Below are 288,358 nucleotides of genomic sequence, written 5' to 3'. Positions count from 1 at the left end.
TGAAACAGAAGGAAATCTAAGGAATTGTGAGTGTTTTAGAAACCAGCAAAGGGCCACCAAATTGTTGATAAGAATTGAAGGGGTAGAATGAGAGTAAAGTAGCCAGAGATATAAAGACAGATTGTAAAAACTTTTATCAGTAGGTAAAAAGGAAGAGAGTAGCTAAAAAAAAATTTGTCCTCTAGATGCAGACACAGGTGAAATTATCATGGGGATTGAAGAGATAGCAGACACGTTGAACAAATGTATTGGGGACGATTCTTCAAGTCCACTGCGCTGCTCTAGCAAACATAACTGGAGGCTGTGTACTGATTGGCTAAAATTTAAAAACAACCTGTTGTCTAGGCAGGTCTGTCTAGCCTAGCAATACAGTGTTTCTCTGGGTCTTGGGTCCCTCTGTGTACTTCTTGCACCTGTCTCTTTAGTAATGAAGAAAACTAAACCACCTTTTAAACAGACAATTTTACAACTCTTAGCACTTCTACAATTTTTTACAATTTTACAAACTCTAACTTCACAACATGAGACACTTCTAAGTGTTGATGTTCAAGAAGACTTCACAAGGGATGCAGATGATTAGCACGTAGATGCAGTGAGCAATTAGGAAGATAAATGCTGTGTTTGCCTTTATTGCAGAGGGATTGGAGTACAAAAATAAGTAAGTGTTGCTACAGTTAAAGTTTTCAATGAGAGCACAGCTGGAACGTTATGAGCAGCTCTGGTCTCCACATTGAGGGAAGGAAATAATTGCATTGGAGACGGTACAGTGAAGATTCTTTAGATTGGACCCTGGAATGCCCTATGATAAGAGGCTGAGTAAATTGGGTTGACATTCTCTGGAGTTTTGGAGATTGAGAGGCGATTTCATTAAAATCTACAAGATTCTGAAGGGGTTTGACAGGGTAAATGCTGGGAGATTGTTGCCTGATTGTCTAAAGGGAGTCGCAGGATAAAATCATGATTGTTTAGGATGGATATGAGGAGAAATAGACTGGGTCTGTACTCGTAGGAGTTTAGAAGGCTGAGGGGGGATCTTACAGAGACAAATAAGATAATGAAGGGGATAGATAGGGTAGAGGTAGAGAGATTCTTCATACTTAGAAAGGATAGCAGGACTGGAGGGCACAGCCTTCAAAATAAGGTGGGGGGGGCACTTTAGATCGGAGTTGAGGAGGAACTTCTTCACTCAAAGGGTAGTGAGTCTCTGGAATTCTCTGCCCGTTGAAGTGGCTACCTCACTGAATATATTTAAGTCACAGGTAGATAGGTTTCTGATAGACGAGGGAATTAAGGGTTATGGGGAGAAAGCGGGAAAGTGGAACTGATCCACTTAAGATCAGCCATGATCTTATTGAATGGCGGGGCAGGCTCGAGGGGCTAGATGGCTTACTTCTCCTTACGTTCTTATGAAATTTATTTACTCAAAGGGTTGAGTTTTTGTAATTCTCCACCCTAAAAGGTTATGAATGCTCTATGGTTGAATATATTTGAAGTTGGGATAGACAGATTTCTAGTCCCTGAGGAGAGTAAGGGATATGAGGAGCAAGCAGGGAAATGGAGTTGAAACCCAAGATCAACCATGATTGTATAGTTCATACAGGCAAAATGGGTGGAGCCCAGGAATAGGAAGGGCGTATTCACAATGTTGGGGGTTTACTATAGACCACCCAACTGCCAGCGGGAGTTGGAGGAACAGATATGTAGGCAGATTTTGGCAAGGTGTAAAAATAACAGGGTTGTACTGGTGGGAGATTTTAACTCCCCTTATATTGACTGGGACTCACTTAGTGCTAGGAGCGTGGATGGGGCAGAGTTGTAATGAGCATCCAGGAGGGCTTCTTGAAACAACGAGGGAAGGGGCCATTCTGGACCTGATATTGGGGAATGAGCCCAGCCAGGTGGCCGATTTCGGGAACGGTGACCTTAATTCAGTAAGCTTTAAGATACTAATGGATGAAGATAAGTGTAGTCCTCAAGTTAAGGTGCTAAACTGGGGGAAGGTTAATTACGACAAAATGAGGCAGGAACTGAAGAATGGAGATTGGGGGCAGGTGTTTGAGGGCAAATCAACATCTGCATTGTGGGAGGCTTTCAAGTGTAAGTTGATAGGGATTCAGGGCCAGCACATTCCTGTAAGGATGAAGGATAAGTATGGCAAGTTTTGGGAACCTTGGATAACGAGAGATATTGTGAGCCTGGTCAAAGCAAAAAAGGAAGGATTTGTCAAAGCTAGGAGGCTGGGAACACATGAAGCAAGTGTGGAATACAAGGAAAGTGGAAAGAAACTTGAGCAAGTAGGGCTAAAAGAGATCATGAAAAAGCATTGGCCAGCAGGATTAAGGAAAATTCCAAGGCTTTTTATACATATATAAAGAGCAAGAGGATAGGCAGGGAGAAGTTTAGCCCACTCAAGGACAGGGGAGAAAATTTATGTGTGGAGCCGGAGGAAATGGGTGAGGTATTAAATGAGTACTTTGCATCAGTATTCACCAAAGGGAAGGACTTGATGGATGATGAGTCTGGGAAAGGGTGTGTAGATGGTTTGAGTCATGTTGAGATCAAAAAGGAGAAGGTATCAGGGTTCTTGAGAAACATTAAGGTAGAGAAGTCCCCAGGGCCTGATGGGATATACCCCAGAATACTGAGAGAGGCAAGGGAGGAAATTGTTGGGGCCTTGAGAGAAATCTTTGTACCCTCACTGGCTACAGGGGAGGTCCCAGAGGGTGGGGAATAGCCACTGTTGTTCCTTTGTTTAAGAAGGGTAGCAAGAATAATCCAGGTAATTACAGGCCAGTGAGCCTTACATCAGTGGTACGGAAATTATTGGAGAGGATTCTTTGAGACAGGATTTATTACCACTTGGAAATGAGTGGATGTATTAGTGAGAGGCAACATGGTTTTGTGAAGGGGAGGTTGTGACTCACAAAGCTGATCGAATTTTTCGAGGAAGTGGTGAAGATGATTGATGAGGGTAGGGCAGTGGATGTTGTCTACATGGACTTCAGTAAGGCCTTTGACAAGGTCCCTCATGGCACACTGGTGCAGAAGGTGAAGTCGCAACAGATCAGAGGTGAGCTGGCAAGGTGGATTCAAAACTGGCTCGGTCAAAGAAGACAGAGGATAGCAGTGGAAGGGTGTGTTGAAGAAATCATGTTTGACAAATCTGGAATTTGTTGAAGATCTAATAAATAAAGTTGATGAGGGGGAGCCAGTGGATGTGATATATTTGGACTTTCAAAGGCTTTCGAATACCCGGAGGAAACCCAAGACACGGGGAGAAAGTCCAAACTCCACACAGACAATTATCCAAAGGCGATAATCAAACATGGGTCCCTGGTGCTGTGAGGCAGCAGTGCTAACCACTATGTCCACTCATGCACACTCTGGCTTTCTATTGAAGTCTTGCCTTACTCTCTGTGATCTTTATTGAAGTCTCGCCAATCTCTTTATTGAAGTCTTGCCTCTTTCTCTCTGTCTCTCTGTGCTATTTACTGAAATCTCGCCGCCTCCTCTCCACACCTCGATCTCTCTCTCTATTTTGAAGTTTCACCTCCCTCGCTTTTTATTAACTCTCACCTGTTTTTCTCGCTCGTTATTTGAAATCTTGTCTCTCCATGGTCTTTACTGATGTCTTGCTATTCTCTCCGCTCTTTTGCACGCTCTTTTTTGAAGTCTCGCCTCCCTCTTTCTGCTCTTTATTGCACTCTTGACTCTAATTCCGCACACTTATTTAATTCTCACCTTTATTTTGAATGTTTTTATTGAAGTCTCACCTCTCCCTCACTGAGCTCTTTAGAAAGTAGAGCAGTACAGTACAGCACAGGAACAGGCCCTTCAGCCCTGATGTGGTGCTGGACATTGTGAGCTGTATGTTGCAACATGACATCCTGATTCTTGTACTCAGTGCCCCGACCAATAAAGGTAAACATGTCATATGCCTTCTTTACCATCATATCTACTTGTGTGGCCACTTTTGGGGAGCTATGGACTTGAACCCCAAGAGAGACTTAGAGACTTGAAGACTTGCCTCTTGTTCTGTGCTGCTTATCGAAGTTTCACTCTCTCTCCCTCTGTCTCTTCATCGGCAGTTTCTATAGACCCCTCGTCTCACTCTTGACTCTTATCAATGTCCTTGACAGAAGTCTCGCCTTCCCCCATGATCTTTATTGAAGTCTGGCAAATATCTCTTTTTTTAAAGTCTTGACTCTCTCTCTCATTTTATTTAATTACCACTGCTTTTTCTTGCTCTGTTATTTACTGAAGTCTTGTCTCCATCTCTCCACCCTCTTTATTGAAGTTTCCTCTCTGTCTCTGCTCTGTTTATTGAAGTCTCTTTTCTCTTTCTCTCTTTTCTGCGCTCTTTATTGTACGCTCACCACTTTCTGTGCTCTGTATTGTGCTCTCGCTTTCTCTCTCTCTGCTGTTTATTGAAACTCACTTCCTCCCCACGCTTAATTGATATCTCGCCTCTTTCTCTTTCCATATTCATTATTAGACATTCATCTCTCCCATTCAACACTCTGTATTGAGCATTTATCTCTCCATCTCAGGATTGCTGCCTGTGCCACGGGAGAATGAGGGAAGAAATGAAATGAGGTGGAGGGTGAATGCGTGGCTGAGGGACTGGTGTAGAGGGCAGGGATTTCGGTTCCTAGATCACTGGGACCTCTTTAGGGGTAGGTGGGACCTGTACAGTAAGGATGGGTGGCACTTAAATCCCAGGGGGACTAATATCTTGGCGGGAAGACTGGCTAAGGCTACCGGGGGGACCTTAAACTAGAAAGGATTGGGGGAGGGAACTGTGATGGGGAAACTGGGACGGAGGAGGTTAGCTCCCAGGTAGGGGAGGACCGCAGGCAGTATGGGGGGGAGGTTAGACAGGGGGTGGAGAAGGGAAATGCCCAGACTGAGGGGATGAAGTGTATATATTTTAATGCAAGGAGTGTAGTGAATAAGGTAGATGAGCTTAGGGCGTGGATTGCTGCTTGGGATTGTGATGTGGTGGCCATTACGGAGACTTGGATGTCTCAGGGACAGGACTGGGTACTTCAGGTGCCAGGTTTCAGATGCTTCAGGAAGGACAGGGAGGATGGCAGAAGAGGTGGTGGAGTGGCACTGTTGATCAGTGACAGTGTCATGGCTGCAGAGAAAGAGGATGCCGTGGAGGGACTATCTACAGAGTCTCTGTGGGTGGAAGTTACGAACAGCAAAGGGTCAAAAACTTTGCTGGGTGTATTCTATAGGCCACCCAATAATGACAGGGAAGTTGAAGTGCAGATAGGGAAACAGATTCTGGAGAAATGTATTAATAACAGAGTTGTCGTGATGGGAGACTTCAATTTCCCAAACATCGACTGGAATATCCCTAGGGTAAGGGGTTTGGATGGGGAGGAGTTTGTTAGGTGTGTTCAGGAAGGTTTCCTGACACAGTATGTGGATGAGCCTACGAGGGGAGAGGCTGTACTTGACCTGGTACTGGCGAATGAACCAGGGCAGGTGATGGATCTCTCGGTAGGGGAGCATCTTGGGGATGGTGACCATAATTCTATCTCCTTCACAATTGCATTGGAACGAGATAGGATCAGGCAGGCTAGGAAGGTGTTTGTCTGGAGTAAGGGGAGATACGAAGAAGTCAGGAAGTTACTTGGACAAATAAACTGGAAGGAGGCGTTCTTAGGGAAAAGTACCGAAGGAAGGTGGCGGATATTCAAGGAATGTTTGTCTGGAGCTATGCGTGACAACGTTCCGATGAGACAAGGGGGTTTTGGTAGGTCGCGGGAACCGTGGTGCACGAAGGCTGTGTTGAACCTAGTCAGGAGGAAAGGGAGGGTGTACAAAAGGTTCAGGGAACTAGGAGAGGTTAAGGATCTTGAGGAGTATAAGGACTGTAGAAAGGAGCTTAAAAGGGAAATTAGGAGAGCCAGAAGGGGTCATGAGAAGACCTTGGCGGGTAAGATTAAGGAGAATCCCAAGGCCTTTTATAAATATGTGAAAGGTAAAAGGATGAGAAGAGAAGGGATAGGACCTATAAAAGGTGAAGGGGGTAAGGTCTGTGTGGAACCAGAAGAAATGGCAGAGGTGCTTAATGAGTACTTTGCCTCAGTATTCACGGTGGAAGCTGATCTGGGAGATTTTGCTACGGATTTGCAGCAGATGGAAAAGATTGAGTTTGTGGATATTAAGGTGGAGGATGTGTTAGAACTTTTGAATTCTATCAAGATTGATAAGTCGCCGGGACCAGATGGGATATACCCCAGGATACTGTGGGAGGCGAGGGAAGTGATTGCAGAGCCCCTGGCGATGATCTTTGCGTCGTCAATGGTGACGGGAGAGGTTCCGGAAGATTGGAGGATTGCGGATGTAGTCCCTATTTTCAAGAAAGGGAACAGAGATAGCCCGGGAAATTACCGACCGGTGAGTCTGACCTCAGTGGTTGGTAAGCTGATGGAAAGGCTTCTGAGGGACAAGATTTACGACCATTTGGAGAGGTTTGACATGATCAGGAATAGTCAGCATGGATTTGTCAAGGGCAGGTCGTGCCTTACGAGCCTAGTTGAGTTCTTCGATAATGTGACTGAACACATTGACAAAGGAAGTGCCGTGGACGTGGTGTACATGGACTTCAGCAAGGCGTTTGATAAGGTCCCCCATGCAAGACTTCTTGAGAGGGTGAGAGGGCATGGGATCCAAGGGCCTTTGGCCTTGTGGATCCAGAACTGGCTTGCCTGCAGAAGGCAGAGAGTGGTTGTGGATGGGTCTTTTTCTGAATGGAGGTCAGTCACCAGTGGAGTGCCCCAGGGATCTGTTCTAGGACCCTTGCTGTTTGTCATTTTCATAAATGACCTGGATGAGGAAGTGGAAGGATGGGTAAGTAAGTTCGCTGATGACACGAAGGTCGGTGGTGTTGTGGATGGTCTGGACGGATGGCAAAAGTTGCAGCAGGACATAAATAGGATGCAGGACTGGGCGGAGAAGTGGCAGATGGACTTCAACGCGGATAAATGCGTAGTCGTCCATTTTGGCAGAACCAACGGGATGAACGAGCACACTATCAAGGGCAGGAGTCTTGGTAGTGTTGAGGAGCAGAAGGATCTTGGGGTCCGGGTCCACAGGACTCTTAAATCGGCCTAGCAGGTGGAAGAGGTGGTCAAGAAGGCGTATGGTGTACTGGCCTTCATTAATCGAGGGATTGAGTTTAGGAGTCGGGAGGTAATGCTGCAACTTTATAAGACCCTTGTCAGGCCTCATTTGGAGTACTGTGTGCAGTTCTGGTCGCCTCACTATAGGAAAGATATAGAAGCTATTGAAAGGGTACAGAGGAGATTTACAAGGATGTTGCCTGGACTGGGAGGCATGCCTTATGAAGTTAGGTTGAGGGAACTGGGTCTCTTTTCCCTGGAGAGACGAAGGTTGAGAGGTGACCTGATAGAGGTTTATAAAATGTTGAGAGGAATAGATAGGGTGGATTCTCAGAGGCTATTTCCCCAGGTTGAAATGGTCGCTACGAGAGGACACAGGTTTAAGGTGCGGGGAGGAAAGTACAGAAGTGATGTTAGGGGTAAGTTTTTCACTCAGAGGGTGGTGAGTGAATGGAATCGGCTGCCGTCAGTGGTGGTGGAGGCGAACTCGCTGGGGTCTTTTAAAAGACTTCTGGATGAGTATATGGGGTTTTATGGGATTGGGGGTTATAGATAGGTGTTGATGTGATCGGCGCAACTCGTGGGCCGAAGGGCCTGTTTGTGCTGTAGTGTTCTATGTTCTATGTTCTCTGTTGAACTCCCTCCTCCTTCACGCTTTATGAAATCTTACATCTATGTTGAGCTGCTTTTTATTCAACTTTTGCCCCTCTCTCAACATTATTGAAGTCTGGTCTCTCCCTCTGTGCTCTTTATTGTACGCTCGCCTTTCTGCCTCTACGTTCTCTAGTGAAGTCTCACCTCCCACTCTTTCTGCGCTCTTTATAGTAATCTTGCCTCCCTCTTTCCACATGCTTCACTCTTTCCACCAGTGGTTAGCACTGCTGCCTCCCAATGCCAGGGACCCATCTTCAATTCCAGCCTTGGATGACTGTGTGGAGTTTGCACCTTCTCCCTGTGTCAGTGTGGGTTTCCTCGGGGTGCTCTTGTTTCCTCCCACAGTCCAAAGATGTGCAGGTTAGGCTGATTGTCCGTGATAAATTGTCTCCTTACTGTCCAAAGATATGTAGATTAGGGGGATTAGTGTGATAAATCCATGGAGTTACTGGTATAGGGCCTGGGTAAAATGCTCTGTTGGAGAGTCAGTGCAGACTCAATGGGCTGAATGGCCATCTTCTGCATTGAAGGGGTTCAATGATTCTTTATTCAGTTGTTGCCCCACTCTTGATTGAAGTCTTGCCTTTCTATCTGCACCCTTTATTGGACCCTTGTGTCTCTCGCACACCCTGCACTCTTTTATAACTCTCGGCTCTCTCTTTGCTCTTTATTGAACTTCCACCTCTTTCTCCACTCATTGATGCCTCAAACTCTCCATTCTTGCTCTTCATGAATTCTTGTCCCTCTCTCTCTCCATGCTCTTTATTGGGCTCTTCCCTTTCTCACTTGCTGTTATTGCAGTCTCATCTCTGCCTCTCAGCACTCTTTATTATACTCTTGTCTCTTCTTTCTACACTCTAATTGACACCTTTCCTGCTCTTTACTGAAAACTTGCCTCTATCTCTCTCGCACTTTGTCGAAGCCTTGCCCCTCTCTCCGAGCTCTTTATTGAACTCTCCCCTCACTCTTTCCACACTAGTCACACCTCTCCACGCTCTATTCAATTGTCACCTCTCCCTCTAAGCGATTTATTGAAGTCTCACCTGCTTATCTCCACTCTTTTTAGTGAAAGTCTGGCCTTCCTCTCTTTGTGCTCTTCATTGTATTCTTGCCTCCCTCTTTCCACCCTCTTACTCTTCTCCCTCTCCTTGCTGTTTGTTCAATTGTCATCTCTCCCTAGTGAATTCTCACCTCTTTCCTCACACTTGATTGAAGTCTTGCTTCTCTCTCCCTGCTCTTTATTGCACTCTCGCCTCTGCATGTGCGCTTTATTGAACTCTGACAGTGGTTAGCACTGCTGCCTCTAAGCACCAAGGACCCAGCTTCAATTCCGGCCTTGGGTCACTGTCTGTGCCTCTCTCTGTGTTCTTTAGTGAGCTCTTGCTTCTTTCCTCACTCTTGATTGAGGTCTTACCTTGCTTTCTCAGCACTCCTTTTTGAACTCTCAATTCTCTCTCAGCTCTCTTTACTGAATTCTTACCTCAGGCAAAAGGCAGGGAATTATAAGCCGGTTAGTTTAATGTCTGTAGTTGGAAAAATGCTTGAATCCGTCATCAAAGAAGAAATAGCGAGGCACCTAGAAAAGAATGGTTTGATAGAGCAGACGCAGCACGGATTCATTAAGGGGAAGTTGTGTTTGACGAATTTATTGGATTTCTATGAGGATGTGACTAGTGCGGTAGACAGAGGGGAACCGGTGGATGTGGCGTTTCTCGATTTTCAAAAGGCATTTGATAAGGTGCCTCACAAAAGGTTGCTTCAGAAGGTTAGGGGGCATGGAGTTGGGGGTAAGGTGTTAGCGTGGATAGAGGATTGGTTGTCTAATAGGAGGCAGAGAGAGTTGGTATCAATGGATGCTATTCTGATTGGCGGTTGGTGACTAGTGGAGTGCTGCAGGGATCGGTGCTGGGGCCTCAGCTATTTACCATTTATATAGATGATCTGGAGGAGGGGGCTGAGTTAGGGTAATGAAATTTGCTGGTGACACAAAGATGAGTGGAAAAGCAAATTGTGCGGAGGGTGTGGAAAGTCTGCAGAGGGATCTGGATAGGCTGAGCGAGTGGGTGAGGGCCTGGCAGATGGAGTATAATGTTAGCAAGTGTGAGGTTATCCACTTTGGCAGAAATAATAGTAGGAGGGATTATTATTTAAAGGGCGAAAAGCTGCAGCATGCTACGGTGCAGAGGGACCTGGGGGTCCTTGTGCACGAGTCGCAAAAACCCAGTCTGCAGGTGCAGCAGGTGATCAAGAAGGTGAATGGGATGCTGGCCTTTATAGCGAGGGGGATAGAATATAAAAGCAGGGAGGTCTTGCTGCAACTGTACAGGGTACTGCTGAGACCGCAGCTGGAGTACTGTGTGCAGTTTTGGTTGCTGCATTTGCACAAGGATATTTTGGCCTTGGAGGGAGTGCAGAGGAGGTTCACTAGGCTGATAACAGAGATGAGGGGGTTGGACTATGAAGAGAGACTAAATAGATTGGGTCTGTACTCGTTGGAGTTCAGAAGGATGAGGGAGGATCTTATAGAGACGTATAAGATAATGAAAGGGATGGATAGGGTAGAGGTAGAGAGATTCTTCCCGCTCAGAAAGGACAGCAGGACAAGAGGGCACAGCTTCAAGATAAGGGGGGGGGGGAGCAGTTTAGAACAGTGTTGAGGAGGAACTTCTTCACTCAAAGGGTGGTGAATCTCTGGAATTCTCTGCCCATTGAAGTGGTGGAGGCTGCCTCGCTAAATATATTTAAGTCACGGGTAGATAGGGTTCTGATAGACAGGGGAATTAAGGGTTATGGGGAGAGGGCGGGAAAGTGGAACTGATCCACTTCAGATCAGCCATGATCTTATTGAATGGCGGGGCAGGCTCGAAGGGCTAGATGGCCTACTCCTGCTCCTATTTCTTATGTTCTCTTTCCCTGCATTATGTTGAAGTCTCACTTCTCCCTCTCTGTGTCTCTGTTTCCCTCTTTCATGAAATCTTACCTCACTCTCTCTCTGCTCTTTTTGAACTCTAGATTCTCATTTTCCCTGTGCTTATTAGTGAGTTTGCAAGGCCTTGCCCCTCTGTCTCTATTTGCTGTTTTTTGAAGTCCCATCTCTCTCTCTCTCCACTCCCTTTTGTGAAATTTTGCCTCCTCTCTCTCGTTCTTTCTCTTGCCCCCTCCTGTTTGCACCAGGACAGCACGGTGGCAGAGTGGTTAGCACTGCCGCCTCACAGCACCAGGAACCCAGATTTGATTCCCGGCTTGGGTCACTATCTGTGTGGAGTTTGTACATTTCTGCGTGTCTGCGTGGGTTTCCTCTGGGTGCTGTGGTTTCCTCCCACAGTCTGAAAGATGTGCTAGTTGGGTGCATTGGCCATGCTAAATTCTCCCTTAGTGTATCCGAAGAGGCGCCTGAGTGTGGCAACTAGGGGATTTTCACAGTAACTTCATTGCAGTGTTAATGTAAGCCTACTTGTGACACTAATACATAAACTTGAAACCATGTTCTTTATTCACGGCTTTCTCTTCCTGTGCTCTTTATTACACATTGGCCTCTTTCTCAGTGCTGTTTTTTAACTCTCACCTCTCTCTCTCCTTTTGTGTTATTTGTTGAAGTCTTGTCTTCCACTTTCCACACTGTTTACTCACGCCTCTTTAGCTTCATTCTTTATTCAATTGTTGATTTTCTCTCTACATTATTTATTCAAGTTCCACCTTCCTTGCTGCGCTCTTTAGTTAACTATTTCATCTCTCCCCACTTTTGATTGAAGACTCACCTCTCTCTCTCTCTTTATATAACGTTCACCTCTCTCTCTCTACATGCTCTTTATTGAAGTCCCTCCTCCAACTCTCGCCGCGCTCTTTATTGTTCTCTTCCTCCTCCCTTCCATGTTCTTTACTCACACCTATCTGTCTCTCTCTATTGAAATCTCACCTCACTCTCTCGCTATTTATTGAATTCTCCACTCACTCTATGCTTTTTAGTGAAGTCTTGCTTCCATCCCCTCTGCACTCTTTATGATGCTCTTGCCTCCCTCTGTCCACACTATTTACCCTCACCTCTCTCCACATTCTTTATTCAATTGCTGCTTCTCATTCTCTGTTCTATTTATTAAAGTTTCACTTCTCTCCATGTTCTTCAGAAATCTTGCCTGTCTCCTCACTCTTGATTGAAAGCTTGCTTCTGTCTCTCAACTCTGTTTTTTAAATTCTCATCTCTCTGTCTCTGCGCTTTGTTGAAGTCGTGCCTCTCTCCCTCTGGCTGTCTCTCTGTCACCTCTTTCTCCATGCTCTTTATTGAAGTCTCATCTTGATCTCTTTTTGGACTCTAGCCTCTCCCTTTCTCAGTGCTTATTATTAAAATCTCCCTTCTCTATCTCACACTCTTATTGAAGTCTCAGTTCTCTCCACCTCCCCCTCTCTCACAGTCTTTATTTTACTCATGCCTCCCTTTTTCCATGTGCTTTATTCATACTTCTCACTCTTTATTCCATTCTCGCCTCACTCTTTATTAAAATTAAAATTTTGGTTCTCTCCCTCGGTGCTGTTTTGTAACTCTCACCTCTCTCTTTCTCCCTCTGCACTATTTATTGAAGTCTTGCCTCTCTCTTGGTGATCCTGATTGTACCCTTGCCTCCTCCTTCAATAAATCTTCTCTGTATCCTTTCCAATGTAATTGCATCCTTTCTACAATGACTAGGTCTGCACACAATACTGTACTATAAGTAAATGGAATTGTGGGGCACCTTGAGTAAAGGCTTCAAGATGTGTTGGCGAGACTAGATTTGATCGGGATGTTCTGCCACTCGTTTTTCGTGTCGTTTGGAGTTCCTTGAACCTCAAGTCCAGACTATCTCCAGTTTCACTTCCTCAGCCACTCCCATCCATATTGGCTCGATTCCAGAGCCTTTGTTGTAAACCATACTCGTAATCCAGAAGCCCAGGCTAATACATGAGGAAAACAGATTTAAATTCAACCAATTCAGCAAAAAAAAATCAATGCATTAATCAATCTGGAATTGAAAGCTAGTCTCAGTATCGGTGACCATGAAAACATCATTAATTTTGAATCCTGGAGCTCAGCGCTCGAGGTGGTTGAAGGCGCGGCCACCAATTGTGGAGCGATTCAAATTTGGGATCCACAAGAAATCACAACTGAAGGAGCAGAGCTGTCTGCGGGGGTTGTGGGGCTGAATCAGATGACAGAGATAGGGAGGGGTGAGGCCACAAAGGGATTTGTAGATCAGGATAAGAATTTTAAAACTGAAATTGTGTATAGCTGGGAGCCAGTGTAGATCAGAGAATGTCGGACAAACAGTCTGACAACTCAGCCATAGGTGAGAAACTAGAGGAAGATGTGATTTCAGAGTGAGGAGAAGGAAAAGGCTCAGAGCGAATTTGGCTTGGTGAGCTAAGAGGGATGTGGCCGCTTAATGTTTATCTTGTTAGTATCACAAGTAGACTTACGTTAACGCTGCAATGAAGTTACTGTGACAGTCCTCTAATCGGCACACTTAGGCATCTGTTTGGGTACACTGAGGGAGAATTTAGCATGGCCAATGCACCTAACCAGCATATCTTTCAGACTGGGAGGAAACTGGCGCATTTGGAGGAAAACCACCCAGACATGGGAAAAATGTTCAAACTCCCGACAGTGATCCAAGCCGGGAATTGAATCCAGGTCCCTGGCGCTGTGAGGCAGCAGTTCTAACCACTGAGCCACTGTGCTGCCCCTGGATGGATGGTCTCAGTCCTACTTGTTGGAAGAAAGGGTGGAGGAGGGAGATTTCAGAAGACAGTTTTCAGTGAAGAAGAGAAATGGAGGTTTTGATGCAAGTTCACACCTGAAACTCTTTCTTTCTTTACCAATGTTGCCTGACCTGCTGAGTATTTAAGCATTTCCTGTTTAGATTTCAGATTTCCAACGTTTGTAGTATTTTGCATTTGCAAATAAAATTGCAGTAGTGAGTGTTTTGGTATGGAGGACAGAATGATGCTTTAGGTGGACCAGCAGGGTCTGATGATGAATGATTGACTCAATCAAGCCTTTGGTTGGAATACTCCAGCTGTTTTCACCAGTGGGACCTTCTGATTCCACTGGTGGTGGACCCCTCACCACAGGCTTCCTGGTGGCAGGAGGTTCATGGAGCGGGAAACCCTATTGGCAGCAATGGGATCAGAAGATGCCGCCACTGGCCAGTGGCAGATCACCTCTTACACCGTGAAACACACAGCAGGGGGACACAAAATCCTCCCCTTTTCTCTAAAAGGGAGTGGTGGTGTTGAGAGTTGTACTGTTTGCAGCGGTCAGTGTTGAGAGCGTGTGATGGTTATTATGTGGACTGGGATGTCTCAGGGGGAGATGAGGAAGTTATTGAGCAGACCATTACTGCAGAAACATTGTGGTCAAACGAGGGCTGAAAAGTGGGCAGCTGGAATTTTCTAAGTGAATTGATAAGAACACTGTGTAGTGACTTGGGATCTTTTGCATCTAACCAACAGGGTAGAAACCCCCAATCCGGAATCTGTACTCAAAGCTCTGCACTCACTCAGAGCAGCATCTTATAACTAGAGAGTGAGGATATCAGAGGAAGGGTTTAAATCACTAGATGTCCTTTTCTCCTGTCCTTCTGGGAATGTAGCTCAGGTCAATATGAGAGAGTGAAGACAAAAACACAATTTTCATTTTTTTTACACAGGATATTGAACAGAGGATAAACATGCAGAGTGCGACAAGTGACTATCTGCAGTGGAAACTTAGTCAGCGGAACGAGAAACGGAATCATCTGAACAATGATTTGAATGATCTGCTGCTGGAACATGCTGAACTAAAGTTTGACCCCAACAAAACAATAGCCAGGTACAAACCATTCAATCTCATCATTTCTCTGAAGCTGAGACCCCTCTTATCCTCATCAGCTCTTTTAGATATCTTCCAGCATTACCTGCCAAGCACTCTCTGCACCTTACACCAACTCCAGAAACTCCACACAGACAATGCCACACTCCCATTCCCAACACTAACTGTCCTCCTTTGCCTATTCATTGAAGATGTAAATAGGGATGTGAGGGCATTAGTGACCTTTCAAGCTGCTCCACTAAAAATTAGATCATATACAATTGCAACATTAACAAAATTTAACACATTTAAAGCATCATCTCATCTTCTACACTGAGTGTATCCCGACACTCTGGTCACCCCAATGCTCCTCGATGCCCTGGTCCCCCCTGCTGTCACCCCGATGTGCTCGTCCACTGAGGGTTATTCAGTTGAGGAAGGAAAGATTGACAGACAGGAAAAGTTGGTGAAGTTGCATTGTAGATTAAAGATATTGATACAATACTGAGGAAAGATATTAGCACAGACAATATAGAATCTGTATGGCCTGAGTAAAGAAATACCAAGGGGCAAAAGGCATTTGTGGAGGCGTAAACTGTAGTGATAATGTTGGGAATAACGTTAGACAAGAAATCTGAGATGCATGTATTGAAGAAACACCTGTGATTATGGGTGAGTTTAATCTGCATATGGATTGGGAGAGTCAAATTAGTCACAGTACAGTAGAGGAGGAATTTTTGGAGTGTATATGGGATAGTTTTCTGGACCAATACGTTGAGGAACCAACAAAGCAACAGGCCATAATGGAATGGGTATTGTGCAATGAGAAAGGATTAGTTGACAATCTTGTTATGAGAAAACCCTTGGGGTTGAGGGACCATAATGTGACATGATGTGGAGATATCAGCATTGGACTGGGTTGGGCATAGTAAGAAGTCTAACAACACCAGGTTAAAGTCCAACAGGTTTATTTGGTAGCACTAGCTTTTGGAGCGCTGCTCCTTCATCAGGTGAGTCTCCTGATGAAGGAGCAGTGTTCTGAAAGCTCATGTTACCAAATAAACCTGTTGGACTTTAACCTGGTGTTGTTAGACTTCTTATTGTGCCCATAATATGTTCGAATTCCTTGTAAAGTTGAATTGTGATGAGATTAATTCTGAGACCAGGGTCCTGAATCTCAAAAAGTAGCATAGCATAGGAACAGGCCCTTTGGCCCTCCGAGCCTGCGCCGATCATGATGCCTGCCTAAACTAAAACCATATACGCTTAGAGAGTCTGTGTCCTTCCATTCCCATCCTATTCATGTATTTGTGTAGTTACCCCTTAAATGTTGATATCATACCTGCCCCCACCAGGCAACGCGCTCCAGACATTCACCACCCACTGCATAAAAAAATTTGCCTTGCACATCGCCTCTAAACATTTCCCCCATGCACTTTGTAAAGCTCCACAGAGGCGAAAGTCCCATCACCAAGTTACTTTATTTACACCGTACATCTGTAGACAGCCAGTTCTCCAGTTGCTCCCTGCTGAATGCAGGCTGGGAGTCTGACACACCTGCTTTAGGTAGGGAGCATGAGGCCCCCTGATTTAACCATCACTTAAGACTCATCAGATACTTCAAGCCAACCTCATTTGCCTGGCCGAAGTCATCATGTACCTTAAACCTGTGTACGCTGGTACTTGACTTTTCTACTCTAGGAAAGAGCATCTCACTATCCATTCTGTCGATGCCACTCATGATCTTGTAAACCTTGATCAGGTCACCCCTCAACGCACATCATTCCAGTGAGAACAAACTGAGTTCATCCAACCTCTTATCATAGCTAATATCTTCCAGACTAGGCAACATCCTGGTAAACCTTTTCTGTACCCTCTCTGAAACATCCACATCCTTCTGGTAGTGTGGCGACCAGAATTGTACCCAATATTCTAAATGAGGCCTAACTAAGGTTCTGGAAAGCTGCAGTATGATCTGCCAATTGTTATACTCAACGGCCTGACTGATGAAGGCAAGCGTGCCATATGCTTTCTTGATTATCTTATCCACCGGCGTTGCTACTTTCAGTGATCGGTGGACATGTACACCCAGATCTCTCTGCCTGTCAATACTCCTAAATGTTCTCCCATTTACTGTATAATTCCTACTTGTGTTGGACTTTCCAAAATGCATTATCTCACACTTGTCCGCATTAAACTCCATTCGTCATTTCTCTGCCCAAGTCTCCAACCGGTCTATATCTGGCTGTATCCTCTGACAATCCTCTTCACTGTCTGCGACTCCACAAATTTTTGTATCGTCTGCGAACTTACTAATTAGACCAGCTATATTTTCCTCCAAATCATTTATATATACCACAAACAACAAAGTTCCCAGAATTGATCCCTGTGGAAGACTGCTAGTAAAACACAAAGAAATCCCACAACACCAGTTTAAAGTCCAAACAGTTTTAAACTGGTGCTGTGGGATTTCTTTGTGTTTTACCTCAGTCCAACACCGGCATCTCCATATCATGGACACTGCTAGTCACAGCCTTCCATTCAGAAAATCACCCATGCTGCTACCCTTTGTCTTCTATGGCCAAGTCAGTTCAGGATCCATCTTGCCAGCTCTCCTCTGATCCCATGTGACGTCACCTTTCATACCAGTCTATCTTGAAGTACCTTGTCAAGTCCACTTATACAAGATCCATTGTCTTTCCCTCATCTTTCATCTTTGTTACTTCCTCAAAAAACTCGATCAGTTTAGTGAGGCATGACCTCCCTTTCACAAAACCATGCTGTCTATCGCTAATAAGTCCGTTTGTTTCCAAATTTGTGTAAACCCTGTCTCTAATAATCTACCACTGACATAAGGCTCACCGGCCTATAATTCCTGGATTATACCTGCTGCCTTTCTTAAACGATGGAACAACATTGGCTATCCTCCAGTCCTCTGGAACTTCACCTGTAGCCAATGAAGATACAAAGATTTCTGTCAAGGCCCCAGCAGTTTCTGTCCCTGCTGCCTCAGTATTCTGGAGTAGATCCCATCAGGCCCTGGAACTTATCTACTTTAATGCTTTTTAAGATGCCCATTACCTCCGCCTTTTTGATATTGACACGACCCAGAATATCTACACATCCTATCCTAGGCTCCTCATCCATCACGGCGAACTGGGAGCATTAAAACTGACTGTAAATGTTTCTTTAAGTATGTAAAGGGAAAAAGGTTGACAAAAATGAATGTAGGCCCCTTACAGTCAAACGAGAGAATTTGTGATGGGGAATAAAGAAATCGCTGAGGAATTAAATTTGTACTTTGCTTCCGTCTTCACAACCGAAGACATGAAGAAAATACCAGAAGTTCTGAGAGAAACATGTTTTACTGAGGAGCTGAAGGTAATTAGTATTAATAGAGAAATAGTCTGGGGGAAATTGATGGATTGATAGTGGATAAATCTCCAGGGCCTTATAATCCCAGAGTACTTAAGGAAATGGCCCTGGAAATAGTTGATCCATTGGTGGTTATTTTCCAAAATGCTTTGCACTCTGGACTAGTTCCTACAGATTGATAGCTAATGTAAGCCCGCTATTCAAAAAGGAAGGTAGGAAGTAAAAAAGAGAAATGTAGAGAGGTCACCCTGTTGGGAGTCTTTTATAGACCTCCTAAAAGTTCTAGAGAGGTTGAGGAAAGGATTGCGGAGACGATCCTGGTTAGGAGTGATAGTAATAGGGTAATTGTTATGGGGGATTTTAACTTTACTAATATTGATTGGAATTGTTATAGCTCTAGCTCGTTAGAGGGGTCAGTTTTTGTACAAAGTGTGCAGGAAGGTTTTTTGACTCAGTATGTAGATAGGCCAACTAGAGGTGAGACTATATTGGATTTGGTGCTGGGAAATGAGCCAGACCAGGTGCTAGACTTGGAAGTTGGTGTGCATTTTGGTGATAGTGACCACAATTCGGTTACGTTCACCTTAGTGATGGACAGGGATAGGCATGACCCTCGGGCTAGTGGTTTTAGCTGGGGGAAGGGTAATTATGAGGCGATTAGGAGAGAATTAGGAAGCATAGGTTGGACTAGGAGATTACAGGGACTGGGAACGTCTGAAATGTGGAGTTTTTTCAAGGAGCAGCTACTGCGAGTCCGTGATAGGTATGTCCCTGTCAGGCAAGGAGGAATTGGTAGGGCTAGGGAACCGTGGTGCACCAAAAAAGTTTTTTCGTTGGTTAAGAGGAAAAAGGAGGCTTATGTTCGGATGAGACGTGAGGGCTCGGGTAGTGCACTAGAAAACTTTAGATTGGCTAGGAGGGAGTTGAAGAGTGAGCTAAGAAGGGCTAAAAGAGGACATGAGAAGACTTTGGCTGATAGGGTTAAGGAGAATCCTAAGGCGTTCTATAGGTATGTCAAGAACAGAAGGTTGGTCAGGGCAAGATTAGGGCCAGTTATAGACAGCAGAGGGAAGTTATGTGTGGAACCGGAGGAGATTGGAGAGGCATTGAACCAATATTTCTCTTCGGTGTTCACGCAGGGGGACAGGGATATAGCTGAGGAGGACACTAGGTTGCAGGGGAGTAGAATTGACAGTGTTGCAGTTGATAAGGAGGATGTGCTAGATATTCTGGAGGGTCTGAAAATAGATAAGTCCCCTGGTCCGGATGGGATTTACCCCAGGATTCTCTGGGAGGCAAGAGAAGTGATTGCTGAGCCTCTGGCTCTGATCTTCAGGTCGTCGTTGGCCTCTGGTATAGTACCGGAAGATTGGAGGTTAGCGAATGTTGTCCCATTGTTTAAGAAGGGGAACAGAGACTTCCCCGGGAATTATAGACCAGTGAGTCTCACTTCTGTTGTGGGCAAAGTTTTAGAAAAAATTATTCGGGATAGGATTTATAGTTATTTGGAGAGTAATGAATTGATTGGAGATAGTCAGCATGGTTTTGTGGCGGGTAGGTCGTGCCTTACTAACCTTATTGAGTTTTTTGAGAAAGTGACCAAAGAGGTGGATGGGGGTAAGGCAGTGGACGTGGTGTATATGGATTTTAGTAAGGTGTTTGATAAGGTTCACCATGGTAGGCTTCTGCAGAAAATGCAGATGTATGGGATTGGGGGTGATCTAGGGAATTGGATCAGGAATTGGCTAGCAGATAGGAGACAGAGGGTGGTGGTTGATGGTAAATATTCATCATGGAGTTCGGTTACGAGTGGTGTGCCTCAGGGATCTGTTTTGGGGCCACTGCTGTTTGTAATTTTTATTAATGATCTGGATGAGGGTATAGTTGGGTGGATTAGTAAATTTGCTGATGACACCAAAGTCGGAGGTGTGGTAGATAGTGATGAAGGGTGTCGTAGTTTGCAGGAAGACTTAGACAGGTTGCAGAGCTGGGCCGAGAGGTGGCGGATGGAGTTTAATGCGGAGAAGTGTGAGGTAATTCACTTTGGTAGGAATAACAGATGTGTCGAGTATAGGGCTAACGGGAGGACTTTGAATAGTGTGGATGAGCAGAGGGATCTAGGTGTATGTGTACATAGATCCCTGAAAGTTGGGAGTCAAGTAGATAAGGTTGTTAAGAAGGCATACGGTGTCTTGGCGTTTATTGGCAGGGGGATTGAATTTAGGAGTCGCAGCGTCATGTTGCAACTGTACACAACTCTGGTGCGGCCGCATTTGGAGTACTGTGTGCAGTTCTGGTCCCCACATTACAGGAAGGATGTGGAGGCTTTGGAGAGGGTGCAGAGGAGGTTTACCAGGATGTTGCCTGGTATGGAGGGGAGGTCCTATGAGGAGAGGCTGAGGGATTTGGGGTTGTTTTCGCTGGAAAGAAGGCGGCTAAGAGGGGATCTTATTGAAACATATAAGATGATTAGAGGTTTAGATAGGGTGGATAGTAATAGCCTTTTTCCTCGGATGGAGAAATCTAGCACGAGGGGGCATGGCTTTAAATTAAGGGGTGGTAGTTATAGGACGGATGTCAGGGGTAGGTTCTTTACCCAGAGGGTGGTGAGGGATTGGAATGCCCTGCCTGCTGCAGTTGTAAATGCGCCTAGTTTGGGGGCGTTTAAGAGATCCGTGGATAGGTTTATGGACGAAAAGGGATTGGTTTAGGTTAGTGGGTCATTGTTTTGTAACTGGTCGGCGCAACATCGTGGGCCGAAGGGCCTGTTCTGCGCTGTAATGTTCTATGTTCTATGTTCTATGTTCTAGACCAATGAGCCTGATGTCAGTACAGGGGAAGTTGCTGGAGTCCATTCGCAAGGATTTCATAACTCAGCATTTGGAAGGCAGTGGGATAATCAGACACAGTCAGCATGGATTTACAAAGGGGAAATCATGTTTGACGAATCTTTTGGAATTTTTTGAGGATGTAACTAGTAAAATTAACCAAGGAGAACTGGTGAATATGGTCGAATTGGACTTTCAGGAGGACAAGGTCTCACATAACAGACTATTATGTAAAGTTAAAGCACGTGGGATTGTAGATAGTGTCTTGAGATGGATCGAAAACTGGTTAGCAGACAGGAAACAAAGTGATGGCATAAATGGATCTTTTCTTGATTGGCAAGCAGTGATTAGTGAGGTTCTGCAGGGATCTGTGCTAGGACTCCAACTGTTCACAATATATATTATTGATTTAAAAGGGAACTGGATGTATTATTTCCAGATTTGAGGATGATACAAAGCTGAATGGGAGGGTGAACAGTGAGGAGGGATACTTCAGAATGATTCGGATAGGCTGAGTGAGTGGGCATATGCTTTGCCACTTTGGTAGCTGTAAGAGAAAGGCAAATTATTATTTGAATGGATGTAAGTTGGGAGAGGTGGATACTTAACGGGACCTTGGTGTTCTCGTGAATCAGTCGCTGAAAGTAAACGTGCAGGTACAGCAGACAGTGAAGAAGGTATATTGGCCTTTACAGTGAGAGGATTTGAGTATAGGAACATGGATGTTTTACTGCAATTGTACAGAGTGTTGGTGAGGCCACATTTGGAGTATTGTGTGTGGTTTTGGTCGCCTTATCTGTGGAATGTTGTCTTTCCTATAGAGGAAGTATAGCAAAGGTTTACCATCACTCTGATAACCCCATGGTCCCAAAAAACATATCAACCCAGCCCCCTTGTTGTCCCTGCCCCCTCATCACTCCAAATCCAAAGAACAAAGAACAAAATTAGCCCGGGAAACAGGCCCTTCGGCCCAACGAGCCCGCGCCGCCATCTCAACACCACCAGTCCCCCTCTCCACCCACGACCCTTGTCTAATGTTTTATGGCCATCCAGATTGAGGGAAACTGATTTAGGGACAATTTATTACTGCCAATCAGCCTAACAGCACATCTTTGGGGTGTGGGAGGAAACCGGAGCACCCGGAGAAAACCCACGCAAGCACGGGGAGAATGCGCAAACTCCCACAGACACCGGCCCAAACCCAGCAATCAGTGATAGTCACTGAGCTGTCGTCTTGCCCAGTATCTGGTCCAGTCTAGGCACACACTAACGACATGAAGCACTAGGCCAATCTCGAACAACCAAGAGCAGCCCAAGTACGACCCATCGCGTGTATGCCCCTCGTTGGACATAAGACCATATCCATTTACCTTACCAGGGATGCCCCAATGCTAATGACCCTTATTTAAAACAATCTCCTACATACACCCATCTCCAACCCACTCATGTGCCTCAATAAGTTACTCTTAAATGACTCTAGTGTGTTTGCCTCCACCACCTTACTTGGCAGAGCATTCCATACTCCCACTACCCTCTTGTGTGAAAAACTTCCCTCTAATATCTGTGTTGTACTGTTCCCCCCTCACCTTAAGCCCATGGCCCCTTGTCCTGTGTGTCTCTATCATAGGAAATATGTTTACTCTATCTATACCCTTCATAATCTTATATACCTCTATTAGAACCCCCCTCAGTCGCCGTCTTTCAAGGGAAAAGAGCCCCAATTTATTCAATCTTTCCTCATACCCCTGTCCTTCCATACCAGGCAACATCCTGGTAAACCTCCTCTGCACTCTCTCCAGAGTCTCCACATCCTTCCGGTAGTAAGGCGACCAGAACTGGACGCAGTACTCCAAATGCGGCCTAACCAACATTCTGTACAACTGCAACATTAGACTCCAGCTCTTATATTCTATACCCCTTCCTATAAAGGCTTTCTTCACCACACTCTCCACTTGCCCTACCACCTTCAAAGACTTGTGCACTTGCACCCCCAGGTCTCGCTGCGATTCTATACTCCTTATGGGCTTACCCTTTATCATATAACTCCCCCCTACATTATTCCAGCCAAAATGCATCACCTCACATTTTCCGGATTAAACTCCATTTGCCATGTATTTGCCCAATCAACCAGCCTATCAATATCCCGCTGTATTGCCAGTCACTGCTCCTCACTGCCCGCCAATCCAGCCATCTTGGTGTCATCAGCAAATTTGCTGATCACACCACCTACTCCCTCTTCCAAATCATTTATATACACTACAAAGAGAAGAGGTCCCAGTACTGAGCCCTGCAGCACACCACTAGTGACAGACCTCCCTTTAAGAAATGAAATGTATTTTAATCATGTTCCTTTGCAGGAATTTTCTAGCAGCCCCTGGAAGTTGTCAGCACCGTTTTGTGTGTAACCGGTGTCCTCTGAAGCAATATGATGGAACCAAATATTTATTTTTAATCTGGACTAATGCACTGATCTTTCACTGAGTGGAGCTTGATTTTGGATAATTGACAGGTCAGGTGATGTCCAAGGACAATTTTTCCACAGAAAAGTCCAAGGATTTAGTTTGTTAGATGGTGTTTGAACTTGAGGTGGAAAGCAGTGTCTCAGTCTCCCTCTTTCTCCCCAGAGGCTTTCTGAAAGTTCCAGGACTGGGAAGCTTCAGAGATTTAATACAACAGTCAAAGAACCAATTCACAACAGGTGGTAAAAAGCTGAAAACCCAGCAGCATGTGAGCTTTTTGTTCCAAGTCTATAAAGGGGAGTAAGATTGTGGGATGTTGTTTGACTTGGAACATCGTAGAAAGCTAGCTGTTAAGGTTTGTACAATATCACGTTTGAATTGTGTAATTGGTAAAAGTTATGCTAATTGTAGCCAAACAGGCCATCTAAAATGGCGTTTTGTAAAGCACTCTGGGACAACTGGGCAAGAAACTAAACCGACAGGCTGCAGTTTAAAGACAAACAGGCTGCAACCCTGATGAGTGAATACACAGGATATGGGCCATCTTCAGGATGAAAGAGACTTTCTGATCACACTGGGTTGTGTGCCAGACGTAAAGGCACCGTGAATCCTTATTTAGGAGGAAGGTATGTGACCTATGTGCCTACAACACATACAGGCATGGCCGCCAGGGACACACCCAGAGATCGGTGTGGTAGCACCTGATTGGACTGTTATCAATCAGGGTGATCAAGTCCTGATCGATTGATTGGCAATGGCCAAAAAAAGGGCGTGAAACCAAACGGGGTATAAACCAGGAATTTCTCTCTCTCTCTGATCCCACGAACGAGCTACAACAATGGTGAACATCGTCAGCAAGAGGAGAGCCACCACACCCGAGAAGGAAGAAAGAGAGACCACAGCCAGAATGCCAGACCAGAGCAAAGGACCAAACTACACAGACAACTACCAAGACCAGCACACAGATAAAGGCCAGTATCTGTTTGGGTATTTGTCAGTCACACAAAGTTAAGTCAAGGTCTTGTATTGTACTTGAATTCTAGCATTTTCTGTAAGATAACTTATTGTTGGTCGGGTGGGTGATTATTGATTGTGTGGGTTTAAATAAATATTGTTTGTGCTAATAAGACGTCTATTCAAAGTTATTTGTCCATCGTATAAGGGTTAAAACAGACTGATTTTTACAACATAATTTTCTATTAAATTTTAAGTTGACCTTAAATAAATTTATTTGATAAAAGCTTCCTGCCGGATCACTTGAGCTCATCACTGCCAAAATCAAATGTAAAAACTTTGGGTCTAGGCTGACTTTGTAAAACACATTGGGAGTTTCTGGGCTGGGTCTTAACAACCCTCATTACCCTGGCACCCACGTACCCCAGCACCTGCATCACCCTGACATCCACATCAATGATGCTGAGATTCACGCTCACTGTTAAGATTCTCCTTATATACCTATGACTGTGTGGTCAAATTCCCCTCCAAAGCATGGCTTTAAATTAAGGGGGGGTAGCTACAGGACGGATGTCAGGGGTAGGTTCTTTACCCAGCGGGTGGTGAGGGATTGGAATGCCCTGCCTGCTGCAGTTGTAAATGCGCCTAGTTTGGGGGCGTTTAAGAGATCTCTGGATAGGTTTATGGACGAAAAGGGATTGGTATAGGCTAGTGGGTCATTGTTTTTGTAACTGGTCGGCGCAACATCGTGGGCCGAAGGGCCTGTTCTGCGCTGTAATGTTCTATGTTCTATGTTCTAACTCAATTTTCAAGTTTGCTGATGACACCACCATAATGGGTCGGATCTCAAATCATGACAAGACAGAGCGCAGGAAAGAGAATCTGGTGAACTGGTGCAATGACAGTAATCTCTCCCTCGATGTTAACAAAATGAAGGAGATTGCTGTCATCTTCAGGAAGCGTTGTGGAGGAAATTCCCGTCAACATCAACTGAGATGAAGTGGAAATGGTGGAGAGCTTCAAGTTTCTAGGTGTCCAGATTACCAATAACCTGTCCTGGTCCCTCCATGCCAATGCTACAGTTAAGAAAGCCCACCAGCACCTCTACTTTCACAGAAGACAAAGGAAATTTGGCATGTTTGCTACGAATCTCACCAACTTTTACAGATGCACCATAGAAAGCGCTCTTTCTGGTTGTATCACAGCTTGGTATGGCTACTATTCTGTCCAGGACCGCAAGAAACTACAAAGTTGTGGATAAAGCCCAGTCCAACACACAGAGGCCTCACAACCATTGACTCTGTTTACACTTCCCACTGCCTCAGAAAAGCAGCCAGCATATCGTCTCCCACCTTCTCCCATTGGGAAAAAGATACAAAAGTCTGACGACACGTGCCAATCAACTCAAGAGCAGCTTCTTCCCTGCTGCCATCAGACTTTTGAATGGACCTACCTTGCATTAAAGTGATCTTTCTCTACACCCTAGCTATGATTGTAAAACTACATTTTGTACCTTCTTTCCTTCTCTATAAACAATGTTTTGTATAGTGTGCAAGAAATAATACTTTTCACTGTATACTAATACATGTGACAATAATAAATCAAATCAAAGGGTCACGCTTGACGCTGGTACTGAAAGCCAGTATGCAGGTGCAGTACGTAATACAAAAGACAAATAGGACATTGCCATTTGTTGCAAAGGGACTGGAGTATAAAAGTGGAGAAGCGTTGTTGCAATTGTATTGGGTGTTGGTGAGACTGTGTCTGGAGTATTGTGTCCAGTTTGGGTCTCTTTATTTGAGGAAGGATGTGGTGGCATTGGAGGCAGTTCAGGGGAGGTTCACCAGATTGACTCCAGGGATGGAAAGGGTTGACATATGAGGAGAGAGTAAACAGTTTGGGCTGAGACTGGCTGGAGTTTAGAAGGATGAGAGGGGATCTGATTGAGGTATGTAAAATTATAAAAGGGATTGACAAGGTAAACTTAGACCAAATGTTTCCTCTTGTGGGGCAATCTTGAATAAGAGGTCACAGGGATAGGCTGAGAGGTGGTAGATTTAAAACTGAGATGAGGAGGAATTATTCACAGAAAGTGATGAATTTGTGGAACGCGCTGCCCCATCGTGTGGTGAAGTCTGAATCACTAAATGTTTTCAAGAAGGAGATAGATATATTCTGATAGAAAAAGAAGGGATATGGGGAACAGGTCGGGAGGTGGATTTGAGACCAGAGAGAGATCATCTATGATCTGATTGAATGGCAGAGCAGTCTCGGGGGGGTGGGGGGGGTTAGTCACCTACTTCTGCTCCTAATTCCTATGTTCCTTGTTTTATCCCAATGCTGAAATTCACACTCGATCTTTTATGCCATGTCACCTGTCACAAGGCTGGCCTTATCTGCAGTTTCTTGTCAACTTTTGCTGAATACGGCACTTTAACAAAAGAGTTGCTTACTGAAAGATCCTTCTCAGATTATGTTTCTACTTTCACTAAGTTATTTACCTTTTTGCTCCTCCGTGCTACTTGAGCCCAAGAAATAAGTGTGTTGGTTAATTCCTCCTCCCCAAATGAACCACCTCCCAGTTGACTCCTATTTTTATCTGTCCACTCTGCCAGTGTGTTTGTGTCTTTCTCAGTCAAAGTCATTCATTGGCTCTAAGTGAACAGCAGTGGTCCCAGCAGTGATCTTTTAGGAACACCAACCACTTTTTACCAACCAAGAAACTCTTACCCTCTATTTTCTGTGTAGCCTTCATTCAGTCGCATGTTTAATTCACTGCCACTTCTCTTCCAGGAATCCCTGTGAAGACCTTCCGTCTGCCAGGATATCCATTTGTCTCTTTCAGTGTTCACCCTGATAGCTTCCTGCTTCTCTTCTTGTCTTTGATCTGGTTTCTACCAAATCTCACTCTCAGCTACATCCTCCTTTGCAGCAACTGTCTTTAGCTCTGACTTAGAGTACAAATATGTCTAAAATCTTCTGCCCAGGGTGGAAAAACTACCTCTTTACCTTCCACTAGCCAATCTCCCGATGTAAGAGTCTGCACAATCTACTCAGCGCAGGAAACCTTGCAGGGAGGCTGCAGAGAAAACCTGTGCAGAAGCCACACCAATGGCACCAGCTACGTTGTGGTTAGAGATGATAACGTCACTGGATTTGTAATCCAGGGACCCATTCTGATTTATTGAGGACATGGGTTCAAATCCCACATAGCAATTGGTGGAATTAAATTCATTGATTAAAGCTCAAATTATGTATCTCATCTCAGTAATGGTGACCATGAAACTAGTATTGATGTTAAATCCCATCTGGTTCACTGATGCCTTCAGGGGGGAAATCTGTTGTCTTTAACTGGGTTAAATTCTCCCAAAAAATCTCAATGTTATTCCCAACAGGAAAACCAGTGGGATTCCCATTAGGAATAGATAGAAGGAATAAATGGGTCTTTTTCCAAATTGCAGGAAACGACTGATTGGGGTACCATAGGGATCAGTGCTAGGACACCAGTTATTCACAATATATAAATGATTTAGATGAGGGAACTAAATGTAATATCTCTAAATTTGCAGATGATACAAAGCTGGATGGGAGACTGAGCTGTGAGGAGGATGCAGAGATGCTCAAGCGTTATTTGAACAAGTTGAGTGACAGGGCAAATGCATGGCAAATGCAGTACAATGTGTATAAATATGAGGTTATCCATTTTGGTAGCCAAAACAGCAAAACAGATTATTATCTGAATGCCTATAAATTGGGAGAGGGGAGTGTGCAGAGGGACCTGGGTGTCCTTGTGCACCAGTCACTGAAGGTAAGCATGCAGGTGCAGCAGGCGGTAAAGAAAGCAAATGGCCTTTATACCGAGAGGATTCAAGTATAGGAACAGCGATATCTTGCTGCAATTACAGTAAGAAGTCTCACAACACCAGGTTAGAGTCCAGCAGGTTTATTTGATGTAATCCCACAAGCTTTCGGAAGTGGTGTTCCTTCGTCAGGTGTGTGGAAGGTTCTGATCAGAGAAGGGCATTTAAAAATCACACACAGTTTACAGAATACTGATTAGAATGTGAGTCTTTACAGCTAACCTGCTCTTCAGGTCTTAAAGATGCAGACAATGTGAGTGGAGATAGCATTAGCCCAGGTTAAAGAGATGTGTATTGTCTCCAGACAGGACAGTTAGTGAGATTTTACAAGGCCAGGCAAGTCACGGGGGTTACAGATAGTGCGACATGAACCCCAGATCCCGGTTGAGACCATCCTCATGTGCAGAACTTGACTATCAGTCTCTGCTCAGCGACTGTGCGCTGTCGTGTGTTGTGAAGGCCGCCTTGGAGAACGCTAACCTGAAGATCAGAGACCGAATGCCCGTAACCGCTGAAGTGTTTGCCCACAGGGAGGGAACAGTCTTGCCTGGTGATTGTCGAGCGATGTCCACTCATCCGTTGTCGTAGCGTCTGCATGGTCTCCCCAATGTACCATGCTTCGGGACATCCTTTCCTGCAGCGTATCAGGTAGACAACACTGGCTAAGTTGCAAGAGTATGTACCGTGTACCTGGTGGATGGTGTTCTCACGTGTGATGATGGTATCCGTGTCGATGATCCGGCATGTCTTGCAGAGGTTGCTGTGACAGGGTTGTGTGGTGTTGTGGTCACTGTTCTCCTGAAGGCTGGGTAGTTTGCTGCGGACAATGGTCTGTTTGAGGTTGTGCAGTTGTTTGAAGGCAAGAAGTGGGGGTGTGGGGATGGCCCTGGCGAGATGTTTGTCTTCATCAATGATGTGTTGAAGATGTCATACTTCTTCGCTCAGGGGAAGTACTGGATGTCCACGTGTGAACACCATCCACCAGGTACACAGCACATACTCTTGCAACTCGGCAACTGGTTGGATTTAACCTGGTGTTGTGAGACGACTTACTGTGTTTACCCCAGTCCAATGTCAGCATCGCTACATCATTGCTGCAATTATACAGGGTCTTGGTGAGGACATGCCTAGAGTTTTGTATGCAGTTTTGGTGTCCTTGTCTGAGGAAGGATGTTCTTCCTATAGAGGGAGTTATGCACAGATTTACCAGATTGCTTCCTGGGGTGGACGGACAGACATGAGGAGAGTTTGACCTGGGTAGGATTATATTCACTGGAGTTCGGAAGAATGGGGACACCTATAAAATTCTAACAGGACTAGACAGGGTAGGTGCAAGAAGGATAGTCCTGATAGTGGGGGCATCCAGAACCGGGGTCACAATCTGAGGATGTAAAGTAGACCATTTAGGACAGAGCTGAGGAGAAGTTTCTTTACCCAGAGTATGGAATTTGCTACCACAGAAAGCAGTTGAGCACTAGATAAAAAGCTTTGACAAAGGGTCATCTGGACATTAGCTCTTTTCTCTCCTTACAGTGCTCAACTGCTTCTGTATGTTTTCAAGAAGAAATTAGATATAGGACTTGTGGCGAAGGGGGTCAAAGGATATGGGGGGGAAGGCAGGATCAGGCTATTGCGTTGGATGATCAGCCTTGATCATAATGAATGGTGGAGCAGGTTTAAGGGCCAAAAATATATGGATGTGGTTTATATGGACTTCAGCAAGGCATTCGATAAGGTCCCCCATGCAAGACTTATTGAGAAAGTGAGGGGGCATGGGATCCAAGGGGACATTGCTTTGTGGATCCAGAACTGGCTTGCCCACAGAAGGCAGAGAGTGGTTGTGGATGGGTCTTTTTCTGCATGGGGGTCGGTCACCAGTGGAGTGCCCCAGGGATCTGTTCTAGGACCCTTGCTGTTTGTCATTTTTATAAATGACCTGGATGAGGAAGTGGAGGGATGGGTTAGTAAGTTCGCTGATGACACGAAGGTTGGTGGTGTTGTGGATAATCTGGAGGGATGTCAGAAGTTGCAGCGTGACATAGATAGGATGTAAGACCGGGCGGAGAAGTGGCAGATGGACTTCAACCCGGATAAATGTGTATTGGTCCATTTTGGCAGGTCCAATGGGATGAAGGAATATAATATTAAGAGTAAGACTTTTAGCAGTGTAGAAGATCAGAAGGATCTTGGGGTCCGGGTCCATAGGACTCTTAAATCGGCCTCACAGGTAGAGGATGTGGTTAAGAAGGCATATGGTGCACTGGCCTTCATCAATTGAGGAATTGAGCTTAGGAGTTGGGAGGTAATGCTGCAGCTTTATAAGACCCTTGTCAGACCCCACTTGGAGTACTGTGCTCAGTTCTGGTCGCCTCACTACAGGAAGGATGTGGAAGCTATTGAGAGGGTGCAGAGGAGATTTACAAGGATGTTGCCTGGATTGGGAGGCATGCCTTATGAGGATAGGTTGAGAGAGCTCGGTCTTTTCTCCTCAGAGAGATGAAGGATGAGGGGTGACCTGATGGAGGTGTATAAGATGTTGAGAGATATAGATCAGGTGGATTCTCAGAGGCTTTTTTCCAGGGCTGAAATGGTCACTGCGAGAGGACACAGGGTTAAGGTGCTGGGGAGCAGGTACAGAGGAGATGTCAGGGGTAAGTTTTTCACTCAGAGGGTGGTGAGTGGGTGGAATCAGCTGCGGTCGGTGGTGGTGGAGGTGAACTCGTTGGGGTCTTTTAAAAGACTTCTGGATGAGTACATGGGATTTAATAGGATTGAGGCTTATAGGTAAGCCCAGTAGGTAGAGATGTGATCGGTGCAACTTGTGGGCCTAAGGGCCTGTTTGTGCTGTAATTTTTCTATGTTCTATGTTCTAAAATAGCAACGCTTAAAGGAGACTACTAAACAGTTGGAACAATTGGCTGAGCGCAGGCCGAGAGCGCAGACTTAACACATTGCACAAAATCAATCTTGTGATCTTACTTCACAGGGTTAAGTGATCTCACAATTAGGTGATCCAACATGTAGGGTTTCAAATTCATTTACTTTAGGAGAAGTTAATTCAATTAGTAAATAAAAGACAACTTTACTGTAAATGAGTTCAACTTACTTGTTTCTATTCATGTTGCTCAGAACAGTCATTAATAAGAACATAAGAAATAGGAGCAGGAGTAGGCCATCTAGCCCTTCGAGCCTGCCCCGCCATTCAACAAGATCATGGCTGATCTGAAGTGGATCACACTTAATGGATCACACTTCTCTCTGTCAGCCTTTATTCCCATAGGCTGACACTGTATTAAACTTATCCAACAGAAAGGAGATTCTCACTTCTTTATACAGGTTCATCTGGTCCATTCCGAAGGAACATTAAACTTGTAGCTTTGCATCCACTGCTTTGCATAAAAAATCTTAAGGATGGAGAAAGAAAAGAAACTTTTCATTTTTGTAATACCATCCGTGTGGATGTCTCAAAACACGGTTCATCCAATGATGGATTTCAAAATGTAGCCACTGTTATAATGTCGGAAAACCAGCCACCAATTTGTACACAGCAAGATCCAACAAACAGTAGTGTGGTAGTGTCCAGATTTAATTCGGTGATGTCAGTCGAGTGATAAATGTTGGCTGAGGAGTTTCCAATTGTGTCATCAGATCTTCATCTCAACCAAAGGATGACACCTCCAATAGTGCAGCACTCCCTCAAGCCTCCGCAGTGAGAGTCAGACCTATAACCTCTGACTCCGAGGCAGTGGGCTATCCACTGAGCCTGAAATGTGAGGTAAGGGCAATGGGTGACCATGTTGTGAGAGAGGAGTTGGCAGCTCATGATGATTCAGGGCTCCTGTACATTCTACAGACCCAGTGCAAAAGCACAACGGCCTAAATCAGAGGCAGAATCAACTGAACTGTGATGAGGCTACATGGTAAAGTGATACTCCGAAAGAGAAAGTACTAACCTGCATTAAATTTTAAATGTGTTGCTTTAGTAACTTCTGGGATGAGCCGCACAACGATAGCACAAAGTGAGGAGACGGTTTTATGACAAACTCTCTCTTTCTCTCCTATCAGCCTGACCAGTTTGAAGGCAGGAACCGAACAACAGCTGAAACTGGAAAAGGACCATCTCACCACAGTCTTATTGAAACTGTGCAACAGTGAACGCCTCCTATTAGCCATTGAGAATGGGATTGACAACCTGTATTACTGTCTGTACGGCATTCCTGGTACCACTGAGGTCTGTGCTAAATATCTCACTGTGTGAAATCATTGTCATTCTATTCATGGGGTGGGATTGTAAAATACACTCTCAATTCCACTAACCCAATTTGTCATCTCCCTCGATAACATTGACCAACAAAAATCCAGTCCTTAAAGCTCCCCTGACATTCACACATGTTTCCACTGCCTGATGATGGAAGGTGTTTTGTTCATGTCCTTTAAAGCTGCCATGATGACAGGTTTGAGAATTGCACAATTGCCTCAGCCCACAGACTCAGGGGAGGTCTGAATGTCGGCACAGAGCATCTGGTGATAAATGGCTGGCTCTGATAAACACTAGGTTCTATTTTCATTTCTATCTTTTTTTTAAACTCCTTTCACATGCACATTGTGAGGCAGCCAATTCAAATGGTGTTCAAGGGGTTTTGACAAGTTACTTTATGGGGTGTGGGGTTTCCTTGTTCAAAGCTGGAGGAATGGGACCAAACAGAGAAATTCAATGATACTTCCTGGCCCCTGAAAGAGATGGTGAGAGACAGGGAGTTCCAGACACACTGACTCTCACTGGGGTACAGTTCCACACACACTGACTCTCACTGGGGTACAGTTCCACACACGCTGACTCTCACTGGGGTACAGTTCCACACACACACACACACACTCTCACTGGGGTACAGTTCCACACACGCTGTCTCTCACTGGGGTACAGTTCCACACACGCTGTCTCTCACTGGGGTACAGTTCCACACACGCTGTCTCTCACTGGGGTACAGTTCCACACACACTGACTCTCACTGGGGTACAGTTCCACACACGCTGACTCTCACTGGGGTACGTTCCACACACACTGACTCTCACTGGGGTACAGTTCCACACACGCTGACTCTCACTGGGGTACGTTCCACACACGCTGACTCTCACTGGGGTACAGTTCCACACACACTGACTCTCACTGGGGTACAGTTCCACACACGCTGACTCTCACTGGGGTACGTTCCACACACACTGACTCTCACTGGGGTACAGTTCCACACACGCTGACTCTCACTGGGGTACAGTTCCACACACATTGACTCTCACTGGGGTACAGTTCCACACACGCTGACTCTCACTGGGGTACAGTTCCACACACGCTGACTCTCACTGGGGTACAGTTCCACACACGCTGACTCTCACTGGGGTACAGTTCCACACACATTGACTCTCACTGGGGTACAGTTCCACACACGCTGACTCTCACTGGGGTACAGTTCCACACACATTGACTCTCACTGGGGTACAGTTCCACACACGCTGACTCTCACTGGGGTACAGTTCCACACACGCTGACTCTCACTGGGGTACAGTTCCACACACGCTGACTCTCACTGGGGTACGGGTCCCACACACACTGACTCTCACTGGGGGACAGTTCCACACACACTGACTCTCACTGGGGGACAGTTCCACACACTGGGGATAGTATGACTGCCACACCCCTTCTCAAATACCCCACCTCTCTTTCTCATTATTTTTGCCATGTCTCCAAATTGGTTTCTTCATGCTGACCTGCAGAGAACATTTTCCACACTTCGGATGTAGTGAATATTATGTGCGCAGTGAGTTTGTTTCAGTGAAAGGTCTGGATATCAGATCCTGCTCTTTGCGTGGAATAAACAACTTAGCTGTCTCTGTTTTGTGCCTCAGATTTCAACTGGCGAGCCACAGGATACCTACGAGAAGTTATTAATCTGTGAGGATAAATTACTTTTCTTGGAGAATAAAGTTACAGATTTCGTTGTTGAGGAATGGATGTTAGCTGAACAGGAGAAGGTAATGTTTTGTTGAGTTATCGCAAATCATGTCCCTGGTCTGAACAACAGTGAGATTGTGGCGCAGGAACTTGTGCTGCTGTTAGACCCTTACACTCAGGAAATAAGGAATAAACTAAATGGGGAAACTTTAGAAGTCTCTTGCTGTTCTACAACTTTTAAAGTACGAGGGTTAAGGTTATAATGTGAAGAGATTGGATTTGATTCTCTAGTTTGAAATAATGTTTCAGCGTAAATGAGCAGGGCAGTGATCATTATGGAGCAGTGAGGAATGAGTGAGAGATTACTGAAACAGGTCCTAATAACATTTCAGAGATTGTCACAAATCCTGTACCTCAGGAGACAGGCCCAAAGCGAAATGGCTGAGGCAGGTTAGATTAAACTATTTAACGCAAGGAGATGGGGACAGAGCGTAGGTAGCAGCTTTAAACCAATTTGGGGTGTTCTATTAGAGAGCAGGCTGTAGGGTCTTGCCCAATCTAATGCTTCCCAGTTTTGGTTGATGAGTTATCTCCAGGGACTGTTATCAATACTGGCCCTGGGGCAGGAGGACAATGCAGCCAACATCCAGCTGAACTTCTAAAAGTCCCAGAAAGGTGCATATGGGCAAAAGCCTGAGACAGGGCCCAATTGTAATAAGTGGTCGACCTATCTCAGTTGCAGAAATTAATATTTGTAAGGTTGCTCCAGCAATCCAGATACTACAGAAGCCAGCTTTCCAATCTAGTCCTTGTGAACTAACATAGCTCTTTTGTCTGTTTTCAGTTAACAGAATTAATTGAGAAGACATTTAGTGAGAGTGAACTGAACCGAAACGTCATGGTTGAATCAGATGAGTTTGAAATGCACGGTGAGCATTCATAAGAAACATAGACATAAATCTCCAACTGGCTAACTTGAACCTGCCAGACTAGGGGTCATGTGATCTCAGATTAAAACCTTCCCTGTGCTCTTTAGGGTGGAATGAGATGTGTGCGATTTCCCCTGTCCTACTTTATGGCTTGTGGGAACAAGTCAAACCCTCTGACCTAATGCTGGGAGGAGCTCGGATGAAGAGGGCTCCTGTCACATTCTGGCAGACTTAATCCAACCACAAATTCTTCCAATCCTTCAATCCCTCCTTCAGGAGGATATAAACTCAACCGTTCCACTCATCCCGAATATAAACTGTGTAACCACTGCTTACTGTAGCTTCTTAAAACCTCTCAGGGTTCCAGATAACGTACAAGAGACAGCTTGTTGAAATAAAAATGAGACAGAGATAAAAGGAACAGAAAAAAGGAAAACAAATATTTTAGTTATTTTTAGACAATTCCAACAATAACTAAAATCTGAAGAAATGAATCTATATTCCTGCAAAGTTTCAATGCCGAGAGTTTGATAGTAATTAGGGTGTGTTAAGTTGTTAAAACTTCACTGACAGTCCCAATCTGTTGCAGACGGGCAGGATGGTAGCATGGTTTCCCCTTTGTCCACCTCCTAGATAACTGAAGTTAGACGTGTTCTTAAAAGGAAGAAAAAATGTTATAACTCTCTGAATGTTATTTTTAAGTTTACTTATTAGTGTCACAAGTAGGCTTGCATTAACACTGCAGTGAAGTTACTGTGAAAATGCCACACTTCAGCGCCTGTTTGGATACACTGAGGAAGAACTTAGCATGGCCAGTGCACCTAACCGCACATCTTTGGACTGTGGGAGGAAACCAGAGCACCTGGAGGAAACCCACGCAGACATGGGGAGAACGTGCAGGCTCTGCACAGGCAGTGACCCAAGCTGGGAATCGAACCCAGGTCCCTGGTGCTGTGAAGCAGCAATGCTAACCACTGTCACCATGCTGCCAAGATTCTGTTAAGAATAGACAAATGACAGATTTTAAAAAGGATGCATGTTTATTATTCAACAACCGAAATTTACTTGCAGCTGCACCCACTCTGTCACACAGGCACACACAAGTACACACACACCGACCCACACAGGCTCTCATACACACAGGCTCTTACACATATACACAGGCTCACATACACAGGCGTGGACACATGCGTGGTCTCACACTTCACTCTCTCACACACACACACACACACACAAGCATGTGCACATGCACATACATTAGACACACACAACATGCAAGTTCTTACACAGGCTCACACATAAACAGGCTTACATGTGTGTACATATGCATGCTTATGCACGCATGCTCAGTCACACAGGCTCACACATACATGTACACATATGCACATGCATGCATGCACATGCACACAGGCTCTTACACAGGCTCACACATAGGCACACACATGGTCACACTAATTTAAGATAGAGATGAGGAGAAATTTCTCTGAGAGGCTGGTTAGTCTCCAGAACACACTTCTTCAAAAGGCTGTGGAAGCAGAATGTGCACACATGTAAGCCTGTGTATGTGTGTAAGAGCCTGTGTGCATGTGTGTATGCATATGTCTGTGTGTATGAGAGCCTGTGTGGATCAGTGTGTGTACTTGTGTATGCCTGTGTGAGAGTGGGTGCAGCTACGAGTATATTTTGGCCGTGCTTGCTCACCTGCACGCGCGCACACATGTACACACACGTCCACCACATGCTCACTCACCTGCACGTGCACACATATGTACACACACATCCGCCACATGCTCACTCACCTGTTCACGCACAAGCATGTGCGCACACACATGAAAGTACACAAACACACGCACAAAAAGATGGTGATTGCAAGACAAGTTACAAGTCAAAAAACTGACTGTGACACTGGCTTTTCTCAAGATAAAGTTTTGAGATGCTGCAGACTTGTGATGCCATTTTTCTCCATTGAAGGAGTTGAGTGTGCAGATTGATACAGAAAGGTTCAAAGTGGTTTGCTGCTTGTGAAAGCAGATTCTTCTTGCTTCATTGCGATGCACCCAAAACACTTTGAAGAATCAAATTAGATTTTCTGTAAACCAACCCAAATTCTCTGTCTTGTGATAGATATGAACATACGTACATATGAATCAAGAGGAGGCCGCTCAGCCCCTCTAGTTTGCTCCCCCATTCACTAAGATCATTGCTGATCTGATTATAACTTCAATCCCACGTTCCTGCCTTTCCCCAATAACCTTTCACCACCTTGTTAATCAAGAATCTATCACTCTCTGCTTTAAAAATATTCAAAAATTCTGCTTCCACAGCCTTTTGAAGGAAGGAGTTCCAGAGACTCACCAGCCTTGGAGAGAAATTTCTCCTCCTCTCTATCTTAAATTAGTGACCTTTATTTTTAACCGGTGACCCAAGCTCTAGATTCTCCAACAAGAGGAAACATCCTCTCCACATCCACCCTGTCAATATCCTTCAAGATTTTAAAGCTTTCGATTAAATCACCCCTTACCTTTCTACACTCACCTAACCTCTCTGACCTTTCCTCCAAACTGCTTCTAACGTAATTATATCTTTCCTAAATAAGGAGACTAATACTGGGCACAATGCCCTGTACAACTGAAGCATGATTTTTGTATTTTTTTAATCCATTCCCCTTACAATAAATAATACTATTCTATTAGCTTTCCTAATTACTTGCTGTACCTGCAATGGAGCCTTTTGTGATTCCTGCACAAGGACACCAAGATCCTTCTACATCTCCGAGCTCTACAATCTTTCACCATTTAGATAATAAGCTTCTCTTATTCTTCTAGCATGGATAGATGATTAGCTGACTGGCAGAAAGCAGAGGATAGGGTAATAGTGTCCTTTTCAGGATGGCAGCCAGTGTCTAATGGAGTTTCACAGGGGTCAGTGTTGGGACCGTGACTTTTCACTTCAAACATCAATGATCTAGATGAAGGAACTGAGAGCTTTGTGGCTGAGTTTGTAGATGATACAAAGATAGATGGAGGGACAGTTTTTTAAGTTTATTTATTAGTGCCACAAGTGGGCTTACATTAATGCTGCAATGAAGTTACTGTGAAAAGGTAATATTGAGGAGGTGGGGAGGCTGCAGAAGGACTGACAGATCAGGAGAGTGGGCAAAGAAGTGGCAGATGGATTACATTGTGGGAAAGTGTGAGGTTATGCACTTTGGTAGGAAGAATAGAGGCATAGACTATTTTCTAAATGGGGAGAGAATTCAGAAATCGGGAGGGCAAAGAGACTTGTGGATTCTAGTTCAAGGTTCTATTAAGGTTAACTTGCAGGTGAGTTGGTAGTTAGGAAGGAAATGCAATGTTAACATTCATTTTGAGAAGACTATAATACAAAAGCAGGAATGCGCTGCTGAGGCTTGTTCACGCAGGGGGACATAAATGTAGCTGAGGAGAACACTGGGTTACAGGGGTGTAAACTAGACAGTATTGCAGTTGATAAGGGGGATGTGCTGGATATTCTTGAGGGTTTGAAAATAGATAAGTCCCCTGGGCCGGACGGGATTTACCCTAGGATTCTCTGGGAGGCAAGAGAGGTAATTGCAGAGCCTCTGGCTCTGATCTTCAGGTCGTCGTTGGTCTCAGGTATAGTACCGGAAGATTGGAGGATAGCGAATGTTGTCCCGTTGTTTAAGAAGGGGAATAGAGACTTCCCCGGGAATTATAGACCGGTGAGTCTTACTTCTGTTGCGGGCAAGGTTTTAGAAAAAATTATTAGGGATAGGATTTATAGTTATTTGGAGAATAATGAATTGATTGGAGATAGTCAGCATGGTTTTGTAGCGGGTAGGTCGTGCCTTACTAACCTTATTGAGTTTTTTGAGAAAGTGACCAAAGAGGTGGATGGGGGTAAGGCAGTTGACATGGTATATATGGATTTTAGTAAGGCATTTGATAAGGTTCACCATGGAAGGCTTCTGCAGAAAATGCAGATGTATGGGATTGGGGGTAATCTAGGTAATTGGATCAGGAATTGGCTAGCAGATAGGAGACAGAGGGTGGTGGTTGATGGTAAATATTCGTCATGGAGTTCAGTTACGAGTGGTGTGCCTCAGGGATCTGTTTTGGGGCCACTGCTGTTTGTAATTTTTATAAATGATCTGGATGAGGGTATAGTTGGGTGGATTAGTAAATTTGCTGATGACACCAAAGTCGGAGGTGTGGTAGATAGTGAGGAAGGGTGTCATAGTTTGCAGGGAGACTTGGACAGGTTGCAGAGCTGGGCCGAGAGGTGGCGGATGGAGTTTAATGCGGAGAAGTGTGAGGTAATTCACTTTGGCAGGAATAACAGATGTGTCGAGTATAGGGCTAACGGGAGGACTTTGAATAGTGTGGATGAACAGAGGGATCTAGGTGTATGTGTACATAGATCCCTGAAAGTTGGGAATCGAGTAGATAAGGTTGTTAAGAAGGCATACAGTGTCTTGGCGTTTATTGGTAGGGGGATTGAATTTAGGAGCCTCAGCGTCATGATGCAACTGTACACAACTCTGGTGCGGCCGCACTTGGAGTATTGTGTGCAGTTCTGGTCCCCACATTATAGGAAGGATGTGGAGGCTTTGGAGAGGGTGCAGAGGAGGTTTACCAGGATGTTGCCTGGTATGGAGGGGAGGTCCTATGAGGAGAGACTGAGGGATTTGGGGTTGTTTTCGTTAGAAAGAAGGCGGCTAAGAGGGGACCTTATTGAAACATATAAGATGATTAGAGGTTTAGATAGGGTGGACAGTGATAGCCTTTTTCCTCGGATGGAGAAAGCTAGCACGAGGGGGCATGGCTTTAAATTAAGGGGGGGTAGTTATAGGACGGATGTCAGGGGTAGGTTCTTTACCCAGAGGGTGGTGAGGGATTGGAATGCCCTGCCTGCTGCGGTTGTAAATGCGCCTAGTTTGGGGGCGTTTAAGAGATCTGTGGATAGGTTTATGGATGGAAAGGGATTGGTTTAGGTTAGAGGGTCATTGCTTTTTAACTGGTCGGCGCAACATCGTGGGCCGAAGGGCCTGTTCTGCGCTGTAATGTTCTATGTTCTATAAGGCTCTGGTCAGACCGCATTTGGTATATTGTGAGCAATGTTTGCCCCACATCTAAGGAAGGATGTGCTGGTCTTGGGAGAGGATCCAAAGGAGGTTCATGAGAATGATCCCTGGAATGAAGAGTTTGACATATGAGGAGTGTTTGATTATTAAAGAACAAAAACAGCCTGGGAAACAGGCCCTTCGGCCCAACGAGCCCACGTTGCCATCTTAACACCACCAGTCCCCCCCTCCACCCATGACCCTTATCTAATGTTTTATGGCCATTCACATTGAGGGAAACTGATTTAGGGACAATTTATTACTGCCAATCATCCTAACAGCACATCTTTGGGGTGTGGGAGAAAACCGGAGCACCCGGAGAAAACCCACGCGAAGATGGGGAGAATGCGCAAACTCCCACAGACACCGGCCCAAATCCATGTGTCTGCACAGCAATCAGTGATAGTCACTGAGCTGTCGTCTTGCCCAGTATCTGGTCCAGTTTAGGCACACACTAACGACATGAAGCACTAGGCCAATCTCGAACAACCAAGAGCAGCCCAAGTACGACCCATCGCGTGTATGCCCCTCGTTGAACACAAGGCGGACCGACTTAAAACCTGTGAATGAAAAAGAGAAGAAAAAAAAATTACTATTGTACCATATCCATTTACCTTACCAGGGACGCCCCAATGCTAATGACCCTTATTTAAAACAATCTCCTATATCCACCCATCTCCAACCCATTCATGTGCCTGTCTAAGTTACTCTTAAACAATTCTAGCGTGTTTGCCTCCACCACCTTACTTGGCAGAGCATTCCATACCCCCACTACCCTCTGTGTGAAAAACCTCCCTCTAATATCTGTGTTATACCTCTCCCCCCTCACCTTAAGCCCATGGCCCCTTGTCCTGTGTGTTTCTATCATAGAGTAAACAGAGGTAAGCTATTTCCTATCTATACCCTTCATAATCTTATATACCTCTATTAGATAGAACATAGAACATAGAACATTACAGCGCAGAACAGGCCCTTCGGCCCACGATGTTGCGCCGACCAGTTACAAAAACAATGACCCACTAGCCTATACCAATCCCTTTTCGTCCATAAACCTATCCAGAGATCTCTTAAACGCCCCCAAACTAGACGCATCTACAACTGCAGCAGGCAGGGCATTCCAATCCCTCACCACCCGCTGGGTAAAGAACCTACCCCTGACATCCGTCCTGTAGCTACCCCCCCTTAATTTAAAGTCATGCCCCCTCGTGCTAGCTTTCTCCATCCGAGGAAAAAGGCTATCACTATCCACCCTATCTAAACCTCTAATCATCTTATATGTTTCAATAAGATCCCCTCTTAGCCGCCTTCTTCCCAACGAAAACAACCCTAGATCCCTCAGTCTCTCAGATTCCCCCTCAGTCGCCATCTTTCAAGGGAAAAGAGCCCCAATTTCTTCAATCTTTCCTCATACCCCAGTCCTTCCATACTAGGCAACATTCTGGGTCTGTACTTGATGAAATGTAGTTGGATCTCATTGAAACATACAGAATAGGCCTGGGTAGAGTGGATGTAGGGAACACATCCAGGGGCACAGACTCAGAGTAAAGGGACGACCCTTTAGAACTGAAATGAGGAGGAATTTCTTCAGCCAGAGGATGGTGAATTTACAGAATTCATTGCCATCAAAGGCTGTGGAGGCCGGGTCATTGAGTATATTTAAGACAGAGATAGGTAGGTTCTTGATTGGTAAGGGGATCAAAAGTTCTGGGGAGAAGGCAGGAGAATGGAGCTGAGCAGTATATCAGCTATGATTGAATGGTGGAGCAGAGTCAGTGGGCCGAATAGCCTAATTCTGCTCCTATATCTTATGATCTTCCTGCCAAAATGGACAATTTCTCATTTCGCCATTCCCATTCGGCCCATCAAGTCTGTCCCGCCCACAATCCCACCGAGGCCCTCTTCCTGTAATCCTCATATGCCCTGCTAATCTCCCTGACGCTAGGGTCAATTTAGCATGGCCAATCAACCTAACCGGCACATCTTTGGGCTGTGGGAGGAAACCAGGGCACCTGAAGGAAACCCACGTAGACACGGGAGAAAGTGCAAACTCCGCACAGAGAGTGGCCCGAGGCTGGAATTGAACCTGGGTCCCTGGTGCTGTCCAGCAGCAGTGCTAACCACTGCACCACTGTGCTGCCCTACTTAATGTTCCAATTTTTAACCTCATTTTTCCTCTTTCCCTTTATAGCCTCCTTGCTTCCTTTTGACAACTTACTATCGTACCTTTCTTTGTATCATCAGCAAATTTAACAACCTGTCCCTTCATCCAAGTCATTAATAGAAATTGTAAAAAGCTGAGGTCCCAGCACTGATCCCTGTGACACACCACTCATCACATCCTGCCAATCAGAAAAAGATCCATTTTTGCCTACTCTCTGCTTCCTGTTAGCCAGCTAATCTTCAATCCATCCCAATATGTTACCTCCTACATCGAGTTTTCACCCAATGCAATGTCCTTTGTTGAGTCACCTTATCAAATGCCTTCTGAAAATTCTCAATCTTGGGTAGCGTCCTATTCCTCTGCTGTTCTGGATCCTCCTTTCTGCCTTTGCTCCAAAAAAATGTATCTTATGAAATGTCCCTTATTAGAAATTTGGTTTCTGTCCATAGTATCAGTTTCTCATTGTCCTCACAAATGATCTCTGAATACTTGGCCATTGACACACATTAGGGCCCAAATTTCACCCACTCACATCTCATTATGTGACAATGGGATTCTTCCATACATTCTTTGGAATTCCATCCTGAGAGATTTATTGTGAATCAATTTCTGCAATTATTAAGAGAAGGATAGCCTTTAATCCACAGGAAAGATTTGTCACATTTTAATGATTCCTCAGTGAGATATCCCACAAACATTTGTTGACATTCTAATGTCTAGAGATGAATGCTGGCTCCACATCCTTGTGTATTTTCTTGTATATTGTCGAAAGGAAAGATCACTTGGCCTCTCAGCTCAACTTTGTTTTAAACATAAAACCTCCATAAACCCATGAATTTCTCTTGTGTGAGTGTGACACCTCCCTGCAAAATGAAAAAAAATAAATTCTGTGACATTTCATTGTTTATTTTGTTACATCATAGAAAACTAAAAGATTTAAAAGCAAGCATCCAGACAGATTCATTCACGTATTCCTCAGTGTTGCTGTCACAAAGTCTTCCTTACTGGTAATCTGCATGTCTGTGACTGATACTGACCTCAAAATGCTAAAGGCTTTTGAAGTTTTATTTGATTTATTATTGTCACATGTATTAGCATACAACGAAAAGTTATACAAAGCACACCATTCACAGAGAAGGAAATGGACTACGGTCATAGCTAGGGTGTTGAGAAAGGTCAACTTAATGCAAGATAAGTCCATTTAAAAGTCTGATGGCAGCAGGGAAGAAGCTGTTCTTAAATCACTCGGTATGAGTTCTTAGACTTTTGTATCTTTTTCCCAATGGAAGAAGGTGGAAAAGAGAATGTCCGGGATGTGGGAGACCTTAATTATGCTGGCTGCTTTGCCAAGGCAGCAGAAAGTGTAAACAGAGTCAGTGGATGGGAAGCTGGCTTGTGTGATGGAGTGGGTTACATTAACAACCTTTTGTAGTTTCTTACGGTCTTGGGCAGAGCAGGAGCCAAACCAAACTGTGATACAACCAGAAAGAATGCTTTCTATGGTGCATTTGTAAAAGTTGGTGAGAGTCGTAACTGACATGCCAAATTTCCTTAGTCTTCTGAGAAAGTAGAGGCGTTGGTGGGCTTTCTTAACTATAGTGTTGGCATGGGGAATGGAGGGGGCATCAGGACAGGTTGTTGGTGATCTGGACATCTAAAAATTTGAAGCTCTCGACCATTTCTACTTCATCCCATTGATGTAGACGGGCATGTTCTCTATTACGCTTCCTAAAGTCGATGACAATCCCCTTCATTTTGTTGACATTGAGGGAGAGATTATTATCGCTGCACCAGTTCACCAGATTCTCTACCTCTGTATTCTGTCTCGCCATTGTTTGAGATCCGACCCACTATGGTGGTGTCATCAGCACACTTAAAAATTGAACTGGAGGGGAATTTGGCCACACAGTCACAGGTGTATAAGGATTATAGTAGGGGGCTGAGAACACAGCCTTGTGGGGCACTGGTGTTGAGGATGATTGTGGAGGAGGTGTTGTTCCTATCCTTACTGATTGTAGTCTGTGAGTTAGGAAGTTCAGGATCCAGTCGCAGAGGGAGGTGCCGAGGCCCAGGCCACGGAGTTTGGGGAGATGTTTCATAGGAATAATGGTGTTGAAGGCTGAGTTATAGACAATAAATAGGAGTCTGACATAGGTGTCCTTGTTATCTAGGTGTTCCAGGGTTTAGTGCAGGGCCAGAGGGATGGCTTTTGCTGTTGACCTGTACTGTAGTGGATCCAGGCAATCCGGGAGGCTGGGATTGATTCGTGCCGTGACTAGCCTTTCAAAGCACTTTATAATGATGGATGGCAGAGCCACTGGACGATAGTCATTAAGGCCACGCTGCTTGGTTTTTCTTTGGTACTGGGATGATGGTCATCTTCCTGAAGCAGAAAGGTCAGATTGTTGTAAAGAGAGGTTGCAGATGCTGTTAATACCCAGCCAGCTGATCTGCACAGTATCTGAGTGCTTGTCCAGATACCCCATCTGGGCCAGTCACTCTCCATGGCTAACAGCAGACTGAAAAGCCTCCTTTTACACAGGATAATATTTCTGCTGCTGCTTATTTTAACTTCCTCGAAAAATAGCCAATTGGTCTCTCAAAAGCCATGATATGGGGTTGCCGGCGTTGGACAGGGGTGGGCACAGTAAGTAGTCTCGCAACACCAGATTAAAGTGCAGCAGGTTTATTTGGTAGCACGAGCTTTTGGAGCACTTCTCCCAATGAAGGAGCAGTGCTCAGAAAGCGAGTGGCATTTGCTACCTGTTGGAAGGAACCTGTTGGACTTTAACCTGGTGTTGTGAGACTACTTAGGGTTTCAATATCCAAGTTATCTTCCTGGAGTACGATCGCTCGAGTCAATTCCTCCTCTAATAACTATAACATTTATTTACATATAACAATACAGAGGCTTAGAACAAAGAACAACGCAGCACGGGAAATAGACCCTCCGGCCCAACGAGCCTGCGCCGCCATTTTAACATTGTGCTTTTCCTCTTCCACCCCTGACCCATGTCTATGCCTATGGCACCCACATTGGAAACCAGACTGAGGGGCTCTTGGCTGCCAGTGAGCCCCCGAGAAGGTTCTGGAACAGAAACCTGAGCTCACCAGAGTGATCCTTCACCCTGCTCCCCGATTGGTTTCCGGGTGACCTGCAGGTTGATTCTGAAAGGGATAACCACCACATCCCTCCCTCTGAATCCTTTTATACTGATGTCAATACTTAATTTGTACAGTCCCAGATAATTAAATATTCAGTATGTGAATTCAGTCAATTTATAAGTTAAAGGGGGGTTTCTGAATCCTGTGGAATGGCATAACTCCTCTGTCTGGAGCAATTACAAAAGATTGTTGTCAGCCAAAACTATAATGACAAGTGTCCCTTCAGGCATGGGCTGTTCAGTTCTACCTGTTTCCGTGAAAACATTGGTTTTGCCTGCCACAGGGCGACCAGGTATTTCAGTCTTTGGATAGTCAATAACATTCCCAGACGGCGATATCGCTCCTGATGGCAGTACTGGCTGCTGGGGCAACTCTCACTCTACCAAATGGTCCACATGCTTCTGGATGATCCTTCGATGTCCATGTGATAAGGCAGGGGTCCAGTTTGGTTACAATGACTCCAGGGATTCAACTCAACCCACTTCCAAAATTCCTCACGTACGCAGCTTCACCCAATGTAAACCACCGTGTTGACTGACGTGGATCATGGTTTGTCTTCTGACTGTTTTGGCTGGCCTCTACCCTCCGGTAAATTTGGAAACATGAGGCTCAGTCTCATTCCCAGATGACAGTTCATTGAGGAGTGCTGGTGGGAGTCCTGTTGTTGCACGTGGAGCGGTCCTGTAGCTCAGGAGGAATCATGAGATTCTGGTCTGCAGAGTCCATCCTGCCAGCATCAGTGTGCTAAGCTGGCCAGTGTGTACGCACCGACCTGTCAGTAGGGAGATTGGTGTATGTGCACTGCCCCCCTGACCATTGCCAGCTTCCCAATTGCTTCACCAACTCCCTACCTCCCCTGCAATCATCGACCACCATGACCCCCTTTCGATCGCTGCCCGCCCCATTGGCAGCCCTGATCACCCCCCCTCCTTCCAAACCCCACTGACCCCTAATGCAGAGTGCGCAGCAAGTCATAGACCCTCCTCCCCCACCACACTAATTGACTCTGCCCCCCCCCCCCCCAAAAAACAGGAGACCCCACCCACTGGTACTGCCAGGGTGCCAGGCTGGCACTGCCCAAGGGGCACAGCCCCACCCCCGAGCTCCTGGGGGCTCTTGATGGCCTTTGTCCCCACCAGCGAGGTGATCTCACCTGGTCCCTGTTGATGTGGACCAGTTTTAATCCCCGCTGGTGGCAACCTCTCCTGGCAGGTTAGTGACTCCAGATAATATCGTCCCGAGCTTGTTAATGAGGTGGAAATGGCAGTTTCCATTTGGTAATCAGCCTCGTGCTGATCTCCGGTGCGAGGCTGATTACATTCCAAAAAAGGGCCTGGAAAAGTCACAATTGGCTAGCTGCTGGCTGCGACTCCTGCTACAGACCTTCCGCTGATACTTACTGGCCTCCTGCACTCCTCAAGCAGCCCAGCAGATTGGGAAAATCCTGCCCTATGCCATCTGTGGGTGGAAAAGCATTGGTGTCACCATTACTGATCCCAGTTCCTGGCCTTCACTGGTGAGCTGCACCACCTTGCTCGCTCTATAGCTCCTGTTTGCTTTTCTCAGCACTCTTCATCGCTAGCACTATCTCCAGCACCTTCTTAAAATTTATCTCTGCCTCTGCTATTAGTTTCCTTTGGATGGCCTCATTATTGGCCCTGCAGTCCCACAGAATATCACTGAGAGTGTCTCTGAAGTTCTCTCTTATTTTCTTTGTATTCTGTCATGGGACATGGGTCAGCATTTATTGCCCAGCCCTAGTTGCCCAGGGGTAGTTGAGAGCCAATCACATTGCTGTGGGTCTGGAGTCACATTGTAGGCCAGACCAGGTAAGGTCGGCAGATTTCCTTCCCTAAAGGACATTAGTGAACCAGATGGGTTTTTCCGACAATGGTTTCATGGTCTTTTTTTCTTGAATTCAAATTCTACCATCAACCGTGGTAGGATTCGACCCGTGTCCCCAGAACATTGGCTGAGCTTCTGGATTAATAGTCTAGTGATAATACCACTAGGTCATCACCTCCTCTTAACCTGGTAATATAAGTTGCAATAGTTTCCCCAGGGGCTCTCCTGGTTGAGTTAAACTTAAATTGCTGCCATATTACCAATGGCTTCAGCTGCTAATGTGTTTTCACCGTTTCAACTGTCTTAGCGAATGACTTGGAGTCGGTGTGTTTGGGGATGTGAGGCTGTGTATTAAACTGTAGGCCTAGGTCCCACATGCACTCAGAAGGATTGCCTTTCTCATCCCCTCCTCCTGCTTTCCATTAGCCTGAGAATAATAACCCAAGCATTCAATATATTGTGTCCAGTCCTCCACAGAGACACCAGAAGGGTCCAGCCGTCTGAATAGGGGCATTTCTGCAAACAGCTTCAGTTTCTCAACCCGTTGAACTTCAGCCTGACTTTATACTTTTGATCTTGGGAGGCTAGTTTTTCTTTTATCTCGTTGTCAGTGTAATAATTCCTGTACACCAGTTAGGTAAATAATAACTGTTGTATTTATTTAGATATAATTACTATACAGAGGCTTGCAGTCTCATGGCTGCCAGTCAGCTTCCGAGAAGGTTCTGGAACACAAACCCGCTCTCACCAGAGTGATCCCCTGCCCTACTCCCTGATTGGTTCCCCTGGTCATGTGACACTTGCAGATTTATCCTTTAAGGAACAATTAGCACATTGGCTTTAAATGGTTGGTTAAGTTCAGGGACTTCCAGCATTAGTTTATTTGTTAGAATAGCCTTCGATTTTTCAAAAGCCATCTGGTACAGTTCTGACTATCTTGATGCTTCAACAAATTGGTCAATGGTGCAGTTCAGACGCTGAAATTAGGAACACATTTTCAAAAAAACTCCACTCATCCACTGGAAGCATTATCTCTCTCCCTCTCTCGGGGCGGGATTTTCCAGCCACACTCATCAGAAGATTGGAAAATCCCTGCCTGAGGTTAATGGACCTTTGCTTGGCCCATACCTCCTGCTGCTACCGCTGGCTACAATTCCCGTGGCAGGAAAATTCCCCCTTGGTCTTGGGAACAGGAAAATCCATTAGTACTTGTATCTTGTCAAGAACCCTGATAATGTTACTTGCGAGACTGTCTCAAAACTACAAAGAATAATTTAAAATACTGGTTGTTAGTGATATATATTTGTTTGGAATAATGTGAGGAAGGATGTACAACACAATGAGAAACTAGTCCAGTTGTTGTGTAAACAATAAAGAGTATTTACTGAAGTAAATGGAAAACACATGACAAGAAAGATTGGTATACAATATGACACTTAAGTATATTAGTAACCACACACAGTTTTATTGAAAATACACCCACATTCCCTGAACTCACTGAGACACCCCTTTCCCCAAAGAACATCCACTTTAGTAACTCCAGTCAAACCCAGCCCATTGTTCTACACAATGCAACTTAGTTGTCAAAGTCTGGGAGAGTGTATTTTTCCTGGTTTAGCAGAGGTGTGAAACTGTGTGCTTTAGAGGAGAATATCTGCAATCTGCCTGTGCACTAAATGTTAGCAGGAACTGGCTTCCATGGTTCTGATGATAGATGGAGCTGGCCTGTCTGAAGGTTTTGGCCTGTCTGGCTATTGGATGGAAATCTAGCCTCCCTCTTCACTGAGGATGTGAGCAGCGATACTGTTCAGCCACATTGATATGCTACCATGTGGATGTGGCTGTCTGTCTCTCAGATTCTTTGATGTGGGTATGCTGGCGTTGGACTGGCGTAAACACAGTAAAAAGTCTGACAACACCAGGTTTTAGTCCAACCTATTTATTTGATAATATACTCACAAGCTTTCGAGGGGACTGCCTCTTCGTCAGGTGAATGGAGAGTTCTGGCCTCAGACAGAGCATATAAAGCACAGACAGTTTAGAGATTACTGATTAGAATGCGAATCCTTACACCGAAACTGTCTGTGCTTTATATGCTCTGTCTGAGGCCAGAACTCTCCATTCACCTGACGAAGAGGCAGTCCCCTCGAAAGTTTGTGAGTATATTATCAAATAAATAGGTTGGACTAAAACCTGGTGTTCTCAGATTCTTTGACAGAGAAACTTGTCATTTGTATTTCCCCACTGATTTCTGGGGAACAATGTTTCTGATATGACAATTCACACCTCAATTTCTCTAGTTGCCTGCTAATCCTACTAGTGTTTGTTGTTTTGTTTTTGTCTCAATCAACCGTTAACTGCATATGTGGGAGTGGGTGAGGGAGAGGGTGAGTGTGGCAATGAGTGAGTAGAGGGCACCTGTGTGAGTGGGTGAGAGAGTTAGCGTGTGTGGGAGAGAGAGTGTGTGTGTCTGTGAGAGAGTGGGTGTGTGGGAGAGTGTGTGTGTGTGAGTGAATGTGTCAGTGAATGAGTGTGTGTGAGGGAGAGTGAACAGGTCCCCCATGGCTGGAGTGAAGACACTGTGCTGGTGCAGTGCTGGTGATGGAGTCTGGCTACTGGTGGAACCACAAGGAACGGGGGGGATTAAATCAGAATAAGTCAGCCTGGGTTGTGTTCAATAGGTGAGCTCTACCCTGTAACCACATCAAGAAAGGCCAAGTAAGTATAGCCTGGCATGTCCCTCACCTCCAAGCAGTTCTGTTCTGCCTTTCCTCCACTTGACGTTTAAATAATCAAATACTGTATCCCTCCCTTAAACCTGTGTCAGTCTGTACGTCTGAGTTTCAGCAAGTCTGTCTGTCTAAATGTCTGAGCTTCAACATGTTGGCCAGCTGCCTGTTTTTCATGATCTGCTGGCAGGTTTTAAGATGTTCCTCAACCACGTCTAAATGCTGTTGTGAGTCATTGATGGAAGATATAATTCAAACATGAGGTTTGTCCCTTTGATCTGGGAACTTACTTCATGCTGCAAACTAATTTGAACTAACTGAAGCCTATCAGTTCATTGGGAGTATCTCTAGTTGCAAACATTAAAAGCTAACTCCTTTCCCACAACAGTAAGCTCTGGTCATAGTATTGAGAGTTTGTGATACTGTTCCAGAGCCCCCTGAGACGGGTATGCAGAGGATTTGAACTGGTTGATGTATAACCTGAACTACACAGGGCAGAATTTCAGCCTTGCTGCAACTGGATATTTTCAGGCTGTCAGTCTGAAATGGCTGAAAAACTTGGATAGCCTCTCACAGCTTTTGCTGTGATTTCCTTCCTGCCTGTGACCTCAGGGTATTGAAATCTTTGCAGATCATCGAAGAGGTCTCTACTTTCTCATTGCTATTTTTTTTAAGCAGTAACACTCAGTGACTCATTCTGCCTCTGCCTCAGGTCAGTGCTCAATCATAGAGGCTAAACATCACTTTCTCCTCAGTGTTTCAGCCAGATCACTGGGTCGCCTGACCGAGGTACTGGCTCAGCTCTCTCTACTGGAGCTGGTTACCACACAATCAGGGAATATTCCAGGGATTTCCTCTTGTAACAATTCCATCTCCCTGACTTCATTTGGCTTACTGAAGACTACTGGGGAGGTACTATGCTACCCCAGGTGAAATCATTACCCAAAAGCAAATCTGCCCTAGCCATGGCAGACTCAAGGACAGTCCTTAATCTAACTGGTCAAGAGATGAGACCACCGTCTAATTGGACCTGATACAGAGCTATGGGCATGTACCTACCTTCAGTACTCTACTCAAATCTCTGCATTCAGCTAAATCGCTGATGGGAAGGTCATGCCTTTATCCAACATGAATGATTAAGTGGTCCCTGTATCCCTGAGCAGGAAAAGTGGGTTTGCTCAGCTCGATAGCGTGGTCTGGAGTTATTCGTTCCTTAAGGATTCTGGCAACCTTCTGTTTCTGGCACACTCGTGATGGTAAACAGAGAGCAGTCAGTCGCCATAGTTAGTGTCACAGACTTGCCTGTCATGCCACTTGTTAGGAACGCCAACAAAACCAATTGACCTCCCCTTCAAATTCCAATGTGGGTTTTTGTGTGCCCTGATTTACCACGGTGAAAACCTGCTGTTCTTCAGGAATCATTACTACTCATTACTCCGTACCTCTTGACCTGAGCAGGGCTTCCTGTGTCCTCATTTTTACTCTCCCTTTCACTACCACTCCATCATCTTTCTCACTCCTACTTCCTGTGCTTCCCGGATAGCTGGAAATTGAGGGGAATCATAAGAACATAAGGAATAGGAGCAGGAGTAGGCCATCTAGCCCCTTGAGCCTGCCCCGCCATTCAGTAAGATCATGGCTGATCTGTCGTGGCTCAGTTCCACTTTCCCGCCCTCTCCCCATAACCCTTAATCCCCTTGCCTATCAAAAACCTATCAATATTTAGCGAGGCAGCCTCCACCACTTCAACGGGCAGAGAATTCCAGAGATTCACTACCCTTTGAGTGAAGAAGTTCCTCCTCAACCCCGTTCTAAACCGCTCCCCCTTTATCTTGAGGCTGTGCTCTCTAGTCCTACTGTCCTTTCTGAGCGGGAAGAGCCTCTCCACCTCTATCCTATCCATCCCATTCATCATCTTATACGTCTCAATGAGATCTCCCCTCATTCTTCTAAACTCTCGAGTACAAGCCCACTTTATTCAGCCTCTCCTCATAGTTCAACCCCCTCAACTCCGGTATCAGCCTAGTAAACCTCCTCTGCACTCCCTCCAAGGCCAAAATATCCTTGCGTAAGTGTGGCGACCAAAACTGCACACAGTACTCCAGCTGCGGCCTCACCAATGCCCTATACAGCCGCAGCAAGACCTCCCTGCTTTTATATTCAATACCCCTCGCTATGAAGGCCAGCATCCCATTCGCCTTCCTGACCACCTGCTGCACCTGCAGGCTGGGTTTTTGCGACTCATGCACAAGGACCCCGAGGTCCCTCTGCACCGTTGCATGCTGCAGTTTTTCTCCATGTAAGTAATAATCCTTCCTACCATTATTCCTACCAAAGTGGACAACCTCACATTTGCCTACATTAAATTCCATTTGCCAGTTCCTGGCCCATTTGCCCAGCCTATCTAGATCCTTCTGTAGACTCTCCACACCCTCCGCACAATTTGCCGTTCCACCAATGTTTGTATCATCAGCAAATTTCGACACCATACACTCGGTTCCCTCCTCCAGATCATCTATATAAATGGTAAATAGCTGAGGCCCCAGCACCGACCCCTGGGGCACTCCACTAGTCACCAACCGCCAATCCGAATAGCACCCGTTGACCCCCACTCTCTGCCTCCTATTTGACAGCCAATCCTCTATCCACGCTAACATCTTACCCCCAACTCCATGCCCCCTGACCTTCTGCAATAACCTCTTGTGAGGCACCTTATCAAACGCCTTCTGAAAATCAAGAAACAGCACATCTACCGGCTCTCCTCTATCCACCGCCCTAGACACATCCTCATAGAACTCCAATAAATTCGTCAGACACGACTTTCCCTTAACGAAACCGTGCTGCATCTGCTCTATCAAACAATTCTCCTCAAGATGCCTCGCTATTTTCTCCTTGATCACGGATTCTAACATTTTACCTACAACAGACGTTAAACTAACCGGCCTATAATTCCCTGCCTTTTGTCTGCCACCCTTATTAAACAACGGCATAACATTAGCCGTTTTCCAATCTTCCGGCACTTCCCCGGAATCCAGCAACGTATGGAAAATAATCACCAAGGCATCCACTATCACCTCCGCCATTTCCTTCAGAACCCTTGGATGCATTCCATCCGGTCCTGGGGACTTGTCCACAATCAGCCCCTCCAGTCTGTCGAGCACCGCCTCTCTAGTTACAGTAATGTCATTGAGACCCTCCAGTCCTACCACCTTTCCATCTCTAACACCCGGCAAATTATTCACGTCCTCCTACGTGAAGACCGAAACAAAAAAGTTATTCAAGGCGTCAGCCATTTCCCCATCCCCTACCATTAAGTCCCCCCTCTCATCCTCTAAGGGTCCAATGTTCACCCTAGCCAGCCTCTTCCTTTTTATATATTTATAAAAACTCTTGCTATCCTTTTTTATATTAAGCGCTAGCCCAGCTTCATAGTTTCTCCTACCCTTCTTTATCAACTTCTTTGTCATTCTTTGTTGACATTAAAACCTCTCCCAATCCTCTTCTCGCCCACTACTCTTAGCTACTCTAAATTCCTCCGCTTTTAATTTAACACTTTCCTTTACCTCCTTCGTTATCCACGGCTGATTATCTCTCCTCCTACGATCCTTTTTAACCATCAGAATAAATTTCTGCTGAGCGCCAAGAAAGATCTCCTTAAAAATCCTCCACTGCTCCTCAGCAGACCTACCTTGCAACGCACTCCCCCAATCAACATTCACCAATTCCTCTCTCATCCTACCGTACTCCCCTCTGTTCAAACAAAGGACGTGTGTCCGGGAACCCACTTTCTCCTCCTCCATCTGCATCAGAAACTCCACCATACAATGATCACTCTCCCCAAGAGGATCCTTCACCAAAAGGTCCCTAATTCTACCCGCCTCATTACATAACACCAGATCCAAGATAGCTCGCTCCCTCGTCGGCTCCAACACACACTGTTCAAGGAAACTATCCCGGCAGCATTCCAAGAACTCTTCCTCAGGAATCTTTTTCTTGTAAATTGTATGTTTAGTTGCAATCATGGTATCGTCCCTCTCCTTTGAAACGCTTTGATCCTCACTATGGCTCTTGATATTGATGGGAGACTTGTTTTTAAATTCCTTTAAATAGAATGCTGTCTGACAGGTAATTCAGTGTAGGTTTGGGCAGGCTTTTTATGAGCATTGCTCAGTTTGTGATGGCATATCTTGGTTCCTAACTTGTGTTTAAAATAGTAATTTTAATCTCTTCACAATTCTCTGAGTAAGATTCAAGAGCTTTTCCAACTAATTTGTCTTGTAAAAGGAGGGTCAAAAATGTGGCTCTATAAACCTATTAGAAATTTTAATCATCAAAATCATTGAAAATTTAGGACACAGGAAGAGGCTCTTTGGCCTATTGTGTCTGTGCTGGTGCCCAGCCTAAGCCCAACTCCAGGTATCACACAGCTTGTGAGGAGCGGGGAATTCCTGATTCCTGCATTTGAATAGCGCATGTTGCAGTGCCAGAAGTTGCTGTCTGATTTACATGGGTATGGTGGTGAACACTGACAAACTCAGTGTTATTTTCATCACAAGCTCTGGGCCCTGGTGCCAATCACTCAGACTGGCACTGAGCCCAGCATGCATGTTCCTGATCACTCTGAACAGACTGGATTCTAACAGCCTTGTCCCACACTCTTCCTCTTCACTTCCAGATGATTTCGACTATTTAGCAGCAGGAGCTGACGGTATTCTCACAAGAGCAGAAATCAAAAGACGGAGTGAGCTTCTGGTACAAGATAAAACGAGAATAGTGAGAAGAGTAAAGAAGAAGGGCAGGAAACGCTACGTCAGCAAGAAGAAGGCTGTTTGTGATATGGGTTCTTGAGAATAGCTCAGTCTCAATCATTGAAATAAACAGCGGTATGTTTACTGCCAACACTAATATTTATTAACTGTTACAAATTACTGCCAATGCTGGAAATGTAAAGCCAGGAACACTCAGCAGGTCAGACAACATCTGTGGAGAGAGGATACAGAGTGAGCGTTTCCCATAGATAACCTGTTATTGGAATAGAGTAAGGTTAGAAGGGATAGGTTTTAATTCAGGCAGGAAACGGAGAGGAGGAAAGAACAGCGATTATCAATGATAGGCTGGAAAAGATTAAATGAGGAAGAAGATGAGAGTGAAAGGATGGGATTGTAGTGGGAGAAGTGAGTGCGAGTGTGACCGCGCGCGGGTGACCGAGGGCGCGGGGGGGGGGGGGGGGGGGGCGCGGGTGACCGAGGTCGGGGGGGGGGGGGGGGGGGGGGGGCGCGGGTGACCGAGGTCGGGGGGGGGGGGGGGGGGGGGGCGCGGGTGACCGAGGTTGGGGGGGGGGGGGGGGGGCGCGCGGGTGACCGAGGGCGGGGAGGTCGGGGGGGGGGGGGGCGCGCGGGTGACCGAGGGCGGGGAGGGGGGGGGCACGGGTGACCGAGGTCAGGGGGCCATTTAAATTCTTCATTCCACCTTCTGATTGAAATATTTGCCTCTGTTTTCAGCCATTAAGAGGGAGATTCTCCCAGCCCAGGAGAATTGGTGGGGGTCCCACTGCCACTCTGGACTTGGGATGACTGGGAGCTGGAGGGAAGAGGTGGTCGGGGCTGGCCGTCCGTGTGGGGGGTGGCCGGGGCTGGCCGTCCGTGTGGGGGGTGGCCGGGGCTGGCCGTCCGTGTGGGGGGTGGCCGGGGCTGCTGGGTTGTGTGGCGGGGGGTCGGGATTTGGGGGGTCCGTGCTGGCCGGGTGGGGGTCGGGAAGAGCAAGGGTCGAATGGTTAAAGGGGGGGAACATAAGGGCTGGTCCAGGGAGATCTGAGAGGCCAGCGATTGGGAGTGGGGGGGCATTGCAAGGCCAGTGATGGGGGGGATTGTGGGATTGGCCAGCAATTGGGAGGCTGGCATTAGCAGAACACTGTGTATGTGCCAATCTCATCACTGACAAATTGGCGCATGCATAGTGGCCCACTTAGTGCCAAGCTGCTGGCTTCTCCTGTGGGATTAGACATCACCCCCTACTTTCCAGTATGAATCCCGCACGGACACTCTGTATGCACAGATCATCAGAGATTCATTCAGAAAAACAGCGAGATTTATTCCATTTTTCCAGACGTTGGAGACATAGAATTTTTTGGGGAGAATGTCAGCAATTGTTGGAGTTATTCTGATTTCTTATGACGATGCCTCTAACATCCAGCGATTCTGACAGAGCTGCTGAGAGAGAGCACCATTTACTCCAGCTGTTCATTGGACATCAACATTTACAGAAGAAAATTGAATGGAAAACACGTATCAACTCCTTGCTCAAAATATAAACATAAGAAAAATGTACAGGATAAGAGAATGTCTCAGAATCTCAATGTACCAGTTTGGGTTCTGCGTGCTCATCAAGGTAGCACGGCGATGGAGCAGAAAAATCACAACACTGTTTCCTTCAAACACTCCTAGGACAGACACAGCACGGGGTTAGATACAGAGTAAAGCTCTCTCTACACTGTCCCTATCAAACACTCCCAGGACAGGTACAGCACAGAGTTAGATACAGAGTAAAGCTTCCTCTACACTGTCCCCCCCATCAAACACTCCCAGGACAGGTACAGCACAGGGTTAGATACAGAGTAAAGCTCCCTCTACACTGTCCCCCCCATCAAACACTCCCAGGACAGGTACAGCACAGGGTTAGATACAGAGTAAAGCTCCCTCTACACTGTCCCCCCCATCAAACACTCCCAGGACAGGTACAGCACAGGGTTAGATACAGAGTAAAGCTCCCTCTACACTGTCCCCCCCATCAAACACTCCCAGGACAGGTACAGCACGGGGTTAGATACAGAGTAAAGCTCCCTCTACACTGTTCCCCATCAAACACTCCCAGGACAGGTGCAGCACGGGGTTAGATACAGAGTAAAGCTCCCTCTACACTGTCCCTCATCAAACACTCCCAGGACAGGTACAGCACGGGGTTAGATACAGAGTAAAGCTCCCTCTACACTGTCCCCCCCCATCAAACACTCCAAGGACAGGTACAGCACAGGGTTAGACACAAAGCTCCCTCTACACTGTCCCCCATCAAACACTCCCAGGACAGGTACAGCACGGGGTTAGATACAGAGTAAAGTTCCCTCTACACTGTCCCCCATCAAACACTCCCAGGACAGGTACAACACGGGGTTAGATACAGAGTAAAGTTCCCTCTACACTGTTCCCCATCAAACACTCCCAGGACAGGTACAGCACGGGGTTAGATACAGAGTAAATCTCCCTCTACACTGTCCCCCATCAAACACTCCCAAGACAGGTACAGCACGGGGTTAGATACAGTGTAAATCTCCCTCTACACTGTTCCCCATCAAACACTCCCAGGACAGGTGCAGCATGGGGTTAGATACAGAGTAAAGCTCCCTCTACACTGTCCCCATCAAACACTCCCAGGACAGGTGCAGCATGGGGTTAGATACAGAGTAAAGCTCCCTCTACACTGTTCCCCATCAAACACTCCCAGGACAGGTACAGCACAGGGTTAGATACAGAGTAAAGCTCCCTCTACACTGTACCCCATCAAACATTCCCAGGACAGGTGCAGCACGGGGTTAGATACAGAGTAAAGCTCCCTCTACACTGTCCCCCATCAAACATTCCCAGGACAGGTACAACACGGGATTAGATACAGAGTAAACCTCCCTCGACACTGTCCCCATCAAACACTCTGAGGACAGGTGCAGGTTTAGTGTAACAAGTTGCGCTGATTTTCAAATAGTAAAACATCCCATGATGCTTTAAATCAGCAAAATCAAACTGTGTTTGACACCATGGCACATGTGGAGTTATAAGGAAAAGCCTGGTCAAAGACCCAACTCCAAATGAGCTGCTGACAGGAGAAGAGACTGAGAGAAATTTAGAGGGGAAATCCCAGGCTTCGGGCTTTGACCTTTGCAGGTACAATCACCAATGATGAATTGATTCAAGTTGGGAATTGCAAGAGGCCAGAATTAATTGAGTATACATAATTCAGAAAGTTGTCGAGCTGAGGGAGATTACAGAGTGACTGAGGTGATGGGAGGGATTTGTAAACAAGGATTAGAATTTTCAAATGAGTGTTTGAGCAGGAGTAATGGCAGTGAGTGCAGGGATCCCCAGTATGACCGGGATACAGGGAACTGAGACTTGCTTGAGCTCCAGTTTGTGGCGATTGGGAGATGGTTGGTTTGTTAAAATTACTAATCCTACATGGTGAAGGAATAATCCAGAATCTTGTCTTCTACCTTCAGCAAGTTTATTCTTCATACAGCTCAGTGGAGGTTTCCACATCTGTTCCAGCTGTGTCCACTGTTGCTGTCATGGAAGTTGAGCCAATGTCCTTCACAAAACAATTTGTTTAACAGTGTATTTACCAGAGGATGCATTGCTGATACATTGACAGGCTAGCCAGGAGCACAGTGGCAGCGTCTTTGTTAATTATTCCAATGAGCTGAGGCAGGAATGAACTTGCCAATGTTACCGAGGTAGAAATTGGTGGTTTTACTGATGGTGGGGATATGTGGTCTGAAGCTGATCCGAGATGGTCAGATTGAGAGAGTTGATCGGGATAGGATGGAATAGAAAAGAGTGTTTTGGCTTTGAACTTCCTTGTATTTGGAGAAAATTTCTGCTGCTCCTCTATTAGAGATTGAACAAGCAGCATGGAGACAGTAAGAGGGTGGACAGGAGTGAGGAGGAAGTAGAGCTGAGTGTTATGGGCGTGCGTTGTGAAAACTGACACTGTGTTCTTGGATGGCATCGCTGAGGGGCAGATAGTCCCCAGGTAACAATCTACAGGAAGAAGCTGGAAGAAACGTGTTCAACTGACTGACTGCATTGAACGATGTCAATCACCTGTACTATGACTGTAAGTAAAGCGGACAATATTTAAGCTACTCTTACAACAACTGAATTCTAAAAATTGAACAATAAATTGAATTTAGAAATAAACTAGTCATTGTCAATTTTGTAATCCTAGACTTGAAGAACTTTTTAAAAGATTTGGCAGAGATTTTACCCGACACCTTAAATCTGTATCCCATGTTTCTTGATCATTCCACCAATGGGACCAGTGTCTCACTATCTACCCTGAACAGATGCTGTGTGATTTTCAACACATCCGTCAAATCTCCTCTCAACCTTCTCATCGCTAAGAACAGAAGGTGAAAATTGAAGGGGATCAAGAATGAATTCATAATGACTTGACCTCCATGGCTTTCATTACACCATCCTTCGAATAAAGAAATCTCTCCTCATCTCAGTCCTAAAAGACCTACCTCATATCCTGAGACAATGACGGCTTGTTCTAGACTCCCCAACCAGAGGAAACAAAATACCTGCATCCAATCCATTCAGCCCTGTCAGAAATATATACATTTCAATTCGATCCCCTCTCATTCTTCTGAACTCCAGTGAATTAAGGCATAGTCGATCCAATCTCTCCTTATACAATCCTACCTTCCTGGTGAACCTTTCCTGCACTCCATCTATGACAAATATATCCTTAGATTGCCGTTGTTCGTCCATCGTTATCGATGAGGACCTCGACACCATTAGTCATTTTGAGGCTGGTTGCGGTGTGTCTGAAGATGACTGATCAGGCCAATTCGGACACGCAATGTCCTGGCACATATTGGACAGACTTGTGTAGACACTGAGCGATGTCACCTTGTGTTTTATTTTGTTTATTCGACCGCAAGATGGGATCCCCATCAGCCGCAGTAAACTGGCCAGGGTGTAGTGAAGCAGGCAATGTTTAGGGCACCTTTTCTAGCCCCTTCCTCATTCTATGGAGGTGAGCAGTGTGTTCCTGAAGAGGACTGCTCAGTCGCCCAGGTAGACACCGAGTTCCATTGCTGCTTCAGTCAGTGGAAAACGACCATTAGACCTGAGCCGCCTGTGTGCAGGTCCGTGACTACAGCTCCCAGTGTATCCACACCTACTGCTTCATCACTCGCCCATCACCACAGGACTTCAAGGGTTGAACAGGACACTGATGATGATGATGATGGTGGTGTCGAGACCAGCGCTTGATTTGGATTAAAGTGAGGGAGAGTTGTGCAGCGTCAGCCTCACTCTCTCTTCCCAATTCCCATCTAGATCCACTGGCAAGACAAGAGTTAAGCCGGCTGGAGATGGGACTAGGTGCAGTGGATGGCCAGGATGTCTTCTGTGTCTTGTCCTGCTCTTCACGTTCCACGCGCTTGCAGAAACCGCCTTCTTGATTGTTGGACCTTCCATTGGTCTCTTCCGCTCAATCCGCCGGACTCAGTCTTCACACGCTGGGATAGACATCTCCCTATCTCACCCAGGGTTGAGACCCGTCAGTTACCCTCACCTGGTTCAGCCGGCTTGTCGGGGCCATTGCCCGAGGTGTGGCCGCTGTCGCGTGCAAATAGCTACGGGGAGCCACAGGTGAGAGCTGAGTGCCAGGTGGGGACAAAGGATGGATAAACTGCCCTGAAAGGATGTGACATGTTCCCCCACCAAAGGTTATACCCCTCCCTGACACCCCACACATGCCTTTCTAAAATAAGGAGAGCAAAACAGCACACAATACTCCAGGAGGGGTCTCACCAAGGTCCTGTACAGCTGCAGTAAGGCATCCTTGCCCCTGTACTGAAAATCCTCTTGCAATGAAGGCCAACATGCATTTGCCTTCCTAACTGCTTGCTGCACCTGCATGCTTGTTTTCAGTTGCACTAGGACAACCAAGTCCTATTTCCCAATCTATCACCACTCTACCATTCTGTTTCTCTGTCCAAAACTTCACGTTTATCCACATTAAACTACACCTGCCATGTATTTGCCCACTCACCCAACTTGTCTAAAATCACCTTGAAGTTTCTTAACATCTCCCTCACCATTCATATTCCCACCAAGTATTACCCTGTTAGCAAGCTTGGAAATGTTCCATGTGGTTCCCTCATCAAAGTTATTAATGTATATTGTGAGGAAGTATCAGGTTATTCTCTGGTCAGATGAATGGAACAGCAAAACATTTTTTAAAATGCATGAAACTTGTAAATGTTGGTATTCGGAAGGCACATGGGTATACTTATTACACAGCGAGGACTGTACTGTACTGTCTGAGAATGTGGTGGAGATAGATTCACACAGCGAGTGGTTAGGATCTGGAATGTACTGTCTGAGAATGTGGTGGAGATAGATTCACACAGCGAGTGGTTAGGATCTGGAATGTACTGTCTGAGAATGTGGTGGAGACAGATTCACACAGCAAGTGGTTAGGATCAGGAATGTACTGTCTGAGAGTGTGGTGGAGACAGATTCACACAGCGAATGGTCAGGATCTGGAATGTACTGTCTGAGAGTGTGGTGGAGACAGATTCACACAGCGAGTGGTCAGGATCTGGAATGTACTGTCTGAGAGTGTGGTGGAGCTGGCTGCCTGATAGGGTGGTAGAGGCAGGAACCCTCCCAACATTTGAGAAGCATTAAGAACATTTTGAAACACCATAGTATACAAGGCTACAGACCAAGTACTGGAAAATAGAATAGATAGGTCCTTGACAGCCAGCACAGACACAATGGGCCTCTTTCCTTGCTGTGAAACTCCATAACTCTATGATAAGCAGTGGCGTGGATGGAACGGTCTATTTCTGACATGTATATCCTAGCTTCTCAGAGAAGGGACATGAAACATTAGCATGAAGGTACAACAAGCAGCTGGGATAGCAAATTGCAAGTTGGCCTTAATTGTGAAGGGATTGGAATAGAAGATTAAAGAAATCCTGCTACAGTTGTGCAAGGATTTACTGATTTGATTTGATTTATTATTGTTACATGTATGAACATACAGTGAAAAGTATTGTTGGTGGGACTACATCTGGAGTTAATGTGTGCAGTTCTGGCATCGCAGGCTCACTGTTGTGAAAGTTCACTATCGGTTCCTGGTTGTAGTTGGAAGAGAGATTGACAAAATTGGATATATATCCTCTGGAGTTCAGAAGAATGAGAGATGATCTCATTGAAACCTAGTCAACTTTATTCTTTCACGACCCCCTCTATTACAAATTTGTTTACCCATGCAAATGGGTACTTACCCATACAGTGCATGTAACTGGGGCTTGTGGCCCCAAAACTTCACTCATCTGTGAATTACAATGTTGAACTCTTGCCTCTTCCACAGCATTCCCACATAGAAAGCACACATAACGCAACTTCACACTGAGAGAGAAGTTTTGGAAATGGAACTCCTCCTCGTAGATGGTGGGAATTGACTAGAGTCATAGAATCTTAGAGGTTTACAGCATGGAAACAGGCCCTTTGGCCCAACTAGTCCATGCAGTCCTTTTTTTAAAAACCCCTAAGCTAATCCCAATCGCCCGTATTTGGCCCATATCCCTCTATACCCATCATACCCATGTAACTGTGTAAACGCTTTTTAAAAGACAAAATTGTACCTGCCGCTACTACTACCTCTGGCAGCTTGTTCCAGACACTCACCACCCTCTGTGTGAAAAAAATTGCCCCTCTGGACACTATTGTATCTCTCCCCTCTCATCTTAAACCTATGCCCTCTAGTTTTAGACTCCCCTACCTTTGGGAAAAGATATTGACTATCTAGCTGATCCGTGCCCCTCATTATTTTATAGACCTCTACAAGATCACCCCTCAGCCTCCTACGCTCCAGAGAAAAAAGTCTATCAAGCTTCTCCTTATAACTCAAACTATCAAGTCCCGGTAGCATCCTAGTAAATCTTTTCCGCACTCTTTCTAGTTTAATAATATCCTTTCTATAATAGGGTGACTAGAACTGTACACAGTATTCCAAGTGTGGCCTTACCAATGTCTTGTACAACTTCAACAAGACGTCCCAACTCCTGTATTCAGTGTTCTGACCAATGAAATCAAGATGCTGAATGCCTTCTTCACCACTCTGTCTACCTGTGACTCCACTTTTAAGGAGCTATGAACCTGTACCCCTAGATCTCTTTGTTCTGTAACTCTCCCCAGTGCCCTACCATTAACTGAGTAAGTCCTGCCCTGGTTCAATCTACCAAAATACATCACCTCACATTTATCTAAATTAAACTCTATTTACCATTTGTTAGCCCACTGGCCAAATTGATCAAGATTCCGTTGCAATTGGAGATAACCTTCTTCACTGTCCACTATGCCAGCAATTTTTCTATTACCTGCAAACTTACTAACCATGCCTCTTAAATTCTCATCCAAATCATTAACATAAATGATGAATAATAGTAGTCATAGCACTGATCCCTGAGGCACACCACTGGTCACAAGCCTCCAGTTTGATAAACAACCCTCTACATCCACCCTTTGGCTTGTGTCATCAATAAGAAGTCTCACAACACCAGGTTAAAGTCCAACACGTTTATTTGATAGTAAACCCACTAGCCCCTTCATCAGGTGAGTGGAAAGTTCTGGTCACAAACAGAGCATATAAAGGCACACACTCAGTTTACAGAATGCGAGTCTTTACAGCGAAGTGCAGACAATGTGAGTGGAGATTGCTATCTCCACTTACGCTGTGAAGAATTGATTAGCTGTAAAGACTTGCATTCTAATCAGTATTCTGTAAACTGTGTGTGCCTTTATATGCTCTGTTTGTGACCCGATCTTTCCACTCACCTGAAGGGGCAAACCCCAAAAGCTAGTGGGTTTACTATCAAATAAACCTGTTGGACTTTAACCTGGTGTTGTGAGACTTCTTACTGTATTCACCCCAGTCCAATGCCGGCATCTCCACATTCTGTCATCAAGTCAGTTTGTTTAATCCATTTAGCAACCTCACCCTGGATCCCGTGAGATTTACCCTTAAGCAACAATCGACCATCCGGTGTCTTGTCAAAGGTCTCGCTAAGGCCCTGCTGTCCTAAGACATCATCTACTGCCCTGCCCTCATTGACCTTCTTGGTTACCCCTGTCTAAGATTCCAAGAGGGTTTGACAGGGGAGCAACCTAGACACTGGGTGGGGAATCTAGAAGATAGTGTGGGTGTGGGTCAGGATAAGAACCACAGAATTCCTGCAACGCAGAAGATCCCATTTATCAAGTCTGCACGATTCGACGGGCCAAAGTGAAGTGGGTGATCAGCCATGGCCATGTTGAATGATGGGGTAGAATGCTCCTGTTTCAGGGCTGGCCGGGAAAACAGCCTCAATGCGGCGGGGATAGTGAGAGGGAAAGGGTGACGCAGGCTCCATTCGGTCTAGCGGGCAACGCAGGCGCGGTGGGACAGAGCGGGCGGCACAGGTACAGTGGGGGCGAGCGGGCAGCGCAGGCGCGGTGGGAGAGAGCGGGCGGCGCAGGCGTATTGGGGCTAGCGGGCAGCGCAGGGCTTAATGTGCTATTTAAAGATATTTAATTGTTCGTTCAAAATTTAAAGAGAGAGCGGGCGGCACAGGTACAGTGGGGGCGAGCGGGCGGCGCAGGCGTATTGGGTCTAGCGGGCAGCGCAGGCGCGGGGAGGGAAATGGACGAAGCGAGCGGCGCAGGCGCGGTGGGTGCTCTGCAAGCGGCGGGGTGGGTGCTCAGCGAGCGGCGCGGGCGCGGTGGGTGCTCAGCAAGCGGCGCAGGCGCGGTTGGGTCGAGCGGGCGGCGCAGGCGCGGTTGGGTCGAGCGGGCGGCGCAGGCGCGGTTGGGTCGAGCGGGCGGCGCAGGCGCGGTGGGGGGGGGCGAGAGGACGGCGCAGGCGCAGTGGCTGCTCTCCCTCCCCCGGAGCCGGGCCTGCCGGGTTGATGTTGCTGTTGTGGCCGCTCAGGCTCCGTGTCCCTGTTGGCGGCTCCTGAGGCGAGGCCGCTTCCCCCGGCAACATGTTTTCGGCACTAAAGAAGCTGGTGGGCACGGAGCAGGTCCCCGGCAGGGAAAAGATCATCCCGGCCGGACTCCAGAGCATGAATCAGAGCCTCCAGCGGAGATTCGCCAAAGGAGTTCAGTACAACAGTGAGTATAACCCGGGGCAGAGGGGCAGGGGGTGAGGGGGCAGGGGCAGAGGGTGAGGGGGCAGAGGGTGAGGGGGGTAGGGGGCAGAGGGTGAGGTGAGAGAGCAGAGGGTTGGGGGTGAGGGGACAGGGCGAGGGTGACGAGGTTCAGATGGTGACTGGTTAGGGGGTAGGGAGATGGTGTAAAAGACCAAGGGTAACATTTCTAGAACAAAAGTTAAAGGTGACGGGGTCTAATGGAAAGGGAATTGGGACATTGGGATATTGTGACTGGGGCTGGGACAAAGCATTGATCCATCTCTGTGCCTGGCAGTGTGAGTCTGATGAGAGTTGTTGTGGTCTTGTGGCAGGGCAGAGATCTGACAGGAGATTCAAACCTGAACTTCCTACAAAGATGGGCTTCGATTTGAGAGAACCTTTGTAAAGGAAAAGTAGGTTGATAATTGAACAGCAATTTGCAAAGGGTGTTGAAGAGTGGCTCAATGAGGGGAAATTTGAAGGAGAGGGAGACTGGACCTGAAGAGAGAATTATATTGAAATCCTATTGGGAACAGTGACCATGAGCATTGATTGAGACACTGTTAATTTGAGGAATCAGAAATTCAGTTGGAGGGAGAGATGGTTTCAACAGAGGAACAGAACTTTCGGTTAGATGGAAGGGCAGATGCTGGAGTGCTACGTTGCTTTCAGAGCCACCATGATAACTTTGACTGTGACAAAGGTAAACTTTCCTTCCTCACCCTTTTTGACCTCACTGTAGCCTTTGCCATGATTGGACACACTGCGATTTGTCTTGTAACATCTCTCCACTTGGAAGTGTGTGTGGAAGTGGTCCATTCTTAGCTATCTAATCATATGGTTTCTCACCACCACCACCGATGGTTTCCCCCATTGCACTGCTGTTGGCTGTCTGTTTCTCATCCATACCTTGCTTCTTGGTGCCATCATTTGTATTTTTCACCTGTGCGCTGACGATACAGCTCTAAAAGTAGGGAGGTCTTGCTGCAGCTGTATAGGGCACTGGTGAGGCCGCAGCTGGAGTACTGTGTGCAGTTTTGGTCGCCGCACTTACGCAAGGATATTTTGGCCTTGGAGGGAGAGCAGAGGAGGTTTACTAGGCTGATTCTGGAGTTGAGGGGGTTGAACTATGAGGAGAGGCTGAATAAACTAGGTTTGTACTCATTAGAGTTTAGAAGAATGAGGGGAGATCTCATTGAGACGTATAAGATGTTGAATGGGATGGATAGGATAGAGGTGGAGAGGCTCTTCCTGCTCAGAAAGGACAGAAGGACTAGAGGGCACAGCCTCAAGATAAAGGGGGGTGCGGTTTAGAACAGAGTTGAGGAGGAACTTCTTCACTCAAAGGGTGGTGAATCTCTGGAATTCTCTGCCCGTTGAAGTGGTGGAGGCTGCCTCGCTCAATATTTTTAAGACGCGGGTTGATAGGTTTTTGATAGGCAAGGGGATTAAGGGTTATGGGGAGAGGGCGGGAATGTGGAACTGAGCCACGACAGATCAGCCATGATCTTATTGAATGGCGGTGCAGGCTCGAGGGGCTAGATGGCCTACTCCTGCTCCTATTTCTTATGTTCTTATATTCTCTACCTCGCTCCCCTCCACCTCTTCTGAGCCTCAATTATCCCTGAATTGCCTTAACTGTGTATTTGACATGAGAGGAAATTTCATCCAACTAAACACTAAGAAGAGGAAGCCGTTGATTTGGTCCCTGCCACAAACTCTATTCACAGCTACCTACTGTCTTTCCAACAGCTGTCTGAATCTGAAACAGACTGTTCACATCTCTTTAGTGTCATATTTGACTCTTGGATGAGCTACTGTCCACCTATCCACTTCATGACGAAATTGGTCTAGCCTATTTGTACCTCCATAATGTTACAAACTTCTCCTGTGTCTGTTCACCTATTGCTGAAATCCTTTTTAATTCTTTTATTGTACCTGTAAACTTGATGATTCCATCATGTGCCTGTTGTAAACATATAAACATTGTGACCAAAGTCCTAACTCCCACTAACTGTGCTCACTGACCTACACTGACTTCCAGTTAAACAACCTTTCGATTTTCAAATTTCAACCTTGTTTTCAAAACCCTGCTTGGTCTTGCTCCCTCCCTATCTCTGTGATCTCCTCCATCCCTCCAATTCCTTTCAGTATCTGCACTTGCCTAATTCTCAGTTTTCATTGCTCAGTTGCTCTGAAATTCTCTCGCATCCTCTCTCTACCTCACATTCCTCTCTTAAATCATTCCTTAAAACTTATCTCTTTGACCAAGCTTTTGGTCTGACCTGATACCACTTTTTGTGACTTTGTGTGAAATTTAGTTTAAAATCCTTCTGGGATCTTTTATTATGTTAAAGGTGCAACATAAATACAGGTTATTGTTGGATACAGGTCTATCACTAGAACACTGGGTACACCACATGGGACGCAGCACCACTTTCTCAATGGGTGGTCAGCGATGGACCGTGTCACTGATACCCACATTCTATGAACTCATCTTTAAAACAAGCTTGTGCCATTGATTGAAAAGGTGAAAATCTAATGCCTGCCTGCAGATACTGAGTTATCCCTTTGTCCCTCATGTTTTTCTGCCAAGCATCAACAGTCCAGCACAGTATGTAGATGATGGCCACATATTGGAGAGATTCTGGAGTCGGGGGCAGCTATTTGCTGCATTGCAGCTCTGATACATCTCTTTACTAGTGCCAGATTAAACATCAAAAGACTGTCTTAAGTCAATGTCTCCACCAATGCGCAGCAATTCATTTAGAAACACACTTGCTTTGATTGCTGAGTTAATACAGGCATCCTGAAGGTGACTGGCAGAGCAAAGACTTCATCAGTCTGTGTGGACTTGCACAACCAGTACAACATGTAAACAAGGACTGGATGCACAGTACTGTATACCTGATTATAGAGTGGAAAGATTCACTGGCTAACTCCAATGTTATGCAGTGCCAGACCCATCTCCACCTGTATTGTACACTAGCATTATAAAGTGACAGAACTGAGCCCACCAGGACTCCACAGCGGTGTTATACAGTGACAGACCCGTCCCCACCAGTACTGTACCCCAGTGTTATACAGTGACAGACCCGTCCCCACCAGTACCGTACCCCAGTGTTATACAGCGACAGACCCGTCCCCACCAGTACTGTACCCCAGTGTTATACAGTGACAGACCCGTCCCCACCAGTACTGTGCCCCAGTGTTATACAGCGACAGACCCGTCCCCACCAGTACTGTACCCCAGTGTTATACAGTGACAGACCCGTCCCCACCAGTACTGTGCCCCAGTGTTATACAGTGACAGACCTGTCCCCACCAGTACTGTACCCCAGTGTTATACAGTGACAGACCCATCCCCACCAGTACTGTACCCCAGTGTTATACAGTGACAGACCCGTCCCCACCAGTACTGTACCCCAGTGTTATACAGTGACAGACCAGTCTGCAACATTACTGTAACCCAGATTGATGTTTTCAGCTCAAGCAGTGATGAATGATTTAGCAGTGTATGTATATTAGGAGCAGGTTAAGGTGTAATTTTATCAGTCCATGTGTGTATATAGATGGCAAAGGTGTCTGAGAGGTTGCAGAATATTGCAGGGATTGCTGGAAACTGGTATTGTAATTAACAGAAGCAGTTTGTGTGTCAGCTGCCTGTACTGATCTGAACATCAACAGTTAACATGAACTCTTTGTATACTGTCTTTGAATGATCTGCAGCAAGTGGAATGGCACTCTTTAATAACACGCCCCCTTCCTGTCTCTCCTCGTCCCCTGTGCCTGCTGTTCAACTGATGTTTGAGCTCAAGTGTCAATCAAGTTAGTCAATCCGATACTTGCCTTGTGATGGATGCTGCTGACTTTAGCAGGCTGGATTTCTACATGGGTGTTCAGTGAGTTGTTGTGAATGACAGTGCAATAAACTATTTGCTGGAACAGAATTGTTGGGGAGTTTTGTGTTCTTGAACTGTCTCCATTTCCCTTACACCACAGAACTGTAGAATATTTACTGCACAGAAGGAAGTCATTCAGTCCATCTTGTCCATGCCAGCTTGCCCTTTCTAATCCCACCATCCTGCACCATGCCCATAACCCTGTAGCTTACAGCACTTAAGGTGCAGATCGAGATACATTTTAAACAAGTTTAGGATCTCCGTTCCAGCGAATTCCAGATGTCTATCATCCCTGGGTAAAAAGTTCTTCCTCATGCCCCCCCAAACCATCTCCCACTTATCGTGAGTCTGTGTCCCTGGTTCTAGAACTCTCCAGCAAGGGAAACAATTTTATTCTGCCCACTCTATCTCTTCCCCTCATAATTTTGTACACCTCTATCAGATTGTCCCTCAGCCTTCTTTGTTCCAAGGAAAATAACTCCAACTTCTCCAATCTCTCCACATAGCTACACCAGGTTATAGTCCAACAGGTTTATTTGAAATCACAAGCTTTCAGAGCAGTATTCCTTCATCAGGTGACATCACCTGATTAGAAGAGGGAGGCTGTTTATGACTTCACCACTTATAACAGCGTTCCATTCGCAAGGGCAGCTATCGGCCATTACACTTTGTTTCCTGTTACCAAGCCAACTTTTTATTCAGTTTGCCACATTACCCTGTATCCCATGGGCTTTTACTTTTTGACCAATTTGCCTGGGGGACCTTATTAAACACCTTGCTAAAATCCATGTAGTCAACATCCACTCACTACCCTCATCGACCCTCCTTGTCACTTCTTCAAAGAATTCAATCAAGTTTGTGAGGCAAGGCCTTTCTTTAGCAAATCCAAGCTGACCATCCCCAACTAGTCCATATCTTTCGACATGACAGTTAATCTTAAATCTCAGAATTGATTCGACTAATTTGTTCATCACTGATGTAAGACTAACTGGTCTATAATTGTTTGGTATTTCCTTTTTAAACAATGGAACTACATTTGCATTCCTCCAGTCATCCAGTACCTCCCCTGTATCTAGCGAGGATTGGAAAATCATCCTCAGCGTATCTGCTATCTAACTGGTCCTGGTAACTTATCAACTTTGAAGGATTCCAACTTTGAATGTTTTCTTTCTCTTTATGATTATCCTATCCAACATCTCAGTGTTCCTCCTGGAATACTAAATCTGCATCATGCCTTTTGTATGTAAACACGGAGACAAAATATTCATTAAAAACCCTCCCCTGCTGTGACCCTCCCCCAAGCGCCCGATTCCGCTGATCAAGTCCTTTGCTCAGAGATTTCCAGTGATCAAGTGCTCTAACTGGTCAGAGATCCTCAATGACCAAACCCCCAGAGATTGGCATTGACCAAACTCATTGCTCTGGCTCTTCACTTTGATTTCCTCGGAGGGGCTGGGATGTTCCATTGTGCAGTGTTGGGGAAACAGGGCTGAAACAACTGGAGAATTAGTGATTTTCTAACATGTTAGTGAATCTTTCTGGCATTTCTTTTTTCTCAGTGAAAATCCTGATTCGAGGTGACAGAAACACAGGGAAGACAACACTATGGCACAGACTGCAGGGGAAGAAGTTTGTGGAACAATATATTCCAACTCAGGAAATCCAGGTCACCAGCATTCACTGGAGCTATAAAAGTAAGTTTCAAGAACAGCAAGAGTTAAACATTGAACAAAAAGCCATCCTGTCAGAATGGGGCGCAGTCAGTGAGTGCCTGTGGAGAGCACAGATAACAATGCTTCAGCTGTGAACCTTTGTCAGTGGTTTTCGGGTTTAAGTTGTTTGTGTTTTATAGCAAAGTGGAATTGGAGTAATTGGAGTCCAGGAGTGGAATAAATCCATGTACAGTCATGGCATTGCCTTCTCCATTTCACTTTGCGATCATGAAGCAGTCAGTATCTGGATATCAGTATCTTTGTGCAGCAGGACCCCGCCCCCATCACACAGGGATCAGATGTTGCTGAGGCCAGAGAATGAGTGCATCAGTGTCAACACATAGAGTAAACTTCCTTTACACTTACCCATCAAACATGCCCAGGTCAGGTACAACGCGGGGTCAGATACAGAGTAAAGCTCCCTCTACACTGTTCCCATCAAACACTCCCAGGACAGGTATAGCACGGGGTTAGATACAGAGTAAAGCTTCCTCTACACTATCCCCATCAAACACTCCCAGGACAGGTACAGCACGGGGTTAGATACAGAGTAAAGCTCCCTCTACACTGTCCCCATCAAACACTCCCAGGACAGGTATAGCACGGGGTTAGATACAGAGTAAAGCTTCCTCTACACTATCCCCATCAAACACTCCCAGGACAGGTACAGCACCGGGTTAGATACAGAGTAAAGCTCCCTCTAAACTGTTCCCATCAAACACTCCCAGGGCAGGAACAGTTTAAGTTGGATTCAGAGTAAAGACCCTAATTCTTGTTGACTTAAAGATAGTGAGTCAAAAGATGTAGAAGTTGTGGGCTGGCGCAGTAAGGCTTTTAAATGACCCCTTGTATACTGATGTACAATGTCTGTTGTTAAACATGTCATTACAGGAAATGATTTGTCTTGGCAAATCATTCTAAATATGCATCTATTTACCTTGCTTCCAATAATGGTCCATTTTCATTATTGCAGACAGGGTGAATTTCAGTTGGAACGCATACACATACTTTCTGATTGCTGCTTCAATATTGATCTGTCAAATGTTGCATGCACAGACAATCTCTGGATGCAATTACTTGAGTAAACAGTTTTCAGTGCCAGATATTACTGCTGTTTAATTGATGACAGCATTGCTGTATTATAGTTAATGGAAATGATCTGACAGAACCCATTTATTTTCCCCTTTCTGATCACTGGTGTCAACTAGCCTGTGGCATTCGCTGAGCTGCTGCAAAACTCATCAGCTTCTTTGAGATTTTCCTCCCGAGTGTTATTCTTGCTCATGTTCACAAACATTTTTAAAAAATTGAATTGCGCTCAGCTCCCTGAGTCGACTGTCCCATGTTTTATTATTAAGTTAACTGAACATAGCAGCACAGATGCTGCCAACCTCAGGAATTTCAACCGGGTGATGGGGTATCTGTGACGCCGGGGCCCGGCCTCTGTGACGCTGATTATCAGCCGTGATCTATTTGTTTGGCAGAACAGACTTGAGGGGCCAAATGGCCACCTCCTCCTCCTATCTAGATGTATCTTTTAGTCTTTGGTTCCATTTTATTCTGACTCTTATTTACCCTTGAAATTATTCCTCTTCCAGTTTCGAATTTCTGTATTAAATTGCTCTTTGCTGTTGTGCATTACTAATCTAAACAATACAATAGGTTAAATCACTATTACCCAAGTTTTTCTCCACAGAACTGGGTCCACTTGACCCAGCTGCTTGTCAGCACCAGATCCAGCAATGCATTCTCCCTAATTGAACCGAGAACTTACTGATCAAGAAAATTTTCCTGAACATTTTTCAGAAATTCCCTTCTCTCTTCCCATTTTACACTAACACAATCCCAGTCGATATTTGGGTGAAGTCCCTCAGTGTCAATGCTACTTCATTCTTGCACATCTCTGGTTTTCCTGCAGATGTGCTCCTCTCTTTTGCTATTGGAGAAATGTAGAATACCGTCAGTTGTGTGATCAGACCCTTTCTTTCTTTCTTAACTCCGTGCAAATGAATTCTGTCCTTCAAGGATGTCCAACACATTTTCTCAGTGCAGAAAAGATTTACTGGGATGCTACCGGGACTTGATAGATTGAGTTATAAGGAGACGCTGGATAGACTGGGACTTTTTTCCCTAGAGCATAGGAGGCTTAGGGGTAATTTTATAGACGTCTATAAAATAATGAGGGGCATCGATCAGCTGGATAGTCAATATCTTTTCCCAAAGATGGGGGAGTCTAAAACTAGAGGGCATAGGTTTAAGGTGAGAGGGGAGAGATACAAAAGCGTCCAGAGAGGCAATTTTTTCACACAGAGGGTGGTGAGTGTCTAGAACAAGCTGCCAGAGGTGGTAATAGAGGTGGGTACAATTTTGTCTTTTAAAAAGCATTTACACGGTTATGGGTAAGATGGATATAGAGGGATATGGGCCAAATGTGGGCAACTGGGACTTGCTTAGTGGTAAAAACTGGACATCATTGGTAAGTTGGGCCAAAGTGCCTGTTCCAATGCTCTAAATCTCTACGACTGTATGACTATGACTCTTTTCTGATCTGTTCTCCCAGCCCACCTGTCTTCATACCTTCTTGATTTTTGAACACTGTGTATCCTTGACTATTCAGTAACCCGTCCATGTCATTTTAAGCTATGTTTCCATTATTGTTATGATATTGCATTACCACGTTGCTATTTTTGCTTGTCACTCACCAAACCTTATTCAGCACACACTGCATTCACATACATGTATTCATAAGAACTAGGAGCAGGAATAGGCCTCCATTTGGCCCTTCGAGCCTCATGGCTGACCCTTTCATGGACTCAGCTCCATTTACCCGCTCACTCACTATAACCCTTAATTCCTTTACTGTTCAAAAATCTCGCTATCTTATTCCAAACCTGTCTGTGAAATCCTCCAGTCTTTCTTCATCTGATCCTATCTAAAATGGAACAACTTCTTTCTCTAGCACAATCTGACACTTTGACTTATTTACCTATTTCTCTGTTCTGTTAGTATATGCTGCTGCAAATGTAATTAAATCTTCTCTAACCACGCTATTGAATCCCTCCCTGCCATGTTGAGGTGCAACCTGTTCCTTTTGACTGGGAGTTTCCTGCTCTGGAACTGGTCCCAATGCCCTGAGAATCTCCCTGCTGCATCATGCTACAAACCAGCCACTCACTGATTTACCCCGTACCCACCTTCTGATTTCCACTCTGGCTGCTGTGTGTCACTGAGAGGGATTCAAACATGAGTGCCTATGAGATCCTATTTTTAACTTCTCACTAGCTGCAGAACATCTGGCCTGTCTACCTGCTTCTTCGATGTTGTTGATACTGAAATGTGCCACGACATCTTACTGTGTTCCTACTGCGGAATTTGATTTGATTTGATTTACTATTGTCACGTGTTTTAGCATACAGTGAAAAGTATTGTTTCTTATGCGCGATACAGATAAAGCATACCGTTCATAGAGAAGAAAATACGAGAGTGCAGAATGTCTTGTTACAGTCATAGTTAGGGTGTAGAGAAAGAGGTAACTCCACTCTGACTCCCGGCCCCCCAGCTCCACTCTGACCCTCCCCACAGCTCCAAACACTCTGTTTTGATTTGCTAATCCTGCTCTTTTTAAATCACTGTCTATGATCTCAGTCTCTGATGCATTTGTGAAGTGAAATTTCCACTTGTCCAGCATACAAATTGTACCTTGTGTTTTTTTGCAGCGACTGATGATATAGTGAAGGTAGAGGTGTGGGACATTGTGGATAAAGGTGAGTGTTCTTCTCAACTGTTAACAGACAAAGATTCACTTCATTTTGCCCGGTGTATGGATTGTTTGCTGTGTATATTATCCTTGAGGTTTTTGGATTGAGTAGAATGTTACATTGCCATTCTGTAGAGTTACTCCTGCCTCTCATTGTTCCTATATTCTACCCTCTTAAGTATCTACACTTGACGATTCTTCTTTGCCCCATTCTGGTGCTTTGACGAGCTTTGTTATTTAATCACTTGCCTGCTTTTTGCCCGTATCCCTACAAATTTCTCCTTTTGAAATAGTTATCAGTTTCCCTTTGGAAGTTATTATTATTGAAGCTGTTTCCACCATTCTTATGTAACTGATGTTAATACTGGATAAGTCAGGCCCTAGGGTTGAAGCCAGCTTGATAGATCCTAACTTATTTTTATTTAGAAATGCGAGGGACTGCTCCTGAACAGTCACAGGAGGCTGCTGATGTACTTTTAACAGAAGAATCAAACGTTTATTAAACAAGCAAAGATGAACCATATGACACTACTCCTTCATCTCAACTACATATACCATAGAACATTACAGCACAGAAACAGGGCTTTTGGCCCTTGTCTGTGCTGAACCATTTTTCTGCCTAGTCCCACTGACCTGCACCTGGACCATATCCCTCCACATCCCTCTCATCTATGAACCTGTCCAAGTTTTTCTTAAATGTTAAAAATGACCCCGCATTCACCACTTCATCTGGCAGCTCATTCCACACTCCTGCCACACTCTGTGTGACGAAGCCCCCCCCCCCCCGTAATATTCCCTTTAAACTTTTCCCCCTTCACCCTTAACCCATGCCCTCTGGTTTTTTTCTCCCCTAGCCTCAGTGGAAAAAGCCTGCTTGCATTCACTCTATCTGTACCCATCATAATTTTATACACCTCTATCAAATCTCCCCTCATTCTTCTATGCTCCAGGGAATAAAGTCCTAACCTATTCAACCTTTCTCTGTAACTCAGTTTCTCAAGTCCCAGCAACATCCTTGTAAACCTTCTCTGTGCTCTTTCAACCGTATTAATATCCTTCCTGTAAATAGGACCATAGAACATTACAGCACAGAATACTTTGATTTAGAAAGGCCAATGTACCAAAAGCACTCTTTACGACCCTATCTACCTGTGACGCCACTTTTAGGGAATAATGTATCTGTATTCCCAGATCCCTCTGTTCTACTACACTCTTCAGTGCTCTACCATTTACCTTGTATGTTCTACCTTGGTTTGTCCTTCCAAAGTGTAAACCTCACACTTGTCTGCATTAAACTCCATCTGCCATTTTTCAGCCCATTTTTCCAGTTGGTCCAAATCCCTCTGCAAGCTTTGAAAACCTTCCTCACTGTCCACTACACCTCCAATCTTTGTATCATCAGCAAATTTGCTGATCCAATTTACCACATTATCATCCAGATCATTGATATAGATGACAAACAACAATGGACCCAGCACTGACCCCTGTGGCACACCACTAGTCACTGGCCTCCACTCAGAGAAGCAATCCTCCACTACCACTGTCTGGCTTCTTCCATTGAGCCAGGGTCTAATCCAATTTACTATCTCTCCACATATACCTAGCGACTGAACCTTCAATGCGGGACCTTGTCAAAGCCCTTATTGAAGTCCATGTAGACTTCATCTACTTTCCTGGTGACCACCTCAAAAAACTCTAATACACGTTCATTAGGATAACAAAAGTTCCAAAATCCATCTTATACTCATGTTGTCATTAAATACACAGTCCATGTGAACCAGCAGGCAAAGTGTGGTTAAATTAACCATACTCTGAAATCAGATGCTACCCAAAGTAACTTTGACAGATTCCTCATCAACTCTACTCTGACCTTCCCCCCCCGCCCCCCTGCCAGCTCCACTCTGACCAACCATACCCCCCTCCCTCACCCCCCACCCCTCCCCAGTTCCCACTGTAAGCCAACTGGACTCACTGGAACTATGATATTAACATGAAAGTTTCCAAACTTTGCTCTCAGAGAACACGCTTTGTTGCTTTCCCCCAAATGAGGCTTTCTCTTGGATGTCATCACGAAGGATCCACCCCCAGGATTTCAACTCTCCCTCCAATGTTTCTCTGCATTGGAATGCCACACACATTCTAGCCTTGTTTTCTGTGCAATCTCTTAGATACAGGCCAAAGATCACCACTGCTTCACAGGCCTGTAATAAAGAGTCACTAAGTTTTGGGTTAACTTGGACCTCTGGTTTCTCATGAACCCACATTATTCCAGGTTTGCACCTTGGGGCCTCTGCTCCTCATTCTTAACTCTACTTAACAAGATTTTTATGCAGATTCCTGTTTTTTCCATTTGACTAGAAGATCCTCTTGGAAATTCCTTCTGCCCCTCTCCCTAGTTTTAGGACCTTTCTATTCTTTAGTTTGGGGCCTGTTCTCTGCACTGTCCCTTCATGTCTTGCTGGAGAGAGATTGAAACTGTTCCCTGCACCACACAGCCTACTCAACAACTGAACCTCAAACTACTTTCCAAGTCCTGTAGCTTCTTTGTTACTAGCAATCAGCTTTTTATACTCTGTGTTTGCTTTAGAGATGTAAAACCCCATTAAAGTGCAGGCACCTTTAAAGTGAAACTAAAACTTCCCTTTATACTCAACTGCGGAAATATAAATTTATCTTCAAGTTATGGCTTATGTCCAACACACACACGCTTACAAATATAAATGACCTAAAACTTTACCTATGTCTTCATATTACGTTTAAAAATTTCTCACGTTGTTTCTTTTTTTTTAATCCATGATGTGGAGATGCACGTGTTGGACTGGGGTGGGCGCAGTTAAGAAGTTTCACAACACCAGGTTAAAGTCCAACAGATTTATCTGGAATTACAAGCTGTAGGAGTGTTGCTCCTTCATCATTTCCATTGGAAACTATTTCTTCCCACTTACTCTCTCAAAACCCCTCATAATTTTCCACACTGCTATTAAATCAGCCCTTAACCTTTTTCTTTTCTGAGGCAAATAGCCCCAGCTAATATCATCTCAACATATAACTGAAATCCTTTATCCTGGCAAAATTCTAACTTCTGCATCCATCCTGTGGTCTTGTCATCCTTCCTAAAGTGTGGTGCCCAGAATTGGTCACAGCACTCCAACTGCAGCCTAAACAATGATTTTTAAAGGTTCAGCATAACTTCCTTCCTTGTGTACACCATGCCCCTGTTTATAAATCCAATGATCGCTTCATTCGAAATTACTATACAGTAGCTATGGCAGGAAATTTGAAGCACTCTTAGAATCATAGAACCCTACAGTGCAGAAAGAGGCCCTTTGGCCCATCGAGTCTGCACCGAACACAATCCCACCCAGGCCCCACCCCCATATCCCTACATATTTTACCCACTAATCCCTCTAACCTACGCATCCCTGGACACTAAGGGGCAATTTTAGCATGGCCAATCAACCTAACCCGCACATCTTTGGACTGTGGGAGGAAACCGGAGCACCCGGAGGAAACCCACGCAGACTCGAGGAGAATGTGCAGACTCCACACAGACAGTGACCCAAGCCGGGAGTCGAACCCAGGACTCTGGAGCTGTGAAGCAGCAGTGCTAACCACTGTGCTACCGTGCCGCCCTTGGTTTCTGTTAGCTCTGTTCTCCTGGTCCACAGCTGCTGTAAAAAGTCTGACAACACCAGGTTTTAGTCCAACCGATTTATTTGATAATACTCACAAGCTTTCGAGGGGACTGCCTCTTCGTCAGGTGAATGGAGAGTTCTGGCCTCAGACAGAGCATATAAAGCACAGACAGTATATGCTCTGTCTGAGGCCAGAACTCTCCATTCACCTGACGAAGAGGCAGTCCCCTCGAAAGCTTGTGAGTATTATCAAATAAATCGGTTGGACTAAAACCTGGTGTTGTCAGACTTTTTACTGTGTTTACGCCAGTCCAACGCCGGCATTCCCACATCATCACAGCTGCTACACAGTTCTTGTTCCTCTGCCTTCTGAACACAGGGCTTACACCCCCAACTGGGTGGGTTCCTTCCAGCTATAACCCCAAAATCTTGTGAAAAAAATCCCACAGAGTTTCAATCAAGGCTTCACCTGAATCGCATCTCCATGAGAACGGAGGTTAGCTGAGATGTCCAATAGATATTTAAATGAATTAACTTTTAGCTTTTGATTCTGGGAGTCGCACAAATAAATTATGTAGCTAGTGGGGTTAATGATCACCTAGATCAGGCTTGTCCACTCACGATCCGGGCTGGATGTGACCCATGAGGTACTTTGAACTGTCCCAGCATATCCTCCAAGTGTAGGTGACAGTTCAACTTCAAAACTTGCTGGAAAGAATTGCAAAAAATGCTCAGAGTCTGCACTGGAGGCTGGAAACTGGGGCAAGAATCTGGGAAAGTGCGCAAGAGCTGGGAATTGGACAAAATCTGGGAAAGTGCACAAAGGCTGGGAACCAGGGCAATTATCTGGGAAAGTGCACCGGAGGCTGAGAACTGGGCAATAACCTCTGCATGCCGGCGCCCCGGCCCCTCTGCACACTGGCATTCTGCTGTCTCTGTCCGCTTATGTTCTGCTTTTCTAATTCTTCCTTGCAAAATGAACATTTTCCCATAATATACATAATCTATCCAATTTTTGCCCACTCACATAAACGACCCACATCCCTTTGCAGACTCTCATGTTCTCTTCACAACTTGCCATCACACCTCTCCTGTATTGTCAGCAAATTTGCATATATACACTCAATCCCTTCAACCAAATCATTAATATCGGTTCTAAATAGTTGAGGATGCAGCAACTATGGCATTCCACTTGCACAGTTAGCCAATCTGCAAATGACCCATTCGTTCCAACTCAGTTCCATGTTCATTACCCAATCCTCTATATCACCAAATCCCATGAGCTGCTATCTTGTGTTGTAATCTTTTATGTGGCACAAAACCATGTTAACTCTGATTCGGTTATGATTTTCTAAATGACCCACAACTGACCCCATCGTTTTCCCGGTAACCAGTTTGGCTAGTCCGTCTATAGTTTTCTGCTTTCTGTCTCCCTTGTTTCCTGAATTCTGATGTTGCATTTGCAATTTTCCAATCCATTGGAATCTTGTCGTAATCTAGGGAATTTAAAAAATTACAACCAATGCATCCGCTTTGTCTGCAGCCATTCTTCTTAAGACCCAGAGGTGGAGGGTATCAGATACAATCTTTAATCCTGTTTGTTTCCTAATATTTGTTTTTATGATAATGATTGTTTGAAGCTGCTCCCCCCCTTGCTCCTTAATTTTCTCCTTTTGTTATTGGAATTTATTTGGATATAAAATCCGAAGTCTCTGCCATTTCCTTGTTACGTGGTGAAAAACTGCAGCAGGCGACGGTGCAGAGGGACCTCGGGGTCCTTGTGCATGAATCGCAAAAACCCAGCTTGCGGGTGCAGCAGGTGGTCAGGAAGGCGAATGGGATGCTGGCCTTCATAGCGAGGGGGATTGAATATAAAAGTAGAGAGGTCTTGCTGCAGCTGTATAGGGCATTGGTGAGGCCGCAGCTGGAGTACTGTGTGCAGTTTTGGGCGCCGCACCTGCGCAAAGATATTTTGGCCTTGGAGGGAGTGCAGAGGAGGTTTACTAGGCTGATACTGGAGTTGAGGGGGTTGAGCTATGAGGAGAGGCTGAATAAACTAGGCTTGTACTCGTTAGAGTTTAGAAGAATGAGGGGAGATCTCATTGAGACGTATAAGATGATGAATGGGATGGATAGGATAGAGGTGGAGAGACTCTTCCCGCTCAAAAAAGACAGTAGGACTAGGGGGCACAGCCTCAAGATAAAGGGGGAGGCGGTTTAGAACGGAGTTGAGGAGGAACTTCTTCACTCAAAGGGTGGTGAATCTCTGGAATTCTCTGCCCGTTGAAGTGATGGAGGCTGCCTCGCTAAATATTTTTAAGACGCGGGTTGATGGGTTTTTGATAAGAGAGGGGATTAAGGGTTATGGGGAGAGGGCGGGAAAGTGGAACTGGGCCACGACAGATCAGCCATGATCTTATTGAATGGCGGGGCAGGCTCGAAGGGCTAGATGGCCTACTCCTGCTCCTATTTCTTGTGTTCTTATGTTCTTGTTTTCCACTATTCTGCAGCCCCATCCTCTGAGAGATTGACACTCATATGAGTTACTCTCTTCCTTTTTATTTATTTATAAAAGCAGACAGTAAGAAATTCTACATTTCTTGCTCGTTTACTGTCATATTCTAATTCCCCCCTTTTTTTTAGTCATCCTTTCTTGGTTTCTAAAGTTTTTCCAGTTCTTCTGGTCCAGTACTACTCTTTGCAGCATTAAATAAGTTTTCTTTCAATTTAATACAATGCTTAATAAATCATAGAATAGTTGTCACTGATGGAGTCTTTCTTTCTCAGTGGAATGTATCTTTGTTGAGAGTTATGAAATGTTATTAAATATCTGCCACTGCTTCTCTACCATTTTAGCTTTAGCTAACTCACTCTTCATATCTATTCTGAGGCATTTAAATGTGTTTAAATTATTTGATAAGTAAAACCAAATAACTCTTACTTCTATTAGAACTTTAGCTAATGTGTACTTAACCACGCTTTTTATTTTGTTAACTTCCCTGATAAGAGCCAACAATTTACACTTTAACGCAGTAAGACTATTATGGACCCAACATTACTCAAAAGCCCACCTGAAAGACTGGCATGGAAAGTATCAGTGTAAAGGAAGGACAAAATGTCCTTCAGGTGATCCAAGGCTGGAAACTTGAATGCATATTTCTCTGTATTTGATTTGAACATAGAACATAGAAAAACTACAGCACAAACAGGCCCTTTGGCCCACAAGTTGCGCCGATGATATCCATACCTACTAGGCTAATTTTGTTAATGTTTTATTTGCCTTTAAAACAAACTCGTTTTTAAAGCTTCCTAAAACCAGCCTTTCAATTTAAATGCCTGATTAATCTTATTTATAACAAATTGCTCTAATTTCACAGAACCTCCCCATAGAAAATCATTGACATGCATCACAAAGATACTTGAAATTTTCCCTTTCTGTTATGAGTAGAATATTCTTGGACCTGCTTTGAATTGAGTACAGCCCATTTTCAGCAAGACAGCTAACTGGCAAATATCAAACTTTGATGTATTCAATCCATAAATACTTTGGTTTAATTTCCACAGCTTTCACTCTACATCACTGGTCTTTATAGTCAGTTTCAAAAACACTTCTCTTTGAAATCTTTCTCCTTGCAAGAATGAGGCCTTTATATCAATCAGCCTGCATTCCCATGAAAATGTAACCAGTAGAGCCAAGAACATTTTCAGGATTACTTTTGCTGTCATGGGGGAATCGACTCAAACATCCTGATCTCCAATTCTCTCTTCAAAGCTCTGAGTCACTAGTCACACTTTATGTCCCATCTGGGAGGACATCATATCATACTCATTTTTATTTGTGTCATCAGTTCATCAACCTAGTAATGAATGCTGTGTGCATTCAAATATAGAGTCTGCCATTCTGTCTTTTTACCCTTTTCCTCTCCTATGACTCTATTTGCTGGTGCACAAGTACGTTTAGATACTCTTCCTGTCACACTCTGGTTATCATTCCCCAGTTGAATACCTTATACTGTTGTCTTGTCCATTATTGTTTTTAAATCTCCCCCCACGTATTTCCTCTCCTGAATTAATTAGGTTAAATCAAGATGTCCAGGTAACTTACCTTGCTCCAGGGGGCAGGGGGTTTCCAGATAACTTGTCCTCTGCTCTAAGGAACAAGATGTCTAGGTAACTTTCCCCTGCTTTCTGGAACAAGGTATCAAGGTAATTTTCTCCCTACTTTCTGGAGCAAAGTGTCCAGATAACTTTCCCCCTGCCCTCTGGAACTGGGCGGCTATGTAAATTTCCCCGTGCGCTATGGAACAAGGTATCCAGGTAACTTACTCCCTGCCGTATGGAACAAAGTGTCCAGGTAACCTGACCCTGCTCAGTGGAACAAAGTGCCCAGATAACTTTCCCCCTGTTTTCTGGAACTAGGTGTTCAGGTAACTTTCCGCCTGCCCTCTGGAACAAGGTGTCTAGGCCCCCTCTATGACATATCCTGAGCCTGTGACTCAGAATTCAGCTCACCAACTCAGAACCAAAGTAGTTTGGTCTGCAGACAGATGCTACACACGTGGTTCTGGCAGATCACACTGATGTCCATCCCCTTTCGCATTACCTGCCCTGCCATATTGTGTTTTATTAAAGGAATTTGGATTTTATCTTTGGAAATATCTCTCCCTATTTGTTTGTAGTTATTTCAAATAGTTTGACTAGCTAAGCTATTTATTTCATTCTATCTTCTATCTCACCAGTACTGGTTTAACCAACTGCCCCAGTTTAGAGTAAAATAAAGAACCTTAAAACTTACCTATCTTGTTAATTCCTCTGCACTTTAGATTCCAGGTCTTGTTTTCTCTCTCTCCCTGTTGGACCTCGCTTTGTCTTGTGAAAGACCACATCTTCCTGCTCTGATCCTTGAAGTTTCCTCGCTCACCATGTTTTCTGAGTTATTTAAATGTTCTATCCAGTATTCTGTCATTTTGAACTTTGCGCAATTTACTGGAGCTTTACAAGAATCTCAGGAATCCTGAAGAATGGCAGTCAGCAGGTTCAGGGAATTTGCTGTCACTTGGTCCCATTAATTTCTCCAATTTTTCTTCTCTGAGATGATGCAAGTTCCATTCTTGTTTAAACCTTGTCTCCCCATTATTTCTGGGATTTTTCTTTTGTTTTACTGTGATGACAGGGACAAATTATTTGTTTTAAAGTTTTTACCAATTCTTTATTCCTCATTCTAATTTCATCTGTCTCTGCCTTAAATATTTACTCTTGCTATCTCTCAATATTTATATATCTAATTAGAATTGTTTACAGTCTCCCTAGGTTACTCTCCTATTCTCTTTTCTTTATATTGAACAGTTTCTCCACCTTTGTTAAACTCTAAAACCCTCCCCTTTCTTGATCTTGTGACTGTTTAAAGCAAATTTATCAGCTTGCTTTGGTCCAATCCCTAATTCCGCTTGTTAACCAGATTGGTCCACCTCTTTGTGTGGTTTCTATGGGTTAAAGGAATGTATGTTGCAAACTGTAAATTAATCATTTAAATGCTGCAATGCTGGCCTGTTTCATATCTTTTAATTTAGTTTCCTAATTAAACTCTACTATGGCCAATCTTCCCAATAGGTACTTTTACTACAAGGTTAATAATGAATCCTAACTCAAGACACGATCAAAAATAATCTCTTCCCTAGTCAGTAGCTGAAAGTTATGAACTGAAATCTATCTTGTACACATTTCATGAACTTATCCACTGCTCTATTACTGCAAATTTGGTATACCCAGTCTATAACATGGAAACATAGAAAATAGTGTAGGTGTGGGCCATTTGGCCCTTCAGACATGCTCCACCGTTCATTATGGTCTTGGCTGATCATCCAACTCAATAGCCTGATCCTGCCTTCCCTCCTTTTCCATGCATCTCCTTTGCCCAAGAGCCAAATCCAACTCTTTCCTGAAAACACACTGTGTTTTGCCTGGACTACTTCCTGTGGTATTGAATTCCACAGGTTCACCCCTCTGGGTGAAGAAATTTCTCTGCATCTCAGACCATGCCATCTGCCCTGTATCCTTAGACTGTGACCTCTGGTTCTGGACACTCCCACCATCAGGAACATCCCTCCTGCATCTACTCTGTCTCACCCTGTTAGAATTCTATAGGTTTCTATGAGATTCCCCTTATCCTTCTCAAATTCCAGCAAATGCTTACTGATTCAATCTCTCCTTACACATCTGTCCCTTCATTTCAAGTTGACATTTTCCATGATTATTCTCTATAGTTTTGGTCATCCTATTACAGAAAGGATATTATTAAACTAGAAAGAATGCAGAAAAGATTTACTAGTGTGCTCCCAGGACTTGATGGGTTGAGTTATAAGGAGAGGCTGGATAGACTGGGACTTTTTTTCTCTGGAGCTTAGAAGGCTGAGGGGTGATCTTCTAGAGGTCTATAAAATAATCATACATCAGCTAGATAGTCAATACCTTCTCCCAAAGGTAAGGGAGTTTAAAACTAGAGGGCATAGGTTTAAGGTGAGAAGGGAGAGATCAAAAGTATCCAGAGGGGCAATTTTTTCACACAGAGGATGGTGAGTGGCTGGAACAGGCTGCCAGAGGTAGTAGTAGATAGGGCATAAATTTGTTTTTGTAAAAAGCATTTAGACAGTTAAATGGGTACAGAGGATATGGGACAAATGCAGGCAATTGGGACTAGCTTCGGGGTTTAAAAAAAAAGGGCAACATGGACAAGTTGGGCCAAAGGGCCTGTTTTCATGCTGTAAACCTGTATGACTCTACAGTTTTTTCTCTGTTATATGGAGCTTGAATCTCCTGGATTATGTTCTGTTCTAGAGTACTGATAGGAAGTCTGTAAGCAACTCTCACCATTGTTATTGTTTGTTAACTTGACTCCAGTTGATTCCACATTTTGATTTGCTGAGCTCAGATCCCCTCTCTCTACTTTCTTCATCTTATCCTTTATTATCAGGGCCACACCTCCTTTATTCCTATATCCTCCAAAAGTTAAACATGATGCAATATTTAGCTCCCAACCTAGGTTACTTTGCAACTATGTGCCTGTAATAACTCGAGATTAAATTTATTCATTCTGATCAGAACTATGATTTCATCCAATTTGTTTTGAGTGCTTCTCACGTTCGGAAACAGAGCCTTCAGCTTTGACAGTTTTCAACTGTTCCCTGACATTCCCTTAGTCAGAATGCATGTCGGGATGAAATCAGACAGGTGCTATGCCGATGTTAGGTCAAACCCCATCAGTAACTTCTGTTTTTAATTTCATATTATTTAAAATTTGTTGTCCTCCTTTTCATGATGTTCTCCTCTTGGTTCTGTTCAGGTCAGATGGTGCTTCTCCCTGGTACATTAGGTGAGAGGTAGTCTGCCTCAAATTGATTCTGTTTGATAACTGGGTGTGTACCTTTTTGTGTTTGCAAGTGACAGGAAGCTCACATTGAATGTTATGTTGCTGCTTTGGCTAAGATGCATGGTGTTGCAGTGAATAATAAATCTTCAATGCTACTGACATGTACATATAATATCTCATCCATTTATCAGGCACTGACTCTCACTGGGGGTCAGTTCCACACACACTGACTCTCACTGGGGAACAGTTCCACACACACACTGACTCTCACTGGGGAACAGTTCTACACACTGACTCTCACTGGGGTACAGTTCCACACACACTGACTCTCACTGGGGAACGGTTCCACACACTGACTCTCACTGGGGAACAGTCCCACACACACTGACTCTCACTGGGGGTCAGTTCCGCACACACTGACCCTCACTGGGGTACGGGTGCCACACACACTGACTCTCACTGGGGTACGGGTGCCACACACACACTGACTCTCACTGGGGTACGGGTCCCACACATTGGGATGCAGTCTCAGAAACGCAGATAGTAATCTAGGGGCATTCTAATCCCAAAGAAATGCTGGTTAGCTGCATTGGCTGTGCTAAATACCCCCTCAGTGTACCCGAACAGGCCCCTGGCAACTGGGATGTTTTCACAGTAACTTAATTGCAGTGTTTATGTCAGAAGACTTGTGACATTAATAAATTAAATCGTAACTTTAGTCAAGATCAGATAAAATTGTAGGAATCTCATTTGGGATTTACTTCCCCTAAGAGGACATCCAGCATTCTGTGTACGGCCCAACAATGTGAGCACCACTGTGCCAATGGTTTGAATAACCTTTTCACCAAAACCCTACCAAGAAACTATGAAGCTGGGCTAGCGCTTAATATAAAAAAGGATAGCAAGAGTTTTTATAAATATATAAAAAGGAAGAGGCTGGCTAGGGTGAACGTTGGTCCCTTAGAGGATGAGAAGGGGGACTTAGTGGTAGGGGACGGGGAAATGGCTGAGGTCTTGAATAACTTTTTTGTTTCGGTCTTCAAGGAGGAGGACGTGAATAATTTGCCGGATGTTAGAGATGGAAAGGTGGTAGGACTGGAGGGTCTCGATGACATTACTGTTACTAGAGAGGTGGTGCTCGACAGACTGGAGGGGCTGATTGTGGACAAGTCCCCAGGACCGGATGGAATGCATCTGAGGGTCCTGAAATGGCGGAGGTGATAGTGGATGCCTTGGTGGTTATTTTCCAGACGTCGCTGGATTCCGGGGAAGTGCCGGAAGATTGGAAAACGGCTAATGTTACGCCGTTGTTTAAGAAGGGTGCCAGGCAAAAGGCAGGGAATTAGAGGCCTGTTAGTTTAACGTCTGTTGTAGGTAAAATGTTAGAATCCGTCATCAAGGAGGAAATAGCGAGGCAACGTGAGGGGAACTGCTTGATAGAGCAGACGCAGCACAGTTTCGTTAAAGGGAAGTCGTGTCTGACAAATTTACTGGAGTTCTATGAGGGTGTGTCTAGGGCGGTGGATAGAGGAGAGCCGGTGGATGTGGTCTTTCTTGATTTTCAGAGGGCGTTTGACAAGGTAGCTCACAAGATGTTATTGCAGAAGGTAAGGGGGCATGGAGTTGGGGGTAGGGTGTTAGCGTGGATAGAGGATTGGTTGTCAAATAGGAGGCAGAGAGTGGGGGTCAATGGGTGCTATTCGGATTGGCGGATGGTGACTAGTGGAGTGCCCCAGGGGTCGGTGCTGGGGCCTCAGCTATTTACCATTTATATAGATGATCTGGAGGAGGGAACCGAGTGTAGGGTGTCGAAATTTGCTGATGACACCAAAATTGGTGGAAAGGCAAATTGTGCGGAGGGTGGTGAGAGTCTACAGAAGGATCTAGATAGGCTGGGCGAATGGGCCAGGAAATGGCAAATGGAATTTAATGTTGGCAAGTGCGAGGTGGTCCACTTTGGTAGGAATAATGGTAGGAAGGATTATTACTTACGTGGAGAAAAACTGCAGCAGGCGACGGTGCAGAGGGACCTCGGGGTCCTTGTGCATGAGTCGCAAAAACCCAGCCTGCAGGTGCAGCAGGTGGTCAGGAAGGCGAATGGGATGCTGGCCTTCATCGCGAGGGGGATCGAATATAAAAGTAGGGAGGTCTTGCTGCAGCTGTATAGGGCATTGGTGAGGCCGCAGCTGGAGTACTGTGTGCAGTTTTGGGCGCCGTACTTATGCAAGGATATTTTGGCCTTGGAGGGAGTGCAGAGGAGGTTTACTAGGCTGATGCCGGAGTTGAGTGGGTTGAGCTATGAGGAGAGGCTGAATAAATTAGGCTTGTACTCGTTAGAGTTTAGAAGAATGAGGGGAGATCTCATTGAGACGTATAAGATGATGAATGGGATGGATAGGATAGAGGTGGAGAGACTCTTCCCGCTCAGAAAGGATAGTAGGACTAGGGGGCACAGCCTCAAGATAAAGGGGGGGCGGTTTAGAACGGAGTTGAGAAGGAACTTCTTCACTCAAAGGGTGGTGAATCTCTGGAATTCTCTGCCCGTTGAAGTAGTGGAGGCTACCTCGCTAAATATTTTTAAGACGCGGGTTGATGGGTTTTTGATAAGAGAGGGGATTAAGGGTTATGGGAGAGGGCGGGAATGTGGAACTGAGCCACGACAGATCAGCCATGATCTTATTGAATGGCGGGGCAGGCTCGAAGGGCTAGTTGGCCTACTCCTGCTCCTATTTCTTATGTTCTTATGATCCCATTTGTCTGTTTACTGGGTATCGGAGCGGTAGTGCAGGGGGGAGAGTTACCGAGTATCGGAGCTCGGTGCAGGGGGACAGTTACCGAGTATCGGAGCTCGGTGCAGGGGGGAGAATTACCTAGTATCGGAGCTCGGTGCAAGGGGGAGTTACCGAGTATCGGAGCTCGGTGCAAGGGGGAGTTACCGAGTATCGGAGCTCGGTGCAGGGGGGAGAATTACCGAGTATCGGAGCTCGGTGCAAGGGGGAGTTACCGAGTATCGGAGCTCGGTGCAGGGGGGAGAATTACCGAGTTTCGGAGCTCGGTGCAAGGGGGAGTTACCGAGTATCGGAGCTCGGTGCAAGGGGGAGTTACCGAGTATCAGAGCTCGGGGCAGGGGGGAAGTTACCGAGTATCGGAGCTCAGGGCGGGGGGGAGTTACCGAGTATCGGAGCTCGGGGCAGGGGGGGAGTTACCGAGTATCGGAGCTCGGGGCAGGGGGGGAGTTACCGAGTATCGGAGCTCGGGGCAGGGGGGGGGTTACCGAGTATCGGAGCTCGGGGCAGGGGGGGGGTTACCGAGTATCGGAGCTCGGGGCAGGGGGGGAGTTACTGAGTATCGGAGCACGGGGCAGGGGGAGCTTGGTTTGTTTTACGAACAGAAGAATGTTTGATTCGCTCATGTATTTTGGGACGGTGTGGGAGGGGGAAATCAGTTTTACTCCTTCCAAAGGGATGGAAATTAGTTGACTTGTCCACACCCATCTGTCGCCACCAACGCCCCCACCCTCCAACCCCCACCCCCAGAGCAGTCTTGACTGATGTTGCACGGTCGAGGAGCGTGCATTAAGCATTGTGTAGCAGAGTACTAGATAACTTGGAGAAATGTTTTAAATACCTGCACAGCTTTCACTGCGTCGGTGTTGAGGGTTTTTGGAGGTGGCCATAGGTGCTTCCTAAACACCCCCTTCTGAAATACATGGCTAGTGTTTATTTTACCATGAATCAGAGTTTTTTTTGAGGAAGATTGATCAAAACCAATTTGGGCCCTTGTGATTAGTTTGTGTACTCCCTCATGTAGAGGGAGTTCAGTATCTAACCCCGTGCTGTACCTGTCCTGGGAGTGTTTGATGGGGGGACAGTGTAGAGGGAGCTTTACTCTGTATCTAACCCCGTGCTGTACCTGTCCTGGGAGTGTTTGATGGGGGGACAGTGTAGAGGGAGCTTTACTCTGTATCTAACCCTGTGCTGTACCTGTCCTGGGAGAGTTTGCTGGGGACAGTGTAGAGGGAGCTTTACTGTGTATCTAACCCCGTGCTGTACCTGTCCTGGGAGTGTTTGATGGGGGGACAGTGTAGAGGGAGCTTTACTCTGTATCTAACCCCATGCTGTACCTGTCCTGGGAGCGTTTGACAATGCGACAACTGCCAATCTACAGATACAATTTTACAACTCATCTACTTCATCCTGGACACAAGATCACCATCTTCAATGACCAGTTCTTCATCCAGACATACGGAACAGCCATGGGAAACAGATTCACACCTCAATATACCAATATCTTCATGCACAGGTTTGAACAAGACCTCTTCACTGCACAGAACCTTCAACCGATGCTATACACTAGATACATCGATGACATTTTCTTCCTTTGGACTCATGGTGAACAATCATTGAAACAACGATATGATGACATTAGCAAGTTCCATCCCACCATCAGACTCAGCATGGACTACTCTCCGGAATCAGTTGCATTCTTGGAACACGCATCTCCATTTGGTAGCTCATGCTATCAAATAAACCTGTTAGACTTTAACTGGGTGTTGTGAGATTTTTTACTGTGCTTAACCCTAGCCCAACACTGGTATTTCTACATCATGGCTACCATCAACACTGCAAACTGCTGGCTCCAAGTGGAGAGGGTCTCCAAGAAGATTGCGCATATTGACACAGACATTAAGTTTCTACAAAGATGCAAGAAAGCAGACAAGATGTCGAAAGGACTACAGATCATGAACTCACTTAGGTCGACCTATAACACAGACTATGCTGAGAGACTTTGCCATTGCACCTCTCTCACACTCCTCAACCACCTCGTACACCAACTGTACAGCAGACGTCACAACCTGGAAACTAAAATAAAGTCCATATTCTCAACTTGCGCTCAGGACGCAGACCAGCTGCAAAACTCTGCCAAGCAGACGAGACAAAAGGAACTACGCCATCTACATGCACACCAAGTTTAGGAAACTTGAGAAACTCAGCATCATCACCACCAGCAACCAAGCCTCCCCAGGTACCACTGCAGGGAAGTCCACTGTCAACTTGTCGGACTACACACTTCAACCAGACAAAATCGAAGTTCTCAGCCGAGGGCTCAATTCCTGCCCGCCACCAAAATAGACCCCATCAGTCTCACATTGGACACAGAGGAGTTCCTCAGGCAAATGAGGCTGCAGGAGTTCTTCCACAAACCCAAAGAGACCAACAGCGGACTCAATGAGACTTGAATCAAAACAGCTGACGGAGAGACCCATGGTGCAGCAACCAAAGAGGAAAGAGTCGAATTGGACTACTCCGGAAGGCTGCTGCCCTTGATTCAACCTGTATGCCCAAGCCATCAGGAGGTGCGTCAATGGCAGATTCATCAGCCACACTCACAAGACAGCCCCGAACGTCACCCAAGCACAACGCAAAGCCATCCGCACTCTCAAGACCAACTGCAACATTGTCATCAAGCCAGCAGACAAAGGAGGGGCTACCATTCGTACTGAACAGAACAGATTACTGCAAAGAAGTGTACCGACAACTGAACAACGAGGAACATTACAGAGAGTTACCCGCAGATCCGACCAAAGAACACACCCGTCAACTCAACAAACTCAAGACCTTTGATCCAAACTTTCAGAGCACCCTACTCGCCACAAGTCACGTACTCATCCCACATACTCCCCGTGGTGGAGGCCTCTACTGCCTCCCGAAGATACACAAAGCCAACAAACCTGGTCATCCCATCGTATCAGACAATGGGACCCTGTACGAGAACCTCTCTGGCTATGTTGAGGGTATCCTGACACCCATTGTACAAAGAACCCCCAGCTTCTGTCGCGACACTACAGACTTCCTACAGAAACTCAGCACACGTGGAGCACTTGAACCAGGAGCACTCCCCGTCACAATGGGTGTCTCGACGCTCTACACCAGCATCCCCAAGGACAATGGCATTACTGCAACTACCTCAATACTCAACACCACAACTGCCAATCTCCAAATGCAATTCTACAACTCATCTGCTTCATTCTGGACCATAACCTTCAACAACCAGTTCTTCATCCAGACACACGGAACAGCCATGGGGACCAAATTCACACCTCAATATACCAACATCTTCATGCACAGGTTCGAACTAGACCTTTTTTACTGCACGGGACCTTTAACCAGTGCTGTACACTAGATACATTGATGATATTTTCTTCCTTTGGACTCATGGTGAACAATCACTGAAACAACTATATGATGACATCAACAAGTTCCATCCCACCATCAGACTCACCATGGACTACTCCAGAATTGTTTGCATTCTTGGACATGCGTCTCCATCAAAGATGATCTCCTCAGCACCTCACTGTACCGCAAGCCCACAGATAACCTCACAATGCTCCACTTCTCCAGCTTCCACCCTAAACACATTAAAGAAGCCATCCCGTACGGACAAGCCCTCTGTATACACAGGATCTGCTCAGATGAGAAGGATTGCCACAGACACCACCAGACACTGAAAGATGCCCTCATAAGAACAGGATATGGTGCTCGGCTCATCGATTGACAGTTCCGATGCACCACAGTGAAAAACCGCACCGACCTTCTCAGAAGACAAACACGGGACACGGTGGACAGAGTACCCTTCGTTGTCCAGTACTTCCCCGGAACGGAGAAGCTATGACATCTTCTCCGGAGCCTTCAGCATGTCATTGATAAAGCGAGCATCTCGCCAAGGCCATCCCCACACCCGCACTTCCTGCCTTCAAACAACCACACAATTTCAAACAGACCATTGTCCGCAGCAAACTACCCAGCCTTCAGGAGAACAGTGACCACGACACCACACAACCCTGCCACAGCAACCTCTGCAAGACATGCTGGATCACTGACATGGATGCCATCATCTCACATGAGAACACCATCCATCAGGTACATGGTACATACTCTTGTGACTCAACCAATGTTGTCTACTTGATATGATGCAGGAAAGGATGTCTTGAGGCATGGTACACTGGGGAGACCATGCAAAGAACAAAACAGCCCGGGAAACAGGCCGTTCGACCCAACGAGCCCGCGCCGCCATTTTGACATTGAGTTCCCCCTCCATCCATGACCCTTGTCTATGCTTATGGCATTCCACATTGAGGGAAGATGAATTTAGGGACGATTTGTTACATCAATCAGCCTCATAGCACATCTTTGGGGTGTGGGAGGAAACCGGAGCATGTGGAGAAAACCCATGCAAGCACAGGGAGAATGTGCAAACTCCCACAGTCATCGGCCCAAATCCATGTATGTGCACAGCAAACAGTGATAGTCACTGAGCTGTCGTGTTGCCCAGCATCTGGTCCCGTTTAAGCATACACTAATGACATGAAGTACTAAGCTATTCTCGAAACAACCAAGAGCAGCCCTCGTACAACCCATCGCGTGTATGCCCCTTGTTGGAAAACAAGGCGGACTGAAGCACCTGTGGATTAAAAGAGAAAAACATCAGTACCATCCACATCCTTATACATTACCAGGGACGTCCCAAGGCTCCTGAACCTTATTTAAAACAGTCTCTTATATCCCTCCGCCTCCATCCTGTTCATGTGCCTATCTAAGTAACTCTTAAACAACTCCAGCATGCCTGTCTCCACCACCTTGCTTGGCAGAGCATTCTGTGTGCAGTTTTGGGCGCCGTACTTACGCAAGGATATTTTAGCCTTGGAGGGAGTGCAGAGGAGGTTTACTAGGCTGATGCCGGAGTTGAGTGGGTTGAGCTATGAGGAGAGGCTGAATAGATTAGGCTTGTACTCGTTAGAGTTTAGAAGAATGAGGGGAGATCTCGTTGAGACATATAAGATGATGAATGGGATGGATAGGATAGAGGTGGAGAGACTCTTCCCGCTCAGAAATGACAGTAGGACTAGGGGGCATAGCCTCAAGATAAAGGGGGGGTGGTTTAGAACAGAGTTGAGGAGGAACTTCTTCACTCAAAGGGTGGTGAATCTCTGGAATTCTCTGCCCGTTGAAGTGGTGGAGGCTGCCTCGCTAAATATTTTTAAGACGCGGGTTGATGGGTTTTTGATGAGAGAGGGGATTAAGGGTTATGGGGAGAGGGCGGGAATGTGGAACTGAGGCACGACAGATCAGCCATGATCTTATTGAATGGCGGGGCAGGCTCGAAGGGCTAGTTGGCCTACTCCTGCTCCTATTTCTTATGTTGTTATGTTCATACCCCCACTACCCTCTGTGTGAAAAACCTCCCTCTAACATCCGAATTATACCTCGCCCCACTCACCCTAAGCCTGTGGCCCCTTGTAATGTGTGTTTCCAACCTGGGAAAAAGCTTATCACTGTTTACTGTATCTATACCCTTCATAATCTTATATACCTCTATTAAATCTCCCCTCAGTCGCCGTCTTTCAAGGGAAAGCAGCCCCAATTTGCTCAATCTTTCCTCATAACCCAGTCCTTCCATACCAGGCAACATCCTGGTAAACCACCTCTGCACCCTCTCCAGGGTCTCTACGTCTTTCCGGTAGTAAGGCGACCAGAACTGGATGCAGTACTCCAAATGTGGCCTAACCAACGTTCTCTACAACTGCAACATTAGACTCCAGCTCTTATATTCTATACCCCTTCCTATAAAGGCTAACATACCATAGGCTTTCTTCACAACCTTCTCCACTTGTACTGTCACATTCAAAGACTTGTGCACTTGCACCCCCAGGTCCCTCTGCGTTTCTATACTCTATAGGTCTACTCTTTATCATGTAACTCCCCCCTTATTTCTGCCAAAATGCATCACCTCACATTTATCCGGATTAAACTCCATTTGCCATGTATCTGCCCAATCAACCAGCTTATCAATATCCCGCTGTATTGCCTGACACTACTCCTCACTGCCCGCCAATCCAGCCATCTTAGTGTCATCAGCAAATTTGCTGATCACACCACTTACTCCCTCTTCCAAGTCATTTATATATACTACAAAGAGAAGAGGTCCCAGTACTGAGCCCTGTGGCACACCACGAGTGACAGACCTCCAGCTAGAAAAGGACCCTTCCACTACTACTCTCTGTCTCCTATTACCAAGCCAGTTATCAATCCATCTAGATACCTGGCCTTGTATTCCATGAGCCTAAATCTTTTCTACCAACCTACCATGAGGGACTTTGTCAAACGCCTTACTGAAATCCATATAGACGACATCAACGGCTCGTCCTTCGTTGACCGTTTTTGTCACCTCCTCAAAAAAATTCTACCAGATTTGTAAGGCAAAACCTCCCCTTAACAAAGCCATGCTGCATATCCCTAATCAGATCACAACGCTCTAAATGCTCATACATCCTATCCCTAAGAATCCTCTCCATCAACTTGCCTACCACTGACGTTAAACTCACCGGCCCATAATTACCCGCGTTATCCCTCCTACCCTTTTTAAACAACGGTACCACGTTTGTTATCCTCCAGTCCTCTGGGACCTCACCTTTGTCCAGAGAAGAGACAAAGATTTGCAGACGCTACAACAACAGATGAACGAACACCACTTGACAATCACCAGGCAGGAGCATTCTCTCCCTGTTGGGGAGCACTTCAGCAGTCACGGGCATTCAGCCTCTGATCCTTGGGGTAAGGGTTCGCCAAGGCAGCCTTCATGACACACAACAAAGCAGAATTGCTGAGTAGAAACTGATAGCCAAGTTCCGCACACGTGAGGATGGCTGGAATCTTGGGTTCATGTCACACTATCTGTAACCTCCACAACTTGCCTGGGCTTGCAAAATCTCACTAACTCTCCTGGCTGGAGAAAATACACATCTGTTTAACCTGTGCTTAACCTTCTCTCCACTCACATTGTCTGTACCTGTAAAGGCTTGATTACCTGTAAAGACTTGCATTCCAATCATTATCTTGTAAACTGAGTTTGTCTCTCTATATATGTTCTGTTTGTGAACACAACCCCTCACTCACCTGAAGAAGGAAAGTTTGTACTAGCAAATAAATCTGTTGAACTTTAATTTGGTGTTGTGAGACTTCTTACTGTGCTTAATAGTCCAATGCCGGCATCTCCACATCGGTGTTTAATGTTGGCAGTGTGGAGGGAGCTTTACTCTGTGTCTAACTCTGTGCTGTACCTGTCCTGGGAATGTTTGATTGGGACAGTGTACAATATTCATTTTGTAGCTAGGTGTTTAATGTCCCTTCAATGTGATCTGATAGAAATTGTCAAGAAATTCAAAAAATGGGAATATTGAATCTATTAATGGCATAATTAAAGTATATTATTGTGATGGAATAATGTATTGGAACGAGAAATAGAATAGAACACAACAGCAGGACATTGTCACAGACGCCGTTGCTTTATGTTTGCAATTGCTTTGAAACTGAAAGCTTCAATTTTTCTGATGTTCCTTCACTCTCTTCCCCTACTACTAAAATGGGGTACATATGGGCCTTGTCCTTTGGTGGACTACTGGAAAATTGCTGTTTGAAAACCATTAACCATTGTTGTCTTTGTTTAGGTAAAAGCCGGAAAAAAGGAGATGGCTTGAAACTGGAAAATGATCCACAAGAGGTATAGTTGGATATTATTAGAACTGCAGTAGAGTGTGATCCACATCTCCACATCTATTTTGTCCACTAAATCTTATTTCTGGTTATTTCATTTGTGTGAACTTTTCCCAATCCAAGTTTTTAATAGAAACTGTTTATGTAAACGTGTCACACTGTAATTACGCTCTCCTACCATGAGGGGCATCGCCGCAGCTCATTTTCACACTGCCCAGCCCCTCAGCCTATGTTATAGAGAATCTCTAATACTTCTTCTGCTTCCTTGCTTCTAAAACTGAATTAAGTTTTGCTTTAAGCTGTTCATGAATAAGCAAATTATATAGAAGTAAAGAGAGCTTGTGTGATTTCAGAACAAGCCTGAGATGCCACCTCAAGACCAGATTTGGTCCTGAACCCCCATTGTATGCAGACATGGCAACAACGTAGAGGGAGCTTTACTCTGTATCTCATCCTGTGCTGTCCCTGTCCTGGGAGTGTTTGATGGGGACAGCGTAGAGGGAGCTTTACTCTGTATCTAACCCCGTGCTGTACCTGTCCTGGGAGTGTTTGATGGGGACAGTGTAGAGGGAGCTTTCCTCTGTATCTAACCGTGCTGTACCTGTCCTGGGAGTGTTTGGTGGGGACAGTGTAGAGGGAGCTTTACTCTGTATCTAACCCCGTGCTGTACCTGTCCTGGGAGTGTTTGGTGGGGACAGTGTAGAGGGAGCTTTCCTCTGTATCTAACCCTGTGCTGTACCTGTCCTGGGAGTGTTTGATGGGGACAGTGTAGAGGGAGCTTTACTCTGTATCTAACCCCATGCTGTACCTGTCCAATATTGTTATCATTGCCCAGGAGGGGTAGGTCATCGGAAATCAGGCTGCTGGAGATGCACAGAGACCATGGTGCCCAGAGGGGAGTCTGTGAAACGGCCCCTGTTTGAGTGTTCTGGCCCGCTGCACTACAAAAGCAGTCATGATGTAGAGATGCTGGTGTTGGACTGGGATAAACACAGTAAGAAGTCTCACAACACCATGTTAAAGTCCAACAGGTTTATTTGGTAGCAAACGCCACTCGCTTTCGGGGCTTTGCCCCTTCGTCAGTTGAGTGGGGAGTTCTGATCACAAACAGGGCATATAAAGGCACACACTCAGTTTACAGAATACTGATTAGAATGTGAGTCTCAAAGGTGCAGACAATGTGAGTGGAGACAGTACACATCTCTTTAACCTATGCTTAATACTGTCTCCAAAAAGGACAATAAGTGAGATGTTGCAAGCCCAGGCAAGTCATGGGAGTTACAAATAGTATGACATGAACCCAAGATCCCGGTTGAGGCTGTCCTCGTGTGCGGAACTTGGCTATCAGTCTCTGCTCAGCAACTCTGCGCTGTCGTGTGTCATGAAGGCCGCCTTGGAGAATGAATGAACATCATGTGACAATCACCAGGCAAGACTGTTCTCTTCCTGTTGGGGAACATTTCAGTGTTCATGGGCATTCGCCTTGGAGAACATTTACCCGAAGATCAGAAGGTGAATGCCCATGAACACTGAAGTGTTCCCCAACAGGAAGAGAACACTCTTGCCTGGTGATTGTCATGTTATGTTCATTCATTCTCCAAAACGGCCTTCATGACACACGACAGCACAGAGGTGCTGAGCAGAGACTGATAGCCAAGTTCCACACACGTGAGGACGGCCTCAACCGGGGTCGTGGGTTCATGTCGCACTATCTGTAACCCCCATGACTTGCCTGGGCTTGCAACATCTCACTTATTGTCCTTTTTGGAGACGGAACACATCTCTTTAACCTGTGCTTAATACTATCTCCACTCTCATTGTCTGTACCTTTAAGACTTGATTACCTGTGAAGACTCGCATTCTAATCTGTATTCTGTAAACTGAGTGTGTGCCTTTATACGCCCCGTTTGTGATCCCCACTCACCTGATGAAGGGGCAAAGCCCCAAAAGCTAGTGATGTTTGCTACCAAATAAACCTGTTGGACTTAAACCTGGTGTTGTGAGACTTCTTACTACAAAAGCAGCACAGGGCAATGGGAGAATTGGCCTGTACTGTCTCAAAGTGTGGTAGAGACAGATTCTGACAGCGAGTGGATAGGATCTGGAATGCACTGTTTGAGCGAGTAGTTAGAGTCTGGAGTGTTCTGTCAGAGTGTGATGGAGACAGATTCAATCAAGGTTTTCAAAAGGGAACCGAATTGTTACTGGAAAAGGAAATATTTGAAAAACTGAATAAAGAAGAAATGGTATTCAAGTGAATTGCTCCTTCAGAGGGCAAGTACAGATACAACAGATACAATATATAGATACAAAAGGCCTTTTGTGCTGTACCCATTCTATGATTGTATAAATTGTAATTGTGGTAAGGAATCATACTAGTTAAAGCAAATATTAGTTTGAACATCAAGAAGTCCTGCATTACACAAAGAATGATCAACCTTTGAATCAATCTTCAGAAACAGTACTGGTGACAAAATCCTGCAAACATTTCACCATTGATTGGAACTTGGCGCCCATTTGGATTGAAGGGCTAAGGTGACTGAATAAATCTTTCTCATCCCACATTTTGGTGAACTCTACCTATTAGTTAGCTCTTCTAACATCAGTCCTCATCTGTGTTGTTCCTATAAACAGTGTGAATAGCTGTGAATTGACCTTAGTGATTGTGAGCTTTGATTATGAATCTTCCTGGATTTTGTTTGATAACACTGTTCCTGACCATAGTGCAGCAAAGTTCATCTCACCTCCAGTCAGCCAAAGGTGGGAGATGTGGGCCAGATGAATAAAAACCACATAATCTCTTGTATTGAATCTTTATGTGAATTATGAATAATCTGCAGTCAGAACACAGGAGACAGTGACGTTGTGGTATTGTCACTGGAGAGACCCAGGAGAGTGCTCTGCGGACCCGGGTTCAAATTCCATCACGGCAGAGCTGTCGCACAAACTAGACAAGCAACAGCCTGACAGAATCATTCATTACAGATAATGTCCCAGACGCTGCCATCACCATTCTGTGTCACCAGCAGGCCAAACCCAGCAGAAGTGGCAGCACAATGGTATATAGTCAGGAGAGAGTGCCCTCATCAACTCTGGAACCCATGAATCCTCATGGCATCAAGTAAAACATAGAACATAACAGCGCAGAACAGGCCCTTCGGCCCACGATGTTGCGCCGACCAGTTAAAAAAAATGACCCTCTAACCTAAACCAATCCCTTTTCGTCCATAAACCTATCCACGGATCTCTTAAACGCCCCCAAACTAGGCGCATTTGCAACTGCAGCAGGCAGGGCATTCCAATCCCTCACCACCCGCTGGGTAAAGAACCTACCCCGACATCCGTCCTATAACTACCACCCCTTAATTTAAAGCCATGCCCCCTCGTGCTAGCTTTCTCCATCCGAGGAAAAAGGCTATCACTATCCACCCTATCTAAACCTCTAATCATCTTATATGTTTCAATAAGATCCCCTCTTAGCCGCCTTCTTGCTAACGAAAACAACCCCAAATCCCTCAGTCTCTCCTCATAGGACCTCCCCTCCATACCAGGCAACATCCTGCTAAACCTCCTCTGCACCCTCTCCAAAGCCTCCACATCCTTCCTATAATGTGGGGACCAGAACTGCACACAATACTCCAAGTGCAGCCGCACCAGAGTTGTGTACAGTTGCAACATGATGCTGTGACTCCTAAATTCAGTCCCCCTACCAATAAACGCCAAGACACCGTATGCCTTCTTAACAACCTTATCTACTTGATTCCCAACTTTCAGGGATCTATGTACACATACACCTAGATCCCTCTGTTCATCCACACTATTCAGAGTCCTCCGTTAGCCCTATACTCTACACATCTGTTATTCCTGCCAAAGTGAATTACCTCACACTTCTCCGTATTAAACTCCATCCGCCACCTCTCGGCCCAGCTCTGCAACCTGTCCAAGTCTCCCTGCAAACTATGACACCCTTCCTCACTATCTACCACACCTCCGACTTTAGTAAATTTGCTGATGACACCAATCCACCCAACTATACCCTCATCCAGATCATTAATAAAAATTGCAAACAGCAGTGGCCCCTAAACAGATCCCTGAGGCACACCACTCGTAACTGAACTCCATGACGAATACTTACCATCAACCACCACCCTCTGTCTCCTATCTGCTAGCCAATTCCTGATCCAATTACCTAGATTACCCCCAATCCCATACATCTGCATTTTCTGCAGAAGCCTTCCATGGTGAACCTTATCAAACGCCTTACTAAAATCCATATATACCACGTCAACTGCCTTACCCCCATCCACCTCTTTGGTCACTTTCTCAAAACATGGACAAAAAAAAACCTCCTGCTGGTTACCATATGCCCCTCCATTCTCTACCCACTCCCCTCAGCTAATGAATCAGTACTCCTTCATGTTGAACATCACTTGGAAAAAGTACTGAGGGTGATAAAGGCACAGAATGCACTTTGGGTGGGGGGCTTCAGTGCCCATCACCAAGATTGGCTTTGTCATCCCATCACAGACCTAGTTGGCCGAGTCTTAAAGGACATAGCTGCTAGATGGGAGGTGGTGGGGGAACCAACAGAAGGGCAAAACATACTTGACCTCACTCTCAGCACCTGCCAGCCACAGATGCATCTGTCCATGACAGTACCAATAGGAGTGACAAAGGACAGCCCTTGTGGAGACAAAGCCCCGTCTTCACATTGAGGATTGTGTGGCACTACCACAGTACTAAATGGGATAGACTTGAAACAGATCTAGCAACTCAAAACTGGACAACCGTGAGGTGCTGTGGGCCATCAGCAGCAGGATTGTATTCAACAAGAATCTGTAACCTCATGGTCCGGCATATCCCCCACTCTGGTTCGGTGAAGAATTCAGGAGAGCGTGCCAGGAGCAACACCAGCTTGCAAAAATGAGTTGTCAACCTGGTGAAGCTACAAAAAATATGACTACTTGTGTGCCAAACAACAGTAGCAGAGGTGATAAACTGAGCTAAGTGATCACACAACCAATGGATTAAACCTAAGCTCTGCAAACAAAGAACAGTACAACACAGGAACAGGCCCTTCAGCCCTCCAATCCTATCCCAATCATGTTGTCCTATCTAGACCATGTATCTCTCTATTTCCCCTATCCAGAGAAGTCTTAAATCTCGCTAATGCGTCTGCCTCAATCATCTCACTTGGCAGTGCATTCCTGGCACATCAGCCGTGAATGGTGGTGGACAAGTAAACAACTCAGTGGAGGAGGAGGCTCCACAAATATCCTCACCCTTGATGGAGGCGCCCAGCACGTCAGTGCAAAGGGTAAGGCTGAAGCATTCGCAGCATTCTTCAGCCAGGTGCCGAATGGATGATCCACCTCCGCTTCCTCCAGTGGTTCCAGCATCACAGATACCAAACTCCAGCCAATTTGATTTACTCAACATGACTTCAACAAATGGCTGAAGGCACTGGATATTGCAAAGGCAATGGCTCCTGACAGTATTCCAGCAAAAGTACTGAAGACTTGTGTTCCAGAATTTGCCACTCCCCTAGCCAAGTTGTTCTAGTCTAGTTACTGGCATCTACTTAGCAATGCGGAAAATTGCCTGGGTATGTCCTATACACAGTGAGAAGTCTGACAACACCAGGTTTTAGTCCAACCGATTTATTTGATAATAGACTCACAAGCTTTCGGGATTAGCCCCTTCGTCAGGTGAATGGAGAGTTCTGTTCACCTGACGAAGGGACTAACCCCGAAAGCTTGTGAGTCTATTATCAAATAAATCGGTTGGACTAAAACCTGGTGTTGTCAGACTTTTTACTGTGTTTACACCAGTCCAACGCCAGCATACCCACATTATGTCCTATACACACAGCAGGACAAATCCAACCCGGCCAATTACCGCCCCATCAATCTACTTGTAATCATCAGTAAAGGAATGGAAGAGTCATCAACAGCAATATCAAGTGGCACTTGTTCAGCGGTAAGCTGCTCATAGACACTCAGTTTGGGTTCTGTCACACAGCTCCTGACCTCATTACAGCCTTGTAACAAAAGAGCTGCATGTCAAACGTGAGGTGAGAGTGACTGGAAGCAATGGGAATTGGGGAAAATTCCATTGGTTGGAATCAGGTCTGGCACAAAGGAAGTGGTTCTGGTGTTTGGAGGTCAATCATCTCAGTTCCAGGACATCACTGCAGGAGTTCCTTGGACTGGTGTCCTAGGCCCAAACAGCTTCAGCTGCTTCATCAGTAATCTTCCTTCCATCATAAGGTCAGAAGTGAAAATGCTTGCTCATTCAGTATCATTTGCGACACCTCAGATACTGAAGCTGTCTATGTCCAAATGCACCAAGACCTGGACAATATCCAGGCTTGGGCTAACAAGTGGCAAGTAACATTCATGCCACACCAATGCCAGGCAATGACAAGAGGGAATCTAACCAGTGCTCTCTGATACTCATTTGCATCACCATCCCTGAATCCTCCACTGTCAACATCTTGGTGAGGGTGGGTGATGTTGCCATTGACCAGAAACTGAACTGGATTAGCCAAATAAATACTGCAGCTACCAGAGCAGGTCAGAGGCTGGGAATCCTGCAGCAAGTAACTCATCTGACTCCCGAAGTCCCTCCATCATCTACAGGACACAAGTTAGGAGTGTGATGGAATATTTTCCACTTGCCTGGATGAGTGCAGCTCCAACAACACACAACAAAGAACAATACAGCACAGGAACAGGCCCTTCGGCCCTCCAAGCCTGCGCTGCTCATGCGCCCAACTAGACACTGTGTGTGCTGTTATATGCTCTGTCTGAGGCCAGAACACTCCATTCACCTGACGAAGGGCAAACCCCAAAAGCTTGTGAGTTTACTATCAAATAAATTGGTTGGACTTAAACCTGGTGTTGCCAGACTTCTTACTGTGAACACCTCTAGTCACAGACTTCCAACCGGAAAAAGACCCCTCCACTGCCACCCTCTGTCTTCTATGGCCAAGCCAGTTCTGCACCCATCTAGCTAGCTCCCCGTCTATCCCGTGAGATTTAACCTTTTGCACCAGCCTGCCATGAGGGACCTTGTCAAACGCTTTACTAAAATCCATATAGATGACATCCACGGCCCTTCCCTCGTCAATCGTTTTTGTCACCTCCTCAAAAAACTCAACCAAGTTTGTGAGGCATGACCTCCCTCGTACAAAACCATGCTGTCTATCGCTAATAAGATTATTCCGTTCTAAATGTGCATATATCCTATCTCTAAGAATCTTCTCCAACAATTTCCCTACCATGGACGTCAAACTCACTGGCCTGTAATTACCCGAGTATCCTTGCTACCCTTCTTAAATAACGGGACCACATTTGCTATCCTCCAATTCTCTGGGACCTCACCTGTGTCCAGTGAAGAAACAAAGATTTCTGTTAGAGACCCAGCAATTTCATCTCTTGTCTCCCTGAGCAGTCTAGGATAGATGCCATCAGGCCCTGGGGATTTGTCTGTCTTAACCTTTCCTACAAAACCTAACATTTCCTCCCTTGTAATTGAGATTTTTTCTAATGGGTCAACACATCCCTCTGAGACACTATCAGTCAAAATGTCCCTCTCCTTTGTGAATACTGGTGCAAAGTATTCATTTAGGATCTCACCTCCTACTTTGGATTCTAAGCATAATTCCCCTCCTTCGTCCCTGAGAGGTCCGATCCTTTCCCTGACAACCGTTTTGTTCCTAACGTATGTATAAAATGCCTTAGTATTCTCCTTAATCCTGTCTGCCAAGGATATTTCGTGACCCCTTTTTACCCTTCTAACTCCCTGTTTGAGCTCTTTTCTACCTCCTCTGTATTCCTCAAGAAGGTATCAAGAAGCTTGACACCATCCAGGACAAAGCAAGCTGCTTGATTGCTTACCCTTTCACAAACATTCAGTTCCTCGTCCAGCGTCACACAGTGGTAGCCGTGTGTACCATCTGCAAGACGCTCTGCAATAATTCACCAGGATCCCTTAGACAGCACCTTCTAAACCGAAAACGAAAACCAAAACCACCTAGAAAGACAAGGGCAGCAGATACATGGGAACACGACCACCTGGAGGTTCCCTCCAAGTTGATCACCTTCCTGACTTGGAAATATATCACCATTCCTTCAGTGTCACTGGGTCAAAATCCTGAAACTCCCTCCCTTACAGCACAGTCGGTGTACCTCAGGAAGGCAGCTCACTACCATTTTCTCAAGGGCAACTAGGGATTGGCAATAAATACTGGTCTAGCCAGCAATACCTATGTCTCATAAATGAATTTTGAAAAACATGCAAGTTTGGGGTAAAAGGAGCACATGTCTTAGTCAGTAAATTGCCTTATAGTATTGAAGGCCTGACCAGAGAAGATTGAGTGAAACTAAAGAACTGTTGAGTATCTGACCAGTCTACTCTGTTCGAGCTGAGTTGCTGTACTTTAGAACATAGAACACTACAGCACAAACAGACCCTTCGGCCCACAAGTTGCACCGATCATATCCGTACTTACCAGGTCTATCTATAACTCTCAATCCCATTAAATCCCATGTACTCATCCAGAAGTCTTTTAAAAGACCCCAGCGAATTCGCCTCCACCACCACCAACGGCAGCCGGTTCCACTCACTCACCACCCTCTGAGTGAAAAACTTACCCCTGACATGGTGAGAGTACAGCACTGGATTAATGTGACAATGTGTAAATTGATCAGGAGGAAACGACACAACAGGCCGATTGGCCTTTAGCTAGCATTGACAAGAAAGGCCAAATGGCCGCCTCCTGCACTGAATGTTCTTGTGTGTCTGTTAGCTCAAGGAGCATTTAGGCCTCACAATATCCAGTCCAAAATGTTAGTTCCAGGACAGTGACTTTGAGGTTCGGACTTTTCACTTCTATTCATTGAAGGGAAGTGGGGTGACCCAGTGTCAGTGAAGGAACAGCAATATATTTCCAAATCAGGATGGTGGGTGACACAGAAGGGAACCTTCCAGGTCTATCCTTGTCCTTCTAGATACTAGTGGGTGTGGACGATGCTGTCAAAAAAGCCTTGATGAGCTCCTGCAGTGCAACTTGTAGATGGTGTACATGGCTGCCACGGTTCTTCATAATGGAGGGATTGAATGCATTTGTAAGAGTGGCAGCAATCAAGTGAGTTAAGTCATATCTATTCAGGAAGGAAAAAAAAGGCACAGTCTTTGGCTAATTGTTAATAAAGTGAACCTGAACTGAAATCCATAATATATCTGGAAATAAAGATTGCTGAGTTCTTGTGTAGTCCCTCTGCATCCATTTCCATATGATCTGCGGTTCACTTCATGGTGTAGAATTGAAGCAGCAGACTGATTGATGTCTCCAGTGAATTTCATGGTGATCCACAGGGAAACAAAGACACTGGGTGGCACTGCTGCCACCCACCAACCATGACCAATGTGTGATTATTCCTCAGTGAACAAGCTTTATCTTTAATGTTTATCATTTTGCCAGGGTGGCATGATTTGCATGTTCTCCCCGTGTCCACATGGGTTTCCTCCGCGTGCTCCGGTTTCCTCCCGCAGTCCAAAGATGTATGGGTTAGGTTGATTGGCCATACTACATTGTCCATTAGTATCAGGTGGATCATCATTAAAATGCATGGGGTTGCAGGAATGGGTGGGATTGTGGCCAGTGCAGACTCGGTGGGCTGAATGGCCTCTTTCTGTACTGTACTGATTCGGTTCTTCTGGATGTTACCAAAGGAAATAGTTTCTACCTTTCAATCATAAACACTTAATCTTAGTTTATACAATTTATCCTCATAACTCTCTCTTAACCCCAGTAACATTCTACTGCACCATCTCCACGGCCACTATATCCTTCCTGAGCTGTTTTACCCAATATTGAACATAGTTACTGCAGATAGATTCTAATTGATGATTGTTTTGAATGCAGGCTTTGCTCAGTGTGTAAGTAATGTATTTACTAATTGGTTTCCATAATGTTCTAATTCTCCTTATGTATCCTGTTGTTAGTCAGACGCAGAGTTGGCTCTGGATGCAGAATTCCTTGATGTCTACAAGAACTGTAATGGTGTTATCATGATGTTTGACATCACCAAACAGTGGTAAGTATATTTCATTATTCGCAACAGCTCTCCAATGTATGTCATTTTGTGAACGTAGAATCTACTGCCTCAGGTGTGACCTTCACTGATGTGTTAGTGTTACGGCATCTTGCTGTAGGTTTGAACAGCAGATCAAGAAACAGCACTGTAAGTATGAACACACTGAGGGTATGCAACCCTCCTTCCCCATCTCCCCTATTGAGGACCAATAGAAAGCCCAAGGAGTAACATGAAGCTAGGCTAGACCTCAACTATTTTTGATTTTCAATTAGTGTGAGCATAAAGTGTATTGCTTCAGATGTGATTCTGTTAACTGAATCTGTTAAAACTAGGAAGTTTTTATTTAAAAAAAAACTTTACTTAACAATACAATTTAACTATAACAAAAAGAATTAGCATCATTTTTACCAGTTGAAGTACTTAAATATGATAAGGTATACTTCTTAACTGCTGGCTATTTCTGTTAGTTCCAGTTTAAGCAATATCCCCATAGACATGAACCGCTCTTCAGAATCAATTAGCAAAATACATAGGATTACATGGAACTGCCAATCCTTCAGCTTTTTAATACCTCTGAACAGAGAGAGACAGTAAGAAGTCTCACAACACCAGGTTAAAGTCCAACAGGTTTATTTGGTAGCACAAGCCACAAGCTTTCAGTGCACTGCCTCTTCATCAGAGTGGGAGTTGTGTTCACAAACAGGGCATATAAAGACACAAACTTAATTTACAAAATAATGGCTGGAATGTGAGTTTTTATAGGTAATCAAGTCTTAAAGATGCAGAAAACGTGAGTGGAGAAAGGGTTAAGCACAGGTTAAAAAGATGTTTATTGTCTCCAACCAGGACAGTTAGTGAGATTTTGCAAGCCCAGGCAAGTCGTGGGGGTTACAGATAGTGTGACATGAACCCAAGATCCTGGTTGAGGCTATCCTCGTGTGCGGAACTTGGCTATCAGTTTCTGCTCAGCCATTCTCCACTGTCGTGTGTCATAAGGCCACCTTGCAAAACGCTTACACAAAGATCAGAGGCTGAATGCCCACGACTGCTGAAGTGTTCCTGAACAGAGAACACTCCTGCCTGATGACTGTCGAGCGGTGTTCATTCATCCGTTGTCGTAGCATTTGCATGGTCTCCCCATTATACCATGCCTCTGGACATCCCTTCCTGCAGCGTATCAGGTAGACAGTGTTGGCTGAATTACAAGAGTATGTACCAAGTGAGATGATGGCTTCCGTGTCGATGATCCAGTACATCTTGCAGAGATCGCTGTGGCAGTGTTGTGTGGTGTCATGGTCATTGTTCTCCTAAAGGTTGGGTAGTTTGCTGCGAACAGTGGTCTGAGGTTGTGCGGTTGTTTCAAGGCAAGAAGTGGGGGTGTGGGGATGGCATTGGCGAGATGTTCATCTTCATCAATGACATGTTGAAAGCTCTGGAGAAGATATCATAGCTTCTCCAGTCCGGGAAAGTAATGGACGAAGAAGGGTACTCTGTCTACCATGTCCCGTGTTTGTCGTAAGAACATAAGAAATAGGAGCAGGAGTAGGCCATCCAGCCCTTCGAGCCTGCCCCGCCATTCAATAAGATCATGGCTGATCTGAAGTGGATCAGTTCCACTTTCCCGCTTTCTCCCCATAACCCTTAATTCCCTTGTCTATCAGAAACCTATCTGCCCGTGATTTAAATGTATTCAGCGAGGTAGCCTCCACCACTTCAACGGGCAGAGAATTCCAGAGACTCACCACCCTTTGAGTGAAGAAGTTCCTCCTCAACTCTGATCTAAACTGCACCCCCCCCTTTATCTTGAGGCTGTGCCCTCTAGTTGTGCTATCATTTCTAAGGGGGAAGAATCTCTTTACCTCTACCCTATCCATCCCCTTCATTATCTTATATGTCTCTATAAGATCCCCCCTCAGCCTTCTAAACTCCAACGAGTACAGACCCAGTCTATTCAATCTCCCCTCATAGGCCAACCCCCTCATCTCCAGTATCAGCCTAGTGAACCTTCTCTGCACTCCCTCCAAGGTCAATATATCCTTTCACAAATATGGCGACCAAAACTGCACACAGTACTCCAGTTGCGGCCTCACCAGTACCCTGTACAGTTGCAGTAAGACCTCCCTGCTTTTATATTCTATCCCCCTTGCTATAAAGGCCAGCATCCCATTCGCCTTCTTGATCACCTGCTGCACCTGCAGACTGGGTTTTTGCAATTCGTGCACAAGGACCCCCAGGTCCCTCTGCACCGTAGCATGCTGCAGCTTTTCGCCTTTTAAATAATAATCCCTCCTACTATTATTTCGACCAAAGTAGATAACCTCACACTTGCTAACATTGTATTCCAGTCTTCTGAGGAGGTAGTGCGGTTTTTGGCTGTGACCTCGGAACTGTCGATCAATGAGTCAAGCGCCACATCCTGTTTTTATGAAGGCATTTTTCAGCGTCTGGAGGTGTCTATTGCGATACTCCTCTGAGCAGATCCTGTGTATACAGAAGGCTTGTCCATATCATCATCGACATGGATGCCATCATCTCACGTGAAAACACCATCACCAGGTGTACGATACATACTCTTGCAACTCGGCCAATGTTGCCTACCTGATACGCTGCAGGAAAGGATGTCCTGAGGTATGGTACACTGGGAAGACCATGCAGACCCTACAATAATGGATGAATGAACATCGCTCGACAATCACCAGGCAGGAGTGTTGTCTTCCTGTCGGGCAATACTTCAGCAATCATGGGCATTCGGCCTCTGATCTTCGGGTAAGCGTTCTCCAAGGCAGCCTTCATAACATGCAACGCAGAATCGCTGAGCAGAAACTGATAGCCAAGTTCCGCACACATGAGGACGGCTTTAACTGAGATCTTGGGTTCATGTCCCACTATCTGTAACTCCCATGACTTCCCTGCGTTTGCAAAATCTCACTAACTGTCTTGGCTGGAGGCAATATGCATTTCTTTAACCTGGGCTTAACCCTCTCTCCACTCACATTGTCTGTACCTTTAAGACTTGATTACCTGTAAAGATTCGCATTCCAACCATTATTTTATAAATTGAGTTTGTGTCTTTATATGCCCTGTTTGTGAACAGAACTCCCACTCACCTGATGAAGGAGCAGCGCTTTGAAAGCTTGTGGCTTGTGCTACCAAATAAACCTGTTGGATTTTAACCTGGTGTAGTGAAACTTCTTACTGTGCTTACCCCAGTCCACACCAGCAATTCCACGTCAAAGAGAGATGGACGCTTCTGTCTTTCTGACTTTCAGGCAGCAGCCTCCAGAGAAAGTGGACACAGCTGAACTCCAGAAACAGAAAGTGCGAGAAAACACCACTTACCATTTGCAGACCTCTGGAGAGAGAAAAAGACCTGCCTTCTAGCAGGACCCAGACTTTAATTTACAGACAGAGAGAGTGGGAGAGAAAGAGCGACTGTGGTACAAATTCCACAGCAACTGCTTGCTTGTCTCTGTAAGCCTAGCTTCGCCCATTCACATGATTTTTGTCTTGTCAGTCACCTTAATAGACCCTACTCTGAAACCTCCAGCGTAGTCCAAAAAAGAAGAAAATTGCATTAATTCAGATTAAAACAAAGATCCTAATAATTCGAAGCAATTATTCTTTTGCATGTTCAGCATGTGGGCTGTTGGCTGCCGACAATTGGCACCGTAATCAAAGCTGCAGTATAAAACAGTCCCTTCAGAAGAAACATGACACAATACATTTCTTAAAGGCCGATAATCTCCCCACTTTAAAAAACAACCATTAATATGTGAAGATGGTGCCATTTTTCAAAACCTTTAGTTTCACACTATCAGTACTCTAATATATATATATTTATTAAATCTAAGCATACAAGCATAAAGTCATATAGTTCAATTCAATTCTTCTCTCCCAACATTGAAAATTCCTTCTTTCATCAAAGTTATGATAAAGCACAGCAATCATGTCCTTTTTTCTCCTTCTCTCGACACGCTGCTGTTGTGTAGTTGCTTCCTCTCTCTTCAAAAATCTCCTTCAGTCCGTGATCCTGCATTGATTCCAAGGCTGAGCTCAACTTTGTTATCGTGATTGTAAATTAGTTCTGGCAATGTTCTCAGAGAGCTGGGCAGGACCTAGAAGGTGAAACTTCACTTTGGATACACAATGGCACAAACCACTTTGGATTTACTTTTTAATTTCCTTCGCTGATTCCTAACAGCTCTTTTGATGTTCAGAGTCCCGAAATGTCAAAGCGAAGTAATTTTTCGCCAGAAGGTTAAGCTGCTCACAGATTTTGTCAAAGAAACCCTGTTCCTTTGCACGTTTTCTCAACTTTACATCTGTGAGATCAGAGTCATTATAAAGATCACTTTATCTCTGTCCCCTTTATTGTTGACTCTCCTTTGTTTCTCTGTCAGGCAGTCCAACTCCACTTCCTGTTGCAAAATGGTATGCTCAGAATTCTTTCCCGCGTCTCTAATGATAGATCTCCAATGATACATCTTTCTAGGTAGTTTATCAATTTCTTTGCTTGTTCAAGATCTTCATTATTTTCTGCATATTCTTTGGCAAAGACGTAAAGCAGATTGTCCTCTTTGGTGTCATAACCTGTTGGAACCATGGCTCCCATGATCACCGTGGCAGTTATGCCATTGTAATTTACTCAACTAGCTAGGAACAGAACCATTTCTCTTGGTGTCCACATCTGTACAAGCTGTATAAATTCATTATTCCAGCAGTTCATTTGGAATGATGGTACAGTTTCATCAAACAGTCTTACTTCACATCGTTATCCTTTTCTTTTGTTTGCAGTAGTAAAATACTTCTGCTCTTCAATCTCCATTTTGAGATCACATATGACTGCTGACTGATCTACATTTTTCTTCTCATAGATGACGAGCTGTTGCTGACAATCCTGCAGTTTATGCTCAGGTAATTTCAACAACTGAGGAACAGGTTCAAATTAGTCAACTTTTCTTAATCTGTCTCAGCACCTGTTCACTTTCCTTATTCACATCATTGTCTAATAACTGGTTCTCTTTTTCCCCCTTCAGTTTTATGTTCCACTCATCAGCCTCCATGCACCTTCGTTATCTGAGATTTGTAACTATCTACCAGCTCTATATAGTATTTGATCGAGACATTCAGCTGCTGCATCTCGGGCTAAATAAGAGTCAGCTTCTCCTTCTGAACTTGTACCAAATTGAGTGGATTATTCTACACAAATATTGCTCAATTGGAACAGCATTTTCTACAGCTATCTCATGCATAATTAGTTTGGTACTTCCCAGTTTATTTCCATATATATCTCCATATGATTACAATAACTCTTTCAGGTTGTTTTGATTTTTCCTCCAGAAGGTAACCCAATAATTTATTCCAATTTCTGATAACTCTCTCATTATCCAATCAAATCTGAGGAATGTCAAACTTAGAATCATCTGGATTTGTTTCTTCACTCTCCGTTGTAACAACTTATACATCCTCCTGCTTTCCTTCCCTGTCAAAATACTGTTTCAGCATATTGTTATAAAGTGGAGGTTGGTTTCCCCCCCTCTGAGAACTAACACCGAAATACCCAAAGAGGAGTACCTCACCTTATAATCTGTAAAAAATGTGTGTGAAGTGGTGTGACCTGCTCTTCAGCAACTTCTAGTGGTTGAATACAAAATAAATCTCTGACACTCACTCTAAAATCACCATATAACAATTTATTTATCTAACAGTGAATAAATTAACTAATCTATGAACTAACTGAATAAATTCCTTCTAACTATTGTCTATTCCTGAATAATCAAGATTCTGTGCTGTTTAAATAAATACAATTCCCACTCATTAACAAAAGTAGAATTTAGTCACTCTGTAAATTACAACCAGGTTTTGTGCCTCCTGGAATATTCTGGACCTTTTCTGTTAATTCTTCTGTCTGGAACTTCTTTCTTTTTTGGTATCTTTGCTATCTAGATGGTGCTTTCTCTAAGACATCGATGAACTATGAGAGCCAGTGATTCCCTCTCTCTCGAGAATTGTGAGTTGTTTTCTCTGGCAGGTGGCAGTTGCTGTCTCTTTTTGTCCTACTGCCCCCTTTTACACCTGTAATGACATCAATATTTCCCACAATAGAATTAGTCCTGGGTTGTCAAAACCATCGGATTTAAATTTATAGGTTCTTGATATCTAAGTGCCGATTCAAATTGATTGGCTAAATGTAAAAGCCTGTTTTGGTAAAATCTGCTGCTTGGCCTTTTGATACAGATGTTTCAGTTTGGGCTCCCTATGAACTTGCATTTCTTTTTGAAGTCTCTAAGCACCACCTTTTAATGGGACCATGCAATGCTTCTCCCTAGCACTTTACAATTTTATGAACACCAATCTGCAATTACTGTCACAACAATATTCACATGACGCACTGCATGTCTTCCTTCTATCTGGCGTTCTTATTAAATAATTCACTTCATTCAACTACCTCTCAATTTGATGAGGCCCGTTAAACCTTGCTTTTAAATGTTCATCTTGTGATCAAGAAGGTGAATGGAATGCTGGCCGTTATAGCGAGGGGAATAGAATATAAAAGTAGGGAGGTCTTGCTGCAACTGTACAGGGTACTGGTGAGGCCGCAGCTGGAGTACTGTGTGCAGTTTTGGTCGCCGCACTTGCGCAAGGATATTTTGGTCTTGGAGGGAGTGCAGAGGAGGTTCACTAGGCTGATACCGGAGATGAGGGAGTTGGACCATGAAGAGAGACTAAATAGACTGGGTCTGTACTCATTGGAGTTTAGAAGGATGAGAGGGGATCTTATAGAGACGTATAAGATAATGAAAGGGATGGATAGGGTAGAGGTAGAGAGATTCTTCCCGCTTAGAAAGGATAGCAGACTAGAGGGCACAGCCTCAAGATAAGGGGGGGCAGTTTACATCCGAGTTGAGGAGGAACTTCTTCACTCAAAGGGTGGTGAATCTCTGGAATTCTCTGCCCGTTGAAGTGGTGGAGGCTACCTCGCTAAATATATTTAAGTCACGGGTAGATAGGTTTTTGGTAGGGTTAAGGGTTTAGAATTAAGGGTTATGGGGAGAAAGCAGGAATGTGGAACTGATCCACTTCAGAGCAGCCATGATCTTATTGAATGACAGGGCAGGCTCGAAGGGCTAGATGGCCTACTCCTGCTCCTATTTCTTATGTTCTTACCTACCACAGGTAGTAATACTATACTTTATCCCCTCTAGCAGAACCACAAATTTTTGATTCCTTCATCATTTCTTGTTTCATCACATGCTGAGCAACTTTCAAATGCTGTCCAGCCAACTCAGCCCTAGTTAATCACTCCCTAAAAGTTTGACACATAGCCCAACAATGTAGTCTCAGAACGCTAACTCACCAATTTCTTCTTGATCAATTAAGTGGTGCCCTCACCTCATGATAAAAACTAATTCAAGTGGACTGAATTTAGTTGATTCATTAGGTACATCCCTAATTGCAAAAAGTGCAAATTTATCCCAATCATCTATAGGTCCTCAACAAGGTCTTTAAAGCCTGGTGCCTGTACTCCAAAGCTCCCTGTGATTCTGGATGGTGTGCAGTTTATTTAAATTGTTTCATCTCCTAAGCTACCCATGACTTTCCTGAATAACTTTGACATAAAATTTGATCCTTGATCTGATTAGATTTCTGTGGCTAATCTTTATCTAGTGAAAATATAAGTAACTCCTTGACAATCGACAAGTGCAGGTGCAGCAGGCAGTAAAGAAGGCAAATGGCATATTGGCCTTCATAATGAGAGAATTTGAGTATAGGAAAAGGGATGTTTTACTACAATTGTATAAGGTGTTGAAGAGGCCACACCTGGATTATTGTGTGCAGCTTTGGGGTCCTTATCTGAAGAAGGATGTTCTTGCTATAGTGGGAGTATAGCGAAGGTTTACCAGGCTGATTCCTGCGATGGTAGGTCTGTCATATGAGGAGACACTAAGTTGACTAAGATCATATTCACTGAAATTTAGAAGAATGAGAGGGGATCTTATAGAAACGTATAAACAGGGTAGATTCAGAAAGAATGTTCCCAATGGTGGGGGAGTCCAGAACTCGGGTTGTAGTTTGAGGATGAATTATGGCCTGAGGTGAAGAAAGTTTTCTTCACCCAGAGAGGTGAATGTGTGTTGAGCCAAAATTTGTGATTTCAAGAAGAAATTAGATAAGCTCTCGAGGCTAAAGGGATTAATGGGGGAAGGGGAGGATCAGGATATTGAATTTGATGATTGGCCATGATCAAAATGAATGGCAGAGTAGGCTCGAAGGGCTGAATGGCCTACTGCTTTGAGTTTCTATGTTCATGTAATCCTTTTAACTGCAATATTGCACAATGGAACAGTCTCTGGAAATCTAATAGACACATCCATTATGATTCACAAATACCAATTCCCACTTTTCATGTGAGGCAAGGATCCTACACAATCAAGACTCTTGTAAAAGGTTCCTCAATTTCCGAAATGGGAATCGGGCACTGGTTTTATTAATGCTTTAGTTTTTCCTATTACCTGACACGTCTGGAAAAGTTCAGCCAATCTTTAAGCAGTCCAGGCCAATAAAAATGTTTCTGTATTTTTTTCTTGAGTTTTCCTTACTGCTAAATGATTTCCCACTGATATTTCATGAGCTACTCCCAACTATACCCCACCAGTAACATAAAAATCAATCATAGAATGCTATAGTGCAGAAAGAAGCCCTTCGGCCCATCGAGTCTGCACTGACCACAAACCCACCCAGGCCCTACCCCCATATCCCTACATATTTTACCCGCTAATCCCTCTAACCTAAGCATCTCAGGACACTAAGGGGCAATTTTAGCATGGCCAATCAATCTAACCCGCATATTTTTGGACTGAGAGAGGAAACTGGAGCACCCGAGGAAACCCATGCAGACACGAGGAGAATGTTCAAATTCCACACAGACAGTGACCCGAGCTGGGAATCAAACCCAGGTCCCTGGAACTGTGAAGCAGCAGTGCTAACCACTGTACTACCATGCTGCCCCAATAACTTAATTAATTACTGCCCATTTTCCGTCTGCCTGAGTATGTAAAGGCCTCCACTTCATTAAGACTTTATTTTTAATGTAATAACATTCAGGTATACACTCAGATTCTTCTTCAGTGAATGCTTTTTGATACAACTGCTTTAGCTCTACATCTTTCTATCGTAATTCTGCCACCTTTCCTGAACTAAAGATACCTGCTTCATCCTCTACTTGTTTTGCCCTTTATGGTTTCTGCTAATGGATTTTTAACTTCTTTATCTTTAGAGTCATAAAATCATATAGTACAGAAGAGGTTCTTGGCCCATTGGGTCTGCACCAACTAAATCTGCATTAATCCTTCTTTCAAGCGCTTGACCCATAGCCTTGAATGTTACAATATTTCAAGTGCTCATCCACGGGCAGTGTGTTACTTACTCCCACCACCCTCTGGGTGAAAATGTTTTTCTTCAAATTCCCTCTAAATCTCCTGCCCTTCACCTCAAAATTTTGCATCCTCACTATTGACCCTTCAACACCCCTTTTCCGCCTGTCTCACCCTGTGGCTTTGTAATCTTGTTACCACACAGGAAGTATCCCAGGATATGCTTCCTGCAACAACTCAAATTGTTTGATTTCCACTGGCTTTTCAATTACAATAGGCATGACTCTTTCTTGTGACCCGCCTGTATCATTACCTAAGGTAAACTGTATTCCTGGAAAAGATAATTTCTCTATTACTTCTGTCATCACTTCACTTTTCACTGGACTCTCCAACCTTACCTTATGTAATGGAACACTTATGTTCCCTATATGTTCCATACTTTTCTCACCCTGAATTCCACATATTAACACCTTTTCTGGCAATACTCTTTCCAAACTCCTCATCTCTTACAATCAAAGATTGGCTTGCTTCTGTATCTCTTAAAGTCTTACCTTCTTTATCAACCTCTCCTGGTACACATGAATAAACTTGAAAGAAATCAGGCACTTTTTTATCTATCGATCCCTGACCAGGCCATACATTCGTTTGCACCTCTTTAGTTTCAACTGGGCTTTCCTTTAACAAACCCCACAGACTTGTGCTGTTTTACCCAGTCTGTTTTCCCAGTGCTTTTCTTAAGCCCCAACATTGCAACTTTGTGTGGCCTACTTTATTAAAATTGAAAAACCTGAGGCTTTTTATTTCTCTCCCACCTTCATATGTTTCCTTTTTAACCTGATTAATTACCTTTACTATCTCCAACAAGATCTCCTTTGCCTTGACCACGTGAGGATTTCTCTCTTCCCCAGTTTCCCTCCCTCACAGATTGAAACTGATGTTGAAACCCAAACCTTGATTTATTAACTAACTCAATCATCTGCCATTTCTGTTGCTAACCTTGCAACCTTCTGCCCTTCCATGTGAGTTCTTACTACTTCGGGAAGTGAATTTTTAAACTCCTCCAAAAAAAACCTTTTTTGAGAACTTCATATGTCTTACCTATTTTCAAAGTGTTTATCCACGTGTCAACGTTACTTTGATCCTTTGAACCTTTCAAGCTTGAGCTGGCTCCTTCCTTAGATTTCTGAACTTTTGTCTGTAGGTTTCTGGCAGTAGTTCATATGCACTTAAGATGGCTTTTTATACCTCAGTAGCTCTACAACTTAGTTTGAGTTAGTAATACCCACATGGTCTGTATCCGTCTCATTTGTTTAACTACTTTGTCAAATGAAATGGAAAAAGCTTCTACGTCTTGTCAAACCTTGGCAGCGTTTGAACATATTCCTACTAGGCCTTTGACTGCGGTTGGGTTTGCTCTGCCTTGTTGTCCTCATGGCTACTCCCAGACTTCACCTTAGCCTCCACCATATTAAGTATGGTGAGAAAGGGTTATGGGGAGAGGGCGGGAAAGTGGAACTGAGCCACTTCAGATCAGCCATGATCTTATTGAATGGCGGGGCAGGCTCGAAGGGCTAGTTGGCCTACTCCTGCTCCTATTTCTGATGTTCTTATGTATAAGTAGACATTCATTTTCAGTTCCAGTTTTCAAAGTTCAAATTCTCTTTCGCCAGAGCTATTTCTTTTTTCCCTTCCTCTGCTTTTAATTGTAATTCAAAATGTTTCATTTCCATTATTCTTTGTTCCTCTCTCTCTCTTGCACTCTGACTTCTGATTCAAGTTGTTTCATTTGTGATTGAATTCTAGTCAATTCCAATGCAGAGTATATTTCTGGCAAGTTTAAATACTGAGCTGTCCATTTCTGCCCTCCTCTCTCCTTCAGGTAACATTAACTGCAGCTTGATGGTCAATTCCAAAAACTTACCAATGTTTATAAACCACCCCGAGTGACTTCTTCCACATCCAGGAAAACTTTAGCCACTGAAAGAACCATTATTCTACAAATCACCCCCTACTTTAACTGAATGCAACGCCTAAAAAAAACCCACAAATATTCAACACTCGCTGTTTTTGAGCGCAATAATCCTCAATCAAACTAGGAATTTCCTACAAGAGCCCCAGTTTTGTTAGGGACCAGATCAGAAACTCCAAAGTATAGTATAAAGTTAGACTAGACCCCAACTATTATTGATGTTGGCATTAGTGTGAGAATAAGGTGTTTCACTCAAGATACGATTCTGTTGACCCACTGAGAAGTTCTTGTTTAAGCAAACTTTTATTTAACAGCATTTGTTAATATAACAAAAAGAATTAAGAACATAAGAAATAGGAGCAGGAGTAGGCCATCTAGCCCTTCGAGCCTCCCCCACCATTCAATAAGATCATGGCTAATCTGTCGTGGCTCAGTTCCACATTCCCGCCCTCTCCCCATAACCCTTAATCCCCTCGCTTATCAAAAACCCATCAACCTGCGTCTTAAAAATATTGAGCGAGGCAGCCTCCACCACTTCAACGGGCAGAGAATTCCAGAGATTCACCACCCTTTGAGTGAAGAAGTTCCTCCTCAACTCCGTTCTAAACCGCCCCCCCTTTATCTTGAGGCTGTGCCCCCTAGTCCTACTGCCCTTTCTGAGCGGGAAGAGTCTCTCCACCTCTATCCTATCCATCCCATTCATCATCTTATATGTCTCAATGAGATCTCCCCTCATTCTTCTAAACTCTAACGAGTACAAGCCTAGTTTATTCAGCCTCTCCTCATAGCTCAACCCCCTCAACTCCGGCATCAGCCTAGTAAACCTCCTCTGCACTCCCTCCAAGGCCAAAATATCCTTGCGTAAGTGTGGCGACCAAAACTGCACACAGTACTCCAGCTGCAGCCTCACCAATGCCCTATACAGCTGCAGCAAGACCTCCCTACTTTTATATTCAATCCCCCTTGCTATGAAAGCCAGCATCCCATTAGCCTTCCTGACCACCTGCTGCACCTGCAGGCTGGGTTTTTGCGACTCATGCACAAGGACCCCGAGGTCCCTCTGCACCGTCGCCTGCTGCAGCTTTTCGCCACGTAAGTAATAGTCCTTCCTACCATTATTCCTACCAAAGTGGACCACCTCACACTTGCCAACATTAAATTCCATTTGCCAGTTCCTGGCCCATTCACCCAGCCTGTCTAGATCCTTCTGCAGACTCTTCACACCCTCCGCACAATTTGCCGTTCCACCAATCTTGGTGTCATCAGCAAATTTCGACACCATACACTCGGTTCCCTCCTCCAGATCATCTATATAAATGGTAAATAGCTGAGGCCCCAGCACCGACCCCTGGGGCACTCCACTAGTCACCAACCGTCAATCCGAATAGCACCCATTAACCCCCACCCTCTGCCTCCTATTTGACAGCCAATCCTCTATCCACGCTAACACCCTACCCCCAACTCCATGCCCCCTTACCTTCTGGCATATTAGCATAGGTTTCACCAATTGAAATACTTAAACATGATAAGATGTACTTAATTGCTTAACTCTATTCCAATTTAAGCAATATCCCCATAGATGTGAACTCCACATAGAATCATTGAATCTCTGCAGTGCAGAAAGAGATCATTCAGCCCATCAAGTCTGCACTGACCACAATCCCACTCAGGCCCTGTTCCCATAACTCCACATATTTACCCTACTAATCCCCTGACACTAGGGTCAATTTAGCATGGCCAATCAACTTAACCTGCACATCTTTGAACTGTGGGAGGAAACCAGAGTACCTGGAGGAAACCCGGGCAGACATGAGAGAACGTGCAAATTCCACACAGACAGTGACCTGAGGCGGATCCCTGGCGCTGTGAGACAGCAGTGCTAACTGCCACTGTGCTGCCTCTTGAGAATCAGTTGGCAAAACTTGAGTTGCTAGTCCTTCAGCCTTTTAACGCCTTTGGACAGAGATACAGAGACATACCTGTCTTCTGATTCTCGGACAGCAAAACTTCAAAGACAGAGAGGGAGAAAACATCTTTTGCCATTTGCAAACCTCTGGAGAGAGATACCTATTTTCCAGCAGATCCTAGACTTCAATTTACAGAGAGAGAAAGAGCAACTGCCAGCCTACCTGTTTGTAAGCCTAGCTCCACCTATTCACATGATTTTCTTCTTGTCAATCAACCTAATTAAACCCTACTCTGAAACCCCGGGGGACCATCCAAAAAAAAATAACAAAACTGCATTAACTAAGAATAAAACTAAGCATTAACTTACTCTTAGCAGTGTAGAGGATCAGAAGGACCTTGGGGTCCGGGTCCATAGGACTCTTAAATCGGCCTCGCAGGTAGGGAATGTGGTCAAGAAGGCGTATGGTGTACTGGCCTTCATTAATCGAGGGACTGAGTTTAGGAGTTGGGAAATAATGCTGCAGCTTTATAAGTCCCTAGTCAGACCCCAGTTGGAGTACTGTGCGCAGTTCTGGTCGCCTCATTACAAGAAAGATGTGGAAGCTATTGAAAGGGTACAGAGGAGATTTACAAGGATGTTGCCTGGATTGGGTGGCATGCCTTATGAGGATAAGTTGAGGGAACTCAGTTTTTTCTCCCTGGAGAGACAAAGGATGAGAGGTGACCTGATAGAGGTTTATAAGATGTTGAGAGGTATAGATCGGGTGGATTCTCGGAGGCTATTTCCCAGGGCTGAAACGGTCGCTATGAGAGGACACAGGTTTAAGGGGCCGGGGAGCAGATACAGAGGAGATGTCAGGGGTAAGTTTTTCACTCAGAGGGTGATGGGTGAGTGGAATCAGCTGCCGTTGGTGGTGGTGGAGGCGAACTCACTGGGGTCTTTTAAGAGACTTCTGGATGAGTATATGGAACTTAGTAGGATTGAGGGTTATAGGTAAGCCTAGTAGGTAGGGATATGACCTGTTCAACTTGTGGGCCGAAGGGCCTGTTTGTGCTGTAGTTTTTCTATGTTCTATTAAATGATTTCAAGAAGGAGATAGATACATTTCAGATAAATGGGATAAAAAGTTATGGGAAGCAGGTAAGGGGGTGGTGATCAGCCATGGTCTGATTGGCAGAGCAGGCTGGAAGGGCTGAGTTACCTACTGCTGTTCCTAATTCTCATGTTCTATGTTCCGAATATAAATACCCCACTAATTGGCAGGTAATTATTTTGCTGCATGTTCAGCATGTGGTCTGCTAGCTGCAGATAATCACCATAACCTGAGCTGCAGAATAAAACTGTCCCTTCACAAGAAACATGACATAATACATCTCTTAAAGGCATATATTGTCACTCTCCCCACTCCCCTACCGCCCCCCCCCATCCTTTGCCTGCAAACCCTTATCCCCTCACCCTGTATATAAACACTTTGCCACTTTTACCCTCCCCTCATCCACTCACCACACCACCTCCCCCACCCACCCACCTGGTGTGTGCAGTCCATCAGGTTAAAGATGACTGAGGGGCAGCACGGTAGCACAGTGGTTAGCACTGTTGTTTTACAGCTCCAAGGACCTAGGTTCGATTCCTGGCTTTGGGTCACTGTCTGTGTGGAGTTTGCACATTCTCCTCGTGTCTGTGTGGGTTTCCTCTGGGTGCTCCGGTTTCCTCCCACAGTCCAAAGATGTGTGGGTTAGGTTGATTGGCGATGCTAAAAAAACTGACCTTAGTGTCCTGAGATGCTTGGGTTAGAGGGATCAGTGGGTAAACGTGTAGGGACATGGGGATAGGGCCTGGCTGGGATTGTGGTCGGTGCAGACTTGATGGGCTGTATGGCCTCTTTCTGCACTGTAGGTTTTTATTTTTTTTATAGTTTGAACACTCTTGCAGTTGTGCTTTGCTTTTCCAATTCCGCCTCTGTATCTGCTATAATGTATTGCGACTGCTTTTGTTCATTTTAGATCTGCTGAGGTTGGGTTCTTGTGATGTTTTCACAGATAGCTGGTCCACTGCTGTATGTAATAGATTAATATTTTATTCAGTTTAGTTGAAATGTTTGTTCCTTGTTGCTGTATTGGTTATGTTGGCGATCTGTCATTCACCAATGCTTCTACTGAAACAGTTTTGTAATTGATTTCTAGATTTGAGTTTTCTTTTCTGGATTACTAGGTCAACAGTGTAATGACTCATACTAATATCTGGAAAGGATTAATTTAGGAAGCAGAAGCTGCATTGATTAATTCCCTCCTTTGTTTCTGCAGGACATTCAGTTATATCATGAAAGAGCTTCCAAAAGTACCAGACCACATTCCAGTCTGTGTGCTTGGGAACCACCGTGATATGGGAGAGCATCGGGTCATCCTGCCTGATGATGTCAGGGACTTCATCAAGAGCAGCAACAGGTATGGCAAAAACCGACATGCATCAACATTCCCAGCTGGGTTAACTCAATCTCACTTGGGAAAATAAGGGCATCTGGATAAATTGTTGTTTATTAAACAAGAAGCAAAGGTTGACTATTGCCAAGAGTGAATGTTAGAGTGAATGTTAGGGGAGTGGAAGGTGTCTGAAAACATGGAGGACAGGGATGGGACTGGCGGAAAGAGATGAAATAAATTTAGATATAGACTTGATCATCTTAAACTTGAGGTGTTGGAAGAGTGGGAGCCAATAAAGGTCAGCAGCATTGTGCTGGGGAATGAGCATGGATGATGATACAGACAGCGAAGTTTCAGATAAACTAATGTTTACTGAGTGTAAAGTTTGGTTGGAGAGCAACAGGATAGTCCTGTCTGCAGATAGCAAAGGCCTGGAGAGGACTTAGGTAGCACGGAGAATCACTGATCGGGTGGTTTGATCTCCCAGGCTAGGGTAGAGAGTCATGATCAGGGCTAACTATTGTGATTAAACTGAGGCATTGCCTGCTGCAATTTTTCAATGCCATCTCGATCACTGGGCTAAGATGAAGAGTCAGATCAAGCCTGAGATGGGGTGCAAAGCCTCATCTTATCAGCTTGGATGTAGTTTGCCCCTCGCATGGAGATTATGAATGAGATTCAGTTGGAATTTTTTGGATGGAATAAAAGTTATAAAGAGCAAATTCAGTAACTGATAGCCTCAGCCTATCAGTGCTCTCATATGAATCATGAGATGTTACTCGTTATAGGAAATGTAATTTATTAATAATTATTAATAAAGGCTGTGGAAAAGTCATAGAACATAGAACATAACAGCGCGGAACAGGCCCTTCGGCCCACGATGTTGCGCCGACCAATTAAAAAAGCAATGACCCTCTAACCTAAACCAATCCCTTTCCATCCATAAACCTATCCACGGATCTCTTAAACGCCCCCAAACTCCACATCCTTCCTATAATGTGGGGACCAGAACTGCACACAATACTCCAAGTGCGGCCGCACCAGAGTTGTGTACAGTTGCAACATGACGCTGCGACTCCTAAATTCAATCCCCCTACCAATAAACGCCAAGACACCGTATGCCTTCTTAACAACCTTATCTACTTGATTCCCAACTTTCAGGGATCTATGTACACATACACCTAGATCCCTCTGTTCATCCATACTATTCAGAGTCCTCCCGTTAGCCCTATACTCGACACATCTGTTATTCCTACCAAAGTGAATTACCTCACACTTCTCCGCATTAAACTCCATCCGCCACCTCGCGGCCCAGCTCTGCAACCTGTCCAAGTCTCCCTGCAAACTATGACACCCTTCCTCACTATCTACCACACCTCCGACTTTGGTGTCATCAGCAAATTTACTAATCCACCCAACTATACCCTCATCCAGATCATTAATAAAAATTACAAACAGCAGTGGCCCCAAAACAGATCTCTGAGGCATGGAACCCAAAAACCAGAAAGCTATTGAATACCTTGATCATATCAATCATTTTCTTTACTTGGCTTTGGCTTCAAAGCTATTGGTAAACATAAACTATTCTTAGTGTAACTGGCTAAAGTAGAGCAGTTCTCCATGATCAGTACACAGTCAGAACTGAACTCCATATTTTTAATTGAAAAGATAGTCAAAGTTCCAGATGTAGGATGTGACCAAAGAGAAACTAGAAAAATCAAGTGTCTGAAAGGAGCAGGAGAGACATATATGTTTTTATCATGTAGATGTATGGGGTAATTGTGTTAAAATAAGCCTGGTGTATCCTGACCAGATCTGGAAATAAAGACAGCAATCCAGGTTTCTGAGAAACACAGGCCTTTGCTGCATATGCAAATTTTCCAGGATGCAGAATATATTCCTGAAGTTACAGTAAGAAGTCTCACAACACCAGGCTAAAGTTCAAGAGGTGTATTTGGCAGCAAATGCTACTAGCTTTCAGAGCGCATGCTGTTCCTTTGTCACTCGCCTGACGAAGTAGCAGCACTCCGAAAGCTAATGGCTTTTGCTACCAAATAAACCTGTTGGACTTTAGCCTGGTGTTGTGAGACTTCTTACTGTGTTTACCCCAGTCCAATGCTGGCATCTCCACATTGTTCCTGAAAGGCCAGTGCAGACTTGATTTTCCTACTTGTGGTCTTATCCTGACTTGAATTGCATTCTTCGCACTATGAGCTGGCACAGTGGTTAGCACTGCTGCCTCACAGCAAGAAGTCTCACTAGATCAGGTTCAAGTCCAACCAGTTTATTTGGTAGCAAAAGCTAGTAGCTCCTCAACATCTGTCGCTCTAGTGAGAACAAACCAAGTCTCTCCAACCTGTCATAGCTAATGCCCTTCATGCCAGGCAAAATCCTGGTGAATCTTCTCTGTACCCTCTCCAAAGCCTCCACATCCTTCTGGTAGTGTGGCGACCAGAATTGAACACTATATTCCAAGTGTGTCCGAACTAAGGTTAAAGCTGCAACATGACTTGCCAATTTTTAAATTCAATACCACAGCCGATGAAAGCAAGCGTGCCGTATGCCTTCTTGACTACCTTCTCCACCTGCATTGCCACTTTCAGTGACCTGTGTACCTATACATCTTATCAGCCTATCAATGCTCTCATATGAATCATGAGATGTTACTCATTATAGGAAATGCTAATTTATTAATAATTATTAATAATTAATAATGATTTTGCCTAGCAATACTCTTAAGGGTTCTGCCATTTACTGTATATTTCCTGTGTGTATTAGACCTTCTAAAATGCATTACCTCATATTTGTCCGGATTAAACTCCAGCTGCCATCTCTCCACCCAAGTCTCCAACTGATCTATATCCTGCCGTATCCTCCTATGGTCCTCATCGCTATCCGCAAATCCACCAACCTTTGTGTCGTTCGCAAACTTACTAATCAAACCAGTTACTTTTTCCTCCAATTCATTTATATATAGTATAACCCAGTACTGATCCCTGAGGAACATCACTTGTCATAGCCCTCCATTCAGAAATGCACCCTTCCATTCCTTTGACTGAGCCAGTTTTATAACCACCTTGGCAGCTCACCTCTGATCTGTTGTGACTTTACCTTCTGCACCAGTCTGCCATGAGGGACCTTGTCAAAGGCCTTACTGAAGTCCATGTAGACAACATCCACTGCCCTACCCTCATCAATCATCTTTGTCACTTCCTTGAAAAACTCGATCAAGTTCGTGAGACACGACCTCCCCTTCACAAAACCATGTTGCCTCTCACTAATACCTCCATTTATTACCAAGTGGAAATAAATCCTGTCTCGAAGAATCCTTTCCAATGATTTCCCTACCACTGATGTAAGGCTCACTGGCCTGTAATTACCTGGATTATTTTTGCGACCCTTCTTAAACAAAGGAACAACATTGGCTATTCTCCAATCCTCTGGGACCTCCCCTCTAGCCAGTGAGGATATAAAGATTTCTCTCAAGGCCCCAGCATTTTCCTCCCTTGCCTCTCTCAGTATTCTGGGGTATATCCCATCAGGCCCTGGCAACTTGTCTGCCTTAATGTTTCTCAAGAACCCCAACATCTCCTTTTTGATCTCAACATGATTCAAACTATCTACACATCCTTTCCCAGATTCATCATCCATTAAGCCTCGTGAATAAACTAGGCTTGTACTCGTTAGAGTTTAGAAGAATGAGGGGAGATCTCATTGAGACATATAAGATGATGAATTGGATGGATAGGATAGAGGTGGAGAGACTCTTCCTGCTCAGAAAGGACAATAGGACTAGGGGGCACAGCCTCAAGATAAAGGGGGGGCGGTTTAGAACAGAGTTGAGGAGGAACTTCTTCACTCAAAGGGTGGTGAATCTCTGGAATTCTCTGCCCGTTGAAATGGTGGAGGCTGCCTCGCTAAATATTTTTAAGACGTGGGTTGATGGGTTTTTGATAAGCGAGGGGATTAAGGGTTATGGGGAGAGGGCGGGAATGTGGAACTGAGCCACGACAGATCAGCCATGATCTTATTGAATGGCGGGGCAGGCTCGAGGGGCTAGATGCCCTACTCCTGCTCCTATTTCTTATGTTCTTATGTTTAAGTCCTTTTCTTTGGTGAATATTGGCACGAAGTACTCATTTAATACCTCACCCATTTCCTCTGGCTCCACACATTCCTTATAACTCCCCAATGCTTTCTATATAATGCTTTCTTTGTTTTATAACATGGTGTCATAACCAGTCTGCTCATCCCTTTTATCACATAGATTGTGAGCAACTTAAACATGTTTGACAACAGCAAAGTCCAAGGCTAAACCAAAAAAAACTGGAAAATCTTAGCAGGTCTGATAGCATTTGTGGAGAGAGGATAGACATAGTAAGAAGTCTCACAACATCAGGTTGAAGTCCAACAGGTTTATTTGGTAGCAAAAGCCACTAGCTTTTGGAATGCTTGCTGCCCCTTCATCAGGTGAGTGGGAGTTCTACTCACAGGGCATATAAAGACACAAACTCAGTTTACAAAATAATGATTGGAATGCGAGTCTTTACAGGTTATCAAATCTTAAAGGTACAGACAATGTGAGTGGAGAGAGCGTTAAGCACAGGTTAAAGAGCTGTCCATCCCATTGTATTGGGCAATGGGACCCTGTGCGAGAACCTCTCCGGCTATGTCGAGGGCATCCTGAAATCTGTTGTACAAAGAGCCCCCAGCTTTTGTCGCGGCACTACGGACTTCCTACAGAAACTCAGCACACGTGGAGCAGCTGAACCAGGAGCACTCCTTGTTACAATGGGTGTCTCAACATTCTGCACCAGCATCCCCCACAACGATGGCATTGCTGCAGCTGCCTCAGTACTCAACGCCGACAAATGCCAATCTCCAGATACAATTTTACAACTCATCCGCTTCATCCTGGACCACAATGTCATCACCTTCAACAACCCGTCCTTCATCCAGACACACGGAACAGCCATGGGGACCAACTTTGCACCTCAATATGCCAGTATCTTCATGTACAGCTTTGAACAAGACTTTTTTACTGCACAGGACCTTCAACCGATGCTATACACTAGGTATGTCAGTTACATTTTCTTCCTTTGGACTCATGGTGAACAATCACAGAAACAACTGTACGATGACATCAACAAGTTCCACCCCACTATCAGATTCACCATGGACTACTCTCCGGAATTGTTTGCATTCTTGGACAGGCATCTCCATTAAAGACGGTCACCTCAGCACCTCACTGTACCGCAAGCCCACAGATAACCTCACAATGCTCCACTTCTCCAGCTTCCACCCTAAACACATTAAAGAAGCCATCCCCTATGGACAAGCCCTTCGTAAACACAGGATCTGCTCGGATGAGGAGGATTGCAACAGACACCTCCAGGCGCTCAAAGATGCCCTCATAAGAACAGGATTTGGCATTCAACTCGTCGATCGACAGTTCCGACGCACAACAGCGAAAAACCGCACCGACCTCCTCAGAAAACAAAACACGGGACACAGTGGACAGAGTACCCTGCGTCCAGTTCTTCCCTGGATAGGAGAACCTACAAAATCTTCTCCAGTGCCTTCAACGTGTCATTGATGAAGATGAACATCTCGCCAGGGCCATCCCCACACCCCCACTTCTTGCCTTCAAACAACTGCACAACCTCAAACAGACCATTGTTCGCAGCAAACTACCCAGCCTTCAGGAGAACAGTGACCACAACACCACACAACCCTGTCACAGCAACCTCTGCAAGACGTGCTGGATCATCGACATGGATGCCATCATCTCACATGAGAACACCATTCACCAGGTACACAGTACATACTCTTGCAACTTGGCCAATGTTGTCTACCTGATACGCTGCAGGAAAGGATGTCCCGAAGCATGGTACATTGGGGAGACCATGCAGACGCTATGACAGCGGATGAATGAACACTGCTCGACAATCACCAGGCAAGACTGTTCTCTTCCTGTTGGCGAACACTTCAGCAGTCATGGGCATTCGGCCTCTGATCTTCGGGTAAGCATTCTCCAAGGTGGCCTTCACAACACAGGACAACGCAGAGTCGCTGAGCAGAAACTGATAGCCAAATTCCACACTCATGAGGACGGTCTCAACCAGGATCTTGGATTCATGTCACGCTATCTGTAACCCCCACGACTTGCCTGGACTTGCAAAATCTCACTAACTATCCTGTCTGGAGACAATACACGTCTCTTTAACCTGTGCCTAACGCTCCCTCCACTCACATTGTACCTTTAAGACTTGATTACCTGTAAAGATTTGCATTCTGTTCATTTTGTAAATTGAGTTTGTGTCTTTATATGCCCTGTTTGTGAATGGAACTCCCACCCGACTGATGAAGGGACAGCAAGCACTCCAAAAGCCAGTGGTTTTTACTACCGAATAAACCTGTTGGGACTTTAACTTGGTGTTGCAAGACTTCTTACTGTGTTTACCCCAGTCCAATGCCGGCATCTCCACATCATGAGAGAGGATAGAGCCAGCATTTCGAGTCTAGATGACCCATTGTCAGAGTTTCCAGCATTTTTCTGTTTTTGTTTCAGATTCAGATAGATACGAAATTGGCTTGAGGACAGAGGATGGTTGTAGAGAGTTGTTTTTCAAAGTGAAAGCCTGTGACCAGCAGTGTGCCTCAGGGATCAGTGCTGGGTCCGCTGTTTTATCATCTATATTAATGATTTGGATGAGAATTTAGGAGGCATGTTTAGTATGTTTACAGATGACGCCGAGATTGATGGCATAGGGGACAGTGAAAAAGTTTATCTTGGATTGCAATAGGATCTTGATCAATTAGGCCAATGGGCTGATAAATGGCAGGTGGAGAGTCAGATAGATGTGAGGTGATAAATTTTAGTAGATCAATCCAGGGCAGAACTTACTCAGTTAATGGTAGGGTGTTGGGGAGAGTTATAGAACAAAGAGATCTAGGAATACAAGTTCATAGCTCCTTGAAAGTGAAGTCACAGGTGGTCAGAGTGGTGAAGAAGGCATTTGGCATGCTTGATTTCATTGGTCAGAAGATTGAATGCAGGAGTTAGGATATCTTATTGAAGCTGTAAAAGACATTGGTAAGGCCACACTTAGAATACAGTGTACAGTTCTGGTCACCCTATTATAGAAAGGATATTAAACTAGAAAGAGTGCAGAAAAGATTTACTAGGATGTTACCAGGACTTGATGGTTTGAGTTATAAGGAAAGGCTGGATAGACCGGACTTTTTTCCCCTGGAGCATTTCTCTTACCTTAGGAGTGCTTAGGGCTTTGGAGTGATCTTATAGAGGTCTATAAAATAATGAAGGGCATAAATAAGGCAGATAGTCAACATATTTTCGCAAAGGTAACGGTGTCTAAAACTAGAGGGCATAGGTTTAAGGTGAGAGGGGAGAGACACAAATGGGTAAAGAGGGGCGATTTTCTCACAGAGGGTGATGAGTGTCTGGAACAAGCTGCCAGAGGTAGAAGTAAAGGTGGGTACAACTTTGTCTTTTAAAAAGCAATTAGATAGTTACATGGATAAGATGGGTATAGAGGGATATGGGCCAAATGGGGGCAATTGGGATTAGCTTAGGGGTTTTAAAAAAAAGGGCAGCATGGATAAGTTGGGCCAAAGGGCCTGTTTCCATGCTGTAAACCTCTATGACTGTATTCCAGCATTTGCAGTATTTTGCTTTTATCTTAAGGTCTGAGATTTCTCCACCACTGCCTCCTCAGTCTCTTTACCTGCTTCACTCACAGTGACATCCTCCTGTCCCACACTGATATAAAAGACGAAACTGTCTTAGAATCATAGAAACCCTCCAGTGCAGAAAGAGGCTATTTGGCCCGTCAAGTCTGCACCAACCACAATCCCACCCATTCCCTACCCCCCATATCCCTACATATTCACCCGCTAATCCCTCTAACCCAAGCATCTCAGGACTAAGGAGCAATTTTAACATGGCCAATCAACCTAACCCGCACATCTTTGGACTGTGGGAGGAAACTGGAGCTTGTGGAGGAAACCCATGCAGACACGAGGCGAATGTACAAACTCCACACGGACAGTGACCCGAGCTGGGAATCGAACCCAGGTCCCTGGAGCTGTGAAGCAGCAGTGCTAACCACTGTGCTACTATGCTGCCCTGTGCTGTCTTCTGGAATAAAGTGTCTGGGTATATTTCCTGTTGCTCAGTGTCGACAGTTCAGCTTCTAGATCAATCATCCTGATCGGGAATTCCTCACGCTGCTTACACTTTCTCCACAAGCATTTGTCATGGACTGCCTTGGCGTCCAAAACCGCTCATATTCCACAGCTGCAACATAACATCTGTCTCATCATTGTTACTTGTGTTGTTTTGATAATTTAATTACTCAATTAATTAATTTAGAATAATTTCTATGTATATCATACCTCTTTCCCCATGCAGTGAATTCCCACATGAACCGAATTCGCTACTTGTCCCTGTCTCATGCCAGTGTAGTTGCTTGTCTCTTTGTGCACCCTTTGTGTATTGTGTACAGTGTACAGTTTTGGTCACCTAGTTACAGGAAGGATGTAAATAAGGTTGAAAGAGTGCAGAGAAGGTTCACGAGGATGTTGCCAGGACTTGAGAAGCTGAGTTACAGACAGAGATTGAATAGGTTAGGACTTTATTCCCTGGAGCTTGGAAGAATGAGGGGAGATTTGATAGAGGTGTGTAAGATTTTGATGGGTATAGATAGAGTGAATGCAAGCAGGCTTTTTCCTCTGAGGCTAGGGGAGAAAAAAACCAGAGGGTATGGGTTAAGGGTGAAAGGAGAAAAGTTTAAAGGGAATATTAGGGGAGGATTCTTCACACAGAGAGTGGTGGGAGTGTGGAATGAGCTGCCGGATAAAGTGGTAAATGCAGGGTCACTTTTAACATTTAAGAAAAACTTGGACAGGTTCATGGAGGAGAGGGGTGTGGAGGGACATGTTTCAAGTGCAGGTCAGTGGGACTAGGCAAAAAATGGTTCGGCACAGACAAGAAGGGCCAAAAGGCCTGTCTCTGAGCTGTAATTTTCTATGGTTCTTTATTGATAATGTGATCTGAAAAACCTGTGTCTTTTATAGACCTTCTGATGAGTCACTGGCTAGTGTAGCTTCTTGCTACACCACTTGAACCTACTGTTTTCAGGTGATTGATAGATAATACCACTCTAGGCAGTTCTCTATTTAATAATCTAGCCTGATTTATTTGCAGATTAGTACTATTCAATCTTGATTCTTAATCTGTAGTTAAACCTGAAAAAGTCTTGCTGTGTGAACCTGATACGCTACTCGCTCATCTCCTCGCACAACCCTGACTAATCCTCTTGTTGTAAAGGCACAATCACCTTCAGATTTTCTGCTCCTATGTAATTATCTCACTTGGTGTTTACCTTCCACACGCATAGTACTTATCTTACTGACCTGTCCTCCTCCTGTATTTCTTTCACACTCTTTTTCAACCACCTCTCCAATCTCACCTTGAACGTTGATATAGTTTCACATTAATGACTAACATTATTGAATCCCAGGACTACAATTCTTTTCAGTTGTACTGAGTTTTGGTCAGACTGCTTCTGGAGCACTGCATTCAATTCTGAGTACCACCCCTTGGAGGAACTGCTCTGCAAATTTAACAGTCATACCAGGATTCAAAAGATTTATTCCCTTGAATTTAGAAGGTTGAAGAGTGATCTGAAGGAAGTGTTTAAAAGTTTTAAGGATTTGAAAGGTTAAATATGAATCAATAAACTATTTGTTCTAGTGCAGGTTTCTAAGGGGAGTGTAATCTGAGTATTTTTTCAAACAAAGGGTGACACAGTGGTTAGCACTGCTGCCTGGCAGCACCAGGCACCCAGGTTCAATTCCAGCCTTAGTCACTGTCTGTGTGGAGTTTGCACATTCTCCCCATGTCTGCATGGGTTTCCTCTGGGTGCTCTGGTTTCCTCCCGCAGTTCGAAAGACTTGCAGGTTAGGTTGATTGGCCGTGCTAAATTGACCCTAGTCTCAGGGGGATTAGCAAGGTAAATGTACGAGGTTACAGAAATAGAGCCTGGATGGGATTGTGAACGGTACAGACTGAGCTGAATGGCCTCCTTTTTTACTGTAGGGATTCTATGAAATGGTAGTGGAAATTTAGAACAATGAAGGCTGAAGGTCAGTTGGAGCTTTTTTGATTTGATTTGATTTATCATTGTCATATATTGGGATACAGTGAAAAGTATTGTTTCTTGAGTGCTATACAGAGAAAACATACTACCCATAAAGTACATGGGGGAAAAGGAGAGGGTGCAGAATATAGTGTTACAGTCGCAGCTAGGGTGTAGAGAAAGATCAGCTTAATATATGGTAGGACCATTTTAAAGTCTTTAAAAACAGCAGGAAAGAAGCTGTTCTTCAATCTGTTGGTACGTGTTTTCAGACTTCTGTATCTTTTATCCAATGGAAAAGACAGATGACCATTCGGGGTGCAAGTGGTCCTTGATTAAGCTGGCTGCTTTCCTGAGGCAGTGGGAAGTGTAGAGATAGCTATGTCACTATCAGCATTCACAAGGGGTTGTATTGAGTATACCCGGTTACCATTTGGAGTTTATAGTATTCTTGGTGTACACAATTTTTCAGCAGGCGATGGAAAATCTGTTACATAGATTAGCCAGAGTTGCAGTGGATTTAGACAATGAGCTGATTTCTGGTTCCATGGAAGGGGAGCATTTAGCCAATTTCGAGGCAGTATTGAAAAGTTTCATGAATGCTGAAATATGAGGAGAAATTGCACTTTTCAGGCTAATGAGATGACCTGTTTGGGTTACAAGGTAGGCACATAGTGGGTGCATCCCCTTAGATGAATAGGTAAAGGCCATAAAGAAACCACCGACTCCCAGGAATACAGGTAAATACAGAATCTGGTAATTTATTATCAATAAATATCATATTAGCACTCGTGCATACCTCACTGAAGAAACACCAAAGGTGGTTTGGAAGGTACCTCAAAATGAGGCTTTTAATCGGGTGGAGCGACAACTTCTATCAATAAGTTTATTGAATTTTTTTTGTCTTGTAAAAGAAGCTTAACTTTGTCTGCAATGTATCTCCATATGGAATCGGAGCTGTACTTTCTCATGGATGGAACAGAGACACTGATAGCTTACATGTCAAGAACCCTCTCCAAACCAGGAAAGGGCTACTCCCAAATCGAAAAAGGAAGGTTTAGCGGTCATGTTCGGCGTCTGAAACTTCCACCGTACTTACATGGAAGGCACTTCACAATATCATAAACTATCACTAGGGTTATTCAAAGAAGATCAGGCAATCCCTCCCATTGCTTCAGCCCTGATACAACATTGGGCTTTATTTCTTTTAGCTTACAGATACACCTTGGGGCATTGACTTGAAGACTGAATAGCCAATGCCGATTCCTTAAGCTGTTTGTCCATAAATTCAATTCCCCTCTCAGTCATAATGACTTTGAACTTCTTAGAAACACTGCCCTTATCTGCAAGAGAGATCAGGATTTGCATACAAAGGGACCCTGTACTGTCAAAAACAAGATGTTAAACAGGTTCCATGATCAAACCTCAGAGATTATGAAATCTTACTTGGCTTGAAAAGACAAACTAAACTATGAGAATGGTTTAATCCCCTAGGGAGTGGTGGTTCTCAAACCAGGAAGATGTTTATTATTAGGGAAGTTGCCTGGATATATTGAAACTGAAAATGTGGCTGAGGAGTTGCTTGGGTGGCCTGGCACTGATGCCGATATAACATGATGTGGAGATGCCAGCATTGGACTGGGGTGGGCACAGTAAGAAGTCTCACAACACCAGGTTAAAGTCCAACAGGTTTATTTGGTAGCACAAGCTTTCAGAGCGCTTCTCCTTCAAGTGAGTGTAAGTCCTGTTCACAAACAAGGCATATAAAGATACAAACTCAATTTACAAAATAATGTTGGAATGCGAGTCTTTACAGGTATCAAGTCTTAAAGGTACAGACAATGTGAATGGAGAGAGGGTTAAGAACAGGTTAAAGAGATGTGCATTGTCTCCAGCCAGGACAGTTAGTGAGATTTTGTAAGCCCAGGCAAGCTATGGGGGTTACAGACAGTGTGACATGAACACAAGATCCTGGTTGAGGCCATCCTCGTGTGCAGAACTTGGCTATCAGTTTCTGCTCAGCAATTCTGCACTGTGGTATGTCGTGAAGGCCGCCTTGGAGAACGTTTACCCGAAGATCAGAAGCTGAATGCCCGTGACTGCTGACAGGAAGACACCACTCCTGCCTGGTGATTGTCAAGCAGTGTTCATTGTCATAGCATCTCCATGGTCTCTCCAATGTACCATGCCTCGGGACATCCTTCAGGTCTGATCTTCGGGTAAGCGTTCTCTAAAGTAGCCTTCACGAAACACGACAATGCAGAATGGCTGAGCAGAAACTGATAACCGAGTTCTGCACAGGAGGATGGCCTCAACCGGGATCTTGGGTTCATGTCACACTACCTGTAACCCCCACCACTTGCTTGGACTTGCAAAATCTCACTAATTGTCCTGGCTGGAGACAATGCACATCTCTTTAACCTGTGCTTAACCCTCTCTCCACTCACGTTGTCTGTACCTTTAAGACTTGGTTATCTGTAAAGACTTGCATTCTTTTGTAAACTGAGTTTGTGTTTTTATATGCCCTGTTTGTGAACAGAACTCCCACTCACCTGATGAAAGAGCAGTACTCTGAAAGCTTGTAGCTTGTGCTACCAAATAAACCTGCTGGACTTTAACCTGGTGCTGTGAGACTTCTTACTGTGCCAGTACAACAGACGTAGTTAAACAATATGCCCAATGCCAAGAAAAATAATTTACCTCCCACTGTCCCTCTGAACCCATGGGGATTGCCTCATACACCTCGGGTGAGGGTGCATGTAGATTTTGTAGGTCCTTTCATGGGCTCTGTATTTTTTGGTGGATGTACATTCTAAATGGATGGAAGCATACCAGATGAAATCTCCTACCTCTTAGCAATAATTGAAAAGTTATGTCATATTGTTAAATTCGTGGGCTATCAGAGACCATAGTTTCAGATAATGGTACTGATTTTACTAGCCTGGAGTTACATAAATTCATGCTTTGCAGTGATATTAAGCACAGTGAAATGGTGCCATACAACTTATCCTCAAACGGTTTGGTGGAATGGGTTGTTCAAACTTTCAAATCTAGAATGAAAAAGCAGTTACCAGCGCCCATGCATACCAAGATTGCGCAATGTTTATTAGCTTACAGAAGCTGCTCACAGTTAAGCAGAAGAGTTGCCCGACAGAACCACCAATGGAGCATCGGCTGCATACACAACTGAGCCTCATATTTCCAAATTTGATGGGAAGGATGGAGTCCAGGCAAGATATCCAAAAATGGAATCGGGATTCTTCGAGCGCAGAGACATTGTTTAAGGCAAATAATCGAGTTTTCGTGTGGTTCTTTGAGAAAGACCCGAGCTGTATCTCTGGAATTGTAGTAGCCAAAACAGCCAGAATTGTGCGAGGTGAAAATCCAAGACAAGATCCTGAGAAAACTATTTGTGAAAGAAAGAGCCTCCAAATAAGCCAGTAGTATCACAAGCACGACCACAGATATTATTGACAAAAATGTCAAGTGAGTCACATAGGCCACGGTGAGCCCAGGATCCAGCACCAGAGGCCAATGAAGAGGTTGGCCAGAGCGAGACAACCCCCTGAAGATAAACCCCATCTGGTGATACTTCATCTCTCTCAACGTAAAGAAGTTCCGTGATAGACTGGGTTATCGACATTGAGGACTTCCAGTAACACAGGACCTGAAGGGGGAAGGATGTCATGGTGACCTTGGGGAGCATGTGGCCTTTCTTGTCCAAGGTTTTGGCAAACCTCAGGGGCCACGTGACTCCCCCGACCAAACGATGGAAGTGCATGTGAATTGGAACTGCGGGTGGGCTTTAAAAATTGTGGCTGGGCCTGGGCCAGCAGGCTGTGTTTAGTAATGGACTTGCTGTTACTTTGCTAATAAACAGTTTTCCTTTTCAGTAAATTAATAGTTATTAATCCAGCTACTGTTAGCCATCCAGATTTTTTGTTACTACGCAAAGGTTATGGAGTTGAGGTGCATGATCAGGCACGATCCGATAGAAATGGCCTCCTCTTAATGTTTACGTATTTCTATCTATGTGGAGAGGTTTCTTTCTCCTAAGATCATACAATATAGGAGCAGTAGACCATTCAGCCCTTAGAATTCTGCTCTGCCATTCGATAAGATCCTGGCTGATCTGAATGTGGCCCTAACTCGCTTTCCTGTCTGCCCCACGTAACCCCCGATTCCCCTGCACAACTCAGCTTTGTATATCTCCAATGACTCGGCTTCCACTGCTCATTGGGTTAGAGATTCCAAAGCCCAGTAACTCGGAGAGGGGAAATACCTCTTTATCTCAACCTTACATTGGAGGCCCCTTATCTTTAAATTGTGGCCTCCTGGTTCTGGATTTCCCCACAAGAGAGCACTCGGCATCCAGTAAAGCCATCTCAGGATCTTTGATGTTTCATTCTTTTGAAGTCCTATGAGTATAGACCCAACCTTCTTAATCTTAATCCAGGCCAAACCTTTCATTCCCAGTATCAATCCGGTGAATCTTCTCTAGCCTCCTCCCGATGCAGTTTTATCCTTCCTTAGTTAAGTAGAGCAAAGCTGTACGCAGTTGTCCAGGTGTGATCTCACTAATGCCTCGTATAGATGTAGCTCCATCCCCCTTAAAGGCCAACATTCCATGTCCTTCCTAATTAATGTGCTGTACCTGCATATTAACATTTGGGATTCCTGCACTGGGACACCTACATCTCTCTGTACTGCAGCTTCTGCAATCTCTCTCTATTTAAATGTTAATCTGGTTTTCTAGTCCTTCTGCCAAAGTGGACAACTCAAGTTTTCCCACAGTATACTCCATCTGCCAATTTTTTGCCCATTCACTTAACCTATCCCCTTGCAGGTTATTTGTATCCTCTTCACAACTTGCTTTCCTACCTATCTTTGTACGAGCAACAAATGTGGTGATAATAGAGTTGGTGCCTTGAAGAAGGTCTCTTCAATATTAATCCTAAACATTGAGGCCCCAGCACTGATTCCTGTGGCACTCTATTAGTTAATGTATGGCAATCTGAAAATGACCCATTTATCCCACCTCTTTGTTTATTGTTAGTTAGCCAATCCTCTATGAGTGTTCATATATCACCCACTACACCATGACCTTGTGCAGCATATGGCACCGTATCAAATGCCTTTTGGAAATCCAAATGCAGTACATCTACTGGTTCCTCTTTATCCACACGGCTTGTTACCTGCTCACAGATCTCATATTTCCCTAGTCATTTTGACTCTGCCTGATTGTATTATAATTTTCTAAATGTCCTGCTACTAGTTTGGGTGAATACAGCTGTTTCTAGGGGGCATAACTATAAGGTTCATGGTGGGAGATATAGGAGGGATGTCTGAGGTAGATTCTTTACTCAGACAGTGGTTGGGGTGTGGAATAGACTGCCTGCTGTGCTAGTGGAGACGGACACTTTAGGAACTTTCAAGCAGTTATTGGTTAGGCACATGGAGCACACCGGAATGATAGGGAGTTGGGATAGCTTGATCGTGGTTTCGGATAAAGCTCGGCACAATATTGAAGGCTGAAGGGCCTGTACTGTGCTGTGCTGTTCAATGTTCCTCAATATTGGATTTGAGCATTTTCCTCATGACATGTTAGATTAAGTGGCCTGCCATTTCTTGCTTTTTTTTCTCCTTTCTTGAATAGTAGTGTTGCATTTTTAACCTACTAGAACCTTTCCAGAATCTTTGGAATTTTGAAAAATTACAGCCAATCCATCCACTGTCTTTGCAGCCGCTCTAAGATACAGGTCATGAGGCCCAAGAGACTTGTCAGCCTTTAATCCCATTTAGCTTTCCCAGTATATTTCACTCGTGATCATGGTCATTATCCTTGGGATATTTTTAGTGTCTTTTATTGTGAAGGCAGAGTCAAAATATTTGTTCAAAGTTTCTGCTATTTATTTGCTTCCCATTATTAATTCCCCAGTTTCACCTTCTACAGACCAGCAATTGTTTTAACAGCTCTCTTCCTTTGAACCTGCCTCCACTATACTCAGGCAGTGCATTCCAGACCTCAACTATGCACAGTGTAGAAAAGTTTTTCTTCATGTCTCTTTTGCTTTTGTAAATTACCTTAAATATGTGCCTTATGTTTTTGATGCTTTCTTGAGTGGGAACAGTTTCTCCCTAGCTACTCTGTCCAGACTGATGATTTAACTATCTCTATCAAATCTCCTCTCAGCTGCCTTTTCTCCAAGGAAAATACTCCCAACTGTTAATTCCAATAGTTATATATAGAGGAAGAATGAGTCCAGTGCTACCCTGTGCCTTAAACAAGTTTATTCCCAAGACAGCAAAATCACAGACTCTCCTGGTTCCTTCTCACCTCATTGTTCCTGCTATCCCCATTCATATTCTTTTGAAAGAATCAATTAGCAAAAAAAGGACAAGCTAACAAAAAATCAAATGAACTAATAAATGGGGACAACCCCTTTATAACGCTTTTGAAGAAACGCCCATGTGTTTACAATTGCAGTCTGCTTAATAATTGATAAGACATTTACACCAACTTCCCTAATCTGTATTCAGAACTCAAGCTCCTCATCCCTACAACCATTCTCATTAATCTTATCTTCGCTCTCTCCTTCCTAAATCGTGGCACCCAGAACTGAACAACATATCCCCAACTGAGATCAGATTGATGTTTTATACAGCTTCAACGTAGAACCCTTGCTCTTTTACTCTCATCCTCTATTAATAAAGCCTAGTTAGTGTATGTTGTTTTTTTAATTATACTCTCAACCTGTCCTGACCATATATATACAGATATAAGAGAAAATGCTGGAAAATCTCAGCAGGTCTGGCAGCATCTGTAAGGAGAGGAAAGAGCTGACGTTTTGAGTCCAAATGACCCTTTGTCAAAGCTGTGACAAAGGGTCATCTGAACTCAAAACATCAGCTCTTTTTTCTCCTTACGGATGCTGCCAGACCTGTGAGATTTTCCAGCATTTTCTCTGGTTTCAGATTCCAGCATCCGCAGCAATTTGCTTTTATACATATATAAATCCAGGTCCCACTGCTCTCGTACCCACTTTAGAATTAGAATCATAGAAACCCTACAGTGCAGAAAGAGGCCATTGGGCCCATCGAGTCTGCATCAACCACAATCCCACCCAGGCCCTACCCCCATACCCCTACACATTTACCTGCTAACTCCTCTAACCTATGCATCTCAGGACACTAAGGGGTAGTTTTAACATGGCCAATTGACCTAACCTGCACATCTTTGGACTATGGGAGGAAACCGGAGAACCTGGAGGAAACCCATGCAGGCACGAGGAGAATGTGCACACTCCACACAGACAGTGACCCAAGCTGGTAATCGAATCCAGGTCCCTGGAGCTGTGAAGCAACAGTGCTAACCACTGTGGTACCATGTCGCCCCATTGTATCCTTTATTTTGTAGCATCCCTCTGCATTCTTCCTACCAAAATGAATCATTTCACACTGAGCTTCATTTGTCACTGTCTGCCCATTCCACCAATTTGTCCTAGATTTTATGAAATTCTAAATGAGCCTCTTTACAAATTACCATGCTTATATCATTGGCAACTTTTGAAATTGTGCCTTCCCTGACACCAAGGTTGAGGTCATGAAAACATGTATTAGGAAAAGCAAGGGTCCAAGTGCTCAGCCCTGGCGGAGTCCACTGCAAACTTTCCTCCAACCCAAAAGACATTCACTAACCTCTACATTCAGGTAAAGTTGCATCCAAGGTCGCACTGTCCTTTTTATTCCATGAGTCAAAATCATAATCGTACAGCGCAGAAAAGGCCTTTGGCCCAACGAGTCTGCAGAGATAGTAACTCCTCTAAAGTTGAGCTAATCCCATTTTCTAGCACTTGTCCCATATCCTTAAATGTTATGATGTTCCAAGTGCTCATCCAAACACTTTAAGGTTGTAAGGCTTCCAGCCTCTACTACCTCCCCAGGTAGTGCATTCCAGACTCTTATCTGAGTGAACTTTTTTTTCTCAACTCCCTTCTGAGTCTCCTGTCCCTTATCCTGAAACTGAGCCCACCGTGATTGACCCATTAACCAAAGGGAACAGTTTGCTTCCTATTCACCCTGTCCATACCCTCATAATAAACACTTCAATCATGTTCCCCCCTCAGTTTCTCTGCTCTAGAAAAAACAATCTAACTCTATCCAGTCTCTCCTTATAGATCAAATGCTCCATCCCAGACAACACCCTGGTGAATCTCCTCTGTACCCTCTCCAGTGCTATCACATCCTTACTATAGTGACCAGAACTGCATTGAAAATTCCAGCTGTGGCCTTACCAATGTTTTGTACAGCTCCCAAATTACCTCCTTGTTCTTATATTCTGTGTCAAGACTGATAAAAACAAGTGTCCCATATGCCTTCTTAACCAGCCTGTTCACCCCTCTGCCACCTTCAGGGATGGTGAATAACTACCCCAAGATGCATCTATCCCTCTGAACTTTCCAATGTCCTGCCATTCATTAAATACTCCCTTGTCTAATTACCAAAAGAGAAAATGCTGGAAAATCTCAGCAGGTCTGGCAGCATCTGGAAGGAGAGGCAAGAGCTGACATTTTGAGTCCAGATGACCCTTTGTCAAAGATTTTCCAGCATTTTCTCTTTTGGTTTCAGACTCCAGCATCCGCAGTAATTTGCTTTTTTCTCTTGTCTAGTTACTTCACCTCATAATATCAGCATTAAATACCATCTGCCATTGCTCTGCCCATCTAAGCAATCTGTCTATACCTTCCTGTAACCTATGACCTCTTTCTTCACACTTAACTACCCTACCAATCTTAGCGTAATCTGCAAACTTACTTATCATTCCCCCACATTCTTACCTCATCACTATGTAGAAAATAAACAATAAGGGTTCCACCATTGATGCTTGTGGTACACCGCTGGACACTGGTCTCCAGTCACTCAGACATCCACTACACTTTGTATCCTATTACAAAGCCAGTATCGCTTCCACCTCGCCAAATTTCTTTATATTCCATGTGCCTTCTCAATCAGGATGTGGGATCTAAGTGAGCAAATACAGTTTCAGCAAGAAAGAACAAAGCAGATTTCATCAAAGCAGTTGTAACAGTAAAGCAGATGAGAGATGTTCAGAGATCAGAACAGATGAAGCATAAAATATAGATCAAAGACAAAATGCTAAGATTGGAACCAATGTAATTATACAGAAGAGAGAAACAAAGAATATTTCAATGAAGTGCAGTGAATTGGAGTGAAGCTTTGAGCTTATTGAGAAGCTAATGCCTTGTGGCACATTTGGTAAAGTGGATGGAACAGCAGAAACAGCTTTTAAATAGTTAAACACCCCAAAGCGTTTCACATAAGAACATAAGAAATAGGAGCAAGAGTAGGCCATCTAGCCCTTCGAGCCTGCCCCGCTATTCAATAAGATCATGGCTGATGTGGCTCAGTTCCACATTCCCGCCCTCTCCCCATAACCCTTAACCCCCTCGCTTATCAAAAACCCATCAACCCGCGTCTTAAAAATATTTAGCGAGGCAGCCTCCACCACTTCAATGGGCAGAGAATTCCAGAGATTCACCACCCTTTGAGTGAAGAAGTTCCTCCTCAACTCCGTTCTAAACCACCACCCCTTTATCTTGAGGCTGTGCCCCCTAGTCCTACTGTCCTTTCTGAGCAGGAAGAGTCTCTCCACCTCTATCCTATCCATCCCATTCATCATCTTATATGTCTCAATGAGATCTCCCCTCATTCTTCTAAACTCTAACGAGTACAAGCCTAGTTTATTCAGCCTCTCCTCATAGCTCAACCCCCTCAACTCCGGTATCAGCCTAGTAAACCTCCTCTGCACTCCCTCCAAGGCCAAAATATCCTTGCGTAAGTGCGGCGCCCAAAACTGCACACAGTACTCCAATGCCCTATACAGCTGCAGCAAGACCTCCCTACTTTTATATTCAATCCCCCTCGCTATGAAGGCCAGCATCCCATTCGCCTTCCTGACCACCTGCTGCACCTGCAGGCTGGGTTTTTGCAACTCACGCACAAGGACCCCGAGGTCCCTCTGCACCGTCGCCTGCTGCAGTTTTTCGCCACGTAAGTAATAGTCCTTCCTACCATTATTCCTACCAAAGTGGACCAGCTCGCACTTGCCAACATTAAATTCCATTTGCCAGCTCCTGGCCCATTCGCCCAGCCTATCTAGATCCTTCTGCAGACCCTCCACACCCTCCGCGCAATTTACCGTTCCACCAATCTTGGTGTCATCAGTGGAGCATTATAAAACAAAATTTAAAATCCAGCCACGTGCAGATATTATGGATTTTACCAAAAGTTTGGTTAAAACAAGAGATTTTGAGGAAACTCTTAATAGGAGGGAAATGATATGGCAAGGGTTAGGGGAGGAGAGTGGTTTCTTAGCAGCTGAAAACAATAGTTGTCAGTGATGGAGCTGATTAAAATCAGGTTTCCACAAGAGGCCAGAACTCGAGAAGTGCAGCTATCCTGGCGGGTTGTGTGGATGAAGGAGATTACTAAGATACAAAGAAGCTGGAACTCAGAGGGATTTGAAATCCAGGATGGGAATTTTAGATTTTGGACATTAACTGGAAGTCAGTATAAGTTAGCAAGCCCAGGGTATGAGTTAGGACATGGAGAAAAGTATTTCCAATTTTATGGAGGGTTGAACATGGGAGGTCAGGAGAGCATTAGAATAGTCAACACTATAATTAAGAAACCCACCAGTTGGTCCGTCACAATCTGAGTGCTCGTTCGTGTACCCCATCCATGCCAGTCACTTTCCATAGGTTGATCTTCGACTGACTATTTACAAGATGAGAAGGAGGAATGCTCTGACGTCTGTACTGGGGACGAAATAGAAATGGTTGAGACGTTCAGGTGTTTAGGTGTCCAGATCACCAAAAACCTGTCCTGGTCCCTCCATGCCAACACTATAATTAAGAAACCCACCAAAGTCTCTATTTTCTGTGAAGACTAAGGAAATTTGGTATGTCCACTACGACTCTCACCAACTTTTACAGATGCACCATAGGAAGCATTCTTTCTGGTTGTCTCACAGCTTGATGTAGTTCCTGCTCTGTCCAAGACCACAATAAACTTCAAAGGGTCGTGAACAAAACCCAATCCAACACTCAAACCAGCCTCCCATCCATTGACTGGCTGTACTTCCTGTTGTCTCGGAAAGGCAACCAGCATAATTAAGGACCCTATGTACCCCTAACATACTCTCTTCCACCCACTTGCATTGGGAAAAAGATATAAAAGTCTGAGGACATGTACCAGCCAACTCAAGAACAGCTTCTTCCCTGCTGCTGTCAGACTTTTGAATGGACTTACCTTGCATTAAGTTGAACTTTTTCTACACCTTAGCTATGAGTGTAACACTACATTCTGCACTCTCTCATTTCCTTTTCTATGTATGGTATGCTTTGTCTGTAAAGTGTGCAAAAAAAATACTTTTCACTGTATGCTAATACATGTAACAAATAAATCAATTATAATCCCTCAATCAGCATTATATCAGATAATTTGATTATTATTACATTGCTGTTTGTGCGATCTTGCTATGTGTAAACTAGCTGCTGCATTTCCTACATTGCAACAATGAGTAAAATTCAGAAATGTATTTCACTATCTGTGAGATAGAACTGAAGTTTCTCTTTTGAGCTAACTCCATGATAGCTCCCACTGCCATTCCTTCTAGACTATCGAAGGCCACAAGACCTTGAGTGCTGAAATGGACCCTCTAGTATCAGCCAGCATCTCTATGAACTAATGAGAGGTTAGCATTTGAGCTGTGTACATTAGAGTTCCCTGTTCCTTTGTCTTCTTTGTTATCTCCTGCACATTTATACCAGGTACCGAGAACTGGTGCAGCAGAATGGTCTGTGCCAGATGGAGAGTTTTGCCAGAAGCTTCACACACTAGTACCTCCTGTCCTCTGCTTCCAAATCTACAGCTTAGCATCTAGAAGCTCAGAAAAGCCAGCAGATGCTGATGGGAGCTGCCAGTGCACGGGTGAGGCTGTGGGAATGCTGATTTGCCTGCCTTTACTCAGTACATTTTTACCCAGGCTCTCTCTACTCCTGGCAACTGCTTGTCTCCAGCTACCTCCTGCTGTCAGTTTCTAATATACAAAGGAAATATTTCCATTCATCTCCTAGGCTGACCGGCAGCCTTACTGAATTGGGGTCATAGTCTGCTGTTTGCCTTTGGATGTGGTGATCTGATAGACTGGCAATGGAGCAGATATAATGTTCCTTCTGCATATTTTATAGCTCCATTGTAAACTCTTTGAATTCCCAGAAGTACTTTTGTCACAGTTTGTTTTTGAAAGCTGTTAAATATTGGATTAATCTCATTATTAATTATATTCCCATCCCCATAGCATTTGTACTGAGACCATTGCTGTTTTAACTCTTGGATGAATGTCCTGCTGACTATTTATGGGCAGTAAATGCCTATGTTAGAATAGAAGCTAATGATAGCATTCTAACCGGGTGTGAGTTGCTGGAGAGGAATCTAAGGCTTTTGATGCAGACTGTTTGAAGAATCCCTATTTATTATACATTTGTGGTGCTTTTATTTTTGCTGACTCCTGTTTCCTTCTCTCTTTAACTGGCTGTTTACAAGATGAGAATGAGGAATGTTATTTGGCCCATCTTGGCTCATCTTAAGTCACCCCCAATGCAACATCCAATTATTTATGAAACAAAGCTAGTATTTCTGCCGTGGTGTCAGGAACTCGGTACAACACTTTGTGTACAACACTTTGAGCTACACTTTACTATCGATAGAAACATAGGAATTTAGAGAACAAGAACCACTGAGTTCCCCTCCTACCGTCCTCATAGTCACATGATGAAACAATACTGGGGTTATTGATTAAGAAGCATCATCCCGATTTGTGCACAATAGAGCTCGATGTGAGGTGAGAGAAGCCCAGAGATGGAGAGTTTTTAAGACCATTGTCCTGAAGTCATAGTTACCAGGTACAATCTCAAATTACACCATCTTACAGCAGAACATCAGGCCATTTGTCCCTGTGTGCTTGTGCTGACACTTTAAAAGAGTGTTCACTTCAGTCACGCATCACACTTTTGATTTATTATTGTCACATGTATTAGTATACAGTGGAAAATATTGTTTCTTGCATGCTATATAGACAAAGCATACCGTTCGTAGGGAAGGAATGGAGAAAGTGCAGTATATAGTATTACAGTCATAACTGAGGTTTAGAGAAAGATCAACTTAATACAAGGTAGGTCCATTCAAAAGTCTGGTAGCAGCAGGGAAGAAGCTGTTCTTGAGTTGGTTGGTACGTGTCCTCAGATTTTGTATGTTCTTCCCGATGGAAGAAGCCGGAAGAGAGAATGTCCGGGGTGCCTGGGGTACTTGATTATGCTGGCTGCTTTTCTGTTCAGTGCCATTCCCAACATCACCACCACAGTTTGGGGGTCTGTGTACAACCCCCACTAAAGTTTTTTGCCTCTTAGTGTTTCTTAGCTCTATCCATACAGATTCCACATCATCAAAGCTAATATCTTTCCTCACTGGTGATTAGTTTCCTCTTTAACCATCCATGCAAATCCACCGCTTTTTCCTTTTTGTCTGTCCTTCCTGAATTCTGAATACTATGGATGTTCATTTCCTATCTCTGGTCACCCTGCAGCATGTCTCCAAAATTCCCACTACATCATACCTCTTTACATCTATTAGTGCGATTAATTTATCTACTTTATTGCGAATGCTTTGTGAGTTAAGGCACAAAGGCTTCAGGCTTGTCTTTTTAACATTACTGGTCGTGTTCTCACTATTCTTCACTGTGACACTGTGTGACTCTTGCCCATGAATTTGCTGCATATGACTTTTCTTATTCGCCTTGCTGCCTTTAGTTCTTGTCCTTGATTTCCCTTCCTTTATCTCCTTCCATAGAATCCCATCCCTCTGCCATTTTAGTTCAAACCCTCCCTAAACCACTCTAGCGAATACTGCACCTAGAACATCAGCCCAGGTGTAAGCTGTCCAGTTTGTACTGGTCCCACCTCCCCCAGAACTAGTCCCAATGTCCTAGGCACCTGAAACCCTCCACCTCAGACCATCTGTTCAGTCATGTATTTATCCTATAAATCCTGCTGTTCCTACTCTGACTGACGCATGGCACTGGTAATTATCCTGAGATCACTATCTTTGAGATCCTCTACATTTCAATATCCAAACTCCCTATATTCTTCTTTTAGGACCTTATCTCTTTTTAAAATCTGTTATCTGTACTGAAATGTATCACAGCCACTGGCCGTCCCCCCTCCAGAATGTCCTGTAGCTCCTCTGAGACATCCTTGACTCCAGCACCAGTGAGACAAAATGCCATTCTGGAGCCTTGTTTGCAGCCCTAGAAGCACCTATCCATTCCCCTTATAATTGAGTTCCCTGTAACTGTTGTGTTTCCACACTTTTTACTGGTCTCCCATTGAGCAGAGCCAATCATGCTGCAGCGAATTAGGCTATTGCTGTTTTCCCCTCGGAAACAATCCCCCTCAACAGTATCCTAAGTGATATATCTGTTTTTCAGGGAATGGCCACAGGAGATTCCTGCACTGCCTGCCTCATCATCTTGTTCTGCCTGGTAATCACCTATTCCCTCCCTTCCTGTGGAGTCTGAGCCTGCGATGTGACCACCTCTCTATCGTTGCTATCCACAATACTCTCGCTCTCTCGCAGATACTCCAGTGTCCCCAGCCTCTGCTCCAGCTTCAAAACCCGGGCTTCCAGGATCTACAGCTGGAGACTCTTCCTGCTCACATGCTGGCCAGGGCACTGGAAATGTTCCCGGCTTCTGACATGGAGCACAAAGAACGCACTACTGCTTTGAGCTCTCATCCCCTGACTTAACCCTTCAAGTTATATCTTTGGAAGATGCTTAAAATCAACTGCTATCAATTACTCTAGGGCCCTTCTTCCCTGGTCCTCATTACTATAGAATAACACCCTTACAAACTATAAACCACTAAAAGACCTACAAGCTATAAATGATAAAAATAGTAAATACCTACCTGACCTCACTCACTACATACCAATCAGCTCTCTCCCTTGTAGTCTCTAATACTCCAGTAGGGCAAGACCACTGCTTAAACTTATTGAAAAGTATAGAGGATGCTGCGCAGAATTATGCTGTTAGTGGTGTTAGGCTATAAGGTAAAGGATACAAGCAAAGGAAATGAGAGGATACAACTGGTGTCTACGAGGTTTTAGTTCTACTGAAAACTGGAGTATGATTAAACTCCCTGAAACTCAGTTTCCAGTAACAGATTCTTTATTATTGACTAAATTCCACTGCTTCTTACTCCGAGGTGTTACTGATATCCTTCTAGGACCCGGTGCCAGGAGCTGGACTCAATAACTCGCTGAAGGAAAATATTTGGTGCTGACAGGTTATTTGACCATGGGGAGGGGGCAGCATTACTGAGCTGAGCCTGTTTTGCAGTGTGTCCACGCACCTGTATGCAAGGAGCGGGCATTACTGGATAGTGAACAACAGAGGCTCATCTCATCTCTCTCTAGCTCAGAGATACTGAGGTTACAATTCAGAGCGGCAGTCTTACTATAGTTAACTCACTGCTTTGTGTGTTAGAACTACACTTACCAAGGGAGCTGCCTAGGTTGCCCACAGTGATTCAAACAATATTGTTGACTCAAAACTTTAACCAGACCTTGAGGTATTTGGATAACAATTACTGCAGTTCAAAATTATTTCACTGTGAAGTTCTTTGGGGTATAATGAATACATGAAAGGGTGATATAATAGAACCCCTTTATTTCTAATCATTTTCTTACCATTTCCCAAGTTGTCATACATTTGCGTATATCCTGTACTTTTTCTAATTACAGGGTGGCATGGAGGCACTGCTGCCTCACAGTGCCAAGGACTCAGGTTCAATTTGGACCTTGGCTTACTGTATCTGTGGAGTCTGCGCATACTGTCCGTGTCTGCGTGGGTTCCCTCCAGGTGCTCCGGATTCCTCCCATAGTCCGAATGGCGTGCTGGTTAGGTGCATTGGCCATGCTAAACTTTCCCTCAGTGTACCCGACCGGCCGCCAGAGTGTGGCGACTAGGGGATTTTCACAGCAGCTTCTTTGCAGTGTTAATGTAAGCCCCCTTGTGACACTAATAAATAAACTTTAATGGCCTGTGTGACCTGACCTTAGAATTGGACTTTTCACTGAGGAGCCCACTAGCCAATCTGCTGAGTGTTTCATTCCTTTATTAATGTTGCCTTTTCTTTGATCTCTAGGTTACCCAGATCATCCTACATTCGTTATGCAGAATCATCAATGAAGAATGGCTTTGGCCTGAAGTATTTACACAAGTTTTTCAATATTCCATTCCTTCAGCTGCAGGTAAATGGCTCGGATTAGTTTTGAATTCTTGATTACAGCTCCAGTGTGGATACTGATTGGTAGATATCACATTACCCTTATTGTGTACCTTCTAATTACTATAGCACATCTTCAAATGAGCTAAAGTCCTCAGTACTTTGACTTTACAGTTTACAGATTGAGTAAATGTTCTCCATTATGGGTGGGCAGCTGAAACACGTCAAGAGGTCGCTAGCTGGGTGAATGTACAGGTGGTAATGTTTGTGTGTCATTTACACGATGGTGCTCCCCTTTCGATACTAAGCTGAAGAGTGAGGGACAGCACATTGGGTGAGATCCTGGCTTATGGAACTATAACCAGCATCAATCAGTGACTATGAGAGAGGAGAGGCAGGGATTGGGAGCAAGGAGGAAATTTCAAATAAAGTATATAGAAACATTCCACCAGAAATATCATGTACAGTTTTAGGGAAGTGGGTTCAATCTCTGATTTTTTGACCCTGTTAATGCAGTTAACAGTAAGGTGACAGTACTCACAACTGACTTCAGATCTAGCTATGTTTGTAATATGAATTTCCCCTTTCCTGATATTGTATGGAAATGGTGTCCAGGGGATCTCCGGATGTCCAGCAGCAGTGATGTTATCAGATAGAATAAGCAGCCAATCGTATTGAAGTAATCTCACAGACAGCAAAGTGGGAAGCAAAATGCACTGATTATCCTTTATTTTTAATTCTTTTTTATTGTGTGAAATAGATGATTGGGACATCTTCATGGGATTAAGATAGAAGTTGAACAATCATAAATATTTTTTTTAAAAGTAAGAATGTATGAATTTTTTTATCATTATGAAGAATTGTATATAGTGTACAGCATCGGTTGAAGGTCCTGTGCAGTGAAGAGGTCTTGTTCAAAGCTGTGCATGAAGATGTTGGCATATTGAGGTGCGAATTTGGTCCCCATGGCTGTTCCGTGTGTCTGGATGAAGAACTACTTGTAGAAGGTGAAGACATTGAAGCCCAGGATGAAGCGGATGAGTTGTAAAATTGCATCTGGAGACTGGAAGTTGTCGGTGTTGAGTACTGAGGCAGTTTCAGCAATGCCATCGTCATGGGGGATGCTGGTGTAGAGCGCCGAGACATCCATTGTGATGAGGAGTGTTCCTGGTTCACCCGCCAGTGGAAACAACTTCCTTGTTTCTATCTTGTCTTTTTCCTTCATAATCTTATATGTTTCTATACAATCTCCTCTCATTCTTCTGAATTCCAATGAGTATGGCTCCAGTCTACTCACTCTCTCCTTGTAAGCCAACCCTCTCAACTCCAGAATCAACCTAGTGAATCTCCTCTGCACCCCCTCCAGTGCCAGAATATCCTTTCTCAAGTAAGACCAAAACTGTACACAGTACTCCAGGTGTGGCCTCACCAGCACCTTACGCAGCTGCAACATAACCTCACTGTTTTTAAACTCCATCCCTCTAGCAAAGAAGGACAAAATTCCATTTACCTTCTTAATTACCTGCTGCACCCACAAACAACTGCTTGTGATTCTCCCTATGTCTGGCCCAGTTTCCTCCCACAATCGGAAAGACATGCCGGTTAGATGAATTGACCATGCTAAATTCTTCCTCAGTGTCCCCAAACGGATGCAGAGTGTGTAACTTCATTGCAGTATGAATGTAAGCCTACTTGTGACGAATAAATAAACAACTTTTTTTGAAGAGCAACAGCGGAGGAGCTGACTCTGACCCATATCCTTTGTAACTGGGTAACTATTTCACAGGTAATACTGCTCTGATTGTACCGTGAATAGCCTGATAGACCAGTTCACTTGGTACAGCTCTGAATTCTGAAACAACTCTCATGAGATGCACCCTTGCTACTAGCACTCTGCTTATTTGCCTGTCAGTGCAAATTACTAACTGGGTCACATTGGACTATCAAACCCTAGGAACTCGTGCTTCTCTGAAGCAGTGAGATTGCTTCAAATGTTGGCTTTCTGTAAAACACTTTACTGTCCCACGTTGCTGGAGGGAACTCGGCTAAAAGCTGCTCACTCAATAGCACCGATTGTGCTGTTGTGTTGTCACATGAACAATGTGATACCACCCTAAAGGCAGCTTCCAAGGCACGGGGTGCACAAAACGTACCATGCTGCTGCCCCCTCCCCTCAGATAAAGTCCAGGGATGAAAGGCTTGCAGACCCCTTTGCTGCCTGGATATCAACTCAGGGTCTCATCCTGTCACGGTTAGTGCTCAGGCAGCAATGGCTGGAATTGATGTGTGGGGAGACCACCTAACAACACTGGTGAAATGTGCCAGCTACGGACTGAGTGGGCTCCCTGCTTCAGAGGCACGGAGCATTGCTCAGCTTCAGAGATGTCTGGTGACATCCAAGACCGATCCCACACTGTCCCACAGTGACCAGTACCTGTCCCACACTGCCCAGGCACCTGTCCCACACTGCCCAGGCACCTGTCTCGCACTGCCCAAGTACCTGTCCCATGCTGACCAGCGCCTGCGTCCCACTGACCAATACCTATCCCGCACTGTCATCCACTGATCTTTGTGTTGAATACTTTCTCCAAGGTGGATTTTCAGATTTTCTAGTAGCAGCACCATGATATATGAAAATGAGTATCAGTTCATGCGTTTCTACAATAACAGCTGCCAGCAGTGTAAGGGTTAAAGTGTCACAGATTTGATCACTGGGAGTTTTTAGGCTGCGGTAGTCAATCAACAGAGTGACTCCGCTTTAATATTGGATGAAAGCAGCATCATGTGTCATTGACACTACTCATGTATAATGTTCTGGAGTTCTGGTAAACACTGCCATAGATCACTGTGCCTTGGGACTATGCCCATTCTAATCCAGTGCTAATAATAGTCTTTGCATTGTTTCCCTCTGTCAGCAAGCACAGAAATACAACCTCATTATTCAGCCTGCTAAAAGAAGAATCCTTCTTAATACCAAGGGCCATGTTCTCATTTCACTATTTGCCTTTCACGACTGACTAAAGTAGAATGAAGGAGCGCCTATGTTGCTCTTTATAAAAATTGATGTAAAACTTTCAGACTTTTCTTCAGAATCAGTAATTAATGATATTTTATCCTGATAATTAATCTCAGTTCTCCTTGATTTATACACTGATGAATTGGTGCGCAGATGTCAGTGAGATCATTTCACACTTCAGGCGGGTTTTTCCGGCTGCGCTCGCCCCAACACCAGAATCCTACCCAAGGTCAACAAACTTTCCCATGTTCTGCCCCCCGTCTGCTCCCATTCCCTTGAAGGACAGAACGGGAAACTTTGCCCCATTGTGTCAGTAAGATCATCCTGTACATTGTGTCAGTGATTAGCACTGTTCTGTTGCCTCAAAGCACCAGGGACCCGGGTTCAGTTCTATCCAGAGTCTGTGTGGAGTTTGCACATTCTTCTCATGTCTGCATGGATTTTCTCCGGGTGCTCTGCTTTCCTCCTTCAGTCCAAAGATGTGTATGTTAGGTGGATTGGCCTGTTAAATTCCCCTTAGTGTCCAAAGATGTTTAGTTTGGGTCTATTTGCCATGGTAAATGTATGGGGTTAAGGGAATAGGGCAGGGGGGTGGGCCTGGGTGGTGGTTCTTTTGAGAGCAGACTCGATGGGCTGAATGGCCTTCTTCTGCACTGTAGGGATTCTATACAAAGGATATCTGGCAGAAAAACAAATGTAGTTTTTGTTTAACCATTATATTAGGTAATGGATGGTGGCCTGTTGAAAACTGATGATCATGTTACAGTCAGTGAATATAAGGAAGTGGTGAACGTGCTGAATGTCAGTATTTGCAGCAGAAAAAGATGTCAGCGTCCCAGACATTCCCAACTAAACTAATATTGGATTGGGGTAGGGTCACAATAAAATTAACTTCAGCAAGATAACAGTAAGGAAGAAAATAACAGCTGTACAGAGTGCTATATCTTCACAACCCAAGCCTTGGTTTGAAGGGAATAAGTGAGGGCATTCTGATGTCTTAACTATTATCTATCAGCGTTCTTTCCACTCTGGAACTGTTCTTTTTCAATCAAGTATTCTGGAGCTGATCTTTTAGAAAATTACCCATGTCCACCTACTATTTGAGAAAGGTGAGAGATGGAAACCAGGGAATTATAGATCAGTTAGCCTAACACCTGGTGTTAGGAAATTCCTAGATTCTATCTTTATGGATAGGGTGACTGAAGCTCTTGCATGTTCAGCTAATCAGAGAGTCAGTAGGGATTGGTCACAGGGAGGTCATTCTTTTAAACTAGGTTTTTTTTGAAGAAGTGACAAAAGTAGTGAACAAGAGAATATCTATGATGTCAATTCATTGAACTTACAGAAAGCATTTGATAAATGTGCTCATTAAAAATTGTTAACTCAAGTTGCTGACCCTGGAATTCTCAGCACTTTATTGACCTGGATTGGAAATTGAGTTGAGTGGCAGGACACTGAGAGTCGAGATAGTGGGTAGGTACTCCAATTGGTAAGTTATGAATGGTGGTGTTCCACAAGGATCTGTGTTGTGTTCTCAATTATTTAGAATTTTTATTAATGACGTAGGTAATGGGACAGAAAATAGTTAGATTTGCAGGTGATACAATGATGCGTAGCATTGTATGAAGTATAGATAGAGATATAAAATTACAAAGAGATGACGAGAGAACCAACAAGAGGGATAAGCATACTTGACCTCACCTTCACCAACCCTGCCTGCCACAGATGCATCTATCCATGACAGTATCAGTAGGAGTGACCACCACAGTTTTTGTGGAGAGGAAGTTCTATCTTCACATTGAGAATTCTGTCCATTGTGTTATGTGGCACTACCACCATGTTAAATAGGATAGATTCAAATAGACCCAGCAACTCAAAACTGAGTAACCGTAAGATACTGTGTGCTATCAGCAGCAGCAGAATTGTACTTAACCGCAATATGTAACTACATGGCTCAGCATATCTCCCACTCTACCATTATCATCAAGCCAGGGGTTTAATCCTGGTTTAGTGAAGAGTGCAAGAGAGAATGCCAGGAGCAACACATGGCACACCAAAAAAAGGGCTACTTCCTTCATAAGGTTATAAGTAGAGGTTTCGCTGATGATTCCACAATGTTCACCACTTGCAAATCCTCAGATCCTGGACATTATCAAGGCTTGGGCTGACAAGTGGTAAGTAACATTTGTACCACAAAAGTTTCCAAGAGAAAATCTAACTATGACATTTAGCAGCATTGCAATTCCTAAATCCATGATTTCATTGAATGGTGAAACAGATTTGAGGGATTAAGTGGCTTCCTGCTGTCCCCATGATTACTTGTAACATAATCTTGTTACAAGTAATCGGTGATTTGTATAAAGAAAGACTGCATTTATAAGGCAAATTTTAGGATATCCCAAAGCACTTCACAGCCAGTGAGCTGTTTTTAAAGTGTCGTTGATTTGATTTAATTTATTATTGTCAAATGTATTAACATACAGTGAAAAGTATTGTTTCTTACGCGCTACACAGACAAAACATATATGTTCATAGAGAAGGAAACGAGAGAGTGCAGAATGTAATATTACAGTCATAGCTAGGGTGTAGAGAAAGGTCAACTTAATGCAAGATAAGCCCATTCAAAAGCCTGTCAGCAGCAGGGAAGAAGCTGTTCTTGTGTCGATTGGTACGTGACCTCAGACTTTTGTATCTTTTTCCCGAAGGAAGAAGGTGGAAGAGAGAATGCCTAGGGTGCGTGGGGACCTTAATTATGCTGGCTGCTTTGCCGAGGCAGTGGGAAGTGTAGACAGAGTCAGTGGATGAGAGGTTTGCATGATGGATTGGGCTACATTCATGACCTTTTGTAGTTCCTTGCGGTCTTGGACAGAGCAGGAGCCATACCAAGCTGTGATACAACCAGAAAGAATTCTTTCTATAGTGCAAAAGTTGGTGAGAATCGTAGCTGACATGCCAAATTTCCTTTGTCATCTGAGAAAGTAGAGGCGTTGGTGGGCTTTCTTAACTATAGTGTCAGCTTGGGGGGACCAGGACAGGTTGTTGATGATCTGGACACCTAAAAACTTGAAACTCTTGACCCTTTATACTTCGTCCCCATTGATGTAAACATGTTGGTGTGATTAGGTAGGAATTGTGGCAGATACTTTGTGTGACTTCCCATAAACAGCAATGTGATAATGACCAGTCATCTGTTTTTGTGAAACTGATTGAGGGATAGCTATTTGTCAGTTAACAAGGGGAAACACCACACTCTTCCTTGGATAGTGTCATGTGATCAGTTACCTTCTGTTGAAAGGGCAGAGAGGCATTCAGTTTAACATCTCTCCTAAAAGACCGTGGGACTTGTAGGACTTGAAGCTCTAAGCTTTTGATTTGGAGGCAGGTTTGCTACTGAAGCAATGAGTGTTATATTTCCCACCACCACCACCACACACACACACACACACACACACACACACCTCCCCCCCCCCTTGCCGGTAGTGGTTTAATTCTGTTTGTTCGTGGACATTAGGGTACTGATGTTTCATGTTACTTTCATTAAGATGTTGGGAGCTTTTTGGTTGCTTGCTATAGGATTACCATTGTGAATCTGATTTATAGCTTGATGCAAAATCAAAACAGTGAAGAAAACAGCCACTAAGAAAAGGTTGTTGAACTGGATTGTAGATGTAGAGCCATGAGGAGAGGTGAGAACTTGATCAACATCACAAGGGTTCCTCTGGAGACTGTGTAGAACAGTCACTTAGATCAACACTCAAACTATTCCAGACACCCCAGGAGGATGGTGTTTACTGTAAATTGACCTGAAAGCTTGGGTTCTCTGTGCTCTGTATTTATACAGGATATACTTCTCATTGGTTTTGAGAAGACTGAGTAAATGTGAGCAATAGACTAGCCCATTCATTACAGTCTAACATTTACAGGCAGCTTCCCTGTGTCTGAGCCTGGATGTCTTACTAATACTGTAGTTCTACAAAGTTTTTAAAGTCATTTTATAATACTGTAGCTCAGAGATATTTGCATTGTTGTTTAATACTGCCTCTCACTGTGATTGCTTGATTCCCACATTCACCATTTTGGGCCACACGATGGAACAGTGGTTAGCAATGCTATCTCTCAGCACCAGGACCTGGGTTTGATTCCAGCCTCAGGTGACTGTGTGTATAGAGTCTGCACGTCCTCCAGAGTTTGCTCCTGATGCTCTGTTTTCCTCCCACAGCCCAAAGATGTGCAGGCTAGGTAGATTGGTCATGCTAAATTGGTCAGAACATTGAATACAAGAATTGGGACGTCTTGTTGAAGTTGTACAAGAAATTAATATGGTCACACTTGGAATACTGTGTACAATTCTGGTTACCCTATGATAGAAAGGATATTATTGAAGTAGGAAGAGTGCAAAAAAGATTTACTAAGATGCTACTGGGACTTGATGGTCTGAGTTATGAGGAGAGCTGGATAAACTGGGACATTTTCCCCTGTGCCTCGAAGGCTTAGGGTGATCTTATAGTGGTCCATAAAATAATGAGGGGCATAGATCAGTTAAATAATCAATATCTTTTTCCAAAGGTAGGGGAGTCTAAAGCTAGTGGGCATATGTTTAAGGTGATTGGGGAGAGATACAGAAGGGTCCAGAAGGGCAATTTATTCCACTCAGAGGGTGGTGAGTGTCTGGCACAAGCTGCCAGAGGTAACATAGAGACATAAAAGATAAGAGTAGGAGGGTGCTCCACCAGCTAATCATCCAACTCAATAATCCTGCTTTTTCCCCATAACCTTTGATCACATTCTCCCCAAGTGCTATATCCAGCCACCTTTTGAATACAATCAATGTTTTGGCATCAACTACTTCCTGTGGTAATGAATTCCACAGGCTCACCACTCTTTGGGTGAAGAAATATCTCCTCACCTCCGTCCTAAATAGTCTATTTTGAATCCTCAGACTGTAACCCCTAGTTCTGGACTCCCCCCACCATTGGAAACATCTTTCCTGCATCTATCCTGTGTAGTCCTGTTAGAATTTTGTAAGTCTCTACGAGATTCCTCCCCCCCTCCCCAACATTCGTCTGAACTCCAGGAAAAAACAATCTGAACCCAGTCAATCTCTCCTCATACATCAGTCCCGCCATCCCCAGAATCAGCCTGGTAAACCTTCGCTGCACCCCCTCGAGAGCAAAAACGTCCTTCCTCAGAAAAGGAGACCAAAACTGCACACAGTACTCTAGGTGTGGCCTCACCAAGGCAATAATTGCAACAACACATCCCTGCTCCTGTACTCAAAACCTCTCGCAATGAAGGCCAACATACCATTTGCCTTCTTTATCGCCTGCTGCACCTGCATGCTTACCTTCAGTGACTGCTGCACAAGGACACCCAGGTCCCTCTGCACACTCCCCTTTCCCAATTTACAGCCACTCAGGTAATAATCTCTTGTTTTTCTTGTTTTTGCTTCCAAAGTGAATAACCTCACATTTATCCAAATTATACTGCATCTGCCATTGATCTGCCCACTCACTCAACCTGTCCAGATCATGCTGAAGGACCTCTGCATCCTCATCACCGTTCACCCTTCCACCCAACTTGGTATCATCTGCAAATTTTGAGAAGTTAGGTTTTGTCCCCTCATCCAAAGCATTACTATATATTATGGATAACTGGGGTCCCAGCACCAATCCATGTGGCACCCCATTAGTTACTGCCTGCCAATTTGAAAAGCCTGCTCCTACTCTTTGTTTCCTCTCGGCCAACCAGTTTTCTATCCATCTCAATACACTTCCTCCAATCCCATGCGCTTTAATCTTGCACAATAATCTGTTATGCAGGACTTTATCTAACGTTTTCTGAAAGCTCAAAAGTACCACGTCGACTGGCTTCCCCTTGTCAACTCTACTAGTTACATCTTCAAAGAATTCCAACAGATTTGTCAAGCATGATTTCCCCTTCATAAATCCATGCTGACTCTGTCTGATCCTGCCACTGATTTCTAATCGCTCCACTACAAAAGTCCTTGATAATGGATTTGAGAACTTTCCCCATGACCGATGTTAAGCTAACTGGTCTATAATTCCATTTTCTCTCTACCTCCCTTTTTGAATATTGGAGTGACATTCGCTACTCTCCAATCTGCAGGGACTGTTCCAAAGTTTATAGAATGCTGGAAGATGACCACCAATGCGTCACCTTTTTCTAGAGCCACTTCCTTAAGTACTCTGGGATGTAGATTATCAAGCCCTGGAGATTTACCCGCTTTCAATCCCACCAATTTTCCAGCACCATTTCTCTACTAATATTGATGTCCCTTAGTTCTTCCTTCTCACTAAATCTTGCATTCGCCAACATTTCTGGTATCTGATTTGTGAAAACAGAACCAAAGTATGTATTCAGTTGCTCAGCCATTCATTGTCCCTTGTTATACATTCCTCCGTTTTTGTCTGTGGGGGACCTACATTTGTTTTCAACAACGTCTTTCTCTTCATGTATCTACAGGGACTCTTAGTGTCAGTCTTTATGTTCCCTGCAAGCTTACCTTTGTGCTGTATTTTTACATCCTTAATCAATCTCTTGGTTCTTTTTTGCTAAATTCTAAACTGCTCCTAATCCTTAGACCTATTATTTTTCTTGGCCAATCTGTATGCTTCTTCTTTAGATTGGATACTCTTTCTAATTTCTTTTGTAAGCCATGGATTGGCCCTCTTAATGTGGGTATGCCGGTGTTGGACTGGCGTAAACACAGTAAAATGTCTGACAACACCAGGTTTTAGTCCAACCTATTTATTTGATAATATACTCACAAGCTTTCGGAGTATATTATCAAATAAATAGGTTGGACTAAAACCTGGTGTTGTCAGACTTTTTACTGTGTTTGGCCCTCTTACCCAGTTTGATTTTGTGCCAGACAGGAGCAAACAGTTGCTGTAATTCCCCCATGCATTCCTTGAATGTTTACCATTGCCTTTCCCCGTCACCCCTTAGTAATAGTAGAGGCGGGTGCATTTTCATCTTTTAAAACGCATTTAGACAGTTACATGATTCAGGTGTGTATAGAGGGATGTGGGCCACATGCAGACAATTGGAACTAGCTTAGTGGTTTAAGAAAAAAGAGTGGTAAGGACAAGTTGGGCTGAAGGGCCTGTTTCCATGCTGTAAACTTTTATGACTCTGACTCTTAAATTGCCTAATGGTATCCCAAGATATGTAATTTAGGGGGATTAGCAGATTAAATATGTGGGATAAGGGGATAGGGTGTGTGAGGGGGGAGGGTGGTGGGTCTGGGTAAGACGTTCTGTCGGAGAGCCAGTGCAGACTTGATGGGCCAAATGATCTCCTTCTGCACTGTAGGGGCTCTATGATTCTATCATACGAATCTAGATTAAAAAAGCCCCTCTCGCTTACTTTCACAGGTAAAAAAATAAACAACCAATTATCCAGTCTAGTCTTTGTTGGAAACAACAAGATGGAGGGAGCTGAGGAGTTTGACTTGAAGCTTGTAAATAAAGATCAGGGACCACTAAATTAGTATTACAGAGATAGAATTGAGAAATTATTCCAGTGTAGAGAGGGAACTATCAAATAATGAGTTTTTTCTTCAGTTTGAGGGTGTGAGAGATCCACCCATAACAGTTAATTCTGGGAGTTAATAATTTAATTGAATTGTGATTGTCTGTGAGTGGATACTCTTGTTTTCCGGAATGTTCACTGGCTGTCTTCTTCCTACAGCGAGAGACATTACTGAGGCAGCTGGAAACCAATCAACTTGATATCGATGCCACTCTGGAGGAACTCTCTGTACAGCATGAAACTGAGGAACAGAACTATGACCTGTAGGTGTTTTATTAATATCAAACACTGGGCAAGGCACAACAGTAAAACTTGAAAAGCTCAGGTTGCTTTTCATCAACAGTTGTTGGGCTTATGACACTGTTAGCTGCATGTGTTTTGCGGTGTGCTATTTTATCATGTGATTTTTACCTCAACAATATTACAAGAATCTATTAGTTGAATCAGATTATTTGGGGAACGTGATACTGTGTTGTGAAAGAAAGAACTTTGGTTTGTAAATTATCCCTCACACCATAAGAACTACCTAGAATACTTCACAAACATTTGATTTTGAAAGTTATTCATCGTTATAATAAGAACATAAGAACTAGGAGCAGGAGAGGGCCATCTGATCTCTAGAGCCTGCTCCACCATTCAATAAGATCATCATAGCTGATCTTTTCATGGACTCAGCTCCACTTACTCGCCCACTCACCATAACTCTTAATTCTTTTACTATTCAAAAATGTATCTATCCTTGCCTTATAAACATTCAATGAGGGAGCCTCGACTGCTTCACTGGGCAGGGAATTCCACAGATTCACAATCCTTTGGGTGAAGAAGTTCCTCCTCAACTCAGTCCTAAATCTGCTGCCCCTTATTTTGAGGCTATGCCCCTGGTTCTAGTTTCACCTGCCAGTGGAAACAACTTCCCTGCTTCTATTTTATCTATTCCCTTCATAATCTTGTATGTTTCTATAAGATCTCCCCTCATTCTTCTGAATTCCAATGATTAAAGTCCCAGTCTACTCAGTCTCTCCCCATAAGCCAACCCTCTCAACTCTGGAATCAACCTAGTGAATCTCCTCTGCCCCCCCCTCCAGTGCCAGTATATCCTTTCTCAAGTAAGGAGACCAAAACTGTACACAGTACTCCAGGTGTGACCTCACCTGCACCTTATACAACTGCAACATAACCTCTCTCCATCCCTCTGGCAATGAATGACAAAATTCCATTGCCTTCTTAATTACCTGCTGCACCTGCAAACTAACTCCTTGAGATTCCTGCACAAGGACACCCAGGCCCCTCTGCACAGCAGCATGCTGCAATTTTTTACTATTTAAATAATAGTCCATTTTGCTGTTATTCCTACCAAAATGGATGAAGTCACATTTACCAACATTGTACTCCATCTGCTAGACCCTTGCCCACTTAGACTATTTATATTCCCTTTGCAGACTTTCAGTGTCATCTTTGTAAGAAGTCTCAAAACACCAGGTTAAAGTCCAACAGATTTATTTGATAGCACAAGCCACAAGCTTTCAGAGCACTGCTCCTTCATCAGGGGAGTGAGAGTCGTGTTCACAAACAGGACATATAAAGACACAAACTCAATCTACAAGATAATGATTGGAACGCGAGTCTTACAGGTAATCAAGTTTTAAAGGTACGGACAATGTGAGTGGAAAGAGGGTTAAGCACTGGTTAAAGAGATGTGTATTTTCTCCAGCCAGGACAATTAGTGAGACACCAGGCAAGTTACAGATAGTGTGGCATGAACTCAAGATCCCGGTTGAGGCCATCCTCATTAGGAACTCAGAACTTGGCTATCAGTTTCTGCTCAGTGATTCTGCGCTGTCGTGTGTCATAAAGGCCAGCTTGGAGAATGCTTACCTGAAGATCAGAGGCTGAATGTCCATGACCGCTGAAGTGTTCACCAACAGGAAGGGAACACTGCTGCCTGGTGATTGTCAAGTGGTGTTCATTCATCCACTGTTGTAACATCTGGATGGCCTCCCCAGTGTACCATGCCTTGGGGCATCCCTTTCCTGCGGCATATTAGGTAGACAATGTTGGCCGAGTTGCAAGATTATGTACCGTGTACCTGGTGGATGGTGTTCTCACGTGAGATGATGGCATCCATGTCGGTGATCCGGCATGCCTTGCAGGGGTTGCTGTGGCAGGGTTGTGTGGTGTCGTGGTCACTGTTCTCCTGGAGGCTGGGTAGTTTGCTGCGGACAGTGGTCTGTTTGAGGTTGTACGGTTGTTTGAAGGCAAGAAGTGGAGGTGTGGGGATGGCCTCAGCGAGATGTTGGTCTTCATCGATGACATGTTGAAGGCTCTGTAGAAGACATCCTATCTTCTCTGCTCTGGGGAAGTACTGGACGATGAAGGGTACTCTGTCCGCTGTGTTCCGTGTTTGTCTTCTGAGGAGGTTGTTGCAGTTTTTCGCTGTGGCACATCGGAACTGTCAATCGATGACTTGAGTGCCATATCCTGTTCTTATGAGGGCATCTTTCAGCGTCTGGAGGTGTCAGTTGCGATCCTCCTCATCTGAGCAGATCCTGTGTGTGTGGAGGGCTTGTCCGTAGGGGACGGCACCTTTAACGTGTTTAGGATGGAAGCTGGAGAAGTGGAGCATCGTGAGGTTATCTGTGGGCTTGCGGTACAGCGAAGTGCCAAGGTGACCGCCCTTGATGCCTTGATGGAGAGTGCAGCTGATTCCGGAGAGTAGTCCATGGTGAATCTGATGGTGGGATGGAACTTGTTGATGTCATCATATAGTTGTTTCAGTAATTGTTCACCATGAGTCCAAAGGAAGAAAATGTCATCGATGTATCTAGTGTATAGCATCAGTTGAAGGTCCTGTGCGGTGAGGAGATCTTGTTCGAGCCTGTGCATGAAGATGTTGGCATATTGATGTGTGAATTTGGTTCCAATGGCTGTTCCATGTGTCTGGATGAAGAACTGGTTGTTGAAGGTGACGACATTGTGGTCCAGGATGAAGCGGATGAGTTTTAAAATTGTGTCTCTGGAGATTGGCAGTTGTTGGCGTTGAGTACTGAGGCAGTTGCAGCAGTGCCATCATCATGGGGGATGCTGGTGTAGAGACAATACACATCTCTTTAACCTGTGTTTAACCCTCTCTCCACTCACATTGTCTGTACCTTTGAGACTTGATTACCTGTAAAGACTCATATTCCAACCATTACCTTGTAAATTTGAGTTTGTGTCTTACTTGTGCCTAGTTTGTGAACACGACTCTCGCTCCCCTGATGAAGGAGCAGTGTTCCGAAAGCTTGTGGCTTGTGCCTGTTGGACTTTAACCTGATGTTATGAGACTTCTTACTGTGGTGCTTACCCCAGTTCAACGCTGGCATCTCCACATCATGGCTACTCATCTTAGTGTCATCTGCAAATTTAGACACATTGCATTTGGTCCCCAACTCCAAATCATCTCTGTAAATTGTAAACAATTGCGGTCCCAACATTGATCCCTGAGGTACGCCACTAGCCACTGATCGCCAGCCACTCTGGATTACCCCACTCTTTGCTTTCTGTTAATTAACCAATCCTCTATCCATGCTAATACATTACCTGTAACACCATGCACCTTTACCTTATGCAGTAGTCTTTGGTACGGCACCTTGTCAAATGCCTTCAGGAAATCCAGATACACCACATCCACAGGTTCCCCACTGTGCACTGTGCACGTAATGTTCTCAAAGAATTTCACCAAATTAGTCAAACATGACCTTCCCTTCATGAATCCATGCTGCATCTTACCAATGGGACAATTTACATCCAGATATCTCGCTATTTCTTCTTTGATGATAGACGCAAGCATTTTTTTCTACCACAGAAGTTAAGTTAATCAGCATATAGTTACCTGCCTTTTGTCCATATTTTTTAAACAATGGCGTCACATTTGCTGTTTTTCAATCTGCAGGAACCAGCTCAGAGTGCAGCAAATTTTGGTAAATTATAACTAGTGCATTTCCTATTTCCCCCGCCATCTCTTCTGGTACTCTGAGATGGATTCCATCAAGGCTAGAAGACTTGTCTACCTTTAGCCCCGTTAACTTGCCCAACATTACCTCTTTTGTGATAATGATAGCTTCTAGGTTCTCACCTGCCATAGCCTTCCTGTCATCAATTTTTGGCGTGTTATTTGTGTCTTCCACTGTGAAGAGCGACACAAAATACCTGTTCAATACCTCAGCCATAATGCAGACAAAACATTGATACTGCACAGAACTAATGAGGTAACTGAATACTATGTTTTAGTGATGATATTTCAGAGATAACTTCACAAGTGGCCTAATAGAACTGCCATTCTCTTCAGATAGTTTGTTGGATCTTTTACTTCAACCTGGGGGGGGGGTGGTGTTGGGGAATAAACAGGAACTACATTTAATGTTTCACCTGAAAGATGGATCCTCCGATAATGCAACACTTGTACTGCATTGGCAAATCGACCTAGTGGGGATGCAACAGCAGCAAACTGGCTGAAAACATGAGTGTTGACACAGAACCAAGCAGACAGTATGATAGACAGTGACAATCTGTTCTTAAATTGTGAGACATTGGGATCTAATTTAATTAATAAAACCCAGGCTGCCTCCTGATCAAATCGATCGAATTTGAGTGGATGCTTTGAGCGTTCACAGGATGGTACTATCTGAAACTGCTGTCATTAAACCAAGTTTGCCATTTACCAGAGATGAGGATTTAGAATCTGATCCCAGAGTGTGTCACAGGATCAATCAGAATCTGATCCCAGAGTGTGTCCTACCCGTTTACATATATATATCAGGAATATTTGGAAGAACACTCCCTTCTCTTGAGTATAGGCCAGTTAAGCCAACTTACTGGGACTTCTCTTGGCCATTGGAAAGTCCATTGACTGTTGATATTAGCTGGTATTGAGGTGGCTCACTTAAAGCAATCTAATATTGTGTGTCAATGAAAATGTGTTAAAGATGATTTAAGAGATGGTCTTGATGTAGATCAAGGTTGCTTTGTTTCCAACTTCACAGCAACGTTTACCAGATCTCTTGCTAGACAGTGCAGTGACCGAGTTATCATTGTTGTCCAGTGACTCTCTCGTTCTCCCTGGAACCTCCCCACTCTGGCATTCAGCAGTACACGTGTGTAAATGTATCACCATGAATGATACAGTTCCAAGTGGAGGAATGGATTACAGAGATAAACCAATAGATTAGGACCGGAGCAAGATAAGGAAAATGGGAGGTGAACTGGTTTATGTGTACTGCTGTATGCACAGTTAGTGAGCAGTCCAAAAGTGAAGGTTATTAAAGAAGAGGGCAAGAAGAGCCAGCGAGCATAAATTGTAATCAGGAAATGTTTCTTGTCCTTAATACTCACATTATATTCCTTGTCTAAGGAAACATAATTTGCAGATGGTTGCTTGACGTGTGAGACATCGCCCTCTAACGCTGACAGTTTGACAGTGAATTGGAGGATGATCATCAGCTGAGAGCCACAAGTGTTCACGGCTCCGTTATCTGCTGTAAGAGAAGGTTTTTGTTGCTGATATTGAATCCATAGTGCCTCTAATTTATTTATTTGAAGCTATTGTAATGTTTGATGAGAGGTTGCGTGCGAGAGTAGATTTTCAATCAGCAGTCACCATTCAACACTGTAACACCAAGCTGCTTGGCAAGAACTGAACGCTGAGCGAATTAAGGGTCTGTAGCATACCCTTGCACACGGTGGGTGCGTTGGAACTTGTAGCTGCTGGAATGGCAATTCCTGCCCTGTGTTAGAAATTCTGTCACTTCTGCAGTTATGTGATTGACCAGGTGGGTGGAATCCTCACAGTTATATTCAAGGCTCAGATCAATGGCTGTTATCTGTAAAAGCACAAAATGTTTGTCAAGATTGACTTGCCGCTTACATTCTATATCAAGATAGAATTTTGTTCTTATTTTCTCTTTCTGAAGAAATACTTTCTTGTCAAAGCTTTTCATCTTGAACTCATTAGGATATTGACAAGAACGCAACAACTGTTGATTTTCTCCTGCATTAAATTCTCGTTAATGTCCTCAGGAATAAACATGAAAAATGTTGACAAAAAATGTATTTTTTCAGCAATGCTCAAGTTCTGTGCCATCAAATAAGTACTTCTCCTTTTCCTTGTTCTACTGGTTGGAGATCATAAGTATCTTTTTGAGCTACGGGTGAATTGGAACACCTGTGTGTGTGAAGGTTTGCGTTCAGAAATGTCATACGTGACTACTTCAGCATATCATGGGAGCTCACACCACTTAATAAGTGCCCCCAAGGCTAAAGATACTGACTGGCTAAAGCATACATCCCTAAAAGTATTTCTGTCAGGCTGTGAGGAAATAAAGAATCGATCTGTGCTAGAAATTGCCCTGGTAAACTTATGGAATGCTGAGGAAACCCCAGTGCAGTAGACAGAAGGACTTGGATTTATATTATTCAATTAACATTGAAAACATTCAAAGGACAAGAACAATCATTACATGGAATGAATGTAAGGCTACAAAGGTGACTAAAAGATGGCTTTGAAGAAAGGTTCTGAAAATGGAGAGTGAGTTGGAGAGATGGAGTTCAGCAAGGAATTTGAGACTCGGATAGAGACAGCTCAATACTTCAGCCATGAATAATGAATAGAGGGGGAGCTGTACAGGAGACCACAGACAGAGAGTCAAAGATGAGCAGAGATAATACTGAGGGACAGTGCAGGGTGACGCTGAGGCACGGTGCAGGGGAGACGCTGGGGGACGGTGCAGGGGAGACGCTGGGGGATGGTGCAGGGGAGACGCTGAGGGACGGTGCAGGGTGCCACTGAGGGACGGTGCAGGGATGATCCTGAGGGACGGTGCAGGGGAGACCCTGAGGGACGGTGCAGGGGTGATCCTGAGGAACGGTGCAGGGGTGATCCTGAGGGACGGTGCAGGGATGATCCTGAGGGACGGTGCAGGGGAGACCCTGAGGGACGGTGCAGGGGTGATCCTGAGGGACGGTGCAGGGGAGACCCTGAGGGACGGTGCAGGGGAGACCCTGAGGGACGGTGCAGGGGAGACCCTGAGGGACGGTGCAGGGGAGACCCTGAGGGACGGTGCAGGGGAGACCCTGAGGGACAGTGCAGGGGAGACCCTGAGGGACAGTGCAGGGGAGACCCTGAGGGACAGTGCAGGGGAGACCCTGAGGGACAGTGCAGGGGAGACCCTGAGGGACGGTGCAGGGGTGATCCTGAGGGACGGTGCAGGGGAGACCCTGAGGGACAGTGCAGGGGTGATCCTGAGGGACGGTGCAGGGGAGACCCTGAGGGAGGGTGCAGGGATGTGGTTGGAGTAAACATGTGGAGCGTTTAAAGATGAAGACAGGGATTTTAAATTTCATGCCCACAGCTGACCATCATGAACCAACCCTGCCGAGTTTATGAAGTGAAAACAGAAATGTAAGGCTTTTGGTGATCATGAGACTGGGGTAAGAGGAAGTAACCAGTACTGGTGACAGGGTGTTTGATGGTCTGGTTTGATGCTGAACTCTCGACCTGCCAGGTTCTGAATTGCTGAGTTATGTAAAGAATGGGGTGGGTGGTCAGAGAGACAGGGAGGTTTAAGATTGGGCTCCAAACAATGTGTGGTCAGTGTGATTTTTACTGGAAATTCTGACTGTTCTGCTGAATGTTATTTGAACATTATATATCAAATACATCAGTGGAGAAATGGTTCAGGATAGTGATGGTGATATAAAGCTCGGTAACAGCAAACAGCAGTGACGTTTGTTTTGAGAGAAAAATGAGGAGAAGGAATATAAAAGAAAGGATGCAATTCTAAAGGAGGTGCAGGAGCAGAGGGACCTGAAAGTAGATGTGATAAATCATTGAGAATGACAAGACAGTTTGAGAAAGTGGCTAATAAAGAATAGGGATCAGGAGGTTTTAAATTGAGGTGCAGAGCATAAAAGATTGTGGCAAAGCTTTGTAAAATAGTGGTTCGGTCTCACCTGTCTGGGTACCACACTTTAGGAAAGACGTGGAGACATGAGGATGCAAAAGGACAAAAGCAGCAGATACTCGGAACACCACCACTGGAGATTCCCTCCAAACTACATACCATCCTGACTTGGAAATATATCACCATTCCTTCACTGTCACTGAGTCCAAATGCTGGAACTGCCTCCCTAACAGCACAATGGGTGTCCCTGCATCACTGCAGCAGCACAAGAAGTCAGCTCAACACTTCCTTTCTGAGGGCAGTTAGGGATGGGCAAGAAATGCTTATCTAGCCAGCAATGACCATACTCTAGGAAAGAATATTTAAAAAAAGGGATAAATATTGTCCAGGACAACAGGGAAAATTGCTGGGAATGGTGTAATGAGATCTTTCTGTTCCACCGGAGAGACATTCCTCAGTGCCACAATGGGAGTGTGGTGTCTGGATTAGGTGTTAGTCTGCAGTAGAACACAAGCTCTTAGTTCAACAAGAGATTTGTTCTAATCTTGAAATTAATTTTCTGCAATATGAACACTCATTCTCTCTCCACAGACCCCTGTCAGACTAGGTGAATATTTCCAGCGTTTCTATTTTCATCTTGGATTCTTTTTGTGTCTTTCAGATTTCTTGAGTTAATGGATACCAAGAATCGGAGCTTCAATTCTCCTTTAACCACCAATGGGCAAAGCCCATCATCTGGTTCACAGTCACCTGTGGTACCCCCAAGTTCAGCTTCCACCACCAATTCCAGCCCTGGAACTCCTCAGCCTCCTGTGCAAGCACCTCCCACTCCGTCAGGATCACCTCCCCCGCCAGCACTGGCACCCCCTGCTGAGCCAGGGCCTGTCCCTGAGATACCAAACTCACCACCCAGCATGTCCTCTCCCTCTGCCAGCACCCTGACTGTGCCTGTCAGTCAGAAACGCAGCTTTATCTCCCGACTGTTTGGCTCCTCCTCCACACCAGAGACTACCGTTACCAAAGCCGGTAAGATATTGAACAATGCACTCAGAATTCAGTGAGGTAGATAGAGAGGAGGAAGGGAGAAGGTCGTTTAGGAAGGAAGTCAAGAAGCATTCTTCACACAGTGTGAATATTGGATTGTGAATACTGGAAGTCAATTGAAAATTTCAGGACTGAGATGGACAGTTATTTCAGTTGGATAAGGGTATGAAGAGAGGTGACATTAACAACAGTGAATGGAGTTGAAATAGGCTATTCAATCCATGGTGTCTGCACCAGCCCAAAAAAACCTCACTTTAATCCCAATTTCTAGCACCAATGGTCCCTAGCCTTGCAGGTTTCAGCATTCCTGATCCAGATCCAGGTACCTTTCAGATGAGCTGAGTGTTTCAGCCTCAACACCAATTCAGGCAGCGAATTCCAAACACCCACCACCCCCTGGGTGAAAATATTTCTCCTCTTGTTCTCTCTAATCCTTTTACCAATCACCTTCCCTACGCTCAGGGGAGCTTCAGGGGACACAGGTCTTTCCTGTCTAGGCCCTGCATAATTATATTCATACACCTCAGTCTGATCACCCCTTAGTCCCCTCTGTTCTAAGGAAAACAACCCTAACCTATCCAATCTCTCGCCATAGCAGCAATTTTCACGCCCTGGCAACATTCTTATAAAACTCTGCACGCTCTCCAGAGTAATTCTGTCCTTCCTATAATGTGGTGACCAGAATTGTGCACAAAACTCCAGCTGTGACCCAACCAGTGTTTTATATCGTTCCAGCATTACACCCTTTTTGTATCTTATGCCTCACCCAATAAAGGAAAGCTTTCCATATGCTTTCTTGACCATCTTGTCCACCTGCCACCTTTAAGAGTCTATGAAAATGCACTGCACAGTCTCCACTTTCTCAGTGGAAGGCAGTGGTTCACACGAGGTCTGGTGCTACTCATTTTTTTCATCTGTTTTTTTATCCTGATGCACATCCCAATATTATATGGTCCTGATGTGTATAACCTGAGCTATATTCCTGGAAGATCCAGAATAAATTTTGGTGATGGGAGTTGAGTCAAGAAACTCCGTTTGGTTGAGAAGTTTGGAGATGGCCGGTATGGAGCCCAGTTCACAGTGACAGTTTTGCTGATGAACAGGCCTACACTTTGACAGTACCGTAGACCTGAGGTGATGACAGCCATTGTGAGCGAGATTGTGGTTCTTCGGCACAGAGTATTGGTGCTCACGTTGATTAACTGTGAGATATCCTGGAGAGAATGGATGTAGTGGAAAAGAGAATCCTGTCCATCAAGGACAGCTTCCTCAGTGGGGTCTCACCTTCAATCCTTGGAAACCCTGCTGCGTGGTATGTCAAACATCTAGGTTCATTTGGTGAGTTGGGGCTGGACAAGGAGTATCCGTCTGCCCGGTCTCCCGAGGGGAGCTGGGAATGAATTTCTGCCTGAATTTGAGAACTGGCTGCCATGCTTTCACAATCTCGATTTGAGAACGATTTTGAATTCGATGGAAAACTTTGTATCCAGTGTTCAAGGCTTGGGATTGATCGAAGGCGATTAGTCTCAGCTTGTCTTGTCCTCTGTGTCTGTAGAGAAGGGCTGGAGTCAGCTGGACGCAGTGGGTTTCCTTCTCCCCCACTGGGGCCTCGGTTTCTCTTTACCAAGACATTGGCACAGCAGAGATGCCAAATCCTCAGTGAAACTCTGGATGAATCCTGCACGTTGCTTAAAGATCCAGTCATCACTTTGGCTTTTTCTGTCTCTGTGGATGTTTATAGCATAGTGCCGTCCCATCATTAATCCGGTCCTTTGTTCCCTTGTGATTATTCTCCTGATTTTGTGATATTGTCTTTTACCCTGATGAGGGTGTATGATATTTGAACACAGTTGTTTGTCACCTGTTATCCTGTTACACTGGAGAGCTGACAAGATGGATACAGACTGGCTTGGCCATAGAAGACAGTGGGTAGCACTAGAGGGATGCTTTTCTGAATAGAAGGCTGTGACTCGTGGTTTTCCACAGGGATCAGTTCTGGGATCTTTGTTGTTCGTAGTATATATAAATGATAAATGAGGAAAATGTAGCTGGTCTGATTTATAAGTTCGCAAACAACACAAGAATTGGTGGAATTGCGGATAGTGAAGAGGAAGATCAGAGGATACAGCAAGATATAGACGGGTTGGAAACTTGGGCAGAGAAATGGCAGATGGAGTTTAATCTGGACAAATTGACTTAATGCATTTTGAAAGGTCCGATGCATGGAGGAATTATACAGTAAATGGTGGAACCCTTAGCAATATTGATATGCAGAGATCATTAGGCATACATGTCCACCAATTACTGAAAATGGCAACGCATATGAATAAAGTAGTCAAGAAGGCATACAGCATGCTTGCATTAATCAGTTGGGGCACCAAGTATAAAAATGGCAGATCAGACTGCAGCTGTACAGAACCTTAAGCCTCATTTGGAATATTGGGTACAATTCTGGTCACTATTAGAAGGATGTGGGTGCTTTGGAGAGGGTACAGAAGAGGTTTACTAGGATGTTGCCTGGTCTGGAGAGTATTAGCTATGAGGAGAGGTTGGAGAAACTCGGTTTGTTCTCAGTGGAATGACAGAGGTTAAGAGATGACCTGATCAAAGTTTGCAAGATTCTGAGTGGCATGGACAGAGTGGATAATCAGATGCTCTTTCCTAGAATAGAAATGTCAAATACTTGGGGACATAGGTTGAAGGTGCATGGGGAAAAGTTTGGAGGAGACATGTGAGGCAAGTTTTTTACACAGAGGGTGGTGAATATCTGGAACGTGCTGCCCGGGGAGGTGGTGGGAGGAGGTATGATAGCAGCATTTAAGGGGCACCTAGACAAATGCACGAATAGGATGGGAATGGAAGGATATGGACTCCATAAGCATATACGGTTTTAGTTTAGGCAGGCATTATGATCAGTACAGACTTGAGGGGCCAAAGAGCCTGTTCCTGTGCTGCACTGTGTTTTGTTCTTTGATGTCCAATTTTTGTTTTTTGGTGATATTCATCCACCAGTGTGTTCCGACAGTAGACAGAGGGAGGCTAGAGTCTGATGTGCATTGCCGGTTGCATTCAGTCTTAGTTCTGAAGATTGGTACCAGGGAAGGAGGGTGGGTAAGGAGGTTTCTCCATTCTGCTTTTGACCCTGTGTGAAGTACTAAGTAATGGGTTTAAGTGCTTGCAATACCAAGATATTTTCTTGTTTGGGATTATTATGGGTTTCCTTCTTTCTGTTGAGGAGCATGCTGAGTTGCTTCTGTGATATGAGGGTTGTGCAGTATTTACCTGATTTTTTATGTGCTGTGATTCTTGCATTTATACCAAGGGAGTACAGCTTTTAGTACCATTCACATTATTTATAGATGAGATGAGTACTATGGCAGGGTGTTGGGCAGATGGTGTGGTGTAGTGATGGTTGGTATGGCTTTTATAAATCCTCATTGTGGGTGAGGGAGATCCTCCATTAGAACGATTAGGGGTGTGTTTTCCTTCTGTACTTTTGTTATTTTGGGATGAAGGAATCCTTGTGTGTTTCTTACGGAGATACAGATCACGTATGCTGGAAAAGACTGGATGGTTTTTGTTTTGTTATTGGCGTCTATGGTGTTGTTGGAGTGGGGGAATTATGTACGGGCATGGTTAGCTAATCCATGGATATCTAGTCTTGTTAGGTTGGTCTTCCACTTTAACTTGGCTGTGGTTATTTGATTACTTGGCTCATGGAATATACAATGGGCATATTATTCAGTTGTTAGTGTTTCACTGATGAGGGAAAATGGGCCGAATCTCAATGATGGCAAGCTTCAGTGGTGCCTCTGGAGTGCCCAAACATAGGTTAGTTTGCTTTGTTTGGGACGCACGGCGGCACAGTGGTTTGCACTGCTGCCTCATGGATCCAAGGCCTCGAGTTCAATTTCTGTCTGTGTGGAGTTTGCACGTTCTCCCCATGTCTGTGTGGATTTCCTTTGGATACTCTGGTTTCCTCCATCAGTTCGAAAGCCGTGCTGGTCAGGTGGATTAGCCACAGTAAGTTGTCCCAAGATGTGTAGGTTGGGGGGATTAGCCATGGTGAATGTGTGGAGTTTCAGGGATAGGTTGGGAGAGTGGGGCTGGGTGCTGGCTCAGTCGGTTGAGTGGCCTTTTCTGCATTGTTGGGATTCTATAGTCCTATGATGGGAGTATTCTAGGCCTGGTGGCCCTTATTTTGGTGTGTTATTTTGGTTGTCAAATAGGAGGCAGAGAGTGGGGGTCAATGGGTGCTATTCGGATTGGCGGTTGGTGACTAGTGGAGTGCCCCAGGGGTCGGTGCTGGGGCCTCAGCTATTTACCATTTATATAGATGATCTGGAGGAGGGAACCGAGTGTAGGGTGTCGAAATTTGCTGATGACACCAAGATTGGGGGAAAGGCAAATTGTGCGGAGGGTGTGGAGAGTCTGCAGAAGGATCTAGATAGGCTGGGCGAATGGGCCAGGAAATGGCAAATGGAATTTAATGTTGGCAAGTGTGAGGTGGTCCACTTTGGTAGGAAGAATGGTAGGAAGGACTATTACTTACGTGGCGAAAAACTGCAGCAGGCGACGGTGCAGAGGGACCTCGGGGTCCTTGTGCATGAGTCGCAAAAACCCAGCCTGCAGGTGCAGCAGGTGGTCAGGAAGGCGAATGGGATGCTGGCCTTCATAGCGAGGGGGATTGAATATAAAAGTAGGGAGGTCTTGCTGCAGCTGTATAGGGCATTGGTGAGGCCGCAGCTGGAGTACTGTGTGCAGTTTTGGGCGCCGCACCTGCGCAAGGATATTTTGGCCTTGGAGGGAGTGCAGAGGAGGTTTACTAGGCTGATACCGGAGTTGAGGGGGTTGAGCTATGAGGAGAGGCTGAATAAACTAGGCTTGTACTCGTTAGAGTTTAGAAGAATGAGGGGAGATCTCATTGAGACGTATAAGATGATGAATGGGATGGATAGGATAGAGGTGGAAAGACTCTTCCCGCTCAAAAAAGACAGTAGGACTAGGGGGCACAGCCTCAAGATAAAGGGGGGGCAGTTCAGAACGGAGTTGAGGAGGAACTTCTTCACTCAAAGGGTGGTGAATCTCTGGAATTCTCTGCCCGTTGAAGTGGTGGAGGCTGCCTCGCTAAATATTTTTAAGAAGCGGGTTGATGGGTTTTTGATAAGAGAGGGGATTAAGGGTTATGGGGAGAGGGCGGGAAAGTGGAACTGAGCCACGACAGATCAGCCATGATCTTATTGAATGGCGGGGCAGGCTCGAGGGGCCGGATGGCCTACTCCTGCTCCTATTTCTTATGTTCTTATGTTCTTATGTTCTTAAGCAGGTGAAGGCCATAGTTGCTGTGTTTATCCAGTCAGGTAGAGGGTATGATAGGCAGGGGAGTAGATTGCCCTCCCCATATGATTTGGTTCCCCTGGCAATGTTTTGTCCTGTTGGTTATGGGGCCTGAATGTGAGTCTGGGGATTTCAGTTGGAAATTGGCCTGGTTAGAAGAGTAGATCACCTCCTGCTATTAATTAATGGAGATACATTTACTATCTGCTAAACTAATGGGACCTTCCACAGATCTAGAGAATTTTGGAAAATTAAAACCAATGCGTCAACTATCTCATTGGCCTGTTATGATCCTAGGATAAAGCCCATCAGGACCCAAACCCAACAATTTACTCAATACCACTTCCCTCGTGACGGTAAATTTCCTGAGTTTCTCCCTCCCCTTTACTGGTTTATAGCTATTCCCCCCACCCCTTTCCTGAGCTTTGTTGCTATTATCATTGACTGTTTATCCATTATAAAGACTCAGGCTATTGCCTCCTGCTTTTTCTCATTACCTCATTGTCTGCTGTGTTCTCTGTACTACACTGCCCAGTTTCTCATTGGCGTGTCCCTTCTTAGTTCCCAGCCTTATGTTCTAGTCCCTGTTTCCCCCTTCAGCTTTCTCCATAAAGCCAGCACCCTGTGGGCGACATGGTGGCACAGTGGTTAGCACCGCTGCCTCACAGCATCAGGGACCCAGGTTCGATTCCTGACTTGGGTTACAGTCTGTGTGGAATCTGCATGTTCTCTCTGTTTTCTTACAGGTGTTCTGGTTTCCTCCTACAGTTTGAAAGATGTGCTGATTACGTGCATTGACCCAAACAGGCGCTGTAGTGTGGTGACTAGGGGAATTTCGCAGTAATTTCATTGCAGTGTTAATGTAAGCCTTCCTTGTGAATAATAAACAAACTTTAAGAATTTACTGATGACAGTTCTCTTGTGCAAATGCAGCTTTCCCGGTTTCCTCTGAAGAAGAAGTGAAAACACAGAATGTTGATGACTTTGTCCCTGAAGAAGGAATTGACAAGAGCTTCCTCGAGGATACGATTCCTCAGAAGGAAAGTAGTAGTGGAACACGGCAAGAGAGTGACAGGTAGGAATTTTAGGAGATCCTCAGTCGAAAAATCACCATGAAGGAGCAGGTCAGCATCCCAGCGACTCAGTTATTTATTTCGATAAGGTTCACCATGGTAGGCTTCTGCAGAAAATGCAGATGTATGGGATTGTGGGTAATCTAGGAAGTTGGATCAGGAATTGGCTATCAGATAGGAGACAGAGGGTGGTGGTTGATGGTAAATATTCATCATGGAGTTCAGTTACGAGTGGTGTGCCTCAGGGATCTGTTTTGGGGCCACTGTTGTTTGTAATTTTTATTAATGATCTGGATGAGGGTATAGTTGGGTGGATTAGTAAATTTGCTGATGACACCAAAGTTGGAGGTGTGGTAGATTGTGAGGAAGGGTGTCATAGTCTGCAGGGAGACTTAGATAGGTTGCAGAGCTGGGCCGAGAGGTGGCGGATGGAATTTAATGCGGAGAAGTGTGAGGTAATTCACTTTGGTAGGAGCAACAGATGTGTCGAGTATAGGGCTAACGGGAGGACTTTGAATAGTGTGGATGAACAGAGGGATCTAGGTGTATGTGTACAAAGATCCCTGAAAGTTGGGAATCAAGTAGATAAGGTTGTTAAGAAGGCGTACGGTGTCTTGGCGTTTATTGGTAGGGGGATTGAATTTAGGAGTCGCAGCGTCATGTTGCAACTGTACACTACTCTAGTGCAGCCGCACTTGGAGTACTGTGTGCAGTTCTGGTCCCCGCATTACAAGAAGGATGTGGAGGTGTTGGAGAGGGTGCAGAGGAGGTTTACTAGGATGTTGCCTGGTATGGTGGGGAGGTCCTATGTGGAGAGACTGAGGGATTTGGGGTTGTTTTCGTTGGAAAGAAGGCGGCTAAGAGGGGATCTTATTGAAATATATAAGATGATTAGAGGTTTAGATAGGGTGGATAGTGATAGCCTTTTTCCTCGGATGGAGAAAGCTAGCACGAGGGGGCATGGCTTTAAATTAAGGGGGGGTAGCTACAGGACGGATGTCAGGGGTAGGTTCTTTACCCAGTGGGTGGTGAGGGATTGGAATGCCCTGCCTGCTGCAGTTGTAAATGCGTCTAGTTTGGGGGCGTTTAAGAGATCTCTGGATAGGTTTATGGACGAAAAGGGATTGGTATAGGCTAGTGGGTCATTGTTTTTGTAACTGGTCGGTGCAACATCGTGGGCCGAAGGGCCTGTTCTGCGCTGTAATGTTCTATGTTCTACCCTTTCGATAGTGGATAAGAATGTCAGAAATTGAAACCGTGACAGAGACTTCATATGCTGACTGTCACGACTGGGATTAGTGTTACACATTGTGCTGTGCAGGCTGAGTGTAGAACAGTGTCTTCAGGTGATGGCCGAGGGTAGGGCCACTGACAGTGGACTGGAGAGCTTCTATAAGTGGGGTAATTCACAGTTACAGTCTGCCACCACCTTAGCTCGAGCTAAGTGATGCATCTGTACAACTGATTTAACAGCTTATGACGCATTTACTAACCACTGTTTGTCTCACTCTTGTGCAGTGATGGTGAGAGGAGAGGAAATCCTATGGTAGCTGCTTTCCAGGATGACTTGGATCTCGATGACCAGATGCTGAAAGATCCTAGTGTGAAATCACAGGTTCCCAGTAAAGACATCACCCTGTCCAGTGATGAAGATGAGATTGCAAAGGTCACCACTCATCGACCAAAACGGTCAGTTCTCCATGAAGTTAGAGTATAAGATCAGGAAGCCCTAGGTATATCATGAAGTTAGACTAGATCCCAATTATTTGCTAGTTTGGCATTAATGTGAGGATATGATGTTTCACTACAGGTGTGATTCTGCTGACAAACTGGGAAGCTTTTTATCAAAACAAACTTTATTTAACAACATAGTTTAACTATAGCAAATGAATTAGCTTAACTTTTATCAATTGAACAATACTTAAGTGTGACAAGATACAATTCTTAACTGATAACTTAGCCCTATGAGTTCCAATTCAAGAAATATTCCTCTTACGGACTTAAAACCTCTCTCCAAAATTAATTAGCAACATACAGGCTTACGTTCTTATACTTGTTAATAGTCCTACAGGTTTTAGAATACCTCTGGCGAGAGAGAGAGACAACTTATGATAGTCCCAAACAGCAGCCTCCAGAGAGAGGGAGAGAATCAGGCGGAAACTGACTTTTAAAATTAAAGAGAAACTGTGCATCTTCCCTGCAAGCTTATGTCCTCCCATTAACACGTTGTCTCTTGTCAATCAACCTAACCAGAACCCTACTCTGAAACCCGAAGGGAAACCCAAGTGAACACAAATGCATTAATCCTCTTTAAACAAATCCACCACTAACTAAAATCAGTCATTATCCTGCATTCTCAGCATTTGAACTGCTTGTTGCCCAGACAAATTAAAACAGAGCTAAATTTTAAACGTCAGCTTTATAAGAAACATGATAAAAGGCATTGTATCATCACACTGAGCAGCTGTTTTTTCAGACTTGAGGAAAGTATCGAGTGACATACTCCAGCTTAGCATTTAGAGCTGTGGATTTAGATAAATGACCCAATCTTGGACATGCAGAACACAATTTTAAAGTTTGCTGATGTTTTGAAACTTGTAATAAATAGTCAGGTGGACCGTGTCAGGTTTCAGGAAGGGACAGTCTGGTAAAATGGACAAATACATGGCGGGTGAAACGTAACACAGGAAAGTGTGAAGCGATGGATGTTGGTATGCGAATGAGGAGAGACAATATAAACATTTGGAGGGTGTACCTGCAGTGGATGTACACACATCTTTAGAAGTACCAGGGCAAGTCAAGAAAGTTGCTTTTAAAGAAGTATTTTGGCTGTGTTCATAGAAGACTAGAATACGAAAGTAAATGAGTTATGCTGAACCATTATTACGGACTGATTAGGTTTCAGCTGGACTATTGTGTTCAACTCTGCATACCACACTTCAGGAAAGATGTCAAGATATAGGAGAGAGTGCAGAGGAGATTTACTCGAATGGGATCAAGGTGAAGGAGAAAAGGTGGGATTGTTCTCCTTGGAACAAAGCAGGTTTAACGTCCACAAAGGGGTGGCACAGTGTTTAGCACTGCTGCCTCGGTGCCAGGGACCCAGATTCAATTCCCGGCTTGGGTCACTGTGTGGAGTCTGCACATTCCTCCCGTGTCTGCGCGGTTTTCCTCTGGGTACTCTGGTTTCTTCCCACAGTCCAAAAGACATGCTAGTTAGGTGCATTGGCCATGCTAAATTCTCCCTCACTGTACCCGAACAGGCGTCGGAGTGTGGCAGCTAGGGAATTTTCACAGTAACTTCATTGCAGTGTTAATGTAAGCCTACTTGTGACACTAAATAAACTTATAAAAAACTCATCATCCAAACAAATTCATCACATCAGTTAGGGTACAATATCAAATTCCAATCGTGTTAAATCCTTGTCCTCCTAGTCCTCACTTTACTGCCACTAGAATTAGCTTCTCCATATTTACTCGATCAAGAATAAGATCTTATTGGAACATGTGACATTCTGAGAGGCTTGCTGAGAGTGTATCTCTTGTGGGGAATCTACAACTAATTCTAGAACTAATTAATGAGACTATTGTATAATCTTTTCAAAGAGCTGCAATAGCTACAAATGATTAATTTATTAAGGCCCAATGACCACATTCTAGAACATAGAACACTACAGCGCAGAACAGGCCCTTCGGCCCACGATGTTGCGCCGACCCGTTAAAAAACAATGACCCACTAACCTAAACCAATCCCTTTTCGTCCATAAACCTATCCACGGATCTCTTAAACGCCCCCAAACTAGGCGCATTTACAACTGCAGCAGGCAGGGCATTCCAATCCCTCACCACCCTCTGGGTAAAGAACCTACCCCTGACATCCGTCCTATAACTACCCCCCCTTAATTTAAAGCCATGCCCCCTCGTGCTAGCTTTCTCCATCCGAGGAAAAAGGCTATCACTATCCACCCTATCTAAACCTCTAATCATCTTATATGTTTCAATAAGATCCCCTCTTAGCCGCCTTCTTTCTAGCGAAAACAACCCCAAATCCCTCAGTCTCTCCTCATAGGACCTCCCCTCCATACCAGGCAACATCCTGGTAAACCTCCTCTGCACCCTCTCCAAAGCCTCCACATCCTTCCTGTAATGTGGGGACCAGAACTGCACACAGTACTCCCAAGTGCGGCCGCACCAGAGTTGTGTACAGTTGCAACATGACGCTGCGACTCCTAAATTCAATCCCCCTACCAATAAACGCCAAGACACCGTATGCCTTCTTAACAACCTTATCTACTTGATTCCTAACTTTCAGGGATCTATGTACACATACACCTAGATCCCTCTGTTCATCCACACTATTCAAAGTCCTCCCGTTAGCCCTATACTCGACACATCTGTTATTCCTACCAAAGTGAATTACCTCACATTCTGTGCTATAAGACTCAGTATTTTTAATAATGAAATACCGTATGGTGTCAGAGTTAAACTGGAGACAAGCACATCACAATATTCCAGCTTCATGATGACCATAATAACTGCTGACCAGTGGTTTTGGCACTGAGCTTCCCTGGGTGCCCAAAACCTCTTCACACAGCTATTCTTCCCACAAAAGGCAAACTGTACCTTAGGCTGACTGCTTGACCACGAGACCAATATATTCTAGCTCAAATCTGGCATCAGCCCAACATTCATTTCCCCTACTATCCATACTGGACATAGGGTTCAGATCTCAAACAATGACGAGACAGAGTACAGGAGTGAGATAGAGAATCTGGTGAACTGGTGCAGCAACAATAATCTCTTCCTCAATTTCAACAAAACAAGGGAGATTGTCATCAACTTCAGGAACATGCCCCTGTCTACATCAATGGGGACAAAATAGAAATGGTTGAAAGTTTCAAGTTTTTAGGTGTCCAGATTACCAATAATCTGTCCTGGTCCACCCCATGTTGACGCTATAGTTAAGAACGCCCACCAACGCCTCCACTTTCTCAGAAGACTAAGGAAATTTGGCATGTCAGCTATGACTCTCACCAACCTTTACAGATCAAAGAACAAAAACAGTCTGGGAAACAGGCCCTTCGGCCCAACGAGCCCACGCCGCCATCCCAACACCACCAGTCCCCCCCTCCACCCATGACCCTTGTCTAATGTTTTATGGCCATCCACATTGAGGGACACTAATTTAGAGACAATTTATTACTGCCAATCAGCCTAACAGCACATCTTTGGGGTGTGGGGGGAAACCAGAGCACCCGGAGAAAACCCACGCAAGCACGAGGGGAATGTGCAAACTCCCACAGACACCGGCCCAAATCCATGTGTCTGCACAGCAATCAGTGATAGTCACTGAGCTGTCGTCTTGCCCAGTATCTGGTCCAGTTTAGACACACACTAACGACATGAAGCACTAGGCCAATCTCGAACAACCAAGAGCAGCCCAAGTACGACCCATCGCATGTATGCCCCTCATTGGACACGAGGTGGACCGACTTAAAACCTGTGAATGAAAAGAAAAAAAAACATTATTATTGTACCATATCCATTTACTTTACCAGGGACGCCCCAATGCTAATGACCCTTATTTAAAACAATCTCCTATATCCACCCATCTCCAACCCACTCATGTGCCTCAATAAGTTACTCTTAAATGACTCTAGCGTGTTTGCCTCCACCACCTTACTTGGCAGAGCATTCCAAACCCCCACTACCCTCTGTGTGAAACACCTCCATCTAATATCTGTGTTATACCTCTCCCCCCTCACCTTAAGTCCATGGCCCCTTGTCCTGTGCGTCTCTATCATAGGAAATAGCTTACCTCTGTTTACTCTATCTATACCCTTCATAATCTTACATACCTCTATTAGATCCCCTCTCAGTCGCCGTCTTTCAAGGGAGAAGAGCCCCAATTTATTCAATCTTTCCTCATACCCCAGTCCTTCCATACCAGGCAACATCCTGGTAAACCTCCTCTGCACTCTCTCCAGAGTCTCCACGTCCTTCCGGTAGTAAGGCGACCAGAACTGTACACAGTACTCTAAATGCGGCCTAACCAATGTTCTGTACAACTGCAACATTAGACTCCAGCTCTTATATTCTATACCCCTTCCTATAAAGGCTACCATACCATAGGCTTTCTTCACCACACTCTCCTCTTGCACTGCCACCTTCAAAGACTTGTGCGCTTGCACCCCCAGGTCTCGCTGCGATTCTATACTCCTTATGGGCTTACCCTTTATCATATAACTCCCCCCTACATTATTCTGGCCAAAATGCATCACCTCACGTTTATCCGGATTAAACTCCATTTGCCATGTATCTGCCCAATCAACCAGCCTATCAATATCCTGCTGTATTGCCAGACACTGCTCCTCACTGCCCGCCAATCCAGCCATCTTAGTGTCATCAGCAAATTTGCTGATCACACCACCTACTCCCTCTTCCAAATCATTTATATACACTACAAAGAGAAGAGGTCCCAGTACTGAGCCCTGCGGCACACCACTAGTGACAGACCTCCAGCTAGAAAAGGACCCCTCCACTACTACTCTCTGACTCCTCTTTGCAAGCCAGTTCTCTACCCATCTAGATATCTGACCACATATCCCATGAGCTTTAATCTTCTGTACCAACCTACCATGAGGGACTTTGTCAAACGCCTTACTGAAATCCATATAGACAACATCAATGGCTCGTCCTTCGTCGACCGTTTTTGTCACCTCCTCAAAGAATTCTACCAGATTCGTAAGGCAGGACTTGCCCTTTACAAAGCCATGCTGCATATCCTTAATCAGATCGCAATGCTCTAAGTGCTCATACATCCTATCCCTAAGAATCCTCTCCATCAACTTGCCTACCACTGACGTTAAACTCACCGGCCTATAGTTACCTGGGCTATCCCTCCTACCCTTTTTAAACAACGCAGTATAGAAGGCGTTCTTTCTGGTTGTATCACAACTTGGTATGGCTCCTGCTCTGCCCAAGACCACAAGAAACAACAAAAGATCATGAATGTAACCCAATCCATCATGCAAACCAGCCTCCTATCCATTCACTGCCTACACTTCCCACTGCTTCGGCAAAGCAGCCAACATAATTAAGGACCTCATGTAGCCCGGACATTCTCTCTTCCATCTTCTTCCTTCGAAAAAAAGATACAGAAGTCTAAGGTCATGTACCAATTGACTGAGGAACAGCTTCTTCCCTGCTGCCATCAAACTTTTGAATGGATCTACCTTGCATTAAATTGATCTTTCTCTACATCCTAGCTCTGATCGTAACACTACATTCTCCAGTTTCTAGTTTTCTTCTCTATGAACGGTATGCTTTGTGTGTATAGCGCGCAAGAAACTACTTTTCACACCATGGTAAATATATTCCTCTCTCTATCCCAAAGAGCAGAGGTGGATTAAGGAAGAGAGTTCTGAAACCCATGTGGATAAAAAGACCACTTAATGAGTGTTCCTGCTGCTGTAGCATCTACTCAAATGGTCTGAGTGTCCATTACTGAAGTGCTTAACACAAGCAGTCGACCAGCATGGGTCTTTCTCTTTGATTTTGTGTTGCTATTATTTGTTTTATATTATTTGTACTTATATTATTTTGCCTTCCTCTCCAGGGCTTCCAAAACCTTATTAAAATCCCAGGACAGAGCTCAAACCAAAGCCATTGAACAGGAGCCCAGCATCAGCTCGCCAGGGCTCATCCAACCAGAACAACTCAGCGGCAACGGCAGAAACTCATCCAGCAGCCTTCCCGGTGACAACCCCCTGACTTCAGGCCCAACCCTGTGCTCTCCTCTTGTCCCAATGCCTGCTCCACTCCACAGGACTGACAACAAACCCAAAACACAGGAATACCAGGAGTCATCTGAGAGCGATCTCGAGGGACCAATCGCCAAACAGTTGCTGTCTTTTGTCATGGATGACCCTGACTTCGAGAGTGACGATTCCACCAAAAAAAACACCATTGTATGTTTCGTTCTTGTTTTTCACTTTTTAAAACATTCTTTGTTTGTAGTGTTTTTTTATTTAATGGTGTCACAAGTAGGCTTACATTAACACTGCAATGAAGTTACTGTGAAAATCCCCTAACTGCCACACTACTCGGGTACGCTGAGGGAGAATTTAGCACAGCCAGTGCACCCAACCAGCACATCTTTCGGACTGAGGGGGGAAACCAGGTCGCGTGGAGGAAAGTCACGCAGACACTGTACAGACTCCACACAAACAGTGACCCAAGCCAGGAATTGAACCTGGGTCCCTGGTGCTGTGAGGCAGCAGCACTAACCACTGTGACACGGTGCTGCCCGTGTGTGGTTTTAGACTAGGAGAGGAATAGTGTGTGTAGGTGTTGAGCACATACTACACCAGGGACACAGTGGAGCTTCACTTGGATCTCAGCTCGGCAGCACACTTTACTAAACTACTGACATTTGTCCAAATTCTGCGCCAGTCATTATTTGGCTGGTGTCAGCAAGGGATCCATTTGATTATTGCATCGAGGCTAGTTCAGGACTGCAGACCCCTCCCTGGAGCAGCTACATTAGGACCCAGAACCCGAGCGATTCTTTCCCCCTAACTGAGGGGTCAGTCATTGGAGGGCACAGATTGAAGCTGTTTGGAATGACAATTAGAGTGGAGATGTGGAGAAATGTTTTCACTCAGAGGGTGGTGCATGCCTGGAATGGCCTGCCTGGATTGGTGTTTGAGGCTGAAATGCTCAGCTTATTAAAAAGGAGCTGGTTTTACAGATTTTTAACTGTTGAGCTTATTAGAACATGAGCATGTCTGAGCCAGTGTCCCGAGCAGCGCGCTGAGCGCTGTATTTGCAGCATTTTCTGTTCCATTATATTTGAAGCAGAATCAATCTGTAACTATTACATTAGTGTTTGTGCATTCTGTTTTGATTGGTCCGTTTAAGAGGGAATATTATTGGGATGATTTGGTGGATGGTTCCTGAGACCCAGTGACTTTCCCTCGCCCTCAACCTCGCCCTCTCTCCCTCTCCCCCTCGCCCCCTCGCCCCCCTCTCCCTCGCCCCCTCTCTCCCTCGCCCCCTCTCTCCCTCGCCCCCTCTCTCCCTCGCCCCCCCTCTCCCTCGCCCCCCCTCTCCCTCGCCCCCCCTCTCCCTCGCCCCCCCTCTCCCTCGCCCCCCCCCTCCCTCGCCCCCCCTCTCCCTCGCCCCCCTCTCCCTCGCCCCCCCTCTCCCTCGCCCCCCCTCTCCCTCGCCCCCCCCTCTCCCTCGCCCCCCCCTCTCCCTCGCCCCCCCCTCTCCCTCGCCCCCCCTCTCCCTCGCCCCCCCTCTCCCTCGCCCCCCCCTCCCTCGCCCCCCCTCTCCCTCGCCCCCCTCTCCCTCGCCCCCCCTCTCCCTCGCCCCCCCTCTCCCTCGCCCCCCCTCTCCCTCGCCCCCCCTCTCCCTCGCCCCCCCCTCCCTCGCCCCCCCCTCTCCCTCGCCCCCCCCTCTCCCTCGCCCCCCCCTCTCCCTCGCCCCCCCCTCTCCCTCGCCCCCCCCTCTCCCTCGCCCCCCCCTCTCCCTCGCCCCCCCCTCTCCCTCGCCCCCCCCTCTCCCTCGCCCCCCCTCTCCCTCGCCCCCCCTCTCCCTCGCCCCCCCTCTCCCTCGCCCCCCCCTCTCCCTCGCCCCCCCTCTCCCTCGCCCCCCCTCTCCCTCGCCCCCCCTCTCCCTCGCCCCCCCTCTCCCTCGCCCCCCCTCTCCCTCGCCCCCCCTCTCCCTCGCCCCCCCTCTCCTATTGAGCCCTCAGATTAAATCTGCTTTTACAGTGCAGGAGAAAGTAGTTCCCGATTAAACTTCCAGATTCTTCAACTATAAACAAATCATGAGTGCAGACCCCTGACAAATTTATCTTTCAATTCTGAGGCCTGTTTTTATACATGAGCAGATAAATGTTTCTATTTTCAGAGAGAGAAATTTTGACTCCATTACAGTTTTTGCCCAAAAAAAGAGAAATTCTATTTTAAAGAAACCCTGTTGTGATAAAGAAACTAATTTTGACCCAAATGTTGTGTAGATCTCTGTTATATAGAATATATTCTTAAATCAGAATGGTGAGAATGTGGGACATGCTACCACAAGAAGTGGTTTGGGCAAATGGCATAGATACAAAGAAGAAGAAACTCAGTAAGTATAAGAAGGAGAAAGGAATAGCTCGAGACAAAGCATTGGGAAGCTTGTTGTCCAATAACTTTTGACTCCTTGTTTAGAACATTACAGTACAGGCCCTCAATGTTGTGCCGAGCTATGTCCAATCCCAAGATCAAGCTATCCCACTCCCTGATTTGATATATATTTGATATTTGTATATCAGATATTATCTTAATTCAGCCCAGAATACATTGAATCCCCACTCCCTTCTGGGGAAGTGAATTCCACAGAATAACAACCCTCTTGGAGAAAAAAAATCTCTTCATCTCCCCTTACTTTTAAACTGTTTCCCTGGTTCCAGACTGTCTCCTCTGGGAGCATCTCAGCATCCACCCTGTCAAGTTCCCTCAGAAATTTTTATGTTTCAGTATGATCACCTTTCAGTCTTCTAAACTCCATTGAATAATGGCCTAAATTGTCCATCCTTCCCTCATAAGATAAACCCTTCATCCCACAAACTGCTTTGAATGCTATTATTTCCTTTCTTAAGTAAGGAGGCAAAAAATTGTACGCAGTACTCCAAATGTTGTCTCACTAATGTCCTGAACAATTGTAGTAAAACATCCAGACTTTTATATTCCATTCCCTTTGAAATAAACAACAGCAACAATTAATTTGCCTTTCTAACCACTTGCTGTGCCTGCATTGCTAACTTTTTGATTCATGTACCAGAACACCCAGATCCCTCTGTATCTCAGAGTTCAGAAATCTCTCTCCATTTAAATAACAATCTGCTTTTCTATTCTTCCTGCCAAAATGGACATGTTCACATTTCCTCACACTATATTAGAATAAAGAAACTTTTCCAAAAACTGCAGTTAATGCTGAGGAATTTGGTGCAAAGCCAGCACTGGGGAGAAGGTATTAAATAAACAAATGGGATTAAAGGCAGATAAGTCTCCAGGATCTGCTGACCTTCACCTTAGGGTATTAAAGGAGTGGCAGCAGAGAGAGTGAATGCATTGGCTGTGATATTTCAAAATTCCTTGGATTATGGCATGGTCCCAGTGGGTTGAAAGCACGCTAATGTGACGCCTCTACTTAAAAAGAGGGAGAGGCAAAAAGTAGGAAATTATAGGCTGGTTAGCTTGACCTCTGTGGTGGGGAAGTTGCTAGAATCAGTTATTAAGGAGGAGATGAATGAGCATTTGGAAAGACAAAGCTCAATAAATGGGCCCTTCTCTAGCTGGCGAAATGTAACTAACAAAGTGCCGTAGGAATCAGTCCTCAGACCTCAACTGTTTACAATCCATATGAATTATTTGCAAATGGGGACAGAGTGTAACACAGCAACATTTGCAGACACTAAAATAGATGGGAAAGCAGGCAGTGAAAAGGATATACAGATTTTACAGACGGATATTGATAGGCGAAGAGAATGGGCCAAAATTTGGCAGATGGATTTTAATGTGGCTACGTATGAGGTTGTCCATTTTGGCAGAAAAAGCAAAGGCAAATTATAACCTAATTGGAAAGTAACAGGGTTTCTTTAAAACAGAAGTCAAAATGTGTCCAGGCAGAGGAATCTGGGTGTCTATGTTCCTGATTCAGAAAGTCGTTCTGCAGGTACAGCGTGTAATAAAAAAGGCAAATGGGATGTTGGCATTTATTGTAAATGGCCTGTAGTGTAAAAGTAGAAAAATGTTATTGCAAGTGAAGCGTTGTGTCCAGTTTTGGTCTCCTTATTTGAGGAAGGATGTGGTGGCATTGGAGGCAGTTCAGAGGAGGTTCATCAGATTGATTCCAGGGATGGAAAGCATTGATATATGAGGAGAGAGTAAACAGTTTGGGCTGATACTGGCTGGAGTTTAGAAGGATGAGAGGGGATCTGATTGAGGTGTATAAAATACTAAAAGGGATTGACAAAGTAAATTTAGACCAAATGTTTCCTCTTATGGGGCAATCTAGAGCAAGAGGTCACAGGTGTGGGCTGAGAGACAGTATACATAAAACTGAGATGAGGAGAAACTACTACTCACAGAGGGTGGTGAATTGCCCTGTAGCACGATGGGGTTTGAATGGTTGAATGGTTTCAATTTCTGATTTTAAAAAATGGGATAAGGGGATGTGGGAAACAAGTAGGTTTTAGGTTGGGAGAGCTCGGTCTTTTCTCCTTAGAGAGACGAAGGATGAGAGGTGACCTGATAGAGGTTTATAAGATGTTGAGAGGTATTGATTGGGTGCATTCTCAGAGGCTATTTCCCAGGGCTGCCACAGGTTTAAGGTGCTGGGGAGCAGGTACAGAGGAGATGTCAGGGGTAAGTTTTTCACTCAGAGGGTGGTGGGTGAGTGGAATCGGCTGCCTGCAATGGTGGTGGGAGAGGCAAATTCGATAGGGTCTTTTAAGAGACTTCATGGGACTTAGTAGGATTGAGGGTTATAGGTAAGCCTAGTAGGTAGGGATATGATTAGAGCAACTTGTGGGCCAAAGGGCCTGTTTGTGCTGTACTTTTTCTGTGTTCTAAGTAGGGAGATGGATTTGAGACCTGGAAGAGATCAGCCATGATCTGGTGAATGGTGGAGCAGACTCGAAGGGCTGAATTTACCTACTTCTAATTGCTATCTTTCTATCTGCAATATCTTACCACTCAAAAAGTCTGCACAGGGATACTGATAGGCTCTGTCCTCTGCACTACTTATTCTCGTGGCTATCTGTGTATCTTCAACAAATTTAGGTCCCTTCATCCAAGTAATTGCTATAGGTTGTGAATGGTTGAGGTTATTTTCACATTGTTGGCATGTCCCAGAGTGCTTCACGGCCCATTCATATTCGAGTGTCAAGTGTAAGAAATACAGCAACCAATCCTCACACAGTCAGTTACCACAAATACCAATGTGGTAATGAGCAAGTAATCTGTTCATGAAATGTTGGATGGGATAAACAAGGCAGCAGGAAGAACTATACTTTTTAAAATAGGATCTTTAATGTCCCCCTGAGGGGGTTGACTGGGTCTTGGTTTAATGGCTGATCTGTGGGAGTACTGCCCTGAGTGTCTGATACACAAAATGCTTCTTACTCAGCAGCGGGATTTGAAGCGACCCCACTCTGACCGGGGGTGAGTGTTAGCACTGAGCTGGAGCTGTTCCGTTTACCTGGCTTTGAGTTCTCTGAAGTTACACTCCTTTTTTCTTTTTCTCTCCCCAAGTGGTAACTGCTGTCTTGTGATGCTTCTTGCAGGAGGTGTTTCCAATTCGAGAGGACAGCTCCGAACTCTCTAACGATGACTTCAGTGTAGCAAAGCTCAGCACGCCGGTGAAAGCTCAGGTCCGAGCCATGAAGCCAGCCACTCAGCTCGACTTGTTTGGTTTGGGCATTGATAACAAAAATCCTGCAGCTGCTGAAAGCAGTGATGAAGGTGACGTGAAGAGCTTGCGCTCGGTAGATGCTTTGAGTTTATTAATGAGTGACTTTTATCACAAGGCATGGCAATGCTAGCAAAACATTGGGTACCCTATACCCAATCTGACAGTTACTGCTGTGAGATTGGGTATAGGGTACTGGCTATTTGCAAGATTTGGTTCCTCTAAAGCATTTCATTTTCCAGGTTTCAGGAACATCACATTCCTTTGTTTTGCTGTGAAATCTGTAAATTTGTGTTTGCTGGTATTCACAGTGTAAATGTGTATGGATAGGGGAGTGGTAAGGCAACACTGAATCGATTCCATGCACGGGTATCTTGTATATTTACCTCCTAATGCCCTTCAGCCTAACTCTCTTTGTCAGAGCTATGAAACTAACCATTGTGTACATTCTGAATTGTCACAGTGTATGACCATCAGTTTCTCAGGACTCTGGGCTGACCTCAAAGCACTGTTGGCCTGCCAAGTAAGAACTGGCCTAACTTCACAGTCAACCCCTAGCTTCTATAAAAACAGGCTCTAATCACCAATGCTAATTAAGTTTTCTTAGTAATTGTTAAACTTAAGAATGGAGCCAAACTGTGAAAGCTATTGGTGCCAAGTGTCTCTGCACTTAATGCTGTAGTGGACCAGCAGAGTCTGTAGAGAGGCTGGCGAGAAGTTCCCCTCCCCACAGCAAAAAGGGTCTGGGCCCCCTCACTGCCCTCCACCCTCCCCCAGAGGGGAGAGGGCCCCAAGGCTGTGTAGATTGCAGGAAGAGGGCCCTAAATAAAAGTGGATATAGCAAGCAATCAGAAAAGCACAATGATCTTTACAGAATGATCCAAAACTCTCTGAAGTTTCAAAGAATGACAGAGTAGGCATGAGGTCCCGATAGTGGGCAAGTTACTAACACTAATCAGCACCATGATTTCAGGCTGTTAATGAAGCAATCACAATGAGGAGTGGATATAACTGGACTAAATCACCCCTTGACCCTGCCCCGCCATTCAATAATTTCATGGCCCTCAATTCCACTGTTCTTTCCAATCTCCATATCTGTTGATTCCCCTAGAATCCAAAATTCTCTCAACTGTTCCCATTTATTGAACATTCAGAACCACGAGGAGAGTTTCTTGGGGAAGAAATTTCTCATCTCAGTCCAAAATGGCTGTCCCCTTATCCTGAGACCATGGCCCCGAGTTCTCAGCTGTCCAGCTGGTAAACAGTCTCTGTGGCTACTGTGTCACTCTTTGAAACTTTAGAGAGTTTTGGATCATTCTGTAAAGATCACTGTGCTTTTCTGATTGCTTGCGATATCCACTTGATAACTGTGTGTTTTACAGCTCTTTGGCTCTGCAGTCTTGCCAATGATTTGTATCTACTGCCCATCTGCTGAGCCCAACGTGGAGTCCAATCTAACTTGAGCAAAGCTGTGAGAGAATTGTATTAATCACTGATACAGGCCTACTACACACTGCTTCCTGCAATAGCACTTTGTTGTAGCAATCGGAAGACATATTTCTTCAAGTTTTTGTGCTCCAGTGTAGATACTTCAGCACCAAACGCTTTGATCATTTGCAGATCATTTCCAATTGTTAAAATCAGTCTGATACAAAATGAAATCCCACTTGCATGAACCGTGTGTTGTGGCCTGTGTTTGTCCCTACCTCCAGAACCAGTCCCAATGACCTTGCTCCTGTGCTATCTTTCCAACCTGTTCGTCCGTTTTATCTTCTTATTTCTATACAAGATTATCTGGCGATTACTACGTTTTAGATCTTTCTTATAATCTGTCTACCTAACGCTGCCTAACATTTCCCTGCAGGGTATCTATCATCATTCTTTCTGCCTGTTACCAATATATAGTTTAAGGTTTTAAAGTTTATTAATTAGTGTCACAAGTAGGTTTACATTAACACTGGCTGGGCGAATGGGCCAGGAACTGGCAAATGGAATTTAATGTTGGCAAGTGTGAAGTTGTCCACTTTGGTAGGAATAATGGTAGGAAGGACTATTATTTACGTGGCGAAAAACTGCAGCATGCGACGGTGCAGAGGGACCTGGGGGTCCTTGTGCATGAGTCACAAAAACCCAGCCTTGCAGGTGCAGCAGGTGGTCAGGAAGGCAAAAGGTGGTCAGGATTCTGGCCTTCATAGCGAGGGGGATTGAATATAAAAGTAGGGAGGTCTTGCTGCAATTGTACAGGGCACTGGTGAGGCCACAGCTGGAGTAATGTGTGCAGTTTTGGTCGCCGCACTTACGCAAGGATATTTTGGCCTTGGAGGGAGTGCAGAGGAGGTTTACTAGGCTGATACCGGAGTTGAGGGGGTTGAACTATGAGGAGAGGCTGAATAAACTAGGCTTGTACTCGTTGGAGTTTAGAAGAATGAGGGGAGATCTCATTGAGACGTATAAGATGATGAATGGGATGGATAGGATAGAGGTGGAGAGGCTCTTCCCGCTCAGAAAGGACAGTAGGACTAGAGGGCACAGCCTCAAGATAAGGGGGGGTGCAGTTTAGAACGGAGTTGAGGAGGAATTTCTTCACTCAAAGGGTGGTGAATCTCTGGAATTCTCTGCCCGTTGAAGTGGTGGAGGCTGCCTCGCTAAATATATTTAAGACATGAGTAGATAGGTTTTTGATAGGCAAGGGGATTAAGGGTTATGGGGAGAGGGCAGGAAAGTGGAACTGAGCCACGACAGATCAGCCATGATCTTATTGAATGGTGGGGCAGGCTCGAAGGGCTAGATGGCCTACTCCTGCTCCTATTTCTTATGTTCTTATGCAATGAAGCTACTTTGAAAATCCCCTAGTCTCCACATTCTGGCACCTCTTCGGGTACACTGAGGGAGAAAGTAGCACGGCCAGTGCACCTAACCAGCTTGTCTTTCAGACTGTGGGAGAAAACTGGAGCACCCGGAGGGAACTCACACAGACACGGGGAGAACATGCAGACTCTGCACAGTGACCCAAGCTGGGAATTGAACACAGGTCCCTGGCAATGTGAGGCAGCAGTGCTGACCACTGTGCCATCGTGCAGCCCCTGGATCTCAGACTAGTTATTCCCCTCCCCTGTCTGTGTTCTGCAGCTGCTCAGTAACATCATTGCACTGGCAATAGAGAGGCAGCGTACTATCATTGTGATTATAGTAAATCCTGTTTTATTTTCTCAATTATTGAATCCCCAATCATCATTACTTTCCAAATCTTCATCCTATTCCTCCTGTACAGCTGAGTCAGCCTTTGTACAATTGACAGCCCACATTTCTTTCAAGGAACCATCATGTTCACCAGTATTTGGAACTGAATGCTGAGAGCAGGATTCCTGCACTGCCAGTTTGCTCCACTTTGACTGCCAGGTAGTTTCCTCTCTTTTGGCTCTCTCCAGCTAAGGTTTCTCCCTTGTTGCTTCCAGTGCAACTTTAAGGTAAATTATAAGATTGAGGAAGTCCTCTGTCGAGAAAGAGGTGAGAATATTTACTGTGGGTATACTCTTCCTCTTTTTCTGTAACACAGTCTAACCTCAACATGCAAAGTCCTTTCAGTTCCTGAGCCTCTGTTGCCTTTCTGAGCTGCTATATTCTGAGGATTGGAGATGTGAGTAAACCATAGAAAATTACAGCTCAGAAACAGGGCTTTTGGCCCTTGTCTGTGCCGAACCATTTTTCTGCCTAGTCCCACTGACCTGCACCATATCCCACCACACCCCTCTCATCCATGAACCCGTCCAAGTTTTTCTTAAATGTTAAAAGTGACCCTGCAATTTACCACTTTATCCGGCAGCTCATTCCACACTCCCACCACTCTCTGTGTGAAGAATCCCCCCCTAATATTCCCTTTAAACTTTTCTCCTTTCACTCTTAACCCATGCCCTCTGGTTTTTTTCCTCCTCTAGCCTCAGTGGAAAAGGCCTGCTTGCATTCACTCTATCTATACCCATCAAAATCTTATACACCTCTATCAAATCTCCTCAAGCTCCAGGAAATAAAGTCCTAACCTATTCTCTGTCTGTAAGTCAGCTTCTCAAGTTTCGGCAACATCCTCGTGAGCCTTCTCTGCTCTCTTTCAACTTTATTTACATCCTTCCTGTAACTAGGTGACCAAAACTGGACTGTTGTGAAGCAATTTTGCCCTCATAACAAGTCTGCTTCAAAACACTCTGTGCACGTGTCAGAGCAGGATCCAACTGCTTTTAGTCACTGCAGCCATGAAAGATTCTTCAGGCAGTGAGAGTAACGTTATGACACTGTTGTTGCAAGTGTACGTGAACACAGTTGAAAGCAGGGACACCCTCACCCAGTAAATCCTCGGCTATGGGCTTTGCTATTGGAAGCCTGTTGGCAGATTCAGGGAGTGGGATTTGAAAGAGCGATGAAGTTATGAAGCGAAGGTAGATTCCCCTCTCTGAGAACTAACACCTCATAATCTGTAAAAGTGAGTGTCAAGTGGTACGATCTGCTCTTCAGGGACTCTTAGTGGTTAAATCAAAATAATTCCCTGATACTCTCTAAAGTCAACAAGTAATAATTTATTTATCTAATTAACGGTGAACAGGTTAACTAATCAATTAACAAACCAAATAAGACTCAACTTTAATGCAATGCTGTTTAGATAAAGACAATTCCTACTTGTTAACAAAAAAATAAAATTTTAGTCGTTCTGTAAATTACAACCAGAATCCCGGGGGGTGGGGGGGGCGGGCAGAAGAGAATGCATCTTCCAGAATATTCCTGGCTTTCTCTGTTGATTCTTCTGTCTGGAACCTCTGTCATCTTCGCTATCGAGATGGGCTTTCTTTTAAGACATAAGCGAGGCTGTAACTCTGGCAGATGGCAGTTGCTCTCTCCTTTTGTCCCACTGCTGCCTTTTATACCTATGGCATATCAATATCCCCTAAATTAGGATTGGTCCCAGGTTGCCAAAACCATCAAATTTAAATCTAATAGTTTGCTGGTATCTCGGTTAAGGTTACCAAGACATCCATGCTGCTTGGCCTTCCAATACAAATGTTTCATTCTGGGACCCCATATGCACCTGCAATTTTTTTTAAACTCTCAGCACAGAAAAAGCGCTGCCTTTTAAAGGGACCATGCAGTGCTTCCCCTCCCCCTCCACAGCATTTTACATTTTTAAAATAATTTTACAAACACCAAATTCTAAAATTCTACATTTCAATCTACAATTATTTTACTCAACTTTGCAGCAATTCTTATCTGAATATTCGAGCTCCTGGACAGGACGTTAACACGGGAATTCACAGCTTTCATTGGAAGAAAAAGCAAAGCTATGTGAATTTTGTACACTTGCCTGAGTATTTACCCAGGCATATTTGAGTTGCTGCAGCGTTTAGTATCAGTTTGATGTCGGAAACCTGTCAAAGCTGTAGCCTGTACCCTGGTTAATCCACTCTAGATGGATGTGTAACCCAGGCGCTCTCGCTCTGTTAACTCACTGTTAACTTTGATTCCCTTTACAGAGAAAGCAAGTAAGGGATCCACTAAAGAGAAGAAGAAGAAGAAGAAAAAAGTGCGCGAGGTAAATGTTTTTGTTTCAAATTAATGTATTGTTCTTGCAGCTTTAAATGTTCTGGTGGCAAGTTTCCAAAAACACAGACTAGATGTTGGAGAGAGAGCAAGATAGAATTGAGGATCAGCAGCTGTGACTCCGTTAGTAACACTCTCATCTCTGATAGCCCCACTCCAGAAACCAGGGACCCCAAAAAACCAAGCTGACCCTCCTGTGTGGTATTGGAGGACTGCTGTTCTGCCCATGATGCCAGCTTTAAGACCAGACATTAAACCAAGGCTCCGTCCAACCCCCTAGGATAACAGAAAAGGCTCCACGATGAGCAATGGAGTTGGCCCTATTTTCAAGAGCAACACCTGTCCCTCAGCCATCGCCACTCAAACAACTCATTTCATAGTCATTTCATTGTGTATAAATTGCTGGGTTTCCTACATTATTACCATAATAACACTCTGAAATTACTTCATCGAGTTGAGGCGCTTTGGCTTCTCCTGAGAGCGTGGAAAGGAATCATAAAAAGGCAGCCTGCTTGTTGGGAGGACTCTGGGTTTTCTAATCACAGCCACTGAAGATGGAAGTTTAATGGACTGTAAAACAGTGTTAAGTTTCTTTTAGTCATTCATGGGACATGGGTGACACTGGCTGGCCAGTATTTATTGCCCGTCCCTGGTTGCTCTTGGACGGCACATTGCTATGGGTCTGGAATCACATGTAGACCGAACTGGGTAAAGATGACAGATTTCCTTCCTAAAGGACACAGTAGCACAGTGGGTTAGCACGGCTGCTTCACAGCTCCAGGGACCCGGGTTCGATTCCCGGCTCAAGTCACTGTGTGGAGTTTGCACATTCTCCTCATGTCTGTGTGGGTTTCCTCCGGGTGCTCCGGTTTCCTCCCATAGAACATAGAACATAGAACATTACAGCACAGAACAGGCCCTTCGGCCCACGATGTTGCGCCGACCAGTTAAAAAGCAATGACCCTCTAACCTAAACCAATCCCTTTCCATCCATAAACCTATCCACGGATCTCTTAAATGCCCCCAAACTAGGCGCATTTACAACTGCAGCAGGCAGGGCATTCCAATCCCTCACCACCCTCTGGGTAAAGAACCTACCTCTGACATCCATCCTATAACTACCACCCCTTAATTTAAAGCTATGCCCCCTTGTGCTAGCTTTCTCCATCCGAGGAAAAATACTCCAACATGTGCGGGTTAGGTTGATTGGTCATACTTAAATTGCCCCTTAGTGTCCTGAGATGCATAGGTTAGAGGGATTAGAGGGTAAAATATGTAGAGTTATGGGGGTGGGGCCTGGGTGGGATTGTGGTCGGTGTAGACTCGATGGGCCGAATGGCCTCTTTCTGTACTGTAGGGTTTCTATGATTAGTGAACCAGATGCGCCTTCCTGACAATTGATAATGGATGGCACAGTGGTTAGCACTGCTGCCTCACAGCACCAAGGACTCGGGTTCAATTCCTGGCTTGGGTTACTGTCGCTGTGGTGTTTGCACATTCTCCCCATGTCTGCTTGGGTTTTCTCCAGGTGCTCCGGTTTCCTGCCACAATCCAAAAGATGTGCAGGTTAGGTGGATTGGCCATGCTAAATTGCCCCTTAGTGTCAGGAGGATTAGCTAGGGTATCTGCATGGGGTTATGGGGATAGAGCCTGGGTGAGATTGTGGTTGGTGCAGACTTGATGGGCCAAATGGCCTCCTCCTGTTGGATTCTATGAGTTTCATGGTCATCAGTAGATTCTTAATTCCAGATTTTTTTTTATTGAATTCAAATTCTACCATCTGCTGCGGCAGATTCGAACCCAGGTCCCCAGAACATTAGCCAAGTTTCTGGATTAATAGTCTAGTGATCACGTCACTAGGACATTGCCTCGCCTGTAAGTCTGCATTTATACGCTTCTTCTTGTGAAGAAAGATATAACATCTTTCGTGATCTTAGGACATCCTGAGTGCTTTACAGTCACTCAAGCTGTTGTGAAATCTCGTCATTGTTTCAATGTCAGAAACAATGTTGGGAGATGGGTTAGAGGGTATGAAAATGCTGAGAGTAACTTCTCCAATAACTTCACCTGGGGGCGGTGGGTTAGAGATTTCAGAGCAATTCTGCACCATGTGTTTTGCTTTTTCAGGAGGATGAGAAATTGGAAAAAAAGAGACAGAAGCCAAGGAAAAGTAAAGAGAAGGAGAAAGAAGCAACAGATGAGGGGCAGAAAAAGGAGAAGCAAATGACATCTGAAGAGAAGAGGAGGAGGAAGAAAGTAAAGAGCAAGGACAAATCTGATAAGGACATGGATGATTTGGAGAAGTTTCTGATTGGTAGCGGTGATAGTCATGTTGTGAGGAGCAAGGGTGGTGGAGACTATGAGGAGCTATAGTCTCTGTCCAATTCTGTTGTATTATCTACATGTTACTACCCTGTTTCCACACTTTTACAGTCCCTCTTTAACATTGGCACAAAGTGTGTGCCTGAGCTTTGAGGAGGAAGGTATCATATCGAGCTCTGGTTATCTCCACTCAACTCCCATCACAGGCTGATTTTATAAGTTTCTAACTATTTGTAGGGTGGACGGTCTGAAGGTTGTACTGCTTGGCTCACCGTGTCTGGTTTCAGCTGGCTTTGATCGAGTGATCACTACTTCACCAGCTACATGAGTCCGTGTGGTAACTTCATCCTAATTTAATTCCAGTCTCTCGAAATGGTGGGAGGGGCTCTTCAAAGTGAAAGAGAAAATGTTAGCGGAGCTTATCTGCAGAATGCATTGCATTTCAGTCAAATCTGGTTTCCTGGTCTCTGAGCAGGTACAGACATGCAGACAGCCTTTTTGAAATCCAGTGCTTTCTGCCAGCTCGTACCCGGGTGAGGATAGTTCAGTGAACGCTCTCCCAGTGCTCTGCCAGAAGCCCCCCCACCATCTTTGGTTGGGTGACATTAAACTCAAGGCATTCTGTAATTTAAGGGTTGTTCATCTTCCTTTCCCCATTTCCAAAATGAATCTCCTCTTTCCCTTTGTATTGCCTCAATCTTTAAACACTTCAACCAAAGGCTTGGTATTTCCGCCTCCACTCACCCACGGGCAGGCTGTTCTGAAGCTGCGGGGGCTTCATTGGCAGCCTCCTCCCCCCAGCTCGTGGCCTGTTGGGAGTGATTGCGGAGTCCTGTCACACACACGATCCCCCCCCCGTCGCTCACACTTAGCCCAGTGATTGAACCCACCTCTCATTCCCATCCTCATAGTCACACAAAGCACTCAGTGTGACTGAATCACTGAAACGAATAAACAGATTTAATCCAGGCAGACTGTAACTGCAAATAAAAATGTAATGCTGAATATTGAGTTGTTGGATAAGAGCGTGTAATGGCTAATGAAGTATCTATCAGATTATTCACCAATTAACTGTGCTGCTGAGCGTTTTCCAGTTACAGGGTGTGGCGACATTGTTAGACAACTCATCAAAGCTCGAGGCTTGGCAGGTGGCACAAATACAAGAATTTGGAATCTTAACCAAATCAATAGCAATCAGTCAGACCCAAAGGCTTGGAGGGCAGCTCATGAGGAGGAGGTGCTGAGCCTGGAGCTGGTACGGTTACAGAATTCAAATACATGTGCACCGCACTGTTCTATGCATCACAGACTGTGCTGTTCCAGAGCTATGGGTAAGGGGGACAGTGTCCACACCAACAGCTATTCTGATATCAGACCCCAATTACACAGTTGTGACCAAATTAGATTTTAGCCAATCATGTGGTAGGTATTAGCAAACTGGCAGTAATTCCTGTAACATTTCAGTGACATGAGTCTCACTGCATTGTCCGACTGGGAACATTTTAATTGCAGAAAATGATGGTGTAGTCTCTCTGCGAGTTCCACAGGTGAAGTCTTTTCATAAACTAATTTTATTGGGTTCTCAGGGTGATTTGTGCATTCTTGCGTTCTCAACAGTTTAGTGATTTTATGGGTGCGTTCCCTTTCACGTGGTGGTTTATGTTCCTCCACGGTTTGCAACACCGTCTTTCGCATTATGTTCTCTCTCGCTGTGGTTTGCGTTCCCCCCTCTCGCTGTGGTTTGTGTTCCCCCCCTCTCGCTGTGGTTTGCGTTCCCCCCCTCTCGCTGTGGTTTGTGTTCCCCCCCTCTTGCTGTGGTTTGCGTTCCCCCCTCTCGCTGTGGTTTGTGTTCCCCCCCTCTCGCTGTGGTTTGTGTTCCCCCCCTCTCGCTGTGGTTTGTGTTCCCCCCCTCTCGCTGTGGTTTGTGTTCCCCCCCCTCTCGCTGTGGTTTGTGTTCCCCCCCCTCTCGCTGTGGTTTGTGTTCCCCCCCTCTCGCTGTGGTTTGCGTTCCCCCCTCTCGCTGTGGTTTGTGTTCCCCCCCTCTCGCTGTGGTTTGTGTTCCCCCCCTCTCGCTGTGGTTTGTGTTCCCCCCCTCTCGCTGTGGTTTGTGTTCCCCCCCCTCTCGCTGTGGTTTGTGTTCCCCCCCCTCTCGCTGTGGTTTGTGTTCCCCCCCCTCTCGCTGTGGTTTGTGTTCCCCCCCTCTCGCTGTGGTTTGCGTTCCCCCCTCTCGCTGTGGTTTGCGTTCCCCCCCTCGCTGTGGTTTGTGTTCCCCCCCCCTCTCGCTGTGGTTTGTGTTCCCCCCCTCTCGCTGTGGTTTGCGTTCCCCCTCTCGCTGTGGTTTGCGTTCCCCCTCTCGCTGTGGTTTGCGTTCCCCCCCTCGCTGTGGTTTGCGTTCCCCCCCTCGCTGTGGTTTGCGTTCCCCCCCCCCCTCGCTGTGGTTTGCGTTCCCCCCCTCGCTGTGGTTTGCGTTCCCCCCCCCCTCGCTGTGGTTTGCGTTCCCCCCCCTCGCTGTGGTTTGCGTTTCCCCCCCCTCGCTGTGGTTTACGTTCCCCCTCTCGTGCGGTGGTTTACGTTCCCCCTCTGTCGCAGTAGTTTGCGTTCCCCCCGCTGTCGCAGTAGTTTGCGTTTCCCATCTCGCGGTGGTTTGCGTTCCCCTTCTGTCGCAGTGGTTTGCGTTCCCGCTCTGCCGCAGTGGTTTGCGTTCCCGCTCTGTCGCAGTGGTTTGCGTTCCCGCTCTGTGGTTTGCGTTCCCCCTCTCGCGGTGGTTTGCGTTCCCCTTCTGTCGCAGTAGTTTGCGTTCCCCTTCTGTCGCGGTGGTTTGCGTTCCCCTTCTGTCGCGGTGGTTTGCGTTCCCGCTCTGTCGCAGTGCTTTGCGTTCCCGCTCTGTGGTTTGCGTTCCCCCTCTCGTGGTAGTTTGCGTTCCCCTTCTGTCGCGGTGGTTTGCGTTCCCCTTCTGTCGCGGTGGTTTGCGTTCCCCTTCTGTCGCGGTGGTTTGCGTTCCCCTTCTGTCGCGGTGGTTTGCGTCCCCCCCTCTGTCGCAGTGGTTGTGTTCCCTCTCAGTGGTTTGCGTTCCCCCTCTCGCGGTGGTTTGCGCCCCCCTTCTGTCGCAGTGGTTTGCGTTCCCGCTCTGTCGCAGTGGTTGTGTTCCCTCTCAGTGGTTTGCATTCCCCCTCCCTTGTGGTGGTTTGTGTTGCCTGTTGTAATGCATTAAGTTCCTTCACACAGTATTAACTGTACCCCTGGGGTGACTGATTTATTGGTTATCCGAGAGCAGGAGCTGTGTAGGATGTTAAACCCCAACTTTAATGAAAATTAGGAGTTTTGCCTTTTGTATGACTGATATTTGAGCATTTGACTGCTGCTCAAACACAGTTTCAGCTGTAAAGATCCCCTTTCTGAATATCATGGACTAGAACAAGAGAACTTTCCCATATTTAGCTTGGTGAGATTTCTTCAACAGGAACTTCTTTGATGAAGTGCATTTTATTGTACATTGAGATTTCTGAAAGCAATGGTGTTCTTTGCAATTTCTGATCACTCTTGAGATTGAGTTTTGGCTGTGGAATGTTTTAGGACGTTGTCTTCTCCGTCACCTCACTCATGCTGCAAGGATCTAAACCTATCAAAGCTTGATACTTTAAGCAATATTAATCCTTCTATATCGCTCCAGGTTGGCAGACTTCCAAGTGGTACCAGGGTGCTGGTGTGCAGCATCGTGCAGAGTGCAGGTGTGCATTGTGCCAGTGTGGCATCGTGCATTGTGCCAGCATGGTAGAGTGCTGGCATGGCAGTGTACAGACTGCTGGCAGGGCACCATGGCATTGTGCAGAGTGCTGGCATATCAGGGAGGCTGGGTTACATATTTGTGCTTCCACTACTTCCATTGGGTCACTCCTCAGGAAGTCACAGTGCAAGGGGAACTGGATCCCAAATAACATCTGAGATAGCATCATAGTCTCTGCTGTCCTAGTATGTGATATCTAGATACTGCTTCTAATTCCCCTGTCTCACATTGACCTGAATTCTGAAGCCTGGGATATTGTAGTCTGTAGCACCTCAGTTTTTCCTGCAGTATCTATACTCTGATTTGGTCTGACAACTATTTTTACCTGGTTTGCTGCTCTGGTTTATTAAGGGAGTGAGTAGAGGACAGGGACCAATTCAGTAACTCTTGCTGATAGAATCTTGACTCCCATTTTCAGGGTTCAGTTGCTAGTGTTGCTGAGCAGCCATCAATAAATGGGCAATGTGTGAGGTGCAAGGAGAACGTGACCCATTCCAGTCTGTTTCCGGTGAACCTGTTGTATGAGGAGGAGGCGGGGAAGTCACAAAGAGGTGCACCCAAGATATTGGATTCTCTTCTCACTGTCTGAAATATAGCTAACCCAGAAGGCTGTGTGCTGATGTGTCACTGCTGCTGAGGTTTTAGGTGAATTCCTATATGGGGTGTGAGAGGAAGGGTTTCTGATGTCATGTGGTGAATGCTGCCCCCTAATATTGCTTTTAGTTTGAGGTTAGAGAGGGTGTTCTTTGAAAGAGCTGTCCAGCAGGCCCATTGCCCTGCTCTATTCCATAGCACAGTCTGAAAGTGCAAGCTGAGACCTTCAGGAATAATGGCAAAGTACATTTCACACTGAGGGTGGTGGAATCTGAAACTTACTTGCTGAAAAATCAGTAGATTCTGGGAGTCCATCAGACCTTTAGCACGCAGATTGATAGATGTTTATTGGGTAAGAGTAACAAGGAATATACAGCGGAGCTGGTTAAAGATGCAGATGAGCCAAGCGAGGCAGTCAAGGGGCTAAGTAACCTCTTCCTGTTCCAAGTGTTTGGAGAATCTGTATTAAATGTTCCCGGATTGCAAAGCAATTTCTAAGTAGGCGGATATTACTGACACTAGTGGCACTGGGGAAGTTTGAGTTGTCCCTAACTCAGAGTGGTGTTCATGATCAAACCTCCTATCTCTGGCTGATATCTTTGTGTTCAGTCACAGGAGGGCTGTGTGTGACTCAAACCCTCCCCTTGCACTCTGTATTGTAAACTTATCTTCAACTATGTTTGTTCATTAAAGGCAAAAATATTATTTTCTTGCTTAAGAGGCTGGCCTGATGGTTGTTGTTTGTCTATTTGATCAGATTTATTTGTGTCCTTTAAGACATCTCCATGCCAGTGGTGCAGTGACCAGGAACTCACTGGATAAACTGCCAGTGATTGGGAACTCACTGGATTCACTGGGGTATCTCCACTGGCACGCTGGCATCTCCGCATCTTCACTGGGGTAGCACAGTGGTTAGCACTACTGCCTCATGGCACCAGGGACCTGAGTTCGATTCCCGGCTTGGATCGCTGTCTGTGTGGAGCCTGCATGTTCTCCCCGTGTCTGCGTGGGTTTCCTCTGGGTGCTGCAGTTTCCCCCCACTGTCAGAAAGACATGCTGGTTAAGTGCATTGACCATGCTAAGTCCTCCCTCAGTGTACCCGAACAAGCCCTGGAGTGTGGTGACTCAGGATTTTCACAGTAACTTCATTGTGGTGTTAATGTAAGAATACTTGTGACACTAATAAATAAATAAACTCCCAGTGATTGGAATTCACTGGATAAGACTCCCTTTTCAGTTCTTCATGTTGTTGTCGTTGAAGCAGTCACCACTGGGGGGCAGTGGAGACCAGTTGATGGAAATACTGTAATTGCTATAGAGAGATTCTCACCAGGTGTGAGTCAGCAGAGGACCCACTCTGTCAAAATCCTCATTATTCCCTCTGCTTTGTCAGAAACCATTCTCCGTGTGAGGAGCTGTGATCACTAGATTCTGGGTTAAACCGCAGAAAACAGAATTAGCAACACAGCAATAAGCCATTCAGTCTATTGAGGCCATCCCTATACTTACTAGCCACAACTGTAACTAGATCTGATTCCATTCACCTGCCCTGTCCCTATCACCTTAACTCCTTTACCTTCATCTGTCTGTTCCAGTTTAAGCTGCAATATTGGCACACTGTTCAATTCTGCCTCTCGGACTAATCCTGTGACTGTATCCACAGCTCACAATTGATAGTGAAACAAATCTTTCTCACCTCGCCTGTGATTTAATCTAATGTTGCATTCACTCCCTCACACTCTCCCAGAATTGTTATCCTTTCTAGAACTACTGCTGGAATAAAACTTAAATCAACAAAATCCATTAATCCTAACAAATTGGTTCCCATCAGAGTGACAAGTTGCTCCCAGCCTGTAGTGTAATCTTTAACCCCACTCTCTCCCAGGATCCCTCAATCTCAACTTCTCCTTGGATCCTTCAATCCCATCCTCTCTGCGTATCCCTCAATCCCACCCTCTCTCCATATCCTGGATAAGATGCTCATCAGAGAGTTGATGTGGGCTCAATGATCCAAATGGCCTCTTCTGCACTGTAGGGATTTTATAGATTCTATATCAGACACTCTGGTGTGTAAAGCCACAACAACTCTGTACAGCTAGGTCCCTCGGAATGATACGTCTATTCCCAACAACCCCCTCTCGCTTTATCCCTACCATTGAACCTGACACCTCTTCACCTGTTGCACAATGTCAGGCCAAACAGCCAAACCCAGTGTGCCTTGTCCTGTGTTAAAGCAAGGAAATTGGCATGTTAATGTATAGATTCTGGAGAAATAGGCAATACTTTTAGTGGAATTGGCTGTCAATCTGAGCTAATTGGGAGGATTTTGTATCATGTTGCCTGTCAGGAATATCTCTGATGTATTATTGTTAAGAGTTAACAGATTTAACTCTACATAAATCCTGCCCCAAGTTAAACAGCAAAAAAGCACCTTGAGTTTCTGAGCCACAGCTTCTATCATGAGGCTCACCCAGGACCTCTTGTGGGAGAGTTAGACACAGGGACAGTGTTTAGACAGAGCACTGTGCCAGAGGGGAATTGGGGAGTGTTGCTTATTTTACTTTGTCGTATTTTAGAACATAGAACATTACAGCGCAGAACAGGCCCTTCGGCCCACGATGTTGCGCCGACCAGTTTTTTAAAAAAAAACACTGACCCACTAATCTAAACCAATCCCTTTTCATCCATAAACCTATCCACAGATCTCTTAAACGCCGCCAAACTAGGCGCATTTACAACTGCAGCAGGCAGGGCATTCCAGTCCCTCACCACCCTCTGGGTAAAGTATTTCAGAGGTATAGTCACAGGATCTCTTCAGTGCTTCAGCTGACACTGATTTGAAACTGACCGCTATCTTTATAAGAACATAAGAAATAGGAGCAGGAGTAGGCCATCCAGCCCTTCGAGCCTGCCCCGCCATTCAATAAGATCATGGCTGATCTGTCGCTGCTCAGTTCCACTTTCCCGCCCTCTCCCCATAACCCTTAATCCCCTCTCTTATCAAAAACCCATCAACCCGCGTCTTAAAAATATTTAGCGAGGCAGCCTCCACCACTTCAACGGGCAGAGAATTCCAGAGATTCACCACCCTTTGAGTGAAGAAGTTCCTCCTCAACTCCGTTCTAAACCGCCCCCCTTTTATCTTGAGGCTGTGCCCCCTAGTCCTACTGTCCTTTCTGAGCGGGAAGAGTCTCTCCACCTCTATCCTATCCATCCCATTCATCATCTTATATGTCTCAATGAGATCTCCCCTCATTCTTCTAAACTCTAACGAGTACAAGCCCAGTTTATTCAGCCTCTCCTCATAGCTCAACCCCCTCAACTCTGGTATCAGCCTAGTAAACCTCCTCTGCACTCCCTCCAATGCCAAAATATCTTTGCAACACTATTGGCTGATTCACCATCTCGTGGATGGTTTACAATATCTAATATCTTTTTAATTAATAAAAGTGTTCAAAGCCCCTGTGCTTTTCCTCTCCAGGTTACTGACAGCAACTTCCTGAAGATTCATCGCCAGTTCTCGGTGGTTTGATCCAGAGGGACAGCGTCACTCTGAGCTACACTGTCTGGATCCTGAACCCAGACTGGGAAGCCCCACACCTCCATCATCAATCAGGTCACATCTCGATGGGATTGATGCAATCTCTCAGAAAATAGGTGCAGGAAAAGGCCATTCGGCCCTTAGAGTCTGCCCCTCCATTCATTATGATCACAGCCGATCATCCAATGCAATAGCCTGATTCCCCCTTTCCCCCCATATCTTTTGATCCCCTTAACCCCAACTGCTCTGTCTAACTGCTTCTGGAAAACAATGTTTTGTCCTCAGTTACTTTCTGTGGTAGGAAATTCCACAGGCTGACCGCTTTCTGAGTGAAGAAATTTCTCCTCATCTCTGTCTTAAACGACCCTGAATCCTCAAACCCCCTGGTTCTGGACAGCTCCACCATTAGGAACATCCTTCCTGCATCTACCCTGTCTAGTTCTGTTAGAATTATATATTTCTTTGAGTTCCCCTGCCCCTCTTCCCACCGCCGCACCCCCGCCCCCACCATTCTTCTAAACTCCAGTGATTACACTCCTAACTGACTCAATCTGTCCTCATAACTCAGTCCTGCCTTTCCTGGAATCAGCCTGGTAAACCTCTGCACTGCCTCTATAACAAGAACATCCTTCCTCAGGTAAAGACACCAAAACTGCGTGCAGTATCCCAGTGTGGCCTCACCAAGGCCCTATATAATTGCAGCAAGACATCCCTGTTCCTACACTTGAATCTCTCACTATGAAGGCCAGCATACCATTTACCTTCTTTATCGCCTGCTGCATCTGCATGCTTACCTTCAGTGACTGGTGCACAAGGACACCCAGGTCCCTCTGCACACTCCCCTCTCCCAATTTACAGCCATTCAGATGATAATCTGTCTTCCTGTTTTTGCTTCCAAAGTGAATAACCTCATATCTATACACATTATACTCCATCTGCCATGCATTTGCCCACTCACTCAACCTGTCCAAATCACACTGAAACCTCTCTGCAGGCTCCTCACAGCTCACTCTGCCACCCAGCTTTGAGTCATCTGCAAATTTGGAGATATTACATTTAGTTTCCTCATCTAAATCATTGATATACTTTGTTTCCTGTCTGTCAACCAGTTTTTTTATCCATCTCAATACGCTACCCCAGTCTCGTATGCTTCAATTTTACACACTAATCTCTTATGTGGGACTTTGTCAAAAGCCTCTGAAAGTCCAAATAAACGACACTCAATGGCTCCCCCTCATCAACTTTACTAGTTACATTCTCGAAGAATTCCAGTAGATTTGTCAAGTATGATTTCCCTTTCGTAAATTCATGATGAGTCTGACCAATCCCACCACTGTTTTCCAAGTGGTTTGCTTTTGAATCTTTTATAATGGACGCTAGAATTTTCCACATTACTGACCGTCAGGCTAGCTGGTCTATAACTCCCTACTTCTCGCTCCCTCTCTCCTTAAATAATGGGGTTACATTAGCTAGCCTCCAATCCAAAGGAACTGGTCCAGAGTCTATAGAATCCTGGAAGATGATCACCAATGTATCCAACATTTCTTGGGCCACTTCCTTAAGTACTCTCAGATGTAGATTATCAACTCCTGGGGATTTAATGGCCTTTAATTCCATCAATTTCCCCAACGTTGTTTCCCAACTGATAATGACTTCCTTGATTTTCCAATCTGGTCACTTCCCTCTGGTCATTTGGCACTGATCCTGCGTCCTGTAATGTCACAGTCTCCCAATGACCTGTATTTTGCACTGTCCTAAATCCTGTAATATTACACTGCCCCATGTCCTCTCATGTTGCACACTCCCAATGACCTGTAAAACTGCATGGCCCTACATCCTGTAATGCCACACTGCATCTATGATAATTTCACACTGTCACAATGTCCTGTAATGTTACGATATCCCTATAACCTATAATGTCATATTGCCCCTACATCTTGTAATTACATATGTTACAATCTATAATATCACACTGACCTTACATCCATCCTATAATATCACACTACTTGAGTCCTGTAATAACACCCCTCCTGCGATATGCAATGTCAGACTGCCCTATGTCAAAAAAACAAAGACAATTACAGCGCTTTAAACCTGTGGCCCTGAGTAATTGACTCTTCTACCCTGGGAAAAAGCTTCTGACTATCCACTCTGTCCATGCCCCTCATCTTCAGATTTGCCCCCTCAACCTCCATCACCCCAGTGAGAACAAACCAGGTTTCTCCAACCTCTCCTCATAGTTAATGCCCTCCATACCAGGCAACATCCTGGGAAATCTTTTCTGTACCCTCTCCAAAGCCTCCACATCCTTCTGGTAGTGTGGTGACCAGAATTGAACTCTATATTCCAAATGCAGCCTAAGGTTCTATAAAACTGCAACATGACTTGCCAATTTTTAAACTCAGTGCCCCGGCTGATGAAGGTAAGCATGCCGTATGCCTCCTTGACTACCTTCTCCACCTGCATTGCCACTTTCAGTGACCTGTGTACCTGTACACCCAGACCCCTCTGCCTATCAATACTCTTAAGGGTTCTGCCATTTAGTATGTATTTCCCATCTATATTAGACCTTCCAAAATGCATTACCTCACATTTGTCTGGATTAAACTCCATTTGCCATCTCTCTGCCCAAGTCTCCAACTGATCTATATCCTGCTGTATCCTCTGATGGTCCTCATCGCTATGCGCAAATCCACCAACCTTTGTGTGATCCACAAACTTTGTGTCACATTACACCTATATCTGGTAATTTCACACCGTAATCACATTCTGTAATGTCACAGTGTTCCTACATTCTGTAATGTCACACACTCCCAGTGCCTGTAGAAATCATAGAACCCTACAGCACAGAAAGAGGCCCTTCGGCCCATCGAGTCTGCACCGAACACAATCCCACCCGGGCCCTACCCCCATATCCCTACATATTTTACCTGCTAATCCCTCTAACCTACACATCTCAGGACACTAAGGCAAAATTTTAACATGGCCAATCAACCTAACCCGCACATCTTTTGAGGAAACCGGAGCACTTGGAGGAAACCCACGCAGACACAAGGAGAATGTGCACACTCCACACAGTGACCCAAGCCGAGAATTGAACCCTGGAGCTGTGAAGCAGCAGTGCTAACTATTGTGCTACCGTGCCACCCATGTAATAACACAATGTCCCAGGTCTTGTATTAACACCATCCCACAAGCTGTAACATCATATTGGTAATTTCATACTGCCCCTGTCCTGTAATGTCACATTGCCCCTAAGTTCTGTAATAACAAACTCCCCATGTCCTGTAATGTCACACTATCATGCATGGGGAGAGAGAAAGAGAGAGAGACAGATGGAGAAAGGGACCAAACCTGCAGCTGAGAGTGGAAGAGATTAGGCTTTATTTGAGAAGGGGGTAGAGAGTTCCTGTGATTAGATACTTTGCACTAGAATGTTTGTGTGTGTTGTGATTTTGTGGTGAAGTTGATATCAGATGCTGGGTTGTAATAACGCACTGTCCCAGAAAACCTGAGAGAGAGAAGGATCCAGCAGAGAGCTGCTGGTCAGTATCTCTGAGTGAGGGGAATGGTCAGGCTCAGTGGGTACACAGAGTTACTCTACACCTTCGCTGTGTATCAGGGGCCAGGATTCTCAGTGCGGGTAGATAGGAGATCATTGCACACAGATTATGACAGGGAGACGGGGGTCACTTAGCACAGCTCCAGTAGCTGTAGATTTGGCTGTAGGGAAAACTGCAGTTTACGTCAGAACTGAAGCTGTGAACAGATGGAGTAACTGAGCACGAGGCATGTGGGATTTAACCCAGACAGTGCTGAAGGTAAAGGAACATTCCCTCGTCTCCACACACCTATGAAATAATTATTCCGGAATGTCTTGGATGGGTTGTACCTGACTAATTTTGTGAAATGTGAGTGTTGAGTGGGAACTGAGGGATTTCCATCATCAGTTCCACCCGCAGCACCTCCCAGTCAATGAAATGGTTTGGAAATGTAACCTCTGGAATGTGGGGACAGCAGTGAGTGAACCAGCAGCCTGTCAGTAAGGTCAGGAGTCAGCCTAATTTTCATTGCAGCCAGAACACCAGGGGTAGATGTACACCCCCACCCCTCCCCATCACCCACCACCCACCCCTCCCCATCACCCACCACCCACCCCTCCCCATCACCCACCACCCACCCCTCCCCATCACCCACCCCCACCCCTCCCCATCACCCACCACCCACCCCTCCCCATCACCCACCCCCACCCCTCCCCATCACCCATCACCCACCACCCACCCCTCCCCATCACCCACCCCCACCCCTCCCCATCACCCACCACCCATCACCCACCACCCACCCCTCCCCATCACCCACCACCCACCCCTCCCCATCACCCACCACCCACCCCTCCCCATCACCCACCACCCATCACCCACCACCCACCCCTCCCCATCACCCATCACCCACCACCCACCCCTCCCCATCACCCACCACCCACCCCTCCCCATCACCCACCACCCATCACCCACCACCCACCCCTCCCCATCACCCACCACCCACCCCTCCCCATCACCCACCACCCACCCCTCCCCATCACCCACCACCCACCCCCTCCCCATCACCCACCACCCACCCCTCCCCATCACCCACCACCCACCCCTCCCCATCACCCACCACCCACACCTCCCCATCACCCACCACCCACCCCTCCCCATCACCCACCACCCACAAGCTGTGGAACCTTTTCCATCCCTGTGAGAGAACAAACATATTATCAACTCAATGTCTCACTGTTTTGTGAAGGGGAGGTCGTGTCTTATGAACTTGATCGAGTTTTTCGAGGAAGTGATGAAGATGATTGATGAGGGTAGGGCAGTGGATGTTGTCTACATGGACTTCAGTAAGGCCTTTGACAAGATCCCTCACGGCTGACTGGTGCAGAAGGTGAAGTCGCAACAGATCAGAGGTGAGCTGGCAAGGTGGATAAAAAACTGGCTCAGTTGAAGAAGACAGAGGAAAAAGTGTGTTTCTGAGGGCTGTGACAAGTAGTGTTCCTCAGGGATCATTTGCTGTTTGTAATATATATAAATGATTTGGAGGAAAATGTAACTGGATTGATTAGTAAGTTTGTGGCTGACACAAAGGTTGGTGGATTTGCAGAAAGCGATGGGGACCATCAGACGATACAGCAGGATATATTTGGAGGCTTGAGTGGAGAGATGGCAGATGGAGTTTAATCCTGATAAATGTGAGGTAGTCAACTTTGGAAGGTCTAATATGGATAGGAAATATACAGTAAATGGCAGATGGATCTGAGTGTACGGATACACAGGTCACCGAAAGTGGCAACGCAGGTGGAGAAGGTAGTCAAGAAGGTATACGGCTTGCCTTCATCGGCCGGGGTGCTGAGTTTAAAAATTGGCAAGTCACATTGTAGCTTTATAGAATCTTAGTTAGGCCGCACTTGGAATATAGAACATAGAACATAGAACACTACAGCACAAACAGGCCCTTCGGCCCACAAGTTGCGCCGATCACATCATCACCTACCAACCTACAGACCTATCTATAACCCTCAATCTCATTAAACCCCATATACTCATCCAGAAGTCTTTTAAAAGACCCCAGCGAGTTCTCCTCCACCACCACTGACGGCAGCCGATTCCATTCACTCACCACCCTCTGAGTGAAAAACTTACCCCTAACATCACTTCTGAACCTCCCTCCCCGCACCTTAAATCTGTGTCCTCTCGTAGCGACCATTTCAAACCGGGGAAATAGCCTCTGAGAGTCCACCCTATCTATTCCTCTCAACATTTTGTAAACTTCTATCAGGTCGCCTCTCAACCTTCGTCTCTCCAGGGAAAAGAGTCCCAGCTCCCTCAACCTAACTTCATAAGGCATGCCTCCCAGTCCAGGCAACATCCTTGTAAATCTCCTCTGCACCCTTTCAATAGCTTCTACATCTTTCCTATAGTGAGGCGACCAGAACTGCGCACAATACTCCAAATGAGGCCTGACAAGGGTCTTATAAAGTTCCAGCATTACCTCCCGACTCCTAAACTCAATCCCTCGATTAATGAAGGCCAGTACACCATACGCCTTCTTGACCACCTCCTCCACCTGTTCAATTCTGGTCACCACACTACCAGAAGGATGTGGAGGCCTTGGAGAGGGTACAGAAAAGATTTACCAGGATGTTGCCTGGTATGGAGGGCATTAGCTATGAGGAGTAGTTGGAGAAACTTGGTTTGTTCTCACTGGAGTGACGGAGGTTGAGGGGGAGACCTGATCAAAGTCGACAAGATTATGAGGGGCCTGGACAGAGTGGATAGTCAGAAGCTTTCTCCCAGGGTGGAAGAGTCAATTACTAGGGGGCACAAGTTTGTTCTCTGGAGCAGTGTACTGGTGACTGGGGAGTGTAAACTGTGAGTGTTCTGTGTTTTTTTTTAAATTACATTGCTGGGTTGTGGGTTTTTTCCCTTTGTGCTTTCCATAGAGGGCCCTAGGCACAAGGGCTGTTGGGAAGGGAGTGAGGGAGTATAAGAACAAGGCCACAGTAGATAGCGGGCAGTGTCAGGAGTGGGCAGCAGAGTGAGGTGGGTGCTGAGTGAGTACATAGAACATAGAACACTACAGCACAAACAGGCCCTTCGGCCCACAAGTTGCGCCGACCACATCACCTACCAACCTACAGACCTATCTATAACCCTCAATCTCATTAAACCCCATATACTCATCCAGAAGTCTTTTAAAAGACCCCAGCGAGTTCGCCTCCACCACCACTGACGGCAGCCGATTCCATTCACTCACCACCCTCTGAGTGAAAAACTTACCCCTAACATCACTTCTGAACCTCCCTCCCCGCACCTTAAATCTGTGTCCTCTCGTAGCGACCATTTCAAACCGGGGAAATAGCCTCTGAGAGTCCACCCTATCTATTCCTCTCAACATTTTGTAAACTTCTATCAGGTCGCCTCTCAACCTTCGTCTCTCCAGGGAAAAGAGTCCCAGCTCCCTCAACCTAACTTCATAAGGCATGCCTCCCAGTCCAGGCAACATCCTTGTAAATCTCCTCTGCACCCTCTCAATAGCTTCTACGTCTTTCCTATAGTGAGGCGACCAGAACTGCGCACAATACTCCAAATGAGGCCTGACAAGGGTCTTATAAAGTTCCAGCATTACCTCCCGACTCCTAAACTCAATCCCTCGATTAATGAAGGCCAGTACACCATACGCCTTCTTGACCACCTCCTCCACCTGCGAGGCCGATTTAAGAGTCCTGTGGACCCGGACCCCAAGATCCTTCTGCTCCTCAACACTACTCAGACTTCTGCCCTTAATAGTGTACTCGTTCATCCCGTTGGTTCTGCCAAAATGGACGACAACACATTTATCCGCGTTGAAGTCCATCTGCCACTTCTCCGCCCAGTCCTGCATCCTATCTATGTCCTCAAGAGTACTGCAAGGGCTTTGGCTCACAGGGCTTAGGCGAAGCAGGGTGAGGCAAGGTGAGTTATTGGTCAAGTTTTTCAAAGTGTGTCCATAGGTCTGAGGGTAGTCAAATGGCAGGGTCCATGGGGAGACGTGTCAGCTGTGTAAGGTGCAATATGTGGGAATTCCTGGAGACACAGCATCTCCGGAGAGTCCACATCTGCACCAAATGTCTGGAGTTGCAGCGTTTGAGGGCCTGGGTTAGGCAACTGGAGCTGAGGCTGGAGGATTTATTTTTAGTGAGGGAGGAGGGGGTTGAGCTATGAGGAGAGGCTGAATAAACTAGGCTTGTACTCGTTAGAGTTTAGAAGAATGAGGGGAGATCTCATTGAGACGTATAAGATGATGAATGGGATGGATAGGATAGAGGTGGAAAGACTCTTCCCGCTCAAAAAAGACAGTAGGACTAGGGGGCACAGCCTCAAGATAAAGGGGGGGCGGTTCAGAACGGAGTTGAGGAGGAACTTCTTCACTCAAAGGGTGGTGAATCTCTGGAATTCTCTGCCCGTTGAAGTGGTGGAGGCTGCCTCGCTAAATATTTTTAAGAAGCGAGTTGATGGGTTTTTGATAAGAGAGGGGATTAAGGGTTATGGGGAGAGGGCGGGAAAGTGGAACTGAGCCACGACAGATCAGCCATGATCTTATTGAATGGCGGGGCAGGCTCGAAGGGCCAGATGGCCTACTCCTGCTCCTATTTCTTATGTTCTTATGTTCTTATGATAATGAATAGGAACCAGATTCAAGAGGGGATCCCAGAGCCAAGGAGGGGGGATGGGTGGGTTACAGTTAGGAAGGGGAAATAGAAGAGGAGTAATGTTCCAAAGGCTACCCCAGGGGTAGTCTCTCAAGACAGCAGGTGTAAGGCACCAACTGAGGTGGAAAGGGCACGAGGGGAAGAGGAAAATGCCTCCGAGGGAAGGAAGGGGGCTGGATGTGAGATAGTGGTGGGGGACGGGAGGGTTAGAGGAATTGATAGGCAGTTCTGTGGGCAAAAGCGGGACTCCAGGATAGTGGTCTGCCTCCCTGGAGCAGGGGTACAGGATTAAAAAAAAAGGTTACAAGGGTTGCCTAGTGCTTCATGTCGTTAGTGTGTGCCTAAACTAGACCAGATGCTGGGCAACACGACAGCTCAGTGACTATCACTGATTGCTGTGCAGACACATGGATTTGGGCCGGTGTCTGTGGGAGTTTGCGCATTCTCCCCGTGCTTGCGTGGGTTTTCTCCGGGTGCTCCGGTTTCCTCCCACACCCCAAAGATGTGCTGTTAGGCTGATTGGCAGGAATAAATTGTCCCTAAATCAGTTTTCCCTCAATCTGGATGGCCATAAAACATTGGACAGGGGTCGTGGGTGGAGGGGGGACTGGTAATGTTAAAATGGCGGCGCGGGCTCGTTGGGCCGAAGGGCCTGTTTCCCGGGCTGTTTTTGTTCTTTGTTCTTTTTAAGGTGCGAGAGGCAATGTTTAAAGGAGATGTACGAGACAGATGTTTTACACAGAGGGTGGTGGGTGCCTGGAACTCTCTGCCGGGGGAGGGAGTGGAAGTGGATACGACAGTGAGTTTTAAGGGGCGTCTGGACAAATCCATGAATAGGATAGGAACAGAGGGATATGGTCCCCGGAAGGGTAGGGGGTTTTAGTTAAGTCGGGGGCAGCACGGTCAGTGCAGGATTGGAGGGGCCGAAGGGCCTGTTCCTGTGCTGGAATTTTCTTTTTTCTCTGTCTAATTCAAAAGGCAGCACCTCTGACAGTGCGGCACTCCCTCAGCACTGACCCTCTGACAGTGCGGCACTCCCTCAGCACTGACCCTCTGACAGTGCGGCACTCCCTCAGCACTGACCCTCTGACAGTGCGGCGCTCCCTCAGTACTGACCCTCTGACAGTGCGGCACTCCCTCAGCACTGACCCTCTGACAGTGCGGCGCTCCCTCAGCACTGACCCTCTGACAGTGCGGCACTCCCTCAGCACTGACCCTCTGACAGTGCGGCGCTCCCTCAGCACTGACCCTCTGACAGTGCGGCGCTCCCTCAGCACTGACCCTCTGACAGTGCGGCACTCCCTCAGCACTGACCCTCTGACAGTGCGGCGCTCCCTCAGCACTGACCCTCTGACAGTGCGGCACTCCCTCAGTACTGACCCTCTGACAGTGCGGCACTCCCTCAGTACTGACCCTCTGACAGTGCGGCACTCCCTCAGCACTGACCCTCTGACAGTGCGGCACCCCCTCACTGCTATACTTGAGTATCAGCCTCGATTATATGGGCTGAAATCTCTCACACTGAGGTGGTGATGAGGTGAAGCAGTGGATAATGTGTCCTGTTAATCTGATCAGGTTCCATACAGGGAGCTCCTCGTGTGTTTCGCTGCAGTTCATAAATATTTCATAGAGAGATCAGCACTTAGATTCAATATAATTACACTTGGTAACTACAGTAACCACAGCCTGTTGCTAAGCAATGAGTGTATGGGTGGATACAGTCACTTTGGGGCCTGTGCCCCGGAATCAAGGAACAAAACCGGCTTCCAAAACGGAGAAAACCACCCTCACACACCCCCTCACACACCCTCCACCCCCTCACACCCCCTCACATTCTTTCCTTTCATACCCCCTCATGCGCCCCCTCACACTCTGCATCTGCAACCTCTCACACTCTTTGTACCCCCTCACTCATTCTGTACCCCCTCACTCATTCTGTACCCCCTGATAGGATGTGCACTTATATTAATGATTTGGAAGAGGGAATAAGATGTATTAACTCCAAACTTGCAGACAATGAAGAGTTGGGTGGGAGGGTGAGCTGTGAGGAGGACACAGAGATGTTTCAGTGTGATTTGGACAGGCTGAGTGTGTGGGGATCTGCATGGCAGATACAGAATAATGTGGATAAATGTGAGGTTCTCCACTTTGGGAGCAATAAGAGGAAGAAAGATTGTTATTAGTTTGAGAGAGGCGGTTACTCAACGAGACCTTGGAATCCTCATGCATCAATCACTGAAAATCAGCACACAGGTATAGCAGGCTGTACAGGGGGCAAATGGTGTTTTGGCCTTTGTAGTGAGAGAATTTGAGTATCGAGATAGGAAGGTTTTGCTGTAATTGTACAGGGCGTTGGTGAGGCCACACCTGATGTGTTGAGTACAGCTTTGGTCTCCTTATCTGAAGAAGGATGTCTTTGCTTACAGAGGGAGCACAGCAAAGATTTACCCGGTTAATGCTGGAATGGCAGGTTTGTCACATGAGGGAAGTCAGTTAATATTGTAATGAGTGGAGTTTAGAAGAGTGAGAGGGGATCTGATAGAAACTAATAAATTCACACAGGGTTAGACAGGGTAGGTTCAGAAAGAATGTTCCCCATGGTGGGGGGAGTCCAGAACTCAGGGTCAGAGTTTGAGGATCGGGGGTAAACTTTTCAAAACTGAAGTAAAGAGAAATTTCTTCACCCAGAGGGTGTGGAATTAATTCATGAACACAGAAAGTAGCTGAGGCCAAAACCTTGTCTGATTTCAAGAGGAAAAGATACAGCTCTCGGGGCTAAAGGGAGCGAGAAATCTGGGGGGGGGGGGCGCGGAATCAGAATATTGATCAGCTATGATCAAAATAAATAGTGGAGCAGGTTTGATGGGCCGAATGGCTTCTAGTTTCTATGTTTATCCACAGGCCCCTCACATATGAGGAAGATGCAGGGCTGGGGGTAACTGGGACCCTCGGTCTCTCTCTCAGGAAGCTGTTGTTCTTTTATTTCAGTTGTTAACTGATGAACTTGAGCAGAATCCAGAGCACAGGCCCCAGTCTGCCTGTCAGCATCAACACCCACACACTCGCTGGAGCCGCGGTTACTATCGTTACCAAATGGTTTTCCCATGCTGCTGCAGAATTATATTGAATCTAAATTCTAATTACATTCACGGCCAGCAATACTCACTCCACACTATGAAATATTTATAAACTGGATTCAAACGAGGCATGAGCAACAACAACAACCTGTATTTATATAACACCTTTCACATAATCATCCCGAGGCATTGTGTTTATAAAGCACCCAGGCGCATTAAACCAGATCACAGAATTGTTACAGTGCAAAAGGAATGAGCATCATGACTTATAGAACATAGAACATAACAGCGCAGAACAGGCCCTTCGGCCCACGATGTTGCATCGACCAATTTAAAAAGCAATGACCCTCTAACCTAAACCAATCCCTTTCCATCCATAAACCTATCCACGGATCTCTTAAACGCCCCCAAACTAGGCGCATTTACAACTGCAGCAGGCAGGGCATTCCAATCCCTCACCACCCTCTGGGTAAAGAACCTACCCCTGACATCCATCCTATAACTACCACCCCTTAATTTAAAGCAATGCCCCCTCGTGCTAGCTTTCTCCATCCGAGGAAAAAGGCTATCACTGTCCACCCTATCTAAACCTCTAATCATCTTATATGTTTCAATAAGATCCCCTCTTAGCCGCCTTCTTTCTAACGAAAACAACCCCAAATCCCTCAGTCTCTCCTCATAGGACCTTCCCTCCATACCAGGCAACATCCTGGTAAACCTCCTCTGCACCCTCTCCAAAGCCTCCACATCCTTCCTATATAGGTGGAAAGACTCTGCCCGCTCAAAAAAGACAATAGGACTAGGGGGCACAGCCTCAAAAGGGGGGCGGTTTAGAACGGAGTTGAGGAGGAACTTCTTCACTCAAAGGGTGGTGAATCTCTGGAATTCTCTGCCCATTGAAGTGGTGGAGGCTGCCTCGCTAAATATTTTTAAGACGCGGGTTGATGGGTTTTTGATAGGAGAGGGCATTAAGGGTTATGGGGAGAGGGCGGGAAAGTGGAACTGAGCAGCGACAGATCAGCCATGATCTTATTGAATGGCGGGGCAGGCTCGAAGGGCTGGATGGCCTACTCCTGCTCCTATTTCTTAATGTGGGGACCAGAACTGCACACAGTACTCCAAGTGCGGCCGCACCAGAGTCTTGTACAGTTGCAACATGACGCTGCGGCTCCTAAATTCAATCCCCCTATCAATAAACGCCAAAACACCGTATGCCTTCCTAACAACCTTATCTACTTGATTCCCTACTTTCAGGGATCTATGTACACATACACCTAGATCCCTCTGTTCATCCACACTATTCAGAGTCCTCCCGTTAGCCCTATACTCTACACATCTGTTATTCCTGCCAAAGTGAATTACCTCACACTTTTCCACATTAAACTCCATCCGCCACCTCTCGGCCCAGCTCTGCAACTTGTCCAAGTCTCCCTGTAAACTAAGACACCCTTCCTCACTATCTACCACACCTCCGACTTTGGTGTCATCAGCAAATTTACTAATCCACCCAACTATACCCTCATCCAGATCATTAATAAAAATTACAAACAGCAGTGGCCCCAAAACAGATCCCTGAGGCACACCACTCGTAACTGAACTCCATGACGAATACTTAGCATCAACCACCACCCTCTGTCTCCTATCCGCCAGCCAATTCCTGATCCAATTACCTAAATCACCCTCAATCCCATACATCTGCATTTTCTGCTTTATTATGTTTATTATTATTATATTGGTTATGGATGCTTTATTGTTGAATATATTTAAGGCTGGGATAGACAGATTTTTGGTCTCTCCGGGAATTAAGGAGTTATGGGGAGTGGGCGGGAAATTGGGAAAAGCAGGTGGAAGTTGAAGCCTTAGATCAGCCATGACATATTAAATGGGGAGCAGGGCAATGGGCTGGGTGGTCTCCTCCTGTTCCCTATTTATTAGGATCTTGTGTCTGCCTTCCTCTTGTACTGGTCAGCTCACTGTTAGAAATCTATCTGGCTTTCCTCAGTTACTGTTTATTGCAGCAACTCTCTGGGGAAATAAATTTCTCCTGAATTCCCTGTCGGGTTTATTAGTGAGGATCTTAGATTTATGATTTACAAAGAACAAAGAAAATTCCAGCACAGGAACAGGCCCTTCGGCCCTCCAAGCCTGTACTGACCCTGCTGCCCCGACTGAACTAAAACCCCCTACCCTTCCGGGGACCGTATCCCTGTATTCCCAATCCTATTTCTTAATTTTAGATTTCTTCAACAGTAAACATCCCTCTATAACTCTCCTGTCAAACCCTTTGATAATATAAAGATCTGTAACAGACTTCAGATTTTTCTAGAGAAAAGAACATCAGCCTGGATAGATTTTGCTGATAATATATCATCGTGTATCTCTTTTTAAATCTTTTCCAGTGTCCCTATACCTCCACTGAGGACTGAAAATGGAATCTAAAGGTTTGATATAAGTTTAATGTAGCTTCTCTGCTTTTAATGGGAATCCCTCGAGAAGTGAATTCCTTTTTCAAGGCCTTATTAACCTCTGATGCTGCTTGGAATGATTTGTGTATCTGTATTCCTGGATCACTTTGTTTTTCTGCACCGTTTAGAATGCATTATCCGACTGTCTTACCTCACAAACACCACCTCACATTTATCATTACTGAAGTTGATTCTCCCTTTCTGCACTCAAGCTGCAACATCATTAATGTTTCTCTGTATTTTATATCCCAAATAACCCAATCCTAAACGCCCCCCAACAATCTCAATATATCACAGGAATGAAGGGACAGGAGAGGCCATTCAGCCCATCAAGTCTATTCGAACATTCGGTTAGATTGTGGCAGGTTTGTCTGCTTTCAATTGTTTCCATTGAACCTATTCACCAACTAAAATCTATTAAATTCAGGAGTGGAAGCTCCAATTGTCTCCCAGTTTGAACAGGATTTTAGGGCACAGGGTTCCAGGTTAACCTTTGGAAAAGTACTTCCTGTTTTCCCTTTGAAAGAGGCTAGCTGTACCTTTTAGATAGTGTCTCACTGTGATTCGCCATTCAGACACGGCAAATTCTCACCTTCTACCCAGCAAATTCTTAAAACCTGAGATTCGATAACCCCTCAATCTCCCCCACGCGAGGAAATATAGACTAATTCTATACAACCGGCCCTCATATTTAAACCCTTGTGGCTAACGTTGCCCGAGTGGTTTTGTTAATACCTTATTCACTGTGGACCAAAGTGAACCAGCTGGTCTCGAGGCCTCACTGACACGACAGCCTCTGATTACCAAACCCTGGACCAGAACATCTCAGCATCCACCTGGAAAGCAGAAAGGTCCCCAATCCCATCAAAAAAGCAACACCTCTGACAGCGCGGCACTCCCTCAGCACTGACCCTCTGACAGTGCGGCACTCCCTCAGCACTGACCCTCTGACAGCGCGGCACTCCCTCAGCACTGACCTTCTGACAGTGCGGCACTCCCTCAGCACTGACCCTCTGACAGTGCGGCACTCCCTCAGCACTGACTCTCTGACAGTGCGGCACTCCCTCAGCACTGACCCTCTGACAGTGCGGCACTCCCTCAGTACTGACCCTCTGACAGCGCGGCACTCCCTCAGCACTGACCCTCTGACAGTGCGGCACTCCCTCAGCACTGACCCTCTGACAGTGCGGCGCTCCCTCAGCACTGACCCTCTGACAGTGCGGCACTCCCTCAGCACTGACCCTCTGACAGTGCGGCGCTCCCTCAGTACTCACCCTCTGACAGTGTGGCACTCCCTCAGTACTGACTCTCTGACAGTGCGGCACTCCCTCAGCACTGACCCTCTGACAGTGCGGCACTCCCTCAGCACTGACCCTCTGACAGTGCGGCACTCCCTCAGCACTGACCCTCTGACAGCGCGGCACTCCCTCAGCACTGACCCTCTGACGGTGCGGCACTCCCTCAGCACTGACCCTCTGACAGTACGGCACTCCCTCAGCACTGACCCTCTGACAGTACGGCACTCCCTCAGTGTTGGGATCTGAATTCTGGAGAATCAGGGCAGGCGTTGTACACTAACAGGATTAAGCTGGTGTCCATACATGTTTCATTTGATGCAAAGACCTTTGTAGGTATTGGTTACATTGGATTATTCGACATCATGAAAATATCTGAAATCCCTGTGAAATAAACAAGTGAAAAGCTGTTGCGTTATCGCTGGGAGAGAGGATACCATTGCTGTTGTACTACCCGGGATATACACACGATCTGGAGCTTTTTTATGAAAGCTTTTGATATATTTCATGTTGATGTATGGTTTTTTGTTATTGTAGACATGGTGGAAGTGGCAGGGAGATGGGAAATTGAATTATCTTTTCTGAAAATGGGGGCAGGTGTTAGGAGGTTGGGATGAAATGTGAAGATTTGGATATAAACAAACTAATCGGGATTTAGCTGCACTGAGGACTAGTGAGATATCGATTAGGCCAGTAGCTGTGTGAAACAGATACTCTCTCCAGCAAAGTGGAGACTCACAGTCTAAGCACCTCGATCAAAGCCACAGCTCGTGGCAAAACAGACTCTCTCTCAGAATCAGACTGCGGTACACAGAAGAGAGAAGAGGTCAGTGTCAGATCCCATAGATTCTACACTAAACAAAAATACTTGTGCTTCCAATCACTTCCATTCAGAGCAGTTGCTCTGTCTGATACTCTCATGTCACATATATGACCGGACAGTACTCGTTGGGCAGTGCCCGCCAAACACCCCTGCAGCGGACGTTTGGTACCACCAGTGTGGCGGGGCAGTGCCGGGGGTTGAAGCCTGGGTGGGGGCAATAACTGGCAGAGGGGCTTTGCAGAGGGGCTAAGCAGAGGGGCTCAGCAAAAAGTCAGACAGGGATGGATCATGAAGGGAGTTTTAGTAGGGAGTCAGCCAAGGAGCCAATCAGAAGGGTCCTGATGCCCTGATGCAGGTGACCCATGTCGGGGTGTGGAGAGGACATGCCACTGATGAAGGGTGGGGGGCACCGATGTCCGTGGAGGGCCTGAGAGGGTCTCGGGAGCACCATGAGATTGTGCTGCCCTTGTGAAGCGGTGGCCGAGCTCTCTGATACCGATTTCACCGGCATGTTTCAGCTCCGTCCCCTCCGGACCACTCTCCAAACAAGTGATTTTGTCGAAAGATTGTGTCGCAGATTGTGGCCAAAAGACCAGCGCGCTTCCCTCATGTTTCTTGCTGTTTTGAAACTTAACAGGGGGAAACTTTACAAAAATATTCTACGTGCTGAACAAGCAGGAAATTGGGAAGTTTCAGACTTGTTTATTGGGCAGGTTTGAAAATGCAAACTTATGGCATTTAGTGCATTAGAAGTGCCAGGATGTGATTCTCGCCAGTAGATGAGGAGTGGGGTGTGGAGCCTCAGCTCCCTGGGGAAGCTGGTTACTGAGCTCTAGTGGGTGCCACTGTGCAGGTGTCCTGATCGCCCAGTGTACTGGGAGAGTTCCTGCTGCCAGTGCCCCCCCTCCTCAGAGGTAGAGACATTCTTTCCACTTAGAAAGGATAGCAGAACTAGAGGGCACAACCTCAAAATAAGGGGGGGGCGGGGTGCAGGAGGAACTTCTTCACTCAAAGGGTGGTGAGTCTCTGGAATTCTCTGCCCCTTGAAGTGGTGGAGGCTGCCTCGTTGAATGTGTTTAAGTCACGGGTAGATAGGTTTTTTGACAGACAAGGGAATTAAGGGGAGAAAGCAGGAATGTGGAACTGATCCATTTCAGATCAGCCATGATCTTATTGAATGGCGGGGCAGGCTCGAAGGGCTAGATGGCCGACTCCTGCTCCTACTTCTTATGTTCTCACGGATATCAGGGCCATCCCCACGCCAATCGTCTCCAATCCCTCACCTTCCCCACGGACATTGCCACCACCTGCCAACCGCTCCCTCGGCAGAGTCCCCTCCCTCCCATCCTGCTGCCGATCACACCCCCCTGCAGAGTCCCCTCCCTCCCAAGGAGCACTGTTTGACCCTGCCCCCCCAATCACCCACAGGCTTCATTGGCCTCTGATGCCCCCAGTGTGGCCATGGCACCTGGTCTCTGCTATAGAGCAAAGTGATTCCTGGCGGTGTGGTGTCTCACTGGCAGTGGGATGGGGAGGAGCAGCTGCGTGGCCCAGCTAACCTTCATCAGTTTTTGTGCTTCAATCTCTTTCCGGACATGAAGACATTCTCACCAGTGAAACGGGGCCTGGAGAACGGCCTTCCAATTTGCGCCCAGCGTAAATCTGATTTTGGCTTTGCACGAAATCCCCCCAGCTAAACGCACTGACTGACTGGTGTGGTGAGCTGAGGAGATCAGACTCAATATATTCAGACACAATTTGTGATTTTTCAGGGTCTGAATAGCCTCCTTCTGTTCCTAGAATCATAGAATCATAGAACCTCTACAGTGCAGAAAGAGGCCCTTCGGCCCATCGAGTCTGCACCGAACACAATCCCACCCAGGCCCTACCTCCATATCCCACCCACTAATCCCTCTAACCTACACATCACTGGACACTAAGGGGCAATTTCTTAGCAATGACCAATCAACCTAACCCGCACATCTTTGGACTGTGGGAGGAAACTGGAGCACCCGGAGGAAACCCACGCAGACACGAGGAGAATGTGCAAACTCCACACAGAACCACACAGTTCCTATGGACTTATTTCTCTGCTGTCTGAGCTGTACATTAATTTCAGTGACTTGCCATGATTCTGAGTTGCTGCATTTTGTGTTAAAGCTGGGCTGTGTCCCACTGCACCCTGTATGTCAGCTGGAAGGCTTCCTGAACTTCTTTGTCTAACTGCTGGTCTTTCTCAGTGCTGTTAGTGAGTGGGATAAACTCTGGTCATTGTACCAGCCGGGATAGAGACGAACGGGATGGTAAATGTGATTGACGTGGTGGATACAGGTACGAAGGGGCTGAGAGGTGGCCAGGGACAGAGCCTCCTGCTGTCAGAGGGATGGGGAAAGAGATTTGTCAAAGTACAATTCAGCTCAATCCTGCTGCCCTTCGAGAATCAGCTTCCCAGACAGGCACTGATGTCAATATTTGATACCCCGGATTATACAATTCCCAAAATCCACTCTAGTTCCAGTGCAAAGAATTTCAGGAGCAGCCAAGTGAGATTGCCACGAGTTTGGCAGAGATGCTGGATTTTGATTGTGCTGGTTTATTTTACTGATTCACAGACACACATTGTGACAATGGCTGTCAAAGATTGGGATTGATATCTGCATTCGTTTCCCCCGGACACACACAGGAACAATTCCATTTCCTATCCACTATTTAACTGGACGATTGGATAATTAATGAGGGCCTCTTTGCTCACTCACAGGCCTTGTCCAGAATGATTGCTGAGGGCACTGATCAATTATCCACCAATAAACACTCCGGCAGCAATTAGAATCAAATTCCATTAGCTTCACTGAATCAGATCCCACATCAACTCAAACACATCGCTCTGGATCCACAGGGAGAGGAAATGGAGCAGAACTCACCCTTCAAACAAATCACAAATAACTGGACAGATCAGAACGGCCAGCACCCTGTGACACTGTCCCTTTAAACACACCACACCCTGTGACACTGTCCCTTTAAACACACCACACCCTGTGACACTGTCCCTTTAAACACACCACACACTGTGACACTGTCCCTTTAAACACACCACACACTGTGACACTGTCCCTTTAAACACACCACACACTGTGACTCTGTCCCTTTAAACACACCACACACAGTGACACTGTCCCTTTAAACACACCACACACAGTGACACTGTCCCTTTAAACAAACCCCACACACTGTGACACTGTTACTTTAAACAAACCCCACGCACTGTGACACTGTCCCTTTAAACACACCACAGACAGTGACACTGTCCCTTTAAACACACCACACACAGTGACACTGTTACTTTAAACAAACCCCACGCACTGTGACACTGTCCCTTTAAACACACCACACATAGTGACACTGTCCCTTTAAACAAACCCCACACACAGTGACACTGTTACTTTAAACAAACCCCACGCACTGTGACACTGTCCCTTTAAACACACACCACACAGTGACACTGTCCCTTTAAACACAGCCCACACAGTGACACTGTTCTTTAAACATGTTTGGAAACAGTTTAAAGTGTTTGGGACTTGATTGCTCTCATTCTGCACCATCTGTTCTCACCTTCTCTTCAGAAGTGGACAGAAATCAGATCATCTCCGCTTTCAGCTGGAGAAATGTTTGTTTATCTGTCAGTAAATCCCTGTCAGGCTGTGAGGTGATTCTCTCGGTGATGTCCATTCTGGATCAGACGATAACCACAGCCTGGGTGTTATTGTTACTGACATCCTGTCCTTGAGGCTCTCGGACTAATCAGTGCCCATCAATGAGTGATGAATTATCTGTCCACAGGATTAAACTCTTGTCGACTAGGACCTGGCAACAATTTGTCCGCATATTCCTCACAGGATTCTGAGACAGGAAACAGTCAGAATAGGAACAACATCCCAGTGAAACCCTTTCCAGGGGCTTTGTCTCATCCCTGGGTTGGAAATGCCTGTAAAGGTTTTTGTTGTAAAGGTAAAGTTGCCATCGGCCCGGATGACCATGGGCAGTGTCAGGTATGATTTAACCTGAGAATCGTCCCACCTGAGGCACAGCCTGCATGAAGAACCTCAGCAGGTACGGGGGAGTTGAACCCATGCTATTGGTGTTGCTCTGCATCACAAAGCAATTGATGACAGTAAAATCATAGAATCATAAAACCCTACAGAAAGAGGCCCTTCGGCCCATCGAGTCTGCACTGAACACAATCCCACCCAGGCCCTGCCCCCATATCCCTACCTATTATACCCACTAATCCCTCTAACCTACACATCCCTGGACACTAAGGGGCAATTTCTTAGCACGGCCAATCAACCTAACCCACACATCTTTGGACTGTGGGAGGAAACTGGAGCACCCGGAGGAAACCCACACAGTCACAAGGAAATATCACCAGAAAAGTATTGATGAAACTTCTTAATGCTGAAGATATCAGCCAGACCTTCTTCTATCTGGGAGTAACCACGTTCCATGTCTGACAGGGTTCTTTATACATATCCAATGGGATTCTCAGACCTGTCGTCCATTGTGTGGGATAACACAGTCCCAAGCCCTCATGGTGATACATCGCACATATGGACCATTGCAGAAGAGAGTTCCTTATAGATGTCAGGGTTCAGGGACTCATGTGACCCAATCCCAGCCAATCTGAGATTGGAGCACAAATGGTCAGTAGTACACTTCTCCCACTCTCTATACTTAGTTTATTTGTTACAATAAACAGTTTGTTGAGTCACTAAACTTGGTGTTGCCAATCCTTTGAAATATCAGATTGGTGCCAAGGGTCAACGGGAATGTCTTCAAGTTGCCCTGAAGAAAGATAGAGTAGACCTTGTGTATGAATCCTTCGTATCCGATCCATTGTAGAGTTATAACAATGTCTCTACTCAGAATATTACAGCTCTTTGACCCTGATTGGGAAGATTGGGTTCAATACATCAAACGCTTTTATCACAGAATCCTTTTAGTGCTGAATGAGGACATTCAGCCCATCGAGTCTGCACTGATTCTCCAAAAGAGCATTCCACCCAAACTCTAACCCCATAACCCGACATATTTACCCCAATAACCCCCCCAAACCTGCAATATATTATCAAAGCAAACAAAATGGGGGTGAGGAATGATTAGCAATCTGGAACCTGTTGCATTCAGTATCTGCACTGCATTCATCTCAACGGAAGCAGAATACTGGCAATGCTGAAAATCTTGCGAGCTTCTTATTTCTCTCTCCATCTCATTTGTTTTATTTGGTGCCAATGGTTTATTTTTAACCAGATTTCTAGTCATTTCTAAGAATATCCCAGTTTGTGAACATAACATATCTCACACTAAATCCCCGTGGTTAACACAGAAATGGCTCAAATCCACCGCGAGAAACATGCCCTCGACCCTCATTCCCTCCTCCCTCGGTCCTCAGTCTCCTTGTTCCCTTGGCCATCACTCCCTGCCCCCTCAGCCATCCTCCCTCAGCCCTGCCCCTTCGGACAACTGAGTTTATAAAATCTTTCATCAGGCCACAGAATGTGCCGAATCTGTCCCAATTCACAAAGTATTTGTGAATGACTGCGATGTGTCTGAGGCACAGGAGACAAACGTGCACAGCAAGCTCACAAAACCAGTAATGAAAATCAGCAGGAAATGTCCATCACTCCTGAAGCAGATCGGGGAATGGAGCCACAGCCAGGACTGTGTGATGGTGGGAGGGAATAGACAGGAGGGAAGATCCAAGTCTTACATCTGTCACTGCGGCACTCCCTCAGCACTGACCCTCTGACAGTGCGGCGCTCCCTCAGCACTGACCCTCTGACAGTGCGGCACTCCCTCAGCACTGACCCTCTGACAGTGCGGCACTCCCTCAGCACTGACCCTCTGACAGTGCGGCATTCCCTCAGCACTGACCCTCTGACAGTGCTGCACTCCCTCAGCACTGACCCTCTGACAGTGCGGCATTCCCTCAGCACTGACCCTCTGACAGTGCTGCACTCCCTCAGCACTGACCCTCTGACAGTGCTGCACTCCCTCAGTACTGACCCTCTGACAGTGCGGCGCTCCCTCAGCACTGACCCTCTGACAGTGCAGCACTCCCTCAGTACTGACCTTCTGACAGTGCGGCATTCCCTCAGCACTGACCCTCTGACAGTGCGGCGCTCCCTCAGCACTGACCCTCTGACAGTGCGGCGCTCCCTCAGCACTGACCCTCTGACAGTGCGGCATTCCCTCAGCACTGACCCTCTGACAGTGCGGCACTCCCTCAGCACTGACCCTCTGACAGTGCGGCGCTCCCTCAGCACTGACCCTCTGACAGTGCAGCACTGCCTCAGTACTGACCCTCTGACAGTGCGGCGCTCCCTCAGCACTGACCCTCTGACAATGCAGCACTCCCTCAGTACTGACCCTCTGACAGTGCGGCATTCCCTCAGCACTGACCCTCTGACAGTGCTGCACTCCCTCAGTACTGACCCTCTGACAGTGCGGCACTCCCTCAGCACTGACCCTCTGACAGTGCTGCACTCCCTCAGCACTGACCCTCTGACAGTGCGGCGCTCCCTCAGCACTGACCCTCTGACAGTGCAGCACTCCCTCAGCACTGACCCTCTGACAGTGCGGCATTCCCTCAGCACTGACCCTCTGACAGTGCGGCACTCCCTCAGCACTGACCCTCTGACAGTGCGGCGCTCCCTCAGCACTGACCCTCTGACAGTGCGGCACTCCCTCAGCACTGACCCTCTGACAGTGCGGCGCTCCCTCAGCACTGACCCTCTGACAGTGCGGCGCTCCCTCAGCACTGACCCTCTGACAGTGCGGCACTCCCTCAGCACTGACCCTCTGACAGTGCGGCGCTCCCTCAGCACTGACCCTCTGACAGTGCGGCGCTCCCTCAGCACTGACCCTCTGACAGTGCGGCGCTCCCTCAGCACTGACCCTCTGACAGTGCGGCGCTCCCTCAGCACTGACCCTCTGACAGTGCGGCGCTCCCTCAGCACTGACCCTCTGACAGTGCGGCGCTCCCTCAGCACTGACCCTCTGACAGTGCGGCGCTCCCTCAGCACTGACCCTCTGACAGTGCGGCGCTCCCTCAGCACTGACCCTCTGACAGTGCGGCGCTCCCTCAGCACTGACCCTCTGACAGTGCGGCGCTCCCTCAGCACTGACCCTCTGACAGTGCGGCGCTCCCTCAGCACTGACCCTCTGACAGTGCGGCGCTCCCTCAGCACTGACCCTCTGACAGTGCGGCACTCCCTCAGCACTGACCCTCTGACAGTGCGGCACTCCCTCAGCACTGACCCTCTGACAGTGCGGCACTCCCTCAGCACTGACCCTCTGACAGTGCGGCACTCCCTCAGCACTGACCCTCTGACAGTGCGGCACTCCCTCAGCACTGTTGTGGAATGTTCTGCTGAATTTTTGATATCTGGGGGAGGGGGGGTGTGACTCTCCCATCCCGACCTGCAAACCCTCTGGTGGGTCGGGTCAGGAGATGCGCGAGGTCGCCATTTTGCTGTTTCCCTGCGAGAATTTATGACCAACGCGCATCTTGCTGCTGCCCGGACACACTGAGAATGGACTCGCCGCTGATTTGCATTATTACCATACCTCAGCATGCCGTTATCGGAATAGACACTGCAATCTCCGACCATATTTGCGTCTTCCACTTCTTTCGCATAATGTCACTTTGGCGCGAAGCAGGGTAGATATTTAAAAGTCTTAACCCCGCGTGGTAACCTTGAACCGACGTGAGGAGGTAAGCAGTGTTAGTGGAGCATGGGGGATGTTCCAGACAGCCTCTGGAGATGTCTGGTGGGATTCCTCCTGCTGTCTTCAGCTGCTGATATCTGGGGTGGGGGACGAGGGGCTTCTATTTTCACAGGTTCTGGGTGAGGTTCCATGAAGGAGTCAAAGAACAAAGAACAAAACAGCCTTGGAAACAGGCCCTTTGGCCCAACGAGCCCGCGCCGCCATTTTAACATTGTGATTCCCCTCTCCACCCATGACCCTTATCTATGCTTATGGCATTCCACATTGAGGGAAAACCAATTTAGGGACAATTTATTACCTCCAGTCAGCCTAACAGCACATCTTTGGGGTGTGGGAGGAAACCGGAGCACCCGGAGAAAACCCACGCAAGCACGGGGAGAATGCGCAAACTCCCACAGACACCGGCCCAAATCCATGTGTCTGCACAGCAATCAGTGATAGTCACTGAGCTGTCGTCTTGCCCAGTATCTGGTCCAGTTTAAGCACACATTAACGACGTGACGTACTAGGCTATTCTTGAAACAACCAAGAGCAGCCCCAGTATGACCCATCAAGTGCATGCCTGTCATTGGAGAACAAGGCGGACCAAAGCACCTGTGGATTAAAAGAGAAAAACATCAGTATCATCCACATCCTTATACACATGTTCAAGGGAATCCCCAGAAGCTCAGAAGTAAAACAAGTGAGCCAGAAAATATGTTGGAAGGTCCATAGGAATCAATTGATTCCCAAGGACGTCCCAATGCTAATGAACCTTCTTTAAAACAGTCTCCGATATCCCTCCATCTCCATCCTGCTCATGTGCCTGTCTAAGTATCTCTTAAAGAGCTCCAGTGTGCCTGCCTGCACCACTTTGCTTGGCAGAGCATTCCATACCCCCACAACCCTCTGTGTGAAAAACCTCCCTCTAACAGTCCCGCTCAGCCTCTCCCTCCAGGGCACTTTGCAGTAGCACTGTCTTGCTGCAGGCTGTGGTCAGGGACTCGACTGAGTGCTGGTGTTCCGGGGCAGGGGAGGAGTGTACCATGTGCTGACTGAGGCCTAACCAGATGAACCAGGCCAGAGAGGCTCAGGACGGACTGTGTGGAATCTGCTGTTACTGGGCATAAATCTGGTGCTGATTTGCAGTCTGTCCCTGCCCTGTCTGTAACAGATGCTGCAGTTACACACACAGCAATGGCTGCACACCCACCCTGCATCATCTGTGCCAGCATTTGTCACGATGGGAATCTCACACAACCCTAATCGGACCACACATGGCACCATGGATTGTGTGGTGTTGCCAGCACCCACACGTGGAGGTACAGGCCCAAGTGAGGGATTGGGGTGGTGCTGAGCAGTCAATGATAATAATCCCTTGTTCCATGCTCTCTCCAAGCCCCACTGTGTCGATGGATCTCAGGCTGATTGATTTGGAGATGGACATTATGGTGGCCATGATGTGGAGATGCCGCCATTGGACTGGGGGGAAACACAGTAAAAAGTCTCACAACACCAGGTCAAAGTCCAACAGGTTTATTTGGTAGCAAAAACTGCTAGCTTTCGGAGCACTGCTCCTTCGTCAGGTGAGTGGATATGAATTCCCACTTACTTGATGAAGAAGCAGTGTTGACAGGGGTCAGCGATATCTGTATGGGAAGGGGGCAGCTATGTCTGTGTGTGGTGGGGGGGGTTGTGGAGGCCAGAAATGTCTATATGGGGGTGGAGGCCAGTGATGTCTGTGGGTGTTTGAGGGCAGTGATAGAACCATAGAACATTACAGCACAGAAACAGGCCTTTTGGCCCTTCTTGTCTGTGCTGAAACATTTTTCTGCCTAGTCCCACTGACCTGCACCTGGACCATATCCCTCCACATCCCTCTCATCCATGAACCCGTCCAAGTTTTTCTTAAATGTTAAAAGTGACCCCGCATTTACCACTTTATCCGGCAGCTCATTCCACACTCCCACCACTCTCTGCGTGAAGAATCCCCCCCTAATATTCCCTTTAAACTTTTCTCCTTTCACCCTTAACCCATGCCCTCTGGTTTTTTTCTCCCCTAGCCTCAGAGGAAAAACCCTGCTTGCATTCACTCTATCTATACCCATCAAAATCTTATACACCTCTATCAAATCTCCCCTCAATCTTCTACGCTCCAGGGAATAAAGTCCTAACCTATTCAACCTCTGTCTGTAACTCAGTTTCTCAAGTCCCGGCAACATCCTTGTAAATCTTCTCTGCACTCTTTCAACCTTATTGATATCCTTCCTGTAATTAGGTGACCAGAACTGCACACAATACTCTAAATTCGGCCTCACCAATGCCTTATACAACCTGACCATAACAGTCCAACTCTTATACTCAATACTCTGATTTATAAAGGCTAATGTTCCAAAAGCACTCTTTAACTATCTACCTGTGACACCACTTTTAGGGAATTCTGTACCTGTATTCCCAGATCCCTCTGTTCTACTGCACTCTTCAGTGTCCTACCATTTACCTTGCATGTTCCACCTTGGTTTGTCCTTCCAAAATGCAATACCTCACACTTGTCTGCATTAAACTCCATCTGCCATTTTGCAGCCCATTTTTCTAGTTGGTCCAAATCCCTCTGCAAACTTTGAAAACCTTCCTCACTGTCTATTACACCTCCAATCTTTGTATCATCAGCAAATTTGCTGATCCAATTTACCACATTATCATCCAGATCATTGATATAGATGACAAACAACAATGGACCCAGCACTGATCCCTGCGGCACATCACTAGTCACAGGTCTCCACTTAGAGAAGCAATCCTCCACTACCACTCTCTGGCTTCTTCCATTGAGCCAGTGTCTAATCCAATTTACTACCTCTCCATGTATACCTAGCGACTGAATCTTCCTAACTAACCTCCCATGAGGGACCTTGTCAAAGGCCTTACTGAATTCCATGTAGACAACATCCACTGCTTTCTAGTCATCCACTTTCCTGGTAACCTCCTCAAAAAACTCTAATAGATTGGTTAAACATGACCTACCACACCCAAAGCCATGTTGACTCTCCCTAATAAATCCCTGTCTATCCGAGTATTTGTAGATCCTATCTCTTAGTACTCCTTCCAATAATTTACCTACTACTGACGTCAAACTTACCGGCCTATAATTTCTCAGATTAATTTTTGAGCCTTTATTAAACAACGGAACAACATGAGCTATCCTCCAATCATCCGGCACCTCACCCGTGGATACCGACATTTTAAATATATCTGCCAGGGCCCCTGCAATTTCAACACTAGCCTCCTTCAAGGTCCGAGGGAATACTCTGTCCAGTCCTGGAGATTTATCTACTCTGATTTGCCTCAAGAGAGCAAGCACCTCCTCCCCTTTAATCTATATAGGTTCCATGACCTCCCTACTTGTTTGCCTTATTTCCATAGACTCCATCCCAGTTTCCTTAGTAAATATGGATGGAAAAAACCCATGTAATATCTCCCCCATTTCTTCTGGTTCCATACAAAGCCGACCACTCTGATCTTCAAGAGGACCAATTTTATCCCTTACTATCCTTTTGCTCTTAATATACCTGTCGAAGCTCTTAGGATTATCCTTCACCTTAACTGCCAAAGCAACCTCATGTCTTCTTTTAGCCTCCTGATTTCTTTCTTAAGTAGTTTCTTACACTTTTTATACTAGATTTGCAGGGGGATGGGAACCAAAGTGCCAGAGCAGATAGTGGAGCAGTGATGAAAATAAATGATAACAGTTCATGCAAAATCACAAATGGAAGGGTTGTGTGTGGTGGTAATAATCTTCTGAGGTGTGTCTATTTCAATATCAGGAGCATTGTGGGGAAGGCAGACGAGTTGAGGGCATGGATTGACACATGGAATTATGACACTGTAGCCATTAGTGAAACTTGGGTACACGAGGGGCAGGACTGGCAGTTCTGACTAGTCATGATGTGGGTATGCCGGCGTTGGACTGGCGTAAACACAGTAAAAAGTCTGACAACACCAGGTTTTAGTCCAACCTATTTATTTGATAGTAAACGCACAAGCTTTCGAGGGGTTACCCTCTTCGTCAGGTGAATGGAGAGTTCTCCATTCACCTGACGAAGAGGGTAACCCCTCGAAAGCTTGTGAGAATATTATCAAATAAATAGGTTGGACTAAAACCTAGTTCTGACTAGTTCCAGGCTTCCAATGTTTCAGACGTGATAGAGGCAGAGGGATGAAGGGTGGGAGGGGTGACATTGCTAGTCAGGGAAAATGTTACAGCAGTGCTTAGGTAGACGGATTAGAGGGCTTGTCTACAGAGGCCCTATGGGTGGAGCTGAGAAACAGGAAAGGTATGACCATATTAACAGGAATGTATTATAGACCACCCAATAGTCAGTGAGAATTCAAATCAGCAAAGAGATAACAGACAACTGCCGGAAACATAAAGCTGGGATAGTAGGAGATTTTAATTTTCCACACATAGATTGGGGCTCCCATACTGTTAAATGTCTAGACGTCTTAGAGTTTGTAAAATGTGTTCAGGGAAATTTTCTAAATCAATATATAGAGGCACCAACTTTGGTTCCAGTGTTCATAACACCATTAGTTTCAACTTGATCATGGATAAAGATAGATCTGATTCTCGGGTTGAGGTTCTGAACTGGAAAAAGGCCAAATTTGAAGAAATGAGAAAGGATCTAAAAAGCGTGGATTGGGACAGGCTGTTCCCTGGCAAGGATGTGATTCTCCTTCAAAGGAGACATTTTGAGAGTGCGGAGTTTGTCTGTTCCTGTCAGGATTAAAGTGAACTGGATACTGAGAGGTCTTTTCACCGATCTCCCAGCAATGTGCACAAATCAGTGGCTCATCCCACTGATTTCAGGCCCCGCTCCTCCGTGTTTTTAATGATATTCCTGATTGTGATCTCTGTACAGAACGCGGAGATTCAGGTCTGAAGTTGCACTAAAAAAAAACCAGCCGTGATCTGGACCAGTTTTCTGCCAATTCAGCACTGAAGGGAGAACCGACCCCTGGTTTTGTCAGCAGTCGGTTTCACTCTTGTGATCTCTTTGCCTCTGATCCTGGCCCCCTGTGAATGAGCCCTTGGGGAAATACCACATCCTGACAGAATGAAAGGAATGAAAGTAATGAAAATTGTGTCAGTCCAGGGTGACTGGCAGAGTTACCCAGAACAGTCAATGAAGAAATATAAAAGAAGAGCAAGATGAAAGGCAGTGAGTGGCAATGCGCTCCCTTTAAACATCCATGTGAATAATCACCTCAATGAAAAGAAAGAAAAGGATGAGGTTGTGGAATGAATGACCTTTTGTTGGTGTTGCTGAGGAGGGGAAGAGTATTCCACACAGTCCAGGGAATCTAAAAATGAATCAAAGACTCGAACCGATGGAAGTTAATGTTACAAAGGAAAGAGGGTTTGAAAAAAATGTCAGTAAGCTCGATAAATCCCCAGAACATTATAGATTCCTGCCCCGGATCAGAAAAGAGGAATATTTTACTCTGTATCTAACACATACACATTTAAATAAAGAATAAAGCTCCCTCTGCACTGTCCCCATCAAACACAGTAAGAAGTCTGACAACACCAGGTTAAAGTCCAACAGGTTTATTTGGTAGCACGAGCTTTCAGAGTGTCAGTCCTTCTTCAGGTGAGTGAGGAGCTGTGTTCACAGACAGGGCATACATAGACACAGGCTCAACTTACAAGATAACAGTTGGAATATGATTCTTTACAGGTAATCAAATCTTTACTGATATAGACAATGTGAGTGGAGAGAGGGTTAAACACAGGTTAAAGAGATGTGTATTGTCTCCAGACAGGACAGTTAGTGAGATTTTACAATCCCAGGCAAATCATAGGGGTTACAGATAGTGCAACATGAACCCAAGATCCCGGTTGAGACCGTCCTCATGTGTGCGGAACTTGGTTATCAGTTTCTGCTCAGCGACTCTGCGCTGTCATGTGTCGTGAAGGCCGCCTTGGAGAACGTTTACCCGAAGATCAGAGACCGAATGCCCGTAACCGCTGAAGTGTTCGCCAACAGGAAGGGAACAGTCTTGCCTGGTGATTGTCAAGCGATGTTCATTCATCCGTTGTCGTAGTGTCTGCATGGTCTCCCCAGTGTACCATGCTTCGGGACATCCTTTCCTGCAGCGCATCAGGTAGACAACATTGGCCGAGTTGCAAGAGTATGTACCGTGTACCTGGTGGATGGTGTTCTCACGTGAGATGATGGCATCCATGTCAATGATCCGGCATGTCTTGCAAAGGTTGTTGTGGCAGGGTTGTGTGGTGTCACATTCCAACCATTATCTTGTAAATTGAGTCTGTGTCTATGTATGCCCTGTTTGTGAACACAGCTCCTCACTCACCTGAAGAAGGACTGACACTCTGAAAGCTCGTGCTACCAAATAAACCTGTTGGACGTTAACCTGGTGTTGTCAGACTTCTTACTGTGTTTACCCCAGTCCAACGCCGGCATCTCCACATCATACCCACCAAACACTCCCAGGACAGGTACAGCACAGGGTTAGATACAGAGTAAAGCTCCCTCTACACTGTCCCCCATCAAACACTCCCAGGACAGATACAGCACGGGGTTAGATACAGAGTAAAGCTCCCTCTACACTGTCCCCCCATCAAACACTCCCAGGACAGGTACAGCACGGGGTTAGATACAGAGTAAAGCTCCCTCTACACAGTCCCCCCATCAAACACTCCCAGGACAGGTACAGCACGGGGTTAGATACAGAGTAAAGCTCCCTCTACACTGTCCCCCATCAAACACTCCCAGGACAGATACAGCACGGGGTTAGATACAGAGTAAAGCTCCCTCTACACTGTTCCCCCATCAAACACTCCCAGGACAGGTACAGCACGGGGTTAGGTACAGAGTAAAGCTCCCTCTACACTGTCCCCCCATCAAACACTCCCAGGACAGGTACAGCACGGGGATAGAAACAGCAACACAGGAAGAGGAGTTTTCTCTCTGTCCCTGGAGCAATTCAATGAGATCATGTCTCAGTTTTATCCTAATTCCATTTAACTGTCTATTCCTTAATGTCTTGGCCATTACAGAATTATCGACTATGTCAGTAATTGAACTCTTATCCACTGCTCTTTATGGGAGAGAGTTCAACATTGTTACCAGACATTGATGAATGTCTCCCCTGAATACACTGTTTCTGGTTTAATGCTCCTACCCTGGGTCTTAAACTCCTCTCCTGTGCAGTTCAGGTTTCATTCTGGAGAATCTGCTCTGTACTCCTGCCACTCCAATACATTCAAAACTACAGTGCTCTAGTTGTGATCTAACCGGGGATTTGTATTGCTGTAGCAAAACTTCCACCTTTTTATATTCCACAATTCAAGATATAAAGACATTCCATGAGCCTGCCATGTGTAATAGTGCAGAGGGAGCTTTACGCTCTCTGGTAGATCGAGCCTGGGCAGAACTCACTCAGTTAATGGTAGGGCATTGGGGAAGTTACAGAGCAAAGAGATCTAGGGGTACATGTTCATAGCTCCTTGAAAGTGGAGTCACAGGTGGACAGAGTGGTGAAGAAGGCATTCAGCATGCTTGGTTTCATTGATCAGCACAGTAAGAAGTCTCACAACACCAAGTTAAAGTCCAACAGGTTTATTTGGCAGCACTAGTGGTTTGGCAGCACTGGTGGTTTCCTTATAACTAAGATAGGAAATATACAGTAAATGGCAGAACCCTTAAGAGTATTGATAGGCAGAGGGATCTGGGTGTACAGGTACACAGGTCACTGAAAATGGAAATGCAGGTGGAGAAGGTAGTCAAGAAGGCATACGGCAAGATTGTCTTCATTGGCCGGGGCATTGAGTTTAAAAATTGGCAAGTCATGTTGAAGCTTTATAGAACCTTAGTTAGGCCACATTTGGAATATAGAGTTCAATTCTGGTTGCCACACTACCAGAAAGGTGTGGAGGCTTTGGAGAGGGTACAGAAAAGATTTACCAGGATGTTGCCTGAGGGCATTAGCTATGAGGAGAGGTTGGAGAAACTTGGTTTGTTCTCACTGGAGCGACGGAGGTTGAGGGGAATCCACAAGATTGAGAGGCATGGACAGAGTGGATAGTCAGAAGCTTTTTCCCAGGGTGGAAGAGTCAATTACTAGGGGGCACAGGTTTAAGGTGTGAGGGGCAATGTTTAACAGAGATGTACGAGGCAGATTTTTTACACAGAGGGTGGTGGGTGCCTGGAACTCGTTGCCGGGGGAGGGAGTGGAAGCAGATACGGTAGTGACTTTTAAGGGGCCTCTTGACAAGTACATGAACAGGATGGGAATACAGGGATATGGTCCCTGGAAGGGTAGGGGGTTTTAATTAAGTCGGGCAGCATGGTCGGTGCAGGCTTGGAGGGCCGAAGGGCCTGTTCCTGTGCTGTAATTTTCTTTGTTCTTTGAGAGGCTGGATAGACTGGGACTTTATTTCTCTGGAGTATAGGAGCCTCAGGGGTGATCTTATAGAGGTGTATAAAATAATGAGGGCAAATGAGGTAGATAGTCAAGCTAGGGGAGTCTAAAACTAGAGGGCATAGGTTTAAGGTGAGAGGGGAGAGATACAAAAGTGTCCAGAGGGGCAATTAGTTTCACATACAGGGTGGTGAGTGTCTGAACAAGCTGCCAGAGGTAGTAGTAGATGTAGATACAATTTAAAAAGCATTTAGACAGTCACATGGGTAAGATGGGTTTCGAGGGATATGGGTCAAACGCGGGAAATTGAGACTAACTTAGTGGCTTAAAAAAAGGACAAGTTGGGCCAAATGGCCTCTTTGCATGCTGCAAACCTCGATGACTCTGATGGGGCACACCCGGTGAAGGAGCAGCACTCCAAAAGCTTGTGTTACCAAATAAACCTATTATACTTTAACCTAGTGTTGTGAGACTTCTTACTGATGGGGACAGTGTAGAGGGAGCTTTACTCTGTATCTAACCCGTGCTGTATCTGTCCTCGGAGTGTTTGATGGGGACAGTGTAAAGGGAGCTTTACTCTGTATCTAACCCCATGCTGTACCTGTCCTGGGAGTGTTTGATGGGGACAGTGTAAAGGGAGCTTTACTCTGTATCTAACCCTGTGCTGTACCTATCCTGGGAGTGTTTGATGGGGGACAGTGTAGAGGGAGCTTTACTCTGTATCTAACCCCGTGCCGTACCTGTCCTGGGAGTGTTTGATGGGGACAGTGTAGAGGGAGCTTTACTCTGTATCTAACCCCGTGCTGTACCTGTCCTGGGAGTGTTTGATGGGGACAGTGTAGAGGGAGCTTTACTCCGTGTCTAATCCTATGTTGTACTTGTCCTGGGAGTGTTTGTTAATCTGCATCTAATGGGAACAGTGTGGAGAGAATTTTACTTTGTATCTAACCCATTGTCGTACCTGTCCTGGACGTGTTTAATGGGAATAGTGTAGGGGGAGCTTTACTGTATATTAATCCCATGTTCTACCTAACTTGGAGGTGTTTGCTGGGCATAGTGTAAAGGGAGCTTTACTCTCTATCCAATCCCGTGCTGTACCTGTCCTGGGAGTATTTGATGGGATAGTGTAGTGGGAGCTTTATTCTATTTAACCCTGTGCTGTACTTGTCCTAGACTTGTTTGATAAGGATAGTATAGGAGGAACTATATTGTATATCTAACCGATGTTGTAACTATCCTGGGAGTGTTAGATGGCCACAGTGTAAAGGGAGCTTTGCCCTGTATCTAACCCCATGCTGTCCCTCTCCTGGGAATGTTTGATGGAACACAGTAAGAAGTCTGACAACACCAGCTTAAAGTCCAACCAATTTATTTGATAGTAAACTCACAAGCTTTCGGGGTTTGCCCCTTCATCAGGTGAATGGAGAGTTCTGGCCTCAGACAGAGCATATAACAGCACACACAGTTTACAGAATACTGATTAGAATGTGAGTCTTTATAACTAACCTGCTATTCAAGTCTTAAAGAGGCCGACAATGTGAGTGGAAAGAGCATTAAGCCCCAGGTTAAAGAGATGTGTATTGTCTCCAGACAGTACAGTAAGTGAGGTTTTGTAAACCCAGGCACAGTGTTTGATGGGGGACAGTGTAGAGGGAGCTTTGCTCTGTATCTAACCCCGTGCTGTCCCTGTCCTGGGAGTGTTTGATGGGGACAGTGTAGAGGGAGCTTTACTCTGTATCTAACCCCGTGCTGTACCTATCCTGGGAGTGTTTGATGGGGACAGTGTAGAGGGAGCTTTACTCTGTATCTAACCCCGTGCTGTACCTATCCTGGGAGTGTTTGATGGGGAACAGTGTAGAGGGAGCTTTACTCTGTATCTAACCCCATGCTGTACCTATCCTGGGAGTGTTTGATGGGGACAGTGTAGAGGGAGCTTTGCTCTGTATCTAACCCCGTGCTGTACCTGTCCTGGGAGAGTTTGATGGGGACAGTGTAGAGGGAGCATTGCTCTGTATCTAACCCCGTGCTGTACCTGTCCTGGGAGTGTTTGATGGGGACAGTGTAGAGGGAGCTTTACTCTGTATCTAACCCCGTGCTGTACCTGTCCTGGGAGTGTTTGATGGCGACAGTAAGAAGTCTGACAACACCAGGTTAAAGTCCAACAGGTATATTTGGTAGCACAAGCTTTTGAAGTGTTGCTCCTTCTTCAGGTGAGTGGGAGTTCTGTTCACAAACAGGGCATATATAGACACAGACTCAATTTACAAGATAATGGTTGGAATGCAATTCTTTACAGGTAATCAAATCTTTACAGATATAGACAATCTAATAGGAGAGTGGGTTAAGCACAGGTTAAAGAGATGTGTATTGTCTCCAGACAGGACAGTTAGTGAGATTTTGCAAGCCCAGGCAAGTCTTAGGGGTTGGAGATAGTGTGACATGAACCCAAGATCCCGGTTGAGGCCGTCCTCATGTGTGCGGAACTTGGCTATCAGTCTCTGCTCAGCGACTCTGCGCTGCCGTGTGTCATGAAGGCTGCCTTGGAGAATGCTTACCCGAAGGTCAGAGGCTGAATGCCCGTAACCGCTGAAGTGTTCCCCAACAGGAAGGGAACAGTCTTGCCTGGTGATTGTCGAGCGGTGTTCATTCATCCATTATCGTGGCGTCTGCATGGTCTCCCCAATGTACCATGTGGGTAAGCATTCTCCAAGGCGGCCTTCACAACACAGCACAGTGCAGAATCGCTGAACAGAAACTGATAGCCAAGTTCCACACACATGAGGATGGCCTCAACCGGGATCTTGGGTTCATGTCACACTATCTGTAACCCCCACGACTTGCCTGGGCTTGTAAAATCTCACTAACTGTCCTGTCTGGAGACAATACACATCTCTTTAACCTGTGCTTAACCCTCTCTCCACTCACATTGTCTGCACCTTTAAGACTTGATCACCTGTAAAGACTTGCATTCCAAACTTGTGAATTGAGTTTGTGTTTATATATGCCCTGTTTGTGAACAGGACTCCTCACTTACCCAAAGAAGGAGGGACACTCAAAAAGCTTGTGCTACCAAATAAACCTGTTGGACTTTAACCTGGTGTTGTGGGCGGCACGGTAGCACAGTGGTTAGCACTGCTGCTTCACAGCTCCAGAGACCTGGGTTCAATTCCCGGCTTGGGTCACTGTCTGTGTGGAGTTTGCACATTCTCCTCGTGTCTGTGTGGGTTTCCTCCGGGCACTCCAGTTTCCTCCCACAGTCCAAAGATGTGCGGGTTAGGTTGATTGGCCGTGCTAAAAATTGCCCCTTAGTTTCCTGTGATATGTAGGTTAGAGGGATTAGTGGGTATATGTGTAGGGATATGGGGATAGAGCCTGGGTGGGATTTTGGTTGGCGCAGACTCGATGAGCCAAATGGCCTCTTTCTGAACTGTAGGGTTTCTATGACTTGTAACTGTGCTTGCCCCAGTCCAAAGCTGGCATCTCAACATCTTAGAGAGAGAGGGCAGATCCTGCTCCTGATCACTGTCCAGTGACCCCTGGGTTAGAGAGAGGGGAAATCAGCCAGGGTTCCTGCTCCTGATCACTGTCCAGTGATCTCTGGGTTAGAGAGAGAGAGGGGGAAATCAGCCAGGGTTCCTGCTCCTGATCACTGTCCAGTGACCCCTGGGTTAGAGAGAGAGGGGAAATCAGCCAGGGTTCCTGCTCCTGATCACTGTCCAGTGATCCCTGGGTTAGAGAGAGAGGGGATATCAGCCAGGGTTCCTGTTCCTGATCACTGTCCAGTGATCCCTGGGTTAGAGAGAGAGGGGAAATCAGCCAGGGTTCCTGCTCCTGATCACTGTCCAGTGATCCCTGGGTTAGAGAGAGAGGGGATATCAGCCAGGGTTCCTGCTCCTGGTCACTGTCCAGTGATCCCTGGGTTAGAGAGAGAGGGGATATCAGCCAGGGTTCCTGTTCCTGATCACTGTCCAGTGATCCCTGGGTTAGAGAGAGAGAGGGGATATCAGCCAGGGTTCCTGTTCCTGATCACTGTCCTATGACCCCTGGGTTAGAGAGAGAGGGGATATCAGCCAGGGTTCCTGCTCCTGGTCACTGTCCAGTGATCCCTGGGTTAGAGAGAGGGGAAATCAGCCAGGGTTCCTGCTCCTGATCACTGTCCAGTGACCCCTGGGTTAGAGAGAGAGGGGATATCAGCCAGGGTTCCTGTTCCTGATCACTGTCCAGTGATCCCTGGGTTAGAGAGAGAGGGGAAATCAGCCAGGGTTCCTGCTCCTGATCACTGTCCAGTGATCCCTGGGTTAGAGAGAGAGAGGGGATATCAGCCAGGGTTCCTGTTCCTGATCACTGTCCTATGACCCCTGGGTTAGAGAGAGAGGGGATATCAGCCAGGGTTCCTGCTCCTGGTCACTGTCCAGTGATCCCTGGGTTAGAGAGAGGGGAAATCAGCCAGGGTTCCTGCTCCTGATCACTTGCTAGGAATTAGTGAAACATAGAAATATAGAAAATAGGAGAAGTTGGTTATTTGACCCTCGGAGCCTGCTTCACCATTCAATATGATCATAGCTGATCCTTTATCCCAATGCCATTCTCATAGCCCTTGACACCTTTAGAGTCTAGAAATCTATTTTCTTCTTAAGTATATTCAGTGATTTTGCCTCAACTTTCTGTGGTAGCGAATTCTACTGGTTCGCCACCCTTTGAATGAAGAAATCTCTCCACATCCCAGTCTTAAATGACCTGCACCATTTTCTGAGACTGTGACCCTTTGTTCTGGACACACCCCACTTTCCACCAGCCAGAGGAAACACCCCTTCATCCAGTCAGTCCAACCCTGTCAGAAAATCAGCCAGGGTTCCTGCTCCTGATCACTTGCTAGGAATTAGTGAAACATAGAAACGTAGAAAATAGGAGAAGTTGGTTATTTGACCCTCATGAGTTCCCCTCATTCTTTACAATTCCAGTGACTACAGGCCCAGTTGACTCAAGCCTTCCCGATGTGACATTCCTGCCACCCCAGGATCAGCCTGGTGAACCTTCACTGCACTCCCTCTGTGGCGAGTATATTCTTTCTTCGGTAAGGAGACCAAGATCTGCACATAATACTCTGTCCCAAGGCCCTGTCCCATTGATTTTTTTCTATGTGTTCTGTTATCAATCCTTTAAACTAGATGTTAGCATTTTCCCTATTATTGGGGTTAGGCTAACCAGTCTATAATTCCCTGTTTTCTCTCTCCCTCCTTTTATAAACTGCGGGATTACATTTGCCTCTCTCCAATCTGTCAGGACTGTTCCAGAATCCACAGAATTTTGGAAGGTGAAAATTAACACATCCACTATTTCCGTGGCTACTGCCTTTAATATCCTGGGATGGGGATTATTGGGTCCTGGGCTTTATCACCTTTCAGTCCCATTAATTCCTCCAGCACTATTTTTTTGGTAATACTAATCTCCTTCGATTCCTCCTTCTCACTAAACCTTTGATTTCTTAGCATTTCTGGAAAGTTATTTGTTTCTTTCCCTGTGAAGATAGAGCAAAAGAAGTTGTATAATTGTTCTGCCATTTCCTTGTTCTCCATTATAAATTTTCCCACGTCAGACTGTAAGGGACTGACATTTGTCTTCACTTATCTTTTTCTTCTTTATGTAGTTATAGAAGCTTTTACAATTCGCTTTTCTGTTATTTGCAAGTTTACTCATATTCTATTTCTCTCTAATCAATCTCTTGGTCCTCATTTGCTGAATTCTGAACTGTTCCCAATAGCTTTGCTACTTTTTTGAGTAACTTTTTATGACTCCTCTTTGGATCTAATATTATTCTTAATTTTTTTTGTTAGCTATACAGTGATACTAAATCTAGCGATAACACCACTAAGCCATAGTTTCCTCTGTTTAGATTTAGGACCTTAGTTTCAGATCAATTTTTTTCACTTTTCACCTGGATGGAGAAGTCTCTCACGTTATGGTCACTGTTCCCTAAAGGACCCAACACAACATTATTAATTCACCTCTTCTCATTGCACAATACCAAATCTCGGGTAGCATGTTCCCGTGTTAGTTCCCCGACATACTGGTCTCAAATAACCATCTCATACACACTCCAGGAGTTCATCTGCCACAATAATGTTGCCTTTTTTCTGTCCGATCTAAATGTAGATTAAAGTGAGCCATGAGTACTCTTTACACAGAGGCTTGTGAATCTTTGGAATTCTCTACCGCAGGGAGCTGTGGAAGATCAGTCATTGAGCATGTGTAAGGTAAAGACTGATAGATTCTGATTAACAATAAAGGGTTATGGGGACAATGGGTGTAAAAGACATTGAAGTGTCTGATCAGCTATGATTGTATTAAATGGTAAAGCAGCCTGGAAGGGCAGAATGGTGTCCTCCTATCCCTATGTACTGCGATGTCTCTGGGAGCTGGGATTGCAATGGGTGGGGTGGCGTGTTTTTGGGTTGGCCAGATACAATATAAAGGTGAATGTTTATTTACAGCCCTTCAGACACTCACCAAAGCAGGGAAAAAGGAAATAAATACCTAGCTCCTCCATCAGCCTAACTTTATACACAGTAAATCTCCCTTTCCCGAGCAGCCTTCTCTCATGTACAATGGCCTTTTCCACTGGTCAGGACTCAGTACTCTGCTTATTTAGTCTGATAAGGCTGTATAGCTGATCCTGGTTGGATTGATTCCTCACCTGTCTGCCTGTGCCATCCTGGTCAGGATCTTAACCAGAAACTGGAGGATATTAGGAGGTACACAGCACCCGGTGACACCACAGTATTTATATAACACCCTTGTTACAAGTTACAGGCATCTCTCATTTCCTGATCAATGCCACTGCCTACCTTGGCACTATTGTTTGGAGGCTTCTAGGCAACTCCCACTAATGATTTCCACCCACTGTTGCTACTTAACTCCACTCAGACATATTCTACATCGAGATTTTCTGAGTCAGTTTCCTCTCTCACTGTTCTCTTGATTTCATTTAAACAAACAAAGCCACCCTTTATGTCTGTCCTTTCGAAATATCAGTCCCCAGCCTTGGTCACTCTGCAGCCATGTCTCCAAAACTTCATTGCGAATGCTCCTTCCATTCATGTCTTTAGATATTTTTACACATTTCTTTTAGTACTATGGCCCTCTTTCCTGCTTGCTCTTGTTTCCTCTCTCCTCCACTTTGCTTTCTACTTTATTATCTGTCATTTCTATCTTTGTTTTACTCTCTTGTACCTCTCTGCTCAGCCTCCTTTCCCCCGTCACTCTAGATTAAACCCTGTCCATCGGCACTAGTAAATCCCCCTGTGAGGATATTGGTTCCAGTCGCGCTGGGGTTTAATCCGTGCAGCTTGTTCAGGACCATCTTCCCCACAATCAGTCCCAATGCCTCAGGAATCCAAATCCCCCCCCTCCCTCCCTCCTGCCACCTCCCCATCCCTCCCGCCCGCCCCCACCACCTCCCCATCCCTCCCCCCCGCCCCTGCCCCCGCCACCTCCCCATCCCTCCCTCCCTCCCTCAGTGTGGCCAAAAGACCATCAAATGTGTCCCTGTGATGATCCTGAATGTTCAGATCCACTACCCTCTGCAGTGAGTGGGCCGTTCCAGCAGGAAGGTCCCTCGATAGGCTGACAACAAAGCTGGGTCTCACCCAGGCAGCGTGGGTGGCACACAGCATTGACGACACTGTTTCCATGGGAACAGGTAGGTAGAATAAATTGGGTGGAATGATGAGAGGTTGCAGCAGGCACAGGGAGTGAGTCACTTAGTCACTGTCTTAGCGGAAGCATTGCTTCCCCAGACCAGAGCCAAGAACCTGGAGCAGAATCTCAGATGAAGCAGTTTCTGATCTGGAACCCGATGAACTCTCTCTGCTTTTAAATAGTACCACACGGGGAGGGGAGTGGGGGGATGAGGTGGCGAGAGCGGAATAGGATCGGAGTGGGGGATTGGGTGGGGGTAATGGGGTGGGGAGGGAATGGGGGGAGAGGGGAATGGGATGTGGGTGAAGGGATGGGGTAGGAAGGGGGTGGGGAGATGTTGGGGTGGGGGAATAGGGGTGGGGTGAGGGGGAATGGGGGTGGGGGAATGGGATGGGGGAGTGAGGAGATGGGTGGGGACACAGATGGTGGACAGGGCGGGGGTGTGGTGGGGTTAGAAAAAGTAATGAGAGAATTTTCTGAGTTGCCAAAGTCAGCTAAAGGGGAAGAGTTTCACGGACAGTGATAGAGTACATGGAAGAACAACTCCACAAAGAGAAACACACAAATAATCTGTTCCATTCACAACTGATTCAGAAAGTTTATTTCTAGATCATCAGGGAGAACAATTCGTTTCTTCAGACAACACACTGCAGACTTTAATATCCATCACAGCCAAAAGGAAGCACCTCTGACAGTGCAGCGCTCCCTCAGCACTGACCCCCTGACAGTGCGGCACTCCCTCAGCACTGACCCTCTGACAGTGCGGCACTCCCTCAGCACTGACCCTCTGACAGTGCGGCACTCCCTCAGCACTGACCCTCTGACAGTGCGGCGCTCCCTCAGCACTGACCCTCTGACAGTGCGGCACTCCCTCAGCACTGACCCTCTGACAGTGCGGCGCTCCCTCAGCACTGACCCTCTGACAGTGCGGCGCTCCCTCAGCACTGACCCTCTGACAGTGCGGCGCTCCCTCAGCACTGACCCTCTGACAGTGCGGCGCTCCCTCAGCACTGACCCTCTGACAGTGCGGCGCTCCCTCAGCACTGACCCTCTGACAGTGCGGCGCTCCCTCAGCACTGACCCTCTGACAGTGCGGCACTCCCTCAGCACTGACCCTCTGACAGTGCGGCACTCCCTCAGCACTGACCCTCTGACAGTGCGGCACTCCCTCAGCACTGACCCTCTGACAGTGCGGCACTCCCTCAGCACTGACCCTCTGACAGTGCGGCGCTCCCTCAGCACTGACCCTCTGACAGTGTGGCACTCCCTCAGCACTGACCCTCTGACAGTACGGCACTCCCTCAGCACTGACCCTCTGACAGTGTAGCACTCCCTCAGCACTGACCCTCTGACAGTGCGACGCTCCCTCAGTACTGACCCTCTGACAGTACGGCACTCCCTCAGCACTGACCCTCTGACAGTGTGACACTCCCTCAGCACTGACCCTCTGACAGTGCAGCATTCCCTCAGCACTGACCCTCTGACAGTGCGGCACTCCCTCAGTACTGACCCTCTGACAGTGCAGCATTCCCTCAGCACTGACCCTCTGACAGTGCGGCACTCCCTCAGCACTGACCCTCTGACAGTGCGGCACTCCCTCAGCACTGACCCTCTGACAGTGCGGCACTCCCTCAGCACTGACCCTCTGACAGTGCGGCACTCCCTCAGTACTGGAGACCTGCTTAATGGGCTGCAGTGATGTTAGTGGGATTTGGGCCTCTCTCTCTCTGTGATGTATGACTGACACTGCTTCTCTATATTGATTGCAAGACTGTTTCTCTGCACCTGCCAATCGAAAAACTCCTCACAACATTGGAAGTGAATATGATTGAACATAGAACATAGAACATAGAACACTACAGCACAAACAGGCCCTTCGGCCCATGAGTTGCGCCGATCACATCAACACCTATCTATAACCCCCAATCCCATAAAACCCCATATACTCATCCAGAAGATTGTGGATGATTTCCTCCCTGAATCCACATTGTAACAGGGTGAGGTCGCTCAGCTTCTAGTCTATTCTCCAAATCAGCAAAGCACCTAAAAGAGGCCAAATGAGGCCTCATCCAGCTCTCTGCCTTGTACCCAGACGCTGAGAATCTCTTTTTATCAGGATATTGGGGCCTGGATCAGTGCTTTACCCGTAGATCCACCCTGAAATAGATCAGAATTTTACTTTCACAAATAATCAGACAGAGCTATACTGGAAGTGATGGCACTGTTAACCAAACAGCACAGTTTGATGAAGCCAATTACACTGCAGCTGACAGCAGCAGCAGAGGAACAATATTGCAGCAAAAGATTTCCGGTTTGTACAAAGCTGTCATGTCCTTCACAGGGGCTGGGGCTGGAATGAATGATGAGTTATTGTAACTGTGAATTATACTGTCACGCTGCACCACTGATTCATGTAAAGATATATACAAGTCCACAAAGGCAAACCTGCATAAATACTCTGCAGAAATCTCCTAGATAAACCCTCCACCACTGCCTTCTAAAACCCTGCAAATACATTTTGATTCTTTTTGAGATTTTAATTTGTGATTTTAATTGTTGCTCTGTCACTTTGTATTGCACTGTTTAAATGTGAATTCAGATCACACTGTCTCTCCCAGTGTGTGTGAATCAATAATAAAGAGGATAGCGCAGGAGAGCTGGATTATAAAATGATGCTGACGCTTTCACAGCGGATTGGCAGTCAGCTGCTTTAAAGACACGCTCAATATTTTCACAGTGCAGTTGGTTTGGAATGAATATCACACAATAAATACCTCTTGTTCCAGTAACTCATTCAATACAAATTTGAGAATTTAAGAAATACAGACTTTAACAGATGTTAATTTTATGGAATGTCTCTCAGGTGTCTGTGAAAAATAATCAATGTTTCTGAATGAAAAGGGGTTTGTGAATTTGAGGAGTGGTTTTAGGAGAGGGAAAGTTTAGTGGAAATCACCTTCAGAATGGGTTGATGAGAACAATAGTACTCAGGGTATGACTAATACATTAGCAATTTCTGTTTATCTAAGAGTGCTCTGTACTGTTTGTCAAAGAACAGGTATATCAATCTCACACAAGTACACCAGTCCCACACAGGTACATCAAAGCAGGTACACCAGTCTCACACAGGTACACCAGTCTCGCACAAGTACATCAGTCTCACACAGGTACATCAGCCTCACACGGGTACACTAGTCTCACACAGGTACATCAATCTCACACAGGTACACCAGCCTCACAGAGGTACACCAGTCTCACTCAGGTACATCAATCTCACACGGGTACACCAGTCTCATTCAGGTACATCAGCCTCACATGTGTACACCAGTCTCAAACAGGTACATCAGTATCACACAGGTAAATCAGTCCAACTATGTTCTTTGTATTGATTTATTGCCTTTCTATCACATTCTGACAGCCAATGATTTTTGAAGTCCATTTGTCCAGCATAGTTACCTACATTCCACAATATTAACCACACTTCTCTTCCAACTTGCAGCAGCAGAACAGATAGGAAGTGATCAAAGATGGCCTTATCTCTACCTGATTCAATATGAAATGTTAAGCTGAAAAGGGTATGTGTGAATATGGGTTTGGGAGAGATTTGAGTGGGGAAAAGGGCAGTGAACTGAGAAGGGAGAGAGAGAGCGGGAGGAGTTGAGCTAGATGTTGAAATCACCAAAGATGAGTACTGAGTACTGAGGCTGAAGGAGGAAATCAGTAAAAATATCTCAGAATGATACGTGATGGTGTTAGAGGGAGGATTTGAAGAGAAAATGAAGATCTGAAGGGGAGTGAGGATTCGATGGGAGAGTGAGGATTTGATGGGAGAGTGAGGATTTGAAGAGAGAGTGAGGATTTGATGGGAGAGTGAGGATTTGAAGAGAGAGTGAGGATTTGAAGAGAGAGTGAGGATTTGAAGAGAGAGTGAGGATTTGATGGGGCAATAAGGATTTGAAGAGAAAGTGAGGATTTGATGGGTGAGTGAGGATTTAATGGGAGAGTGAGGATTTGATGGGAGAGTGAGGATTTGAAGAGAGAGTGAGGATTTGATGGGAGAGTGAGGATTTGATGGGAGAGTGAGGATTTGATGGGTGAGTGAGGATTTGATGGCAGAGTGAGGATTTGATGGCAGAGTGAGGATTTGATGGGAGAGTGAGGATTTGATGGGAGAGTGAGGATTTGATGGGTGAGTGAGGATTTGATGGGAGAGTGAGGATTTGATGGGAGAGTGAGGATTTGAAGAGAGAGTGAGGATTTGATGGGGCAATAAGGATTTGAAGAGAAAGTGAGGATTTGATGGGTGAGTGAGGATTTGATGGGAGAGTGAGGATTTGATGGGAGAGTGAGGATTTGAAGAGAGAGTGAGGATTTGAAGAGAGAGTGAGGATTTGATGGGAGAGTGAGGATTTGATGGGAGAGTGAGGATTTGACGGGAGAGTGAGGATTTGAAGAGAGAGTGCGGATTTGATGGGGCAATAAGGATTTGAAGAGAAAGTGAGGATTTGATGGGGAGGTGAGCGGGGTGAGACACTCAAAGGAGTAGAAGGTGTCAGGAGAGCCAACTTGGTGATAAGATGCATACTGTGACAGGCTGGATGGGAGAGATGGTGCAGAGTAATGTCAAGTGGAGAGGCTTCAATCATTGCCAACTCTCTATCAAGGCTGCAAATATTCACAATAACGCTATGAATGACAAACACCTTGAAAGTGCAAAAGAAAACTACTCTGGAATTCATTGTCCAAATTGGTGGTGGAGGCAGGGACCCTAAACTAATTTAAAAAGTACCTGGGTCTACATCTTAAGTACTGTAAGTTGCAGGGCTAAGGTCCATGCGCACAAAGATGAGATTACAAAGGGCACCTGAGTGTCTTTGGGTCAGTGTGGACAAGATGGGCCAAATGGCCATCTTCTGTGCTTTATCAGCTCTATGCTTCTAACTTAAGAGAGGAATTAGAACAGCAAAAGGGGCATGAAAAAAGACTTGCGAACAAGATTAGGGTGAATCCTAAAATATTCTATAAAACAAAGAGATTAACCAGGGAAAGGCCCATTAGAGACCAAGGAAGAAATCTGTGTGTGATGCTGCAGGACATTAGAAGGGTGTTAAATGAATACTTCTCATTGGTCTTCACTCAGGAAAAGAAGAATGAAGGGACAGAATTCAGGGGAAGTTACTGTGAGGAGCTTGCACAGTTTGATATAGGAAATGGGAAGGTATTGGAGGCTTTGACGGGTTTAAAAATCCTCAGGCTGGTGAGTGGCATCCCTGGCTGCTGTGGGAGGTGACAGTAGAAATTGCAGGGGCTCTGACACAGATTTTTAATTCACTCCGGACACGGAGGAAGTGCCAGAGGACTGGAGAATGTCCAGTTCAGGTCAGTCCGTACCCTGAGCACAGTGTCCAGTTCAGGTCAGTCCGTACCCTGAGCACAGTGTCCAGTTCAGGACAGTCCCCACCCCGAGCACAGTGTCCAGTTCAGGACAGTCCCCACCCTGACAGTGTCCAGTTCAGGACAGTCCCAACCCTGAGCACAGTGTCCAGTTCAGGACAATCCCAACCCTGAGCACAGTGTCCAGTTCAGGACAGTCCAACCCTGAGCACAGTGTCCAGTTCAGGACAGTCCCCACCCTGAGCACAGTGTCCAGTTCAGGACAGTCCCCACACTGAGCACAGTGTCCAGTTCAGGACAGTCCCCACCCTGAGCACAGTGTCTGGTTCAGGACAGTCCCCACACTGACAGTGTCCAGTTCAGGACAGTCCCCACCCTGAGCACAGTGTCCAGTTCAGGACAGTCTCCACCCTGAGCACAGTGTCCAGTTCAGGACAGTCCCCACCCTGAGCACAGTGTCCAGTTCAGGACAGTCCCCACACTGAGCAGTGTCCAGTTCAGGACAGTCCCCACCCTGAGCACAGTGTCCAGTTCAGGACAGTCCCCACCCTGAGCACAGTGTCCAGTTCAGGACAGTCCCCACCCTGAGCATAGTGTCCAGTTCAGGACAGTCCCCACACTGAGCACAGTGTCCAGTTCAGGACAGTCCCCACCCTGACAGTGTCCAGTTCAGGACAGTCCCAACCCTGAGCACAGTGTCCAGTTCAGGACAGTCCCCACCCTGACAGTGTCCAGTTCAGGACAGTCCCCACACTGAGCACAGTGTCCAGTTCAGGACAGTCCCCACCCTGACAGTGTCCAGTTCAGGACAGTCCCAACCCTGAGCACAGTGTCCAGTTCAGGACAGTCCCCACCCTGAGCACAGTGTCCAGTTCAGGACAGTCCCAACCCTGAGCACAGTGTCCAGTTCAGGACAGTCCCCACCCTGAGCACAGTGTCCAGTTCAGGACAGTCCCCACCCTGAGCACAGTGTCCAGTTCAGGACAGTCCCCACCCTGAGCACAGTGTCCAGTTCAGGACAGTCCCAACCCTGAGCACAGTGTCCAGTTCAGGACAGTCCCCACCCTGACAGTGTCCAGTTCAGGACAGTCCCAACCCTGAGCACAGTGTCCAGTTCAGGACAGTCCCCACCCTGACAGTGTCCAGTTCAGGTCAGTCCCTGCACCCAGCACAGTGTCCAGTTCAGGACATAGAACATAGAACATAGAACATTACAGCGCAGAACAGGCCCTTCGGCCCACAATGTTGCACCGACCAGTTACAAAAACAATGACCCACTAGCCTATACCAATCCCTTTTCGTCCATAAACCTATCCATAGATCTCTTAAACGCCCCCAAACTAGGCGCATTTACAACTGCAGCAGGCAGGGCATTCCAATCCCTCACCACCCGCTGAGTGAAGAACCTACCCCTGACATCCGTCCTGTAGCTACCCCCCCTTAATTTAAAGCCATGCCCCCTCGTGCTAGCTTTCTCCATCCGAGGAAAAAGGCTATCACTATCCACCCTATCTAAACCTCTAATCATCTTATATATTTCAATAAGATCCCCTCTTAGCTGCCTTCTTTCCAACGAAAACAACCCTAAATCCCTCAGTCTCTCCTCATAGGACCTCCCCACCATACCAGGCAACATCCTAGTAAACCTCCTCTGCACCCTCTCCAAAGCCTCCACATCCTTCTTGTAATGTGGGGACCAGAACTGCACACAGTACTCCAAGTGCGGCCGCACCAGAGTAGTGTACAGTTGCAACATGACGCTGCGACTCCTAAATTCAATCCCCCTACCAATAAACGCCAAGACACCGTACGCCTTCTTGACAACCTTATCTACTTGATTCCCAACTTTCAGGGATCTATGTACACATACACCTAGATCCCTCTGTTCATCCACACTATTCAAAGTCCTCCCGTTAGCCCTATACTCGACACATCTGTTGCTCCTACCAAAGTGAATTACCTCACACTTCTCCGCATTAAATTCCATCCGCCACCTCTCAGCCCAGCTCTGCAACCTATCTAAGTCTCCCTGCAGACTATGACACCCTTCCTCACAATCTACCACACCTCCGACTTTGGTGTCATCAGCAAATTTACTAATCCACCCAACTATACCCTCATCCAGATCATTAATAAAGATTACAAACAACAGTGGCCCCAAAACAGATCCCTGAGGCACACCACTCGTAACCGAACTCCATGATGAATATTTACCATCAACCACCACCCTCTGTCTCCTATCTGATAGCCAATTCCTGATCCAACTTCCTAGATTACCCACAATCCCATACATCTGCATTTTCTGCAGAAGCCTACCATGGTGAACCTTATCGAACGCCTTACTAAAATCCATATATACCACGTCAACTGCCTTGCCCCCATCCACCTCTTTGGTCACCTTCTCAAAAAACTCAATAAGGTTAGTAAGGCACGACCTACCCGCTACAAAACCATGCTGACTATTTCTAATCAATTCATGGGGACAGTCCCCACCCTGACAGTGTCCAGTTCAGGACAGTCCCCACCCTGACAGTGTCCAGTTCAGGACAGTCCCCACCCTGACAGTGTCCAGTTCAGGACAGTCCCTGCACCCAGCACAGTGTCCAGTTCAGGACAGTCCCTGCACCCAGCACAGTGTCCAGTTCAGGACAGTCCCAACCCTGAGCAGAGTGTCCAGTTCAGGACAGTCCCTGCACTGAGCACAGTATCCAGTTCAGGACAGTCCCCACACTGAGCACAGTGTCCAGTTCAGGACAGTCCCGGCCCCGAGCACAATGTCCAGTTCGGGACAGTCTCCATCCTGAGCATAGTGTCCAGTTCAGGACAGTTCCCACCCCGAGCACAATGTCCAGTTCGGGACAGTCCCCATCCTGAGCACAGTGTCCAGTTCAGGACAGTTCCCACCCCGAGCACAGTGTCCAGTTCAGAACAGTCCCCACACTGAGCAGTGTCCAGTACAGGACAGTCCCCACACTGAGCAGTGTCCAGTTCAGGACATTCCCCACACTGAGCAGTGTCCAGTTCAGGACATTCCCCACACTGAGCAGTGTCCAGTTCAGGACATTCCCCACACTGAGCAGTGTCCAGTTCAGGACATTCCCCACACTGAGCAGTGTCCAGTTCAGGACATTCCCCACACTGAGTAGTGTCCAGTTCAGGACAGTCCCCAACTGAGCACAGTGTCCAGTACAGGACAGTCCCCACACTGAGCAGTGTCCAGTTCAGGACATTCCCCACACTGAGCAGTGTCCAGTTCAGGACATTCCCCACACTGAGCAGTGTCCAGTTCAGGACATTCCCCACACTGAGCAGTGTCCAGTTCAGGACATTCCCCACACTGAGTAGTGTCCAGTTCAGGACATTCCCCACACTGAGCACAGTGTCCAGTACAGGACAGTCCCCACACTGAGCAGTGTCCAGTACAGGACATTCCCCACACTGAGCACAGTGTCCAGTTCAGGACAGTCCCCACACTGAGCACAGTGTCCAGTTCAGGACAGTCCCCACACTGAGCAGTGTCCAGTTCAGGACATTCCCCACACTGAGCAGTGTCCAGTTTAGGACATTCCCCACACTGAGCACAGTGTCCAGTTCAGGACATTCCCCACACTGAGCAGTGTCCAGTTCAGGACATTCCCCACACTGAGCACAGTGTCCAGTTCAGGACATTCCCCACACTGAGCACAGTGTCCAGTTCAGGACAGTCCCCACACTGAGCAGTGTCCAGTTCAGGACATTCCCCACACTGAGCAGTGTCCAGTTCAGGACATTCCCCACACTGAGCAGTGTCCAGTTTAGGACATTCCCCACACTGAGCACAGTGTCCAGTTCAGGACATTCCCCACACTGAGCAGTGTCCAGTTCAGGACAGTCCCCACACTGAGCAGTGTCCAGTTCAGGACATTCCCCACACTGAGCAGTGTCCAGTTTAGGACATTCCCCACACTGAGTAGTGTCCAGTTCAGGACATTCCCCACACTGAGCACAGTGTCCAGTTCAGGACATTCCCCACACTGAGCAGTGTCCAGTTCTGGTCACTTGGTTGAGGTCCTTATTGAAATTACTCCTGCGAGGTCGGTGTTCCTTTATCAAATCCAGATTTATTTGCAAGTGTAATGCTCAGGCAGGTACTTCTCAGTACCAAGTAGTCACACCACCTTATATACCTCTGCAGGGCTCCCAGACTGGACAGTTATAACTGCCTCAATGAGGGAACTCATATTCTAACAGGTCCAACTCATGGACCTTGTTAAAGTCATTACACTAATGATCTTGGTTGACTTTCAAAAGCTCCAAAAGCACTCACTTCAGGGGGGAGGGGAAGAAGGCTCAGCTCACATTTTGATTGATGGTTTATAGAATTTATTAAGGGATTAGCTGTCTTTGGTGTGGTTATTGAATCAAGGCTTGTTTTTCATAAATATAAGGGGCATTTAAAATCTTACAATGAATCAGAGTTGTTCTCAATATAAGGTGAGTATTATTGAGAGTTCCATCAGATTAGGTAGACTAGGTAGCATGTTCTTTTGGATAGACAGTGTAGACTCAATAGGTCAAGTAGTCTTCTTCTGCACTGTAAATACTATGAATCTTGGAAGGTTTACTTTTCATTCCACAAGTCTCCTGAAAGTTGCCCATGGTGGATATTGGATGAATAGCTATGGAAGTGGCATGGGGATGAAGGTCAATGAGGAGTGGGTAGAGGGCACGAGTTTTTATGGAAGGGGAGCAATGGAGCAAATGGAGGGATGATGGGGGTATCAGAGCTGAGGGTTAAAAGTCCTAACAGCTTTTAAAATAACCAGGAGGAAGTCTCAGAAGCTGAGGCCTTCTTAGCAGCTTGCATCAGACGTACCAGCTCCATGACCACTACCAAGCTGTTCCTAGGCTCAGTGGGCTTGGCCTGATCCCACCCACCTCTCCAGAATGTAAATCACACGTGATGGGCCCTTTATATTGAGGTTGGGCAGCATAATTTCCCACCTCAGGCCCATTATATTGAAAATCCGACCCAACATCTCACAGAGAGTTAATAGAAGCTGCCGTCTTACATGTTCCCCATTTACAATCACACAAAGATTTACCCCACTGTGGGTATAAACTTCCAGAGACAGGAGTTGAGGGCAGACAAAAGAGTGCAATGTCAGAGGATGAGAATGTTAGTATCTCAATGGGTAGAAGAAATGAGATGGGCTGAACGGCCATCTTCATCAGGAACTGTTTCGTGAATTTGTGAGACAGAGAAAGGTTCTGAAAGGGAGAGACAGAAGCAAAAGGCAATGTTGGAATATATTGACAGAGAGATAGGACGTGGAGAGGTTGAGACAGAATGGTGCAAATACAAAAAGATTCTTAACAGAGAGACAGGGGCACATTTTGATACAATCCCTATTAATGAGGGAGATATGGAGGTTTGTTAGGGTCACAGTGAGGGTGTTGGCTCTCTCCAAGCTGCTAACCCCTGGGTGCAGATTGTCAGCTGGTGAGGTGAGATGTTCCATTGAGTGAGTGTGTAAGAGGGTCTGTGCTATACAATGAGCTGCCCAGGCCAGTACCATTAATCCACATGAAAATGTTCAACCCTGCATGAGCAGTGAGAATGTGAGTGGACAGACTCACATTGTCTGTTCCTTTAAGACTTGATTACCTGTCGCATTCCAACCATTATCTTATAAATTGAGTTTGTGTCTGTATATGCCCTGTTTGTGAACACAAGTCCTCACTCACCTGATGAAGGAGCAACGCTCCAAAAGCTTGTGCTGCCAAATAAACCTGTTGAACTTTAACCTGGTGTTGTGAGACTTCTTACTGTGCCCACCTTCTTCACAGATAACCAGTGAGCTCACTCACCATGAACAATTCACACACAATCACCAGTTCATGGACAAAGCTGGTGAAATGGGCACAGCAGGTACTCTGTGAGTGACCTACAACTTCGTACATGTGTCCTGAGGAGACAGAGCGAGAGACAGAGTGGGTGACCGGGAGGGAGATGAGAGAGTCTGACACCCGCCCCCCCCAACCAACCAGAGGAGCCTGGGAGGGAGAGGGTCCAGGATAGGGAGAGGCCCAAAAGAGAGAGCGACCCTGCACCCAGAGGAGCCTGGTGGGGACAGGGTCCAGGACAGGGAGAGGCCTGAGGGAGACAGAGTGACTTGGACAAGGGAGCCCAGGAGGGAGACAGGACAGGGTGAACGTTCCACAAAATGTTCAATAAGGTACCACACAAAAGGTTACTTGATAAGAGCCCATGGTGTTGGGATAATATATTAGTGTGGATATTGCCTAACTGATAACGGACAGAAAGTTGGGATAAGAGGGGCATTCTCAAGAAGACAACCTGTAACTGGTGAAGCACCACAAGGATCAGTGCTGGGGTCACAATTATTTTCAATATATTAATGATTTGGGCAAGGGAGGTGATTGTACTACTGACAAGGTTCCGGATGATACAAAAATAGATGGGAAGGCAAGTGGCTAGGATGACACAAGAAGTGTATAAGGCATATAGACAAACCAAGTGAGTGGACAAAAACTTGGCAGATGGAATGTAATGTTGGAAAATATGAAGTGATACACTTTGGTAGGAAGAATAAAGGAGCTGAGTATTATTTAAATGGAGAAAGACTGCAGAAAGTTGTAGCACAGAGGGATTTGGGGTCCTCATGCATAAATCACAAAAAGTTAACATGAAAGTTCAACAGGTAATATAGAAGGTAAATGGAATGTTGGTTTTTATTCCAAAGGGAGTGGAGTATAAAAATAGGAAGTCTTCCTAAATCTTTACAAAACATTAGTCAGGTCACACCTGGAATACTGTGAACAGGTTCGGTCCTCTTACCAAGGAAAGATGTACTGTTATCAGAGACACTTTGGAGAAAGTTCACTAGGTTGATCCCGGGTATGGAGGAATATTCTTGTGAAGAGAGGTTGAATAGGAGTTTGAAGAGATAGGAGAGGCACTAAATGAATATTTTTCAGTATTCACACAGGAAAAAGACAATGTTGTTGAGGAGAATACTGAGATTCAGGCTATTAGACTAGACAGAATTGGGGTTCATAAGGAGGAAATGTTAGCAATTCTGCAAAGTGTGAAAATAGATAAGTCCCCTGGACCGGATAGGATTTATCCTATGATTCTCTGGGAAGCTAGGGAGGAGACTGCAGAACCTTTGGCTTTGATCTTTATGTTGTCATTGTCTACAAGACTGGAGGATAGCAAATGTTGTCCCCTTGTTCAAGAAGGGGAGTAGAGACCATCCTGGGAATTACAGACCGGTGAGCCTCACTTCTGTTGTGGGCAAAGTTTTGGAAAGGATTATAAGAGATAAGATTTATAATCATCTAGAAAGGAACAATTTGATTAGGGATAGTCAATACGGTTTTGTGAAGGGTAGGTCGTGCCTCACAAGCCTTACTGAGTTCTTTGAGAAGGTGACCAAAGAGGTGGATGAAGGTAAAGCAGTTGGTGTGGTGTATATGGATTTCAGTAAAGTGTTTGATAAGGTTCCCCAGAATAAGCTATTGCAGAAAATATGGAGGCATGGGATTGAGAGTGATTTTGCGGTTTGGATCAGAAATTGGTTAGCTCAAAGGTGGTGGTTGATGGGAAATGTTCATCCTGGAGTTCAGTTACTAGTGGTGTACTGTAGGGTTCTGTTTTGAGGCCACTGCTGTTTGTCATTTTTATAAATGACCTGGATGAGGGCATAGAAGGATGGGTTAGTAAATTTGGGATGACATTAAAGTCGATGGGGTTGTGGACAGTGTGGAAGGATGTTGCAGGTTACAGAGGGACATAGATAAGCTGCAGAGCTGGGCTGAGAGGTGGAAAATGGAGTTAAATGCAGAAAAGTGTGAGGTGATTCACTTTGGAAGGAGTAACAGGATTACTGGGCTAATGGTAAGATACTTGGTAGTGTAGGTGAGCAGAAAGATCTTGATGTCCATGTGCATAGATCCCTGAAAGGTGGCACCCAGGTTGATAGGGTTGTTAAGAAGGCGTACGGTGTGTTAGCTTTTATTGGTAGAGGGTTGTGTTTCGGAGCCATGAGATCGTGTTACAGCTGTACAAAACTCTGGTGCAGCCACACTTGGAGTACTGCGTACAGTTCTGGTCACCGCATTATAGGAAGGATGTGGAAGCATTGGAAAGGCTGCAGAGGAGGTTTACCAGGATGTTGCCTGGTATGGTGGGAAGGTCTTATGAGGAAAGGCTGAGGAACTTGAGGCTGTTTTCATTAGAGAGAAGAAGCTTAAGAGGTGACTTAATAGAGGCATACAAGATGATCAAAGGATTAGATAGGGTAGACAGTATGAACCTTTTTCCTCGGATGGTGGTGGCTAACACGAGGGGGCATAGTTTTAAATTGAGGGGTGATAGATATTGGACAGATGTCAGAGATAGGTTCTTTATTCAGAGAGTAGTAAGGGCGTGGAATGCCCTGCCTGCAATAGTAGTGGACTTGTCAACATTAAGAGCATTTAAAGGGTCATTGGATAAACATATAGATGATACTGGAATAGTGTAGATTAGGTGGGTTTTAGATTTGTTTCATAGCTCGGCACAACATTGAGGGCCGAAGGGCCTGTACTGCGCTGTAATATTCTATGATCTACGTTCGTACAGACAATTACACAGGGCTGGAACTGAACCAGTTTCCTGGCGCTGTGGGGCAACAGTGCTAATCATTGTGCCACTGAGCTGCCGAGTATTTTTAACAGATAAAAACAAAACACAAGTCTCTTCAGCTAACCCAGCACATGGTACATAAAGCAATGGAGGGATGGCCCACACCCTCACACTGGCAGGGTTGGACTGGAAAAGGCCAGTAACATCGGGAATCCTGATTTTAAAAAAAAAACCAAACCCTGCAAGCATGCATGTACACACATACACCCATGTAACCACCCCACACACGCATGGGAACTCCCATGGAGTCCTTGGCCACTGTTCCCTATCCTGGGGCAGTGCCAGGGTGTCTGGGGACACTGCCTGGGCATGTCCCTATCCCCAAGGGCTGTGCATCCCCCCACCCGCTGTGTCCCCTCCACCTGGTTCCTTGTTTCGGAAACCTGTTGTAAACCTTGCTGACATCACGTTATGTTGCTGGGGGGAGGGGGGGAGGGGGGAGAAATCCCAATGTGGAGGCGGGAGGGTGGGGAACAACATGGTGGGGATATCATGTGTTTAAATAAGGTTCCCCACCTTTTGCCAGTGAGATTCTAGCTTTTTGACTCTCACTGTGTTTTGCACCCACAGTGTGATTAATCCTGAATCCTAGCCTCCTCAGGCAGAACATCCTGTCAGCATATCCTCCAACACAACCCCAGAGAATATTCTATGATTCACCACTCAGAGTTTAGATCCACTTTATTTAAGATCTCTTCACATTTCCACCCTCTTATGCCAGCGATCCATTTAGTAAATACTGGTTCCAAATCTCTAATGCATCCTTAGGAAACGAGTCAAAACTGTATAATGCTGTGGGTACAATCTCAAATAAACCCGTAACAATGCTTCCTTATATTCTAATCCCTTTATAATAAAGGTGAATATATTGTTTGCCGTCTTAATTATTTACTGTTACCTTTCTGTCATTCATACAGAGAAACGCCCAACTCTTTCTGATTCTCAATATTTATTAGTCTTCTACCTTCAAAACATATTCTGCTTTTCTGTACCTCCTGTCAAAGTTTCACATTTACAAACATTGTCAACATCTTGTCTAATCACCTCACCTGTTTATATCCCTCTGCAGTTACTTTGTGTCCTCCACACAGCTTGCTTCCTAATTGAGCTTGTTATAAAGTGGAGGTTGATTCCCCCCTCTGAGAACTAACACTGAAACACCCAAAGAGGAGTACCTCACCTTACAATCTGTAAAAAGTGTGTGTGAAGTGGTGTGACCTGCTCTTCAGCGACTTCTCGTGGTTGAATACAAAATAAATCCTTGACACTCACTCTAAAATCAACACGTAATAATTTATTTATCTAACTAACAGTAAACAAATTAACTAAACTATTAACAAACTGAATTAATCCCTTCTAACTGTTAAATATTCCCAAATAATCAAGGTTCTAATGGAATGCTGTTCAAATAAATGTAATTCCCGCCCATTAACAAAAATAGAATTTAACCACTCTGTAAATTACAACCAGGTTTTGTGTCTTCCAGAATATTCTGGGCCTTCTCTGTTGATTCTTCTATCTGGAACTTCTTTCTTCTTTGGTACTTTTGCTGTCTAGATGGTGCTTTCTCTAAGACATCGATGAAGCTATGAGAACCAGCGATTCTCTCTCTCTCTCTTTCTCTTGAGAATTGAGAGTTGTTTTCTCTGGCAGGTGACAGTTGCTCTCTCTTTTTGTCCCATTGCCCCCTTCTTTTATATCTGTGATGACTTATCAATATTTACCACAATAGGATTAGTCCTGGGTTGTCAAAACCATCGGATTTAAATTTATAGGTTCTTGGCATCTAAGGGCCTGATTCAAATTGATTGGCTAAATTCAAAAGCCTGTTGTTTTGGTAAAAAACTGCTGCTTGGCCTTTCAATACAGATGTTTCAGATTGGGCTCCCTATGAACTTGCATTTTTTTAAAACTCTCTAAACACAGAAAAAGCACCACCTTTTAAAGGGACCATGCAATGCTTTCACCCCCTAGCGTTTTATAGTTTTGCAAACACCAATCTACAATTACTCTACCCAACTTCACATCAAGCTTTGCATTGGTCAGACACAATCCCTCATTTAATTCATTACCATAAGGTGGGAGTGTTAGATTAGGTGAGAAAAGCTCACTGGCTTCACAGCCAGCCTGATTTAATGGTACTCTATGCAATTTCAGATTGCTGGCGGGAATCACACAGCCAGCTGGAGGGGTGGGGCCTAAACATACCAGCAAAACTGGGCTTCTGAGATTGGGGCACCTTGAGCAAGAGTGTCCTGAGCTCAAAGTTAAATTTAAAAGCACCCCCCTCCCCCAAGCATCAAGGCACCTTCTCCCTCATAGGCAGGGCCTACAGGCATCCCCACACACCCACCATGGTCATCATGACTGGCTTTCCATTTTGAATACCAATAGTGGTTCACGCCAGTGTGACATCATGGTGCCGGGGGAGAATACACTGTGGGGCCACATCGTGAGCAGTTTTGGTCCCTTTATTTAAGGAAATATATTAGAATCATAGAATCCTATAGCACAGAAGGAGTCCATTCAGCTCACTGAGTCTGCACCAAACACAATCCCACCCAGACCCTATCCCATAACCCCATACATTTACCCTAACTAGTCTCCCTGACACTAAGGGGCAATTTAGCATGGCCAATCCGTCTAACCCGCACATCTTTGAACTGAGGGAGGAAACCAGAGCACCCAGAGGAAACCCATGCAACCATGGGGAAAATGTACGGTCTCCACACAGACAGTGACCCAAGCCAGGAGTTGAGCCCAGGTCCCTGGCGCTGTGAGACAGCAATGATAACCACTGTGCCATCGTGCCACCCCTAAATCAATAATAAAAAATTGCCCATTTGGTCAATTGGCCATAGTAAATTGCCCCTAGTGTCAGGGATTAACAGGGTAAATATGTGGGTTTACGGGAATGGTGTCTGGGTAGCATTGTGGTCAGTGTATACTCAATGGGCTGAATGGCCTTCTTTTGCACTATAGGGATTCTATAGCCATACGTCGCAGATTTAGGACCTAAAGTGTTCTGTAGCTATATTATTTGATTGGAGACAGTTCAGAGAAGGTTCACTGGGATTATTCTGGAATGGAGGGATTGTCTTATGAGGAAAGGTTAAACAGGTTGGGACTCTACCCATTGAAATTTAGGAGAATGAGAGGTGATCTCATTGAAACATATCGGATTCATAAGAGGCTCGACAGGGTAAATACTGACAAGCTGTTTCCCCTCATGGGAGAGTCTCAGACCAGAGGGAATAGTCTCAGGGTAAAGGGGCACCAGTTTAAGACTGAGATGGGTTTTGAGTCTTTGGAACTCTTTGCCACAGAGAGCTGAGTCCTTGTGTATATTTAAGGCTGAGATAGATTTTTGATCATAAGGGAATCCAAGGTTACAAGGAAAGAGCAGGAGAGTGGATATGAGGAGTGTCAGATCGGCCATGATCCTATTGAATGGTGGAGCAGGCTCGAGGGGCTGAATGGCCTATTCCTGTTCCTATTTCTTATGGTCTAACAATAGTCTTGACGGGATGTGGGCATTGCTGACTATGTCAACATTTATTGCCCATCCCTAAGTGCCCTTGGGAGCGTGTGGGTGAGCTGCCTTCCTGAACTGCTGCAATCTATCCGTAAACAGAAAGGTGGTGTTTAATTCCCATTCTCCCTTTATAAATGGTGATGTATTTTCCCCGTCATGTCAGCTCAACAACTGTCCAGTTTGAAAAGTGCAAAAAAACTTTATAAATTCGCTCAGTGATGAGTATTTATATATATTAATGTCTAGTCCATAGCAGCACAAGCTGCCACTACTGTGCATCAGTGGTGGAGGGAGTGGATGTGTGTGGATGTGGTGTCAAACAAGTGGGGCTGCTTTATCCCGGATGGGGTTGAGCTTCTGGAATGTTGTTGGAGCCACACCCATTCAGACAAGTGGGGAGCATTTCATCACACTCCTGGCTTGTGCCTTGTGGATGGGCTTTGGGGAGTCAGGAGGTGAGCTACTCATTGCACATTGTCCCTCACACAGACTGTCCCTCACACAGACTGTCCTTCACACAGTTTGGCCCTCACACAGACTGTCCTTCACTCAGTCTGGCCCTCACTCAGTCTGGCCCTCACTCAGTCTGGCCCTCACTCAGACTGCCCTTCACTCAGACTGCCCCTCACACAGACTGCCCTTCACTCAGTCTGCCCCTCACACAGACTGCCCCTCACACAGACTGCCCCTCACACTGACTGCCCTTCACTCAGTCTGCCCCTCACACAGACTGCCCCTCACACAGACTGCCCTTCACTCAGTCTGCCCCTCACACAGACTGTCCCTCACACAGACTGTCCCTCACACAGACAGCCCTTCACTCAGTCTGCCCCTCACACAGACTGTCCCTCACTCAGTCTGCCCCTCACACAGACTGCCCTTCACTCAGTCTGCCCCTCACACAGACTGCCCCTCACACAGACTGCCCCTCACACTGACTGCCCTTCACTCAGTCTGCCCCTCACACAGACTGCCCCTCACACAGACTGCCCTTCACTCAGTCTGCCCCTCACACAGACTGTCCCTCACACAGACTGTCCCTCACACAGACAGCCCTTCACTCAGTCTGCCCCTCACACAGACTGTCCCTCACTCAGTCTGCCCCTCACTCAGTCTGCCCCTCACACAGACAGCCCTTCACTCAGTCTGCCCCTTACACAGACCGCCCCTCACACAGACCGCCCCTCACACAGACTGCCCCTCACACAGACTGCCCCTCACACAGACTGGCCCTCACACAGACTGGCCCTCACAGAGTGGATAGTCAGAAGCTTTTTCCCAGGGTGGAAGAGTCAATTACTGGGGGATATAGGTTTAAGGTGCGAGGGGTAATGTTTAAAGGAGGTGTACGAAGCAGATTTTTTTACACAGAGAGTAATGGGTGCCTGAAACTCATTGCTGGGGGGAGGTAGTGGAAGCCGATACAGTAGTGACTTTGAGGGGGCGTCTTGACAAGTGCATGAATGGGATGGGAATAGAGGGATATGGTCCCTGGAAGGGTAGAGGGTTTTAGTTAAGTCAGGCAGCATGAGCAATGCAGGTTTGGAGGGCTGAAGGGCCTGTTTCTGTGCTGTAATTTTCTTTGTTCTTTGTTCTTTATAGTCTGTCCCTCACACAGACCACCCCTCCTAAAGTGTCCGACTCCACTATCACAGCAGGCAGTGCATTCCACACCCAAACCACTCTCTGAGTGAAGAATCTACCTCGGACATCCCTCCTATATCTCCCACCATGGACCTTATAGTTATGCCCCCTAGTAACAGCTACATCCACCCGAGGAAATAGTCTCTGCACGTCCACTCTATCTATCCCCCTCATCATCTTATAAACCTCTATTAAGTCGCCTCTCATCCTCCTCCACTCCAAAGAGAAAAGCCACAGCTCCCTCAATCTTTCCTCATAAGACCTACCCTCCAAACCAGGCAGCATCCTGGTAAATCTCCTCTGCACTCTCTCCAATGCTTCCACATCCTTCTTATAGTGAGGTGACCAGAACTGAACACAATATTCCAAATGTGGTCTCACCAAGGTCCTGTATAGTTGCAGCATAACCCCACGGCTCTTAAACTCAAACCTCCTGTTAATAAACACTAACACACTATAAGCCTTCTTCAAAGCTTTATCCACTTGAGTGGCAACCTTCAGAGATCTGTGGATATTAACTCCAAGATCTCTCTGTTCCTCCAGATTCCTCAGAACCCTGCCATTGGCCCTGTAATCCGCATTCATGTTTGTCCTACCAAAATGAATCACCTCACACAGACCACCTCTCGCACTGACCATCCCCCAAACAGACCAGCCCTCACACAGACTGTCCCTCGCACAGACCACCTCTCGCACAGACCGCCCCTCTCACAGACCATCTTTCACACAGACCACCCCTCTCACAGACCATCTTTCACACAGACCACCCCTCTCACAGACTGCCCCTGTCACAGGCCGCCCCTCTCGCAGACCGCCCCTCTCGCAGACCGCCCCTCTCGCAGACCGCCCCTCTCACAGACCATCTTTCACACAGACCGCCCCTCTCGCAGACCGCCCCTCTCGCAGACCGCCCCTCTCGCAGACCGCCCCTCTCGCAGACCGCCTTTCACACAGACAACCCCTCATACAGAGTTGCACACATTCTAAATGGTTGGAGATACATCGCAAGAGCTCCATTACTTTCCATGCTATCACTGAGCAACTACAAAAAAAGTTTCAGCCCACACTGGATACCTGAAGTCCTGCTCTCTGACAATGACACTGCCTTTACTAGCACTGTGATTCAGATGTTCATCAAACAGATTAGGACAACACCCCATCACCCTTCATCAAATGAATTGGCTGACAGGCTGTGCAGGCTTTAACTCAGCATGGGGTTTAATGAGATTGAGGGTTATAGATAGGTCTGTAGGTTGGTAGGTGTTGATGTGATCGGCGCAACTCGTGGGCCGAAGGGCCTGTTTGTGCTGTAGTGTTCTATGTTCTATGTTCTAAGAAGCAACCAGCAGCAGCCATAGAAACCAAAACAGTGTGACTGGATTACTAACCATTACATCAGCATTTTACTAACCTTAACTGCCAGTCATTGCTAACCATTACTGCCAGTCATTACTAACCATTACTGCCAGTCATTACTAACCATTACTGCCAGTCATTACTAACCATTACTGCCAATGCATTACTAACCATTACTGCCAGTCATTACTAACCATTACTGCCAATGCATTACTAACCATTACTGCCAGTCATTACTAACCATTACTGCCAATGCATTACTAACCATTACTGCCGGTCATTACTAACCATTACTGCCAACACATTATTAAACATAAAGACAAAAGAAGACGCTGGAATCTGAAACAAAAACAGAAAATGCTGGAAAATCTCAGAAGGTCTGACAACATCTGTGGGGAGAGTATAATCTGGATGATTTTTTGTCAGAGCCCATTATTAAACATTACTGCCAACACATTGCTAAAAGTTACAGCCAGTGAATCACTAACCATTACAGCCGATCAGTATTACCAATCAGTTATTGGTTGTACATTGTGCTGGTGTTACTGCCAGGCTGCCAGATTGGTTGCTTGTTTCTGTGTTGTGTGTGTGTGCTAAAGATACAATCTGTTGTTCTGTGCCCCAGCTCAGTTCTCAGTGTTCAAAGCACCGCTGCCCACAGCAGGATGAAGTCTCACAACACCAGGTTAAAGTCCAACAGGTTTGTTTTGGTAGTAAATGCCCCTAGCTTTCGGAATGCTGTTCCTTCATCAGATGAGTGGACTGACAAAGGAACAGCGTTCCAAAAGCTAGTGGTTTTTACTACCAAATAAACCTGTTGGACTTTAACCTGGTGTTGTGAGACTTTTTACTGTGTTTACCCCAGTCCAACGCCGGCATCTCCACATCACAGCAAGATGTCCAGCAGGAATTAGCTGTTACCGCGTTGCCGACTGACTATTGAACAGTCAGTGCATTACTGGGTTAATCTCTGCTGCCTTGTTTATCCTACACACTCTGCAAGTTCCAGCTTGTCCAATACCTCACCCCAATGAAGCCAATAATATTTCTGTGAAGACACGTGTCTCTCCTGGTGACATGACCTGTTTGTGGCTGCTGTTTCGCTCCATGGCTCAGCTTTCTGACCTTCTCAAACCAATTCCTTTCCTGAATCAGGCAGTTTAACATACAATCAACATCTCTCCTTCACAGCTTGAACTGAATATTTAACTGGATGAGAAAAAGTATCCTGTTAATTTAGGGCAAGCTGAACATTCACTGGGAATAAAGAGACACTTAATTAAAATATTTCCAGCAAATGAAACCAAGAAAGCAGCAAAGTTACCAGACCATTTCACAGGGTGATCATGGAGGGGCTATGCAGTTTGGAGAAAATGAACATTCAATGATTCAATGAGCTTTAGAAATGGGGGAGGGGTTAGTGTAACTAGTGCCATTATTGAAGGAAGGCATGCTCACTTTCTACCATTCTAATTATCTTAGATTATATTACACAGCTGAAGGAGGCCCTTCAGCCTATCATGTCCATGCTACCACTCATGGGAGAAATTTACCAAAAGCCACTCGTTGGCCTTCACTCGTAACCCTGCTCAAACTCCCGACCAGATAATAATCTAATATAGGGCAGTACAGAGGCACAGTGGTTAGCACTGCTGCCTCACAGCACCAGGGACCTGGGTGCGAATCCCAGCTTTGTGGAGTTTGCACATTCTCCCCGTGTCTGTGAGGGTTTCCTCTGGTGCTCTGGTTTCCTCCCACAATCCAAAGATTGCGGGTTAAGTTGATTGGCCATGTTAAATTAACCCGAGTCAGGAAGGGTAAATATGTGGGGTTACAGAATAGGGCCTGGGTGGTATTATAGTCGGTGCAGACTCGATGGGCCAAATGGCCTCCTTCTGCACTGTAGGGATTCTATAATCTATGATCTATAACTTCTAATACAAAAGCAAAACACTGCGGATACTGCAATCTGAAACAGGAACAGAAAATGGTGGAAAATCTCAGCGGGTCTGATAGCGTTAGTGGAGAGAGAATGGAGCCAATGTTCTGAGTCTGGATCACCCTTTATAACAGCTGATCCACAGATGCTGTCGGACCTGCTAAGATTTTCCAGCATTTTCAGGTAATAATCCACTTCCCTCTGGAAAGCCTCGTTTCACTCTACTTCGACTAGATTCTCAGTCAATCTTAACCATGGGCTACATTAAAAACATTTCTTCTCACATCCCCCCCTCCATGCCGTTTGTCCAAATCCTGTCTCCCCCGACTTGCACACACCAGCTCACACCCTCCTGCTGCAATAAGAATTCAGCCAGTTTGGTAGCACCTGTCGAAAGACAAGGGGAGCTAATGGCCCAGGACAGTGAACTAACGTCAATCCGCAGATTCAGCAGCTGCTGGGATACACAGGGGCGGCACGGTAGCACTGCTGCTTCACAGCGCCAGTGATGTGGGTTCGAATCCCGGCTCGGGTCACTGTCTGTGTGGAGTTCGCATGTTCTCCTCGTGTCTGTGTGGGTTTCCTCCAGATGCTCCGGTTTCCTCCCACAGTCCAAAGATGTGCAGGTTAGGTTGATTGGCCATGCTAAAATTACCCATTAGTGTCCTGGGATGTGGAGGCTAGAGGAATTAGTAGGTAAATGTGTATGGATATAGGGATAGGGCCTGGGTGGGATTGTGGTTGGTGCAGACTTGATGGGCTGAAGGGCCTGTTTCTGCACTGTAGGGTTCTATGCTCCATGTTCTATGTTCAGGATAGATGGATTGGCCATGCTAAATTGCCCCTTAGTGTCAGGGGCACTAGCTAGGGTAAATGCCTGGGATTCTGGGAGAGAGCCTGGGTAGGATTGTGGTCAGTGCAGACTCGATGGGCTGAATGGCCTTCTTCTGCACTGTAGGATTCCATGATTCTATGACAGTGGGCATTAAAAAGTGACAACTTTTATATAGTATGAGATACATTATCTACAGACAGTAAAAAGAGTGCGCAATGTCAGAGGGTCAGTGCTGAGGGAGTGCCGCACTGTCAGAGGGTCAGTGCCGAGGGAGTGCCGCACTGTCAGAGGGTCAGTACTGAGGGAGTGCTGCACTGTCAGAGGGTCAGTGCTGAGGGAGTGCTGCACTGTCAGAGGGTCAGTACTGAGGGAGTGCCGCACTGTCAGAGGGTCAGTACTGAGGGAGTGCCGCACTGTCAGAGAGTCGGTGCTGAGGGAGCACCGCACTGTCAGAGGGTCAGTACTGAGGGAGTGCCGCACTGTCAGAGGGTCAGTACTGAGGGAGTGCCGCACTGTCAGAGGGTCAGTACTGAAGGAGTGCTGCACTGTCAGAGGGTCAGTACTGAGGGAGTGCTGCACTGTCTACAGGGTGGCACATATTGAAAGGATGCTGTTATACTTTCCTGCACCCATTATCTAGTGTTCTTCGCAGTCACCAGGCTGGTGAAGGAGAGTATATCATTATAACTTCCTCAATTGCCATTCAAGTAATGTTTAGAGGTTGTTTACCCCAGAATTCATCAAATGTAACAGCTTTTATTTATTTAAGATTGAATCAGTCACAGGAGATATTGAGGTGTCCCCATCTATCAGGCTGTCATTCAGCACCACCATTGCTCCCTTATTCCACACAATCACAATATTACAAGCCAATTCCAGTCATTACAAGTCATTCCAAGCAATTCCCACTTTAGAACAGTCGTTCAGGGTAATATGCAGGATATTCCCGACTCCTCAGATACTGAAGCAGTCTGTGTCCAAATGCAGCAAAATCTGGACAATATCCAGGCCAGGGCTGACAACTGGCAAGTAACATTCACCCCACACAAGTGCCAGGCAATGACCATCACCAACAAGAGAGAAACTAGCCATCACTCCTTGACGTACAACAGCATTACCATCACTTAATCCCCCATTATCAACATCCTGGGGGATAATCATTGACCAGAAACTGAAGTGGACTGGTCATATAAATACTGTGGTTACAAGACCGGGTTAGATAGTAAGACAGTTGGATAAAGTGGTTAAGAAGGTAAATGGTATACTTGCCTTTATTAGCCCAGGCATTGAGTTCAAGGTCAGAGTGGTTATGTTGAAACAGCATAAAACATTGATTAGCCACCGCTCGAGTATTGTGTGCAGTTCTGGAATCCACATTATAGGAAGGATGTGATAGCACTGGAAAGGGTGCAGGAGAGATTTACCAGGATGTTGCCTGGATGGAGAATCTGAAGAGAGATTGGATAGACCAGGGTTTTCCTTGGAGCAGTGGAAACTAAGGGGGGGATAGGATTGAGACATGTAAAATTATGAGGGCATGGATATAGACAGGAAGAAACCTATCCCCTCGATGGAGGGATCAATGACCAGGCGACATGGATTCAAGATAAGGGCTGGATGTTTAGAGGGACTGTGATGAGAAACATTTTCACCCAGGCAGTGGTGGGAGTCTGGAACTCATTGCCTGAAAGGGCTGCCGGGGCAGAGACGCTCCTAAAATTTAAGAAGTATTGAGATGTACACATGCAATGCCAAGGCGTAAAAAGCAATGGTCCCAAGCACTGGAAAATGGGATAAGAACAGTCAAAATTGGGCAGCACAGTAGCACAGTGGTTAGCACTGCTGCCTCACAACTCCAGGGACCTGGATTCCCGGCTTGGGTCACTGTCTGTGTGGAGTTTGCATATTCTCCTAGTGTCTGCATGGGTTTCCTCCGGGTGCTCCGGTTTCCTCCCACAGTCCAAAGATGTGTGGGTTAGGTTGATTGGTAATGCTAAAATTGCCCCTTAGTGTCCAGGGATGCGTAGGTTAGAGGGATTAGTGGGTAAAATATGTAGGGATATGGGGGTAGGGCCTGGGTGGGATTGTGTTCGGTGCAAGCTCGATGGGCCGAATGGCCTCTTTCTGTACTGTAGGGTTTCTATGATTCTATGATTTCTATGAAAATCATATAAGTGCAGAAGGAGGCCATTCAGCCCACTAAGTCTGCACTACCTCTCCCAAAGAACAGGCCTACCCCTCCCCAACCCATTCCCGTGAACTCACACATTTACCCTGCTAACCCCCATAACCTACACATATTTTGGATAGTTGGGGGAAATCTACTATGGCCAATCCACCCAAGCTGGGACTGTGGGAAGAAACTGGAGCACCCAGAGGAAACCCAGAGAATGTGCAAACTCCACACAGACAGTGACCCAAGGCTGGAATTGAACCCAGGTCCCTGGCGCTGTGAGGCAGCAGTGCTAACCACTGTGCCACTGTGCCATCCCTAGTTAGGTGGTTATTTTTGACCAGCGCAGTTGCAATGGCCTGAAGTGCTTTTTCTGTGCTGTCGACCTCTGTGAGTCAATAACTCTGCGACCATTACCATCTGGAAGGACAAGAGCAGCAGATATCTTGGAACACCACCACCACATTTCCAGCCTTTTAACCCCTGCGGACAGATACAGATACACCTGTCTTTAACTCTCATAAAGCAGCTTCCAGAGAGAAATCTGTCTTCAGAGAAAGAGACTCATTTTCTGGCAGATCCCAATCTCCAAATTCAGACAGACGCAAAGAAAGAGGCCAAGAGAGAAGGAAAGAGACAAACAGAGAGCTACATCTCTCTAAAGATTCCAAGAGTAACTGACTTGATTCCTCTGTGTAAGCCAAATCCAGCCCAGTCACATGATTTTTCCTGTCAATAAACGTAATCTGAAAAACTCCAGGGAAAAACAGTAAAACAACAGAACTGCATTAGTCCAGATTAAAACAAACACTCCAGTAATTAAGATCAATTATGCTTCTGCAGCATCAACAGGAGCTGCTGGTTATAGAAAAAGCAGCACTGATAAGTAGAACTAATTGCTAAAAATCCTGCAAAAGAAACATGATACAAATACATTTCTCATAGGCACAGTAACATCACACTATCAATAAAGCCCAGAATACTATCTTAATTTCTCTCTCCACCTGTCTTGCCAACTTCAGTGATTTATGCACCCAAGTGCCTCTAGCCTGTGCCCTTTTAAGAATTGTATCTCCTTTTTGATATCGTCTCTCCATGTTCTTCCTAGCAAAGTGCATCACTTCACATTCCTCTTCATTAAACTTCATCTGCCACTTGTCCACCCATTTCACCAACATGTCCATGTCCTTTTGAAATCAACACATTCAACGCAAAGAGTTATCGAGGGGATATCTTCTGCCCCAGAGGCCTCTGCCCAACTAGTATCTGAGGTCACCACCACAGACATTAGATCGGCCTTCTTAAAAATTAACTGACTGTAAGTGACTGGCCCAGATGGGATACCCAGACAAGCACTCAGATCTTGAGTGGACCAGCTGGTAAGGGTATTCACAGACATCTTTAACCTGTCCTCACTCTGATCTGAGGTTCCAACCTGCTTCAAAAGGATGACCATCATCCCGGTACCAAAGAAAATCCAGGCAATGTACCTTAGTAACTATTGTCCAGTGGCTCTGACATCCATCACTATGAACTGCTTCGAAAGGTTACTCACGGCACTAATCAATTCCGGCCTCCCAGATTGCCCGGATCCACTACAGCTCATCTATTACCACAACAGCTCCATAGCAGACCATCTCTCTCTCCCTGCGCTCAACTCTGGAACACCTGGATAACAAAGACATCTACATCAGACTCCTATTAATTGACTACAACTCAGCCTCTAACACCATTATTGCTACAAAACCCATCCCCAAACTCCACGGCCTGGGGCTCCTCCCTCTGGATCCAAGGCTTCCTAACCATAGTCCGCAATCAGTAGATAGGCAAAGATATTTCATCCATGATTATCTTCAACACCAATTTCCCATGAGGCTGTAGGAAGTCTCACAACACCAAGCTAAAGTCCAACAGGTTTATTTAGAATCACGAGCTTTTGAAACGCTGCTCCTTCATCAGGTAAATGGGTCTGTTGTGGACCTGAATGCATATCAGGATGAGCAAAAGACCCACTAACCTGATGAAGGCGCAATGCTCTGAAAGCTCATGATTCCAAACAAAGCTGTTGGACTTTAACGGCATGCTGCGAGACTTCTTGCGATAATAAAGAAAATGCATAAATGCTTTTACATTCTCAGAAGACTAAGGAAATTTGGCATGTCCACTACAACTCTCACCAATTTTTACAGATGCACCATGGAAAGCATCTTTTCCAGATGTATCACAACTTGGTATGGCTCCTGCTCTGTCCAAGACCGCAAGAAACTACAAAGGGTCATGAACGTAGCACAGTCCATCACTCAAGCCAGCCTCCCAACCACTGGCTTCATCTACACTTCCCGCTGCCTCAGAAAGCAGCCAGCATAATCATGGACCCCATGCACATTCTCTCTTCCACCTTCTTCCATCAGGAAAAAGATACAAAAATCTCAGATCAAGTACCAACTGACTCAAGAACAACTTCATCCCAGCTGCTATCAGACTTCTGAATGGACCTATCTTATCACAGAGTCACTACAGCGCAGAAAGATGCCATTTGGCCCATCGAGTCTGCACTGACTACAATCCCACCTAGGTCCTATTCCTGTAACCCCACATATTTACCTTGCTAATCCCTCAGACACTAGGGTCAATTTAGCATGGCCAATCAACCTAACCGACACATCTTTGGAGTGTGGGAGAAAACCAGAGCACCTGAAGGAAACCCATGCAGACATGGGGACAATGTGCAAACTCCACACAGACAGTGATCCAAGGCTGGAATTGAACCCGGGTCCCTGGCATTGTGAGGCAGCAGTGCTAACCACTGTGTCACCGTGCCACCCTATATTAGGCCGATTTTTTTCTCTACATGCTAGCTATTACTGTAACACTATATTCTGCACTCTCTCCTTTTCTTCTCTCCTCTGTACTCTGTGAACTTATTCTTTGTCTCTATAGCACGCAAGAAGCAATACTTTTCAATATATATTAATACATGTGACAATAATAAATCAATCAAATCAAAATTTAAAAAAATCAAGTATACTACCCTCCTCCCAGTTCACAATGCTTCCAGGTTTTATATCATTCATAAATTTTGAAACTGTGCCCCATACACTATGACCTATGTAATTAATGCATATCAGGATGCAAAAGGGACCCAACACTGAGCCCTGGGGAACTCCAGTACAAACCATCCTCCAATCTGAAAAACATCCATTAATCATCATTCTCTCTTTTCTGTCACTTAGAAAATTCTGTGTCCATGTTGTTACTGTTTGTTTTATTCTACGAGCTCACATAGAGTGAAATACATTGCTCACAGGTCTGTTGTGCAGCTCTGCATCGAAGTCCAAGTACATCACATCAACAGCATTGCCCCTACCAAACTTCTCCGTCAGTTCTTCAAAAAACTCCATGAGTTTAGTTAAGCATAATCCTGTATGGAATCCATGTTGACTTTACTTAATTAACCTGCAAGGGTGGCTATTAGTACTGCCCAAAATGATCATTTCTCAAGGTTTCCACACGGCCAAGGTGAATGTGACTGGCCTGTGTCACTGGGCTTATCTGTACATCTTTTGTTTTGAACAAGGGTGGAACTTTTGCAATTCTCCAGCTCCAGTCCTGACTCCAAGGAAGAAAGAAAAGTGATGGTCAAACACTCTGCAATTTCCACTCTCATTTTCCTCAGTATAATTTAATGCATAACATCCAGTCATGGTATCTTATCAACGTTAACTAAAAATAGATTCTCTAACATCTCCCCCTTACCAACATTAACTACAATCACACTATCTAACACTTCCTTCTTATCAACGTTAACTACAGTCACACTATCTAACATCTCCTCCTTATTACTACAGTCACACTATCTAACATCTCCTTATCAATATTAACTATGGACACACTATCTAACACCTCCTCCTTCTTCACATTAACTACAGTCACACTATTTAACACCTCCTCCTTATTAACATTAACTACAGTCACACTAACAACTTCTCCTTAACAATATTAATTACAGTCACACAATCCTTATTAACAGTGACTACACACACACTATCTAACACCTCCTCCTTATCAGCATTAACAACAGACGAATTATCAAATATCTCCCCCTCATTAGCATTAAATAGTCACACTATCTAACACTTCCCTCTTATCAACATGTTAATGTTAACATTGCCTCCTGGTCACTCAGGGATGGAAGGGGGGATTCCAAACTCACAGGGAACCAATAAACAGCAAAAGCTTCCTTCAACTTGAGGACAGGAGGGGGTGGGACTTAGGTCTATATAAAGGATAAGTACAGGCAGGTAACTTCCTTTACCTACAGAAGTAGCCGGGATCAGATCTGAGCAGACAACTCTCACCCACTCTGAACCTACTGGAGGAGACAGGATACAAAAGGACAAGAATGGCAAAACCAACTCTCCTCTCCCTTGATAAAGCACAAGAAAGCAGCGAAACTGGTCGGGACGCATGCCTGGAGGGCAAACTTAAGCCTAAGTTACGGTTCCAACGGAGATAGATGGCAAGAATGGCCAAACACTATCCATAGCTATGCCCAACCATGGAATGAACGAGAGCTGAATGAACTCCAGCTGGACTTGGATTCGACCTATAACGGCTTCAGAGTGAGTGAGAAAGAAATTTTCAAAAAATGTTTGTAAAAAATAGAACACATCAAAGATCCTCAGACATTGTCTTAGATATGGCCAGGGGTTAACTCTAGTTTCACCTTAATGAAAAGGGGTAATTGGACACATATGGGAATCTATCAGAGTGGGTGAACTAATTCAGGTGGAGAAGTATAAACCCCTAAAAGAGCAAAGGTATAAATGTACAACTTCACGTGGATGATACTCTGACCACACGGTGACTGGGTAAAATCCATAGGCAGGTCAGGGAAAAATGTAAATTTTTAAGTACTGGACTATCAGGAACAATGGCAGAAACCTAGTAACAGACTGACTCATTACAACTAACAAAAGGGACTGCCTACAAAATGCTAATTTCCTACTTACTACTCCCTCAACGGCCCACCCACTAAATAAAACTTTTTTTTTCTCCCCAAAATCCCTTTCTGAAAAAACAGAATCTGACCCAGCAAAACCTCCCCAGCAAAGGAAACCTCCCCAAAAAACACACACACGACTTGGACATCCACCCCAGCACCAGGAAATACCAAAACACCCAACCTAGCAGCCCCCACCTCCTAACACACTCCACCTCAACAACCATCTCCCCCCAACCCCCTAAAACACGACAGACCATCACGCTTCTTTGCCCCACACATCACTCACACAACAAAAAAACAAACACAGATAATAACATATATAATATATAACAAGAAAAAGGCCCAGGAGACAAGAAGATAACAAGCCACACGATAAAGGCAAGGTATCACGGGGAGCAACAAGGGATGGACGCGAGCCGAAAGAAAAGTGGCAGAGCACAAAGAAAAGGGGACATGTCCTCCTTCTGTCTGACCCTAAAAATATCAAACACCTCCCCCTTATCAACTTAACCACAGTCACACCATCTAACACCTCCTGCTTAACAACACTAACTACAGTCATGCTATCTAACACCTCCTCCTCATTAACACTAACTACAGTCACACCATCTAACACCTCCCCCTTATCAACGTTAACTACAGTCACAGCATCTAACACCTATATGTCTTAAATCCTTTGAATTTGCTTCTCCTTTTTCAGTTCCCCTCTGAAATACTTGTATCCAATCTAGCTTTTACCAGAATGATCAATCTGACATCTGTCAACACATACTTTTTCTTCTTTACCTTACTCTCCTTCTCTTCCATCAACTAGAGAGCTCAGACATTCTACAGTTCTCCCTGTGGGAATGTATCTCAACTGTACCCAAACTAAGTCTTCTTTGAGGATAGCTGTGATAGCGTGGCCCCTTTAAGGGTTGGGTGCTTGTGGCTCACATGAACCATCTCCTATCAGGTGTTACAAAAGCAGTCCTGATAGGGGGGAATCTTCAGCCTGAGCCCCAGAACTGGTGGAAGTATACCTGTAAGTGTACTCAGCTTATTTATACATGGTTTTAACTTTCCTTCAATAAATCACCATTGTGATTCAAGACTTCCTCGTCAAGATACCTCATGTTAACCCATTTTCCAATCCATTTTTTCCTGCCAAATCCATTTACATTAGGATAATTAAAGTCTCCCATTATAACTGGTCTATAGTGTCAAATATTTAAAAGGGTTGCATATTGCTTTAAGAGCTGATCATGTGATTTGATGTTGATGTCATTATGGTGTTGCAGAGGCTGCTGTTTTATTTTCAGATTATTCTCTGTGTATCTGTTTTGAATGTACGTATGCAAACCATGTCTTTTCTTTTTTTCTTAAAACCCACAACCCCAGACATAGCAAAAACATTACAGAAAGAAAATTGACAAGAGGATGGGATTTGGTTTCAGTGAGAACATCACGAAAAAATCCAAAGAGAGAAATTGTGGATCCTCACACTACAAACAGGCTGGGGAGAAGTAACTACACGATTAAAGACTGAAGGGTCAGTACAGGGAGATAAGTCAGAAAAAAACTGTGTGGTTTTAAATGAAGGGATTTTCCAATCAGAGAAAGTAGTATTTGATCCAAGTAATGTCTGACATATTTGAAAAGAGGGAATGTTTTGCTGTACAGCTGGGGTCATTTGAAATAAAGTAATCAAGTCAATAGTCTCCAGGGTAGAAGGGGGAGTACTGGGAAGACTGTAAAATAAAATATATTGTGCAGTCTTGAGTTGCTGATGCTGCAGGAGAAAGGACGGGTCAGTTAGAATCCATGAGGCTTTTTTAAAAAGAAAATGAATCACAGAGTTCGTTTGCAGAACATTTTCAGTACTTTCTACAAGTGAACATAATTACAAAGGATTTGCTGGTACCAGCTTTTCCCAAGCATGTCACCAATGTGCCAAAACGAGCCATTCATCGAGTGAATGCTGGAGTAAGGATAATCAATGCAAGAATTGTGGTAAAATGGGTCACATTGTAAAAGCTTTTGGGCCAGGCCAGCTTCCCCTGAGAAGAATATTCAGAAGAATCTGGCTACCTTTAAAAAGAACAATTCATTCTACAAAAAGAATTTACAACATTTGACAGAATCCTACAGTGCAGAAGAGGCCCATCGAGTCTGCATCGATGCATCAAAGGCCCTGACCTGCCCATCTAATCCCACTTGCTAGCATTTGGCCATAGCCCTGAATGTTCTGATGTGCCAAGTACTCATCCAGATACTTTTTAAAGGATGTGAGGCATCCTGCCCCCACTACCCTCCCAGGCAGCGCATTCTAGACTGTCACCACCCTCTGGGTAATAAAGGTTTTCCTCAAATCCCCCCAAAAACTCCCACCTCTCACTTTTAATTTGTGTTCCCTTGTAACTGACTCTTCAACTAAGGGGATCAGCTGCTCCCTATCTACTCTGTCCATGCCTCTCATAATCATAAACACCTCAATCAGGTCACCTCCTCAGTTTTCTCTCGCTCCAAAGAAAACAACCCAAGCCTATCCAATCCCCCTTTATAACTTAAATGTTCTATCCCAGGCAGCATCCTGGTAAACCTCCTCTGCACCCCCTTCCAGTGAATTCATATCCTTCCTGTAATGTGGTGAACAGAACTGCACACAGTGCTCCAGCTGTGGCCTCACCAAAGTTCTATACAACTCCATCATGACCTCTCTGATTTTGTAATCTATACCCCGATTGATAAAGGCGAGTGTGCCGTCTGCCTATTTCACCATCCTATTAACCCTCCTTTCCACCTTCAGAGATCTATGGACAAACACGCCAAGGTCCCTTTGTTCTTCGGAATTTCCCAGTTTCAGGCCTTTCATAGTGTACTTCCTTGTTAAATTACTCCTTCCAAAGTGTATCACCTCACATTTTTCAGGGTTAAATTCCATCTGCTACTAATCCACCCATTTGACCATCTCACCCATATCTTCCTGTAACCCGAGACACTCCACCTCACTGTAAACCATGTGGCCATCGGTAAACTTACTGATCTTACGCCCCCCCCCCACATAGTCATGTATTTATATAAATGATGAACAATAGGAGGCCCAGCACGGATCCCTGGGGTACGTCACTGGTCACTGACCTCCAGTCACTATAGTAGCCATCTGTCACCATCCTCTGTCTCCTACTGCTGAGCCAATAATGAATGCATCTTCATCTGTCTCCATTTATAGAATAAAATAGAATAAAATCCCTACAGTGCAGAAGGAGGCTATTCGGCCCATCGAGTCTGCACTGACAACAATCCCACCCAGGCCCTATCCCTCTAAATTGGGGTCTAATTTGGGGCTTTGTCAAAGACTTTGCTGAAATCCATGTAGACTACATCAACCATACTATCCTCGTCCACACACTGGGTTAAAAAAATTCAAATTTGTTAGGCGTGACCTCCCTCTGACATAACCATGCTGACTATCCCTGATCAAACCTTACCTCTCCAAATGGAGGTAGATTCTCTCCTTCAGAATAGTCTCCAATAGTTTCCCATCCACACACATGAGACTCATTGGTCTGTAGCTCCCTAGTTTGTCTCTACAACCTTAAATAGTGGGACCACATTAGCTGTTCTCCAGTCCTCTGGCACCTCCCCGGTGTCCAGGGACAACTCATCCAGACTTGGAGATTTGTCCACTTTTTGCCAATACCTCCAATACCTTGTCACTCCTTATGATAATTTTCTCTAGAGCAGCTATTGCTGAGCAGACTCATAATCACCTCCGGGCTGGTATTCAGTTCCTTTCTGAACAGAAAGGCCAGGCATGCCACCTACATGGGGGAACCATTGCAGATAAAGGGCACCACAGCGACCCCAGTGACTTACAGACAGCAGTCAACTCAACTTCCACTCATCACTGTAGAAGGATCGAGCCTCTTGGGGAAAGATTGTCTCAAACACATCAGACTGAACTGGCTGGATGTCTTCAGGCTGGGCACAGAGCGACTGTGCAAAGCCATCAATAAGTACCCTGATGTTTTCCAGGAAGACCTTGTAAAAATAAGGGGAGACAAAGCTAAGGTATATGTCCACCCAATGCTAACTATTTTAGAGCAAGACCAATTCCATATTCCCTATTGGAAAAACTAGAGTTGGAACTGGAATGTCTGGAAAAGCTGGGCATAACAAGAACTGTACAATTTGCAGAGAGGGCTGCATCCGTTATTCCTGTTCTTAAGCTGGATAATCAGTCGGACTTTGTGGAGCTTACAGTCAATAGGGTTCTTAAACCTGATACAGCATGGCCTGGATTGAAGATCTGTGCACCAAGTTAACTTGGGGTCAAACATTTTCTAAATTGGGCATGAGCCATGCATATCTCCAATTAGAAATGGACAAGCCTTCCTGAAGGTATGTAATAATTAACATACACAGAGAGCTGTATGAGTACGCTCCCCTGCCCTCTAAGATCTCTTCTCAATGTGTCAGGGAGAACATAGGGTTCTATGTTCAAGGGTTACCTGAGGTAACTGTGAACCGGCATGATGTCTTGGTCACAGGAACATCAGAATTCAAGCTGCTAGCAAATCTGGAAGAGGTCAAACACCATTTTCAGAGGTCAGGGTACACCTGAAAAGAGAAAAATGTGTCTTTCAAGTGAGTGCCGTGTTCTATTTGGGCTATTGGGTGGATGGCAAGGCCCTTCATCTGGTGAAAGACATTAAGGATCTTTGAGGAGGCACCAACTTGAAGGAACTCCTCGGAATTGGAATCGTTCCTGGGATTAGTGAGTAATTATGGGAGATATATTCTGAATTTGGCATTCTTACTGGCCCCCTTGCATGCTCTACTACAGAAACATCAAAGCTGGCCTTGGGAAGATGCCATAGCTGGAGGTTTTCAACAGGGTTAAACGGGAATTTTTGTCCGCTCATTTATTGACCCAGTTTGACCCTAAAAAGGACCTCATCTTGACATATGATGCCTCCCCTTACAGGGTTGTGGTGGTACTGGCACAGCGCTGGAAAGTTGGAACAGAGAAGTCTATTGTGTACACATCCAGGACCCTGTCAGACACTGAGTGGAGGTATTCCCAGATCGAGAGAGGGGTTGGCAATTCAGCATTAAAAAAATTCCATCAATGCGCCTATGGTAGGTGCTCATCATAGTGTCTGATCATAAACCATTGCTGGGACACGGTCACAGTATTGGACCTTGTTACGGGCGGTTTATGAATACAGCACTGTCCCAGGACCTGGATAGCTAACAGCAATGCACTGAATCATCCGCCACTGCCCATAGACCTGGCTTCACTACCCTACAGGTGTCTGCAAGGCAATATCAAGGCCTGGAGACAAAATGACCCAGTCTTGTCTAAATTATAACATATAGATGGGAGATTCAGAGGCAAGCCCTCAGATGAATTGAAACCCTATCTGGCAAAGAAAGATGAGCTCACTGCTGAGGATGGCATCATCCTCTGGGGATCCTGTGTAGTTGTCCCTCCCCCAGAGTGACGTCTGATACTTATGGAATTACACCATGGCTACTTTGGGATTTCAAGGATGAAAATGATGAACCAGGAGCTACATATGGTGGCCTGGTCTTGCTACAGATATACTGACTGAATAACTGCAGGACATCCTGAAAGGGAAGGGTGCTGAGTTAGAGGCTGTGATACATGTTGGCATCAACGGTATGGGCAAAATGAGGAATGTGATTTTGCATCAAGGATTCAGGGAGCTAGGCAGTAGTTTACAAAGCAGGACCTCAAAGGTTGCAGTCTCTGTATTATTCCTGGTGCCACATGCTAGTGAGTACAGGGGAGATGAATGTATGGCTCAAGAGTTGGTGCAGGAGGGAGGGCTTTAGATTCCTGGATCACTGGGACTGTTTCTGGGGAAGTTGAGACATGTACAAACAGGATGCTCTGTACCTGAACCTCACTGGGGCCAATATCCCTGTGGGAAGGTTTGTCAGTGCTGTAGGGATGAGTTTAAACTAGCCGGCTGGGGGAAGGGACACAGGATATTGATAAAATGGAGACACGTCATGCTACATTAAAGGGAACAAGTCAGAGTGACTTCAGATCTGTTAAATGTCAATATAGTAAGGCAAGGCTGGATGGTTGAATATGATACGTAATACTGATGGGTTAAGGGCGTATGGGTAGAACTTAGGAACGTTAAGGGGACAGCCACATGACTGGGAATGTATTATAGATCGTCAAAGAGTCAGTGGGAAATAGAGGAGCAAATATGTAGACAGTTCAGTTTGGGGGCGTTTAAGAGATCCGTGGATAGGTTTATGGATGAAAAGGGATTGGTTTAGGTTAGAGGGTCATTGTTTTGTAACTGGTCGGCGCAACATCGTGGGCCGAAGGGCCTGTTCTGTGCTGTAATGTTCTATGTTCTATGTGTAAGAGTAATAACTGGGTAATTATACTAGGGGATTTCAACTTCCCCAATATAAAGTGGGATAGTTATTGTGTTAAGGGTTTAGAGGAGGTCAATTTCTCAAAATGTATTCAAGGAGATTTTGTATCAAGTTGTAAAAGGCCCAACAAGGGATCTGGTTTTGGGGAACTAAGCCAGACAGTTCAATGTGGCAATGGGGGAACATTTTAGCAATAATGACCACAACACAATACAGTTCAAGTTCGTTATAAACAAGGAGAAAGATGGCCTGCAAAAGATGGCTTTGGATTGGAGGAAGGCAGATTTTATTAAAACAAGGCATAGCCTGGCCAAAATTGACTGGGAGCAGATCCTTACGGTAAAGAGTACAGTGGATCAGTGGGGGGCATTCAAAAAGGAACTGGGCAAGTACAGGTCCAACACATTCCCTGTAGGGGGACATGTAGGAGCAATAAGTTCAGGGAACCCTGGATGTCCAGAACAATTCATTACTGAATAAGGAAGGAGAGAAAGGCTTTTAGCTATTCCAAAGGGAACAATTCAGCTGTGGCTTTAGAACATAGAACATAGAACATAACAGCGCAGAACAGGCCCTTCGGCCCACGATGTTGCGCCGACCAGTTAAAAAAAAACAATGACCCTCTAACCTAAACCAATCCCTTTTCGTCCACAAACATATCCACGGACCTCTTAAATGCCCCCAAACTAGGCGCATTTACAACTGCAGCAGGCAGGGCATGCCAATCCCTCACCACCCTCTGGGTAAAGAACCTACCCCTGACATCCGTCCTATAACTACCGTATGCCTTCTTAACAACCCTATCTACTTGATTCCCAACTTTCAGGGATCTATGTACACATACACCTAGATCCCTCTGTTCATCCACACTATTCAAAGTCTCTGTTCCCCTTCTTAAACAATGGGACAACATTCGCTAACCTCCAATCTTCCGGTACTATACCAGAGGCCAACGACGACCTGAAGATCAGAGCCAGAGGCTCTGCAATCACTTCTCTTGCCTCCCAGAGAATCCTAGGGTAAATCCCATCCGGACCAGGGGACTTATCTATCTTCAATCCCTCAAGAATATCCAGCACATCCTCCTTATCAACTGTAATACTGTCTATTCTACTCCCCTGCAGCCCTGTGTCCTTTAGAGGAATATAGGAAGTGCAAGAGGATCTTAGGAAAGCAATTAGAGTAAAGAGAGGGCATGAGAAAGGAGTTGCAAACAGGACTACGGAGAATCATAAGACATCCTAAGAATACATTACGGGGAAGAGGTTAACCAGGAAAAGTGTAGGATCCATTAGAAACCGAGAGGGCAATCTGGATGTGATGCTGCAGGATATTGGAAGGATGTTGAATGAATATTTCTCATCGGTCTTCACTCAGAAAAAAGAGAGCGTAGGCACAGAATTCAGGAAAAGGGACTGTGAGGAACTTGCACAGTTTGACATAAGAAATGCGGAGGTATTGGAAGCTCTGACGAGCTTAAAAATAGACAAATCCCCAGGCCCAGATGCATCCCAAGCTGCTGTGGAAGGTGAGGCAGGGTATTATAGGAGCTCTGAGATAAATTTTTAATTCCTTTCTGGAAACGGAGGAAATACAGTAAGAATTCTCACAACACCAGGTTAAAGTCCAACCAGTTTATTTGTAGTAAACTCACAAGCTTTCGGAAACGCCGTTCCTTCATCAGGTGTGTGAAAGGTTCTTTCACACACCTGTATCTTACTAAGTTCCATGTACTTATCTAAGTCTCTTAAAAGACCCTATCGAATCGGCCTCCAACACTGTTGCCAGCAGCCAATTCCACGCACCCACCACCCTCTGAGTGAAAAACTTACCCCTGACATCTCCTCTGTACCTGCTCCCCAGCACCTTAAACCTGTGTCCTCTCATAGCAACCATTTCAGCCCTGGGAAAAAGCCTCTGACTATCCACTCGATCAATACCTCTCAACATCTTATAAACCTCTATCAGGTCACTCCTCATCCTTCGTCTCTGCAAGGAGAAAAGACCGAGCTCTCTCAACCTATCCTCATAAGGCATGCTTCCCAATCCAGGCAACATCCTTGTAAATCTCCTCTGCACCCTTTCAATGGCTTCCACATCCTTCCTGTAATGAGGCGACCAGAACTGAGCACAGTGCTCCAAGTGGGGTCTGACCAGGGTCTCATACAGCTGGAACATTATCTCTCAGCTCCTAAACTCCCTCGATTGATGAAGGCCAGTACACCATATGCCTTCTTAACCACAGCTTCAACCTGCGCAGCTGCTTTGAGCATCCTATGAACTCAGACCCCAAGATCCTTCTGATCTTCCACACTGCCAAGAGTCCTACCATTAATATTATATTCCGCCATCCTATTTGACCTGCCAAAATGAACCACTTCACACTTATCTGTGTTAAACTCCATCTGCCACTCCTCTGCCCAGTCTTGCATCCTATCCATGTCTCGCTGCAATTTCTGACATCCCTCCACGCTATCCACAACACCTCCAACCTTTGTGTCAGCAGCAAACTTACCAACCCACCCCTCCACTGCCTCATCCAGGTCATTTACAAAAATCACAAAGAGTAAGAACAGATCCCTGGGGCAGTCCACTGGTGACCGACCTCCATGCAGAATATGGCCCATCTATAACCACTCTTTGCCTTCTATGGGCAAGCCAGTTCTGGATCCACAAAGCAATGTCCCCTTGGATCCCATGCCCCCTCACTTTCTCAATAAGCCTGTATGGAGCACTTTATCAAATGCCTTGCTGAAGTCCATATATACTACATCTACTGCTCTTTCTTCATCAATGTGTTTAGTCACAGCTTCAAAAAATTCCATCAGACTCGGAAGGCATGATCTGCCTTTGAGAAAGCCAGGCCAACTATTCTTAATCATGTTATACCTCTCAAAATGTTCATACATTCTGCCTCTCAGGATCTTCTCCATCAACTTACCAACCACTGAGGTTAGACTCACTGGTCTATAATTTCCTGGGCTATCTCTACTCCCTTTCTTGAATAAAGGAACGACATCCACAATCCTCCGGAACCTCTCCCGTCTCCACTGATGATGCAAAGATCATTTCCAGAGGCTCAGCAATCTCCTCCCTTGCCTCCCACGGTAGCCTGGGGTACATCCCATCCGGTCCTGGCGACTTATCTAACTTGATGCTTTTCAAAAGCTCCAACACATCCTCTTACTTAATATCTACATGCTCAAGCTTTTCAGTCTGCTGCAAGTCTGCATTACAATCACCAAGATCCTTTTCCATAGTGAATACTGAAGTAAAGTATTCATTAAGCACCTCTGCTATTTCTTCCGGTTCCGTACAAACGTTCCCACCGTCACACTTGATAGGCCCTATTCTTTCACATCTTACCCTCTTGCTCTTCACATACTTGTAGAATGCCTTGGGGTTTTCCTTAATCCTGCCTGCCAAGGCCTTCTCGTGACCCCTTCTGGCTCTCCTAATTTCCTTCTTAAGATCCTTTCTATTAGCCGAATACTTTTCTAGATCTCTAACATTACCTAGCTCTCTGAACCTTTTGTAAGCTTTTATTTTCTTCTTGACTAGATTTATTACAGCCTTTGTACACCACGGTTCCTGTAACCTACCATAAAACTTCCTTGTCTCATTGGAACGTTGCTATGCAGAACTCCAGACAAATATTCCCTGAAAATTTGCCACATTTTTTCCGTACATTTCTCTGAGAAAACCTCTTTCCAATTTAAGCCTCCGATTTCCTGCCTGATAGCCTCATAATTCCCCTTACTCCAATTAAACATTTTTCTAACTTGTCTGATCCTATCGCTCTCCAATGCTATTTAAAGGAGATGGAATTATGATCACTATCTCCAAAATGCTTTCCCACTGAGAGATCTGACACCTGTCAAGGTTCATTTCCCAATACCAAATCAAGTACAGTCTCTCCTCTTGTAGGCTTATGTGTCAAGAAACCTGCCTGAACACACCTAACGAACTCCATCCCATCTAATCCTCTTACCCTAGGGAGATTCCAATCAATATTTGGGAAATTCGCTTCGCACCCCCAATCCAACCCTGTCTCCAATTGACTCCAGGCCAATCGCCAAGCAGTGCAAATAGCGCCCCCATGGGGTGTGTTGGGGAAGAAATGAGCTTGAGGGAGGAGCGATGTTATGATGGCCATGGGGGTTCATCAATAAATCTCCCCATGGGCCTCATAGTGTATGAGGTCCCCTCATTGGTGAGTGGAGGCTTGTCCATTGGGGAAGGAGTAATAGGGAGTTAAAACCAGCTGCAACAACTCAGGCAGGCAGTCGGAGCTGACCTGTACACTGTAGCCACTGAAGCATTACTTAATAAAGGGTGTTGGTAACACTGACTGGCCTCAGTGAGATTATGACAGGGTCAAAATCAAGGATGTTTCAGGAAGGTCACCAAGTCTCTGTACATTCTGGGAAAGACCTCCATTTCCATCTCCATTAACAGAGGGAGTAGCAAGCATCATCTTGCACTGCAGAATCCCCCAGGGGATAAGACAGTATAGACCACACATATCATGGCTTAGGCCTTGTCACCTCCCTCTGCAACTGAATCCTGAACTTCCTACCTCACAGTCCACAATCAGTAAGGACAGACAACAATATCACCTCCACAATCATCCTCAACACCAGTGCCCCACAAGGCTGTGTTCTCAGCCCCCTACTATAATCCTTATACACCTATGACCGTGCAGCCAAATTCCCCTCCTATTCGATTTTCAAGTTTGCTGATGAAACCAGTATACGGGTTGGATCTCAAACAATGACAAGACAGAGTACAGGAATGAGATAGAGAATCTGGTGAACTGGTGCAGCAACAATAATCACTCCCTCAATGTCAACAAAATGAAGGAGATTGTCATCAACCTCAGGAAGCACAAAGGAGAACCTGCCCCTGCCTACATCAACAGGGATGAAGTAGAAACGATCAAGCGCTTCAAGTTCTTAGGTCTCCCAATCACCAATAATCTGTCCCAGTTCCCCCATGCCAACACTATATTTAAGAAAGCCCATGTCAGCCATGGTTCTCACCAACTTTTACAGATGCACCACAGAAAGCATTCTTTCTGGTTGTATCACAGCTTGGTATGGGCTCCTGCTCTGCCCAAGAGTGCAAGGAATTGCAAAATGTTGTGAATGTAGCCCAATCCATTACACAAACCAGCCTCCTATCCATTGACTCTGTCTACACTTCCTGCTGCCTCGGAAAAGCAGCCGGCATAATTAAGGACCCCACGCACCCCGGACATTCTCTTTTCCACCTTCTTCCATTGGGAAAAAGATACAGGAGTCTGAAGTCGTGTACCAACCGCCTCAAGAACAGCTTTTTCCCTGCTGTTTTCAGACTTTTGAATGGACCTACCTTGCATTAAATTGATCTCTCTCTAAACCCTAGCTATGACTGTAACATTACATTCTGCACGCTCTCGTTTCCTTCTCTATGAACAGTATGCTCTGTATAGCGCGCAAGAAACAATACTTTTCACTGTATATTAATACATTTGACAATAAATCAAATCAAATCAAAAGCAGCCAAAGCGAGAGGAGGGAGAGATGGAGAGAGTGGATGGAGGGAGAGATGGAGAGAGTGGATGGAGGGAGAGATGGAGAGAGTGGATGGAGGGAGGGATTGGAGGGAATGGATGGAGGGAGAGATGGAGAGAATGGATGGAGGGAGGGATTGGAGGGAGAGATGGAGAGAATGGATGGAGGGAGGGATTGGAGGGAGTGGATGGAGGGAGAGATGGAGAGAGTGGATGGAGGGAGAGATGGAGAGAGTGGATGGAGGGAGAGATGGAGAGAGTGGATGGAGGGAGAGATGCAGAGAGTGGATGGAGGGAGAGATGCAGAGAGTGGATGGAGGGAGAGATGCAGAGAGTGGATGGAGGGAGGAATTGGAGAGAGTGGATGGAGGGAGAGATGGAGAGAGTGGATGGAGGGAGGGATTGGAGAGAGTGGATGGAGGGAGGGATTGGAGAGAATGGATGGAGGGAGAGATGGAGAGAGGGAATGGAGGGAGAGATGGCGAGAGTGGATGGAGGGAGGGATTGGAGAGAGTGGATGGAGGGAGAGATGGAGAGAAGGAATGGAGGGAGGGATTGGAGAGAGGGAATGGAGGGAGGGATTGGAGAGAGGCAGTGGAGGGTGAGATGCAGGAGTATTGAGCTCAGCTATGTGAACACTCAGAGATAATGACCCCAGAGTGTTTAATATGAACTGCCTCTCTCTTCCTCAACACTTGCTTATTTTGTTATCATTTCCCAGTGAAGAAAGTCATGGAGACGGAGACTCCGGGTGGACTGCAGTATAAAGGGGAAGTGATGAACCTCTGGTATCTCAGGACAGGGTGCTGAGGTGTTTCAAGTGACGGGTGACACTTAGAGCTGTTACATAAATACTGAAAGTGCCTCCTCGTTACTGGGCTATATTAATTACACAGGATTTCTATTCAGCCTCCCTGTGTGTGGGAGTTGGTCTGAAAGAGAGTTGTTAGCAATGATCACAGCCTGTCAGTGCTAATGTGTTCTCACTGATTCATCATTTGCTGCTTAACACTTACTCTGATGTCTCCGCTCTCTTTATTCATTACTTTTTCTTTGCATCCTTCTTGTTCCTTAATGTTACCATGACAACTGACGCACTGTAGCAGAGAGCAGGGGCATGGAATGTGCTGGAGAGGTCAGAATTGCTGTTGAATCAACCCTTGTACAGGATGGTGTTGGAGAGGCAGCGTCACTGGACAGTGGGGGAGCAGAGGGGGCGGGGGGAGCTGCGGAGAGGGGGGGGTTGGAGTGGAGATGGGACATGTGATTCCAAAATGCCTACTTAAATGGAGGAATGGTGCACTTATCAGTAAAAAGCTGGTCACCATGGAGATAGCAACCAAACACAACAATTATACAAATTCTCCCTTCAAAAATGAGATTTCCCAAAAACAGTTCCAGGGCATTATTCTGAACTGAGTGAGTTCCACATTCTCCCTGCTCCCTGTGGGAGTGATTCCCACATTCTCCCCATTCCCTGTGGGAGTGAGCCCCACATTCTCCCCATTCCCAGTGGGAGTGAGTCCCACATTCTCCCCATTCCCTGTGGGAGTGATTCCCACATTCTCCCCATTCCCTGTGGGAGTGAGTCCCACATTCTCCCTGCTCCCTGTGGGAGTGAGTCCCACATTCTCCCTGCTCCCTGTGGGAGTGAGTCCCACATTCTCCCTGCTCCCTGTGGGAGTGATTCCCACATTCTCCCTGCTCCCTGTGGGAGTGAGTCCCACATTCTCCCTGCTCCCTGTGGGAGTGAGTCCCACATTCTCCCTGCTCCCTGTGGGAGTGAGTCCCACATTCTCCCCACTCCCTGTACCTTCTCCAGTATATTTTTTATATAATGTGGCAGCTCCAGGTGTGGGCTCGACAAGGATTGATACAAGGTTAACAAAACTTCTTTGCTTTTCAATTCTATTCCTTTCAAAATAAATCTGAATGTTTGGCTTGCCCTTGTGCTGGCTTGCTAAAGCTGAGTTGCTGTTTGGAATGATATGTTTATTTGTAGTTCCCTCTTGCTGCTCCACCCCATTTACATCCTGTCTCATTGCACATCCAGGTCCCATTTCCCAATCTATCACCAATTAAATAATACTCTGTCATTCTGTTTCTCTGTCCATGTTAAACTGCTTTGGCCACGTACTTGCCAATCACTCAACTTGTCCAAATCACCTTGAAGCTTCTCAACATCCTCCGCATCACTCACATTCCACCAAGTTTTGTGTCGTCATCAAACTTGGAATGCTCAATGGACTGTACGCATGGTATTACAATGTAAACAGAGGATCAGCAACAGAACATTGCATTTATATAACACATAATAAAATACATCTTGTTCTAGACACTCCAGCCAGAATTTTATACATTTCAATTACTTCCCCTCTCTTTCTTCTAAACTCCAGTGACTACAGGCCTAGTCAATCTAATCTTTCTTCACACGACAATCCTGCCATCCCAGGAATCAGCCTGGTGAACGTTTGCTGCGCTCCCTCTATGGCAAGTATATCCTTGCTTAGATAAGGAGACCAAAACTGCACACAATGCTTCAGGTGTGGTCTCACTGCAGTAGGACATCCTACTGCTGTACCCAAAAACTTTTGCAATGAAAGC

At 45.6% G+C, this 288,358-nt stretch overlaps 2 protein-coding genes across 3 annotated transcripts in view; both read left to right on the top strand.

Moving 5' to 3' along the window:
* Positions 1 to 54,835, top strand: part of LOC145358354 (coiled-coil domain-containing protein 183-like) — a 95,222-nt gene extending 40,387 nt beyond the window's left edge. The window contains exons 10-14 of the mRNA XM_080212311.1: positions 14,474 to 14,634; positions 32,155 to 32,320; positions 33,991 to 34,116; positions 34,881 to 34,965; positions 54,663 to 54,835. Of these exons, the coding sequence (XP_080068437.1) occupies positions 14,474 to 14,634; positions 32,155 to 32,320; positions 33,991 to 34,116; positions 34,881 to 34,965; positions 54,663 to 54,835 (711 nt within the window). The remainder of the gene's footprint in view (positions 1 to 14,473; positions 14,635 to 32,154; positions 32,321 to 33,990; positions 34,117 to 34,880; positions 34,966 to 54,662) is intronic.
* A 9,861-nt stretch (positions 54,836 to 64,696) lies between these two features.
* On the top strand, positions 64,697 to 197,294 carry LOC145358288 (rab-like protein 6). 2 transcript variants are annotated; one of them, XM_080212182.1, is made up of 16 exons: positions 64,697 to 64,929; positions 70,408 to 70,542; positions 74,277 to 74,324; positions 85,292 to 85,321; positions 95,823 to 95,875; positions 105,880 to 105,971; positions 121,527 to 121,667; positions 148,093 to 148,198; positions 158,903 to 159,006; positions 167,342 to 167,706; positions 173,995 to 174,136; positions 175,653 to 175,823; positions 181,753 to 182,104; positions 187,474 to 187,651; positions 193,115 to 193,173; positions 195,309 to 197,294. In XM_080212182.1, exons 1-16 carry the CDS (start codon positions 64,800 to 64,802, stop codon positions 195,552 to 195,554), a joined length of 2,352 nt encoding a protein of 783 aa, XP_080068308.1. In that variant the 5' UTR covers positions 64,697 to 64,799; the 3' UTR covers positions 195,555 to 197,294. The 2 variants fall into 2 exon arrangements, with proteins under 2 accessions (XP_080068308.1, XP_080068309.1); XM_080212183.1 differs by lacking the exon at positions 85,292 to 85,321 and having other exon boundaries at positions 195,309 to 197,293.
* Positions 197,295 to 288,358: the final 91,064 nt, after the last annotated feature.

The sequence above is a fragment of the Carcharhinus amblyrhynchos genome, chromosome 25 (genome assembly GCF_965287045.1).
Source record: "Carcharhinus amblyrhynchos chromosome 25, sCarAmb.v2.hapA, whole genome shotgun sequence".
NCBI lineage: Eukaryota > Metazoa > Chordata > Chondrichthyes > Carcharhiniformes > Carcharhinidae > Carcharhinus > Carcharhinus amblyrhynchos.
This window is presented reverse-complemented; position numbering and strand designations above follow the sequence as displayed.

What these genes read in the sequence shown, in the direction of transcription:
- LOC145358288 (XM_080212182.1), top strand. Translation starts at nt 64,800, where the DNA reads ATGTTTTCGGCACTAAAGAAGCTGGTGGGCACGGAGCAGGTCCCCGGC. An exon ending in GCTTCTCCCTGGTACATTAG is followed by an intron (nt 85,322 to 95,822) that starts GTGAGAGGTAGT and finishes GTCTTTGTTTAG; the next exon opens with GTAAAAGCCGGAAAAAAGGA. An exon ending in GACTACCGTTACCAAAGCCG is followed by an intron (nt 167,707 to 173,994) that starts GTAAGATATTGA and finishes GTGCAAATGCAG; the next exon opens with CTTTCCCGGTTTCCTCTGAA.